General features: G+C 40.0%; 3 protein-coding genes across 5 annotated transcripts; 2 read left to right on the top strand and 1 right to left on the bottom strand.

The window, feature by feature from the left end:
• The first annotated feature begins 803 nt into the window (after positions 1-803).
• Positions 804-44295, top strand: casp8ap2 (caspase 8 associated protein 2). The gene is made up of 11 exons (XM_061900347.1): positions 804-910; positions 998-1135; positions 11331-11393; positions 12697-12768; positions 13679-13779; positions 21140-21214; positions 21559-21674; positions 23611-25868; positions 32571-35253; positions 39046-39145; positions 43685-44295. Exons 3-11 carry the CDS (start codon positions 11360-11362, stop codon positions 43745-43747), a joined length of 5502 nt encoding a protein of 1833 aa, XP_061756331.1. The 5' UTR covers positions 804-910; positions 998-1135; positions 11331-11359; the 3' UTR covers positions 43748-44295.
• A 211-nt stretch (positions 44296-44506) lies between these two features.
• On the top strand, positions 44507-55178 carry gja10b (gap junction protein alpha 10 b). The gene is made up of 3 exons (XM_061900348.1): positions 44507-44867; positions 44945-46360; positions 50484-55178. Exons 2-3 carry the CDS (start codon positions 44960-44962, stop codon positions 50520-50522), a joined length of 1440 nt encoding a protein of 479 aa, XP_061756332.1. The 5' UTR covers positions 44507-44867; positions 44945-44959; the 3' UTR covers positions 50523-55178.
• A 45440-nt stretch (positions 55179-100618) lies between these two features.
• bach2b (BTB and CNC homology 1, basic leucine zipper transcription factor 2b) lies at positions 100619-271920 on the bottom strand. 3 transcript variants are annotated; one of them, XM_061900346.1, is made up of 6 exons: positions 271656-271920; positions 149611-149865; positions 137391-138887; positions 120861-121067; positions 107152-107262; positions 100619-107055 (listed from the first exon to the last, which is right to left on the bottom strand). In XM_061900346.1, exons 1-6 carry the CDS (start codon positions 271686-271688, stop codon positions 106795-106797), a joined length of 2364 nt encoding a protein of 787 aa, XP_061756330.1. In that variant the 5' UTR covers positions 271689-271920; the 3' UTR covers positions 100619-106794. The 3 variants fall into 3 exon arrangements, with proteins under 3 accessions (XP_061756330.1, XP_061756328.1, XP_061756329.1); XM_061900344.1 differs by having other exon boundaries at positions 100619-107262; positions 271656-271918; XM_061900345.1 differs by lacking the exon at positions 271656-271920 and adding an exon at positions 172239-172410 and having other exon boundaries at positions 100619-107262.
• Positions 271921-288358: the final 16438 nt, after the last annotated feature.

Here is a 288358-nt window from a genome sequence, read left to right as displayed (position 1 = left end):
AAAAATAATGAAAAAGACCAATAGTGTCACAGTGGCTTACACTTGCATCGCATCTCATAAGCTTGACAACACACTGTCCAATGTTTTCACAAAGATAAAATAAGTCATATTTTTGGTTCGTTTAAGAGTTAAAACTAATTTTCGTTATTGCAATCAGTTGATAAAACATTGTCTTTTACAATTATAAAAGCTTTTTAAAAAAAATATATACTACTCTGCTGGCATGTCAGCAGACTGGGGTAGATCCTGCTGAAATCCTATGTATTGAATGAATACAGAATCGTTTTGAATCGGAAAAATATCGTTTTTGAATCGAGAATCGAATCGAAAAAAATCGATACATTATCGAATCGTGACCCCAAGAATCGATATTGAATCGAATCGTGGGACACCCAAAGATTCACAGCCCTACTGTTTACTGTCTGCATGTTCACATTTACAGCAATTTTATAACTACTACATACTCAGTTATATTGTCCCGACTACAAATGAATAGATTTACAGAAGTATTTAACACATTATTTTGACAACAGAAACATGTATTTGCGCCCATTGATTTGCAAAATGTGCGTGCACCACACATTATTCAAATATATAGCTGGAAGCAATTTGCAAAAAGATTGCTCACATTGGTATTGTGCTGACAGCAGTGGCGACTTGTCGAGGGTGTACACAGCCTTGCACCCGAATGCAGCTGAGATAGGCTCCAGCATCCTCCGCGACCCCGAACGGGACAAGCGGTAAGAAATGGATGGATGTGTTTTTAGTTTTCAGTCAAGAGACTCTACTCCCGTGCGCTAGATGGAGTCAGTGAGTCTGATTTTGACTGCCGATCAGTGGAAAACAAGTGGAAGACGCAGAAGAAGGAGAAGCAGCGGAATAACTTGGTTAGAACAAACCAGCAAACCAGGTGCGCCGTATTGTTTTGTAGTATACACTTGCTCAAAAAACGAACAAGTGGCTAACAAGTATCGCTGTGTTTGATCCGTGAAATAAGTGTGGAGTCAGCAGAATCAAGCCATGGCTGGAAAATAGTCTCTTCGTCTCCGCGGGAAAATGTCGTTACTTCCTGTGCAAATGTCTGTTGGCGCGACATTCTGCTCGAGCTGGAAGCTGTAGAGCTTCACCCGAACAAGTAAGTTCATCTATTTATATTATGTACTGCTGCAGTAAGAACAATGTCCAGGGCAGCGTGTAGTGTAATGGGCAATAACCGTTTTTAAAGTGACCCCCTAACAATAACAAGCTTGTTCGACGACGACCAGGCCGGCTATCAATTGTGTGTGTTCAGTTCACAGTGGGGCGAGTTACCAGTTCTAAACACGAATAAGAAGACATTAACAATACTTGGATGTTCAATTTATATACTTGTTTTAACCTCAAAATGACTTAAATCGCCTTTTTTCCAATGTCACTTCAATGGTTGGAGCGTAGGTGGGCAAAAAAAGAGAAAGGCATCTTGCTTAAAGGCCTACTGAAATGAGATGTTCTTTTTTAAACGGGGATAGCAGGTGCATTCTATGTGTCATACTTGATCATTTCGCAATATTGCCATATTTTTGCTGAAAGGATTTAGTAGAGAACATGGATGATAAAGTTTGCAACTTTTGGTGCTGACAAAAAAGCCCTGCCTTTACCGGAAGTCGCAGGCGATGACGTCACGTGTGTGTGTGTGTGTGTGGGGGGGGTGTTACAGGGTGATTGTATTGACATACGACGCCACCCTGTGGCAGCCACGGTGCCCGCACCTATAACATATCACTGTGTCACGTGTGTTTACCTCAGTTGTACTTCCTACATGCAGCCTGAATACACGGTACTGAGCCACAGCAGGACTCTTGTCGTCTTTATAATGCAACACACATTATAACATGGTGTCAGAAAGTCCAAGCAGGACCCGATTATGCCCCACATTCTGTCCGTTGTTGAGACAGTGTGCATTTATTTGTTTTGGTGAGTTTTAGCAGTTTCAGTTTGCCTGTTAGCTTTAGCACCGCGTTGGTATAATGGCATCCAACATCCCGCCTCCGGAGCCCATGAAGATGGCTGGAGACACTCACGGCAACTCGAAAAACTTCCGAGCAGAGTTTGAGGATTATCTGCTGGCAACGGGGCTCCACGAGAAGGAGAAGCCCGTCCAAGCAGCGGCGCTGAGACGGCTAATGGGGAACGGCTGCCTCCATGTTTACAAATACAACCTGGGACTCACTGTCGACCAACAGAAAGATGCCGGTGCTATTCTGGAGGCACTGGAGGGATACTTTACCCCCGCAAAGAATGTCACATTCGAGAGGTACGTTTTTGGAAACTTAAAGCAAGAGGAAGGAGAACCCATAGATGCTTTTGTTACAAAGCTGAGAGAAAAGGCTGTCTCTTGTGAATACGGAGCTATAAAAGATGAACTCATAAAGGACAAGCTTGTCCTTGGCATTGCTGATGAGGGCGCCAGACGTCGTTTGCTAAGAGAAAATGATCTCAAATTGGATCAAGCAATCATGATCTGCCGTGCAGCTGAGGTCATGGACAATAAATTAAAGACAATGTCACTGGGCAACTCTGGGCCTGGAGAGAGCATCAATGCCGCGCAGGGGGGACAAAGATATGGACGCAGGTCTGCCGGTAGGTCATCTGAGCCCACCAACACCAGTGCACAGCTCCAGAGAATGAGAGACACAGTGGAATGCAAGTACTGTGGTACAAGACACGCACGTGGGCGAGACCAGTGCCCTGCATTTGGTAAATCCTGCGGCTCTTGTGGCACTGCCAACCATTTCGCCAAAGTATGCATGAAGAGGGGTCAGCACGCACGCCAGTTGAATGCTGTGGATGATCCGTCAACAGGGGAACAGGAGGACAGTGATGAAAGAGATGTGTACACAGCAGAGAGCGTGGGAGCTGTGAACACGCAAAGGAAAAAGTGGTTTGTCAATCTGCCACTGCAACAGGGGGTCCAGAGGGGCCAGCTCGACTCGGGAGCCACCTGCAATGTGATTAGCATGAAGGACAAGATGAGACTGGCGCCCAGAACGCCTCTTCAGAAGAGTCTCACCAGATTGAAGCTGTACAACAGTGAGTGGATGAACTCGCTGGGGTTGTACAGCACACAGTGTGTCATTAGGGGCAGAACACACAAGCTGGACTTTGAGGTTGTGCATACAGGCCAAAGGCCCTTGCTTTCGGGGGAGACATGTGAGAGACTAGGCCTGATACGATTCACCATTCCTGAGGAGCTAAATAAAGTGGAACACTGCAGGATGGGAGACCTGACCAAAGAGCGTCTCATCAACACATAGCACGACTTGTTCACCAGCCCAGTTGAGTCCCTGCCTGGTGATGTTCACTTTGAGCTGGACAGCAGTGTGGCGCCTGAACAGTGTGCCCCCAGGAATGTTCCAGTGGCCCTCAAGGCAGCTGTTAAAGCACAGCTCGATCAATACGAAAAGGATGGACATTTAACCACAGTCACACAGCCCACAGACTGGATTAGCAATCTGGTCATAGTGAAAAAAATTGAAAAATTGAGACTATGCATTGACCCAAAGCCACTCAACCAAGCCCTGAAACGGTCCCACTACCTCATGCCCACTTTAGATGATGTGTTGTACAAGCTGCCAAAGGCGCGTATATTCACGCTGGTGGATGCGCGTGATGCATTCCTGCAGTGCCGACTGGATGAGGAGAGCAGCCTGATGACAACGTTCTGGACACCATGGGGCAGAAAACGGTGGCTGAAGCTCCCCTTTGGTGTGTCAGTTGCTCCGGAACTGTACCAGAGAAAGCAACATGAGCTCCTAGCTGGATTAACTGGGATTGAGCCCATAGTTGGCTGCGGGGATACGGACGAGGAGGCCAACCGCGACCATGACACAAACCTAATTTCCCTAATGGACAGATGCAGAGAAGTTAAGCTCAGGCTGAGCCTGAAAAAGTTGCAGTTCCGAGTGAAGGAGGTCTGCCGAGGGCCTCAAGGCTGACCCTGACAAGATCAGGGCGGTTCTGGACATGCCGAACCCCACAGACGCTAAAGGGGTCCAGCGGTGTGTTGGCTTTGTGAACTATCTTTCCAGATTCATGCCCCGCCTGTCAGAGGTATGTGAACCATTGAGGAGGCTGCTAGACAAAGACGTGGCGTGGCACTGGCTGCCAAAACATGATGCTGCCATGAAGGAAATGAAGACACTGGTCACAGCAGTACCGGTCTTGCGCTATTATGACGCCATCAAGCCAGTCACCATACAGAGCGACTCCAGTCAGACAGGCCTGGGCTGCTGTCTGCTACAGGAAGGGCAGCCTGTCACTTTTGCTTCCCGCGCCCTGATCCAGACGGAACAAAACTATGCACAAATAGAAAAGGAGTGCCTGAGCATCGTGTTCGCCTGTCAACGCTTCCACTACTACCTATATGGATGGGGTGATGTGACAGCAGAGACCGACCACCGGCCTTTAGTGTCCATCTTCAGTAAGCCCCTCCTCTGCGCGCCCAAGCGCCTACAGAGCATGCTCCTGACACTTCAGAATTACTGCCTTACGGTGGTGTACAAGCCAAGCCCTGAAATGTACATAAGTGACACGCTTAGTAGAGCCACCACCCCGCCACGGAAAACAGACCACTGTACCGATGAGAAATGGTCTGCAGCATGCAACAGGAGCAGTGTGACGCAGCGGCCATTCAGCAGGCAGAATACCTCAATGTCAGCAGCCAACGCCTGGCACAGATCCGAGCACACACAGAGGAGGATGTGTGTCTCCAAACGCTCAAGGCAGTCGTACTGCGGGGATGGCCAGAACACAAAGAGGAGGCCCCCGTACTCATCAGGGACTACTGGGCCATCAGAGATGAAATAAGCGCACAGGATGGCGTGCTTTTCAGGAGCCAGCGCGTCATCATTCCGAAAGCCATATGTCCGGAAATGCTGAGGAGGATCCACTACAATCATGTGGGTGGTGATGCTGAGGAGGATCCACTACAATCATGTGGGTGGTGAAGCATGTTACAGACATGCTCGCGATACATTGTACTGGCCCGGTCGGCATGCAAGGGGAAGTCAAAGACTATGTACAGCAGTGTTCTGTATGTAACGAGTATGCGCACGAACAACAAAAAGAGACCATGATGTCACACCCGCTCCCCACACGTCCATGGCAGCTGGTAAGCATGGATTTGTACAGCTATGCAGCACATAACTTTTTGCTCGTGGTGGACCACTACTCCGATAGAGTAGACCTGCTCCCTGACTTGTCGGCCGACACCACAATCCGACGAATCAAGGCACAGTTTGCACGTTATGGCGTCCCGGACAGAGCCATTACGGATGGGGGAAGCCAGTTTGCCTGCAGTGAATTCCGGGCATTTGCAAGGGAGTGGGGCTTCGAACATGTCATGTCCTCACCGCGGCACCCAAAAGCTAATGGCAAAGCAGAGTCTGCAGTAAAGATTGTGAAAGGCTTGTGCAAAAAGGCGGACCGTGCCAAAGAGGACCCCTGGAAGGCCATTCTGCATTGGCGAAACACGCCCACTGAGGGCATACATTGTAGCCCAGCACAGCGTCTCATGTCACGAAGGCTGAGAACGCTTCTTCCGGTGGCCGACCAGCTCCTTGCACCTCAGGTCATCACAGGGGTTTCCGACAAGCTGAGGGGGAAGCATCAGGCAGCGAAGTTAGTGTATGACAAATCGGCGAGGGATCTGCCGGAGCTGAACGTCGGCCAGCCTGTCAGAATGAAGCCACTCCCGGGAGACAGGACGGGCAGATGGAAGAGAGGGGTGTGCCTGCAGCAGTTGGGACTCCGGTCCTATTTGGTCGACGTAGAGGGGACCACATATCGACGCAACAGAATTGACCTTAGACCGGCCGAGGCAATGCCTGAGCAACCGCTGGCTCGACAAGAATTGGCCCCAGAGCAGCCTGCGAGTGGCAGTGGCAACAGAGACAGTGTTGGCGGTGCTGGGGATTCTCCAAGGTCTTCACCGGCCCCAAGGTCATCACCGTCTTCTCCGCAGGCCAGAGACACACCGCGCCGTGTGCTTCAGGGCCGGACTTTCTCCCGGAGTGGGAGGCTGATTAGGCCTCCTGACAGATTTGACCTCTAGGTCACACATGGACTGTGACACATATACACTCGAACACACACGCATACACACACACACACACACACACTGACATACACTCGAATAAACATACATGGACTGTTTGCACTTTCAAACACACATGGACTGTGAATTTTGTTAAAAAAAAAAAAAAAAGTGATGTTCCGATGGAGTGTGATTGATGTTCTGATGGAGTGTGATTTGATGACAGGTGTGCTCTTATCCCGCTACTATGTAATGTTACGTTCTGTTTTGCTATATATTTGATATCTGATATTGGATGTTAAACCAGGTATCGCTATCTGAGGTTGAATATGGGGTTACTAGTATGTTGATGGTCTACAGTTGATTTACAGGCAGCATTGTTCCAGTGTGGATACTTTACTAAAGGAAGGGAGATGTGACAGGGTGATTGTATTGACATACGACGCCACCCTGTGGCAGCCACGGTGCCCGCACCTATAACATATCACTGTGTCACGTGTGTTTACCTCAGTTGTACTTCCTACATGCAGCCTGAATACACGGTACTGAGCCACAGCAGGACTCTTGTCGTCTTTATAATGCAACACACATTATAACAGGGGGCTCCTCACATATTCACATTGTTTTTAATGGGAGCTGTCACGCCAAATTTCTTCTCCCTACAAACCCCGTATTGGCATGTGTTGCAATGTTAATATTTCATCGATATATAAACTGCGTGGTGGGTAGTAGTGGGTTTCAGTAGGCCTTTAAGAGAATGTGAACCATCCATCCATCCATCCATTTTTTCCCGCTTATCCGAGGTCGGATCGCGGGGGCAGCAGCCTAAGCAGGGAAGCCCAGAGTTCCCTCTTCCCAGCCATTTCGTCCAGCTCGTCCCGGTGTCAAGAGAAGTAAGTGCTCGCTGCGAAATAAGTGCCCAAGCGTGTCGGGGCATAGGCTTGCCAAATAATTGCCCCTGTGGCCTCAGTGAGAGTGCATACAAGGAGAAAAAACCTATCATACAAAAGTTACTGTGATATATATTGTCTTAGGCTATTAAATATAAAGAAACCCTAACCAGAGTCTCGCTAAATCACTACTAGGATGGTCTCTCTCTTGCTACACACACGTTGGTTTGTCAATGACGCCGCCCTGCCAAAAAACTGCCCGGCGCACTGGACTGCCCCCCCTGAGCACTTATTTCGCTGGGCACTTATTTCGCTTGACACCGGTGCAAATTCGAGGCGTTCCCAGGCCGGCCGGGAGACATAGTCTTCCCAATGTGTCCTGGATCTCCCCCCGTGGCCTCCTGCCGGTCAGGCGTGCCCTAAACACCTCCCTAGGGCAGTGTTTTTCAAACACAGTGCTGCAAAATACAGTCTAGTGCAGTGGTTCTCAAATGGGGGTACGCGTACCCCTGAGGGTACTTGAAGGTATGCCAAGGGGTGGTACGTGAGATTTTTAAAAAATATTCTAAAAATAGCAACAATTCAAAAATCCTTTATGAATATTAGGGCTGTGAATCTTTGGGTGTCCCACAATTCGATTCAATATCGATTCTTGGGGTCACGATTCGATAGTATCGATTTTTTTCGATTCGATTCTCGATTCAAAAACGATACTTTTCCGATTCAAAACGATTCTGTATTCATTCAATACATAGAATTTCAGCGGTATCTCCCTAGTCTGCTGACATGCAAGCAGAGTAGTAGATTTAAAAAAAAAAAAAGCTTTTATAATTGTAAAGGACAATATTTTATCAACTGATTGCAATAATGTAAATTTGTTTTAACTATTAAACGAACCAAAAATATGACTTATTTTATCTTTGTAAAAACATCGGACACAGTGTGTTGTCAAGCTTATGAGATGCGATGCAAGTGTAAGCCACTGTGACACTAATGTTCTTTTTTGAATGTTTTTATAAATGTCTAAAGATAATGTCAATGAGGGATTTTTAATCACTGCTATGCTGAAATCATAACTAATATTGATACTGTTGTTGATAATATACATTTTTGTTTTACTACTTTTGGTTTGTTCTGTGTCGTGTTTGTGTCTTCTCAATTGCTCTGTTTATTGCAGTTCTGAGTGTTGCTGGGTCAGGTTTGGTTTTGGAATTGGATTGCATTGTTATGGTATTGCTGTGTAGTGGTTTGTTGGATCGATTAAAAAAAAAAAAAAGAGAATCTATTCTGAATCGCCCAATGTATTCGATTTGTATTCGAATCGATTTTTTCCCACACCCCTAATAAATATATTTATTGAATAATACTTTAACAAAATATGAATTAAAGTTCATAAACTGTGAAAAGAAATACAACAATGTAATATTCAGTGTTGACAGCTAGTTTTTTTGTGGACATGTTCCATAAACATTGATGTTAAAGATTTATTATTTTGTGAAGAAATGTTTAGAATTAAGTTCATGAATCCAGATGGATCTCTATTACAATCCCCAAAGAGGGCAATTTTAAGTTGATGATTACTTCTGTGTGTAGAAATCTTTATATATAATTGAATCACTTATTTATTTTTCAACAAGTTTTTTAGTTCTTTTTATATCTTTTTTTCCAAATAGTTCAAGAAAGACCACTACAAATAAGCAATATTTTGCACTGTTATACAATTAAATGAATCAGAAACTGATGACATAAAGCTGTATTTTACTTCTTTATCTCTTTTTTTTCCAACCAAAAATGCTTTGCTCTGATTAGGGGGTACTTGAATTAAAAAAATGTTCACAGAGGTTACATCACTGAAAAAAGGTTGAGAACCACTGGTCTAGTGTGCCGTGGGAGATTATGTAATTTCACTTAATTGGGTTAACCCTTGTTTAATGTTGTTGTTACTCAGCCAGCGTTTGTGGATCTGATGGACCTGTAGCATTTTCCATCCATCCATTTTTTACCGCTTATTCCCTTTATGATCGCGGGGGGCGCTGTTGCCTATTTCAGCTACAATCGGGCGGAAGGCGGTGTACACCCTGGACAAGTCGCCACCTCATCGCAGTGGCTTTTAATGCCTCACGATCGAACACTTTTCTGTTAAAATACTGAACAGATGTTTACCTTATCCCAATAAACATCTGTTCAGTATTTTAACACAAAAGTGTTTGATTGTGAGGCATTAAAAAACACAAAATGCAACGGGTCAAACACTTTTATGTTAAAATACTGAAGAGATGTTTACCTTATCCCAATAAACATATTTTCAGTATTTTAACAAAAAAGTGTTTGATTGTAACCCATTAAAAGCCACAAAATGCAGCGGGTCCATCAGACCCACAAAAACCGGCTGGGTAACACCTATGAACATTGCACGGAAAATTTCTCTGCCAGTTCGTGCCTCCCTCAGGGATTCTTCTTTTATGTTTCTGCACCTGCGGTTCCCACACAAGGTTGCAACATTGTTTGTCAACACTGTCTGCTCTCATTTTCTCGCACATTTGACCCTCTGATGTTTTGTGCGTTTTCTACACTCTGTTCTCCTCCTGTCTAGGTGTGTGTGTGTGTGTGTGTGTGTGTGTGTGTGTGGTACACCGAACATCAATTCCACACTTCTATTAGCCCTGGGTCCAGTCGACCCGGACATCTTATATATAATAGAAATGTGTAGGGGGGTGTATGGTGTGTGTGGTCATTAAATATGTATTCTGAAATATGTTCTTCACAGAAAATGAGCCAAAGTTAGTGAGTCTCAGTTTGAAAAATTAATTAATTGTATAATTTTTCTTTTAATAAAAAATGAAAACGGGTCCCACAGACCCGAACACCACACAAGGGTTAAAAATATTTTTTTGCAAACCTGTAATTATAATCCTCGAATAATGTGCCATTGTTGAATGTCTGTGCTGTCTAAAGCCCAGTAGAATAACTGTGTAATACTCTTCCATATCAGTAAGTGGCAGCAGTAGATGTCGGGAACGACGACGATGGTTTGCAGGTAAAAATGTGTCTCACGCTTAACCAAAAAAATAAACAAAAGGCGAGTGCCATTAAAAAAAGGCAATGGAGCTTTGGGATGGCTGTGCAAATTGAAGCTAAAACTGAACTGGCTGCGAAGTAAACAAAAACAGAACGCTGGACGACAGCTAAGACGACAGCTAAGACTACAGCGTGTGGAGCAGACGGCGTCCACAAAGTACATCCGTACATGACATGACAATCAACACCAAAATAGGAGCGCAAGACAAGAACTAAAACACTACAGACAGGAAAACATAAAAAAAATCTAAATAAGTCACGGCATGATGTGACAGTACACCTACTTTGAACCAACAGTTATAATGATGCATGGTTGGTTATGGTTTAAATTAATATCCAACAATTGCGAGAACAGCTTTTTATTGTCAATATCGGCTGCTGAGATACATTTTTTAAATGTTTTCTGCTTGCGGTGTCCCTCAGGATTTTTTAAAAGAAAAAAATGTGCCTTGGCTCAGAAAAGGTTGAAAAAAACTGCTCTAGGGAGGTGTCCGGGTGGCATCCTGACCAGATGCCCGAACCTCCTCATCTGGCTCCTCTCGATGTGGCTTTAGTTTGAGCTTTGCCCGGATGACAGAACTTTTCACCCTATCTCTAAGGGAGAGCCCCGCTCCCCGACGGAAGAAACTCATTTCGGCCGCTTCTACCCGTGATCTTGTTCTTTCGGTCATAACCCAAAGCTCATGACCATAGGTGAGGATGGTAACGTAGATCGACCGGTAAATTGAAAGCTTTGCCTTCCGGCTCAGCTCTTTCGTCACCACAACGGATTGATACAGCGTCTGCATTACTAAAGACGCCGCACCGATCCGCCTGTCAACCTCACGATCCACTCTTCCCTGACTCGTGAACAAGACTCCGAGGTACTTAAATTCATCCACATGGGGAAAGATCTCCTCCCCAACTGGGAGAGGGCACTCAACCCTTTCCCGGGCTCAAACCATAGACTCGGACTAGGAGGTGCTGATTTTCATCCAAGTCGCTTCTTCACACACTGCTGCGAACCGATCCAGTGAGAGCTCAAGATCCTGGACAGATGAAGCTTCAACTTCAAATATGGCTGCTCAACAAACACAGCCTGCCAGCCTCCCTCATCCATTTTTGAGCCTTTATTCAGACTCGACAGCTGCTTTCACTATGGGTTGACATTATTGTGGGCAAAGGAAATGTTCCTCGAGAAATATGGTCTTGCCTTCATTTTCATGATCCAGAAATGGCCTGTCATATCATAGTTTGAGCAGTTCTAAGCATTCTAAGTTTAGGGTTAATTTAGGCATTTTTTTCCCCAGGTATAAAGGGGACAGAGGCAAGCTGAAGAATGGAATGCACCAGCAATGAAATGGCGCGTAGTGGTATGTATATAACTTCATTAACTTTCTTTTAGTATATTTTATATGTATATTTTTTATCGTGCTCTGTTTGTGTTGTGTTGTGTTTGCTCGTTTTTCTTGTGTTATCTTTTGACCTGCCTATTGGCTACCCCTGTGGTAAATTTTAAATGTGCTTTATTGATAAAGTTGATTAGATTTGATTTGATAAAAAAGTAAACATGGCATTGAAACTGGCCTTTTAAAACTTTTGTTTTTTATCGAGGGCCACATTGCAGTTATGGCTGCTATATAGTCATCCACAAGCTACTGGTTGAATTTTTGACTACTCCTCTTGACAAAATGGTGCAGTTCAGCTAAATGTGTTGCTTTTCTGACATGGACTTGTTTCTTCAGCATTGTGAAGTGAAATATATTTGTATAGCGCTTTTCTCTTGTGACTCAAAGCGCTTTTACATAATGAAACCCTACATTTAAACCAGTATGGGTGGTAGCAGGTGGGTAAAGTGTCTTGCCAAAGGACACAATGGCAGTGACTAGGATGGCGGAAGCGGGGATCGAACCTGCAACCTTCAAGTTGCTGGCACGGCCACTCTACCAACCGAGCTATACTCCCATATATATATATATCGTCCACACGTTTAAGTCAGGACTTTGGGAAGGCCATTCTAAAACGTTAATTCTAGCCTGATTTAGCCATTCCTTTACCACTTTCGACGTGTATTTGGGGCCACTGTCCTGTTGGGACACCCAACTGCGCCCAAGACCCAACATCCGGGCTGATGATTTTAGGTTGTCCTGAAGAATTTGGAGGTAATCCTCCTTTGTCTCATTTAAAGCACCAGTTCCATTGGCAGCAAAACAGGCCCAGAGCATAATACTACCACCACCATGCTTTACGGTAGGGGTGGCGTTCCTGCAATTAAAGGCCTCACCTTTTCTCCTCAAAAAATATTGCTGGGTATTGTGGCCAAACAGCTCAAATTTTGTTTCATCTGACATCGCATGGACAATGATAGGACCTGCTGGAGGACAGTTCTCTGGTCACCGTCTATTAAATGTGTTGATCCCCACTACCATACATACAGTGGCCCTGAGACGCATAAAGTTTGGGCACCCTTGTTGTGGACATGTCAACACATTAAAATGATCTACAGTAAGACACGCAGAATGTTATGTAATTCATTTGACCTGCCAACTTCAGGTAGTATATATGGTGGTTATATTGAAGTTACTATTATTCAAGCAATACACTCAGTATTCCTTTAGTTTTTTTTGTTGTTGTTTTTTTTTACTATTTTTCTGATAGAACTTATAAAATCTGCAGGTGCTCTACATGTCAATGAAGATTCTGTGGACATTTACGATGATTTGGATCTCAAGGCTGTCAGCAGTTCAGGTAAAGAAATTGACTGTACTGCATGTAAATGTGTTTGTTGTCTTGTTTTAATGTACCACTGGAGTGGAAAAACAACCTGCCTCCATATTGAATCTATTCTCATATCTATCTGGTTCATGACACAGAAATACTTACATAGTTTGTGAATAAATAGATATAATCAAAATAGTATATTTTTTGCAGAGATTCCCAAACCATTTAGAGCAGTGGTCCCCAATCAGATCAATACAGTCTGCAGGGATGCAATGCAGTCCGTAAGCACACATGATTGTATTTATTTATAATGAAGAAAACCCCAAAATGGCTGTCTGAAATTGTGGCCTTTTGTAATGTTTAGACGGTATTTTCACATACTTTGCAGATTGGAAATACTAATGGTTTACTTTAATTGATACAATGGAACACAATCAAGCATATAAAGTCAACTTGTTTTTCCATTCTACTGGTACTTTAAATGGGTTAATGAAATATCTTCTTTTTTAAGTTATTATATATGATAACTTTTGTTTTGCTCAAACAATTGTATACAAAAAAAAATACAACTAGTTTTGGATTAAATATTGTGTTGATATTGTTACACTGTCAGTCGCACCCCATGAGTAAATTAAAACATTTACAGTTAATACATGTGAATGGTATAGGCCGATCTCACTCATGGATGGTATCTGAATCCGCAGCATGAAACCCTGATTGGTACATTACTAGTTCTTTTACCTGCCAAGTTAAAATTCAAGTGCAAAATGTTAACAAAAATGGTTGCTGAAGTGTCAGATCAGTCATTTTGGTCAAATATGATGAGTAATTCACATTTTAATAGACGTTGCTTGTTTTAACCCAAATGTTTGTAAACATTGTGCAAGCATGTTGCTTTAATTTCAGGATGACTGGTATTTGTTTTCTTACAATATAGATAAGACACCTCCAAGTCCCTCTCGGCTTAAAGAATCAATGGATCTTTACGAAGAAATTGTAACAGAAGAACAACAGGGCAGAGAATCATCTTTCACTGACGTAAGTTATTTTCTTCTCTGGCTTGTATAAAAATCCTACATCAAGATTGAGCGTTATGAACATACTCTTTTAAAGGTGCATTCATTATCAGAATCAGCTTTATTAGCCAATTATTAGGGCTGCAACTAACGATTAATTTGATAATCGATTAATCTGTCCATTATTACTTCGATTAATCGATTAATATTCGGATAAAAGAGACAAACTACATTTCTATATTTCCAATACTTTATTTTAAAAAACAGCATACTGGCACAATGTTCTTTCGACTTGCCAAATAAAACAAGGCAAGTGTTACAATTTTTTTTTAATGAAGTGCACCATTGTCCTGCATAGTAGCAATAATTTTGCTTAGGGGAATTTCAAACCTAGCTATTACCTATTCCAACCATTCTGCAATGTTGGATGCTGAATGTCTTTCTTCTAGTTGCATGGTCGTAAGGCAGATTGACTTCATGTTCCATACGTCTCCAATGTAATGGCATGTATTGCCAAGGTAGGCTACACTTGTCCACACATCAGTAGTGAGAGCAAGTTTGCTCTGGGTGGCTTTTATGTCAGTCTGCACAGCATGGAATGTCCGCTCGTACTTTCTCTCCATCAGTTTGGTAAAATGGTTCCTCTAGGGAAGAGTGTAACTGGAGTTGAGGACGTGAATCATTAGTCTTAAACCTTCATCCTCCACCATTGATAGTGGCCTCATATCAGTTTGCAACATATTCAGGATAGCATCAGTCAGTGCAGCCGCTTGCTTTGGTGTGCACACTTTCCTTTGTACCAAGTCGCTAATGTTGGCTTGTTTCTTTCTGAAATGAGAGAAACCATATTATGAACGTACATAGTAGCATCATTTACATGTAACTGAATACATACCCAATTGATTTACTTAATAATTTCTGACAAATACGCCACCACATTAGAAAAACAGCTAAATTAAATAAATGGACATTGGAGTTGCAGAATACTTCATAAACAACACAGAAATGTAACTCATCAGATCAAAACTGGATCAGATATAGTACGCGTTTCTGTTCTGAATAATAAAGGATTCATTTTAGGCTACCTCTGAATCATAGCATGAAATATTCCAGCACCTTCAAAACGTTTAGTTATACTAAAGCGTCACTCAAGTCTAAATAGATTTATATAGCTTTATCGGGCCCGGCTACATTGATCCATTTTGAAACCAACCTGAGATATTTCTGTCTGTTACGTTTATTTCCAAATTGTTAAGCGTGCGTTTTCTCTCTCAAAACGGAGTCAATTGTGCCGGAGACACATTATCAGCCCCGCGTTGCAACAAAGACATAACGTTAACGTTAGAGAGTATTCTAGATTGTACCTAATGTCATGACTGTTTTTATTGACTATTGAGTATTTTATTTTGAGAAAATGGATGGATGATACTTTTTCGTCACTTATTGTCTGTCTTTGGTACACTAATGTGTATATTTTAGGCCATTGGTTCTTTGTTTTTTTTTTGCAAAAATTTATACAGTATATCTATTTTTATATTGCTATTTTTATCTTTGGTATGAAAATTATTATGTAACATGTTATTAGTATTGTTTGGTTCTTTGTTGTTGCTATTTTTGTATTATGACAATTTATTATTTGATCATGTTGTACTGCATTTTAATCTTTTGTTTTGTTGTTGTGTGATGTTTTTTGCCTGGACCCCAGGAAGAATAGTCTCCACTACGGTGTAGACTAATGGGGATCCTTAATAAACTGAACTAAACGTCACTCATAAAAAAGCTGAACTTATGAACGCCTGTTGCGACTCAAAACACAGAAAATGAGGTTGCCGCACTATCTAAAAATTTCCCAACACTCTGAAAGTTAATACACAACAGTTGATGCTGCTGTGCCTTAAAAAAAAATCTCCTCGTTAACAAAAGATTAAAAACACACAAAGATGGACACAACGGATCAATATACTCGGACTATGGACTTAAAAGCTACGTACCGTGAGTTCTTCTCTTCATCCATGGCTACTCTTCAGGTGCTGCCGAAGCAATGTTGTCCTTCCGTGCCACGCGATGTCCATGCTGCACGTTTTGCAGGAAATGTCTTCTTTGAAGTCTTTAAAGTAAAGTGTTGTACTGTTTTTGTACTTATTTTGGTTATTGTTTTTCAGCTGTTTGTAAATGTTGCAGTTTATAAATAAAGGTTTAGGAGGGAAAAAAAAAATAAATAAAAAAACCCTCCGTGCATGCGCATTGCATACATCCAAGGAATCGATGACTAAATTAATCGCAAACTATTTTTATAATTGATTTTAATCGATTTAATCGATTAGTTGTTGCAGCCCTAATGTTTAACACACAAGGATTTTGTCTTGGTAGAGCAGCCCTGGACAAATTAAAGCCCGTTAAGCTTTTCAGTCTGGCCCGCCGGACATTACTAAATAATTATTTAGATCTTTAAGATCGAAACTATAGCTGCCATTATGATGTGCGGTGATGTTTTCGAATCTTGAACTATATACAAAGTATTTCAATGGTTGGAGTCTGCGCTTTTGCATGATTGCATGATATACTAGTTACTATGGTAATATAAGTCACAGCAGCTCAGACGGGGCACCAAGCAGTGTGGGTGGGGTGCGATTCCAAAGCGACCAGCCTGAAATGCGGGTGTCAGCGACAGACACGGTAGGATATTTTTACAACAAAGTTCCAAAACTTAGTGATATATCAGAGTGTAGGTGGGTTTTTTTTTACCCTTCGTGTTCTTATTTCGCTTTGTTTGTTACATTTTTGTTACATTTCGCTTGATAGTAAACAATGTCGATCAAGAGGGGGGTGTGACGTTCATGTGTTGTCAATATTCAGTGTTTTAACTTTCATAGTTAATTTTTTAAATCCCACATTCTTTATTTCATGTACATCCTAGGTGTCTCATTAAGTAAAAAACATTTTTAATTTCACTCCGTTTTTTAGGCAGTTTGTCATAACGTTTTTAGCATTTAGACATTATTGCAAGGTTTTGTATCGGTTTTCCTAAAAATACATATACCGGCCCCCAGACCCATTTTTTTTATGTGGAAAACTGTGCTCTCTTTGTTCAGTGTAAAACACTGTAACCAACCAATGTTAAAAAATATATCTTCATTTTTGAGCATGGGAAAGAGTGCTGAGCCATAAATGGCTGTTATACGCATTCCAAATTGTGACAAAAAATAGGGCTGGGCGATATATCGATATACTCAATATATAGCGGGTTTGTCTCCGTGCAACATAGAAAATGACTATATCGTGATATTTGAGTTGCTTTTAGCTGCGGGCATTACACTGCAGGCGCTTCTCACTCTTTCTTGTCTCTGCTCACAGAGAGGTAAATAAAGCGCACCTTCTTACATACGTCACATACTGTCATGCGTGCAACGTCACACGCCCTCGCGGAGCAGTGAGGTAACGGCATGGTACCATTAGCTGTGGTGCTCGCGGTGCAGTGCGAGTGGAAATACGATAGAGAGAGAAGGTGCGAATCTGGTAACAAATGAAGGAAGAAGGATTAATTCCCAAGAAAAACAGCACGGGGTCCATCGTCTGGTGGTGATTTGGCTTCAAGCGAGAATATGTTGAACAATTATGCAGCAAAAGCTTGCTACAAAAAGTAGCAGCACTGCTAATTTGTAGCATCATTTGAAAAGTCACCCGATAGATAATGAACAATGCTTCAAACTCTGCAAATCAACATATCCGGCCGGTGCCACACCACCAAAATGCGGAAGCAACTATTTCCAGATCAACACTGAGTTAAAAAAATAATCAACAGAAGGACATAACGTCTGTAGTAACCTACCACATAGCGAAGGACATACACTATTTGATTTCCTAGTATGCAGCTCATTTTTATTTGATTGTTATTGAAATATCTTGTGTGACATCATGCACAAAAGTGCACTTTATTTGTTTTAAACTATTGTAGTGTTGTTCTGTACAATACGTGCACTTTAACTTAGTGTTATTTTGATATGTCATCTTAGGGACATCATGCACAAAAGTGCACCAATAGCTTGTTTTAAAATGTCTCTGACAATCTTGCACTTTGTTTTGGAAATGATATGGATGTTTGTGCCACAGCTAAATAACTGTTTAATAAATACAGTTTTGGTAAATAGACTTAGTTGTGATTTCCCTCTCTGCATGAAAGTTTAAAATGAGCATATATGAATGCAGTATGAACAAGAATGTTTTAATGTAGACACATGAAATCATCATACTGCTGTGATTATATGCATCAAGTGTTCATTCAAAGCTAAGGCAAAATATCGAGATATATAAATCATGTATCGTGACATGGCCTAAAAATATCGAGATATTAATAAAAGGCCATATCGCCTAGCCCTAATTGGCACATACAGTATAGTTAAGGTGAGAAGTAGGACTGGATGATTATAGCAAAACTATTAATCACGATAATTCTGATTGATATGGTAATCAAAATTAATAATACAATTATTAATTCATTTAAAAACATGACTATTGTACCACCAAAACTCAACTTTAAATATAGTTTTAAAAACAGATGTAAATTAGTAACGAATAAACAAGTGAAATAATCATAAATAAAAATGACAAATAATCTAACTTACAATAGCAATATAAAAAATAAATAAATTCAGTTTTCCAGTTTTAATTGTTTTTAATTCCGTTTTATACCTTTTACACTTATTTTACTACCATAGAGTGTGTGCTTTTTGTGTCAAATAAAATTGCAAAAAATTTTTGTTAAATGAAAGCAAAAATCCTTTTGTTGGTGCAATACATCTTAAGACACTTCCGACTTTTTGGAAATAACACTTCTGATACTTTTTGGAAATCGTCATTTTGTCTGCGAATTCAGGCCAGATGTGGTGCACAGTGCTATTATTGGGGAGGAGGGATTGTGTGCTATGGTGCTGTTCCCAGGCAGACGAGTAAAGAGGCGACTTGAGGCTGTAAAAAAATAAAATAATGAGCGCCTCTTAAGTTGCGACGGCTGTCTCGTTTGTACATTGATAATGTTGCTCTCAACACTTGCAGATGAGGCGTGTTATGGGTGCATAGATTGTTCTTGCTAGTTTTAGCTCTGTAGTTTAGTCGCTTTTTCGAGTGGCCATCGCGACATTGTTTAGTTGAGGACAGAGCAGTTGAGACTTTGTCCACAACACGGATGGTTTCAAAAACACATCGATTTCAATCCTCACTAGTTTAGTTTCCAAACTTTCCATACGCTTTGATTGATTGATTAAAACTTTTAAGTACATATTCCGTACAATTGACCACTAAATGGTAACACCCGAGTTAAGTTTTTCCACTTGTTTAAGTCGGGGTCCACGTAAATCAATTCATGGTACAATTATATACTATCAGCATAATACAGTCATCACACAAGTTAATCATCAGAGTATATACATTGAATTATTTACATTTTTTACAATCCGGAGGGTGGGATGTGGATATGGAGGGGGGTGGGGGGTGGGGGGGTTTGGGTGATATTAGTACTTCAGTCATCAACAATTGCATCATCTGAGAAATGGACATTGAAACAGTGTAGGTCTGACTTCGTAGGATTTGTACAGCAGGCAGTGAACATCGTGATTTCAGAAAGTATAAGAACAAGTATATACATTTGCTTATCTACATTTGATTATTTACAATCCGGGGAGGTGGGATGTGGTGGGGGGAGGGTGTTAGTTTGGGGTCTAGTTGCCTGGAGGTGTTCTTTTAGTGCAGTTTTGAAGCAGGGTAGAGATGCGCTTTGTTTTACACCTGTTGGGAGTGTATTCCATGTTAATGTGGCATAGAAGGAGAATGAGTTAAGACCTTTGTTAGATCAGAATCTGGGTTTAATGTGGTTTGCGGAGCTCCCCCTAGTGTTGTGGTTAAGGAAGTAGTTTGACATGTACTTCGGTATCAGGGAGGTGTAGCGGATTTTATAGACTAGGCTCAGTGCAAGATGTTTTACTCTGTCCTCCACCCTGAGCCAGCCCACTTTGGCGATCTGTGGTGGAGGTCTAGAAGTAACCTGACTAGCTTGTTCTGGTATGTTTGGAGTCTAGATTTGAGCGATTTGGAGGTGCTGGAGTACCAGGAGGTGCGAACGTAATCGAAAAAGGGTTGAATGAGAGTTCCCGCTAGAATATTCACGGGGCTTTTAAGGCATACACCAGTTGTCATGCACATTTTGTCTAATCAGAAGCCTGAAAAAGCAAGCAAAAACTGACTTGGTGGTAGGGCTGGACAATTTTTCTAGAATTTTGATTTCAATTTTGATTATGACTTCTCTCGACCATGAAAATAATAAAATCGGGAAAAAAATATTAGTAGGCCGTGCAACATGTATACAATGTCCAGAGGTTGTACCGGGGGAAGGGATGAGGAGCGAATCAGTGGAAAAAGACCTCGTCTACTAGAAGTTTGGGATGTCACCATGGTTGCTACTTTTCATTTGACACCGTGCTCGTTTGCCCAATTGCATAATCACTACACAACAAGAATAATAAGGCATAGGAGTTCTGCATTGAAATGAGCATATACTGGCTGAACTACTGTTATCAGTTAAAAGAACATGATTTATTAATGCATTTTGGCATATCAGGGCCATTTAATGATGACTTGACATTAAATTCCTACATATGGATCCTTTAACAGTTGGTTTGCTAGTTTGCATCAAAACAGTTGTTTTTCTCATTACGATAGGGCCAAACCATTCTTGCCCAGGCACAATCTCCTAGTTTTTGCAGTATAAACATTTGGGGTTTTGGCACCAACCGCAAGACTAGATTTGACCATTGTAAGTCTATGAGCACAGACTGATGAAGCCTACTCTGATGATAGGCGAAACGTCTTCCAAGACAAACCAAACAGTCCAGTAGTAATCGATTGAATGCCCTGAGTTTGAAAGAGTCTATTTCTCGCAGCTTTGCGTACCAGAATAATGTGTGTAAAAATTCATAAATGACAATTAACTGCAGTGTAAAAACGCTAAACAAAAGTTCTTGCAAGTCAGAAGTTTCTTTCGTTCTTCTTTTTCTAGGTGTTCAACTATCTTAGAATATAGATAATAAATAAAACATAAAGTTGCCCTTGCATACTCTAATGGCGGCTGAAATTTTGAATACAAATATTTAGGAAGGCCCGAACTGTGTTCACAGCCCGCCCCTATAAGGTTTTTGCAGGAACTTTTGAAAGTGCTACCTTGCTACAAGGAACTAAAATAGTACCCGTGGAACTTTGTTTTTCCCGTGTAGTTTTTGGTGGAAATCAGAAGGGTATTTAACTTATCAGGGTAAGTGGGAGAGTTACTACAAAAGTTCCTGCGACGAAAAAAGGGTGTAATTTTTTTTTCTTATTTGTTTTACTGATTGCAGTTGAAGTCACGATTCCACGCAGCCCAGAACCAAATTAAAGAGTTACGCAGGAGACTTGACCAGATGGAGATACAGGTTTGAACCCCTTTTAATTGTATGTTTTGCTTTCTTGATAAAAAATGGAACTATTTGTCAACTTTTTGTGTAGCTCTTATTATGTCACTAAAATGTCTGTTCATCTTAAGCATGCATTTAGCCACTCCCCTTTTTTCATCGTAGCAAATTCTACAGCGATAGTTTGAAAAGTTAAATTCAGTCTATTAGGTTGCCCTTTTAAAGCCGGAATTAAGTACATTTCTAATTTTAGTCATTTTCTTCTCAATGTTCTTCATAATGATGGTGTACTGCCTTCTTCTTTTGTTTTGGTATAAGAAATAACACTAATCATCAAAATGTTAACATATTTTCCTTTGTTGCAGAACACAGGGCTAAATACTGAGAACCATCGTCTCAAAAAAAACATCTCAGCACTTTTACGGACAGCGAGACAAGAGGTTATGCGAAAGGACACTGAGATTCAAAGGCTAAACCAATTGTAAGTATTATCATGCAAATGAGAAAAATATAATATTGCAAAAATAGCTTTTGTTGCATTGATAAGTGTTTCCCGTGTCATTTACTCGCTGAATGACCTATCTGCTAGTCTCTGGTTCCATATTTACTATATATGTATTATATGTCATGTAAGATGATAAGAACATTATTAGAGATGTCAGATAATATTGGACTGCCGATATTATTGGCCGATAAAGGCTTTAAAATGTACTATCGGAAATTGTTAGTATCAGTTTCAAAAAGTAAAATTTATGACCTTTTAAAACACAGCTATGTTCACGGACGTAGGTAGAAGTACAGCACCAATAAACCTTAAAGGCACTGCCTTTTCGTGCTGGACCAGTCACACACAAGTGAATGCAACCCATACTTGGTCAACAACCATACAGGTCACACTGAGGGTGGCCATATAAACAACTTTAACACTGTTACAAACATGCGCCACACTGTGAACCCACCACAAGCAAGAATGACAAACACATTTTGGGAGAACATCCGCACCGTAACACAACATAAACACAACAGAACAATTACCCAGAACCCCCTGCAGCACTAACTCTTCCGGGACGCTACGGTATACACCCCAACCCCGCCCACCTCAACCTCCTCATGCTCTCTCCGGGAGAGCATGTCCCAAATTCTAAGCTGCTGTTTTGAGAACAATGCACTTTGTGACTTCAATAATAAATATGGCACTGCCATGTTTGCATATTTTCCATAACTTGAGTTAGTTTATTTTGAAAAACCTTGTTACATTGTTTAATGTATCCAGCGGGGCATCACAAACAAAATTAGGCATAATAATGTGTTAATTCCATGACTGTATATATCGGTATCGGTTGATATCAGTATCTGTAATTAAGAGTTGGACAATATCTGTATATCCGATATCGGCAAAAAAGCCATTATCGGACATCTCTAAACATTGTATATCCTTATTATTACGGTTAGCATTATTTTGCTGGTATTGTTGAATGTGCTCAAAAAGTATTTAGAAAAACACTAACATTTAAAAAAATAACTAGAATAATTAGATCCAATGTTGGAAAGCCCACTATTTTGCATGTTTTGTGGATTTCTTTTGCTTTACTGGTTAGAGTTTTCTGGCGGGCGTTGTGGTGTCGTACTTTGTTAAGAGGTTCTTGAATGCATATTATTCATATTCATGTTTTCTATCTGTGATAGCCCTGTGATGAGGTGGCGATTTGTCCAGGGTATACCCCGCCTTCCGCTCGAATACAGTTGAGATAGGCTCCAGCAACCCCCGCGACCCTAAAAGGGACAAGCGGTAGTAAATGGATGGATGGATGGATTATTCTGACTATATATAGATTACTCTTATTTTAACCTCCTTTGTTTACGTAATAGATTTATTCTGCTTCAATTTGGTGAAAACTAGTAGTTCTAAAGTAATCCGCCAATTGCTTCTGCAAGTCGGCTACACACTCCATCATGTTTTTGACGATCCATCCATCCAGCTTCTACCACTTGTCCCTTTCGGGATTGCTGGGGGTGCTGGAGCCTATATTAGCTGCAATCGGGCGGAATTTCTTTCTTTATTTCATCCAAATATCAATCAATTCTTTTTCTCAGCACTGTCCTTCACACTTACTTTCCTCGTTACCATGTGGAAAAAGAAAGTAACGTTTTATCTCTCCCTATAGATTAATCCTCATTGGATGTTTTGGTCAGTTTTTGCGGGGCTTAATATGGCATTCACTACGCCTACTTGCGGTGGGGAGGCTCGTAACTCGAATTTTTGCTTTGTAAACTAAAGCATAACATATCGTCAAAAGAGAGCTCAAAACCCGAAAAGGCTACTGTACTACTGTACATCCAGTCTACGTCATGAGTAAATGTTTTTTTGTCTTTACGATAAATTTCAATTATTCCTAAACTGCAATTTTTCCCTACAGGTCAGGCAAAGGTCACTCTTTTCATCATTCTAAAACGCACACTCAAAATGCTTCCTGCCAGACCGACATTTTAATGAATAATCCACCAATATCCAGTCTGCCAGCACCCAATTCTGTCTTGTGCTCCCTGCCTCAAACATCATCTTCACGGGATGATCGTCCTCCAAAGGTTCACCTTGAACCACCCAGGAAAGAAAGTGACAGCTCCAACAAGACCAGTGGCTCTTGCACAGAGACAAGAGTTTCTTCTCACAGTCACTCCAAAGGTTCATCAGGCAGACATGACGATCAGAGTGACCATTCTATCAACAACTCTGTCAGTTCATCGAGCCGGCATCATGGATCAGATAAGTACAAATCAGTGCACAGAGAAGACAAATGTCAGAAGTTGTTGAACTCTACGGACAAAAAACATTATCGAACTGGTTTGGATTCCAGTAAAAACAATTATACCCTTGAGAAAGTTAGGTCTCATAAATTAGACAGAGAAAGAAGACATGACTCCAGGACATGTAAAAGCGGGGACCACCATGGGCATCGGAGATCAGAGAGTGCTAAGGCTTTAAATGTTCTAGGTTCTTCAGTCGACTCAAAAGGGAGAACTCGAGAAAAGAAACATAGGACTTTTCATAGCTATGCAGAGGACCACAGTCGACACTGCAGAAAAAACAAGATTAGTGATGAAATCAGTAGTTTAGAGATGGAATTTCAAAATTCGGAATCAAGAGACCAGAAGAGATCTTCTATAAATCAACATGCTGAATGCTGCAGTGATTCTTCCAAAGAGAAGCAAAGGAATAGGCATTCAAGTGATTACCAGGGGAGAGAAGGCAAGCAACGTGAAGAAGAAAAAGACAAAAGTCATAAAAGGAACACTTCATCTGCGACAAGAAGAGAAGGTGAAAAACAGCCATCAGGAGAATCTTGCAATAATAAACATGATGTCAATAACAAAGAAAGACAGGGAAAGAAGCATGTTCCAACATCAACCAAGGAACCAACCGAAGACAAAAGTGAAAACAGGAAATTGTGCTTTATGGAAACACTACATTTAACCCTTTCACCAAATAAAAAGCTGCTACCCAACAGCAACAGCAATGGTGGACACGCTGCACCACATCATATACTTGAAAAGGGGCCAGATGGTGGTTTGCAACCGGATATGTATGTCGTTGATGAAATCAACTGCAGTGAAGTAGAAGCTTCTCTGGGAGAGCTCCCGACAGATTCTTTCAAAGCCCCGATTTCAAAGACGCATATAAAGAGAGATGTTCGGAAAGATGTCCGAGAAAAAGACACAAGGATAGATGTTGAGCAGCCAGAAGATACTAATTCTTTTATGTTATCCCAGGATTCAGCAGGTGATCATGTGGCTTCATGTGTGACACCAAAAGCACAAGAGAATATTTTTCTGGTAGAAGAAGATGGCGCTAAAAGTAAGTTTAGCCCGGACAGCCAGTTAGATATATCTAAACAAAGCACTGCTACTGATGGTGTAGTAAATGTATTTGGAAGTGTTCATGGTGAAGAGCAAAGGAGTGTTTTACAAAAGACAGACAATGAAAGCACCAATGAGCAATGTAATACTGTGACAAAGCATGCTGATTCAAGACCAGTTAAGGATAGCAGCTTTGTAGGAAAGGTTATGGAATATGAAGGCACATGTAAAACTATATCAACCCCTGAAGACCTTATTCAGACTATTCTAGGAAGTAGACAAACATCTCTATTAACCAAACCCCAGGAGGCTAAAATATTTGTGCAACCCCCTGCTTCTTCTATTCCTGCTAATGATAAAGACACCTGTCTTGTTCAGGAAGACGTCAAATATGCAAATGATGTATCTAGTACTATAAGTCTGGAGTCCGTTCCACAAGAGGGCCTTAGTTTGCCTGAGGCGATTCATGTTTTAACGAACAAGGACAACACTGGCAGCTCGAGCATCACGGCTGACCAGAGCTCATCCCTTGGCTGTATTGGCGTGCCCAATGTTAGCAGTACGACTGAGGAAATTACTCTACCAGAGGAATACTGCGATCTCACAGTCACACCAAAGAAAACCCTGTGTGGAAAGAGTCATGTTGAGCCTTCCTGTTCAGTGCCCTTACTTCATGATGAGGACTCCATGATGCGCACACTGAGCAATCTTCAGAGAATCCCAGATGCTATCAGTCCTTTAAGGAGTCCAATCCGCGTGATGAAGAGAAATCACCTCCTTGTTCATGAAAGGCCCGGGCATGTCAAAAGCCTACAAAGAGGTAATTATTTTTTATGGAGTCAACATGCTGTTGCTTTATAGTATGACAATATTTAGGTTGTGTAAATGTACTGTAGATACTTTCTGCATGCAAATAGGGGATACAAGGTGATCCTTGACTGCAATTGATATTCGGTACAGTGGGCAAAAAAATTGGTATTTGCTCTTTTATTAATTTCATACGTTTATCCTCTCATGGTAAGTTTTTTGTTGTTTTTTTAACAGAGCGAAACAAAAAGTCTCAAAATGTAAAAAAAAAAGCCCGATTTACTAAGATTCAAACGCCACACGCTAAACAGCGTTTGCAAAAAATAAAATAGCCTGTTGCGTGTGATCCACTAACACTTTGTGTGCGATTGAAAAGTGGTGCAGACCGCCCCATTTAAATGAGGATTTTGCATGCATATGTATGCTTTTAACACAAAGAGGAAACATTTTTGCACATTAATGTTCTCATGTGGGGGGCAGCACAATGGAACAGGGGTTTGTGTATCTGCTTCATAATATGAAGGTCCTGAGCAGTCCTGGGTTCAATCCCGGGCTCGGAATCTTTCTGTGTGGAGTTTGCATGTTCCCTCCGGGTACTACGGCTTCCTCCCACCTCCAAAGACATGCACCTGGGGATAAGATGATTGGCAACACTAAATTGGCTCTAGTGTGTGAATGTAAGTGTGAATGTTGTCTGTCTATATGTGTTATCCCTACGATGAGGTGGCGACTTGTCCAGGGTGTACAACGCATTCCGCTCGAATGCAGCTGAGATAGGCTCCTGCGACCCCAAAAGGGACAAGCGGTAGGAAATGGATGGATAGTTGTATAAGTCGCACTAGCTGAAAATGCATAATAAAGAAGGAAAAAAACAGTCGCACTAGAGTACTGTATTTTTCGATGTATAAATCGCTCTGGAGTAGAAGTTGAACCGGCCGAAAATGCTTAGTAAAGAAGGGAAAAAACATATACAGTGGGACAAAAAAGTATTCAGTCAGCCACCGATTGTGCAAGTTCTCCCACTTAAAATGATGACAGAGGTCTGTAATTTTCATCATAGATGCACTTCAACTGTGAGAGACAGAATGTGAAAAAAAACTTTCACGAATTCACATTGTAGGAATTTTAAAGAGTTTATTTGTAAATTATGGTGGAAAATAAGTATTTGTTCAACCATTCAAAGCTCTCAATGATGGAAGGAGGTTTTGGCTCAAAATCTCACGATACATGGCCCCATTCATTCTTTCCTTAACACGGATCAATCGTCCTGTCTCCTTAGCAGAAAAACAGCCCCAAAGCATGATGTTCCCACCCCCATTCTTCACAGTAGGTGTGGTGTTCGTGGGATGCAACTCAGTATTCTTATTCCTCCAAACACGACGAGTTGACTTTATACCAAAAAGTTCTATTTTGGTTTCATCTAACCACATGACATTCTCCCAATCCTCTGCTGTATCATCCATGTATCCATTTTGGTATAAACTCAACTCGTGAGATTTTGAGCCAAAACCTCCGTACATCAGTGAGAGCTTTGAATGGTTGACCAAATACTTATTTTTCACCATAATTTACAAATAAATTCTTTAAAATTCCTACAATGTGAATTCCTGGATTTTTTTTTCACATTCTGTCTCTCACAGTTGAAGTGTACCTATGATTAAAATTAAAGACCTCTGTCATCATTTTAAGTGGGAGAACTTGCACAATCGGTGGCTGACTAAATACTTTTTTGCCCCACTGTGTAAGTCGCACTGGAGTATAAGTCGCATTTTTGGGGGAAATTCATTTGATAAAACCCAACACCAACAATAGACATTTGAAAGGCAATTCAAAATAAAGAGTAGTGAACAACAGGCTGAATAAGTGTACGTTATATGACGCATAAACAACCAACTGAGAAGGTGCCTGGTATGTTAACGTAACATATTATGGTAAGAGTCATTCAAATAACTATAACATATAGAACATGCTATACGTTTACCAGACAATCTGTCACTCCTAATCGCTAAATCCCATGAAATCTTATACATCTAGTCTCTTACGTGAATGAGCTTAATAATATTATTTGATATTTTACGGTAATGTGATAATAATTTCACAGATAAGTCACTCCTGAGAATAAGTCGCACCGCTGGCCAAACTATGAAAAAAAAATGCCACTTATAGTCCCAAAAATACGGTATATGTCGCATTTTTTAGGGATTTTTTTTTGATAAATTGTAACACATAGAATAGACATTTGAAAGGCAATTTAAAATAAATAAAGAATAGTGAACAACAGGCTGAATAAGTGTACGTTATATGACGCATAAATAACCAACTGAGAAGGTGCCTGGTATGTTAACGTAACATATTATGGTAAGAGTCATTCAAATAACTATAACATATAGAACATGCTATACGTTTACCAAACATTCTGTCACTCCTAATCGATAAATCCCATGAAATCTTCTTCCTCGGTGTCGCTTCTAAACAACTCTGCCAACTCCAAAGGTAGACAATGCGCCACTTCCTCTTCTATTGGTACGTCGCTTACGTCAGAGTCATCGTCAGTTACGGTTCCAATTATTCCAGCCTTTCTGAATCCGGACAGGACGGTTTCGGTTGTCACTGAAGCCCATGCTTTGTCGAATCATCGGATGATATCCAGAAAAGTTGCATGGCGCATTCTCCCGGTTGCCGTGAAGCTGTGCTCTTCATCTATCATCCACTGCTCCCACAGGTTGCGCAGGAGTGCCTTTGAGCCCTTCTCAGTTTTTATAAGTTACCGCCAGTGTTGAAATTATCCATTTTCATAGGTACGGAAGTAGTGGCAGGTTGAATTTTTTTTTTTCACAATGCACTTCTGCCATGACCCGCCCCCGCCAAATATGTATTGGTTGACGTGTGTGTGACAATTGCTGATATATGCCTAGTCTCTTATGTGAATGAGATGAATAAAATGTTTTGATATTTTACGGTAATGTGTTAATATTTTCACACACTAGTCGCTCCGGAGTATAAATCGCACCCCCCGGCCAAACTGTGAAAAAAACTGTGATTTATAATCCGAAAAATACGGTAATTCTGTGCGGGCGGTGCAAGGCTGTGGATCGCATCACCAGCGCATTAGTAACATATTTCCTATATAAATAAAAACGCTAACAGACATCAAACGCATCAATTGAGTTAATTTCAATCAGGCCCAAATGTCATCCAGCAGCTATAAGACTATAAAAGGAAATTGCTGAATAGACAATTTGTATACAATTACTTTTTTTTTGTAACTGTCCAAATTGTTGACACACATAGGACGTCTTTGTGAAGCGCAGCTATGTGTGGAACTGTCCGTTTACGCGTCCTTCTGACACATGCTAAACAAAACGCAAAATAGAGTGCTTTGCAACTGATGACGAGTGTTGATGACTCACATTTAGTGGGCTAAATAATTATACCTGGACTTTGTCATCCCAGCATTTTCGGCATTTTGGGCATATTAATGAAGACAGAGACTTAAAATGGATTGCACGCCCTGTCCTGTTCACTTAACAGGCGCAATCCACCTTGCACACGTTTAATAGATCAGCTTTGCATCAAGTTTGCACATATTTTAGTGCATGCAGATAGATGTTCAGTAAATCAAGCCCAAAATGTAAAAAAAAAAAAAGACATGTAATAAAAGTTGTAAATTGATTTATATTTGGCGCAGGAAAAGAAGTACAGAATCCCAGTGTTTCCCACAGTATTACAATCTATTCGTGGCGCAATAAAGTAATTGTCTTGACATATCGGTTAAAAAGTATCCTATCCTATTCATCCTTCCATTTTCTACCGCTTATTCCCTTTGAGGTTGTGGGGGGCGCTGGTACCTATCTCAGCTACAATCAGGCGGAAGGCGGGGTACACACTGGACAAGTCGCCACCTCTCTGATTTATGCAGTCCAATTTAATATGTGGAATGCGTAGAGAGCGATTGTATAAGTACATCCTATAGATCCGCTCGACATCCATTGCTTTCGGTCACCTGGGGGGGGTTGCCCACATATGTGGTCCTCTCCAAGGTTTCTTATAGTCATCATGGTCGACGTCCCACCGGGGTGAGTTTTTCCTTGCCCTTATGTGGGCCCTGCCGAGGATGTCGTTGTGGTTTGTGCAGCCCTTTGAGGCACTTGTGATTTAGGGCATTGATTGATTGATTGACATCTTAGTGAGTGTTGTAATACATGGGTGGTATAGTTCAGGTGTGATGATTATTCATAATTTGCATGCTTGATTTAATTGCTTATAAATTAATCTATTATTAGTTATATTTAAAAAGAGTTAAAAGGGAATTGATTTGATTTATACATGTACTTGATAGGGATTATTTGAGAAACACTCACAATGAATCGAGTTGTTTTCTACTGTATAGCCTGACAAAGGGTTAACTAAAATACCGCATGTTCCACAATTTATTGCGGCAAACCGGATGTTAAAAAAAGCCCGGGAGTTGGTGCATTGTGGTTGTTGAGATTGAGCATTACGAGCCTACGGGTGAATGAATGAACGACAGATATCAAGATAATAGGATTGATTTGTACCGTTTTGTATGCCCATTTTTTTCTTCTATAAAGTACAACTTTATATACACATTTCCGACGTCCTGTCCAATCGTTGTTTCTTGAATTCCACAGTGTTTCTCACCTTCTTTTTCTAAGTGCTGGCCCTCGTGACTTTTCGGCCACATTGTAGTTCTTTTAGCAGGCGTACACAAATTTAAAAAAAAATCACAGTAGTCACCACAACTGGGAGGCTTTGTTTGGCCACTCACTTACACGGAATTAAATGTGGGCAAACAAAGCCGTGTGTTTGGGGTAATACAACAACAACCAAGAATAGAATCAGTAAGTGTGTGACATACAGTACTTACTGGTTTTATTGACATTGCATCGTTTCTGTGTTGTTTCATTTTAGTGCAGTCTGCTGGATTAAAAAAAACCACTACATTTTATAAATGTACTGTATATAAAATGAATAGTTTGCAAATATAATACTTGATAAAATAAATAAACAGGAAAAGAACATTTACCTCTTTTGGCTCAAAAGTATCCCAAACTTTGGATTTTTCCCCTTTTCAAAGTTCCATTTAGATTACCGGTAATATGGTGACGAATACCGATGTGGAACGCAATACGGCGCTCTGACGTCTTTCAGTATGAGCCGTCACTCGTGATTTAAATGAAAGCGCTTCCTGATAAACACGGTTTGCTGCTTCACAGTCGAACAATACAGCAACATAGCATTAGTCACATTTTATTTATTTATTAGAATGACACACATTGAGGTTTCAAGGAATAAGATATCACTCCTTGTCGCTCATAAAGGTTAATCATTTATTTTTGTATTGAACATACTTTTCTGTTTGTTCTAGTCAGACAAGATTTTGGCATACAGGGGAATTATTTTACCTATTTTATTTTAAGAAAAAATATTTGGGATACAGCAGCTTCATATTCAGTTTTAACCAATATGGTATTGCACATTTTTAGGGAAGTTTTTGCCATAAAACAAATCATACAAAAGACACACTGCAAAAACTGAAATCTTAGTAATATCTCAAATAAGGGTTGTATTTGCTTATTTTCTGTCTGATAAGATAATTCTTCTCACTAACCAGATATTATGTCAGTGTTTTACTTGTTTTAAGGGTTTTGGTCCTAGATTATCTCAGTAGGATAATACAGCTTGTCACTGAGTTTTTATGGCCTATATTGAGTAAAACATGCTGGAAACTAAAATATCAACTGTTGCAAAGCTGTGTCATCAACACTCAAGTATAAAACTACTTTTTCAAAGTAATCATTTGTTATTTCAACAATGAAAAACAAATCATGATGCCGAGCGCATATTATGTCAAGATAAAGGCACTAGCATTTATTTAATTTAAGAAATTGAGCAGAAAGGTCTCTTTTTTTCTACCAAGGCAAGTGCACCTGTTATTAGTGAGAACATACTTATTTTAAGGTATTTTTGGGTTCATTGAAGTTAGTTAATTTTACTTGTTTTGGAAATTCTTGACCAGCCGAATGTTCTTGTTCTATTGGCAGATAATTTTGCTTAGTTCAAATAAAATACCCCACATTTTTGTATTTAATTTTTCTTGTTTTTGAACACTGTCTTTTTGCAGTGCAGGCCGTGTGATTTTTTTTCAAAATTATTTTTTGCAACATAAAAATACTAAATAAACACTACCCCCTGTGTACATTATGTAATAAAACGTATCAATCGTGTTCAATCGGCGCATAAATGTGTATGTGGGGGGTCAAAATGTGCATTTATTTGATTTCAGTATACCATTTGTAAACAGGTAAATCTACAGTGTGTATACATAACGCATGCTCATTGTAATTGTTGTCAAATTGGTTCACTCATCCTGTTTGCAAATCCCCCAGGAACATAATTCCCTTATAAGTGTGTGCTTCTGTTCTAACAGATATGGTAAATGTCTTATTAGTTCTGAATAGTGAATATTAAGACATAGCAGCTTTGTAGTATTATTAGTCATTGTGTAACGTAACTCAAGATATTTTAGCTAACCCATTGATTGATTGATTGAAACTTTTATTGGTAGATTGCACAGTTCAGTACATATTCCGTACAATTGACCACTAAATGGTAACACCCGAATAAGTTTTTCAACTTGTTTAAATCGGGATTACGTTAATCAATTCATTGTTGTTCTCTTTTGTGTCTACAGAGTTTTCAAGTACAGCCTGTGATGCCAACTCAAAGAAATTGGATTTAAATAAAGAAAATAAATATCCAGGTTATCCTTCAAAAACAAGCAAGCAGGACTTTGCCATCAAATTGTCAGAACTGCCTTCAAATCTCTCTGACACCGAACTGGAGGAAGGGGAAATTTTAAGTGAAAGTGATGAAGCGTCCTCAGGCTCACCCCTTAATGGAACCAAGCGGGTAAAGTCAGGAGGAACAGTCCGTTGTAAACCAAGTCCAAAATCTCGTTCAAAAAAGAAATCTGAAGAGAGGACTGCAACAGAAAATGTATCGAAACAACAAAGTCCAGGAAATAAGAGCCGTTTCAAAACTGTTTGCCCAGGATCAACCAAGGCTTCTTTTTTAACGATCGAAGAAGTAATGGAAACATTCAAATCGGTCCGCTTGGAAATCCGGAAAAAGTACATGAAGCTTCACAAAACCTTTCCAAAGAAAAGTTTTTGCGGTGTAATGGAGAATTTCAGGGAGTCATTCGTACAATTTGTGGAGGGTGCCGACTTTGGTCAAATATGTTGTCAAGCAATTGAGCTTAAATCAAAGCTAAAAGTAATAATCATATCTATGTTCAATACGATAGCAGACAATGGTATTGTGAAACGCATCTTTGATCAGCAAGCTGTTGACCTAAAACAAAAGTTATGGGACTTTGTAGATGGACAACTGGACTACCTGCTCAAGGACATTTACGTAACAATGAAGAACATGTGCAGAGCAGTAAGGACATTTCCTGAAGAAAAGAAGTCCTGTGGTACTAAGGTGTCTGGATTACCTCGTTTGAAGAATCAATCTCGACAAATGGATCAATTGAAGTCTTGTGTTGCTGCTTACAAAACGGGTCTTGGAAGTAGAGGCAAAGATATAAGAATTAATCATACAGAAAAACCGAGAAATGTTGGCACATGTCCACAAAACGATGTAAAGGCTGATCCAGGAATTGACTGTCCTTCTCCTAAAAAGCCTTCAATTTCAGAGAAAAATAAACTGGCTTTGGTCGTCTCTCAAAGTACATCTTTGCTTGACAAAACCGACTTTGAGCTATTAACAGAGCAGCAAGCTTCCAGTTTAACATTTAACCTGGTAAGAGATTCTCAAATGGGAGAAATATTCAAGTGCCTCTTACAAGGATCGGACTTGCTTGAACCCAGTGGAAACACAGGAGATAGCACATCGTGGTCTCTTGGAACTCCTAAGAAGAATGGAGAAACACTCATTAGCATTACCACTCCAAACAAATTTGACTCTCCGCCTAAATTTTTTACCCCAACTAAATTCGATACGCCATCCAAACTCATTGCTACGTGGTCAAGCATTTCACCCCGGATCATGTCTCCGCAGTCCAAAGATCAGGTCAGAACAAATCCGGCTTTGTTTGATGAAAGTTGCTTGTTAGAGGTTCCATCGGGAAATCAAGTAACTCTGCAGTCCAACTTTTTATCGCAGAGGAATTACTCTATTCTGGCTGAAGATCTGGAAGTTTCCCTAACTAATCCATCACCTCTCAAGTCAGACAGTCACCTGAGCTTTCTGCAGCCATCGGGCATGCATGCAATATCCACTCCGGACAGTGTCATCAGTGCTCACATTAGTGAGGATGCTTTGCTAGATGGAGAAGATGCCACAGAACAGGACATTCATCTGGCCCTTGACACGGACAACTCAAGCATTGGGTCTAGCAGTAGTTTGCCCTCGCATGCAGCTACAAATACTTTTGTGTTGAAGCCAGAATTGCCCATACAGGCTTTAGTGATGGAGAAGTCCAACGATCATTTCATTGTTAAGATTCGTCAGGGGGCAACGCAAACGCTCAATACAGATGACACTTCAAGTCAAACACAAACAGAAGAACATCCCAATGAAGATGTTGCAACCCTGGAAAGCAAATCGAGTTATTTGTTAGACAAGTTGCAAAAAGATGCCGACCCATGCAATGAAACACCTGAAAAACTTGCAATTGATCTATATACGACTGGTGGTGGCATTTGTTCAACCGCAGATCCTATTAGACCAGATAAGAACCCTTCACATATGTCCAGTACATCAAAATGTGTGACAAATGAGTCACAAAAAGTTGTGGCATCCCTCAGAGCTCTTTCAAAAAGGATTAAATCAAAAGAGTCTTTTGACACAAGCTGTAATCTTTCATTTGAACCAAACAGCCAAGCATTTACTGTTGATGTCACCGTCCTAAACAAGGAGAACCCAAGTCCAACATTAAACATGGACAATCCCAGTCCAAGTCCACTAGTTTCTTCTTCACAGAAAACCCCCAGTCCTATCAAAAGTATGTCTCGCCATCGTGAAAGCTCAGAAACTATTGAAGGATGCCAAGTTTTGCCGTGCCTTTCAGACTTGCAGACTGATATAAAGCTGCCAATATTAGACAAAAGGCTCACTGTTGTAGAGGACCTGAACAGAGACACAGAAGAATGCAACAAGGATGTTAAGAAAAGGACAAAACGGAAGAAGCATCAAGAGCACTTAAAAGCAAAGCGTCCAAGGGAAGAGGAAGAGGACCAAAAGGAAGATGTGAATTTCTGCTCTAAAAATGATGAATTTGACTTAAAACCCTTGGCCTCATCGCCTAGCAGTGTCTCTGCCATGAACGTCATCAAGAAGAAAGGAGCAGTGGTGATGGCTTGGACAAGGTCAGTACTCATTCCAAACTTTTTTAGAAGTCATGACATAAAAATTTGTTTTTGAATAGAGATGGCAGATAAAGGCCTTTTTGCCGATATCCGATATTCTGATATGGTCCAACTCTTAATTACCGATTCCGATATCAACCGATACCGATATCAACCGATACCGATATATATACAGTCGTTCAATTAACACATTATTATGCCAAATTTTGTTGCGATGCCCCGCTGGATGCAATGTAACAAGATTTTCCCCCAAAAAAACAACTCAAGTTATGGAAAAAATGCCAACATGGCGCTGCCATATTTATTATTGAAGTCACAGAGTGCAATATTTTTTTCAACATACCTCAAAACAGCAGCTTGGAATTTGGGACATGCTCTCCCTGACAGAGCATGAGGAGGTTGAGGTGGGCGGGTTGCGTTGGGGGGTTAGCAGGTTGATGTATATTGTAATGTCCCGGAAGAGTTAGTGCTGCGAGGGGTTCTGGGTATTTGTTCTGTTGTGTTTATGTTGTGTTACAGTGCGGATGTTCTCCCGAAATGTGTTTGTCATTCTTGTTTGGTGTGGGTTCACAGTGTGGCGCATATTTGTAAGAGTGTTAAAATTGTTTAAACGGCCACCCTCGGTGTGACCTCTATGGCTGTCGACCAAGTATGCATGTGTGTGATTGGGCCGGCACGCAAAGGCAGTGCCTTTTAAGGTTTATTGGCGTTCTGTGCTTCACTACGTCCGTGTACCACGCAGTTAACTGGTGTTTAAAAAGTCATACATTTTCCTTTTTAAAACCTATACCGATAATTTCTGATATCACATTTTATAGCATTTATCAGCCGATAATATCGGCAGTCCGATATTATTGGACATCTCTATTTTTGAAGCTCAGGGTAAATGTGTGTTTAAAAGTTATCTGACCTCAGTATTAACATATTGATAACAATGTTATCATATGACATCTGTAAAAAAATCAATATCCATAACTAAAATGTAGTTTCTTGCTGAGTAGAATCTAATATGTGTACAGATGTGTATTGTACAATTAATAAATGAGAACTTAAAATTACATGTTTGAAATTATTGTAATAAATGCGATTCATTATTTCAATCATTTATTAGCGCGTTATAGTTAATCGCTTCCTCCAGTCCATGGATAATGTTTTACAAAGTTAAACATCTAATTGTTATGAATATTGGCATTTTTTTTGTTAAATCAGTTATCTTAAACACCTTGGTAACATACGTTAGCCGTTGTGTTGATGGATTTTCTTTGGTGTAAAAATGTGTAATCTTGAGCCGAACACACAGCAGCTTTTAAGGAACCCATGTTTGTTTCTAGAAAAACCCAAAACCAGTGAAGTTGGCACGTTGTGTTATTCGTAAATAAAAACAGAATATAACCTTAATTCAATTGAATACGCTGCAAAGACAAGATACTGAACGTTTGTACTGGAAAAAGTAATTTTTTGCAAATATTAGCTCATTTAGACTTTGATGCCTGCAACATGTTTAAAAAAAGCTGGCACAAGTGAAAAAAAAGACTGAGAAATTTTAGGAACGCGCATCAAACACTTATTTGGAACATCCCATATAAGATGGACTGCTCATCTGAGATGGACTGATGCAAAGTGCAATAGTGTATTGTGGTCTGACAAGTTCACATTTCAAATTGCTTTTGGAAACTGTGGACGTCGTCCTCTGGAACAAAGAGGAAAAGAACCCTCCGTATTGTTCTCGGCAAAGTTCAATAGCCAGCATCCGTGATGGTATGAGTGTGTATTAGTGCCCAAGGCATGGGTAACTTACACATATGTGAAGGCACCATTAATGCTGAAAGGTAAATAGGGGTTTTGGAGCAACATATGTTGCCATCGAAGCAACATTATATCATGGACCCCCCTGCTTATTTCAGCAAGACAAAGCCAATCCAAGTGTTGCAACAGCGTGGCCTCATATTAAGAGTGCAGGCATTCAACTGGCCTGCCTGTAGTCCAGACCAGTCTCCCATTGAAAATGTGTGGCACAAAATGAAGCGTAAAATACCACAACTAGACCCTGGACTGTTAAACAACTTAAGCTGTACATCAAGCAAGAATGGGAACAAATTCCACCTGAAAAGCTTCAAAAATTGGTCTCCTCAGTTCCCAAACGTTTGAGTGTTGTTGAAAGGAAAGGCCATGTAACACAGTGGTAAAAATGCCCCTGTGCCAACTGTTTTGCTATGAATTGCTGCCATTAAATTCTAAGTTAATGATTATTTGCAAAAAAAATTAAGTTTCTCAGTTCGAACATTAAATATCTTGTCTTTGCAGTCTATTCCATTGAATATAAGTTGGAAAGGATTTGCCAATTATTTTATATATGTTTGACAAAGTTGTCACTTAGTATTGTAGAGTGGTATAATGTACTGGAGCCCGTTTTTGCTGTGAATATGTGCCTATTTTATTTACCTGAAATGGATGAATTGGCCCTAGAGTGTGAATGTGAGTGTAAATGTTGTCTGTCTATCTGTGTTGGCCCTGTGATGAGGTGGCGACTTGTCCAGGGTGTACACCGCCTTCTGCCCAAATGCAGCTGAGATAGGCTCCAGCATCCCCCGCTACCCCAAAAGGGACAAGCGGTAGGAAAATGGATGGATGGATGGGTTCTATCATATTCTTTAGTAAATCTGTCATGTTCAAATGATAAATGGGTTGTACTTGTATAGCGCTTTTCTACCTTCAAGGTACTCAAAGCGCTTTGACACTACTTCCACATTTACCCATTCACACACACATTCACACACTGATGGAGGGAGCTGCCATGCAAGGCGCCAACAAGCACCCATCAGGAGCAAGGGTGAAGTGTCTTGCTCAGGACACAACAAACGTGACGAGGTTGGTACTAGGTGGGATTTGAACCAGGGACCCTCGGGTTGCGCACGGCCACTCTCCCACTGCGCCACGCCGTCCCATGTTCAAACCCTGGCAGAAAATGACTATACTGAAATCAAAAATAACCTTCTGATCTCTTTGCATCTCGCTTGTTAAAATTGAACCATTAAACATGACAAAAATTGTGGTTTAATTTATACACCAATATAGACTGACATAAAAAAATATTTTGATATGAATTATTCAATGCAATTTATTATCACTTTATGTTGTGATGAACAATGTTATTTAAGATGATTGTTCAATATAAAACACTGTGATTGATAGGTCGATTTTAGTCGATCTGATGCAACGAAATAGCAAAAGTTCAACATTCAATGGTTTCATTACTCAGAAAGTTGTTCTTGCTGTTTTTTTAATGTTTTAACTTTAGGGTTTTATATCAACCTGACGTTTTATTTTAGTAAGGTCGGTTTTATTATATTTGAGCTGATGCAACGAAATAGCAAAAGTTGAACATTCAATAGTTGCATTACACAGAAAGGTGTTCTTACTGTTTTTTTAATGTTTAAACTTCAGTGTTTTATATTAAGTTGATGTTTTATTTTAGTAAATGACTGAGAATGCATCTCTTCAAATCTATTAAAAACAATAAATAACTCTACAAAGCCATTTTTTGGTTATGTATCAACCTTTTGGTCATCTACATTCTACAATAATGTAATTTATTTACTGGCAAATGAAAATACTTCGACACTGCATTTTTTAGGAGACATAAAAAATATTTATTAGATTAACTGCAGTACTCTAAACAATTAAAAAAAAAAATACAGACCACTGCATGATATTTTAAGTGGAAATTGTATTAATGGTGCATTAGAACAAATCCGAGCATGTCCAAGCTTAATTGTCTTTTTCATGTTGCAGAGATGAAGATCGAGCAATTCTTATCGACTTGAAAACAAAAGGTGCTTCACGTGAAACATTTGCCGACCTGTCAGATAAACTGAAGAAGCCATCAGAACAGGTATGTTTCAATTCAAGTTACAAAATGGATGAGCATACTTAAAGGACGGATTTTCTGTACAGACTAGTATGCCATTTATCAGGGTCATGCCGCTCTTGTAGCATGCACCAGTCCTACCAGTATCACAAGCTATCACTCCACTAGAATAATGATATCCTATTTTTAGGGGTGTAACCGCATACCATAATTATGTTCTGTGCATACTATATGCTTTTAAGTTCACAGTTCTGTTAATGTTTGGTACAGTAATGGAACAAAATAAAACATAAGACTGCTTTGCTGTTGTGTTGCTGATTTTTAGAAGTACACATAACAAACTGCAATCTGTTGGAAGGTATTTTGCCACTAAATTGTCATGTAAAATAATATAAATAATAGGATAGAGAAGAATTGAAGGATGTGGGGAGTAGTACTATGATACATTCAGTGCATTAGAGATGCTAAAACAAATCCAATGTAGGTCAATATACTGTATTTATAAGATAGTGTTGTGTTTATGGGTGAGAAACAAACTTTGGTATGCGGCCGGTATCGCTCGGTTGGGTTCCAGGTTCGATCCCCGCTTCTGCCATCCTAGGCACTGCTGTTGTGCCCTTGGGCAAGACACTTTACCCACCTTCTCCCAGTGCCACCCACACTGGTTTAAATGTAACTTAGATGTTAGGTTTTACTATGTAAAAGCGCTTTGATTCACTAGAGGAAAAGCGCTGTATGAAAAATATAATTCATAATTCAATTTATTTAGTGGTACGCCAAAGAATCAAAGCACAGTGTTTAATTTCTTTATATTCGAAAACAGTGTTACTTTTTTAACTATTGTAATGTTACATGGACAAAAATATTAAATATACTTGTTAAATCAAACATTTGCCTTGTTTTTAATTATACTTAGGCCTTCTACACTATTCAATTGTAATGTTGGTCATTATGGTGGTACTTGGAGAGCCACATTTTTACTGATATGGTACTACTAGGTGAAAAAAAATTTGAGATCCACTGTTATATGTCAGTAATAATGGTTTATATTTTTTAGAACTCTCAGGCTAAAAAAAAACAAGCTGCAAGCCGAGCCATTTTTTTTAAGAAAGAACAAGTGCATTAGTAAGAGTTTGAACAATGTGAGTCACTTATTTTTCACTAAATGAAAGTTCTTTATTGCCTGAAGTGCCGCGTTAATAGTTCCAGCTCAGAGGTGCACTGTGGTTGCCTTAGTCCTAATTGTTGACACAATATTTTCTCCACCTTTGAACAGTTTGGATTTTGAATAATCATTAATTGCCTAAAATGACATTTGCCAAATGACATTTATGTGTATGTAAGGTTCTGTCTGCATTAGTATATGTATGGCATACTTCTCTGAACGGCAGGGGTTCTCCTTATAATGTTTTGACTTAGAACAAGAACATTCATGTTTTTATTTTATTTTAGTCATAAATGAAATGACACTTTTCTCTACCATTACTGACATTTTGGTTGCTACATGAAAACACTTAAGGGCCAACTGAAATGAGATTTTCTTATTTAAACGGGGATGGCAGGTCCAATTTATGTGTCATACTTGATCATTTCGCGATATTGCCATATTTTTGCTGAAATGATTTAGTAGAGAACATCGACGGAATAGTTTGCAACTTTTGGTCGCTCATAAAAAAAGCCTTGCCTTTACCGGAAGTAGCAGACAATGTGCGCGTGACGTCACGCGTCGTAGGGCCCCTCACATCCTCACATTGTTTATAATCATAGCCAGCAGCAGCAAGAGCTATGCGGACCGAGAAAGCGACAATTTCCCCATTAATTTGAGTGAGGATGAAAGATTCGTGGATGAGGAAAGTTAGAGTGAAGCACAAAAAAAAAAAAAAAGCGACGGCTCCAGGCGGCGGCAGTGTGAGCGTTTCAGATCTAATTAGACACATTTACTAGGATAATTCTGGAAGATCCCTTATCTGCTTATTGTTTTAATAGTGTTTTAGTGAGATTGTAAAGTCATTCCTGAAAGTCGGATGCCTGCGGTGAACGCCAGTGTCCCTCAGAGAAGCCGAGGAGCCAAGATCACAGCTGCCTTTTTGAGCTGCAGGAGGAAGTCGCATAATCCACTGAAGTCTCCGGTAAGAGCCGACTTAATATCACAATTTTCCCATCCAAAAACTTGCTGGTTGACGTAGAGAAACATGTTCGCTTGACCGCTCTGTGTTAAAGCTTCACAACAAACAAAGAAACACAGGCTGTATTTCGGTGCTAATGGCAGCTGCATTCCACCACTTTCCACCAACAGCATTATTCTTTATAGTCTCCAGTATTAATTGAACCAATTGCAAAAGATTCAGCAACACAAATGTCCAAATTACTGTGTAATTATGCGATGAAAAGAGACTACTTTTAGCCATGTGTGGTGCTGGGCTAATATGTCCCCTCCAACCCGAGACGTCACGCGTCATCTTACGCATCATCATTCCGCATCATCATTCCGCGACGTTATCAACAAGAAACTCCGCGGGAAATTTAAAATTATAATTTAGTAAACTAAAAAGGCCGTATTGGCATGTGTTGCAATGTTAATATTTCATCATTGATGTATAAACTATCAGACTGCGTGGTCGGTAGTAGTGGGTTTTAGTAGGCCTTTAAGCAAAGCTGAAAAATGGCAGTTAGGATGTTTGCTAATATTTGTTTTATTTAGTTTACAATAGAGGCTTCTGGTGTATTTAGTTAGTTTAACCATTTTGTTTTCCGATGTGAAAGAGCAGTGAATGTATTCATATGCTTACACTATATTCTGGCCCTCTGAATTCCTTTGTCTTTGTACTTTTTTGTCCATATGCATAAAAAAAGGTGTCTTAAATTACATTCATAATAGTCTTAGGGACGGCGTGGCGCAGTGGGAGAGTGGCCGTGCGCAACCCGAGGGTCACTGGTTCAAATCCCACCTAGAACCAACCTCGTCACGTCCGTTGTGTCCTGAGCAAGACCCTTCACCCTTGCTCCTGATGGGTGCTGGTTGGCGCCTTGCATGGCAGCTCCCTCCATCAGTGTGTGAATGTGTGTGTGAATGGGTAAATGTGGAAGTAGTGTCAAAGCGCTTTGAGTACCTTGAAGGTAGAAAAGCGCTATACAAGTACAACCCATTTAAAATGTCTTAAATTCGACTTTTGAAACCTGCAGAGATCCTGACAAGATTTAGGACCACCCTCGGTACTCATAAAATGCCTTTAGTCGGCAGGTAGGGCTGGGCGACATGGCCTTGTATTAATATCTCGATAATTTTGGGCCATGTCACGATACACGATATATATCACGATATTTTGCCTTCGCCTTGAATGAACACTTGATGCATATAATTACACCAGTAGATGGATAGATAGATAGTACTTTAGTGATTCCTTCAGGAGAGTTCCTTCAAGAAAATAAATATATGATTCTATGTGTCTACATTAAAACAATCTTGTTCATACTGCATTAATATATGCTCATTTTAAACTTTTATGCAGAGAGGGAAATCACAACTAAGTCAATTGACCAAAACTGTATTTATTGAAGAGTTATTAAGCAGTGGCACAAACATTCATGTCATTTCAAAACTGAAAGTGCAAGATTGTCAGAGACAATTCAAAACAAGCTATTAGTGCACTTTTGTGCATGATGTCACTATGATGACATATCAAAAAAACACTAAATTAAAGTGCACTTTTTGTACAGAATGCCATTACAGTAGTTTAAAACAAATAAAGTGCACTTTTCTGCACGATGTTGCACAAGATATTTCAATAAGTGTCAAAAAAATTAGCTGCATAATAGGACATCAAATAGGGTATGTCCTTCGTTCTGTGGTAGGTCCCTGCGGACGTTATCTCCTTCTGTTGTTGATTTGTGTGTGTGGCACCGAACGGAGATGTTGAAATATAGTTTCAAGCACTCTTCATTCTGTAGCGGGTGACTTTTCAAATGATGCTACAAATTAGCAGTGGTGCTACTTTTTGTAGCAACGCTTTTGCCACATAATTGTTCAACATATTCTCGCTTGAAGCCAAACCACCGCCAGACGATGCACCTCGTGCGGTTTTTCTTGGGAATTAATTCTTCCTCCATTTCTTACCAGATTCGCACCTTCTCTCTCTCGTATTACCACTCGTAACGCACCGTTAGCACCACAGGTAATGTTACCCATGTAGCTACCTCTGCTCGGGGAGGGCGTGTGACGTTACACGCGTCACGTATGTAAGAAGGTGCGCTTGTTTTAAGTCTCTGTGAAAAAGAGAGACAAGAAAGAGTGGGAAACGCATGTAGTGTAATGCCCGCTGCTAAAAGCAACTGTGTGAGAACGTACAGTATACTCGAATATCACGATATAGTCATTTTCTATATCGCACAGAGACAAACCCGCGGTATATCGATGTATCGCCCAGCCCTATCGGCAGGTCTGTGTCTTTTTGCTGTTTGGTGATTGAACCTGATCACCACTGCTGCCCAACTGAATTGAGTGTTCTACAGAGCTGAAATGTCTGAAAAAAAGATGTTACCTGTCTTTCTTTTGTCATTTTTCAGATCGCACAGAGGTTTTACCAGCTTATGAAGCTCTTTAAGAAGCAAGGGAAGATGGACATCTGATTACGCAGACTCGTTTGTGGATTTCCATAATTGTTGAGAAATTGGGAATGTACAAAAATGCTTAAGATCGTTACTAAAAATTACTCAGCTCTAGATTTGTAATGATGCCAAAGTTAAAGTCTCTCTTAGAGTCCTTTTCATATTTAATACACACTTAAATTTACATAATCCCCAACCTTCAAACTCTTGGACTACAACAATAACAAAAATGTTCACAAATTTCAAGTGTTATTAAAACCATTAACTCTTACAGTCCTTTTAGCATAATAAATAATACTACCTTCAATGTTCCGGATTTTGCCATACATCTGTATAAGCTGCTTTTAATGGATGCGTCTATCATATTTTGCCGTATCGATATGACAAGTTGCAAAACTTTGTCTGAACTCGTTTGTTGTACAACTGCTTTTCAACTGTAAATTGTAATTATGTTAAACATATGTTTTATTTTAATGATTGTAAGATTGGTGTAGTTGGTGTGTTGAGGATTAAAAGCCTTTGTATTTTTTCCCTTATATCAAATTAAATATTTGATTTGTAGACCCTAATTGCATTTTTATTGATCTCATTGGTGATAAAAAGCATTTGATTCAGTACGCTTCTAAATGTTGTTTAAATAAAACATTTGTATACTTTGTATCTTAAGTCAAATGTTGAAATAATTTTTAAAATCCATAAGAATGACACCAGTGCCCTGTTCATCCCACAGGTTTCACTTTTAAACAGTAACACCTATATCCGTGAAATACAAATAACGTTTCCTTCACACAAAAACAACTTGTTGCTAAAATTTATATTGTGTTGATGGGAACGGAAAACCTTTCTGGACACGGCACCCCAGACATGTTCACAAATGTTCACTTTCCCTCCGAAGCTCTGAATACGTGAACATACGAGAGACTGACATGTCGGTTGGTGCTTTTTCCAGTCTGGTGTCCTGTTAAAAGTCAGGATGAAACAAACCTCAGGGCATTATAGGGTCATGATGAATCAATTATTGCAAACTGGAGACCTAGTTCCCAACCGCGATAAAATGATCAGCACCGGTTAGTTGGGTCTCTTCTCTTGCAAAGGGAACAATGACAAATGAGGGCAGTGAGGGCAGGCACCATAGATCCGTGTGAGTATTTTTTTATATACATATGTTTGATTTTAAACCATTAATCTCAGCTGACTGCTCGTTTGTTTTTCTGACAGCAAATGTGACCAAGGATGGGGGACTGGAATTTGCTAGGGAGCATTTTAGAAGAGGTCCACATTCACTCCACTATTGTAGGCAAGATTTGGCTCACCATCCTCTTCATTTTCCGCATGCTGGTGCTTGGTGTTGCCGCTGAAGACGTTTGGGATGATGAACAGAGTGAGTTTGTTTGCAACACAGAGCAACCTGGGTGCAAAAATGTTTGCTATGACCAGGCTTTCCCCATCTCCCTGATTCGCTACTGGGTTCTTCAGATCATATTTGTGTCCTCTCCATCCTTGGTCTACATGGGGCATGCGTTGTACCGATTGAGAACTCTTGATAAGGAGAGACACCGAAAAAAAGCCTGCCTGAAAGCTGAGTTGGAGGGGACCGACCCCGTACAGGACCACAAGCGAATAGAGCGAGAGCTCAGGAAACTAGAGGAACAGAAGAAGGTACGGAAAGCTCCCCTTCAAGGCTCCCTGTTGAGAACATACGTTTTCCATATCTTGACCAGATCTGTAGTGGAAGTGGGTTTCATTATAGGTCAATGTGCTCTCTATGGCATTGGACTGTCGCCTCTGTACCGATGTGAGAGGTTGCCTTGCCCCAACAGCGTGGACTGTTTTGTGTCACGACCAACAGAGAAAAATCTTTTCATGGTTTTCATGCTGGTTATATCGGGAGTCTCTTTATTCCTCAATCTTCTTGAGATCTTCCATTTAGGGGTGAAAAAGATCAAACAAAGTTTGTACGGTTACAAATACGGAGACAACGACAGTGCGTGCAGGTCCAAGAAAAACTCTATGGCGCAGCAGCAGGTTTGCATACTACCAAATTCTTCCCCGCAAAAGTTGCAACGTACACAAATAACCTGCTCGTTTGCATCCAATCGGGATGAAGATACACAGGACTTGACCGCCATGCCACCTCATACTCAGGAGCCGAACATCCCGAACCACCTGCCAGCACAAACTTACCAGCCAAGCCAAGCTGACATCAAGAGTCTGCAGCAACTTCGAGCTGTGGACAGGCGAGATACTCTGGACGTGGGGAGGCAGTCATCGAGCAGTGACAACTCCGATGCACCTCATAACCCCGGCATGTTGCAGTACACAGAAGCTCGACCTACATTAATGGCCAGCCACATTAATATCCCTGCAGTCCTAAACTTTTCACAAAGAAAGCAGAGCAGAGTGAGTATATATAAAGAATTTAGCGATACAAGTGATTCTCTTGGGAGTGACCTCTTCCCAACAACCAGGAAGAGCAGCTTCATGTCCCGGGGAATGTCTGATGGAAGGCAGGGGACTCCATCTCCCAGTCTAGATTCTATAAATGTTGCAAATACTGAAGCTCAGCACTTCAACGGGGAAGAGATTCCTGTAGAGACTCCACCTCTTCCAGGCAGTGGGAGGAGGATGTCTATGGTAAGAATTGACGATATTTGAATATCTGAAAATACTAAAGTAGCTATATATTGTTTGGAATATGAAGTTCTTGAACAAACATTGTGTTTTGCATCAGTTTTATTTAGTTTCTGAACTTAGTCTTGGTTAACATATTGCAGGGGAAAATAATTATTTAATCCCCTGCTGATTTTATAAATTTAACCCCTTACAAATATACAAACGGTCCATAATTCGTATAGTAGGTTTGTTTCAGCTGAAAAGGCACAACCTTGAAAAAAAAAATCCAGAAATAATAACATTAAAAAAAAAAAGTTAGAAATTAATTTTGTATTTGATTAAGAAAAATACAATTGCGCCCAATTTATGGTGACTCAATAGCCACGTGTACATGGGCAAAATGTATTTAATCTGATCATAATAATCGGAATAAAATTTTACTGTGTACTTTGACCCTGAAAAAAAATCGGATGTCAACAAGCATTTTCATGCATCACAACTTAAATCGGAATACTTTACTCTGACAGGCGCAGACATACCGCAAACGGAAAGGAGTGTTATTGTTTGTACGATGGCGGACAAAAAATACGTTTTTTGTATTTTACTGCAGGTGCTGAAGAAGAAGAAACAGTGACTTCCACTGTAGACAACCATGACTCTGCATTTCTGCTTGACCGACAGTGTCGCATTATTTATTTATCAAGTTTTCATTCGGTTCACTACTTTTGTTTTACCTCTCTTTTTCCATGTTGCGATATGTAGAAGTTGCCGCACATCTTAATGTTACAACTTTCTGTGTATGTGCCTTGGACTAGCTGTAAAGCCCTGAATAACAACTGGATCCCTCATGTTATTGTTATATAGACACACAACACTCCAGACTATACTTTTGTTTTTGCTAGTCTTGGTTTTAGAGCAACAAACTCAACAGTATATAACGCTGTTTACGTTTTGCAGGTTTCCCTGCTTTTCAGAGGAAACAGGCTTGTAGGGATGAAATAGCCTCCGTGTTTTTCCTGACCTAACGAATGTTCCGCTCAACCCCGTATTGAGCACTGTATAACGGATAAACCACAGAAACTTTGACTATATAATGCTATTTATGTACATGTGTGTTGGGGGAGAGACAGCAGCAAGACCGTCAATGTATTCTTTTTAATTATATCCCCCTCTCCACCACCCTCTCTGACTTCAAATACAAGCTAAGTAGGAATCATTTCGACCCAAATTTTGGAACGAGTGCTCTTCAATTTGAATGACTATCCCCATAAAATACCCATCTCAATCGGATTAAAATTTTAATTTGTACATGCGTGATCGGGTCAGAATAATCCGAATGGCGTGTTTTACATGAAGCATTTTTAATCCGATTTGGTCCATGTGCACAAAACTAGATTGCCACTACTACAGTGCCTCTCAGTATGAGTTTACATTATTTATAATCCAATTAGTAAGAATAACTCTGACAAAAGTACACAAGCTATAGATTTTACAGTGTAGAAACTAGAAAGTCATGGTGTGAAAATGTGGTTATCATTATTTAGGCTGGGCATATTCTGAAATCCCAAAAAGAGGACACATACAGTATATGCGTGCCAAGGCCTGGACTAGTTGCACATTTGCCAATGATACTCGAACTTGCTTTATAAATATTATATTTATTTAAATAAAGCATTTTTTTCTCCTTTGTTGACAGCAATGATGGCGCTAGGAATTTTTAAAATGGGGTCCCACAGTAGATTTTTAGGGTCCCACTTTTTGTAAGCGTTTTGAAAAAAAATGTATAAAAGTATGCATTATCCTGTTATATCTCACATTCTTTATTGTGTTTTGGAAAAGGGTTGTCATAAGCTTTACTTAATTTCTTAATAAAAAAAGAAAACACATTTGTATACATATATAGATGTATTCCGTTATAAACATTCATTCACTTTCTTCTTTCCTTTATGGATCTTTGAGCTTTACCGTGCTGGTAGTTTTTTCCATGTTTTTATTTAGTAAGTTGTAGGTGTATTAATTTCAGTATAAAAGTCTAAAAAGTGTTTTGCTTCGGTCATGAAATGATAATGGTGTGCCGGGGCATACATACATTTTATATTTAACGCTTAAATCCATCTACATCAACTTCAGATCCATCCCTCATTTCAAAATGTTTTAGTTTTTTTTAAGTTTTTTGTTTTCCGCCCTTTTTTTGTTGAAGAAAACTATGTTTTCAAAGGCAAACACATAAAATATGCAAAATCTTCCACCAAAAATATTTTTCAAAGTGAAATATTAAATGTGAAGTAATCGGAGCCCTGGATAGGTCAATGATTCATACAATAAAAAACCTTGTTTTTTTTTTTATTATGTTTTGGGGAATGACAGTTTGAAAAGAAAAAAAAACAACTTTGTTTTATTAGTCAACATTGCAACTTTTTCTAAATTACATTTCACCTATAAGCTTTTTTTATTTCACTTTTGTTATGTTTTTGTTTATTTTAATAGTATTTTTAGAATGTGCCATGGGCCTTCAAAACATTATCTGTGGGCCGCATATGGTGTGCAGGGCACACTTTTGACACCCCTGCTATAGATGATAAATAATTAAATCTGATAAATCTGTCAATTAAAAAGCAGATCCTGGCGACGCATGCACGTTTATCATATCTCTCTCTCTCTCTCTACCCCTCCCTCATAAATGCTGCTGCGTGTGCACATCTTCACAATTTTTATTTTTAACCCCTTCTTAACCCTGAACATACATTGAAAATACACGCAACCCTGACTCAAAATGCTGGACATTTAAGGTATTTAAGAAACACCGTCCGGACAGCGCCGCAAAAGAGGACAAGTCCGGGGAAAAGAGCACCTATGGTCAGTCTATCATTATTAAAGAGGGTAGGGGGGGTGTATATTGTAGTGTCCCGGAAGAATTAGTGCTGCAATGGGTTCTGGGTATTTGTTCTGTTGTGTTACGGTTTGGATGTTCTCCCGAAATGTGTTTTTTCATTTTTGTCTGGTGTAAATTCACAGTGTGGCGCATATTTGTGATAGTGTTCAAATTGTTTATACAGCCACCCTCAGTGTGACCTGTATGGCTGTTGACCAAGTATGCATTGCATTCACTTGTGTGTGTGAAAAGCCGTAGATATTATGTGACTGGGCTGGCAAGCAAAGGCAGAGCCTCTAAGGTTTATTGGCGCTCTGTACTTCTCCCTATGTCCGTGTAGCATCCTGTACAGCTGCGTTTTAAAAAGTCATAGTTTACTTTTTGATACCGATAATTTCTGATATTACATTTTAAAGCATTTATTGGCCGATAAGATCAGCAGTCCAATATTATCGGACATCTCTACCAAAATATTTAAATATTATTATTATAGTAATGTTAGTATTATTGTGCGGAAGGCAAAGCTCTCAATTTACCGGTCAATCTACGTTCCCATCCTCACCTATGGTCACGAGCTTTGGGTCATGACCGAAAGGACAAGATCACGGGTACAAGCGGCCGAAATGAGTTTCCTCCGCCGGGTGGCGGTGCTCTCCCTTTAGAGATAGGGTGAGAAGCTCTGTCATCCGGGAGGAGCTCAAAGTAAAGCCACTGCTCCTCTACATCAAGAGGAGCCAGATGAGTTGGTTTGGGCATCTGGTCAGGATGCCACCCAAACGCCTCCCTAGGGAGTTGTTTAGGGCACGTCCAACCAGTAGGAGGCCATGGGAAGACCCAGGACACGTTGGGAAGACTATGTCTCCTGGCCGGCCTGGGAACGCCTCGGGACCCCCCGGGAAGAGCTGGACGAAGTGGCTGGGGAGAGGGAAGTCTGGGCATCCCTGCTTAGGCTGCTGCCCCCGCGAACTGACCTCTGATAAGCGCAAGAAGATGGATGGATGTATATAAAATGTTTATTTATTTTATTTTTTTTGGAACGAGCATTATGGGTGCAATTTTTTGCTAGCGTTTAACGATTTAGAGTGCATTAAAAAAAAGAAAAACGTGTGTGCTTGTGTCACGTACGGATTGTCAAAGATAGGCCAAACATCAACTTTCTTGCAGAACTACATCAATTTGATCCTAATGTTTGTAAAAGAACTTTAAATTTTTTAACCTTTTTTAAAACACATACCTTTGTTCGTTAATTGCATACCTCCCTTTTTATTTCAGAACATGATTCTGGAGCTGTCTTCAATCATGAAAAAGTGAATACGGAGCTCAGGTGTGTCACGTGGAAGCTGACTCAGCAGGTCTAATCCTGCCCTGTGTCTTCTTGTTGTATGTCTGGGTATTATTCACACTGTTATATTCATGTGACATGTTGCCAAAAGTTGTACTTTCAACCCATATTCAATTGAATGCACTACAAAGACAAGATATTTGATTTTCAAACTCATAAACTTTATTTTTTTTTCGCAAATGATAATTATCTTAGAATTTCATGGCTACAACACATGCCAAAGTAGTTGGGAAAGGGCATGTTCACCACTGTGTTACATCACCTTTTCTTTTAACAACACTCAATAAACGTTTGGGAACTGAGGAAACTAATTGTTGAAGCCTTGAAAGTGGAATTCTTTACCATTCTTGCTTGATGTACAGCTTCAATTGTTCCGCTGTCATATTTCACGCTTCATAATGCTCCACACATTTTCGATGGGAGACAGGTCTGGACTGCAGGTGGGCCAGTAAAGTACCCACACTATTTTTTTATTAAGCCACGCTGTTGTAACACAAGCTGAATGTGGCTTGGCATTGTCTTGCTGAAATAAGCAGGCGCGTCCATGAAAAAGACGGCTGCCACAAATGCTGCCAACTTAGATGGCAGCATATGTTGTTCCAAAACCTGTAGTACCTTTCAGCATTAATGGTGCCTTCACAGATGTGTAAGTTACTCATGCCTTGGGCACTAATGCACCCCCATACTATCACAGATGCTGGCTTTTGAACATTGCTTCGATAACAGTCTGGATTGTTCGCTTCCCCTTTGGTCTGGATGACGCGATGTTGAATATTTCCAAAAACAATTTGAAATGTAGACTCGTCAGACCACAGAACACTTTTCCACTTTGCATCAGTCCATCTCGGGCCCAGAGAAGCCGGCGGTATTTCTGGATGTTGTTCATAAATGGCTTTCGCTTTGCATAGTAGAGCCTTAACCTACACTTACAGATGTAGTGACAAAGTGTATTTAGTGACAGTGGTTTTCTGAAGTGTTCCTGAGCACATGTGGTGATATCCTTTTAGATATTGATGTCTGTTTTTGATAGAGTGCCGTCTGAGGGATCGAAGGTAACGGTCATTCAATGTTGGTTTCCGGCCATGCCGCTTATGTGGAGGGATTTCTCCAGATTCTCTGAACCTTTTGATAATATTGTGGACCGTAGATTTTGAAATCCCTAAATTTCTTGAAATTGCACTTTGAGAAATGTTGTTCTTAAACTGTTTGACTATTTGCTCACGCAGTTGTGGACAAAGGGGTGTACCTCGCCCCATCCTTTCTTGTGAAAGACTGAGCATTTTTTGTGAAGCGGTTTTTTATACCCAATCATGGCACCCACCTGTTCCCAATTAGCCGGCACACCTGTGGGATGTTCCAAATAAGTGTTTAATGAGCATTCCTCAACTTTATCGGTATTTATTGCCACCTTTTCCAACTACTTTGTCACGTGTTGCTGGCATCAAATTTTAAAGTCACTGATTTGCAAAAAATAAAGTTTATTAGTTTGAACATCAAATATGTTGTCTTTGTAGCATATTCAACTGAATATGGGTTGAAAATTATTTGCAAATCATTGTATTCCGTTTATATGTACATCTAACATAATTTCCCAACTCGTATGAAAACGGGGTTTGTAAAATATATTTATTTATTGGTTTATTAATTTTTGTTGTAAATATTTCGCTACTGAGTTAATGTTACTGATCAATTTGCATGTATTATATATTAAGTTTCATTTCAGGTTTCAGTATCCAATGTTACAAGTTGGTCAAAAGTGATTATAGTTTTAGTAAGGGTTTCATCTTATTTTTTATTTATGCCAAATGATGCAATTTAAATATTTTCTGTTGCAGTCTCAATTTTTTTTTGTATAAAATTAATATTTTTTGTAATTTGATCCATATTATTTGATATATTTTCTTTAATGTCACTAAGGATGCAACGTAATGCAGAGGCGTACTTTTAACAATTTATACACAAATGATATCATTCATAGTCACGATGGAGATTTGGGGCGCAAAATGTTTTCTTCTACCGAGAGGGAGTGAAACAGAAAATGTTTTATAGCAATATGACTCAAGTAAAACTATGAAGTTTTTACCATGAATTGATTAACATCAACTTAAACAAGTTGAAAAACTCATTTGGGTGTTACCATTTAGTGGTCAAATATACGTAATATTTACTGTACTGTGCAATCTACTAATAAAAGTTTCAATCAATCAATCAAAAAGTAGTCATCCAATTAATTACTTGAGTAAGTGTGATAAAACTACTCAAGTACTGAGTAACTTTTGATTTACTGGATATAGTAGCTATTTTTAATGTTGTGCTTCCGTGTGACAGAGAGACCTACAAAAGATGCACATTTTACATGATGTTAACAGGACTAATATTAGGATCTGCTTAACTATAACATAAAAAAAAACATCTACAACTTACCAAAACGTGTTTTGTGTAGTCCAGGGGTCGGCAAACCAAAATGTTGAAAGAGCCATATTGGACTAAAAATACAAAAAAAATATCCGTCTGGAGCCGCAAAAAATTAAAAGTCCTTCATAAATCTTATAATAAAGGTGTTAAAATGTAATATACATTCTACACATTTTTGTAAAATTGGAAAACAGTAAAAGGGAGGCTTCTCAGAGAGGGTGAGATAACCGCTGGAAAATTACAGACTTAAACTGTCCAAAGGAATACAGCTCCTGCATCGCCTCTGAGCTGGTGAAATTTCATTGCAGATTATAAATCATGCCTCTCACTCGTATAGCAGAAGATTGTTGCCATAAACCGAGAAGTTTGGCCACTTTGACATTCAAATTTAGCGAGATGGCGAGAGAGACAAAAAGACGCATGCTATATGATTATGATGAGTTCTTCTTTTAAACAGGAAAATATGAACATCCAATCAGTCGGCATCCCACTGACGGCAGACATTGTACAGTAACTGATTATTTTATTTTGTTTGTAGTTTGCATTTCTTGTCAAGCACTCAGCTTCTAAAACCTGTGGCTCATCCTCGGTATGTTCAGGTTAAAAAATATAAGGTTCTGCGCATTAACATTTGTCCTAAAGCAGTCGTCATTGGCTCTCATGAAGTCTGCAATGATTACTTGTTGTAGGAAATGGTGAACGTTTTGGTGCGTCTTTGAAATTAATGTCCTTCCGTGTGCTCTACCAACCGAGCGGTATAGCTCGGTTGGTAGAGTGGCCGTGCCAGCAACTTGACGGTTACAGGTTCGATTCCCGGTTCCGCCATCCTAGTCACTGCCGTTGTGTCCTTGGGCAAGACACTTTACTCACGTGCTCCCAGTGCCACCCACACTGGTTTAAATGTAACTTAGATATTGGGTTTCACTATGTAAAGCGCTTTGAGTCACTAGAGAAAAGCGCTATATAAATATAATTCACTTAATTCACTCACTTAAAATGACCAAAGATTTTTTACAATCTTTGCAAGCTGGGTAACATTTGCTGTTATCTGGAACAACAAGGCACATAAATAACTGTCGGAATTGCAGCCAATTTTACAAACAGATAATGTGTCATGAGATATGCAAATATAAATTAAATACACAGAGGACATAAGTAATGGAAATTAAATTAGCTCAAATATACCTACAAACGAGGCATAATGATGCAATATGGACATACAGCTAGCCTAAATAGCATGTTGATGAGCTTGGAGTCATGCAATGACCAAATATGTCTGATTAGCACTCCAACAAGTCAATAACAGCAACAAAGTTCACCTTTGTGCGTTCGCACAGTATACAATGTTTGATGGACAAAATGAGACATAAAACACGTCTTTCTGTGGCAGCATCGTGGGACAAATTAGTGGGACAAAATGGCGCTTGCCAAATATATTTATTTGTGAAGCTTGTTTGATATAAACTGGGATTTCTAACAATTAGGAAAGCTTTTTGTCATGTTTGTCCAAAAATATCTCCCCCACCGCCCCACCTTTTTCCATTTTCATGCATTTTTGAGAATGCTTCAGAGAGCCACTCGGGCGGCGCTAGAGAGCAGCATGTGGCTCTAGAGCCGCGGATGAAATGTGAACATTTCCACTGTCACAGATGACAGAGTATGATATGAATGTTTTTTCCTTAGTTTTTAAGGTATGCAATGTAGAGCTGTGCTGCCTCACTCGTGCTTACATTAGATTGATAGAACACACTCGTGGGACAGTGCCCGCCAGAAGATGTCTCTTCAACAAGTCAAAAGTACATTTATGCAAGCAGCAATCCTTAGACAATAAATAAATATAATTATGATATAAATACTGCATTTTTCAGATTATAAGGCACACTTAAAACCCTTTAATTTTCTCAAAAAATCAACAGTGCGCCTAATGTATGGCAGAATTCTGGTTGTGCTTACCGACCTCGAAGCAATTTTTTTTTGTTCACGGTGTAATAAGTGTGACCAGTAGATGGCAGTCATACATAATAGATACGTGTAGACTGCAATATGACGCAAAAAAAAAACAACACCAACACTTTAAATGTTCCATTGAGAATATAGAACATTACACATGGCGCTCAATAATCTGTCAAAATGTTTTTGTATGAATTCAATAAACTATGGAGCCGCACCGCTTGATGGATTGTCGGTGCATTTAAAATACGAGTATTATTATGGTGTGTGTATAAGAACCACAAAACGGCACCTATTAGCAGACATATAACATGGCGTTTTTTTCGCAATGTTTTGCAAAACCAACTTTTTTTACCTTCTGGTACCTGCTGATCCGTATTTGGGATCTGCCTATGTCCTGAAAATGTGCGCGCGTCCGCCATTGTAGTCCGTGTTGACCCTGTAGTCATAAGCTTCTTCTTTTTCTCTACCTTCTTATGGGACATTCATCCTCCGCTGTTGCCATTTCTAATATAAAGTAGTGTAAAGTTCTTACTTATATCTGTTAGTAGACTAGCTATCAAAGCGTTAAAAACTGTAGTGAGTTTACATAATTCACCCACGGAACTTTAGTTATTAGAGAGTTCCGGCCGGACGGTTTTTCACGAGAGAGATATAAGTTAGAACTAGAGTTGTCCGATAATGGCTTGTTTGCCGATATCCGATATTCCGATATTGTCCAACTCTTAATTACCGATACTGACATCAACCGATACTGATATATACAGTCGTGGAATTAACACATTATTATGGTTAATTTTGTTGTGATGTCCTGCTGGATGCATTAAACAAGGTTTTCTAAAATAAATCAACTCAAGTTATGGAATAAAATGCCAACATGGCACTGCCATATTTATTATTGAAGTCACAAAGTGCATTATTTTTTTTAACATGCCTCAAAACAGCAGCTTGGAATTTGGGACATGCTCTCCTTGAGATAGCATGTAGAAATTGAGGTGGGGGTTGGAGTGGTATTGTCCCGGAAGAGTTAGTGCTGCATGGGGTTCTGGGAATTTGTTTGGTTGTGTTACGGTGCGGATGTTCTCCCAAAATGTGTTTGTCATTCTTGTTTGGTGTGGGTTCACAATGTGGCGCATATTTGTAACAGTGTTAAAGTTGTTTACATGGCCACCCTCAATGTGACCTGTATGGCTGTAGAGCAAGTATGCCTTGCATTCACTTGTGTGTGTGAAAAGCCGTAGAAATTATTTGACTGGGCCTGCATGCAAAGGCAGTGCCTTTAAGGTTTATTGGCGCTCTGTACTTCTCTCAACGTCCGTGTACACAGAGGCGTTCTAAAAAGTCATACATTTTACTCTTTGAAACCGATAATTTCCCATATTACATTTTAAACCATATATTGGCCGATAATATCGGCAATCCAATATTATCGGACCTCTCTAGAAGCTCATCAACTACGGAATTGACACGGACTTCAGTGGCGGATGTGCGCTAAATTTCAGGACTTATGCAGATCTCAAATACACATCAGCAGATACCAGAAGGTAAGGAAAGTTGGTTTTGCATAATATTGTGAAACAAAACCGTAGATAATATGTCTGCTAATGGGTGCCATTTTGCGGTCCTTATACACACACCACAGTAATACTTGTATCTTAGGCTACAGTAGCCGAAATGGGCCGACAATCCATCAAGCGATGCGGCTTGAGTGCCCTGTGTATCCATCCATCCATTTTCTACCGCTTATTCCCTTTCGGGGTCGCGGGGGGCGCTGGCGCCTATCTCAGCTACAATCGGGCGGAAGGCGGGGTACACCCTGGACAAGTCGCCACCTCATCGCAGGGCCAACACAGATAGACAACATTCACACTCACACACTAGGGCCAATTTAGTGTTGCCAATCAACCTATCCCCAGGTGCATGTCTTTGGAGGTGGGAGGAAGCCGGAGTACCCGGAGGGAACCCACGCATTCACGGGGAGAACTTGCAAACTCCACACAGAAAGATCCCGAGCCTGGATTTGAACCCAAGACTGCAGGACCTTCGTATTGTGAGGCAGACGCACTAACCCCTCTGCCACTGTGAAGCCGTGCCCTGTGTAATGTTCTTTATTTTCAATGGAACAGTTAAAGTTTTGGTGGTGTTTACTCGCGTCATATTGCAGTCTACACTAATCTCTTATGTGTGACTGCCATCTACTGGTCACACTTATCATTACAGCTTGCACCAAATAAAATTGCTTTGAGGTCGGTAACCACGACCAGAATTATTCCGTACATTAGGTGCACCGGGTTATAAGGCGCTCTGTCGATCTTTTTTTAGAAAATGTAAAGGATTTTAAGTGCGGCTTATAGTCCGAAAAATACGGTAGTTGAATTCACATTTGTCTGCCAGTTCCTCTCACATTCACAGAAGGGTATTTTTGGGCAACATTAGTAGGCCATGTTAAAATTTGCAATAATGATGTTTTGTTGTCGTCAGCACCAATCTGTTGTCAGTAGGGATGGGAACATTTCACATGTGAACCAATGAATGAATCTATGTTGATACTGAACATTACCGATTTACTTTACTTTTGTGTTTCTTCATGTAATAAATTGTAATTGTTTCATAATTTAAAATGTAATTTATTTATTTATTTATTTATTTTGCATTTTACAGTGAGATAACGATAACTTCCAAGACTTGGCTGTATTCATCGGTACTCTTAATGGTACAATATATCATTTGTGTAAATAAAGATGTTAAAAATGCAATTTTTTTCAACTACAGTGGGGCAAAAAATAATTTAGTCAGCCACCGATTGTGCAAGTTCTCCCACTTAAAATGATGACAGAGGTCTGTAATTTTCATCATAGGTACACTTCAACTGTGAGAGACAGAATGTGAAAAAAAAATCCAGGAATTCACATTGTAGGAATTTTTAAGAATTTATTTGTTAATTATGGTGGAAAATAAGTATTTGGTCAACCATTCAAAGCTCTCACTAATGGAAGGAGGTTTTGGCTCAAAATCTCACGATACATGGCCCCATTCATTCTTTCCTCATCACGGATCAATCGTCCTGTCCCCTTAGCAGAAAAACAGTCCCAAAGCATGATGTTTACACCCCCATGCTTAACAGTAGGTATGGTCTTCTTGGGATGCAACTCAGTATTCTTCTTCCTCCAAACACGACAAATTGAGTTTATGCCAAAATGAATACATGGATGATACAGCAGAGGATTGGGAGAATGTCATGGGGTCAGATGAAACCAAAATAGAACTTTAAAAATAGAGCCTGCTTAGGCTGCTGCCCCCACGACCCGACCTTGGATAAGAGGAAGAAGATGGATGAATGGACGGAAGAGTATTTCAGCCGGAATATGCTTATTTCAAAATTAGATTTACAGCCCCAAAATCTTATTGTTTTCATTTTGATGTCCCGCCCTATGCTAAAGTTCTTAAATGTTGTATGTGCAAACAAAATGTTTGTCAGTGTGTTTTATTAAAATAAGGAACAGGTTACTAAGTACTAATACGATCCAGTTTATGAAAGTAGTCCAACTTAAAGTCTCTCCAAAGTACAAAGAAGAAGTATCCTGATAAACATCTTAAATTTTATTGAAATATGAGACATAATCCCTGCTTGGCACTCAGCCTCAAGGGTTGGAATTGGGGGTCAAATCACCAAAAAGGATTCCTGAGCGCAGCCATCGCATCTGCTCACTGCTCCCCTCACCCCCCACGGGGTGAACATAGGGATGGGTCAAATGCAGAGGGTAATTTCACCACACCTAGTGTGTACGTGACTATTGTTGGGACGTTAACTTTAATCCATTTATCTCATTTTCATCAGTATTCAGGTCACAATTTGTAAACAACTATGTATTCATTAGGACTGTAAACAACTATGTATTCATTAGGACTGTATTATTTATTTGTTTCCTTGCGGCAAATTTAGCGTAGGAAATGAACAAATGTGTCAGCATTTGCTGTGAAACAAAAAGGGGTATGATTAAAAAAAGCTGTTCTCCTGTCAGACATGTTGAAAGGAGAAAATGTAAACATGGAATGTGTAGGTCATTTGGTAAAATGACTGTTTTGTTGTTGTAGTTCTCGAACACACCACCAGGGTGTGCCCAATAGGAAATCATTTTAATTACCACTCTCTCATGCAGTGTCTCCGTACAGTTTCTGTCCTCCTGAAGTATTAATTAAAGCCAAGTTCTTCATGGAGTGCGGCATGGTTCCTCCTACAGGTAACCGCAAACCACAGAATGGATATCGTAACCGTGTATGCATGTTGGAAATAAACAATACTAAATTTATAGAGCAGGTACGTCAAACTCGTTTTCATTGAGGGCCACATCGCAGTTATGGCTGCCATCAGAGGGCCACTTTTATTCATGTATGAATTTTCCTCTGGATTTCATCAATAATTATGTATACATATTTTTGTAGTGAGTCTTATTCTGCATTGTGTAGTTAAAAAAAAAATAAAAGACACTTCACCATTCCATCGTTTCATTATTTATTGGCAACCTGTGTTGGAAACACAAAACACACATACACAGGTCACAACTTTCTGGTGGACTGATATCTGCTCCTTCTCATTAAAAATTCCGAAAGAAGAGAAAGTAAAACAACATTCATTCATATAAAAATAATAATTTAAATTACATTAACTGTTATATACAGTTGTGATCAAAATCATTCAACCCCCACACAATATTGGTGTTTTAGCAAGTTGGACATTTATTCCGTATTTTATTTATAGTCATATCAAATAAAGATGCGTCAAATAGACAAATGCAACTTAAATTACAACATTATATTTTGTAACATACCAAACATTGTCATTTCTCTTAATATCTCATTGACAAAATTATTCAACCCCTTGAAGATCATAACTGTTAAGAACAGAATTTGAATAAGGTCTTTTCAATCAGGTGTTGAAAACACCTGTAGATGTGATTAGAACCATAACGAGCAACAATTAAACAGATTGAATAAGACTGTGGAGCTCAGCTTCTTGTAGATGGTCAACGGTGTATTTGCAACATGGTGAAGTCCAGGGAGTGGTCAAAAAAGTGAACAGAGAAGGTAAATTATCTTCATAAGAAAGGATATGGATATAAGAAAATAGCAAAGACATTACACATTCCAAGAGACACAGTTGGGAGCATAATTCGCAAGTTTAAAGCTAAAGGCACAGTGGAAACACTACCTGGGCGTGGTAGAAAGAGGATGCTGTGTGCAACTGCTGTTCGGTATTTGAAGCGTACAGTGGTGAAAAACCCCCGGGTAACAGCTGAGGAACTACAACAGGACATTGCAGAGAGGGGAATGCAGGTTTCGTCCCAGACAATAAGGCGCGCACTACGAGATGAAGGCCTACATGCCAGAACTCCCAAGCGCACCCCACTTCTGACTACCAGGTGCAAGAAGAATAGACTCCAGTATGCCAAAAATCATCTGGACAAACCCCAAAGGTTTTGGGAAACTGTTCTATGGAGTGATGAGACAAAACTGGAAAGGGTGTTCTACAAAGTACTAAAGATGCATGTAACTAGGGGGTTGAATAATTTTGTCAATGAGATATTAAGAAAAATGTCCTTTTATGGTATTTTGTAAAATACAGTGTTACAATTTAAGTTGCATTTGTCTATTTGACACATCTTTATTTGATATGACTATAAACAAAATACGGAATAAATGTCCAACTTGCTAAAACACCAAAATTGTGTGGGGGTTGAATAATTTTGATCACAACTGTACCCATATATATATTTGGGCATTACACCAATAACAATAAGGACACGGAACGTTGGTTGCTCTGTAGCTTCACATTTACTACTGTCAAAGTCAACAACAACTCTGTATGATACAGGAAGTGACATCAGAGCAGGAGGCATGACGGTAACTCAGCACGGACCAAACTAGGACTGTTAATACACAACATCCATACCCTTTTACTTTTAAGGTTCCTTTAACGAAAATAAAATAAACAAAATCAAAGTCTACTTCAAAATACACGTCAGTCTCTTTTGTGAAATATAAACTTTTCAATGATAACTTTAAGCAAATACAACACTTGCCTGAACTGGACAATGAGGGTGGACTACCTCAATCCCAAACTGAACCCTGGGGATTATTTTCCCCCAATGACACGGGTTAGAGCTTAGACTACAATGACAGTCTATCTGGGGGTCGTCTATCTCGTTGAGGGTAAACACGACCTCTAGGCACTTCGGTCACTGTAGATGGTGTGGGTTCTGGTCTGGGTGAAGTGAAGCCTGAGGCGGGTACTCGTGCACGTTCCTGTGTGCCAGGAGCAGATCCAGGTGTACTTCGAACAGCTGCCGTGTCTGGGGTTTGAGGACACAGCTCCGGAACAAAAGATGTTGGCTGGCGTGAGTCATCATGAGACCCAGAAGTGTGCAACAATTGGTCGAGGTGTCTTCTCCAGATGCGATGGTCACTGGTTTCTACAGTATATGAGACAGGACCTGTTTTGGAAACAATGGTCCCAGGCACCCACTTTATATCGTTGGTGTAATTCCGAGCAAGAACCCGGTCTCCGCAATTTTGCATTTGACCGTCTTTCTACTTGAGCTTTCTGTTGCTGGTGCTCAACTTCTCTTGTCTTTAGAGGTTTCAGGAGATCTGAAATCTGTCTCACAGTTCATAGCTGTATTGAAACGGTTGTCTGAACATTGTGAATTTGGACTTTCACTCAATGACACCATACATGACAGACAGGTGTGTGGTCTACGCAGTGAGGCCATCCAGTAACGACTGCTTACGGAGGCTGATCTAACCCTAGAAAAGACTGTGCGTATAAGTACATCAATGGAGATGGCTGCCCATGAAGCACAGCAGTTAAGTGCCTCAGTTCAAGTTAATAAACTGTCTTTGGAGCCACAAAACAAGGCGACAACTGGCAATCCATGCTACCGCTGTGGGAGGCAGGGACATCAGTCATCAGAGTGTTGGTGTAAGGACTTGGACTTTAGAAACTGCGGGAAGAAAGGACACATCGAACGTGCCTGTGAAGCGAAAAAGGCTCAGATGAGCAAACAGCACACTGAGACCAAAAAAAGTGGTTTCCAACGGAACAAGAGAAAACAAGTGAATATGGTGGAACGTGACCAGGATGAGCCGAGCGACTGTGACTCTGATGATGAGATCACAGTGCATGTTTTATCTGTCAGGGACAGTGATGATGGATATTGGGTCACACCACTGTAGGAGAACCATCCTATCAGAATGCAAGTAGACACTGGTTCATGTGTATCGATGGTATCAGAAGCTGTTTACAGTGAGAAACTGCAGCACCTTGTGCTACAACCAACCCGGCTGAAGATAAGGACCTACACAGGAGAACCGGTCCCAGTGCTGGGAGTTGTGGATGTGACAGAGGAACACAACGGACAGAAAAAGACTCTTTCACTGTACATCATTCAAGGGAAACGGCCAGCATTGCTAGGCCGCCGGTGGCTGGAGAAGCTCAGGCTGAATTGGCAGGAAGTGTTCCTAGTTAGGGATGGGGACACAGGGCCACTGCAAGAGATTCTAAAGACACATTCCCCTGTTTTCGATGGAGAACTTGGCAGCATGAAAGACATTACAGTTAAGCTGACGGTGAAACCAGGAAGTGTGCCAAAGGCTTTCAAAGCTAGACCTGTTCCATATGCCATACAACCGAAGGTGGAGGCAGAATTAGCCAGGTTAGTGAAGAGTGGAGTACTGGAACCAGTGAGCACAAGTGAATGGGCAACACTGATTGTTCCAGTCATGAAAAAGGATGGAACTCCACGGATCTGTGGTGACTTTAAAGTCACATTGAACCCTGTCCTACATGCTGAGAAGTATCCATTACCCCTTATTGAGGAGCTTTTTGCAGGCCTAGCTGGAGGCCAGAAGTTTAGTAAGATAGATTTATGTCAGGCCTATCTACAAATGCATGTGGATTCAGAGTCACAAGAGTTGTTGACTATAGTGACACACATAGGCCTGTATAAGTACTGCAGGCCCCCTTTTGGAATTACCTCTGCCCCAGCACTTTTCCAAAGAGCCATGGACCAGATTCTCAGTGGGATACCAGGGGTCCAGTGCTATCTCGATGTTCTGCTCATAAGGGGACCGGATGAGCAGTCACACTTGAGGAATCTGGACATCACACTGCAAAGATTGGAGGTATATGGCCTGAGAGTTCGGAAGGATAAGTGTGAGTTTTTCCGGTCTTCTGTTGAATACCTGGGGCATGTAATCGACAGCACAGGACTCCACAAGGCACCATCAAAGGTGAAGGCTGTTGTAGAGGCTCCATCTCCGAAGAATGTAAGTCAGCTGAGGTCGTTCCTGGGCCTCCTAACATACTATCCAAAGTTTGTACCTAACCTTGCAAATGCATTGAAGCCTCTGCATGAACTTCTGAACAAAACCAAGAAATGGAAGTGGACGTATAAATGTGAGACAGCGCTGTCACGATCTGAGGTCCTCACTCATTTTGACCCCATATAGACTTTTGACAAGAACAAGAAAGTTTGATCACATTATGCCAATACTGGCTCACCTGCACTGGCTTCCTGTGCACTTAAGATGTGACTTTAAGGTTTTACCACTTACGTATAAAATACTACACGGTCTAGCTCCAGCCTATCTTGCTGATTGTATTGTACCATATGTGCCGGCAAGAAATCTGCGTTCAAAGGACTCCGGCTTATTAGTGATTCCCAAAGCCCAAAAAAAGTCTTCGGGCTATAGAGCGTTTTCATTTCGTGTTCCAGTACTCTGGAATGCCCTCCCGGTAACAGTTCGAGATGCCACCGAGATTTACAGTGAAAACATTACATTTACAAAATTGTACTGTAAAATCGTATTTGGTTTTTTTCTTACAACATTTTACGGTAAATATAAAAACAGTACGTCTGTTTTGTTTTTTGTTTTTTTAAGGAAAAATCCGGCAGCTTAATTGCCAAAATTTCTACTATTCAATTTTCATTGGTTTTTACAACATTATATTGTTCATGGAAAAACAGTACAAGTTCCTTTTTTATTCTAGCAACTTATCTGCCAGTTTTTCTACCGCAAAAACAAATGTATCATTTTTCCATTTACAGTAATACACCGTTAAAAATAAGACTTTACGGTAAAAAAAATATGGCAGGTCAGTCAACAGAATTTTAACTCCCAAAATGTTGTATTTTTTTTCAATTTACAGTAATATGCTGTAAAGAACACCATAAATTGTATTGTAATTTTTAAATATACATTGTTTTTTTACAACATTATTTTGTTCATGAAAAAACAGTACAAGTTCCTTTTTTATTCTAGCAACTTCTCTGCCGCCCTGCGATGAGGTGGCGACTTGTCCAGGGTGTACCCCGCCTTCCGCCCGATTGTAGCTGAGATAGGCGCCAGCGCCCCCCGCGACCCCAAAAGGGAATAAGCGGTAGAAAATGGATGGATGGATGGAACTTCTCTGCCAATTTTTCTACCGTAAAAACTAATGTATCGTTTCTCCTTTTACAGTAATACAACGTTACAAATAAGATTTTACAGTAAAAAAATATATATATGGCAGCTCAGTCAACAGACTATTTTAACCCCCAAAATTGTAGTTTTTTTTCAATTTATAGTAATATGCTGTAAAAAATCACCGTAAATTGTATTAGAATTTGTATTAATTGGATGGGTAGTGTGCTGTGAAATCATAAGTCCAGCTGACATTTAAGTCATACTTGCCAACCCTCCCGGATTTTCCGGTAGACTCCTGAAATTCAGCGCCTCTCCCGAAAACCTCCTGGGACAAATTTTCTCCCGAAATTCAAGCGGAGCTGGAGGCCACGCCTCCTCCAGCTCCATGCAGACAGACCTGACTAAATGTTGTGACCCTCTTAAACAGAACAATACTGCCATCTACTGTACATAGGCTATCATGTAAATATATTCTGTGCAGTCAAGGAACATACATTGGGGAGTCTGTTCTGAAGCCCACAGTAAAGAGACGTAACTTCATCACGTCGCCTGGTTATTGACTCCAACCCAATATATTACACCGTCAACGAGCAGAATGAAGAAATACGCTTGCAAGTTCCAGAACGATTGGAAAAAATAATTTCAGTTTATCCAGGAGAGTTCGAAGGGGAAGGGGTGTGTTGCCTGTAAATTTTGTAGAACAGACTTCTCCGGGCAGCATCGTTCACAACCCAGTATTATGGGCCACCTCGCAAAATGGAGACCCGATGGTGTATCTTATGCTGAGACAAAGATGGCTATGCTGATAGCTGGAAGCAAGATCCCGTTCTCATTTGCGGATGTCTACAACAAATCCATGAAGGATACAGTATGTTCCCGGATTCGGAGATCGCTCGCCAATACGCAAATGGCAGAACAAAGGTTACTCAAATAGTGAAAGGTAAGGTTTTTTTTTTAAAGTAACCAGCAAGCACAATAAAGTTAGTAGAACAACTGTGTTTTTATTACTGTGTATTTGATTTCATATATATGTGTATATGTATATATATATATATATATATACATATGAAATACTCGAGATGGTAAAATATATTCCTCCCCTCTTAACCCGGCCCCCCACCCCAACCACGCCTCCGCCCCACCCCTGACCACGCCCCCCAAACCCTCACCCCCAACCTCCCGAAATCAGAGGTCTCAAGGTTGGCAAGTATGATGAAAATGGCTCTCGCTTGCTCTGATTTTTGAGTGTGCGGCCCTCAGTGGGAAAAGTTTGGACACCCCCACCATATACGGTACCATTTACTGTTTAGCATTTTTTCCCCACTAGAGGGGGCTGTTGCAAAGGTCATGCGTAGCCAGAATGTAAGGTGTGCGAGGTTCAATTGTTTGGCAGGGCTTGGGGTAGGGGCGTAGTGCATTCGCTGACACTCTGGAGGCCGGAGATTGTCGTTGACTTTGATTGGAATTTTGCTGTATATTGGAGATTTGTCTATACGACTGAATTTAAAAAAGATGTGTTTATTCACACTATAACAGACATTCTTGTTCAAAATGTCAACATTTTCATTAAGAATGTCTGTTATAGTACGAATAAACACATTCGTAATAAACACATTCGTACTATAACAGACAATCTTGATGAAAATGTCAACATTTTCATCAAGAATGTCTGTTATGGTACGAATAAACACATTTTTTTTTATTCAGTACAATTCCAATCTAAGTCAACGAGACTCTGGTTTCCAGAGTGTCAGCGAATGCACCACACCTATGGTAAGTTTAGCCAAACAATCAAGAGTATTATGGCACTTACCGGCTGTCCTCTGTGGTTTGGGAGAGAGCCTCGTCTTGCACTAATAGCTTGATTACAGAGATGGAATTTGTGGGCTCTGAGAGAGTTACGAGCGTTGCATAGTCACGATGAAGTTGACCTAAGCAAAGTGTGTTTTTGGCTACAAGACGAGGGACATTACCGCGGCGGTATAGCTCGGTTGGTAGAGCGGCCGTGCCAGCAACTTGAGGGTTCCAGGTTCGATCCCTGCTTCATTCATTGCCGTTGTGTCCTTGGGCAAGATCCTTTACCCACCTACTCCAAGTGCCACCCACACTGGTTTAAAGGGGAACATTATCACCAGATCTATGTAGGCGTCAATATATACCTTGATGTTGCATAAAAAAGACCATATGTTTTTTTAACCGATTTCCGAACTCTAAAAGGGTGAATTTGGGCGATTGAAACGCCTTTCAATTGTTCGCTGTCGAAGCAATGACGTTTCATCCGTGACGTCACAACAGGAAGCAATCCGCCATTTTCTCAAACACATTACACACACCAAGTCAAATCATCTCTGTTATTTTCCGTTTTTTTCGACTGTTTTCCGTACCTTGGAGACATCATGCCTCGTCGGTGTGTTGTCGGAGGGTGTAACAACACGATCAGGGACGGATTCAAGTTGACTTCCGTGGAGTGTGCTAATCAGACATATCAATGGTCATGGCATGCTAATCGATGTTAACATGCTATTTAGGCTAGCTGTATGTACATATTGCATCGTTATGCCTCATTTGCAGCTATATTTGCATCCAGCCTTTCCCTCCATCCACATTTAATGCCAAACAAACACATACGAATCGACGGATTCAAGTTGCACCAGTGGTCAAAAGATGCGAAAGTCCCTTGTTTGTTCTGCACACTTAACCGACGATAGCGATGCTACGACAGAGATGGCAAGAATGTGTGGATATCCTGCGACACTCAAAGCAGATGCATTTCCAACGATAAAGTCAACGAAATCACATAGGTGAGTTTTGTTATTTTTTTGACTTATGTGCTAATAAGACATATTTGCTCACGGCAGGCATGACTGCAAGCTAATCGATGCTAACATGCTATTTAGGCTAGCTGTATGTACATATTGCATCATTATGCCTCATTTGTAGCTATATTTGCATCCAGCCTTTCCCTCCACCCACATTTAATGCCAAACAAACACATACCAATTGACGGATTCAAGTTGCACCAGGGGTCAAAAGATGCAATCGATGGTTAGAAGGCGATCGCCAAATTCGTCCTCGTTGCCGCTGTCTGTCATGATATGGCTCAATAGCTTCAGTTTCTTCTTCAATTTCGTTTTCGCTATCTCCCTCCACACTCCAACCATCCGTTTCAACACATGCGTAATCTGTTGAATCGCTTGCGCCGCTGAAATCCGAGTCTGAATCCGAGCTACTATGCAATAGCTTTCTGTGCTATCCGCCATAGTTGTTCCTGGTGGCTTCACGCAATGACGTCACAGGACAATAGACTGGTGGCTATAACTACGGTTAAAATCAGGCACTTTGAAGCCGTTTTTCAGGATATTGCGTGATGGGTAAAATTTTGACAAAAACTTTAAAAAATAAAATAAGCCACTGGGAACTGATTTTTATTGGTTTTAACGCTTCAGAAATTGTCATAATGTTCCCCTTTAAATGTAACTTAGATATCGGGTGTCACTATGTACAACGCTTTGAGTCACTAGAGAAAAGCGCTGTTTAAGTATTATTCACTTCACCTCAATGTTAAGTCATGTATAAGTCATGTAACGTACATGTACGTTACAGGACTTCATGCACATCAGGGGTCTCATACTCACTTCACCTGGGGGCCACTGGATGCAGAGTCTGGGTGAGGCTGGTGCCGCAAGATAAGATTTCTTTAAAAAAAATGTTGCATACTACTCAGCATGTCTAGTTGTATAATGACGTTTCAAATTGTATTCCTTGTGCAACTTTCTCTGTGCAAATAAGACACGTCGTTGTGCCCCTGTGCTCAACAAAGAAATATTGCATCTTCCACTTTTCCTGGAATTATCTTTGCTCATCACTAACCTTTCTCTTCACTGAAGGCTTTGAAAAAGACATGTTTGGGGTTGTGGAATATATTTGTATTTAGCCGACGCACGGAAAATAATGTTATTTCCGTAAAGTGCGTCGTTCCTCTTTTCCTCCCTACAGCAACACGGCGTACGGCAGATAATAGCTGGAAAAGTACCGGGATAGCCAGCGCAAAAAACTGACGGCTCCTGGAGTGTTATCTGGCGAAATATAAGTAGTGTTCATCGTGTGAGGCAATGCAAATTAAACATCCATCCATCCATATATCTTCTTCCGCTAATCGAGGTCGCGTCGTGGGGGCAGCAGCCTAAGCAGGGAAGCCCAGACTTCCCTCTCCCCAGCCACTTTGTCCAGCTCCTCCCGGGGGATCCGAGGCATTCCCAGGCCAGCCGGGAGACATAGTCTTCCCGACGTGTCCTGGGTCTTCTCCGTGGCCTCCTACCGGTTGGACGTGCCCTAAACAACTCCCTAGGGAGGCGTTCGGGTGGCATTCTGACCAGATGCCCAAACCACCTCATCTGGCTCCTCTCGATGTGGAGGAGCAGCGGCTTTACTTTGAGCTCCCCCGGGATGACAGAGCTTCTCACCCTATCTCTAAGGGAGATGACTCATTTCGGCCGCTTGTACCCGTGATCTTGTCCTTTCGGTCATGACCCAAAGCTCATGACCATAGGTGAGGATGGGAACGTAAATCGACTGGTAAATTGAGAGCTTTGCCTTCCGGCTCAAATCCTTCATCACCACAACGGATCTATACAACGTCCGCATTACTGAACACGCCGCACCGATCCGCCTGTCGATCTCACGATCCACTCTTCCCTCACTCGGGAACAAGACTCCTAGGTACTTGAACTCCTCCACTTGGGGCAGGGTCTCCTCCCCAACCCGGAGATGGCACCCCACCCTTTTCCGGGCGAGAACCAAGGACTCGGACTTGGAGGTGTTGTTTCTCATTCCGGTCGCTTCACACTCGGTTGTGAACCGATCCAGTGAGAGCTGAAGATCCCGGCCAGATGAAGCCATCAGGACCACATCATGTGCAAAAAGCAGAGACCTATTCCCGCGGCCACCAAACTGGAACCCCTCAACGCCTTTACTGCGCCTAGAAATTCTGTCCATAAAAGTTATGAACAGAATTGGTGACAAAGGACAGCCTTTGTGGAGTCCAACCCTCACTGGAAACGTGTCCGACTTACTGCCGGCAATGCGGACCAAGCTCTGACACTGATCAGGCAGGGAGCGAACCGCCACGATCGGACAGTCCGATACACCATACTCTCTGAGTAATCCCCACAGGACTTCCCGAGGGACACGGTCAAACGCCTTCTCCAAGTCCATAAAGCACATGTAGACTGGTTGGGCAAATTAAACAATAAAAAAAAACAAATAATGGTTTGAATTGGTCCAGGTTATCGGGGACTGTTATTACTGACGGACAGGTGATGCGGTGTGACTGCAGCCAGGCATGTAGAAAACCCTCGTCTCCATAGCAACGTCTCTGTCGCTTTCACTCAATTGCCGCTTTTCCGCTATTGCAGTGGTAGGCAACCCAGAACGTTGAAAGAGCCATTTTGGACCCAAATAACACAACGTTGTCAAGCGCCATTCATATAAAACTTGCGGGCCACACTAACATTAAACTTTCATATTAAGGTGGGGGCCGCAAAATAACGTCTCGGGCCCCGGGCCGCGTGTCTGAGACCCCTGATGTACATGATCTAGCCAAGATACAAAATGGAAATGTTAAAGTAGTTTAATAGACATATACAGTACAGGTCAACATTTTGGACACCTTCTCATTCCCAACACAACTGATGGTCTTAACCCCATTGATAAAGCAAGCAATTCCACTAATCAACCCTGGTAAGGCACACCTGTGAAGTGAAAACCATTTCAGGTGACTACAGCTTGAAGCTCATCGAGAGAATGCCTCTTATTCAGTGCATTTTCTTTATTTTCATGACTATTTACATTGTAGATTGTCACTGAAGGCATCAAAGCTATGAATGAACACGTAGAGTTATGTACTTAACACAAAAAGGTGAAATAACTGAAAACATGTTTTATATCCTCCTTTCTTCAAAATAGCCACCCTTTGCTCTGATTACTTTTTTGCACAATCTTGGGATTCTCTCAAGCTTCAAGAGGTAATCACCAGAAGTAGTTTTCACTTCACAGGTGGGCTTGAAGCTCATCGAGAAAATGCCAAGAATGTGCAAAACAGTAATCAGAGCAAAGGGTGGCTATTTTGAAGAAACTAGAATGTAAAACATGTTTTCAGGTATTTCACCTTTTTTTGTTGAGTACATAACTCCACATGTGTTCATTCATAGTTTTGATGACTTCAGTGACAATTGAATTGGATTAATCATGATTAACCAGAGGTTACTCGCTACCATAATTTAAATTAACTTAAAAACTATCTCTATATTTTGACACAAAGGCAATTTTGCTGTCAGAGTGTCATACACATTCTTGCCAACCTTGAGACCTCCAAATTAATTTGGGGGGTATATGTTTATACAGTATATATATATATATATATATATATATATATATATATATATATATATATATATATATATATATATATATATATATACATATATATATATATATATATATATATATATATATATATATATATATATATATAAAATACTCTCATGAGTGAGTATATCAGGCCACCGTGTTCAATGGAGATATCTGATCTACAAAGTTTGCATGCACCCTACCCTTCCCCTTCGAGCTGTCCTGAATGAATTGAAATTATTTTTTTCCAATCATTTTGGAACTTGCAAGCGTACTTCTTCTTCTTACTCGTCGTCGCCATCTCTCTTCTTTATTCTTCTGCTTCGTCTCTGTTACGTTTTTGGACATTTCTACTTGCCGTAGTTTTGAAGCAATGCATGATGGGAATCCGGATGTTGTGTGTCAGTGTATTAACGTGCCGGCTGGAATAAACACACGCTGAGAAATAGCTCCGTGCCTGCCTACTTCATGGGTTACACAAACCCCGTTTCCATATGAGTTGGGAAATTGTGTTAGATGTAAATATAAACAAAATACATTGAATTGCAAATCATTTTCAATCCATATTCAATTGAATGCACTACAAAGACAAGATATTTGATGTTCAAACTCATAAACTTTATTTTATTTTGCAAACAATAATTAACTTAGAATTTCATGGCTGCAACACGTGCCAAAGTAGTTGGGAAAGGACATGTTCACCACTGTGTTACATCACCTTTTCTTTTAAAGGGGAACATTATCACAATTTCAAAAGGGTTAAAAACAGTAAAAATCCGTTCCCAGTGGCTTGTTTTATTTTTCAAAGTTTTTTTTCAAAATTTTACATCTCCCAGAATATCCCTAAAAAAAGCTTTAAAGTGCTTGATTTTCGCTATTTGCGATGCGACTATCTATTTCCCTGTGACGTCATACAGTGCTGCCAATACAAACAAACAATGGCGAATAGCACAGCAAGATATAGCGACATTAGCTCGGATTCAGACTCGGATTTCAGCGGCTTGAAGGGGAACATTATCACAATTTCAAAAGGGTTAAAAACAATAAAAATCTGTTCCCAGTGCCTTGTTGTATTTTTTGAAGTTTTTTTCAAAATTTTACCGGTCTCGGAATATCCCTAAATTAAGCTTTAAAGTGCTTGATTTTCGCTATTTGCGATGCGACTATCCATTTCCCTGTGACGTCATACAGTGCTGCCAATGTAAACAAACAATGGCGAATAGCACAGCAAGATATAGCGACATTAGGTCAGATTCAGACTCAAATTTCAGCGGCTTAAGCGATTCAACAGATTACGCATGTATTGAAACGGATGGTTGGAGTATGAAAGTATTGAAGAAGAAACTGAAGATATTGAGCGAATAGCTATTGACGCTATTCATAGCCATAGCATGGCCGAATAGCTGCGTTAGCATCGCCGGTAAAATGTGCGGACCAAACGATCAGGACTTTCGCTTCTTGTGACACTGGAGCAACTGAAATCCGTCGATTGGGAAGTGTTTTCTTCGCATTAAATGTGGGTAGAAGGAAACGTAATATAGTTGCAATTGCATTTGCAGGTTATCCATACATCTCTGTGTCATGTCTGCTTTAGCACCGCCGGTAAATAGCATGTTAGCATCGATTAGCGTAGCATGTTAGCATTGATTAGCTGGCAGTCACGCCGCAACCAAATATGTCTGATTAGCACATAAGTCAACATCAACAAAACTCACCTTTGTGATTTCGTTGACTTTATCATTGCAAATGCATCTGCAGGTTATCCATACATCTCTGTGCCATGTCTGTCATCGCCGGTAAAATGTGGAGACACTCTGGCACATTCAATGGGGGTCTGGCGGCAGACACTTTCGCATCTTCGGGCCAGTGGTGCAGCTTGAATCCCTCCCTGTTAGTGTTGTTACACCCTCTGACAACACACCGGCGAGGCATGATGTTTCCAAGGTTCCAAAAAATAGTCGAAAAAACGGAAAATAACAGAGCTGAGACCCAATGTTTACAATGTGTTGAAAATGAAAATGGCGGCTGTATTACCTCGGCGACGTCACATTCTGACGTCATCGCCTCCAGAACGATAAACAGAAAGGCGTTTAATTCGCCAAAATTCACCAATTTAGAGTTCGGAAATCGGTAAAAAAAAAATATGGTCTTTTTTCTGCACCATCAAGGTATATATTGACGCTTACATAGGTTTGGTGATAATGTTCCCCTTCAAGCGATTCAACAGATTACGCATGTATTGAAACAGATGGTCGGAGTATGGAGGCAGATAGTGAAAACGAAATTGAAGAAGAAACTGAAGCTATTGAGCAAATAGCTATTGACGCTATTCGGCCATAGCGTGGGTGTACCTAATGAAGTGGTCCATAGCATGGCTGCCTTATTAGCATCGCCGGTAAAATGTGCGGACCAAATGATCAGGACTTTCGCATCTTGTGACACTGGAGCAACTTAAATCCGTCGATTGGTAAGTGTTTGTTTCGCATTAAATGTGGGTATCTAGTTTCAAATGTACATACAGCTAGCGTAAATAGCATGTTAGTATCGATTAGCGTAGCATGTTAGCATCGATTAGCTGGCAGTCATGCCGTGTCCAAATATGTCTGATTAGCACATAAGTCAACAACATCAACAAAACTCACCTTTGTGATTTTGTTGACTTAATCGTTGCAAATGCATCTGCAAGTTATCCATACATCTCTGTGCCATGTCTGTCTTAGCATCGCCGGACAAATGTAAAGACACTCTGGCACATTCAATGGGGGTCTGGCGGCAGATTTCTTGCCAGTGGTGCAACTTGAATCCCTCCCTGTTAGTGTTGTTACACCCTCCGACAACACACCGGCGAGGCATGATATCTCCAAGGTTCCAAAAAATAGTCGAAAAAATGAAAAATAACAGAGCTGAGACCCGGTGTTAGTAATGTGAAAATGAAAATGGCGGGTGTGTTACCTCGGTGACGTCACATTCTGACGTCATCGCTACAAGACCGATAAACAGAAAGGCGTTTAATTTGCCAAAATTCACCCATTTAGAGTTCGGAAATCTGTTAAAAAAATATATGTTCTTTTTTCTGCAACATCAAGGTATATGTTGACGCTTACATAGGTCTGGTGATAATGTTCCCCTTTAACAACACTCAATAAACGTTTGGGAACTGAGGAAACTAATTGTTGAAAATTTGAAAGTGAAATTCTTTCCCATTCTTGTTTTATGTAGAGCTTCAGTCGTTCAACAGTCCGGGGTCTCCGCTGTCGTATTTTACGCTTCATAATGCGCCACACATTTTCCATGGAAGACAGGTCTGGACTGCAGGTGGGCCAGCAAAGTACCCGCACTCATTTACTACGAAGCCACGCTGTTGTAACACGTAGCTTGACATTGTCTTGCTGAAATAAGCAGGGGCGTCCATGATAACGTTGCTTGGATGACAACATATGTTGCTCAAAACCTGTATGGACCATTCAGCATTAATGGTGCCTTCACAGATGTGTAAGTTACCCATGCCTTGGGCACAAATACACCCCCATACCATCACAGATGCTGGCTTTTCAACTTTGCACCTATAACAATCTGAAAGGTTATGTTCCTCTTTGTTCTGGAGGACACCACGTCCTCTGCTTCCAAACATAATTTGAAATGTGGACTCGTCAGACCACAGAACACTTTTCCACTTTTCATCAGTCCATCTTAGGTGAGCTCGGGCCCAGCCAAGCCGGCGGCGTTTCAGGGTGTTGTTGATAAATGGGTTTGCCTTTGCATAGTAGAGTTTTAACTTGCACTTACAGATGTAGCGACCAACTGTAGTTACTGACTATGGTTTTATGAAGTGTTCCTGAGCCCATGTGGTGATATTCTTTACACACTGATGTCAGTTTTTTTATGCAGTACCGCCTGAGGGAACAAAGGTCCGTAATATCATCCCTCATGTGCAGTGATTTTTCCAGATTCTCTGAACCTTTTGATGATTTTACGGACCATAGATGGTAAAATCCCTACATTCCTTGCAATAGCTCGTTAAGAAATGTTCTTCTTAAACTGTTCGACAATTTGCTTAGAAATTGGTGACCCTCACCCCATGTTTGTGAAATACCTAGCATTTCTTGGAAGCTGCTTTTATACCCAATCATGGCACTCACCTGTTCCCAATTAGCCTGCACACCTGTGGGATGTTCCATATAAGTGTTTGATGAACATTCCTCAACTTTATCAGTATTTATTGCCACCTTTCCCAACTTCTTTGTCACGTGTTGCTGGCATCATATTCTAAAGTTAATGATTATTTGCAAAAAAAAAGAGTTGATCAGTTTGAACATCAAATATGTTGTCTTTGTAGCATATTTGATTGAAAAGGATTTGCAAATCATTGTATTCCGTTTATATTTACATCTAACACAATTTCCCAACTCATATGGAAACAAGGTTTGTAGATAAACCTATAGATAACAGAGACATATATAATAGTCTCCTTTTCAGGTTGTAGAGGACGCTAAAGGCATTCCCTTTAAGGTACGCCCCCAATATTGTTGTCGGGGTGGAAATCAGGAGAAATTTGGCAGGATGGTTGCCACGGGAGATTTTCGTGAGAGGCACTGAAATTCGGGAGTCTCCCGGGAAAATCGGGAGGATTTTTCTCGATTTTGACCATACATATGGTCCCTGTATGGTTATACAGGGACATTTTTTTTGTGTTTCACTTGAATACACCTCATTATTTGCTCAGAAAAGTCTCCCCACTTATCATCTTTGCACTGACGTATGCATTTGTCATGTCTTGTGATCATATTTTGTTTAGTTATGTTCTGTTTCGTTTAAGACTCCATTGTTTCCTGTTTTTGTACTTCCTTGTTTGCCTTGTTTCCATGGTTATCCATTAGTTTCACATGTTCCACATTTGGACTCACTCACCTGCCACTGATTATTTAAAGCCTGTCTTTTTCTGTCGGTCGTTGTGACGACATTAAACGCTCTTGGACTTCTGCTACCATAGTTCCATGCCAAGTGAGTTTTGTCTATTTTCATGTCAGAGTTTTTTCCTTTTCATGCCCAGGTGCTAGTTTATTGTTTTCAAAGCCAAGTTTGTTCTACGGCTCGTGCGCGCCTTTTGTTTGCACCCCTTGTTCCTTTTTTTTTTAATAGTAAAATTAAATCATGTCCCTAACTTCACTTCTATTCTTGCATCTCGGGGAAAAAAACACCCCATAGTCCACGTTTTGAAAGCATTGACCCGTCTTTCAGGTAAACCTTCCACGGATAAAGTAAAGGAGCATGTGTTGTCAAAATAAATTGTGTGAATTAACTGTGTAAACACAGTACAGGTCAAAAGTTTGGACACACCCTCTCATTCACTTCGTTTTCTTTATTTTCATGACTATTTACATTGTAGATTGTCACTGAAGACATCAAAACTATGAATGAACACGTGGAGTTATGAACTTAACACAAAAATGTGAAGATTTTATATTCTGGTTTCTTCAAAAAATAGCACCCTTTGCTCTGATTACTTTTTCGCACAATCTTGGGGTTCTCTCGATGAGCTTCAAGAGGTAGTCACCTGAAATTTTCACTTCACAGGTGGGCTTGAAGCTCATCGAGAGAATGCCAAGAGTGTGCAAAGCAGTAATCATGCCTTCAGTGACAATCTACAATGTAAATAAATAGTCATGAAAATAAAGAAAACTAATTGAATGAGAAGGTGTGTCCAAACTTTTGGCCTGTACCCTGTATACTTATTGCAATATTTTTTTGTAATTAATCACACTCTTTGCTATGCTAAAAGAAGGTAACAAATTTACGAGGAGCTACTATAGGTGCCATTACAAGATCAATAAATCCTACTTAAGAAGATGGTAAATAAAGACTGTGTCTCTTAAAAAGACTGCAAACAATTAGCCATTATCATTTCCTGCAGCTATTTTTTATCGTTGCCATTTGTGAGTACCAATATTTCATGTTACTATGGTTATATAAAAAGTCCTTAAAGGCCTACTGAAATGAGATTTTATTATTTAAACAGGGATAGCAGGTCCATTCTATGTGTCATACTTGATCATTTCGTGATATCGCCATATTTTTGCTGAAAAGATTTAGTAGAGAACATCGACGATAAAGTTCGCAACTTTTGGTCGCTAATAAAAAAGCCTTGCCTCTACCGGAAGTAGCAGACGATGTGCGCGTGACGTCACGGGTTGTAGAGCTCCTCACATCTGAACATTGTTTACAATCATAGCCAGCAGCAGCTAGAGCTATTCGGACCAAGAAAGCGACGATTTCCCCATTAATTTGAGCAAGGATGAAAGATTTGTGGATGAGGAAATTTAGAGTGAAAAAAAAAAGTTTAAAAAAATAATTAAAAAAAGGGCGAGGGCAGTGAGAGCGATTCAGATGTTGTTAGACACATTTACTAGGATAATTCTGGAAAATCCCTTATCTGCCTATTGTGTTACTGTCAAGGTTATTTGGTGTCGAACCCCAAGATGCAGAGATGGAGGCAGGCATGGGGTGAGCAAACACGATTTTAATATAAACACTAAGACAAAACCAAACAAAAAGGTACAAACACAAAGCGCGCACGAGGCGGATAATCAAAAAAAGGAGCTAGAAAATAACGAAAATGAACTTAGCGTGGAAGCTAGCGGGTAGCGAACAGGCAAACAGAAGTCGTGCTTGTATAATGAAAAATAAAACGGAAGCAGGGAACAAAAAACAGTAAGCTACAAACATCAACTTAATATAGCTTACCGCTACGCTGCAAAGACAAGGTACGACACGACAGGAGCGATAACACATCACAAGAGCGACTAGAAGTGACATCGACAAGACAATACAATTTGACACTACAATGATCCAGCACTGACTGGAGGAACAAAGCAGGTAAAATAGGACCTGGCTGATTGACATCAGGTGTGACCAGATGCCAATCAGCCGCAGCTGAGTGAATACAGGACACAGGGAGACAAACAGGAAGCTGACAAAATAAGAGCAGTAGACAGGAACTAAGGACAGGAAATACTAAACAGAGGAGAAACTAAAACACAAACAAACTGTCAGTGGCAACTATGACAATTACTAGTCTTTTAGTGAGATTATGAAGTACCTGAAAAGCGGAGGGGTGTGGCCACGGGTGTGTTGACGCCAGAGTCTCCGAGGGAAGTCACGCAGCTGCAGCAAGACGCAAGCTACGCTGATGTCTCCGGTAAGAGCTGACTTATTACCACAATTTTCTCACCGAAAACTGCCGGTTGACATTTGGTCGGGATCCATGTTCGCTTGACCGCTCTGATCCATAGCAAAGCTTCATCTTCGGGAATTTTAAACAAGAAAACACCGTGTGTTTGTGTGGCTAAAGGCTAAAAGCTTCCACACCTCTATCTTTCTACTTTGACTTCTCCATTATTAATTGAACAAATTGCAAAAGATTCAGCAACATAGATGTCCAGAATACTGTTTAATTATGCGATTAACGCAGACTATAGCTTGGATCGGGCGGGAAAATAATGTCTGCTACAACCACGCGTCATCATACCGCGACGTTTTTAACACGACACTTCGCGGGAAAATTAAAATTGCAATTTAGTAAACTAAAAAGGCCGTATTGGCATGTGTTGCAATGTTAATATTTCATCATTGATATATAAACTATCAGACTGTGTGGTCGGTAGTAGTGGGTTTCAGTAGGCCTTTAAGAGAGTATGTGTGAAAGGTTATTAACAACGTGTGGAGGGTTTATAAAGACATACCTGTAGTAAGAATCATTAAAAAAAAAGCATCCCTACCACGGGGGTGTGGAACCTAAGTCCAGTAAAAATCGAGGTAAGACTGCATAGGACGGTGGTCCCTATACCTCTTTTTTAGAGATGTGTGAAAATTTAAAAAGGTGAAGAAAACTTTTTTATTTTTTTGTTTTAATATATTTTCTGTAAGAGAACAAACATGACACAAACCTTCCTAATTGTTAGGTAATCCCAGTGTTTATTTTATTCATGCTTCACTGATGAGAGAATTTGGCGAGCACCGTTTTGTCCTACTAAGTTCAGCGATCCTGGAACGCACCGTAATTTGTTTACATGTACAACTTTCTCCGACGCTGCCACAGAAAGACATGTTTTATGCCACTCCTTTTTTGTCTCATTTTGTCCACCAAACTTTTTATGCTGTGCGTGAATGCACAAAGCTGAGCTTTGTTGATGTTATTGATTTGCTGGAGTGCTTATCAGGCATATTTGGTCAATGCATGACTGCAAACATGCTATTTAGGCTAGCTGTATGTACATATTGCATTACTAAAAAATTACATTAACAAATGGATAAATTATGTACATATACAGGTATTCATCGGCGGTCGCTCGAACGAGTATGACGATCTTCCTGGAAGGGGTGCCACCCTTTATGGAGAATGCCTGTGCATGGCTTTGTTTAACGTGGGGAGACTGGTGCACAGACAGTCACCACACGATCCTTGACAGAATCATGTCAGTGTCCAGTGGCATGGAATCCAAGACGACTGGGGACCCTTTTTTGCTGCAGCCTTCATCTGCCATCGCAGGCATTATGGTGGTTATTAAATCTACCGTCTTCCGCCTGCTCCGCCGTTGAGGTCTTCACCGTATCCCTGGCTAGGAGGCAGTCAGGTACTAGGCCTTTGCCAAGGGCCACCTGGGGTAACAGTAGTAAAGGGGTTAGCCTCCTGGTGCCCCAATACCCCGTAGAGGAGCCTCCACTGCCGGATGCACTTTAACGTCATGCCCAGGACGAATATATAGGTACATTTTACTACTTACGTATAAAATACTACACGGTCTAGCTCCATCCTATCTTGCCGATTGTATTGTACCATATGTCCCGGCAAGAAATCTGCGTTCAAAGGACTCCGGCTTATTAGTGATTCCCAAAGCCCAAAAAAATGTCTGTGGGCTATAGAGCGTTTTCATTTCGGGCTCCAGTACTCTGGAATGCCCTCCCGGTAAAAGTTCGAGATGCCACCTCAGTAGAAGCATTTAAGTCTCACCTTAAAACTCATTTGTATACTCTAGCCTTTAAATAGACTCCCTTTTTCGACCAGTTGATCTGCCGTTTTTTTTCTTTTTCTCCTATGTCCCACTCTCCCTTGTGGAGGGGGTCCGGTCCGATCCGGTGGCCATGTACTGCTCGCCTGTGTATCGGCTGGGGACATCTCTGAGCTGCTGATCCGCCTCCGCTTGGGATGTTTTCCGACTGGACTCTCGCGACTGTGTTGGATCCGCTTTGGACTGGACTCTCGCGACTGTGTTGGATCCATTATGGATTGAACTTTCACAGTATCATGTTAGACCCGCTCGACATGCATTGCTTTCCTCCTCTCCAAGGTTCTCATAGTCATCATTGTCACCGACGTCCCACTGGGTGTGAGTTTTCCTTGCCCTTATGTGGGCCTACCGAGGATGTCGTAGTGGTTTGTGCAGCCCTTTGAGACACTAGTGATTTAGGGCTATATAAGTAAACATTGATTGATTGATTGATACTAAGCCTCATTTGTTTGTATATTTGAGGTCATTTAATTTCCCTTACTTATGTCCTCGGTGTATTTAATTTGTCTCATGACACATGATCTGTATGGAATATTGGCAGCATTTCTGTGTTTAAGTGCCATGTTGTTCCAGACCACAGCAAACGGTACCCAGCTTGCAAGGTTGTAATGAATCCACTAGAAGAAGACAGCCTGCCGTTTCCTTTAACTTGGGCACGCACATCTATACCTTTGGCCATTCTGAGCCAGTAATTTCCAGAACTTATATCATCCTGTGAGAAGCTTCCATTTTACTAATGTTATCCAATGTTGCAAAAATGCGTAGAATAAAAATTAAAATGCAACATTTCTGTCAACAGAGATTTGGGTCAGCCTTTGATAGTAGGCTAATATAGCTATTATACACACTTACACCATATGTTGCCTTCATTGTAACACATATATAAGACTTCCATCCATCCATTTTCTACCGATTGTCCCTTTTTAGGGTGGCGGGGGTGCTGGAGCCTATCTCAGCTGCATTTGGGCGGAAGGCGGCGTACACCCTGGACAAGTCGCCACCTCATCGCAGGGCCAACACGGATAGACAGACAACATTCACACTCACATTCACACAATAGGGACAATTTAGTGTTGCCAGTCAACCTATCCTTAGGACCTTCGTATTGTGAGGCACATGCACTAACCCCTGTTCCACCGTGCTGCCTCTATATAAGACTTTTAAAGTCAATTTGATAGTAGGCTAATATAGACACTACATTATGGGTTTCCTTCATCATCACTTATATAATATTTTGCAGCTCCAGACAGATTTGTATTTTTTTTGTATTTTTGGTCCAATATGGCTGTTTCAACATTTTGGGATGCCGACAACTGGTATAGGACAACCACTGTGCCAAAACAACTACGAAAGACAAAACATCCAACAGGACTCAGCCATTGAGTTGTTTTAAATACGTATTAATTGTTATTAAACTGTGCTATTTGAAACTGTCTTAAATAATAATAATAATAGATTTTATTTGTAATAAAAGCACTTTACGTTGAGCAAACAACCTCAAAGTCCCACGGTGTAAAAAAAATAGTACAAACCCCGTTTCCATATGAGTTGGGAAATTGTGTTGGATGTAAATATAAACGGAATACATCCATCCATCCATTTTCTACCGCTTATTCCCTTTTGGGGTCGCGGGGGGGCGCTGGCGCCTATCTCAGCTACAATCGGGCGGAAGGCGGGGTACACCCTGGACAAGTCGCCACCTCATCGCAGGGCCAACACAGATAGACAGACAACATTCACACTCACATTCACACACTAGGGCCAATTTAGTGTTGCCAATCAACCTATCCCCAATGATTTGCAAATCTTTTTCAACCCATATTCAATTGAATGCACTACAAAGACAAGATATTTGATGTTCAAACTCATAAACTTTTTTTTTTTTTTGCAAATAATAATTAACTTAGAATTTCATGGCTGCAACACGTGCCAAAGTAGTTGGGAAAGGGCATGTTCACCACTGTGTTACATCACCATTCATTTTAACAACACTCAATAAACGTTTGGGAACTGAGGAAACTAATTGTTGAAGCTTTGAAAGTGGAATTCTTTACCATTCTTGCGTGATGTACAGCTTAAGTTGTTCAACAGTCCGGGGTTTAGTTGTCGTATTTTACGCTTCATAATGCGCCACACATTTTCGATGGGAGACATGTCTGGACTGCAGGCGGGCCAGGAAAGTACCCGCAGTCTTTTACTACGAAGCCACGCTGTTGTAACACGTGGCTTGGCATTGTTTTGCTGAAATAAGCACGGGCGGCCATGATAATGTTGCTTGGATGACAACATATGTTGCTCCAAAACCTGTATGGACCTTTCAGCATTAATGGTGCCTTCACAGATGTGTAAGTTGACGATGCCTTGGGCACTAATACACCCCCATACCATCACAGATGCTGGCTTTTGAAGTTTGCGCCTATAACAATCCGGATGGTTATTTTCCTCTTTGTTCCGTAGGACACCACGTCCACAGTTTCAAAATATAATTTGAAATGTGGACTCGTCAGACCACAGAACACTTTTCCACTTTGCATCGGTCCTTTTTAGATGAGCTCGGGCCCAAAGAAGCCGGCGGCGTTCCTGTGTGTTGTTGATAAATGGCTTTCGCTTTGCAGAGTAGAGTTTTAACTTGCACTTACAGATGGTTTTATGAAGTGTTCCTGAGCCAATGTGGTGATATCCTTTACACACAGATGTCGGTTTTTGATGCAGTACCGTCTGAGGGATCAAAAGGCTGTAATATCATCGCTTACGCGCAGTGATTTCTCCAGATTCTCTGAACCTTTTCATTATTTTACGGACCGTAGATGGTAAATTTCCTAAATTCCTTGCAATAGTTCGTTGAGAAATGTTGTTCTAAAACTGTTCGACAATTTGCTTACAAATTGGTGACCCTCGCCCCATCCTTGTTTGTGAATTACTTAGCATTTCATGGAAGCTGCTTTTATACCCAATCATGGCACCCACCTGTTCCCAATTAGCCTGCACACCTGTGGGATGTTCCAAATAAGTGTTTGATGAGCATTTCCCAACTTTATCAGTATTTATTGCCACCTTTCCCAACTTCTTTGTCACGTGTTGCTGGCATCAAATTCTAAAGTTAATGATTATTCGCAATTTTTTTTTTTTTTTTATCAGTTTGAACATAACATATGTTGTCTTTGTAGAATATTCATCTAAATATGGGTTGAAAATGATTTGCAAATTATAGTATTCCGTTTATATTTACATTCAACACAATTTCCCAACTCATGGAAACGGGGTTGTAATAATAATAAAAAGGTAATAAAAATAAATAAATTATGAAACTAGAAACAGCCCAATAGCGAGAACCAGCATGCATATCTATAAAAAGGCTTTTTTTTTTTTTTTAAATAAAAAAGATGGGTTTTTAAGCCTTATTTAAAAGCATCCACAGTCTGTGGTGCCCTCAGGTGGTCAGGGAGAGCGTTCCACAGACTCGGAGCAGCGGAGCAGAAAGCCCGGTCTCCCATATAAGATAAAAGATAAGACAAAACCAACATTGACATGATATTCTTTATTTCATGAACTGAAATAGTGTCCAGACAAAAAAAAAAAACAACCATTGGTATTAATACTATCAATAACAAAAGAGGGATTTTCCCAATATCATATTTACAATTTATCAAGTCAAACTTATTGCGACGTCATACACCATGTAAAATGATACTTGTACAGAATAATCACAAAACAGATATTTTTAAATGGTCAGTACACCAAACTTGAAAACAACCTTAACTACAAGCTACAAAGTTACTACATCAAAATGATGCACCCAAACAAAAATGTTGGTAAAAAAACAAACAAACATGTAGCAATAAACACAGCTACTGTTTGGTGATACGGTCCTTGAGCAGTTTTGAGAGGTATGAATGATTTCACAGGTAGGACGCGAGTGACTTTGGGGGGTTGGGGGGGACGGGGCCCCTGCATACGCTCACGCCACGCTTCGAATGGGAACTGTGACCTCTGCGAGCTCTAAGGCATGTGCAGCATACTGGGTGGCACTTGAACCAATGCATGTAATCCTCAAATTTCATCTAATTCCATACATGTGACGGCCGTAAAAACGTAAACCTTTTTATTTTGTAATCACATTTTTCACAGCCTGAATTTGCATTCCAACCAGATAGCGTCACCGCCACACCATTACTCTCGCTACTACTCTGCGAGCAAGGCATGTTTTGTTTATGTTCTCCTACAACCTTTGGAGTTAAAAAGCCAATGTTATATTTTTTTCGTTTTTTTTTTTCACAGTTGAGAAAACAAATAGAACACGACACATACACAACAAGCAAGTAAGAACATTCAACATGCACGATATTTTCAAAGGCTAAATTGTTGACTAGTGGGCTCAAATGAACTGGTAGCAACCTGGAGAATCGAATAAATGAGGAGAATGAAGGCGATAAATTAAACATGGGTTTTTGTGACTTCTACAAATATAGACGACCTCTTAGGGCAGGGGTCGGGAACCTTTTTGGCTGAGAGAGCCAAGAAGCCAAATATTTTAAAATGTATTTCCGTAAGAGCCATATAATATTTTTTTTAACACTGAACACAACAAAACGCGTGCATTTTTAAGAAAGACCAACATTTCTAGAGAGGTCTCTTATTCTTTGTAATAACATTGTTATTCTGAAGCTAACTGTGGAGGGGGCGTGGCCTGCGGACCTGCAGCGAAGTGGGGTGTTGCCAGTACCGGCCTCGAATCCAGCGACAGGTGCTTAGAAGGCCCACCTGGGCCTTTTTGTCTGATCACCTGTCGCTATGTCATAAGCAGCAGCCAGGAGGAGAGACGGGCTTGGGGCTAGAAACCAGAGCGCGAGCGAGAACGAAAGAGAAAAGGACGATTGCTGGAAGGCAATTGAGAGATTTATTGAAAAATAAAACAATATTGTAACCTTGAAACAGGCTCTAATGTCTGTGCTTGGTGGTCTGAAGAACCCCCCGGAGGGCAAGCCCCACACTTACCAATAATAAATAAATGACTTCTTACCAACTTCTTAAACATAAAACTGCATGCCAATGTTTTATACTTTGAACGTTATTTTTAACACTGTGATTACAAGTGGAATTATTCATTATTTATCGTGTTAAGCAATGTCAGCTCAGATTTATCCGAGAGCCAGATGCAGTCATCAAAAGAGCCACATCTGGCTCGCGAGCCATAGGTTACCTACCCCTGTCTTAGGGTCTCAAACACGCGGCCTGCGAGACGTTATTTTACGGCCCGCACCTTGATGTGAAAATTTACTGCTGGTGCGGCCTGCGAGTTCTATATGAATGGCGCTTTGCAGCGTCATATTTGTGTACCCTCGATTTTTTCGGGAGACTCCCATTTTTGGTGCCCCTTCAGGGGTAAACTTTCCCCGAGTTTCACCCGAATTTCATTATTTAGGGGGTACTGTGGAGACACTGCCATTACTGCCCTCTACAATCTGTACAAACCGCGTGCCAGCCCAGGCATGAGTTGTATTAAGATTCCGCGGATGCGGTATGCGACTGCAAGACATACTTGATTAACAGCCACACAGGTCACACTGAGGGTGGCCGTATAAACAACTTTAACACTGTTATGAATATGTGCCACACTGTGAACCCACACCAAACAAGAATGACAAACACATTTTGGGAGAATTTTCGCACCGTAACACAACAGAACAAATACCCAGAATCCCATGCAGCCCTAACTCTTCAGGGCTACAATATACACCCCAAACTCCTCCCCCTATTGTAGCCCGGAAGAGTTAGGGCTGCATTGGATTCCGGGCATTTGTTCTGTTGTGTTTATGTTGTGTTACAGTGCAGATATTCTCCCAAAATGTGTTTGTCATTCTTGTCTGGCATTGGTTCACAGTGTGGCGCATATTTGTAACAGTGATAAAGTTGTCTGTACGGCCACCCTCAGTGTGACCTGTATGGCTGTTGATCAACTATGTCTTGCAGTCTTTTCCGTGGAACTGAAGAAGCCTCATACAGTATGTGACTGGATCGGCACACTGTTTTGGTGGTGGAAATGCGATCTAGACGGCAGGTTGTAGAGGACGCTCTCGAATGATTACCCCGGGAGATTCTCGGGAGGGGCACTGATATTCGGGCGTTTCCCAGAAAGATCGCGAAAATTGGCAAGTATGTTACTTGTGCCGGAAAGCCATTCAAAAAAGGTGAATTCATTAAGAAGTGCATGAAAGATTATTTTAAGAATTTTTTTTCTCGCAGCCCAGCCTCAGTCAGTTTCTACATCCAGTGGCCCCCAGGTAAATTGAGTTTGAGACCCCTGGTCTATAAAATGAATATGCTGAAGCTCCATGTCAACCAATCAAAGCATTACAGCCCATTTGGTTGCTGAGGGAAGGTTGGAAGGGGTTAAGTAAACACTGCCACCTTGTGGACAACTGACATAGATGTCGTTAAAAGACTTAAAAAACGGACTCTTTGCCTTTTCTGACCTTGTTCGATCATCTTCATTGATGTTTTATCACCTCTGACGAAAACATATATTTGTTTTTACAAGTAAATTGTAACTGTCTGAGTCCTCACCTGGCTTTAAAAGTAAATACAGTGCTACAGCTGTTTCTCGGCTAATTGTAAGGCTTTAGGTTGTGAACCAAAATTTGAATTATGAGCCTCCTTATCATTTGTCGGCGTTGCGAAGGTCACCTTGTAAAATCCCACCAAAAACATCTGGTGTCTTACTCGCTAGCAGTAGCATACAGCTAGAGATCTTCATAACTTTGACAGTGAGTATTCAGGACTGTGCTGAGAAGAAGTGTACGATATTTATTTATTTAACGAAAGGAATCATAAAAAAAATCTGAGAATGGTAAAATAATGTCCCCCCCCCCCAAAAAAGGACATTTATCCATGAAAATATGGAAAAGCTGCTGACGGTGTGTTTGATAGATAAGCCGGCCAAAAGAGAAACTGTAAAAAGATAACATTGCTTCATAAAACAAACTAAGTAATATATTTATTTTTAATCTAAAAGTTCTTTTAAAAGGCATGTTACATGTTAAAATTGTGCACCCACTAAATAGTTTTCCATTAATTTCAATGTTTCGCACTACGACCTGCGTCAAAGGACCAACTAAACTCGTATCATATTTAACTTTGTTAATTAATACACTTCCTTATCCATTTTTAAATGCTACATTCCACATTCACATTATAAATCATAAAAAATATTTTTGATCTTTTCGACTGTAAACAAAAACAAATCTAAATCGTCCCAACTGGGAGTTGAGGTTTTTGGGTGATTTTCAAGTGTGTCACAATATAAAAAAGGGTAAGGGTCCAGTCTAAAACCAACTAAAGCAATATAACATTTTTTTTTTTTGGGGTAAAACATAAAAGCAAAAAAAATCCAAGCTCGGACCCCAGAGTTTAAGCAGGCCGCTAACATTTTGATTTCATTCAGAATACAACTTTGCCAACAAAACCGATGCTCTTAACTCTTTATGTGCTGTATGATTCACTTCCCAAAACCGCTTGCACAAAAAACAACAACAAAATAATTGTCAAAGTGAAGGTCTTGATGAAAAAGGCAAATTCTTGTCATATCTAATTATCCAAAAACATTAAGTTTAGTATGTTTTAACAAAAAAATACACAGCAACAATGCAACAATTTGGCAGTTGCATTACAGCAGGGGTCCCCAAACCTTTTGGCTCGGGGGCCGCATTGGGTTAAAACAATTTGGCCGGGGACCCCTGCTGTAATGCTGTATATGTATATATATATAAATATATATATACATATTTATATATATATATATATATATATATATATATACATATATATATATATATATATATATATATATATATATATATATATATATATATGTATATATATATATATATATATATATATATATAAAGGTCTCCAAAACGTCAACCACCATGTTGCTACAATAAAAGTACAGCGGCTAAGAGAGTAAAATGGATTAGAAAGAACAGATTTAGAAAAAATTCTAATTACATAAAAAGTAATATAATTATTTAATCTTTTTTAACTTGGGACTTCCCGCGGCCCGCTGGCGGGCCCTAATTTGGGGACCCCTGCATTACAGTATGTGAATGAAACTTCATGATCGGAAAGTTCCGTAATGATACAAAAACAGTGCGTCCATATGTAAGCTGCTCCAAAGATGACTTTTGAACGAGATTTGAAACCCTAAATGAGCAAATACTGTTTTTGCATGAACAAATCCACAGGAATCAATGACAAGGAAAAAGAGCTCAACATGTGAAATGTGTGATTCCAAAAACATTTGCGAATGCATATTCCGAATAATAATAACAATCGTGCACGTGTCACAAGAGCTTGCAGGCCAATGGGTCACATAAAACCATACGTTTGTTATGAACTTATGTGTAGTAGCACGACTGTACACAAAGAAGCTGCTGATTTTGTAAGTTTATCCCCTTTCTAAGATAACAGTGCATCATTTTTATAGTATTTATATTTGAAACGGAGAGACAAAATGTAAAGATAATGTGACATAAATATTTTTTGGATCGCTTGGTGTATTTGATTGCTTGGTGTGGAGCAGACCTGGGCAAATTAAGGCCCGGGGGCCACATGCGGCCCGTTAAATGGGAACATTATCACCAAACCTATGTAAGCGTCAACATATACCTTGATGTTGCAGAAAAAAGGCCATGTATTTTTTAACCGATTTCCAAACTCTAAATGGTGAATTTTGGCAAATTAAACGCCTTTCTGTTTATCGGTCTTTTAGCGATGACGTCAGAACGTGACGTCACCGAGGTAATACAGTCGCCATTTTCATTTTCACATTACAAACACCGGGTCTCAGCTCTGTTATTTTCCGTTTTTTCGACTATTTTTTGGAACCTTGGAGACATCATGCCTGGTCGGTGTGTTGTCGGAGGGTGTAACAACACTAACAGGGAGGGATTCAAGTTGCACCACTGGCAAGAAATCTGCCGCCAGACCCCCATTGAATGTGCCGGAGTGTCTCCACATTTCACCGGCGATGCTAAAACAGACATGGCACAGAGATGTATGGATAACCTGCAGACGCATTTGCAACGATTAAGTCAACGAAATCACAAAGGTGAGTTTTGTTGATGTTGTTGACTTATGTGCTAATCAGACATATTTGGTCGCGGCATGACTGCCAGCTAATCGATGCTAACATGCTAGGCTAATCGATGCTAACATGCTATTTACGCTAGCTGTATGTACATTTGAAACTAGATACCCACATTTAATACGAAACAAACACTTACCAATCGACGGATTTAAGTTGCTCCAGTGTCACAAGATGCGAAAGTCCTGATCGTTTGGTCCGCACATTTTACCGGCGATGCTAATAAGGCAGCCATGCTATGGGCCACTTCATTAGGTACACCCACGCTATGGCCGAATAGCGTCAATAGCTATTCGCTCAATAGCTTCAATTTCTTCTTCAATTTCGTTTTCGCTATCTGCCTCCATACTCTGACCATCTGTTTCAATACATGCGTAATCTGTTGAATCGCTTAAGCCGCTGAAATCCGAGTCTGAATCCGAGCTAATGTCGCTATATCTTGCTGTGGTAATCGCCATGTTGTTTGTATTGGCAGCCCTGTATGACGTCACAGGGAAATTGACGATGGATTTACAAATCGCGTAAGTCAGGCACTTTAAGGCTTTTTTTAGGGATATTCCGGGAGGTGTAAAATTTTGAAAAAAGCTTTGAAAAATAAAACAAGCCACTGGGAGCTGATTTTTATTGTTTTCAACCCTTTTGAAATTGTGATAATGTTCCCCTTTAAGCTTTTCAATCTAGCACGCTGGACATTCCAAAATATATTTTTTAGATTTTTAAGATGGAAAGTGTAGCTGTGCAGGGATTTTTTTCCAATGACCATAAGTCTTCAACTATACAAAGTATTTCAATGGTTGGAATCTGCAATCTGTTCTTATGGATGATATACCAGTTACTATGGTAATCTAATTAGTTACTATGGTATCTAATTAGTTACCGTGGTCATCTAATTAGTTGCTGTGGTAATCTATGTGACAGCAGCTCAGACGAGGCACCAAGCAGTGTGGGCGGGAAGCGTTTCCACAGACGCGGAAGGAGCTTTTCACAACAACGTTCGAAAGTTTAGTTATATATCAGATTGTAGGTGGGTTTATTTTGTAACATTCGCATCCATATTTCACCGTTTGTTGCATTTATGTTGCCTTTCATTTGATTATAAAATATGCCGCTCGAAAGGGGGTGTGACGTTCATATTTTGTCAATATTCGTTGTTTTATTGTTCGTAGAAAAAATAAAAATTCCATTACGTTTTTTAAGGCGGTCTGTCATAACGTTTTTAGCATTCAATCGGACATTATTGTGAAGTTTTCAATTCGTGTCCCTAAAAATAGATATACCAGCCCCCAGGCACATTTTTTTCTCTAAATATGGCCCCCGAGTCAAAATACTTGGTGTAGAGCGTATTGTTGGAAAGCACAGAGACCAGAAGTTTTTTGTTGTCTTGTGGTAAAGTGGTTGTGGGTTCGATCCTCAGTCCCTCGGCATCCTTGAGCAAGCTACTGAATCCTCAGTTGCTCCTGATGCTGCATCATCAGTAGGTAAATGTTTAAAAAGCACTTAGAGTACCTTGAAGTAGCTCCACAAGTAAAGTCCGTTTACTTGTAGTGTCTAGTACAGGGGTGGGAAACTCATCTTAGAAAAATCTACCCAGGGCCGGACCGATAAAATCACGGCACGATAACCTAATAATGCCATGATCCGTTGCCCGGATCATGTTTTTCTTATGTTCTGTTGGTTTTGAACTCCCTGAGTTCCTGTTTTGTTCACCTCTGGCTTTGTTTTGGTTGCTATGGGGATTCATTTGGTTCACCTACCTCTGCAGTCGACCACTAATCAGAGAGCTATTCATTAAACTCTCGTCCTGGCTTCTTTGTTTGCTTCGTGCAACAGTTACGTTTGTAGTTCTTGTCTCCGAGTTTATGCATCCTGTGCTAGGAGGTAACCTTGGCTTCCCACGTTTTCCTTCTGTTTGGTACATGTTTAATTTTGAAGATTAAATCATGTTCCTACTTGCCAGTCCTGTCCGGAGTCGTCCGTTTGCATCCCAGGGGAAGGAACCGCGCAATAAGCTGCAACCCCGTCGTATCAAATAATAAAAACAACTTCAGATTTTTTTGTTTGTTTGTTTGTAAATTTTTTGAAAATGTACAAATCATAATGTTGTTGTTTTTTTTTTTTACACTTACATGTTGCGGTTAATAGAATCCTATCTTTATTTGTCGTTATTTATATTTTCTGAATACATTATGTGATAATGTTCATCAGTCAACTCATGTGTTAATTTTCAACCTATCAAGATAAATTACAGGATGTTATTTATGTAATTTGATCATTTCCCTCGACTGATGTGGTTTAGTTTGTACATCATCTACAAAGATACAAATAATTGCTATTGCGACATCCAGTGGACACATTTAGAACAGCTGTTTCTTTCATTCAAATATTTCAGGTTCATTTTTATACTCAGCAAACTCATCCCGCGGGACGGATAAAGCCTGATCGCGGTCCTGATCCGGCCCTCGCACCGTGCGTTTGACACCCCTGGTATTGTAGTTGTAGTGCTTGACAGTAGGGATGTTGTCCGGGCCAGTCCCTGGCATAAACACTTTTTGTGATTATTGCGACCGATCACTTCAGACAATTTTCTTTTCCCGTTGGACCTATCAACCGACTTTTTACCTTTTCATATGTAGATAACATTATCTGAAATACAAACACAACACTTGAACATCCATCCATTTTCTACCGCTTATTCCCTTTGGGGACGCGGGCTATAATCGGGCGGAAGGCGGTGTAAACCCTGGACAAGTCGCCACCTCATCACAAAAGCGCTATATCAATCTAATCCATTATTATTAACTTAGGAGACCAATTTTTGAAACTTTTCAAGTGTAATTCTTTCCCATTCTTGCCGGCGGCGTTTCTGGGTGTTGTTGATAAATGGCTGTGGCTTTGGTTAGTAGAGTTTTAACTTGCACTTACAGATGTAGCGACAAACTGTATTTAGTGACAGTGGTTTTCTGAAGTGTTCCTGAGCCCAGGTGGTGATATCCTTTAGAGATTGATGTCGTTTTTTGATACAGTGCCGTCTGAGGGATCGAAGGTCACGGTCATTCAATGTTGGTTTCCGGCCATGCCGCTTAGGTGGAGTGATTTTTTTCAGATTCTCTGAACCTTTTGATGATATTATGGACCGTAGATGTTGAAATCCCTAAATTTCTTGCAATTGCACTTTGAGAAACGTTGTTCTTAAACTGCACTAACAGATGTAGCGACCAACTGTAATTACTGACAGTAAAAATAATGACTTTTTAAAACCGGCTAAACACGGACTGAAACTGTTGTTTTGAGGCAAGTTTAATTTAAAAAAAAAAATAATGCACTTTGAGAAAGTCAAAGTATTTCCCATAGTTGTAATAGGTATCAGGATTATCTCAGAGAGAGCATATCCCAAATTCCAAGCTGTTTTGAGGCATGTAAAAAAAAATAATGCACTTTGTTACTTCAATAATAAATATGTTGACACTTTTTTCCATAACTGGAGTTGAAGTTGTTCTCTTATTTTGGAAAACCTTGTGTTTGATTGATTGATTGAAACCTGTATGAGTAGATTGCACAGTACAGTACATATTCCGTACAATTGACCACATCACAACAAAATTAGGCATAATAATGTGTTAATTCTACAACTGTATATATCGGCATCGTTTGATATCAGTAATTAAGAGTTGGACAATATCGGAATATAGGACATCGGCAAAACAGCCATTATCGGACATCTCTAGTTCTAGGCCCGGCGGCCGGTTATGCATATCCACTACATACAGCTGAGATTCATTGAATAGCTTCATTGCTATAGTATTAAAAAATGTGTTAAATATGGTTCTCCGCATTAAGAAAGCGCTGCAGATATGAAATAACGCGGACACACACTAATGTAATCACCTTTACAAACCGCACACTTCAAAGGGCGATGAGGCAAGGAAAAGCTGTTCCATTACTACTAGGCTGCAGTCAGTCCGAGCCCCAAACGCAGACATGGGCAAATTAAGGCCTGGGGAGGCCACATGCGGCCCGTTAAAGGGGAACATTATCACAATTTCAGAAAGGTTAAAACCAATAAAAATCAGTTACCAGTGGCTTATTTTATTTTTCGAATTTTTTTTCAAAATTTTACCCATCATGGAATATCCCGAAAAAAGGCAGATTTTCGCTATCTGTAAATCCACCCGTCCATTTTCCTGTGACATCATCCAGTGATGCCAACATGGCGGTTGCTCAGCAAGATATACCGACATTAGCTCGGATTCAGACTCGGATTTCAGCGGCTTAAGCGATTCAACAGATTACGCATGTATTGAAACGGATGGTTGGAGTATGGAGGCAGATTGCGAAAACGAAATTGAAGAAGAAACTGAAGCTCTTGACCGAATAGCTATTGAAGCTATTCGGCGATCGCCTTCTAACCAACGATTGAGTGTCGCAGGATATCCATACATCTCTGTGCCATGTCTGTCTTAGCAACGCCGGTAAAATGTGCAGAACAAACGAGGTACTTTCGCATCTTTTGACACTGGAGCAACTCAAATCCCTCGATTGGTAAGTGTTTGTTTGGCATTAAATGTGGGTGGAGGGAAAGGCTGGATGCAAATATAGCTACAAATGTACATACAGCTAGCCTAAATAGCATGTTAGCATCGATTAGCTGGCAGTCATGCCGCAACCAAATAAGTCTGATTAGCGCATAAGTCAATGCCATCAACAAAACTCACCTTTGTGATTTCGTTGACTTTATCGTTGGAAATGCATCTGCTTTGAGTGTCACAGGATATCCATACATCTCTGTGCCATGTCTGTCTTAGCATCGCCGGTAAAATGTGCAGAACAAACGAGGTACTTTCGCATCTTTTGACACTGGAGCAACTTAAATCCGTCGATTGGTAAGTGTTTGTTTGGCATTAAATGTGGGTGGAGGGAAAGGCTGCATGCAATTATAGATAAAAATGTACATACAGCTGGACTAAATAGCATGTTAGCATTGTTTAGCATGCCGTGTTAATCGATGCACACTCCACGTAAATCAACTTGAATCCGTCTCTGTTCGTGTTGTTACACCCTCCGACAACACATCGACGAGGCATGACGTCTCCAAGGTACGGAAAACAGTCGAAAAAACGGAAAATAACAGAGCTGATTTGACTTAGTGTTTGAGAAAATGGCGGATTGACTACCTATGTGACGTCATCGCTCCGAGAGCGAATAATAGAAAGGCGTTTAATTCGCCAAAATTCACCCATTTAGAGTTCGGAAATCGGTTAAAAAAATATATGGTCTTTTTTCTGCAACATCAAGCTATATATATATTGACGCTTACATAGGTCTGGTGATAAATCTGGCCCGCCGGACATTCCCGAATATTTTTTTTTAGATATTTAGGATGGAAACTGTAGCTGCCATTATGATGTGAAGTGATGTTTTCAAATGAGCGTAAGTCTTAAACTATAGAAAGTATTTCAATGGTTGGAATCTGCAATTTTGCATGATATACTTGTTACTATGGTAATCTAATTAATTACTATGGTAATCAAATTAGTTACTATTGAAATCTAAGTCCTGCCGAGACTATACTCTAGGGCAGGGTCCTTAAGGGTGCATGGGAGTTTGCCCAACCAGTCTACATGTGCTTTGTGGACTTGGAGAAGGCATTCAACCGTGTCCCTCGGGAAGTCCTGTGGGGAGTACTCAGAGAGTATGGGGTATCGGACTGTCTGATTGTGGCAGTCCACTCCCTGTACGATCAGTGTCAGAGCTTGGTCCGCATTGCCTGCAGTAAGTCGGATACGTTTCCAGTGAGGGTTGGACTCCGCCAAGGCTGCCTTTTGTCACCGACTCTGTTCATAACTTTTATGGACAGAATTTCTAGGCGCAGTCAAGGCATTGAGGGGTTCCAGTTTGGTGGCTGCAGGCTTAGGACTCTGCTTTTTGCAGATGATGTGGTCCTGATGGCTTCATCTGGCCAGGATCTTCAGCTCTCACTGGATCGGTTCGCAGCCGAGTGTGAAGCGACTGGGATGAGAATCAGCACCTCCAAGTCTGAGTCTATGGTTCTCACCCGGAAAAGGGTGGCGTGCCATCTCCGGTACGGGGAAGAGACCTTGCCCCAAGTGGAGGAGTTAAAGTACCTAAGAGTGTTGTTCACGAATGAGGGAAGAGTGGATCGTGAGATTGACAGGTGGATCGGTGCAGCGTTTTCAGTAAAGCGGACGCTCTATCGATATGTTGTGGTGTAGAAGAAGCTGAGCCGAAAGGCAAAGCTCTCAGTTTACCGGTCGATCTACGTTCCCATCCTCACCTATGGTCTTGAGCTTTTGGTTATGACCGAAAGGACAAGATCACGGGTACAAGCGGCCGAAATGAGTTTCCTCCGCCGGGTGGCCGGGCTTTCCCTTAGAGATAGGGTGAGAAGCTCTGCCATCCGAGAGGAACTCAAAGTAAAGCTGCTGTTCCTCTATTGAGAGGAGCCAGATGAGGTGGTTCGGGCATCTGGCCAGGATGCCACCCGAATGCCTCCCAAGGGAGGTGTTTAGGGCACATCCGATCAGTAGGAGGCCACAGTGAAGACCCAGGACACATTGAGAAGACTATGTCTACCGGCTGGCCGGGGAACGCCTCGGGATCCCCCGGGAAGAGTTGGACGAAGTGGCTAGGGAGAGGGATGTCTGGGCTTCCCTGCTTAGGCTGCTGCCCTGGCGACCCGACCTCGGATAAGAGGAAGAAGATGGATGGATGGTAATCTAAGTCACAGCAGCTCAGACGAGGCAACAAGCAGTGTGGGTGGGGAGCGTTTCCACAGACTGTTTACAGAGCGGCCAGCCTGAAATGTTGTTGAAAAGTTGTAAAGCGTAGTGATGTATCAGACATACAGTCGCGCTCATAAGTTTACATACCCTGGGAGAATTGATGATTTCTTGGCCATTCTCGACCATGCAGCCCATTTTTCTTCAAGTGCCTCCTTATTGTGCATCTTGAAACAGCCACACCACCATTTTTCAGAGAGTCCTGTATTTCAGCTGAACTTATTTGTGGACTTTACATCTCGAACAATTTTCCTGGCAGTTGTGACTAAAATCTTTGCTGGTCTACCTGAATCCCTTATTTTCCACTTCTTAATCAGCGTTTGAACACTGCTGATTGGAATTCTCAATTCCTTGGCTATCTTTTTACACCCCTTTCCTGTTTTATGCAGTTCAATGACCTTTTCTCGCAGATCCCTTGACAATTCTTTTGCCTTCCCCATGACTCAGAATCCAGAAACATCTGTGCAGCACTGGATGAAAGATCCAATGGTCTGTCAGAAGCCCAGAAACTTCTCTGACCTTTCATACACACACATTAATTACAAACAAACAGGTCACAGGTGAGGATTGGAACCTTGATTAGCCATTCAAACCTGTTTGTGTCAACTTTTGTGCATGTTATCAGATCAAAGTCACTGGGGTATGTAAACTTTTGATCAGGGTCATTTGGGTACTTTCTTTTGTCCTTTTGATTTAAAAAGAGTAAACACAGTTGTTTGCCAATACAGAGCGTCACACAACCATTAAGCATGAGTGGAAGAAAGGTGTTTGTGTCATCATTCCTATTCTCTGAAGAATGGCCAAGAAATCATAAAATCTCCCAGAGTATGTAAACTTATGAGCACAACTGTATCAGATTGTTGGTATTTTTTTTTAACCTTCACGTTTATATTTCGCCGTGTTTGTTGCATTTCGCTTGATTGTAAAATATGTCGATAGAGAAGGGTTGTGGCGTTCATGTCAATATTCAGTGTTTTATCGTTCATAGTTGATATTGTAAATACCACATTCTTTATTTTCATGTACATTTTGGGTGTCTCATTTAGTAAAAAAAAATTTAATTAAAGTGCTCTGTCATAACTTTTTTTTTTCTGTTTCATGAAAAAGGGACGTTTTTGTCATGAAAAAGGGAGGTTTTTGTGGTTGGTGCACAATTGTAAGTGTATATTGTGTTTTTTATGTTGATTTTATAAAAAAAAAAAGAATAAAAAATTCTTCTGCGGCCCGGTACCAATCGGACTGTTCTAGTCCATTCCAGTCTTTTGCAGGTCTACAATCTTGTACCTGAGGACAGCTCTTTGGTCTTGCCCATGGTCGAGTTTTAAATTAAATAAAGAATGTTTATGTGACAGGTGCATATCATGAGTACTTTTTAGAAGGGCCAGGAGTCATTTAGGTCAGAATATTTGCTGGTTAAATATTTATTTCCCTGCTACTTTGAGAGGCGAAACATCTTCTAGGCTACCTACTTGAACAATCTACTCGTGATTAATTCAATGCCCTGAGAGTACAGTGAGTCGGAGGAAGACTTTTCCGGATTTTCCAAACATTTTGTCTCTCTGTTACAGCAGAACTACCATCAAAAATGATGGACCGTTCATTCTAGATAAGGGAGTAAACTCACAAAACAGACACAGTATACTCATGGAGAACAGGGAGGATGCATGTATTAGAAATAGAATGCTCAAACAAATGCACAAAGTTACATTTTTTATTACTCTTAATCGTGACAACATACTTACACACCTTCTTAAGTCAACATTTGAAACAAATACAAATTTAAAAAGTGATTCCTGTTTAACGTAACACTGCTGAGAGGCCTGTCAAGGTATCAGACACACATTATACAATACTTTTATTATTTTTTTTTACTACAACTTTAGTCTGTTTTGACATAATTTTACTGCATCGACATTTTTTTTTTTCTTCTTTTTTTTTTGAAGTGCCAATTTGAATGTGTCAGTCTTTCAGACTATTACAGAAAGTGATCCTAAACAGACATAAAGACCTCAATGAAGTGCTAACTTACTTTTAGTGCTTGGGGAAATAAGTGCCTAATTAATTTTTTTATTTCTGTATTTTGTCGGTGGATGCTTATTTCATTCAAAGAGTATCAGGGTCACATGAAAAGAAAAAAAAAAACTATTAGGGGGGAAAAAGCTGGTAAGAACAAACCAGAGCCTCCTAATGATAAGACATGCGAACTGCCAAAAATGTCAAGGTTATTGTTTTATACTTTGTACTCTGTTATATTATTCCAATTTTAAAGTTTGCATGTTCTCCCTGTGACTGCGTGGGATAAGCATCAGACACCCCCTGCAATCCCGAGAGGGACAAGCCGTAGAAAATGGATGGATGGGCTTAATACAAACCCCGTTTCCATATGAGTTGGGAAATTGCGTTAGATGTAAATATAAACGGAATACAATGATTTGGAAATCCTTTTCAACCCATATTCAATTGAATGCACTACAAAGACAATATATTCTGGATGTTGTTGATAAATGGCATAGTAGAGCTTTAACTTGCACTTACAGATGCAGCGACCAACTGTATTTAGTGACAGTGGTTTTCTGAAGTGTTCCTTAGCCCAGGTGGTGATATCCTTTAGAGGTTGATGTCGGTTTTTGATACAGTGCCGTCTGAGGGATCAAAGGTCACGGTCATTCAATGTTGGTTTCCGGCCATGCCGCTTACGTAGAGTGATTTCTCCAGATTCTCTGAACCTTTTGATGATATTATGGACCGTAGATGTTGAAATCCCTAAATTTCTTGCAATTGCACTTTGAGAAACATTGTTCTTAAACTGTTTGACTATTTGCTCACGCAGTTTTGGACAAAGAGGTGTACCTCGCCCCATCCTTTCTTGTGAAAGACTGAGCATTTTTTGGGAAGCTGTTTTTATACCCAATCATGGCACCCACCTGTTCCCAATTAGCCTGCACACCTGTGGGATGTTCCAAATAAGTGTTTGATGAGCATTCCTCAACTTTATCCGTATTTATTGCCACCTTTCCCAACTTCTTTGTCACGTGTTGCTGGCATCAAATTCTAAAGTTTATGATTTTTTGCAAAAAAAAAAATGTTTATCAGTTTGAACATCAAATATGTTGTCTTTGTAGCATATTCAACTGAATATGAGTTAAAAATGATTTGCAAATCATTGTATTCTGTTTATATTTACATCTAACACAATTTCCCAACTCATATGGAAACAGGGTTTGTACTATATATTTTTCAAAGAAAGTCATAGAAAACAAGCTAGCTATCAGACTTTGAGCCTTAAAGAGGAATAGCACTTATTTTGGGATTTTTCCTATAATTCACAGTCCATAGGTGACGAGAACACATTTTTCCTTTTTGATGCATTCGAACTCGTAAATAAAGGACTTACAATGGTGCCATTGAGAGCCATGACATCGTTGCGTCCATAAAACCCAATAAATTAAGCGGCAACAATACTCTACCTCTGAGTGTTAGACAAACCTTCTCTTTTCCTGTTTTTAAATCTCTCTTAAATACATACTTTATTTCCATGGCTTTTAACACTGAGTGATATCCATCCTGCAATGGCCCCCCATTATACACCTGCTGTAAACCTGTTTTTATGTTTTTAAATTTTTTTTAAATTTTTTTATCATGTTCTGTTTGTGTTGTGTTGTTTGCTCGGTTTTCATATTATCTTTTAACCTGCTCATTGTACAGCACTTTGGCTACCCCTGTGGTAAATTTTAAATGTGCTTTATAAATAAAGTTGATTTGATATTTACATTCCGTGACCTAAGTATTAACCACGTATTAGCGACACTGTTATTATAATGCTGTATTGACATCATTCGAGCTGGCGAACGATACTTCTAGATCATAAATCACGTTTCTCAGCTGAAGAGTAAAATGATGTGGACATAAACTGAAACGTTGGTCAACTTTGACAGCCAATTTAGACCCGTTAATGGCGAAAAACACCCACCCCCCTTTAATATGTCAACGTCCTATCAGTCGGTATCCCAGGGACAGCAGAAATTGTACAGTAGGCGAGGTTTTAGTTTATTTTGTAAGCTCGCATGAAGTCTGCAGTGAGTAATGTTGTTGAAGGAAAAAGCCGACGTTGTGATGCCTTGCTGCAAAATATGTAAATATTACACGTTATTATGATTGTGCCTGTCACTGCCTGACATATAGAGTATACTTACAGTGTGTATAAAAATGTTGATGGAAGTGGTTGAATGTTCTTTTAAGCGCTTTAGAAGCAGAATAGAGCGACTCCATAGGCTCCATTGTGTGCGGACTTCGCATTTATTAATGAGTTGGAAAGCGTAACAAAACAAATGAAAACATACACAGCAAAAACTGAAATCTAAGTAAGATTACATATCTCAAATAAGGGTGGTATTTGCTTATTTTCTGTCTGATAAAATAATTCTTCTCACTAAGCAGATTTTGTGTTAGAGCAGGGGTCCCAAAACTTTTTGACCCAGGGGCCGCATTGGGTTAAAAAAATTTAACCCAATGCGGCCAGGGGCCGGGCTATATAAATATATATATATATATATATATATATATATATATATATATATATATATACATATATATATATATATATATATATATATATATAGGAGATTTTCTCCTGATGATTGAGGGAAGCCCTCATGAAACAGTTCTGTAGAGATGAAGTAGTCTTGGGATTTTTTCCCACACATACACATATATATTGTATATATATATATATATATATATATATATATATATATATATATATATTAATATGTATGTATATATATATATATATATACATATATATATATATATATACACACACACATATAATCCAAACTGTTTTTTCCTTACACCGAACAAAAAAAAGTCATACATAAATATATATATATACACACATATATGTATATATAATCTAAACTGCTTTTTCCTTACACTGAACAAAAAAATAGTCATATGTTTACTGATATTTAAAAACTCTACACTCGGAGTCCAACGATTTCGCTATTTTTTCCCCTCGTGCACTAATTAGCTGAAAGAGCACGCACTTTGTGGTGCAAGCGTGATGACGTCACGTTATCGATGGATGTCCGGTAACAAGCGGTAGAAAATGGATTAATGAAAAAGGAAAGATTAAAAAAAAAATATATATATATATTTTTTAATTTTTTTAAAAGGCCGGATTTTGGACGCTGGCGGGCAGTATCTGCCTAGGAGACCCAGTAACAAGCAGTAGAAAATGGCTTGATGGATAGGCGAAAAAGGACAGATTAAAAAAAAGAATAATAATAAAAAATAAAACGTTTTTTTTTACTCTGGACTACGTGCGTGCCGGATTATGGACGCTGGCGGGCTGTAGTTTGGGGACCTCTGTGTTAGAGTGTTTTACTTGTTTTAAGGGTTTTGGTCCTAAATGATCTCAGTAAGATATTACAGCTTGTAGCTGAGATTTTATGACCTTTATTGAGTAAAACATGCTCGAAACTAGAATATCAACTGTTGCAAAGCTGTGTCATTAACATTCACAAGTATAAAACTGCTTTTTTAAAGTAATAATTTCTTACTTCAAGCATGAAAAAAAATCATGATATCATTATGTCAAGATAATGACACTAGCGTTTACTTAATTTAAGGATATTTTCCAACACATTGAGCAAAAAGGTCTATTTTTTTCTACCAAGAAAAGTGCACTTGTTATTATTGAGAATATACTTATTTTAAGGTATTTTTGGGTTCATGGAGGTAAGCTAATTTTACTTCTTTTGGAAAGGCTTGACAAACCGAATTTTCTTGTTCTATTGGCAGATAATTTTGCTTAGTTCAAATAAATTGCATTTTTTTTCTTGTTTTTGAACACTGACTTTTTGCAGTATACTTGTTCTTATCTTACATAAGGATTGTGAACGATAGGCAAAATTCCCCCAGCAAGTGTAGTCCCCCTTTTAAAATTGCTATAGTAAGTCTAACCTGACATAGTTGTCACAATAGCAAAAATACTGATAAGACGCCTCATGTCAGTGATTCTCATCAATACATCTTTGTTCAAATCAAAGTAAATTTGTGCTACCGTGCATTAAAAAGTGTCAGGTTCTTTTCAAAAAAGGAATGCATTAGCAGGTACAATGTAAAAATATATGTACTTTCGTACAAATCCCCAATTAGTAGTATAGTCTTTTATGTGGTATACCCACCATCAAATCCCTTTAAATGGCTCTGGGTTCCTGTGGGTCAATCCCGCGACTATTTTTTTTTCTCTTTTCAAAATGTCCCAGATACTCTTGTTTTTTGTACATTCAGGATTAACGTGAAATAATGCAAGGATCTAAAAACACAGACGGTATATACAAAAATGATTTCAATACTAAGAAGAAATATAAGATCGAACTTATTTCGCATTAAAGACTGAGCCAACAGCAAAGAGTTGACTCTACTCACCTATTATGATTTTATTGACTTATTCATGACATTGCTGGTCTTGGAGTGTTTTGCTTGTTTTCTGACATTTGCCTATTAATTGCTTGCGGTTTACAGTCAATTCTCCTGAACTTGGTTTTAGCCGACGTTTGTTTCGTTACATAGCTGTTTTTTGTCTAGAACGGGGGGTCAGCAACTCGTGGCTCTTTGGTGGCTCCCTGGAGCATTTTTTAAAAAAGGATTGAAAAAGGAAAAAGATAAGGGTATTTGTTTATTTTTTTTAAGTACGTTTTTTGTTTGAAGACAAACATGACACAAACCTTCCCAATTGTTAGAAATCCCACCGTTTAACATGTTTGTGTGTATGCTTCCCTGGTACTTTTGTCCTAGTAGTTTTGGCGGTTCTTGAACTCACCTTTGTGTGGACTGTGACGCAACAGTTTGTTTATGTGTCTCATTTTTGTCCACCAAACCTTTTACACTGTGCGGGAATGCACAAAGGTGCGCTTTGTTGATGTTACTTGACTTGTTGGAGTGCCAATCAGGCTATTTAAGATAGCTGTATGTACATATTGCATTATTATGCCTAATTTGTAGGTATATTTGAGCTAATTTCATTTCCTTTACCTTTTATCCTCTTTGTATATAATTTAGTCTTGCATGTCTAACGACACATTTTCTTTATGTAATATTGCCTGCATTTCAGATAGTTGTTCGTGTGCCATGTTGTTCCAGACCACAGCAAACGTTACCAAAGACTGTGATAAATCCAGGAGAAGAATATAACCTGCCATTTCCTTTCACTTGGACACACACATTTTTACCTTCGGCCATTCTAAGACAGTCATTTCCAGGAGTTATTTCACAAGTAGCCTCTGGTATACTAATGTTTTCCAATGTGTAGAAATAATATTACATTTCAACATTTCTGTCAAAGAAGATTTGTTTCAGCCTGCAGCCTACGACACATAGTCATACTTGCCAACCTTGAGACCCCCGAATTCAGGAAATAGGGAGCGGGGTTAAGGGGGAGGAGTATATTTACAGCTAGAATTCACTGAAATTCAAGTATATATATATATTTGTCTTAATTAGATTATCCAGATAATAGTGCTTGGATACCGTGGTAGAGCGCAAAAAATCCCCTGACGATTGAGGGAACCCCTCATGAAACAGTTCTGTAGAGATGAAGTAGTCTTGTGATTTTTCCCACACATATATATAAATACTTGAATTTCAGTGTTCATTTATTTACACATAACACTCCTCTACTTAATAGTTGTATTTGAAAGTGCAATGCTTTGCAGCCAGTAGCACAGCCTTTGAAGGAGCATAGGTATAAGTAGCATCTGTGACATTTAATTTGCAGGAAAGGAGTGAGTTTAGGGTTGAATTGTCCATCCTCGTTCTATTCTCGATCACTATCTTTCTAACCATGCAGAACACGCTCTTTGATAATGCGTTGTTGTGTGGCAGGCACAAAAGTGCCTTCATCAAATGCACCGGAGTCTGGAATCTTCCATCTCTCCCTAGCATACCCCTTCCCCTTCCAGCTGTCCTGGATGGACTGAAATTGTTGTTTACAATCATTTTGGACCTTGCAAGCATACTTCTTCTTCTTACTCGTTGTCACCATAACCGTCTCTTCTTCGTTCTTCTTCTTAGTCTGTGTTACGTTTTTGGACATTACTACTGCCGTAGTTTTGAAGCAATGCATGATGGGAATCTGAATGTTGTGTGTCAGTGTATTAACGCGGAGGCTGGAATAAACACATGCTGCCTACTTTATGGCTTATAGATAAACCTATGGATAACGGAGACATATATAATAGTCTCCTTGTTGTTGTTGTGTGTTAAAGTACAAATGATTGTCACACACACACTAGGTGTGGTGATATTTGTCCTCTGCATTTGACTCGTCCCCCTTGATCGGGAAGCGAGGGGAGCAGTGGGCAGCAGCGGTGCCGCGCCCGGGAATAATTTATGTTGATTTAACCCCCAATTCCAACTCTTGATGCTGAATTCCAAGTAGGCTGGCAATGGGTCCCATTTTTTATAGTCTTTGGTATGACTCGGCCGGGATTTGAACTCACAACCTACCGACCTCAGGGCGGACACTCTAACCACTAGGCCACTGAGCTCCAAAAGCTAGGGATGTTATAACGTGACTAGGTACGGCTGGAAATCGGGAGAAATTCGGGAGAAAGGTTGTCCCGGGAGATTTTCGGTAGAGGCACTGAAATTCGGGATTCTCCCGGAAAATTCGGGAGGGTTGGCAAGTATGCAAATAGTCATTTTGATAGTAGGCTACTATAGCTAATATAGACACTTACGTCATTTGTTGCCTTCATTATAAGACTTACAGTGGGGCAAAAAAGTATTCAGTTAGCCACCGGTTGTGCAAGTTCTCCCACTTAAAATGATGACAGAGGTCTGTAATTTTCATCATAGATACACTTTAACTGTGAGAGACAGAATATGAAAAAAAAAATCCAGGAATTCACATTGTAGGAATTTTAAAGAATTTATTTGTAAATTATGGTGGAAAATAAATATTTGGTCAACCATTCAAAGCTCTCACCGATGGCAGGAGGTTTTGGCTCAAAATCTCACGATACATGGCCCCATTCATTCTTTCCTTAACACGGATTAATCGTCCTGTCTCCTTAGCAGAAAAACGGCCCCAAAGCATGATGTATCCACCCTCATGCTTCACAGTAGGTGTGGTGTTTTTGGGATGCAACTCAGTATTCTTCTTCCTCCCAAACACGACGAGTCGAGTTTATACCAAAATGGATACATGGATGATACAGCAGAGGATTGGGAGAATGTGTGGAAGTGTGGGGGAACACTTATAAGAGTAACATAAAGGCATTGTATCAATTACACAAAAGAGCTATAAGGATTATTCATAAAGTAGATTACTTAAAACACACTAACATATTATTTATTAACTCTGGACTATTGAAACTACAGGAGCTAGTAAAGCTACAGACATTGTGTGTCATGTTTAAGGCTGAAAGTAAAACATTACCAGCAAATTTACAAAAAATGTTTGTCATCACTTCTGAGAATACAGAGCATAGAAGACCGCGACCCGACCTCGGATAGGCGGAAGATGATAGATGGATGGATGGATGGATGAATGGGGCCATGTATCGTGAGATTTTGAGCCATCTGTGAGAGCTTTGAATGGTTGACCAAATACTTATTTTCCACCATAATTTACAAATAAATTCTTTAAAATTCCTACAATGTGAATTCCTGGATTTTCACATTCTGTCTCTCACAGTTGAAGTGTACCTATGATGAAAATTACAGACCTCTGTCATCATTTTAAGTAGGAGAACTTGCACAATCGGTGGCTGACTAAATACTATTTTGCCCTACTGTATGTACAACTTCTCATTTTTTGAGGCTCCAGACAGATTAGTTTTTTGTATTTTTGGTCCAATGTGGCTTTTATTCAATGTTTCGGGTTGCCGACCCCCTGGTCTAGAATCACTTCAGAACAGTGACGATTCCAATCGATTATTAAGAATATGACAATGTGGCCTCGCACGAGAGGTTCTAAAAACATCTCCACATACACCAAGCCTGAACGTGTTTGTGCCAATAAATGTGTCTCTGTAAAATATGCTTGTGAACAAGCGGTTTCTTTTTTCCTGAGAATTAGGAACACTTTCCATTCACTACATGAGATGGCAAAATAAACATTTTCTCTCGGAAATTCTTACGGTAAAACATTTAAGGCTGTACCTGCCAGTCATCACTCCAAGAAGCTCCACGGTATGTACATTTTGGACTTGAAAGTCACCACAATCAAAAACAATGGTATTGCTGGTTAGAGGGACACAATATGTAACTGCCACCAATATTAGTTTTTTCTTTTTTTTTTTTACCTCCATGTGGTGCTCAGATAGGCAAAACGGAATGTTACGTTTTACAGCCTGTACAGTAATTCAAAAAACCAAACACATTTTTTTTTTTTTTTTGCATATAAACATTTTTTTTTTTTTTTTTTACCGACTATTTCGTCTAACTGCACGACGTCTTCGCATACAAAAAAAAAGCCTTGTTGTCATTCTTCATCAGTTATGTCGAACATTCAGAGGATTCTGTTTCCTGAGTTTGGAATAGCTGTGGATGAAAAAGTGTCACTGACAGCAAGAAGCGAGAGAAGAAACACAAGGTAGAGGTAGAGAAGACTGATGAAAGTCGGAGCGGGAGAAAGGAACGGGATCTTGCGGGTTCGACAGATCCTGCTTAAAAAAAAAAAAAACGAAGGTAATTGCTGTCGGTCCGATGAGGTTCAACTTGTTGTGACTGTCGAAGATGCTGCTGGGGCCAGTGTTAGCACCATTGTTAAGGATTTGGTGAGAGGTTGAGAATACCTTGAGAACAGTATTGCTGCTGTTAAGACAACTCTCGTGTTGACCTTTCAACAAGAAGACATCTTGAAAAACATAAATACTTACAAAGATTGTTTTTTTTTCAGTGAAAACTGGCAGAAGCTGGCCACCTCAGCAACCCTGAGAAACAGGGTTTGTCGGAAGAGTACAATTAAATAATAGAAAAACAAACAAAACTACTTCGTCAAGTCCTTCCGTGGCTGCTCGTCGGTTGTACATTTTTCCGTCATTTCCTGGCAAAAATCCACCGTCACCGTCTGGTTGGGATTTTCCGCGTACGAGACGGGGTCTTGGCTGTTCACATCTTTGTCCGCCCCGTTTCTGACGGCCGGGCCGGATTCGCTCTCCGAAGGCCCGGGAGAGCCGTAGAAGTTGGAATCGGGAAAGTCCGAATGGGCAGTGAGGTCGATGCTGGAAGCGTTGGTTCTGCTAGAAGGCTTGGGGTCAAAGGCAGCAGTGTTGCTGGCAGTGGAATTGGTGGCTCGTAGAACCGGACAGAAGTGGTGCAAAGACTGAACCTGTTCAGGGCTCACCTGGACATCCTTGGACACCTCCTGCGACAGACATGAGAAATTCTCCCATAGCTCTCCCATGCAAGCCTTCAGCTGGTTCCTCTCCGTGAGAAGCTTTTCCTTTTCACACACCTGCATACACAAGAACACGCTTAGCTCTAAACCTCAACTTGTGCACCGTTTCGATATTTTTTCCGTAAAGTCAAAACAAAACACAAAACAGTCCTAGTTACCTGAAATACTAAGTATGCCATTATTTTGTCTTAGTAAGTCAATATTTACTAAGTATGTCATTATTTTGTCTTAGTAAGTTAATATTTACTAAGTCAAAATAATGACATACTTAGTATCTCAGGTATCTAGGACTGTTTTGTGTTTTGTTTTGACTTTGCGGAAAAAATATTGAGTTATTGACTGAGTCAAATTAATGACTTACTGTAAATAAGCGTTTGCAATAAGCTGTTATGTTTACAAATGGAATGACGGCAGACGGACACCAGGTGGCAGTAATGTTCATAAGTTTATTATACATATAGTCAATGTATATATGATAATAGCAAACAATACTACTGTGGGTTTGTGGGTTCTTCCGAGGATGTTGTAGTCGTAATGATTTGTGCAGTCCTTTGAGACATTTGTGATTTGGGGCTATATAAATAAACATTGATTGATTGATTGATACTGAACTATATAATGGAGTGTGACAAAATCCAGGAGTGTATGCGTGTGACTATGTGTGTAGATTAGCTGAAGTGTATGTTACCAAAGTGTTGACGAGAGGAAGGAACGAGTAAGTCTAAGGGGCAGGCAGGATCAGGGGCGAGAGAGAGGCGTCAGAGTCCAGGGGCGAGCGAGGAGTCAAGGAACGAAAACAGGTTCACCATTTGAGAAAACTAAGTTCCCACGAGGATCCCTGGGTCCACTGGTCTTTTAAGCAGCTCGCCCTCATTAATTCCAGGTGTGTGGAAAGGCAATCGCCTGCAGTCTTGTAGCTGCGTGGGCGTGCTGCTATCAGCGCGAGCAGGGGCGTGTCCGAGCGTGCAGTTATATGCATGTGGGCGTGGCCCGCGGTGCGCTCGTCATGAGGCATAGATGAGGACGCATTGGAATGCGCCCTGACCGTGACATAAGCGTTTGAAAACAATTGTTAAAAGTGGGGCCACATGCTGACATATGTTCAACTCATCATGCTTAATTTATTACAGCATTTGGGAAGCCCGTAGTTAATTTTTATTATGTAAATGTTATATTTTTATCAACATGTGATATGTGACTATAGCTGAAAAAAATAGTACAATAGCACTAGGAGAGACTATTCATCCATGAACATCATGGAGTCCATGTAGGCTTTATGATGCAGTTACATTATCATATCAACTATCAGAGACAGAAACTCTTCATTTAACATAATGTCCCTTTTTGCTGCTTCAACACAGAAAAAGGTAAAGTGAAATAACTGTAGGTCAACAATGCTTGTCTTTTTCTCAGACAGACAGGGCTTTGCTGTCCGTAACACAGACACAGGCACACTTCTCTTTAGTAAAGTAAATCTGAACAGCTGATATGGGCAAACAAATAAAATAAAATAAAAAAATTAAATAAAAATAAAAATATATATGTATATATATATTTTTTTTCTTTCTTTTTTTTTTCTTTTAAGACTTTAGTTTAGGCGGTGCCACCTTAACAAAAAAGTGCTGCTGGAAACCCTGGGCTTTGGCTGTCCACAACTGATTACTACATGTAAGACAAATACTCTATATTTGTGCTTACTGTAATAATATGCGTTTGATATTATTTAAGCTTTTATCGTGTCCGAAAAATGAAATAGTTGGGCATTTCTCTGTAATTATTGTTAAGGACTGTTGTAGATTCGATGGTGATTGTGATCTTTGTTCATCCACATAGTACATATGAATAAAGAGTCCATGTACTCTTGGTTGCCAAAAGAGATTCAAAGTAATTTTTAGATATTGACACATCTCATCTGTGCATACATTACTAAAATAAGCTGAGGAAATGCACAGATGAGATGTGTCAATTTAAATATGTCATTTTTATTTATTAAGATGACGTTTGGGGTTGATTTTAGCTTGCTAAGAGGTACTTTGAGGTGTAAACAGTACAGTATGTACTTCATTATGATATACAGTCGTGGTCAAAAGTTTGTGATGGACATAATGTCATGGCTGTCGTGAGTTTCCAATAATAATAGTATATAATAATAATAATCTACAACTATTATTTTTTTGTGATAAGAGTGATTGGAGCACAAACTTGCTGGTCACAACAAACATTTATTAAGTTTGGTTCTTTTATGAATTTATTATGGGTGTACTGAAAATGTGACCAAATCTGCTGGGTCAAAAGTATACATACAGTAATGTTAATATTTGGTTACTTGTCCTTTGGCAAGTTTCAATGCAATAAGGTGCTTTTGTTAGCCATCCACTAACTTCTGGCAAGATTGTAGTTGAATTTCTGACCACTCCTCTTCACACAATTGGTGCAGTTCAGCAGTTTTTCTGACATGGACTTGTTTCCTTAGCATTGATCAGGCGCGAGAGAGAGGCGTCAGAGTCCAGGGGCGAGCGAGGCAGTCGAAATCCAGGGAAAACAGGTTCACCATATGAGAAAACTAAGTTCCCGCCAGGATCCCTGGGTCCACTGGTCTTTTAAGCAGCTCGACCTCATTAATTCCAGGTGTGTGGAAGGCCATTTTAAAACCTTAATTCTAGCCTGATTTAAAAATTCCTTTGCCACTTTTGACGTGTGTTTGGGGTCTTCGTCTTTTTGGAAACACTCAACTGCGCCCAACAACCAACCTCCCGACGGATGATTTTAGGTTGTCCTGAAGAATTTGCAGGTAATCCTCCTTTTTCAATGTCCAATTTACTCTCTGTAAAGCACCAGTGCCATTGACAGCAAAACAGGCCCGGAGCATAATACTACCACCACCATGCTTGACGGTAAAGGCCTCACTCTTTCTCTTCTAAGCATATTGCTGAGTATTGTGGCCAAACAGCTCAATTTTTGTTTCATCTGACCACAGAACTTTCCTCCAGAAGGTCTTACCTTTGTCTATGTGATTTGGTCAGATTTTCAGCAGACCCATAATAAATTCATAAAATAACCAAACTTCATGAATGTTTTTTGCATATTGCTGAGTATTGTGGCCAAACAGCTCAATTTTTGTTTCATCTGACCACAGAACTTTCCTCCAGAAGGTCTTATCTTTGTCTATGTGATTTGGTCAGATTTTCAGCAGACCCATAATAAATTCATAAAAGAACCAAACTTCATGAATGTTTTTTGTGACAAACAAGTATGTGCTCCAATAACTATATCCCCAAAAAATAAGAGTTGTAGAAATAATCGGAAACTCCAGACAGTTTTCGTAAACTTTTGACCACGACTTTATGTAACTTTCTTGAATGAATACATCCAAACACAATTATTATTTATTATATGTACGAACAGAGAGCAGTTATTATAGTATTTAGCTTCTAAACAGTGATGGGCAAGCTACTTGGAAAATTTAGTAAGCTAAGCTACAAGTTAGTCTTGATTAAATGTAGCCAAGCTACAAATGACGCGATCCCCAGAGAATTGTAGCAAGCTCCAAGCCCTAATAAGTTAGGCTGACCATACGTCGTCTTTTCCCCGGACATGTCCTCTTTTGCGGGGGTGTCCGGGCGGGGTTTTTTAAATGCCTCAATTGCCCGGCATTTTCAATTAGGGTTGCGTGTATTTTCAATGTACGTCCAGGGTTAAGTTACCGTATATATATTACTCGAGTTGGTGAATTCTAGCTGTAAATATTGTAGCGGCTGGCTACGGGGTGTTAGCCAATGGCTTTGGCTGGGGGGCGGGACTTCCGGGGAAGTTAGGTAAGTGACGCTGTTGACAGGAAGTGTTGGTTCAAGTTTTGCCGGGAAAAGGAAATAGACGCACATTGGAGCTGTTGGGTGACTTAAATACATCTTGTGCAATAAATACAAGACAAACTAAGAAGTCTATGACTGTCAGACTTTCCCCTGACAGTTTTTCTATGTTTTAGTTTTTTCCTCTGCATTTGTCTGTTTCCTCTGTGTTTGGTATTTCCTGTCCTTAGTTCCTGTCTAGTGCTCTTATTTTGTCAGCTTCCTGTCTTGTTCCCTGAGTGCTGTGTTCCTCCTCAGCTGCGGCTGATTGGCACCTGGCCACACCTGTTGCCAATCAGCCCGCTCCTATTTGTACCTGCTTTGTCTTGTGTCAGTTGCTGGATCATTGTATTGCCATTTGTATTGTCACGTGCCGTTTTGTTACAGCTACTACCTGTCGTGCTACATTTTGTCCTGGTCGTCGTAGCGGTAAGCTGTTTCTGTTAGCATTAGCCATTTCCAATTTTTCCTGTTTGCTACCCGCTAGCTTCCAGGCTAGGTCCTTTTTTTGTTTCTTGCTAGCTTCTATGCTAAAGACCCTTAGTTTGTTATTCCGCCCACGTGCGCGTTTTTGTCTGTACCCTTTTGGTTTTGTTTTTGTCTTAGTATTTAATTAAATCATGTTTACTTACCAAATGCCTGCCTCCTTCTCTGCATCTTGGGGTTCGACATCAAATAACTGTGGCAATGACGACTAAATAAGAAGAAATGCTTCTACTTCTCCTTTTTTTTGTTTTAAATGTTGACTCGGCATTATTTAATTTTTTTATTTTTTACAGAAGCCTAAAATAATTGGAGCCAAAATGCTACCTCTGTTGTTGTTGTTTTAACTAATTTGTGAAATACCCTTCACCTATGGTGTATTCTCTGAGAACATCTGTTTTTGTTTCAAATGTTTTGAGGCATTATTTATATGTTTTACATTAGAATGGTCCACTAGACCAGTGGTTCTCAAATGGCGGTACGCGTACCCCTGGGGGTACTTGAAGGTATGCCAAGGGGTATGTGATATTTTTTTTAAATATTCTAAAAATAGCAACAATTCAAAAATCCTTTATAAAAATATATATTGAATAATATTTCAAGAAAATATGAATGTAAGTTCATAAACTGTGGGGGAAAAAATACAACAATGCAATATTCAATGTTGAAAGATAGATTTATTTTCGGACATGTTCCCTAAATATTGATTTTTTGTGAAGAAATGTTTAGAATTAAGTTGATGAATCCAGATGGATCTCTATTACAATCCCCATTGAGGGCACTTTAAGTTGATGATCACTTCTATGTGTTGAAATCTTCATTAATAATTTAATAACTTGTTTATTTTTCAACAAGTTTTAAGTTATTTTTATATCTTCTTTTCCAAATAGTTCAAGAAAGACCACTACAAATGAGCAATATTTTGCACTGTTATACAATGTCTTCAGTTTATAAATCGTAAACTGAAGACATAGTGCTTTATTTTATTTCTTTATCTCTTTTTTTCAACCCAAAATGCTTTGCTCTGATTAGGGGGTACTTGAATTAAAAAAATGTTCACAGTGCACTAGACTGAGAAGAGACATTTTAAAGAATGGGCTGTTACCTTTTTTTTGTTTGAATATAACTAACCTGTTTTGAGGCATTATTTATGTGTATATTATATACAAGAGGTTATTTTGAATATTGCTACCTCTGTACTTTTTCTAAAACTGTGAATGTTACATAATATAAGTGTGACTTATTTTGTTATACTGTCAACAGAGGAGAAAAAACGCTTTATTTAAATAAATATATTATTTATAAAGCAAGTTCAAGTATCATTGGCAAATTACCACCTAGTCCCGACCTTGGCACGCATATATGTGTCCTCTTTTTGGGATTTCAGAATATGGTCAGCCTACAACCCTCTGCTCTTTAGCGCTGCCCTAGTGGCTCTCTGGAGTTTTTAAAATTTTTTATGAAAAATGGAAAAAGATGAGAGAAAAAAAATATATATAAAAATATATTTTTGTATCAATATAGTTTCTGTAGGAGGACAAACATGACACAAACCTCCCTAATTGTTATAAAGCACACTGTTTATATTAAACATGCTTCGCTGATTCGAGTATTTGGCGAGCGCCGTTTTGTCCTACTAACTTTGGCGGTCCTTGAACTCACCTTAGTTTTACATGCATAACTTTCTCCGACTTTCTAAGACATGTTTTATGTCACTTCTTTTTCCGTCTCATTTTATCCACCAAACTTATAATGTTGTGCATGAATACACAAAAGTGAGTTTTGATGTTATTGACTTATGTGGAGTGCTAATCAGACATATTTGGTCACTGCATGACTGCAAGCTAATCTGTGCTAACATGCTATTTAGGCTAGTTGTATGTACATATTGCATCATTATGCCTCATTTGTAGGTATATTTGAGCTCATTTAGTTTCCTTTAAGTCCTCTTGATTCAATTTATATCTCATGACACACTATCTGTATGTAACATGGCTTTTAATTTTTTGCGGCTCCAGACAGATTTGTTTTTGTATTTTTGGTCCAATATGGCTCTTTCAACATTTTAGGTTGCCGACCCCTGGCCTACAATAAGGCTCCATTACTATTAATATCTGTCATTTAACTGGGGACACCCTACAACCAACTACCTATAGGGGTCCCCACACCTCACAGTATGGATTTATTTTAGTTTGCCTTTTCTTTGGCTCACCCCTATATTGTTATTAATTGTAATCTACCCATCAATATAAGTTTGTATATCTTGAAAAAAAGCAATGACTTGTGTGTTGTTTGGGAACAGTTGGTCATGAAAATGTGCAGTAAAACTTTTCATGACCCAAGTCATTTTAATGTGTGTTCATAAATTTGTGTTGGACGTCTTAGATCAGTGGTTCTCAACATTTTTTCAGTGATGTACCCCCTGTGAACATTTTTTCAATTCAAGTACCTCCTAATCAGAGCAAAGCATTTTTGGTTGTAAAAAAGAGATAAAGAAGTAAAATACAGCACTATGTCATCCGTTTCTGATTTATTAAATTGTATAACAGTGCAAAATATTGCTCATTTGTAGTGGTCTTTCTTGAACTATTTGGAAAAAAAGATGTAAAAATAACTAAAAACTTGTTGGAAAATAAACAAGTGATTCAATTATAAATAAAGATTTCTACACATAGAAGTGATCATCAACTTAAAGTGCCCCCTTTGGGGATTGTAATAGAGATCCATCTGGATTCATCAACTTAATTCTAAACATTTCTTCACAAAAAAAAAAAATCTTTAACATCAATATTTATGGAACATGTCCACAAAAAATCTAGCTGTCAACACTGAATATTGCATTGTTGCATTTCTTTTCGCAGTTTATGACCTTACATTCATATTTTGTCGACGTATTAGTCAATATATATTTTTATAAAGGATTTTTGAATTGTTGCTATTTTTTAGAATATTTCAAAAAAATCTCATACCTTCAAGTTCCCCCATTTGAGAACCACTGTCTTAGATGAGCAGATATGATCTTGGTTGACAGAGTAAACTTTGTCAAACATTGTTTGTTTTTTCTAAACGCATACATTGGTTTAAATATGACCAAGGACATGCACAATTATGGGGTTCATGGACATGGTCTTCATCACTAAAGGAGAAATCTAATCCGCGGGAGAAAAATCCTCTGCCATTTTCAAGTATGTTTCTTTTTTTTTAGGCGCCTGGATTCATTGTCGTTTTGTAGCTTGTAGCTTTGATGTAAGCTACCTTGTGTCTAAACGTAGCTACGCTACAGGAAAAGTTACTTGTTGTATGTCGGGGTTTCCCTCTGCGCTTTGTTGTTAAGGCAACATGTCAGCATGTGGCCCCACTTTTAACTCTTTTTTTCAAAACGCTTATTGTAAACAGTCTTTTACAGTAAGTCATTAATTTGACTTAGTCATTATTTTGACTTAGTAAATATTGACTTACTAAGACAAAATAATGACTAAGTCATTGACTAAGACTAATAATGACTAGCAAATATCGACTTACTAAGTCAAAATAATGACTAAGTCAAATTAATGACTTACTGTAAATAATGGTTTGCAATAAACGTTTGAAAAAAAGAGTTAAAAGTGAGCCCACATGCTGACATGCTCAACTCATCATGCTTAATTTATTACAGCATTTGGGAAGCCTGTAGATTATTTGTATTATTTGACTTAGTCATTATTTTGACTTACCGTATTTTTCGGACTATAAGTCGCAGTTTTTTAAGAGTTTGGCCAAGTCTTACCCCCGGCCAAACTACAAAAAAAAAAAAACGTGACTTATAGTCCGAAAAATACGGTAGTAAATATAGACTGACTAAGTCAAAATAATGACTAAGTCCAATTAATGACTTACTGTAAATAATGGTTTGCAATAAGCGTTTGAAAAAAAAGGGTTAAAAGTGGGGCCACATGCTGACATATGCTCAACTCATCATGCTTAATTTATTACAGCATTTGGGAAGCCTGTAGTCATTATTTTAACTTAGTACATTTTGACTTACTAAGACAAAATAACGACTAAGTCAAATTAATGACTTACTGTAAAAAAGCGTTTGCAATAAGCATTGAAAAAAAGAGTTAAAAAAGGGGTTAGCGGTCTCATCCGCAGAATGGCCGGGCAGGTGACATGACGAATATATAGATTTTAATTAGCTTCGGGCGGGTGGGGGTTGAACCATTTGGAAATATTTGATATACATGGTTCAGGGATCGGTAACCTTTACCATTCAAAGAGCCATTTAGGATCCGTGTCACAAGGTTAAGTAGACATTAGGAGACGTAAATATTCTCTAGAATGACTGCCGGCAGTCACCCAGATAATAAGTATTAGGGCATGCTATGAAGCCATTGGCTTTGTCGCCTTATACAGCATGTACGATCTGCTTGTCAGTCCAGCAACATGTTGTGTGTGGCTTTCGCAGACACACGCACACGACTGCAAGGCATACTGGGTGACACAGAGTACACTAATGGTTGTGATATGAACAATTTTAACACTCTTAGTAATATGCGCCACGCTATGAAGCCACACCAAACAAGAATGACAAACACATTTCGGGAGAACATCCTCCCAGTAACACAACATAAACGCAACACAACAAATACCCAGAATCCTTTACATCCATGATACACCTGACTATTTTATACACCCCGCTAGCAACAAACCCCGCCACCCCACCTTATTACAGTATTTGGGAATCCTGTAGTGGATTTTTATGATGTAAATTATGTTGTTAAAGCATAAAAAAAATATGAAATGCCAAGCATGTCATTATTTTGACTTAGTAAATATTGACTTACTAAGAACAAATAATGACATACTTAGTACCTCAGGTAACTAGGAATATTTTGTGTTTTGTTTTTACTTTACGGAAAATATATCAAGATGTATATTGTATATTGCCATTCAGCAACTGGTAGTAATTTATTCTAATTATAGATTATCATCACTGTGGTTGAACGTTAATCAGAAATGAACGCAAAATTTGATTATTCACATAAATTTTTATGTGAATAATAGGTTTTACTCCCTATGACAGTATACTGTCACACTAAACATAACTCCTAAACAAAACATGCAAAACGGCTAATGATGCCTGGAGAAATGTATCTTTGTCTAAAAATAACTGTAATATTGTATCTATGTGAGTTTTACTAGAATCAGGTGTTTTGGTAAGGTTTGCAAATACAAAAATGTGTTTTTACTCATAATGACAGTATAACTGTCAAGCTCACTATGACAGTTATTCAAACATAACTCCTTAACCAAACATGCAAAACGCCAAATAATGCCTGAAGAAATGTATCTTTGTGAGTTATACTAGAAACATTTTCTTTTGTAAGGTTTGCAAAGACACAAGTTAGTTTTTTTTACTCAATATGACAGCATAACTGTCAAACTATATATGGAAGTTATATAAACATAACTCCAAAACCAAACATGCAATCGTTCTTAAAATGCCTGTAATATTGTCTCTGTGTGATTTTTACCAGAATCAGTTGTTTTGGTAAGGTTTGCAAATTCAAAAATGAGGTATTACTCCCTATGACAGTATACTGTCACACTCAATATGACAGTTATTTAAACATAACTCCTCAACCAAACATGCAAAATGTCTAATAATGCCTGAAGAAATGTATCTTTGTGAGTTATACAAGAAACATTTTCTTTTGTAAGGTTTGCAAAGACACAAGTTAGTTTTTTTTACTCAATATGACAGCATAACTGTCAAACTATATATGGAAGTTATATAAACATAACTCCAAAACCAAACATGCAATTTTTCTTAAAATGCCAGTAATATTGTCTCTGTGTGATTTTTACTAGAATCAGTTGCTTTGGTAAGGTTTGCAAATACAAACATTTGGTTTTACTCATAATGACAGTATACTGTCAAACTCAACATGACAGTTATTTAAACATAACTCCTCAACCAAACATGCATAATGGCAAATAATGCCTAAAATAATGCATCCTTGTGAGTTTTACTCCAAACATATGCTTTTTTTTAAGGCTTGCAAACACAAAAAGTATGTTTTTACTCAATATGACACTTTGTTTTGTGTTTTTGTTCATGGTCTGTGCTTATGGTATGCTTGTAATGTGTAATGTCTTGTGATTTATGTATTCTTTTGTGACATGACTGTCAGGCTTGCCACTGACAGTTTGTCTGTGTTTAGTATTTCCTGTTTTTAGTTCCTGTCAGCGCTCTTATTTTGTCTGTTTCCTGTTTTTTCCCATGTGCGCTATTTTCCCCCCAGCTGCGGCTGATTGGCACCTGACCACACCTGGTGTCAATGAGCCCGCTTCTATTTGTACCTGCTTTTGTCCCCCAGTCAGTGCTGGATTATTGTCGCTCTTATCGTTGCTACATGTCATGTATTGTCGCTCTTGTCGTGTCGTATCTTTGCAGCGTAGCGGTAAGCTATATTTCGTTAGATGTTTGTAGCTTACTGTTTTTTGTTCCCTGCTTCCAATTTGTCTTTATACAACACGTAACAACTTCTGTTCCCGGTTCTGTTTATGCTAGCCTCTATGCTAAGCCCTATTTGTTTTTGCTAGCTTCCATGCTAAGCTCTTTTTATTTTCTAGCTCCCATGCTAGCTTTCTTAGTTGGTTATCCGCCTTGTGTGCGCTTTTTGTTGTACCCTTTGTTTGTTTTTGTCTTAGTGTTTTAAATTAAATCATGTTTTCTGCAAAATGCCTCCCTCCTTCTCTGCATCTTGGGGTTCGTCACAAACTAACTTTGACAATGACCTGTTGAATATTTAGGGACAGACTTGTATGTATATGAATTATATTATACATTTCCATAGTTTAGTTAGCACAGGTATATAATGAAGAGTGTATTTTATCAACAACTGTATGTGTGTAACGTATTTCTTGAGCTGGGCAATCATAAAACTGCTGCGAAGACGTACAATGTGAGGCTCCTGTTTTCTGGCCTCCTGGCGGTAGAGGGCGCTAGTGATCCCAGAGATCATTCTTGCACTACTCGGCTATGCCGAAGCCGGTATGTCTTAAAGTTGTCGTTTGCCTGCATATCGTAAAAACAACCGTCCAACATTTTGCAACTAATTGTAAACTTATAGGTGCCGACGGAAGAGTGTGTCGATGTTGAGATATTAAGGCGAGTTGGTAAGTGAATTTGTTCGCTAATAGTAGCTACTAGCCGTACCCATGTATTTTCTATGGGCGGTTAGCATGGGGTTTTAATCCCGTTTCCTCCAATGTTTCTGATCCGATTGAATTTATATTTATGTCGAGTCTTTATTTTGGGTACTTAAATATGTTAATTGAGTATTGTGGCGTTTTAAGGCCATTTGCATTTTTTATGCTACAGTAAAGACATTAATGAACACGGCCGCTGTCATAGTGACAACACTGCGTACTGTCGTGTTATTTTCTACATACATGTGATTATTTAATATTGTTGATGTTAGCAGTATTAGCGCTAATAATGATAATAATAAATGTAATTTATTTATACTATACTATACTAGCTAAAATACCTGCTAAATTAAGTTAAAGTACCAATGATTGTCACACACACACTAGGTGTGGTGAAATTTGTCCTCTGCATTTGACCCATCCCCTTGTTCACCCGCTGGGAGGTGAGGGGAGCAGTGACCAGCAGCGGCTGGGAATCATTTTTTGTGATTTAACCCCCAATTCCACCCCTTGATGCTGAGTGCCAAGCAGGGAAGAATGCTGGTATGAGCTTTTAAACATAACCCGTTAACTGCTGCCAATCAAATGGTGAATAAGATACTCTATAGCATGGGTGTCAAACTCTGGCCAAATTTGGCCCGCCGTACAATTTCATTTGGCCCTTGAGGCAATATCATATTAACATTAGAGCTGGCCCGCCGGTACTATAAAGGCACTGCCTTTAGCGTTGTCTACAATATGTTGTCACGTCCGCTTTTACTCCATACAAACAGCGTGCCGGCCAAGTCACATGATATATGCGACTTGTACACACACTTAAGTGAATGCCAAGCATACTTGGTCAACAGCCATACAGGTCAGACTGAGGGTGGCCGTATAAATAACTTTAACACTTTTACAAATATGCGCCACACTGTGAACCCACACCATACAAGGATGACTAACACATTTCGGGAGAACATCCGCACCGTAACACAACATAAACACAACAGAACAAATACACAGAACCCCTTGCAGCACTGACTACCACCAAAACCCGCCTCCCACCACCAACCCCACCCATCTCATTATAATTTTATTTTAAGATTTATTAGCCTGTGGAAAAATGTAATGTTGATATTTGCCTCAGAAGGCTGCAAATAGAAAAGAGACATTAAATGTTTTATTTAAATTGTATTTATTGGACCATTTTTTTTTTTCCGTTAGTTTTTTTAATGTTGATTTTGGACTATTAAGTTATATAATTATTGCTTGTTCCATATTCATTGTTCAAGCAAATCAGTGCAGCAAACTGAGCAATAAATAACAATTTATTCACGCACTTTCTCTTGTTACTTCAAGGCTTGAATGTTTGATTCATTCCTTATTGTTATTTTATTTTCAAATGTGTTATCAGCCTGTGGACAAAGTTTATTTTGATATTTACCTCAGAAGGCTGCAAATACAAAAGAGACACTCAATTTTTATCTAAATTTTATTTAATATGCCATTGATATTTTTTAATTATTATTATTTTTTTGAAACTCGATTTTGCATGTCACTATAAAGTTATATAAGCCTTGCTTGTTCAATATTCAATGCAAAACTTGTTTGGGTCCCTATTAAAAGGTTCATTTGTTCAACCCGTGGCCCGCGGTTTTTGTTCAGTTTAAAATTTTGGCCCACTCTGTATTTGACTTTGACACCCCTGCTCTGTAGGGTTCGTATGTTTATAAATCTGACTGTGATGAAGTCAGTGCCTCACCAGCCATGAACCTCACCGCACTTCACTGTTCAATGTGTACCTTTTGTAAATGACTTGACTAAAACACAACAAAAGACCAACCTTGTGTGCTTTGGAGGACATTTCGGTGTTGACTGGCTGTCCCTTTGCACACCTAAACTGCTTGTATCGAAGTGCTCATATCACAGGTGTTAGATTCAAGATGATATAATCCGATACTTTTTTTCGCTGATGTATGCGATATCAATATCAGTTGCGTCACCCCTTGGTAACAATGCTGAACCGTGACAAAGCTGCATTCAACTTTGCGGCTTCAAGACCGAGTGGAGCCCCGATTCGCTCGAAACGAGCGTCATCATGCGTCAGAAAGAGAAGAAATGATACCGGATGGGAAGGATTGGACTCACCAGTTTTCTAATTTCACACTCAAGGTTCAAGATGCAGTCGAGCTTTCTCTTGCGGCAGCGTTGGGCAGCGATACGGTTCTTGCTTCTTCGCCTCACGTCGTGGATGAACTCCAGCTGCTCTGAGGTCAGTTTGTGCATTTTCACCAACATCTGGAAGTCATTCCTTGGCAGATTTGTAATTTGATTAACAGGAAAAGGGAGCTTCACCTGGAGAATCCAAAAAAGACAAGAGACAAATTGAGTGCTACAAGTGTGTGGAAAAAACTGTTTTAGATTACTATTATTTATATATATATATATATATATATATATATATATATATATATATATATATATATATATATATATATATATATATACATATATATATATAAAAACCCCGTTTCCATATGAGTTGGGAAATTGTGTTATAAACGGAATACAATGATTTGCATCTGCTTATTTTCTCTTTCAACATGTTCTATCTACACTTCTGTTAAAATGTGATAATCAATTATTCTTCTGTTGTTTTGATACTTGACATTACTTTTGGATGATACCACAAATTTGGGTAGCAATCCGATACCAAGTAGTTACAGGATCATACATTGGTCATAATTTAAGTTCTCATGCGTCCAGGGACGTATTTCCCGAGTTTATGAATATAATATGAATATAAAAGAAAAAATTTTTTGTGACGATAAAAAATATCGATGTGATCATAGTATCGACTACATATGCTCTTGTACTTGGTATCATTACAGTGGATGTCAGGTGATCCACCCATGGCATTTGTTTACATTGTGATGCCGGTAAGCTATGGCAGTGGTCCCCAACCTTTTTGTAGCTGCGGACCGGTCAACGCTTGATAATTTGTCCCGCGGCCTGGCGGGGGGGAGGTGTGGGGGTGATAGGGGGGAATCTTTTTTTTTTCTTTCTTTCTTTGTCATGAAAAAGGGAGTTTTTTTTTTAAAGTTGTGCACTAATTGTAAGTGTATTTTGTGTTTTTTATGTTTATAAAATACAATTAAAAAAATAAAATAAACATAATTTTTAATTAAAAAATTAATAAAAAAATATTCTGGGGACCACTAAACTATGGTATCCACCTACGGTGCGTAGTGAAGCATGTTTAGCTATTCCTCGTCCTGCAGGGATGATACTTGTAAGAAACGTACTTTATTTGTCGCCATGGTGACAAAGATTAGTGATTTACAAACCCCGTTTCCATATAAGTTGGGAAATTGTGTTAGATGTAAATATAAACGGAATACAATGATTTGCAAATCATTTTCAACCCATATTCAATTTAATGCACTACAAAGACAAGATATTTGATGTTCAAAGTCATTAACTTTTTATTTTTTTTTGCAAATAGTACTTAACTTAGAATTTCATGGCTGCAACACGTGCCAAAGTAGTTAGGAAAGGGCATGTTCACCACTGTGTTACATCACCTTTTCTTTTAACAACACTCAATAAACGTTTGGTGACTGAGGAAACTAATTGTTGAAGCTTTAAAAGTGGAATTTTTTCTCATTCTTTCTTGATGTACAGCTTAAGTTGTTCAACAGTACGGGGTCTTGTTGTCGTATTTTACGCTTCATAATGCGCCACACTTTTTTGATGGGAGACAGATCTGGACTGCAAGCAGGCCAGGAAAGTACCCACACTCTTTTACTACGAAGCCACGCTGTTGTAACACGTGGTTTGGCATTGTTTTGCTGAAATAAGCAGGGGCGTCCATGATAGCGTTGCTTGGATGACAAAATATGTTGCTCCAAAACCTGTATGGAGCATTCAGCATTAATGGTGCCTTCACAGATGTGTAAGTTACCCATGCCTTGGGCACTAATACACCCCCATATCATCACAGATGCTGGCTTTTGAACTTTGTGCCTATAGCAATCCGGATGGTTATTTTCCTCTTTCCTCCGGAGGACACCACGTCCACAGTTTCCAAATATAATTTGAAATGGGGACTCGTCAGACCACAGAACACTTTTCCACTTTGCATCAGTCCATCTTAGATGAGCTCGGACCCAGCCAAGCCGGCGGCGTTCCTGGGTGTTGTTGATAAATGGCTTTCGCTTTGCGTAGTAGAGTTTTAACTTGAACTTACAGATGTTGCGACCAACTGTAGTTACTGACAGTGGTTTTATGAAGTATTCCTGAGCCCATGTGGTGATATCCTGTACATACTGATGTCGGTTTTTGATGCAGTACCGCCTGAGGGATCAAAGGTACGTAATATCATCGCTTACGTGCAGAGATTTCTCCACATTCTCTGAACCTTTTGATGATTTTACGGACCGTAGATGGTAAAATCCCAAAATTCCTTGCATCAGCTCATTGAGAAATGTTGTTCTAAATCTGTTAGACAATTTGCTTACAAATTGGTGACCCTCGCCCCATCCTTGTTTGTGAATTACTTAGCATTTCATGGACGCTGCTTTTATACCCAATCATGGCACCCACTTGTTCCCAATTACCCTGCACACCTGTGGGATGTTCCAAATAAGTGTTTGATGAGCATTCCTCAACTTTATCAGTATTTATTGCCACCTTTCAAAGCTTCTTTGTCACGTGTTGCTGGCATCAAATTCCAGAGTTAATGATTATTTGCAAAAAAAAAAAGTTTATCAGTTTTAACATCAAATATGTTGTCTTTGTAGCATATTCAATTGAATATGGGTTGAAAAGGATTTGCAAATCATTGTGTTCCGTTTTTTTTTTTACATCTAACACAATTTCCCAACTAATATGGAAACGGGGTTTGTAGAAGAAGCTAGCAAGCCATGTCTTTAAGCACCTCTTCCTGAGGGCGTTTCAGTGTTATAACTTCACCATTATCTTTAATTTTTAAACCAAAATGCGTCCGTTCTCCTTTTTCTGTCTACACACTGTGTCTGCTTGTAAGTACTCTGTGATTATGCGCTGCTGAACATGCTCCTCTGCTCGTAAAATAAGCAATGTCATAAGGTGACGACGCGCCTTCATGCCTGTAAAAAAAATTATAAGATGGAAAACCGGTACTTTTCAAACGGAGAATAGTACGGTTTTGATTCATTAGTACCACTCCATCACAGATTCATCACATCTGTAGCTACAGCAGCAGACAGACACTGCCACAGTGAAAAGGAGCCAGGTTTATCAGAACCAAAAACAGTGGATGACTTCAGGTGTCAACGCACTTTTGCTGACCTGAAACTCTGCCTTCCCCTCAGCATAGGCATCAAGGCTGTGAAAGTGGACTATAGGAGGAAAGTGGGGGTGAAACCTGGGCATCAAAGACTACCGGCAGGTGTGGCAAGGCATCAAATACCTGACGAGCTACAAAAGTAACCCATCACCGACCAATAATATGGAAGACTCGCAAGTGGATGAACTCAATCACTTCTCCATTGTAGATGTTCTTCACCAACAGGTGAAGAACATCTACGTGGTCACGGTATCCTTAACATTCGTTCTGTTCGTGTAGCTGCCCTCTTTGGAAAAAATTTGGACACACATGTCCACAGTAATACAAAACCCGTTTCCATATGAGTTGGGAAATTGTGTTAGATGGAAATATAAACGGAATACAATGATTTGCAAATCCTTTTCAACCCATATTCAGTTGAATGCACTACAAAGACAAGATATTTAATGTTCAAACTCTTAAACTTAATTTTTTTTTTGCAAATAATAATTAACTTAGAATTTCATTGCTGCAACACGTGCCAAAGTAGTTGGGAAAGGGCATGTTCACCACTGTGTTACATCACCTTTTCTTTTAACAACACTCAATAAACATTTGGGAACTGAGGAAACTAATTGTTGAAGGTTTGAAAGTAGAATTCTTTCCCATTCTTGTTTTATGTAGATCTTCAGTCGTTCAACAGTCCGGGGTCTCCGCTGTCGTAGTTTACGCTTCATAATGCGCCACACATTTTCGATGGGAGACAGGTCTGGACCGCAGGCGGGTCAGGAAAGTATCCGCACTCTTTTTTGCGAAGCCACGCTGTTGTAACACGTGCTGAATGTGGCTAGCATTGTCTTGCTGAAATAAGCAGGGGCGTCCATTAAAAAGACGGCGCTTAGATGGCAGCCTAAGTTGCTCAAAAACCTGTATGTACCTTTCAGCATTAATGGTGCCTTCACAGATGTGTAAGTTACCCATGCCTTGGGTACTAATGCACCCCCATACCATCACAGATGCTGGCTTTTGAACTTTGCGTCGATAACAGTCTAGATGGTTCGCTTCCCCTTTGGTCCGGATGACACGAGGTCGAATATTTCCCCCAAAAATTTGAAATGGGGACTCGTCAGACCACAGAACACTTTTCCACTTTGCATTAGTCCATCTTAGATGATCTCGGCCCAGAGAAGCCGGCGGCGTTTCTGGATGTTGTTGATAAATGGCTTTCGCTTTGCATAGTAGAGCTTTAACTTGCATTTACAGATGTAGCGAAAAACTGTATTTAGTGAAAGTGTTTTTTTTAAGTGTTCTTGAGCCCATGTGGTGATATCCTTTAGAGATTGATGTCAGTTTTTGATACAGTGCCGTCTGAGGGATCAAAGGTCACGGTCATTGAATGTTGGTTTCCGGCCATGCCGCTTACGTGGAGTGATTTCTCCAAATTCTCTGAACCTTTTGATGATATTATGGACCGTAGATGTTGAAATCCCTAAATTTCTTGCAATTGCACTTTGAAAAAGGTTGTTCTTACTATTTGCTCACGTAGTTGTGGACAAAGGGGTGTACCTCGCCCCATCATTTCTTGTGCTGTTTTTATACCAAATCATGGCACCCACCTGTCGCCAATTAGCCTGCACACCTGTGGGATGTTCCAAATAAGTGTTTGATGAGCATTCCTCAACTTTATCCGTATTTATTGCCACCTTTCCCAACTTCTTTGTCACGTGTTGCTGGCATTAAATTCTAAAGTTAATGATTATTTGCAAAAAAAAAAAAAAAAGTTTATCAGTTTGAACATCAAATATGTTGTCTTTGTAGCATATTCAACTGAATATGGGTTGAAAATGATTTTCAAATCATTGTATTCTGTTTATATTTACATCTAACACAATTTCTCAACTCATATGGAAACGGGGTTTGTACATATACTTATGTAAAATTGTACAGTATATCTAATTTTTTTTCCCGCCAAACTGTAAGGACTGAGCTTTGAAATCATAAGCGACCGGCTTCTGGTCCGCACGTATGTTCTCTCTGCATAGTGTGCAACAAAATATATGTACAGACTGCAGAATAATACAGTGGGGCAAAAAGTATTTTAATCAGCCACCGATTGTGCAAGTTCTCCCATTTAAAATGATGACAGAGGTCTGTCATTTTCATCATAGGTACACTTCAACTGTGAGAGACGGAATGTGAAAAAAAATTCCAGGAATTCACATTGTAGGAATTTTAAAGAATTTATTTGTAAATTATGGTGGAAAATAAGTATTTGGTCAACCATTCAAAGCGCTCACTGATGGAAGGAGATTTTGAGTTTATACCAAAAAGTTCTATTTTGGCTTCATCTGACCACGTGACATTCTCCCAATCCTCTGCTGTATCATCCATGTATCCATTTTGGTATAAACTCAACTCGTCGTGTTTGGATGAATAAGAATACTGACTTGCATCCCAAGAACACCATAACTACCGTGAAGCATGGGGGTGGAAACATCATGCTTTGGGGCTGTTTTTCTGATAAGGGGACAGGACGAATGATCGTGTTAAGGAAAGAATGAATGGGGCCATGTATCGTGAAATTTTGAGCCAAAACCTCCTTCCACCGGTGAGAGCTTTGAATGGTTGACCAAATACTTATTTTCCACCATAATTTACAAATAAATTATTTAAAATTCCTACAATGTGAATTCCTGATTTTTTTTTTGCACATTGTGTTTCCCACAGTTGAAGTGTACCTATGATGAAAATTACAGACCTCTGTCATCATTTTAAGTGGGAGAACTTGCTCAATTGGTGGCTGACTAAATACTTTTTTGCCCCACTGTAAGTTAATTATAGTATAGTACAGATAAAATACATACAAATACAAGTACTCTGGAGCTATTTTTGCTTGTGTGAGTGACAATTTGACCACAAGATGGCAGAAGAGAAACAATAAACGTGTCCCTCTGATTCATAAGCTCATGCAAGAAGTGCACTCTCACATAGGGATGATCCAAGAAGACTGCATGTGTGCTTAGTGCCTGGAAAGGTGCCAGCGTAGCAGATGGAGGAGGGGCAACAACTTGTCAACATCATGCAAATCAATAGCAGGGGATTCCTGGAGCCAGTAGCACCTACACATAGGCCAAAACTAATTCATTAATGGGATAGATTCTTCCGGACAACATGTTTCTCCTTGTCCTCAGTGTGTGCAGGTGCAATGAGCTGGTCTCCCTCCCTTCCGGTAATGGCGAACCTAGTGATGAAAACATCAGAGGTGGATCCCCCACCGTGGTGTAACAAGGCAAGCAGAGCCAGAGGAAGACGGCGAGAAGGTTTGGCAGAGATGAAAGAACTGCAGCGCTCGCTCGTCTCTGACTAGTGCAGCCACTGCAGCTCAGGGAGAACACAGTCAAACAAAGAAGGAAGTGGAAAATTAGAAATGGAATTCAAGTATCTCGCTTTACTGTACCTGCACAGGTAGCAGGGGATGCCAGGAATATTGGCACTGAACCAGTCACAGCTGAATTTAACTACAACAAAATGTTAATAGAATCCACAATCAATTATACCTCTGCTCTCGGGAAAGCTACCGTTTTCAACCGATATGCTACCTAAATACCAGTACATGGAAACCTAAACTAAGTCTGAACCTCAAAAATCTTCAAAAAATGGTGGCACAGCAACTTAATACTTGGTGTCTAATAGGGGTGTGGGAAAAAAATCGGTTCGAATTGAATGCGTTGTGCGATTCAGAATCGATTCTCATTTTTAAAAAATCTATTTATTTATTAATTAATTTATTTTTTATTAATCCAACAAACCACTACACAGCAATACCATAACAATGCAATCCAATTCCAAAACCAAACCTGACCCAGCAACACTCAGAACTGCAATAAACAGAGCAATTGAGAGGAGACACAAACACGACACAGAACAAACCAAAAGTAGTGAAACAAAAATGAATATTATCAACAACAGTATCAATATTAGTTACAATTTCAGCATAGCAGTGATTAAAAATCCCCTCATTGACATTATCATTAGATATTTATAAAAAAAAAAAAAGAACAATAGTGTCACTTGCATCGCATCTCATAAGCTTGACAACACACTGTGTCCAATGTCTTCACAAAGATCAAATAAGTCATATTTTTGGTTCGTTTAATAGTTAAAACAAATTTACAATATTGCAATCAGTTGATAAAACATTGTCCTTTACAATAATAAAAGCTTTTTTTTTTTTTTAAATCTACTACTCTGCTAGCATGCCAGCAGACTGGGGTAGATCCTGCTGAAATCCTATGTATTGAATGAATACAGAATCGTTTTGAATCGGAAAAATATCGTTTTTGAATCGAGAATCGAATCGAAAAAATCGAGATATTATCAAATCGTGACCCCAAGAATCGACATTGAATCGAATCGTGGGAAACCCAAAGATTCTCAGCCCTAATGTCTAACAATCATTTAGATTTTTTTCAGTGAGGGTTCAGCACAAATCACTCTAGTGAGATGGCCCTTGCAAAAGTGACTAATGATTTTTTGCTAACCATGGATGTCAATACGTCATCTATTATCCAGCAGCAGCCGGCCTCCGTAGTTCCCACTGCCTCTCCTCTGTTGCAAGTTTTGTTGATTCTATGTAACATGTTTTTTTTCCCCCTTGGCCTCAGTCTGGACCCCTTCCTGGAGTCCAGCCTTTGACTGAATATTTTTTTACTCTCCCCCACCCGTCCGCAATGTTTACCCGTTCCTCACCTTTTTTTTATAAGGGCCGCCGGAAGTTGGCTGACCCGTCAGCGATCCTTTTTCTGTCTCCCTGTAATGTTTGTCTGATCTAGAATGGGATTGTGCTGAAAATCTCAATTTCCTCTCGGGGATTAATAAAGTACTTCTGATTCGGATATGGGCAGCACGGTGGTTGGAAGACGGGTTAGTGCGTTTGCCTCACAATACGAAGGTCCTGAGTAGTCCTGGGTTCGATCCCGGGCTCAGGATCTTTCTGTGTGGAGTTTGCATGTTCTCCCCTTGACTGCGTGGGTTCCCTCCGGATACTCCGGCTTCCTCCCACTTCCAAAGACATGCACCTGGGGATAGGTTGATTGGCAACACTAAAAATTGGCCCTAGTGTGTGAATGTGAGTGTGAATGTGGTCTGTCCATCTGTGTTGGCCCTGACTTGTCCAGGGTGTACGCCACCTTCTGCCCGATTGTAGCTGAGATAGGCACCAGCGCCCCCCGCGAGCCGAAAGGGAATAAGCAGTAGAAAATGGATGGATGGATGATTCGGATATTGCCACTGCTTGATCTCAGCACTGCCTTCGATATCTTTGATCACAACATTATTTTAGATCGCATCAAATCACCTATCTGGACTCCAAACATCCCAGAACAAGCTATTCAGGTTACTTCTAGACCTCCACCCCAGATCACACCTCACTCCTACCCACTTTTCCAAAGTGGGCTGGCTCAGGGTGGAGGACAGAGTGAAACAACTTGCACTGAGCCTAGTCTATAAAATCCGCTACGCTTCCCTGATACCGAAGTACATGTCAAACTACTTCCAAAACGTAAATGACCGCCATAACCACAACACCAGGGGTAGCTCCACAAAACCACGTTAAACCCAGATTCCGATCTAACACGGCAGTCCGATATTATCGGACAGCTCTACTTCCAATTATTAAAATTCACGGATCTGGTCATTTTTCAAACAGCTAAAATCATGCATAAAGCGAAAAAAACAAACAAACATGCTACCCATTGATGTACGACAACTCTTCTCAACAAATCTGGGGAAAAAGAATGCTCCCTTGCCGCTTTGCTCTTCACTTCCTGTGGTCTCAGTGAATCGCAGATTTTAAAGTTCCATTGACTACGGAGAGATTTGAGTTCCTGTTTTAGCGCGTATAGCGTTTTTTAGGAGCATAGGGAATAGGGTTGTACGGTATACCGGTATTAGTAACCGTGATAGTAATACAATTTTTTCGGTACTATCCTCTAAAACAAGGGTGTCAAACATACGGCCCGCGGGCCTGATCAGGCCCGTGAACAGATTTTATTCGGCTCGTGGGACGAGTTTGCCAAGTATAAAAATTTGCAGAAATGTTTGAATGAAAGAAACAGCTGTTCTAAATGTGTCCACTAGATGTCGCAATAGCAATTATTTGTGTCTTTGTAGATGATGCTACATACGTAAAGAAAAAAAAAATAAACCACATGATGTCGGTGCAAAAGTCGAGGGAAATGATCAAACTACATAAATAACATCCTGTAATTTGTATTATTGTTTTATTTCTATTATTTTTTTTATCTTGATAGATTGAAAATGAACACCAATTAGTTGATGAACATTATCACAAAATTTATTCAGGAAGTATAAAAAAAAGACAAAAAAAATTAAAAATACGAATGAACACAACATGTAAGTTAAAAACAACAACATTATAATTTGTACATTTTTCAGAATGTACTTGTTCTTTTTAAAAAAAAATAAAACAATCTGGAGTTGCCTTTTTTTTTTAAAGTTATCGTGCAATGATTTTACCAGTCCGGCCCACTTGGGAGTAGATTCTTCTCCTTGTGGGCCCCGATCTAAAATGAGTTTGACCCCCCTGCTCTAAAAAGTACTGGTACCCAGCCACCGTCGTTGTCACGTCGTGTCATTGCTGGTTTGACGAGCAGAGGAGCATGTTCGGCAGCGCACAATCACGGAGTACTTACAAGCAGACACATTGTGTACGCAGAAAAGGGCGAACGGACGCATTTTGGCTTAAAAACTAACGATAAACTGGACACTGGCCGAGAGTTGGTTGGCGGCTCTCTTGGTTGCTTTGTTGGGTCTGCTCCTGTCTCTGGCCACGCTCCCTCCACCCCAGCAGACGATGATGTGGAACACCGCAGAGGCCACCACAGTGTATATGTTTCTTTTAGTTTTTATTCATAGCTGTATGTATAAGTGGCTGGTTGTATCCGCAGCTTTAATGTCTTTAATGTTCTTTGATGTTTCCCTCTTACACACATGTGAGAGGGATGTGTACTCTGGCTATGAGTTGTTGTTGTTTTTTTCCCTTGGCCTCAGTCTGGACCCCCTCTCTAGGGCCCAGGCTTAGACCGATTTTTAAATTTGATTTCAATATTCAATTTTTTTCTCCCATTTCCCCCCCACTTGTTTACCTGTATCTCACCTTTTTTGTAAGGGGCGCTGGAAGCCGGCAGACCCGTCAGCGATCCTGTTCTGTCTCCCTGTAATGTTTGTCTGATCTTGAATGGGATTGTGCTGAAAATTTTAATTTTCCTGAAGGAACTCTCTTGAAGGAATAAATAAAGTACTATCTAATCTATTTATAACACTAAAACGCCCTCAGGAAGAGGTTCTTTAAGACATGGCATGCTAGCTAGTGGGTAAAGTCTATCCGTAGTCTGCAGTGTGTTAGCTACTTCTAAATCACTAATCCTTGTCTCCATTGCGACTAAGTGAGTTTCTTACAAGTATCATCCATTCAGATCGAGGAAAAGCTAAACATTCTTCACTGCAAACTAGCTCACCGGCGTCACAATGTAAACAAATGTCATTGGTGGATTCACTGTAATGATACCAAATACAGGAGCGTATCTAGTCGATACTACTATAATTACATCAAGATTTTTTAGCATCACAAAATCTTTTGTTTTTTTTAAATGTATATTATGTTTATAAACTCAGGAAATATGAGTTTGACTAATGATTTGTTGCTAACCATAGATGTCAATACGTCATCTATTATCCAGCAGCAGCCGGCCTCCGTAGTTCCCACTGCCTCACCTCTGTTGCAAGTTTTGTTGATTCTATGTAACATTTTATTTTTCCTTGGCCTCAATCTGGACCTCCTCCCTGAAGTCCAGCCTTTGACTGAATATTTTTTTTAATCCCTCCCCCCCCGTTTACCTGTTTCTCACCTTTTTTTATAAGGGGCGCCGGAAGTTGGCAGACCCATCAGTGATCCTTTTTCTTTCTCCCTGTAATGTTTGTCTGATCTCAAATGGGATTGTGCTGAAAATCTGAATTTCCAGTACTTCTGATTCGGATATGGGCAGCACGGTGGTTGGAAGACTGGTTAGTGTGTTTGCCTCACAATACGAAGGTCCTGAGTAGTCCTGGGTTCAATCCCGGGCTCAGGATCTTTCTGTGTAGAGTTTGTATGTTCTCCCCGTGACTGCGTGGGTTCCCTCCGGATACTCCAGCTTCCTCCCACTTCCAAAGACATGCACCTTGGGATAGGTTGATTGGCAACACTAAAAATTGGCCCTACTGTGTGAATGTGATTGTGAATGTTGTCCGTCTATCTGTGTTGGCCCTGAATTGTCCAGGGTGTACGCCACCTTCTGCCCGATTGTAGCTTAGAAAGGCACCAGGACCCCCCGCGACCCCAAAGGGAATAAGCGGTAGAAAATGGATGATTCGGATATTGCCACTGCTTGATCTCAGCACTGCCTTCGATATCTTTGATCACAACATTATTTTAGATTGCATCAAATCACCTATCTTGACTCCAAACATCCCAGATTCAGGTTACTTCTAGACCTCCACCCCAGATCACACCTCACTCCGACCCACTTCTCCAAAGTGGGCTAGCTCAGGGTGGAGGACAGAGTAAAATAACTTGCACTGAGCCTAGTCTATAAAATCCGCTACACCTCCCTGATACCGGAGAACATGTCAAACTACTTCCAAAACGTAAATGACCGCCATAACCACAACACCAGGGGGAGCTCCACAAACCACGTTATACCCAGATTCCGATCTAACACGGCAGTCCGATATTATCGGACATCTCTACTTCCAATTATCAAAATTCACGGATCTGGTCATTTTTCAAACAGCTAAAATCATGCATAAAGCAAAAAAAAACAAAACATGCTACCGCGATTGATGTACGACAACTCTTCTCAACAAATCCGGGGAAAAAGAATGCTCCCTTGCCGCTTCGCTCTTCACTTCCTGTGGTCTCAGTGCATCGCAGATTTTAAAGTTACATTGACTACGTAGAGATTTGAGTTCCCGTTCAAGTTTATGTTAAAACGATGTCGGTTTTAGCGCGTATGGCGTGTTTTAGGAGCATAGGGAATAGGGTTGTACGGTATACCGGTATTAGTCACCGTAATACTAATGAATAATGTTCGGTACTATCCTCTAAAACAAGGGTGTCAAACGTACGGCCCGCGGGCCGGATCAGGCCCGTTAACAGATTTTATTCGTCTCGTGGGACGAGTTTGCCAAGTATAAAAATTTGCAGGAATGTTTGAATGAAAGAAACAGCTGTTCTAAATGTGTCCACTAGATGTCGCAATAGCAATTATTTGTGTCTTTGTAGATGATGCTACATACGTAAAAAAATAAATAAATAAACCACATGATGTCGGTGCAAAAGTCAAGGGAAATGATCAAACTACATAAATAACATCCTGTAATTTGTATTATTGTTTTATTTCTATTATTTTATTTATCTTGATAGATTGAAAATGAACACCAATCAGTTGATGAACATTATCACATAATTTATTCAGGAAGTATAAAAAAACAACAAAAAAAAATAAAAAATACGAATAAACACAACATGTAAGTTAAAAAAACAACATTATAATTTGTACATTTTTCAGAATGCACTTGTTCTTTTAAAAAAAAAAGAAAACAATCTGGAGTTGTCCTTTTTTTTAAAAGTTATTGTGCAATGATTTTACCAGTCCGGCCCACTTGGGAGTAGATTCTTCTCCTTGTGGGCCCCAATCTAAAATGAGTTTGACCCCCCCTGCTCTAAAAAGTACTGGTCCCCCAGCCACCGTCGTTGTCACGTCGTGTCATTGCTGGTTTTACGAGCAGAGGAGCATGTTTGGCAGCGCACAATCACGGAGTACTTACAAGCAGACACATTGTGTACGCAGAAAAGGGAGAACGGACGCATTTTGGCTTAAAAACTAACGATAAACCGGACACTGGCCGAGAGTTGGTTGGCGGCTCTCTTGGTTGCCTTGTTGGGTCTGCTCCTGTCTCTGGCCACGCTCCCTCCACCCCAGCAGACGATGGCGTGGAACACCGCAGAGGCCACCACAGTGTATATGTTTCTTTTAGTTTTTATTCATAGCTGTATGTAGAAGTGGCTGGTTGTATCCGCAGCTTTAATGTCTTTAATGTTCTTTGATGTTTCCTTCTTACACACATTTTTTTTTACCTTTCCCTTTGTCATGAAAAAGGGAGGTTTTTTTTGGGTGGGTGCACTAATTGTAAGTGTATCTTGTGTTTTTTATGTTGTTTTAATAAAAAATAATCAAAATTAATTAAAAAAGAATTCTGTGGCCCGGTACCAATCGGACCACTGCTTTAAGACATGGCTAGCTAGCTAGTGGCTAAAGTCCATCCACAGTCTGCAGTGTTTTAGCTACTTCTAAATCACTAATCCTTGTCTCCATGGCGACAAAGTGAGTTTCTTACAAGTATCATCCCTGCAGATCGAGGAAAAGCTAAACATGCTTCACTGCAAACCGTAGCTCACCGGCGTCAAATGCCATTGATGGATCCACTGTAATGATACAAAGTACAGGAGAGTATCTAGTCGATACTACTATAATTACATCAATATTTTTAGCATCATAAAATCTTTAGTTTTTTTAAAATGTATATTATGTTTATAAACTCAGGAAATATGAGTTTGACTAATGATTTGTTGCTAACCATAGATGTCAATACATCATCTATTATCCAGCAGCAGCCGGCCTCCGTGGTTCCCACTGCCTTACCTCTATTGCAAGTTTTGTTGATTCTATGTAACATGTTTTTTTTCCCTTGGCCTCAGTCTGGACCCCCTTCCTGGAGTCCAGCGTTTGACTAAATATTTTTTTACTCCTCCCCACCCGTCCACAACGTTTACCTGTTTCTCACCAAGTAAACGTGAGAAACAGGTAAACGAGTATCGGTTTCATACCCAAATTTGTGGTGTCATCCAAAACTAATCTAAAGTACCAAACAACAGAAGAATAAGTGATTATTACATTTTAACAGAAGTGTAGATTGAACATGTTGAAAAAGAAAGTAAGCATATATTAACAGTAAATAAACAAGTAGATTAATAATTCATTTTCTACCGCTTGTCCTTAATAATTTGAACAAAAATATTGAATGATAAATGACACAATATGTTACTGCATATGTCAGCCGCTAAATTAGGAGCCTTTATTTGCTTACTTACTACTAAAATACAAGCTGTCTCGTATATTAAATATTTATTTATTATACTTTTTGTTATATATTTATTTAAGGACATACTTGCAATAAGAAACATATGTTTAATGTACCCTAAGATTTTTTGTTAAAATCAAGCCAATAATGCCATTTTTTGTGGTCTCCTTTATTAAGCCAAATATTAAAATACATTTTGGTACCGGTACCAAATATTTGTATCGAGACAACACTAATAGGGACACAGTTTTAGAAGCTCTTTTAATCAAAATGTAAAATAATTGAAGACCTTCTCACTCCAAGTATACCAAGCTATGGTCAGAGTTTTTTGTTAAAATAAAACCAATAATGCAATTTTTTTAAATCCCCTTTGAAAAGTATCGAAATACAATTTGGTACCGGTACCAAAATATTGGTATCGAGAGAACCTTACTGTGTGTAAATTGATATTAAATTATATGTGTATGTATATGTATTTGTATAGTTTCATATAATTGAGTATAATTTGCTGTCTTGTATTGAAGGACAAACTTGCAATAAAAAGCATATGTTTAATTTATCGTAAGATTTTTTTGTTAAAATAAAGCCGATAATACAATTTTTTGTGGTCCCCTTTATTTAGAAAAGTATCAAAGTACCGAAAAGTATTGAAATACATTGTGTGATGTCTTGGTGATCATGTTTAGTTTGGCTATGTTCTGTTTGGTTTTTGCAGTTTGTCAGTTCCTGTTCTTTCACTCCCTGCTTTGTTTCCATGATAACCCATTAGTTTTCACCTGTTCTCACGCACCTGATATATTTGGACTCGCGCACCTGTTGTTAATCACGTCACCTCTATTTAAGCCTGTAGTTGTCAGGAAGTCAGGCTGGCGAAATCACCCTCTACACACCCTTGTTATTCACGCTGATGATCCATGCTGCTCTTTTTCATGCTCTTTTCTCGTTCCAAATAGCTTTTCTTTATTCATGCCATAGTTTGCAAGTTTTGTTTTATGTCCATAGTTTTGCCTTTGTGGTAGTTTGGTTTTCTTAGCCAGGTTCTGAACCTCTTCTGAGAACGCCTTTCGTATGTTCCTTTTTTTCGAGTTAAGATTAAAATCATGTTTTTACCTTCACTCCAGTCGCTTTGCACCACGTGAAAACATATCCCACCAAAGTCCACTTCTTGACAGAATGTCGCCAGCCTGACTGCCTGGCAACTACAGGCTTAAATAGACGTGACGTGATTAACAACAGGTGCGTGAGTCCAAATGAATCAGGTGCGTGACATGAGAACAGGTGAAAACTAATGAGTTGTCATGGAAACAAAGCAGGGATCGAAAAAACAGGAACTGACAAAGTGCAAAAACCAAACAGAACATAGCCAAACTAAACATGATCACCAAGACAGGACACATTGGTATTGGGACAACACTAATAGGAAGTGTTAGTAAGTGTGTGAAAACTGTGTGGAGGGCTTATAAATATGTTAAAATACATAAAATATTCGTATAAATCATAAAATACTACAGTGGAACTCACCCCACCCCTCCGTGCGTCGGTTGAGGTGGGCGGGGTTGGGTTGGTGGTAGCTGGGTGCATAATGGAGCCCAGGAAGAGTCAAGATACATGGGATTCTGGGTATTTGTTCTGTTGTGTTTATGTTGTGTTATAGTGCGGATGTTCCCCTGAAATGTGTTTGTCATTCTTGTTTGGTGTGGGTTCACAGTGTGGCGCATATAGTAAGTGTGTTAAAGTCGTTTATATCACAACCCTCAGTGTGACTTATATGGCTGTTGAACAAGTTTGCCTTGCAGTTACGTATGCGTTCAGATAGAGGTTGCATCCAAAATGTGACCGTACGGCCGGCACGCAGATAGCATGGTGAAATTCCTGGCGCGATGACATGTAGAAAGGTTGTTAGAGGCATTGTCATCACGGCACGCCGTCAAAGTTGATGTCTGGGTGAAAATCGAAAAATGTTTACCTAGGAGATTTCTGATAAAGACATTAAAATTGGAAATCTACCGGACTTCTCCGGGCGGTCGGCAAGTATGCGACTGAGCCACATCAGAGTGGTCAAAGAGCCGCATGCGGCTCCGGAGCCGCGGGTTGCCGACCCCTGCTATAGTGGTTCCTTCAGTTGTTGTGTAGTTGTGATGATGATGACACTGAAGAGTTGCACTCACCTCTTGGCCATGTTCTTGTGCAGCGCAGGACTCGCTGTCTCCCTCTGAAAAAGAACCCGACTCGTCGCTTGAATTGGTGCCGTAGGACTGCTCACATTTGATCTTGGGCTGCACTTGGTTAAAAAGGGCGTCCCCTCCACTTTGCTCCTGTTGATCCACATTGACACACCGGGCCATGTTGGAGCAAGGGGAGGAAGAAAACTCAAATTGAGGCAAGCTGCAGGGAGAACCTCCGCTGCCATCCTCTGCATACGAGTATGAGGAACAGGAGCTGGATGTCCGGGTGCGGGTCTCGCAAGGTGGCGAGCGTGGGCACACTTTTATCGGAACTGGGCAGCTGGTGTTTGGCCGTGGGCGACACAATAGTTGGGGGTCGGTGGAGGTGGTACTGGGGCAAAAGGCCTGCGAGGTCGGGAGGGACTGGCTGGCTCCAGGCCACATTCCCTTTGGCATGTGCTCGGAGAGTTCCACCTCCAAAGAATTCCCACCGGGGTAGGAATGGGCTGGGGTTCCGACACGATTGCAGGCTCCTGAGGAAAATATGACACTTCGACGATCCAGCTCAACTTCCTGTTTGCAGATTTCATCACAGGAAGAGGACTTAAGGGGCATGCTTGCGGGGAAACTGTCCTTCTCATTTGGGGATATTAAAGACAGACCAAGCTTCCCAGTAAAAACTCTACATTCTCCCTGAGTGTTAACTTTGTCCTGGGGGCAGCCGATAAGGTTGGCAAAAAGCTGCTGTGATGTGTTGGGCAGATTGGGAAGGTCTACTCCTTTCTGGAAGAAGGCTTTGAGGCAGGAAGGGGACTTGGTTCTCTTGATTCTTTCCACAGACCTGGGATTATCCATCTCCATGGCTGTCACACTGTCCTTTTCCCGGAAGTCCTGTTCGTCCCCCGACAGGCACAATGAGACGGCCTCTTCGTCAGCCCGCGGTTCGACTTTGATTTGTGCCAAAGTCCGCCTGTCCCGACTGCTTACTTCCCCACCCATGCTGCTCTCTTTTATTGTGCTTGGAAAACCTGAGGTACCAGTGTGTGAGGAGAAGTCGTTATTGTGCTTGTTGCAAGCCCACTGGTATTTCCTGTACTTGGGGCATCGCGGCAGGTCCGATCCTCTGCTTCGATCAAAGTCCAACCGGCCATCTGTGAAGCTGCTCGTTATCGTCATTGCTAGACGATCATCGCTAGGAGGTTGAAATGAGGATAGACCGTCAGCACATTGTTGCATCCTCGGGGAGGAGGGTATTTCGGCCTCTGACTGCATGCTCTCATCTTCTAAATTGATGGCATCGGCCGCCACCTTGTGGCCTTGCAGCAAGCTGTCCTTTTCACTACGCAACTGAGCTTCAAGGAAACGAAAGCATGAATCCTCTAGGTTGTGCATCCGCAGGAATTTGGCACAGCGAATGACCTCCTGAATGTTTTCTCTGCTGAGTAACAGTTTAGCCGTGTAGGCAAACTGCAACAATGGGGCGAAGCCTTCGGCAGTGACCTGAGAAAAAAAAACACAGGGAAATTGCCAGGATTACCATCACAACAGCCACTGGTTTGAAAGTGGTGAGACAGACTGATGGCCTTAATGACCATGAACAAACTCTGTAAAATATCACGTAAAAAGTGGTCATTGAAAGCAGTACATCAGAACAGACGGACAATGTCCAACATATTTTCAAAAGAGCTGTTGGAGGAGGGGGGAAATAATTGATTCTCAGCTGCATCTTGATTGGGAAGGACGATTGTAAAATAATGTAGATTGATTATTTAGGTGTGTTAAATTATGTATTCAAGACTGTTTTAAAATGTACAACTAGCGCAGACTAGGGTTGTTCGGTACACCGGTACTAATAAAGTACTGCGATTGGCGATCCATCCATCCATCCATTTTCTATCGCTTGTCCCTTTTGGTTTCGCGAGGGTGCTGGAGCCTATCTCGGCTGCATTCGGGCGGGAGACGGGGTACACTCTGGACAAGTCACTGCATCATCGCAGGGCCAACCACATAGACAGACAACATTCACACTCACATTCACACACTAGGGACTATTTAGTGTTGCCAATCAACCTATCCCCAGGTGCATGTCTTTGGAGGTGGGAGGAAGCCGGAGTAGCCGGAGGGAACCCACGCAATCACGGGGAGAACATGCAAACTCCACAGAGAAAGATCCCGAGCCCGGGATTGAACTCAGGACTACTCAGGACCTTCGTAATGTGAGGCACATGCACTAACTCCTGTGCCACCATGCTGTACCGTTTTAAAAGTACCGGTACCGTTCTTTTATCTAAGTGCCGCTGTACGGCGGTGACTACATGACATTTTGGAGAGGAAAAATGGCAAAAAAACCCCAGCAATTCTACTGGTTAATAAAGAGGGTGCGTGAAGCGCAATATGAAGGTATTTATGCTTCAACACTAACGATAAAGGTGACTCTTTAAACAGGGAGGCGCCGCGAGGCGAATAGTATTAACTCTCTCTGCATTTAAATAATAAACATTCAGATATGCACAAGGAGTTTAAAGAGTTACACCTGTCCTGCTGTTTGGCTTTGGTGCAGACCGTAGTAGAGGAGCGCCGGGGAAACTTTCCCTTCAATTCGCTTTACTCCGCAATGGGTCTGCTAAGAGAGTAACCCGCTAAAAAAGTAGACTGATAAATCGGGAGAGAGAATGATATCAACACCGTGTGATGATACTGTGAGCCATCGATATGAATCGATAGATATGACACACCTCTTTGAGCTGCATGCTTCCGGCGTTTGATTGATTGATTGAGACTGTTATTAGTTGATTGCACAGTACAGTACATATTCCGTACAATTAACCACTAAATGGTAACACTCGAATAAGTTTTTCCACTTGTTTAAGTCGGGGTCTACGTTAATCTATTCATGGTGTCTGCGCATTTCGTTGTTATAGTTGTCACAAAAAAAACAACAACAAGGATGCCTGTTCACACATAGGCGGCTACAGTAACTAGTTAACTCAAGTATCTAGTCTAGCCAATTTATTGTCTATATATATATATATATATATATATATATATATATATATATATATATATATATATATATATATATATATATATATATATATATATATATATGTGTGTATATATGTGTGAATTTCTTTTAAAATTTTTGTTCTGGAAAATCTAGAAGAAATAATGATTTATGTTTGTTAGAAATATAGCTTGGTCCAATTTGTTATATATTATAAGAAAGCGCAGATTGGATTTTAACCTATTTAAAACATGTCATCAAAATTCTAAAATTAATCTTAATCAGGAAAAATTACTAATGAGGTTCTTTTTCAAAAGATTCGAATTAGATAGTTTTCTATTCATTTTTTTCGGCTGAATTTCGAATTTTAAAGAGTCGAAATTGAAGATAAACTATGTTTCAAAATTTAATTTTCTTTTTTTTCGTGTTTTCTCATCTTTTAAACCGTTCAATTAAGTGTTTTTTTCATCATTTATTCTCTAGAAAAAACCTTCCGTAAAAGGAAAAAAAATGTACGACGGAATGAAAGACAAATACCCATTTTTTTATATATATATACAGATTTATTAATTAAAGGTAAATTGAGCAATTTGGCTATTTCTGGCAATTTATTTAAGTGTGTATCAAACTGGTAGCCCTTCGCATTAATCAGTAAGAAGTAGCTCTTGGTTTCAAAAAAGGTTGGTGACCCCTGCTCTGCACTATCATAGTCAGAGATGCAAAGGAGCACTCCTAACTGTTGATGCTAAGGACAGTCGTTGTAATTTCCCCTCGTTAGCATTAGGTTATTGGGTGTGGATTGACAACTACCAGCTCAAAATAGTCTGAATCAACCAAGTTAGCATTCCATTGAGATGCAAACAAATGGCACCAAGGAGCATCTGTGGCCAGATTGTTTTTACGTCCTGTTATTTGTTGGAGGCTAAATTATAGAGCATCTTAGAAAAGCTTGAAAGGACAGTGTTGTATGTGGCAAATAGGTTCTTTTGCATGTATTGCTGAAACTATATCATAATATACGTTTTTTCTATTAATCAATATCGATCATTTTTGATACTTTTTATGAATTATTTAAGCCTGCCCATAAATACAGTAAAACATTTAAAAATGATAAACGGTGCTATGTATCCGTGGAGAGTGTCTAGTAGCCAGGGAGGATGAGCGGGAAAATAAGATATATTTCCGACCCCCGCGACCCTAAAGGAAATAAGCGGTAGAAAATGGATGGATGGATGGCTGGATAATAAGTAGAAATGTCGATTAAATATCGGACCGTCGCTTCCCCTTTGGTCTGGACGACACGATGTTGAATATTTCCAAAAACAATTTGAAATGTGGACTCGTCAGCCCACAGACCACTTTTTCACTTTGCATCAGTCCATCTTAGATGAGCTCGGGCCCGGAGAAGCCGGCGGTGTTTCTGGATGTTGTTGATGGCTTTGCATAGTAGAGCTTTAACTTGCACTTACAGATGTAGCGACGAACTGTATTTAGTGACAGTGGTTTTCTGAAGTGTTCCTGAGCCCATGTGGTGATATCCTTTAGAGATTGATGTCGGTTTTTGACACGGTGCCGTCTGAGGGCTCGAAGGTCACGGTCATTCAATGTTGGTTTCCGGCCATGCCGCTTACGTGGAGTGATTTCTCCAGATTCTCTGAACCTTTTGATGATATTACAGACCGTAGATGTTGAAATCCCTAAATTTCCTGCAATTGCACTTTGAGAGTCGTTGTTCTTAAACTGTTTGACTATTTGCTCACGCAGTTGTGAACAAAGGGGTGTACCTCGCCCCATCCTTTCTTGTGAAAGACTGAGCATTTTTTGGGAAGCTGTTTTTATACCCGATCTCGACACCCACCTGTTCCCAATTAGCCTGCACACCTGTGGGATGTTCCGAATAAGTGTTTGATGAGCATTCCTCAACTTTATCAGTATTTATTGCCACCTTTCCCAACTTCTTTGTCACGTGTTGCTGGTAACAAATTATAAAGCTAATGATTATTTGTAACAACATTTTTTTTTCATCAGTTTGAACATTGAATTACTTGTCTTTGTAGCGCATTCAACTGAATATGGGTTGAAAATGATTTGCAAATCATTGTATTTTGTTCATATTTACATCTAACACAATTTCGCAACTCATATAGAAACGGAGTTTGTACTTTGGAAAACCTTGTTACATTGTTTGATGCATCCAGCGGGGCATCACAACAAAATTAGGCATAATAATGTGTTAATTACACGACTATATATCGGTATCGGTTGATTTCGGTAATTAAGAGTTGGACAATATCAGAATATCGGCAAAAAAGCTATATTCTGACATCTCTAATTTTAGAATTGTTTTTATTTAAATGTGACTAATTCTGAACCTATTCTGCAGTCTTTGTCAGGTCACTGTTGGTATGTGCTCTAAGTTGGCAGCCCTGCCTGTGTGTATTATCTTGTGTCCTCAGTCAAGTATCTGCAAAGCCTTAGAGTTTGTAAGACTCCCGGCTTATTCTTGTTGTGGCCATGTGGTGTGGGATGATGGAGCAAAGCCTTCCATTTAGGCTTAATACCTGTTAATAAGGTAAACTCCTGAGTCTTCAAGAGTTTGAGGCAGCCCATTGCTCCATGGGCGATGTTGGCATTCAAGTCTAGAGCAGTCTTCTACTGCAGTGGTTCTCAACCCTTTTTCAGTGACGTACCCCCTGTGAACATTTTTTTAATTCAAGTACCCCCTAATCAGAGCAAAGCATTTTTGGTTGTAAAAAACAGTTGTAAAGTGGCTTGGGCATTTTATAAGGACGCCTTGGTGCCGGCATTTTGAGACTCTAATGCAGGGGTCACCAACCTTTTTGAAACCGAGAGCTACTTCTTGGGTACTGATTAATGCGAAGGGCTACCAGTTTGATACACACTTAAATAAATTGCCAGAGTTAGCCAATTTGCTCAATTTACCTTTAATAAATAAATCTATATACTGTACATATATATATATATATATATATGTATATATATATATATATATATATATATATATATATATATATATATATATATATATATATATATATATATATATATATATATATATATATATATATATATATAAATTGGTATTTCTGTCTGTCATTCCGTTGTACTTTTTTTTTCCTTTTACGGAAGGTTTTTTGTAGAGAATAAATGATGAAAAAAAAACACTTAATTGAACGGTTTAAAAGAGAAAAAAACTGGAAAATTACACTTAATTTATCTTCAATTTCGACTATTTAGAATTCAAAATTCAACCGAAAAAAAGAAGAGGAAAAACAAGCTAATTTGAATCTTTTTGAAAAAAATAATAATAATAATTTACGGAACATCATTAGTAATTTTTCCTGATTAAAATACATTTTAGAATTTTGATGACATGTTTTGAATAGGTTAAAATCCAATCTGCATTTTGTTAGAATATATAACAAATTGGACCAAACTATATTTCTAACAAAGATACATCATTATTTCTTCTAGATTTTCCAGAACAAAATTTTAAAAAGAAATTCAAAACACTTTAAAATAAGATTTAAATTTCTCTTCGTACAAACAGCGTGTCGGACCAGTCACATAATATATGCGACACACATTGTCACGACGTGGTTTTCGCAGTTTACTGCGAGGTTTGTTCTCCCGGGATGCAAACGGACTATTACGGACAGGGCATGCAGGTAGGAACATATTTATTACTCTATCTACAAAATCTTAGCGCAGGAAAACATGGAACTATGGACAAGGCAAAAACTCTCTAACTTTGGCATGAGATAAACAAAACTTACATAGAGGGTTGCGTGAAGCAAACAAATGACGCCACACTGAGTGAGGCCAGGGCATATATTAAATAGCCCTCTGATTAGTAGCTGGGCAACAGGTGAGCGTCCCGAACACTAACTAGAGGCAGGTGAGTGCAATACGTAACCATGGTGACTAAACAAACTCAGGAGGTGCACAAACAGGAACTAAAAGAGCCCAAAACTAACAAAACACAACAAAAACAGGATCCGGACCCAGGATCATGAGACACACAAGTGAATGCAACGCTACTTGGTCAACAGCCATACAGGTCACACTGAGGGTGGCCGTATAAACAACTTTTAACACTGTTACAAATATGCGCCACACTGTGAACATACACCAAACAAGAATGACAAACACATTTCGGGAGAACATACGCACCGTGACACAACATAAACACCACAGAAAAAAGACCCGGATCCCTTGCATCACTAATTCTTCCGGGCATACTTGCCAACCCTCCTGATTTTCCCGGAAGACTCTCGAATTTCAGTGCCCCCCCGAAAATCTCCCGTGGCAACCATTCTCCCGGAATTTCTCCCGATTTCCACTTGCACAACAATATTGCTTTTAGCGTTCTCTACAACCTGTCGTCATGTCCGCTTTCTCTTCGTACAAACAGTGTGTCGGACCAGTCACATAATATATGCCACATACATTGTCCCGACGTGGTTTTCGCAGCTTACTGCGAGGTTTGTTCTCCCGGGATGCAAACGGACTATTACGGACAGGGCATGCAGGTAGGAACATATTTATTAATCTATCTACAAAATCTTAGCGCAGGAAAACATGGAACTCTGGACAAGGCAAAAACTCTCTAACTTTGGCATGAGATAAACAAAACTTACATAGAGGGTTGCATGAAGCAAAAAAAATTATGCCACACTGAGTAAAGCCAGGGTATAGACTACATAGCCCTCTGATTAGTAGCTGGGCAACAGGTGATCGTCCTGAACACTAACCAGAGGCAGGTGAGTGCAATACGTAACCATGGTGACTAAACAAACTCAGGAGGTGCACAAACAGGAACTAAAAGAGTCCAAATCTAACAAAACACATCAAAAACAGGATCCGGACCCCGGATCATGAGACACACAAGTGAATGCAACACATACTTGGTCAACAGCCATACAGGTCACACTGAGGGTGGCCGTATAAACAACTTTTAACACTGTTACAAATATGCGCCTCACTGTGAACCCACACATCCGCACCGTGACACAACATAAAAAACATAGAACAATGACACTGAATCCCTGGCAGCATTATCTCATACGGGCATACTTGCCAACCCTCCCGATTTTCCTGGGAGACTCCCGAATTTCAGTGCCCCTCCCGATTTACACTCGCACAACAATATTGCTTTTAACGTCCTCTACAACCTGTCGTCATGTCCGCTTTCTCTTCGTACAAACAGCGTGTCGGACCAGTCACATAATATATGCGACACACATTGTCACGACGTGGTTTTCGCAGCTTACTGCGAGGTTTGTTCTCCCGGGATGCAAACGGACTATTACGGTATTTATTAATCTATCTACAAAATTTAAGCGCAGGAAAACATGGAACTCTGGACAAGGCAAAAACTCTCTAACTTTGGCATGAGATAAACAAAACTTACATAGAGGGTTGCGTGAAGCAAACAAATGACGCCACACTGAGCGAGGCCAGGGCATAGACTAAATAGCCCTCTGATTAGTAGCTGGGCAACAGGTGAGAGTCCCGAACACTAACCAGAGGCAGGTGAGTGAGTGCGATACGTAACCATGGTGACTAAACAAACTCAGGAGGTGCACAAACAGGAACTAAAGTGAATTACTGAATTATATTTTATATAGCGCTTTTTCTCTAGTGACTCAAAGCGCTTTACATAGTGAAACCCAATATCTAATTTTTGCATTTAAACCAGTGTGGGTGGCACTGGGAGCAGGTGGGTAAAGTGTCTTGCCCAAGGACACAACGGCAGTGACTAGGATGGCTGAAGCGGGTATCGAACCTGCAACCCTCAAGTTGCTGGCACGGCCGCTCTACCAACCGAGCTATACCGCCCCAAAAAAGAGTCCAAAACTAACAAAACACACAAAAGACAGGATCCGGACCCCGGATCATGAAACACACAAGTGAATGCAAGGCATACTTGGTCAACAGCCATACAGGTCACACTGAGGGTGGCCGTATAAACAACTTTTAACACTGTTACAAATATGCGCCACACTGTGAAACCACACCAAACAAGAATGACAAACACATTTCGGGAGAACATCCGCACCGTAGCACAACATAAACACCACAGAACAAATACCCCAAATTCCCTTGCAGCACTAACTCTTCAAGGACGCTACAATATACACCTACGCTACCACCAACTGCAGAATTAAACTAATCAACATTTAATTATACCGCACATGGCCTTGTATATATACATATATATGTATGTATGTAAATATGTACATATGTATGTGTATATATATATATATATATATATATTTATATATATATATATATGTATATGTATATATATGTATTTATATATATGTATAAATAATATATATGTGTATATATATGTATATATATACAGTATATATATACATACAGTATATACAAATACATATACACACATACACATTTATTGTTGCAATACATATGCCTAATGACTTTATTGTTTGTGCAATTGATCATCATTATTAATTAGTGCGCTTCATTGTGCACGTTTCTGCTCTGCAGCACATTACAGTCAACTAACAGCGTGTCCCACGGCACGTTTCAGTTATTGTTAGGAGGAAGCTGCTGACTCAATATCATTGAGGGGGGATGGTTATGTGTGTGTGTGTGTGTGTGTGTGTGTGTGTGTGTATAAGAGTCAGTATGAGGTGGGATTTTGTGTCCGACAAACGGGGGGAGGGTAAAGGCTTTGACTAGTCAATCTACTCTACTGATGAGCACAGCACATCTACAACTGCAAATACACACTCAGCCAACCCTGTGCACACGTTAACAGTAGACACCAGATCTCGGGCAAATTAAGGCCCGGGGTCCGCATGCGGCCCGTTAAGTTTTTCAATCTGCCCTGCCGGACATTCCCAAATAATTTTTTTAGATCTTTAAGATGGAAACTGTAGCTGCTATTATGATGTGCAGTGATGTTTGCAAATGACTAAGTCTTGAACTAGGGCTGGGCGATATATCGATATACTCGATGTATCGCGGGTTTGTCTTTGTGAGATATAGAAAATGACTATATCGTGATATCCGAGTATACATTCTCATGTTGTTGCACATACGTATACACCGGGGGTCGGCAACCCGCGGCTCCGGAGCCGCATGCGGCTCTTTGACCACTCTGATGTGGCTCAGCCGAATACTTGCCGACCGCCCGGTGAAGTCCAGTAGATTTCCAGATTTCAGTGTCTCTACCAGAAATTTCCTGGGTAAACATTTTTTGATTTTTCACTCAGACATAAACTTTGAGGGCGTGCCGTGATGACAATGTCACTAACACCATTTCTACATGTCATCGCGCCAGGACTTTCACCATGCGATCTGTGTGCCGGACGGCCGGTCACATTTTGGATGCGACCTCTTATCTGAACGCAAATGCAACTGCAAGGCATACTTGGTCTACAGCCATACAGGTTACACTAAGGGTTGTGATATAAAAAACTTGAACACTCTTACTAATATGCGCCACACTGTGAACCCACACCAAACAAGAATGACAAACACATTTCAGGGGAACATCCGCACTATAACACAACATAAACACGACAGAACAAATACCCAGAATCCCATGTATCTTGACTATTCCTGGGCTCCATTATGCACCCAGCTACCACCAACCCAACCCCGCCCACCTCAACCGACGCACGGAGGGGTGGGGTGAGTTCCACTGTAGTATTTATTTTATGATTTATATGAATATTTTATGTATTTTAACATATTTATAAGCCCTCCACACAGTTTTCACACACCTACTAACACTTTTGTGACCAAATACGTCGGATTTCAATAACATCAACAAAACTCACCTTTGTGTTTTTGTTGACTTTATCGTTGGAAACGCATCTGCTTTGAGTGTCGCAGGATATCCAGACATCTCTGTGAAATCTGTCGTAGCATCGCTATCGTCGGTAAATTTGCAGAACAAAAGAGGGACTTTCGCATCTTTTGACCACTGGTGCAACTTGAATCTGTCGATTGGTATGTGTTTGTTTGGCATTAAATGTGGGTGGAGGGAAAGGCTGGATGCAAATATAGCTACAAATGAGGCATAACGATGCAATATGTACATACAGCTAGCCTTAATAGCATGTTAGCATTTATTAGCATGCTGTGTTAATAGATACACACTCCACGTAAGTCAACTTGAACCCGTCCCTGATCGTGTTGTTACACCCTCCGACGAGACATGATGTCTCCAAGGAACGGAAAACAGTCGAAAAAACGGAAAATAACAGAGCTGATTTGACTTGGTGTGTGTAATGTGTTTGAGAAAATGGCGGATTGCTTCCCGTTGTGACGTCACGGGTGAAAGGTCATCGCTCCGACGGCGAACAATTGAAAGGCGTTCAAATCGCCGAATTCACCCTTTTAGAGTTCAGAATTCGGTTAAAAAAACATATGGTCTTTTTTCTGCAACATCAAGGTATATATTGACGCTTACATAGGTCTGGTAATAATGTTCCCCTTTAAAGCACCTCTTCCTGAGGGCATTTTAGTGTTATAGCTTCATCTTTGTCGTCAGTTTTTAAGCCAAAATGCGTCCGTTCTCCCTTTTCTGTCTACACACTGTCTCTGCTTGTAATTACTTTCTGATTGTGCGCTGCCGAACATGCTCCTCTGTTCGTAAAACCAGCAATGACACGGCGTGACTTCATGCCCAGGAACCGGTACTTTTCAAACAGCGTATAGTAGTTTTTTTATGCAATAGTACCACGGTACTATATCGTAGTGCCTATCATTTACAATCGCCATGTGAAACAAGAACGCATATGAGCTGATTTGACTTGGTGTGTGTAATGTGTTTGAGAAAATGGCGGATTGCTTCCCGTTGTAACGTCACGGGTGAAAGGTCATCGCTCCGACAGCGAACAATTGAAAGGCGTTTAAATTGCCAAATTCACCCTTTTAGAGTTCAGAAATCGGTTAAAAAAACATATGGTCTTTTTTCTGCAACATCAAGCTATATATTGACGCTTACATAGGTCTGGTGATAATGTTCCCCTTTGAAATACTTAGCGCATGATTGCCTTTACCGCATGCCTTTGGTAAACGCCGGAGTGAGAAGAGGTTTTAAATTAATTAGCGCCCCGGCGGCAATTCAAGGAAACACGGTATTATTAACAGCGATGTGGCCCTCAATGAAAAGGAGTTTGCGCCCGGTCTCAACGATATGTGGAGTGGACCTACCTCCTCAGGAAGGGTGACCACCAAGCCATTCTCGGTCTGTCCTCCCAACACCTGCAGGAAATACTCGCTGCAGGCGGCCAGCACTGCCCGGTGCCCGCGAAACTCCTTGCCCTCCACCAGGACTGTCACATCGCACAGGATGTCCTGCTTACGCTGGTCGTTGAGGCAGAGGAGGATATTGGTACAATGAACCGTCGACTCATACACATACATGGGGGCTTCAGGCTTCTCATCCGCGGACATTCCGCTCACGCCCTGGAAACAGAAGCAAAACAGAAGGATGTTGGTCGGCTTCCTGTCAAGCCCAAGCCTGCTGCTTTCTGCTTGAGATTCTTCGCCCTCTTTCTCAAAATGGGCAGTGTCAATTTTTTAACAGCTTATTTTATCCGTTTTGTTCTTGCAACATTTCCTCAATGAAAAGTATTTCACAAAATATAAGTAGACAATATACAAAACCCCAAGCCAGTGAAGTTGGCATGTTGTGTAAACGTGTGGCTTGGCATTGTCTTGCTGAAATAAGCAGGGGCGTCCATGATAACGTTGCTTGGATGGCAACATATGCCGCTCCAAAACCTCTACAGTACGTGGCCTTTCCTTTTAACAACACTCAGTAAATGTTTGGGAACTGATTAGACCAAATTTTTTGAAGCTTTGCAGGTGGAATTCTTTCCCATTCTTGCTTGATGTACAGCTTAAAGGCCTACTGAAATGACATTTTCTAATTTAAACGGGGATAGCAGATCCATTCTATGTATCATACTTGATCATTTCGCGATATTGCCATATTTTTGCCGAAAGGATTTAGTAGAGAACATCCACGATAAATTTCGCAACTTTCGGTGCTAAGAGAAAAGCCCTGGCTCTACCGGAAGTCGCAGACGATGACGTCACATGTTGATGGCTCTGTCACGCCAAATTTTTTCTCCCGACAATAACCCCCCCCCTCCCCCCCATTTACTTCCGGGGTCATGATCATTACAGACGTTTTGTTAACGCTATATTATAAAAATATAACGCTATATTATAAAAATATAACGCTATATTATAAAAATATAACGCTATATTATAAAAATATAACGCTATATTATAAAAAATACAGACGTTTGGTTAACGCTATATTATAAAAAAATTTAAAAAACAATTTACAAACAAAAGCTATGGGATGACATAAGAGGAAACGTGACTCCGGAAGTAAATGCGTCGTCCCATAGCTTGTGTTTTTAAATTGTTTTTGAATTTTTTTTTATAATATAGCGTTAACAAAACGTCTGTATTTCTATAATATAGCGTTATATTTTTATAATATAGCGTTAACAAAACGTCTGTATTAATCATGACCCCGGAAGTAAATGGGGGCGGAAGGTTTTTTGTAGGGGGGAAGAAATTTGGCGTGACACTCTCCTCCGCTCGCTAGCAACTAGCATGTAGGCTTAAAGGAGTGACAGCGGGGACAGCCAATCACACGTAAGTTAGTATGAAAGTGGCAACCAATCACGGAGCGATATTTAGGTTGGAGGTGGGACTTCTAGCAGAGACCGACATTTAACCCTTTCTGTGCCATAATCATTGCCTAAACATTACGGGCAGCGCTTGTATTGATAGTGACTACACAGTAGCGGTTGGATATTGGTAGGGACGTGTCCCTAGCGTCCCTACCCAATTCTATGCCCTTGCGGTGGGGGAAGGTTTTTGTAGGGAGGAAGAAATTTGGCGTGACAGCTCCTCACATATTGACATTGTTTTTAATGGGAGCCTCCAACAAAAAGTGCTATTCGGACCGAGAAAACGACAATTTCTCCATTAATTTGAGCAGGGATGAAAGATTCGTGTTTGAGGATATTGATAGCGACGGACTAGAAGAAGAAAAAAAAAAAAAGTTAAAAAAAATGCGATTGCATTGGGACGGATTCCGATGTTTTTAGACACATTTAGTAGGATAATTCTGGGAAATCCCTTATCTTTCTATTGTGTTGCTAGTGTTTTAGTGAGTTAAATAGTACCTGATATTTGGAGGTGTACGTCCACGGGTGTCTTGACGCCAGTGTCTCAGGGGAGTCGACGCCAGCTATGGACGGCACAAGCTCAGCTTGTCTCCGGTAAGAAGCAACTTTTCAACTACAATTGTCTCAGTAGAGGCAGGGCTTTTCTCTTAGCACCGACAGTTGTGAACTTTATCGTGGATGTTCTCTACTAAATCCTTTCAACAAAAATATGGCAATATCGCGAAATGATCAAGTATAACACATAGAATGGACCTGCTATCCCCGTTTGAATAAGAAAATCTCATTTCAGTAGGCCTTTAAGTCTTTGTTTAGAGAATTCCATGCTTTCACACCAACAACAGACAAGCACATTTGTTTCAAATTTGTTCGCACTCTTTGATGTTTAAAGTCATACGGCCTTCTGTGGTTCTCATCTTCAGATGTAAACACAAATAACTTTTGTATGTCCTTCGGAAGAACTATATTTCTCGCTTTGAACATCATTAATAGAGTATTCAATTCTACAATGTCTAGTTTTAGTAATCCTGACCTAATGAAGAGTGGATTTGTGTGGTCTCTATATCCTACTTTAAAAATTACTCGAATTGCTCTTTTCTGTGAAAGAAATAAAGGCATTATGTTGCTATGATAGGTATTTCGACAAACATTTTCAATGTTCATTTATAGACTAGGCTCAGTGCAAGTTGTTTTACTCTGTCCTACACCCTGAGCCAGCCCACTTTGGAGAAGTGGGTAGGAGTGAGGTGTGATCTGGGGCGGAGGTCTAGAAGTAAACTGACAAGCTTGTTCTGGGATGTTTGGAGTCTAGATTTGAGGGTTTTGGCGGTTCTGGGGTACCAAGCGGTGCAGGCGTAATCGAAAAAGATTTGAATGAGAGTTCCCGCTAGAGTCTTCAAGGTGCTTTTGTTGACCAGAGAAGAGATTCTGTAGAGAAATCTTGTTCGTTGGTTGACCAGATGGTCTGGACTACACGGACTACACTGACTAGTCTAGTACCGGCACTTTTTTACTACGAAGAATATGGCTTGGCATTGTTTCTGTAATAAGCAGGGGCGTCCATGATAACGTTGCTTGGATGGCAACATATGTTGCTCCAAAACCTGTATGTACCTTTCAGTATTAACGGTGCCTTCACAGATGTGTAAGTTACCCATGCCTTGGGCACTAATACACCTCCATACCATCACAGACGCTGGCTTTTGAACTTGGCGCCTATAACAATTCGGATGGACCTTTTCCTCTCTATTCCAGAGGATACGACGTCCACAGTTTACGAAAACAATTTGAAATGTGGACTCGTCAGACCACAGAACATTTTTCCACTTTGCATCAGTCCATCCTGGATTAGCTTGGGCCCAGCGAAGCCGGTGGCGTTTCTGGGTGTTGTTGATAAATGGCTGTCACTTTGCATATAATAATAATAATAGATTTTATTTGTAACAAAACACTTTACATTGAGCTAACAACCTTAAAGTGCTACAGTGTATTTAAAAATAATAATAATAATAATAAAAAGAAATACAAATAAAAATTAGAACAGTCTAATGGCTAGAATAGCTCTTTCTTCCCCTCCATTGTTCTGCATTCTTTTGTATCTCTAGTTATCATTACGTATATGTATTGTTGCATTTGAACACCTGTATTGTTGATAACAGAGGTAAATTATTGGTATTGTTCATCATCAATAGCAATATTTCTATTGGTATTTTTATTGCTCCATTTGTAGTGTAAAAATGCTCATTGTCATTCCTGTATTATTATTAATTTCGCTAACTGCTTCTTTGCTATCACTTTTACTATCATATTTGTACATATCGTATTTGCTGATACTTTGCAGGATACTCTTACTCTTTCTATACTTCTACGGCTACACTGCAAAAACTGAAATCTAATTAAGATTAAATATCTCAAATAAGGGTGATATTTGCTTATATTATGTCTAAGATAGTTCTTCTCACTAAGCAGATTTTATGTTAGAGTCTTTTACTTGTTTTAAGGGTTTTGGTCCTAAATTATCTCAGATATTACAGCTCGTTGCTGAGATTTTATGACTTATATTGAGTAAAACATGTTCGAAATTAGAATATCAACTGTTGCAAAGCTGTGTCATTAACATTCACAAGTATAAAATTACTTTTTTAAAGTAATAATTTCTTGATGCCGAGCGCATATCATTATGTCAAAATAATGGCACTAGCATTTACTTAATTTAAGAATATTTTTCAACATATTGAGCAAAAAGGTTTCATTTTTTTTTCTACCAAGAAAAGTGCACTTGTTATTAGTGAGAATATACTTATTTTAAGGTATTTTTGGGTTCACTGAGGTTAGCTAACTTGACTTGTTTTGGAAAGTCTTGACAAGCCGAATTTTCTTGTTCTATTAGCAGATAATTTTGCTTAGTTCAAATAAAATACCCCTCATTTTTTTTTTTTTTTATTGATTTCCAACACTGACTTTTTGCAGCATAACACTTGTAGTTATTCTGCAAGTACCAACACGCAGAAAACCTCCAGAAGGAACCTCACCTTTATCATTTCCGTAAGTGCTAAAAACTACAATAGTAACAGATTATGACGGATTCTATAATGATTAGAGATGTCACACAGGCAGGGCTACTAATTTAAAGCACATACCAACTGTGACAAAGACTGCAGAATAGGTTCAGAATTAGTCACATTTAAATAAAAAAATGTCTGTGATAGAATTCTCAAGGCATTCAATCGATCACATCTAGGGCTCGACAATTAATAGAATTTTGATTATGGCTTCTCACAATCCTTAAAGTAGAATAATCTAAAAAAAGAGATTAATGGGCCGTGCAAAGTGCATGCAAATTCCGAAGCTTGTAACTACAGATGTCCGATAATATTGGACTGCCGCTATTATTGGCCGATAAATGCTTTAAAATGTAATATCGGAAAATTATCGGTGTCAAATAAGTACAATTTATGACTTTTTTAACCACCGCTGTACGGAGTGATACACTGCATTTGCGTGCCGGCCCAATCCCATAATACCTAAGGCTTTTCACACACACTAGTGAATGCATACACACTTGGTGTTGACCCTGAGGGTGGCCGTATAAACAATTTTAACACTGTTACAAACATGCACCACACTGTCAACCCACACCAAACAAGAATGACTAACACATTTCGGGAGAACATCCACACCGTAACACAACAGAACAAATACCCAGAAACCCTTGCAGCACTAACTCTACCGGGACGCTACAATATATACCCCCGCCCGCTCCGCCTCCCACATCAACCCCGCCCCCCCAACCTCCTCATGCTCTCTCAGGCATGTTAAGAAAAATAATGCACTTTGTGACTCCAATAATAAATATGTCATCACCATGTTGGCATTTTTTTCCCCATAACTTGAGTTGATTTATTTTGGAAAACCTTGTTACTGTCACGCCCATGGGATCATGTTTTGTTTTGGTCATGTTTGGTTTTGTTTTTTGGACATTCAGTTCTTGTTCCTGCACTTTCTTGTTTGTCTTATAACCATAGCAACTCATTAGTTTCACGTTGTCTTCATGTCACGCCCCTGTCCTGTCTCACACCTGTTTGCACTCATCATAGCTAATATTTAAACTGGAAGTTGCCAGGACTATATTTTTGCTATAAGACAAACAAGGAAGTGCAGGAACAACAACTGAATGTCCAAAAAAACAAAACCAAACATGACCAAAACAAAACATGATCCCATGGGTGTGACAGTTACATTGTTTAATGCATCCAGCGGGGCATCACAACAAAATTAGGCATAATAATGTGTTAATTCCACGACTGTATACATCTGTATTGGTTGATATCAGAATCGGTAATTAAGAGTTGGACAATAGTCATGAACTGTAAATGGACTATAGTGGGAGATTTTTGGATGGTTATCTATTTTATTGTTTTTGTTTCAAGGGTGGCATAGAGGACCTCTCATTGGCTCCGTTGTAAGCGGAATTTTATCGACGTTTATTTAAAATGCACACAAAAAAAAAAAATACATCTGTCATTTCTCTGATAATGATTGTGAATGACAGGGAAAATTCCCCCCCAAAAAGTGCAGTTCTCCTTTAAATTCATTTCATTTGGATCTGGAGTCTTGCGGGTTAATGAACTTATTGACTTGTACTGCGAAGAAACTGTCAGTTGGCTCACATCACACATGAACATCAAAGCTTTGATCCATTGCAAGTTTTGAGGGAATTTCCACTGTGACCACTGGAGGTTTCAGAGCAGAGTCCTCTCATTCCCCATGTCCGAGATAAACAACCTATTTAGCATTAAAAAAAAAAAAAAGGTCACGGTTGGTGGTATTGATCCGGAGATAATATATGCCAGACACCCACGATGAAGACATGCTGCTCGTACTTGCAAGAGTCAGACGATTACCAAAGCATGAGCATGCATTAGATATGCATTTTTAAAGCATCCACTTGGTATGCAAAGTTAAAACATAAATGTTCTCCATACGGAGTCATCTCAGGATATGACAGAGTTGAGGCCATATTTATGTAGATCAAATCATTCTTTCTGCAAGTAATCACTCAATCAAGCTTTATTGCAGACTTCAACATCCAAGTACCGACCTACCCAGTTAGTCCCTTAGTGGTTAGAGCAGGGGTGTCAAACTCATTTTAGATCGGGGGCCACATGGAGAAAAATCTACTCCCAAGTGGTAAAATCCCGGCACGATAACATAGAAATAAAGACACCTTCAGATTGTTTTCTGTGTTTAAATATAGAAGAAGCACCTTCTGAAAATGTACAAATCATAATGTTGTTGTTTTTTTACACTTACATGTTGCGGTTAATAGTATTCTATCTTTATTTGTCGTTATTTATATTTTCTGAATGAATGATGTGATAATGTTCATCCGTCAACTCAATGGTGTGTAATCTATCAAGATAAAAAAATATCAAAATCAAATTACAGTATGCCATGTTTGTAGTTTGATCATTTTCCTCGATTGATGTACTAACATCATGTGGTTTATTTTCTACATATGTACCATCATCTACAGCAGGGGTCGGCAACCTTTACCACTCAAAGAGCCATTTTGACCCGTTTCACAAAATAAAGAAAACTATGGGAGCCACAAGACTCTTTTGAAATTTAAAGATTTTTTTTTGCTTTGTAATATGTAATAACCAGTGGTCTCAGACACACGGCCCGCACAATAATATAAAAATGTAATATTAGTGCTGCCCGCGAGTTTAATTTGAATGCCGCTTGACTACATCACATTTGCCAACCATCTCAATTTTTCCGGGAGACTACCCAGTATCATCAGAGCAATCATTCTCTCGACTGTCTGCTGGTTTTCACCCAAACAACAATAATAAGGGCATGCTATGATGACAATGCGTTTAGCGCCCTCTACAACCGTAACAAACAGCTTACCAGCCCATTCACATGTTGTATGAGGCTTCTGCAAACACCCATAAGCGACTGCAAGGCATACTTGCTCAACAGCCATACAGGTTACACTGAGGGTCGTGATATAAACAACTTTGGCACTCTTAATAATATGCGCCACACTGTGAACCCACACCAAACAAGAATGACAAATACATTTCGGGAGAACATCCGCACCGTAACACAACATAAACACAACAGAACAAATGCCCAGAATCCCATGCATCCCTAACTCTTCTGGGCTACATTTTACACCCCCAATACCACCAAACCCCGCTCCCCAAACCAGCCCACCTCAACCGACGCACGGAGGGGGGTGTGGGGGGTTTGGGTAGTGGGGTTTTTTATTGTAGCCCAGAAGAGTTAGGGATGCATGGGATTCTGGGTATTTGTTCTGTTGTGTTTATGTTGTGTTACAGCGCGGGTGTTCTCCCAAAATGTGTTTGTCGTTCTTGTTTGGTGTGGGCTCACAGTGTGGCGCATATTAGTAAGAGTGTTAAAGTTGTTTATATCACAACCCTCAGTGTAACCTGTATGGCTGTTGAACAAGTATGCCTTGCAGTCGCTTGAGCGTTGAGTCAACAGCCGCACTCTAGATGTGGCCAGCCGGCCCTCAGATAGCATAGTATTAAAGCGGACGCGACGACATAGTCGAGAGGACGTTTAAGGTGTTGCCATCATGACACGCCCTAAATATTGTTGTCCGGGTGAATATCTGAGAATGTTATTCTGGGGAGATTTCTGGGAGAGGCACTGAAATCCGCAACAACGGGGGGATCGGCAAGTATGCAGCTGAGCCACATCAGGGTGATCCAAGAGCCGCATGGGGCTCCGGAGACACGGGTTGCCGACCCCTGATCTACAGAGATACAAAGCATTGCTATTGAAACATCCAGTAAACATTTACAAGAGCTGTTTCTTTCAATCAAAAACTTTAGGTTTTTTATACTTAGCAAACTCATCCTGCGGGCCAGGATAAAACCTGTTCGAGGGCCTGATCCGGTACGTTTGACACCCCTGGGGACACTACCTGAGATCGGTAGGTTGTGAGTAGGGATGTCCGATAAATGCTTTAAAATGTAATATATACGACTTCGGATGCTGACGTAAGATAGCCCGCGTCCCATATGTGAACATAGGATGAACAAATACACTACAGTACTAAAACTGTAGCGGCCATTAACAGATAGCTTCTACAGCTGGGTTTCCCAAAGTGCGGCACAGGGGCCATTTGTGGTCCGTGACTCGTTTGGCCTTAAGCACATTACAAAAAGGACGGAATTTTCTAATTGACTGTGTGTCGGTTTTAAAAGTGCTCCCCTCTAATTAACATATGAAATAACAAGTGTGTGTAAAAATTCAAAGTGCTCCCCCTCTGGCCGACATTACAAATAACAAGTTTGTGAAATTGAAATGCGACCCCTTTGGCCCAAATTATTTTTTTTTTATATTACATATATATATATATATACATATATATATATATATATATATATATATATATATATATATATATATATATATATATATATATATGCCTTGCAGTCGCTTGAGCGTTGAGTCAACAGCCGCACTCTATATATATATATATATATATATATATATATATATATCAATCAATCATCAATCAATGTTTACTTATATAGCCCTAAATCACTAGTGTCTCAAAGGGCTGCACAAACCACTATGACATCCTCGGTAGGCCCACATAAGGGCAAGGAAAACTCACACCCAGTGGGACGTCGGTGACAATGATGACTATGAGAACCTTGGAGAGGAGGAAAGCAATGGATGTCGAGCGGGTCTAACATGATACTGTGAAAGTTCAATCCATAATGGATCCAACACAGACGCAAGAGTCCAGTCCAAAGCGGATCCAACACAGCAGCGAGAGTCCCGTTCACAGCGGAGCCAGCAAGAAAACATCCCAAGCGGAGGCGGATCAGCAGCGCAGAGATGTCCCCAGCCGATACACAGGCGAGCAGTACATGGCCACCGGATCGGACCGGACCCCCTCCACAAGGGAGAGTGGGACATAGGAGAAAAAGAAAAGAAACGGCAGATCAACTGGTCGAAAAAGGGAGTCTATTTAAAGGCTAGAGTATACAAATGAGTTTTAAGGTGAGACTTAAATGCTTCTACTGAGGTGGCATCTCGAACTTTTACCGGGAGGGCATTCCAGAGTACTGGAGCCCGAAATGAAAACGCTCTATAGCCCACAGACTTTTTTTGGGCTTTCGGAATCATTAATAAGCCGGAGTCCTTTGAACGCAGATTTCTTGCCGGGACATATGGTACAATACAATCGGCAAGATAGGATGGAGCTAGACCGTGTAGTATTTTATACGTAAGTAGTAAAACCTTAAAGTCACATCTTAAGTGCACAGGAAGCCAGTGCAGGTGAGCCAGTACAGGCGTAATGTGATCAAACTTTCTTGTTCTTGTCAAAAGTCTAGCAGCCGCATTTTGTACCAACTGTAATCTTTTAATGCTAGACATGGGGAGACCCGAAAATAATACGTTACAGTAGTCGAGGCGAGACGTAACAAACGCATGGATAATGATCTCAGCGTCTTTAGTGGACAGAATGGAGCGAATTTTAGCGATATTACGGGGATGAAAGAAGGCCGTTTTAGTAACGCTTTTAATGTGTGACTCAAAGGAGAGAGTTGGGTCAAAGATAACACCCAGATTCTTTACCGTGTCGCCTTGTTTAATTGTTTGGTTGTCAAATGTTAGAGTTGTATTATTAAATAGAGTTCGGTGTCTAGCAGGACCGATAATCAGCATTTCCGTTTTTTTGGCGTTGAGTTGCAAAAAGTTAGCGGACATCCATTGTTTAATTTCATTAAGACACGCCTCCAGCTGACTACAATCCGGCGTGTTGGTCAGCTTTAGGGGCATGTAGAGTTGGGTGTCATCAGCATAACAGTGAAAGCTAACACGGTATTTGCGTATGATGTCACCTAGCGGCAGCATGTAGATGCTGAAGAGTGCAGGGCCAAGGACCGAACCCTGGCGAACTCCACACGTTACCTTAACGTAGCCTGAGGTCACATTGTTATGGGAGACGCCCTGCATACTATCAGTAAGATAAGAGTTAAACCAAGACAGGGCTAAGTCTGACATACCAATTCGTGTTTTGATACGTTCTAATAAAATATTATGATCGACGGTATCGAAAGCAGCGCTAAGATCGAGGAGCAGCAACATAGATGACGCATCAGAATCCATCGTTAGCAATAGATCATTAGTCATTTTTGGGAGGGCTGTCTCCGTGGAGTGATTTGCCCTGAAACCAAATTGAAAGGTTTCACATAGATTGTTAGACGCTAAGTGTTCATTTAACTGCTCCGCAACAATTTTTTCGAGGATTTTTGAAATAAAGGGAAGGTGAGACACCGGTCGGTAGTTTACCGTGAGGTCAGGATCGAGGTTAGGTCTTTTAAGAAGAGGATGAATAACCGCTTTTTTGAATGCTAGGGGAACAGTGCCCGAGGAAAGTGATAAGTTTTTAATATTTTGCACTGATGGACCTAATAATACAAAGAGCTCCTTGATCAGTTTCCCAGGAAGTGGGTCAAGTAAACATGTTGTTTGTTTTATTCCATTTTCACGTTGTAACAATTCCTCTAATGTTATTTCCTCAAAACAAGAGAAACTATTTTGGAGGGCAGTATCCGCCGTATATACAATCGTGTCAGTGTTAATAGAACCCAGTTGTAGCTGGGACGCATTGTCTTTAATCTCCTTTCTAATGACTTCAATTTTCTTACTAAAGAATTGCATAAAGTCATCAGCTGAGTGGGTGGAGCTACTGGAAGGAGTCCCTTGCTGGGTTAGCGATGCTACCGTACTAAACAAAAATTTAGGATTGTTTTTATTACGGTGGATGAGATTTGAGTAATATTTAGCTTTAGCTAAGGTAAGCATGCGTTTATAAGTTATTAAATCATCACTCCATGCTTCATGGTGCACCTCAAGTTTAGTCGTATGCTATTTGCGTTCCAGCTTTCTACATAATAATTTCTGAGCTCTAGTTTCTTCTGTAAACCACGGGGTGCGCTTTTTTGGAGCCTTTTTTAACTTTAGCGGTGCTATGTTATCAATGGTTTCGCGCAGGGCGTCGTTAAAGTTGTTAGTGAGGTTATCAATAGAGCCCACATACTTTGGGAATGGTGCCATTACCGAGGGCAGTAGGTCAGCAAGAGTTGTCGTTGTGGCCGTATTAATGTTGCGGCTGCTATAGCAGTTATTATTATTATTAGTTTGCCGAACATGCGTCTGAACCTCGAATTTTATAAGGTAATGATCGGACAATATTTTAGTATACGGGAGTATCGTAACTTTGGAAACGGTGATACCCCTGACAAGCACTAGGTCTATCGTATTACCGTTGCGATGCGTGGGTCCATTTATTATTTGTGTGAGACCACAGCTATCAATTATAGTCCAGAGCGCTACGCACGGTGGATCCGATGGGGTATTCATATGGATATTAAAGTCCCCCATTATGATTATATTATCGGCGTGTGTCACTAGATCAGCAACAAACTCTGAGAATTCATTGATAAAGTCCGAACAGGGCCCTGGGGGGCGGTAGATAACAGCCAAGTGTAGAGGCAGCGGTGTGACAGACCTCATAGTAAGCACCTCAAACGATTTATATTTATTATTCATGTTAGGACTAAGGTTAAAGTTTTCGTTGTATATTAGTGCGACCCCCCCACCCCTTTTAAGAGGACGGGCAATATGCGCATGTGTAAAGTTAGGAGGACATGCCTCGTTTAGCGCAAAAAATTTGTTTGGTTTAAGCCAGGTTTCGCTGAGACCGATGACGTTAAGATTGTTGTCTCTGATGATATCATTAACTAACAACGTTTTGGGAGACAATGATCTTATGTTTAAAAAACCTATATTATAGGTAGTGGGCTTTTTAGGGAATTTTTGATCAAATTATCCGTAGTAGCAATATTAATAATGTTGTGTTTATTATGCCCAGTGCATTTAGTATAATTACGACCATATCTAGGAATTGATACGACGGGAATTTTCCGATTGTTTGTTTGTTGCTTTGATAAACTGCACGCATCATAGTTAGCCACCTCAGTAAAACACATGTCCAACTCTGAAACACTCAAAGCAGAAAAAACTTGTTCTAATTTAACTGACTCCTTACCCAGACCAGTAGTCTCGCATCTTCCATTTAAATCCGGCTTCAGGATGGAGGGAAGTGGTGTTCTGTGGGGATTAGCCTTCTGCTTTGTTTTTAGCCCCGCTCGGCATCCGCGTTTCCTATCACACCGCTGGCGTCTGCTCCGTAGACGGCCCCCGCTGCTACTATACTCCCCTGCTTCACAGGCCGCTGGATGTAGCCGTCGAAGTATTCCCGTGCTAGTTAGCAGGTCTAGCAAGCACGCGTCTATCAGTCCAAAACGGCCCGATATGTCCACATCCAGAAGTGTCTGGCGGTCGTACGTGATCACGGAGTGACCACGATGTGAGCCAGCCATAAAGTTTGTAGAATTGTCCGGTATTTCTGCCAAATGTTCCATATTTAGCAGGAGCTCCTGCTATGTATATATATATATATATATATATATATATATGAATATATATATATATATATATATATATACAAACCCCATTTCCATATGAGTTGGGAAATTGTGTTAGATGTAAATATAAACAGAATACAATGATTTGCAAATCCTTTTCAACGCATATTCAATTGAATGCACTACAAAGACAAGATATTTGATGTTCAAACTCATAAACTTTATTTGTTTTTGCAAACAATAATTAACTTAGAATTTCATGGCTGCAACACGTGCCAAAGTAGTTGGGAAAGTGCATGTTCACCACTGTGTTACATCACCTTTTCTTTTAACAACACTCAATAAACGTTTGGGAACTGAGGAAACTAATTGTTGAAGCTTTGAAAGTGTAATTCTTTACCATTCTTGCTTGATGTCAAGCTTAAGTTGTTCAACAGTCCGGGGTCTTGTTGTCGTATTTTACGCTTCGTAATGCGCCACACATTTTCGATGGGAGACATGTCTGGACTGCAGGCGGGCCAGGAAAGTACCCACACTCTTTTACTACGAAGCCACACTGTTGTAACACGTGGCTAGGCATTGTCTTGCTGAAATAAGCAGGGGCGTCCATGATAACGTTGCTTGGATGACAACATATGTTGCTCCAAAACCTGTATGGACCTTTCAGCATTAATGGTGCCTTCAGAGATGTGTAAGTTACCCATGCCTTGGGCACTAATACAGCCCCATAACATCACAGATGCTGGCTTTTGAACTTTGCGCCTATAACAATCTGGTTATTTTCCTCTTTGTTCTGGAGGACACCACGTCCTCTGTTTCCAAATATAATTTGAAATGTGGACTCGTGAGACCACAGAACACTTTTCCACTCTTTATCAGTCCATCTTAGGTGAGCTTGGGCCCAGCCAAGCCGGTGGCGTTTCAGGGTGTTGTAAATGATAAATGGGTTTGGATTTGCATAGTAGAGTTTTAACTTGTACTTACAGATGTAGCAACCAACTGTAGTTACTGACAGTGGTTTTATGAAGTGTTCCTGAGCCCATGTGATGATATCCTTTACACACTGATGTCAGTTTTTGATGCAGTACCGCCTGAGGGATCAAAGGTCCGTAATATCATCACTTAATTGGAGTGATTTTTCCAGATTCTCTGAACCTTTTGATGATTTTACGGACCTTGATGGTAAAATCCCTAAATTCTTTGCAATAGCTCGTTGAGAAATGTTGTTGTAAACTGTTCGACAATTTGCTTACAAAGTGGTGACCCTCACCCCATCCTTGCTTGTGAAGTACTTAGCATTTCATGGAAGCTGCTTTTATACCCAATCATGGCACCCACCTGTTCCCAATTAGCGTGCACACATTTGGGATGTTCCATATAAGTGTTTGATGAGCATTCCTCAACTTTATCAGTATTTATTGCCACCTTTCCCAACTTCTTAGTCACATGTTGCTGGCATCAAATTGTAAAAGTAATGATTAGTTTGCAAAAAAAAAAAGTTTCTCAGTTTGAACATCAAATATGTTGTCTTTGTAGCATATTCAACTGAGAATGTCCTCAAAATGATTTGCAAATCATTGTATTCCGTTTATATTTACATCTAACATAATTTCCCAACTCATATGTAAACGGGATTTGTGTATACATATATATATATATATATATATATATATATATATATATATATATATATATATATATATGTATATATATATATATATATGTGTGTGTCTCTATATTTACAGTGCAGGCCAAAAGTTTGGACACACCTTCTCATTTCATTGCGTTTTCTTTATTTTCATGACTATTTACATTGTAGATTGTCACTGAAGGCATCAAAACTACGAATGAACACATGTGGGGTTATGTACTTGACAAAAAAAAAAGATGTAATAACCGAAAACGTGTTTTGTATTCCACTTCCTTCAATATAGCCACCCTATTCTCTGGTTACTTTTCCGCACACTCTTAGCATTCTCTCGATGAGATTCAAAAGGTAGTCACCTGAAACGGTTTTCACTTCACAGGTGTGCTGGAAGCTCCTCGAGAGAATGCCAAGAGTGGGCAAAGCAGTGATCAGAGGGTGGCTATTTTGAAGAAACTGGAATATAAGTACATAACTCCACATTCATAGTTTTGATGCCTTCAGTGACAATCTACAATGTAAATAGTCATGAAGATAAAGAAAACGCATTGAATGAGGAGAAGGTGTGTCTAAATGTGTGTTTGTGGATGTGTGTGAAATATATATATTTTTTGTTTTGTCTTATTTTTATTGTCTACTGTATATTGTTCTCGTTCTGTCCCCATAATTTCCACTTGTCTTTTTTCCTTATATTTTTTTCATTGTTCTTTGCTGGTATTAGACCAATATCTGATGTTACTGTCAGATTGGGACGCCCCTAATAGCTTGATGTAGTATTTGTTACCTTTTTCCAAATAGTATTCCCCGAAAACTGCAACCAACATGGCATCTATAGTGCAGCACACTAACAAACTACAGTAGGAAAGGGCCAGATCTGTGTAAAAGGGGCCGTACTCCAACTGTGGTCAGGCGAAAATGCAAATTACATGTACTTATTTCCAAATGTGAAAATATATGATAATTTACTACATTTACGAACACAATATTCCTGTATAAAGAGACGTGTAAACATGATTTTTTAGATTGAACAAAACAACTTTTGAATCAAGGTATACATATTACGGTATAAACCCAAATATTTGCTCATATAACGACGTAAATGGCAGGATATGAAGCGGTTATTGTGTACTGCTCGGACAGCAATGGATTGTGGGATCGGTTTAAGTCCGGCAAGGTGTGGAACAGGCGGTAGAGTTGGTTGTCTGTAGGGTAAGGAGGAAACAAATCTTACTTTGGTATTGAAAAAAGTTTCATGATGAATGTACTTAAATACTTCAATACTATGTAATGTATTTGTTTTGATGATAAATACATAAAAAATACTCTACAATACACTTGTTTCTAAAAATACTTCAATATTATGTACTATAGTAAATATGATAACAATATTTCAAAGTTTCAATAATATGTAATAACATCCATCCATCCATATTCTTCCGCTTAACCGAAGTTCGTTCGCGGGGGCAGCAGCCTAAGCAGGGAAGCCCAGACTTCCCTCTCCCCAGCCACTTCGTCCAGCTCTTCCCGGGGGATCCCGAGGCGTTCCCAGGCCAGCCGGGAGACATAGTCTTCCCAGCATGTCCTGGGTCTTCCCCGTGGCCTCCTACCCTAAACAACTCCCTAGGAAGGCGTTCGGGTGGCATCATGACCAGATGCCCGGACCACCTCATCCTGGCTCTTCTTGATGTGGAGGAGCAGTGGCTTAACTTTGAGCTCCCGCCACCCGGCGGAGGAAACTCATTTCGGCCGCTTGTACCCGTGATTTTGTCCTTTCGATCATAACCCAAAGGTCATGACCATAGGTGAGATGTGAAAGTAGATCGACCGGTAAATTGAGAGCTTTACCTTCTGGCTCAGCTCCTTCTTTACCACAACGGATCGATACAGCGTCCGCATTACTGAAGATGCCGCACCGATCCGCCTATCGCTCTCACGATCCACTTTTCCCTCACTCGCGAACAAGACTCCGAGGTACTTGAACTCCTCCACTTGGGGCAGGGTTTCCTCCCCAACACAGAGATGGCACTCCACCCTTTTCCGGGCGAGAACCATGGACTCGGACTTGGAGGTGCTGATTCTCATCCCAGTCGCTTCACACTCGGCTGCGAACCGATCCAGTGAGAGCTGAAGATCCTGGCCAGATGAAGCCATCAGGACCACATCATCTGCAAAAAGCAGAGACCTAATCCTGCAGCCACCAAACTGGATCTCCTCAATGCCTTGACTGTGCCTAGAAATTCTGTCCCATAAAAGTTATGAACAGAATCATATCTTCAGAATAATAACATATATATGTCATGAGAAATATTCTTAAATATTTCAATATTATATATTACAACATATTAAATGTAATGATAAACATCCTTAAATACTTCAATAATATGTAATGTAATGATAAATGAATCAACTTTAATATTATGTCATTTCAATTGTTTTATGATGAATATACTTAAATACCTTGATATTGTGGAATATAATAAATGTCTCAGCGAATATCCAACACTTGATGAGCTACAAAAGTAACCGACGTTAACCACACGGAAGGAACTCGATCACTTCTTGTCCCGTTTTGAGTCATCCAGACCAGCCACACTTCGGAAACGCCACCTACCCTCTTGTACGCAACAGCTCATTTTTCAAGAATACCGGGTGAGGCGGGCACCGGAGGCTAAAAACCCGTGTCAAGCGGCGGGGCCGCGTGGCATACTGGGCAAGGTATTCCGGGACTGCGCAGACCAGCTGGCAGGAATACTGACGAAAAATTGGCCCAAGCCCTAGTCTTGCCCTGTTTTAGGTTGCCACGATCATCCCAGTCCTCTACAGGACTGGGAAAAACAGGAAAAACTTAAATGACTGCGGACCAGTGGCACTGACGTCTGTGGGTATGAAGTGTTATGAAAGGCTTGCTCCCCAAAACATCAAAGCCTGCCTCCCTCAGAACTTGGATCCACATCAGTTTACCAGAGGACACAGAGGACGCCATTGCCCCTACTCTCAACTTAGCTGTGGAACTTCTATAATTCCTGAATACCTATAGTATGTAAGGATGCTGTTCGTCGACCACAGCACGGGAGTTCAATACCATCATCCCCGACATCCTGGTGAAGAAGTTGAACTTCCTGGTTCTACCCCCCCTTAATCTGTTCCTGGATAAAACACTTTCTGACCAACGAGCCTCAGGTTCCATCCATCCATCTTCAACCGCTTAACCGTAATCGGGTCGCGGGGACAACAGCTCAGGCAGAGACCCCCAGACTTCCCTCTCCAGAGCAACATTAGCAACTTCCTCCTGGGGGATCCCGAAGCGTTCCCAGACCAAAGAGGAGATGTATCTCCCCCCATCTGGTCCTTGGCCTACCGCGGGGTCTCCTCCCAGTGGGACGTGCAACGAGGACCTCCCTAGGGAGACGCTCGTGAGGCATTCGAAAGAGATGCCCTGACCACCTAAGCTGGTTCCTCTCCAAGCGAAGGAGCAGCTCCGAGTCTCTCTCGGGTGACTGAACTTCTCACCCCATCTCTAAGGGAGATGCCAGCCACCCTTCTGAGGACACTCATATTTCGGCCGCTTGTATCCGCGATCTTATTCTTTCGGTCATGACTTACACTTCATGACCGTAGGTGAGAGTAGGAATGTAGATAGCTCGGTAGACCGAGAGATTTGCCTTCTGGCTCAGCTCTCGTTTCATCACAACAGTGCTTCTCAGGTTGTTGAGATGAATCAAATATGCTCCTTCACCCTGCCACTCAGCACTGGCTTCCCTTGGGGCTGTGTATAGAGTCCCTTCCTGTACGTCCTATATACGTATGACTTTGTCCCCATTCATCAAGTTTGCCGAAGACACCACAGTGGTGTGGCTGATCACGAGGGGTGAAGAAATTGAGAGGAAATACAAGCGCTGACAGGGTTGCACACCTAGAACAACCCGTGGCAGAACACCACACATTGACATGCTCTTCTTGTCGTAAATGGAACATGTGTGGAGACTGTGGCCTCCTTTAATTTCCTGGCAACTCGCACCTCAGAGGGTCACACATGGACTGTAAACTCTTCAGCACTGGTCAAAAAGGCAAAGCAAGCACTGTGCAGAGGAACCAAATTGAAGAGAACTACATGTATATTTTTATATAATGCCGGTGCTGATGTAATGTGTAACTGCGTGGTTTGCTGCCTGTTCCGTTCTGCTGCGGACAGGAAGAACCTGCAGAGGGTGACCAGGACAGCGGAGAAGATTATCGGCCGCCCTTGCCCTCCCCCAGAGGACATTGTTCGCTCTCACTGCCTAGGCTTTTACCCTGGTCAGCACTTGCTCAACCTGTTGCCATCAGGAAAGACATTTTAGTCTCACAAGAGCAGGACAAACAACGTTAAAAACAGTTTTAACACGGGGCGCCATTCGGATATGCTTTGCTGTTTGTACTGGTATTTATTTTTAACATATTATTTATTGGTTGTCTCGTATTTTAACTGCACCCAACAGAGTAGACACCTGTAATTTTGTCCTGCTCTCATGTTTAATGACGGTAAGGTGTTCTATTCCATATATTCTATTCTATATCCTCAAACTACTTCAATGGTATGTAATATAATAATATAATTTAAATACTTCATCATTATGTCATATAATAGATGCTATTAATAGCCTTTAATACTTCAATATTATGCAATATGATAAACGTAATAAAACACATCCCCAAAATAATTTAATATTTTGTATTAAAATAAGTATACATCCATTTTCTACTAATATACTTTAAATACTTCAATGTTATGTAAAATAATAGAGAAATATTATTTAATATTTCAATATTATGTAATATGATAAATGTCATTTAAAATATCCTCAAAATTCTTTAATATTATGTAATGTAAAATTTAATGTAAATATTTCAATATTATGTAATATAATGAATGTCATGATCAATATTCTTTAATACTTCAATAATATATAATATGATAAATGTAATAAAAAATATCCTCAAAATACATATTTGGAAATATAATACTACAATTTCAAAACTTCAATATGATGTGATACATGTCATGATAAATATACGTAAATACTTCAAAAATATGCAATATAATAAGTATGAACTTTAATTTATTCAATATTATGTAACATCATACATGTAAGGATAATTATCCTTAAATAGTTAATGATATTGTCATTTAAAATATCCTAAATATCCTTTAATACTTCAATATTATATAGTATGATAAATGTAATGAAAATATACTCAAAATACATATTTTGAAATATAATAATATAATTTAAAAACTTCAATATCATGTAACACATGTCATGATAAATAAACTTAAATACTTCAAAAATATGCAATACAATAAGTATGAACTTTAATTAATTCTTTATTATGTAACATAATACATTATGTAACATACCAATTTTCCTTAAATAGTTCATGATATTGTCATTTAAAATATACTCTAAATTATTTTATATTACGTAATGTAATAATAATATTAAAATATTTCGATACTATGAAATATAATGAATCACATGATCAGCATCCAGGAATACTTCAATATCACATAGTATGATAAATGTAATAGAAAATATCCTCAAAATACTTACTATAATAATACAATGTAAATACTTCAATATCATGTCATACAATACATGTAACAATAAATATACTTAAATACTTCAATAATATGTAATATAACAAGTATACACTTTAAATATTTCAATATCATGTAATACAATAATACACTTTAAATAGCTCGATATTGTTTAATATAATCCAATTCATAGTGGACTCAACATACTTCAATATTATGTAATATAATAAATAAACTTTAAATAAATACAATACAATAGCCTCAACATACTGCAATATGTAATACAACAAATATAACAGGGATACTTTAAATTAATCAGTATTACGTAATACAATACATGTAATGATAATTATCATTAAATACAAACCCCGTTTCCATATGAGTTGGGAAATTGTGTTAGATGTAAATATAAACCGAATACAATGATTTCCAACCCATATCTAGTTGAATATGCTACAAAGACAACATATTCGATGTTCAAACTGATAAACATTTTTTTTTTTGCAAATAATCATTAACTATAGAATTTGATGCCAGCAACACGTGACAAAGAAGTTGGGAAAGGTGCCAATAAATACTGATAAAGTTGAGGAATTCTCATCAAACACTTATTTGGAACATCCCACAGGGGTACAGGCTAATTGGGAACAGGTGGGTGCCATGATTGGGTCTAAAAACAGCTTCTCAAAAAATACTCAGTCTTTTACAAGAAAAGATGGGGCGAGGTACACCCCTTTGTCCACAACTGCGTGAGAAAATAGTCAAACAGTTTAAGAACAACGTTTTTCAACGGTCTATTGCAAGGAATTTAGGAATTTCACCATCTACGGTCCATAACCTGGAGAAATTACTGCACGTAAGCGATGATATAACGGAGTTTCGTTCCCTCAGGCGGTACTGCATCAAAAAGCGACATCAGTGTGTAAAGGATATCACCATATGGGCTCAGGAACACTTCAAAAAACCACTATCCGTAACTACAGTTTGTCGCTACATCTGTAAGTGCAAGTTAAAACTCCTATGCAAAGCCAAAGCCATTTATCAACGACACCCAGAAACGCTGCCGGCTTCTCTGGGCCCGAGCTCAGCTAAGATGGACTGATGCAAAGTGGAAAGGTGTTCTGTGGTCTGACGAGTCCACATTTCAAACTGTTTTTTGGAAACGATGAACGTCGTGTCCTCCGGACCAAAGGGGAAAAGAACCATCAGAAGTGTTCTGGGTGTAAAGTTGAAAAGCCAGCATCTGTGATGGTATGGGCATGTATAAGTGCCCAGGGCATGGGTAACTTACACATCTGTGAAGGCACCATTAATGCTGAAAGGTCCATACAGGTTTTGGAGCAACATATGTTGTCATCCAAGCAACGTTATCATGGACGCCCCTGCTTATTTCAGCAAGACAATACCAAGTCAGTTGTTACAGCAGCGTGGGTTCATAGTAAAAGAGTGCGGATACTAGACTGGCCTGCCTGTAGTCCAGACCTGTCTCCCATTAAAAATGTGTGGCGCATTATGAAGCCTAAAATACCACAACGGAGACCCCGGACTGTTGAACAAATTAAGCTGTACATAAAACAAGAATGGGAAAGAATTCCACCTGAAAACCTTCAAAAATGTGTCTCCTAAGTTCCCAAAGGTTTATTGAGTGTTGTTAAAAGAAAAGGTAATGTAACGCAGTGGTGATCATGCCCTTTCCCAACTACTTTGGCATGTGTTGTAGCCATGAAATTCTAAGTTGATTATTATTTGCAAAAAAAACCCAACAAAGTTTATTAGTTTGAACATCAAATATCTTGTCTTTGTAGTGCATTCAACTAAATATGGGTTGAAAAGGATTTGCAAATCATTGTATTCTGTCTATATTTACATCTAACACAATTTCCCAACTCATATGGAAACGGGGTTTGTAGTTCAATGATATGCATTATAATAAATGTCATGGAAAATATTCTTAAAGGTTTCAAGACTGTATAGAATCGAAAAATAAACGATAACCTTAAATACTTCAACAATATGCAACATTATATAAATATATTGAGAAATAAATACTGCATCCAGCAACAGTAATATTTTTTTATACCAGTTTGTGAAAAAGGTACAGAACAGATGGAAACTACTTCAATTAGCACCATGACAACACACCTTTGCAGAAACTGCCAAGTCGACAAAATGTAACGCAAAGCCAAACATTTTGTCTTCTAGCTTTTTGGTGGAAAACAATACATTTGCCTATTTTTGCTAATATGAAGAACAACAACATTGACAGGGATCGGCATGTCAACAGGAATATTCTTATTGCTGCAAGCTCATGACATCAGCGTTTCAAAATAACTGTCATTCAAGACACATCATCTCCCCCCGTGACATTTTTACACTCAATCAAAGTCCTCGAAAAGTTGTGCAGACATTTGTGTTACCTCAGAAAGGCGTCAGTAGAGATACGGTCATCTTGTATTCCACTCTTTACTTTGACAACTTTCTCATGTCTGCCATTATTTGTTACCAACAGCATCAAATCCTATCGGTGTCTGAGGGCGGCTGAGTATGACGGCGCAAGTGAGAAATGAGTGTGTGTGTGTGGGGGTGTCAGTGTGTGTGTGTGTGTGTGTGTGTTCGTTCTTGTATTTCTACCCCTCTTGAGACATCAACAAGGAAAAGCACCTTCCATATGAGGACCGGTGAGCAAGTTAGGACCAAAATCATGGTCCCAATACAAAAAAACCCATTGCAACTACAAACCCCGTTTCTATATGAGTTGGGAAATTGTGTTAGATGTAAATATAAACGGAATACAATGATTTGCAAATCATTTTCAACCCATATTCAGTTGAATATGCAACAAAAACAACATATTTGATGTTCAAACAGAACATCAAATAATCATTAACTTTATAATTTGATGCCAACAACACGTGACAAAGAAGTTGGGAAAGGTGGCAATAAATACGGATAAAGTTGAGGAATGCTCATCAAACACTTATTTGGAACATCCCACAGGTGTGCAGGCTAATTGGGAACAGGTGGGTGCCATGATTGGGTACAAAAACAGCTTCCTAAAAAATGCTCAGTCTTTCACAAGAAAGGATGGGGCGAGGTACACTCCTTTGTCCACAACTGCGTGAGCAAATAGTCCAACAGTTTAAGAACAACGTTTCTCAAAATGCAATTGCGAGAAATTTAGGGATTTCAACATCTACGCTCCATAATATCATCAAAAGTTTCAGATAATCTGGAGAAATCACTCCACCTAAGCAGCATGGCCGGAAACCAACATTGAATGACCATCGATCCCTCAGACGGCACTGTATCAAAAACTGACATCAATCTCTAAAGGATATCACCACATGGGTTCAAGAACACTTCAAAAAACCACTGTCACTAAAGACAGTTCGTCGCTACATCTGTAAGTTCAAGTTAAAGCTCTACTATGCAAAGCGAAAGCCATTTATCAACAACATCCAGAAACGCCGCCGGCTTCTCCGGGCCCGAGCTCATCTAAGATGGACTGATGCAAAGTGGAAAAATGTTCTGTGGTCTGACGAGTCCACATTTCCAATTTTTTTTGGAAATATTCGACATGACGTCATCCGGACCAAATGGGAAGCGAACCATCCAGACTGTTATCGACGCAAATTTCAAAAGCCAGCATCTGTGATGGTATTGGGGTGCATTAGTGCCCAAGGCATGGGTAACTTACACATCTGTGAAGGCACCATTAATGCTGGAAGGTACATACAGGTTTTTGAACAACATATACTGCCATCTAAGCACCATTTCTTTTTCATGGACGCCCCTGCTTATTTCAGCTAGACAATGCCAAGCCACATTCATCACGTGTTACTACAGCGTGGCTTCGTAAAAAAAGAGTGCGGGTACTTTCCTGGCCCGCCTGCAGTCCAGACTTGTCTCCCATCGAAAATGTGTAGCACATTATGAAGCATAAAATACGACAGCAGAGACCCCGGACTGTTGAACGACTGAAGCTCTACATAAAAAAAGATTGGGAAAGAATTCCACTTTCCAAACTTCAACAATTAGTTTCCTCAGTTCCCAAACGTTTATTGAGTGTTGTTAAAAGAAAAGGTGATGTAACACAGCGGTGAACATGCCCTTTCCCAACTACTTTGGCACGTGTTGCAGCCATGAAATTCTAAGTTAATTATTATTTGCAAAAAAAAAAAGTTTTTGAGTTTCAACATCGAATATGTTGTCTTTGTAGTGCATTCAACTGAATATGGGTTGAAAAGGATTTGCAAATCATTGTATTCTGTTTATATTTACATCTAACACAATTTCCCAATTCATAGAGTGCGTGAACATTGCTCCAAAGTCAGGATTTTTTTGGTTGATTTAATGTGTATCCAAAAGTAAACATTGACAGGTGCAAAGGCAGCAATGTTATGAAAAAACAAGACGGCAGCTAAAGAAGGACTTCCCTATTCATCCCCGAAAAATCCTACAGCTGATTTTGCGACTTCAGATGCTAACGTAAGGTAGCCCGCGTCCCATATGTGACCATAGGATGAACGAATACACTACAGTACTAAAACTATAGTTACAGCTGGGTTGCCCAAAGTGCGGCACAGAGGCCATTTGTGGTCCGTGACCCGTTTGGCCTTCAGCACATTACAAAAAAACAAAAAAAAATAGAGGGTGGGGTCAAAATAAGGGTGGTCCCAATAAGGAGGGAATTTTCAAATTGACTGTGTGTCGGTTTTAAAAGTGCTCCCCCTCTGGTTAACATATGAAATAACAAGTGTGTGTAAAAATACAAAGTGCTCCCCCTTTGGTTAACATATGAAATAACAAGTGTGTGTAAAAATTCAAAGTGCTCCCCCTCTGGCCAAGATATCAAATAACAAATGTGTGAAATTTAAATGCGCCCCCTCAGGCCCAAATTAATAAAAAAATAAAAAAATACATATGTATATATAGACATACTGTAATAACTTGGGGTAAATAATGAAGATTAAAAAACAATTACAAACAAAACAAATTCAACAACAACTTTTTTTCACAATGTGTCGACCTCTTTCTTATGAAATTGGGAACAATATTTTCTCTTAAAATGTTTTTTTTTTTTTTGTGGAAAATAATTACATTTTAATGCAAAATGGCGACACTTGCCACATACAATTCTGACTTTTGGCACAATAATGCCATTTTTCTTGTTGTTCTTGTAGAAATAGTGACATTTTTTTTCAGTAAAATTATGACTTTTGTCATCATTTTGACAAGTACATTTTTTATTATTATTATAACTATTATATTTAAAAAATAACAACATCTGATAGCTCAGTTACAGCTCATGTTATTCCATATTGTGTTATATGTGTTTTATGTTGCACGATTTCGCCAAGTAAAATTCCTAGTTTGTGAAACGGCCGCGCGAGTCCAGGGATGCCCTACATGTCCAAAACGCACCCAGCAAAGTCACACGGGAAGTGGGGGAGAAAAGTTGGAAAAGTCTGAAAAAGTCCCGAAAATGTTCAAAAATCACACCCAGGTTCGAGTGCCACAAGTTCCGCGCGAGTCCAGGGATGCCCAACATGTCCAAAACGCACCCAGCAAAGTCCCACCGGAAGTGGGGTGGAAAAGTTGGCAAAAGTCCCGAAAATGTTCAAAAATCACACCCAGGTTCGATTGCCACAAGTTCCGCCGTTGGCTGCCGTTCTCAAACAATGGCAATAAAAACTCTTCTGATTCTGATATTGCCAAAATTATTTGAAGTTTTCTATCAAAATTGTGACTTTTGTCGAGTGAAATTATCGACTGTCTTCATAAAATTGCCAAGATTTTAGGCTTTTCTTGTAAAATTGCGACTGTTACTGAGTAAACATCCAACTTTTATCATAATATTGCACAAATGTTGAGTAAAATGACAACTTTTATTATATCCCGAAAAAATTATAAATTTTTCTTGTGAAATTGTGACCTTTTTCCTAGTTTGTGAACCCATTCTCAAACAATGGCTATAAAAACTCTTCTGATTGTGATGTGGCCAACATTATTTAAAGTTTTCTTCTCAAATTGTGACTTTTGTCGAGTGAAATTAACGACTCTCTTCACAAAATTTCCAACATTTTAAGCTTTTCTTGTAAAATTGCGACTGCTACTGAGTAAAACGTCCAAATTTTATCATAATATTACACAAATGTTACGTTTCTACTTGAAAACTTTTGACTTGAATTGAATAAAATGACGACTTTTATCATAATACTTACAACATTTTACGTTTTTCTTGTGAAATTTTGACCTTTTTCCTAGTTTGTGAACCCATTCTCAAACAATGGCAATAAACTGTTCTGATTCTGATATCGCCAACATTTTTGAAGTTTTCTTATAAAACTGTGACTTTTGTCGAGTGAAATTAACGACTCTCTTCTTAAAATTGACAACATTTTAAGCTTTTCTTGTAAAATTGTGACTGTTACTTAATAAACGTCCATTTTTTATCATAATATTACACAAATGTTCCGTTTTTACTTGAAAACTTTTGACTTGCGTCGAGTAAAATGACGACTTTTATTATAAATCTGACAAAATTCTACATTTTTCTTGTGAAATTGTGACCTTTTTCCTAGTTTGTGAACCCGTTCTCAAACAATGGCAATAAAAACTCTTCTGATTCTGATGTTGCCAACATTATTTGAAGTTTGTGACTTTTGTCGAGTGAAATTAACGACTCTCTTCATAAAATTGCCAACATTTTAAGTTTTTCTTGTAAAATTGCGACTGTTACTGAATAAAACGTCCAACTTTTATCCTAATATTACACAAATGTCGAGTAAAATGACAACTTTTATACTGACAAAATTCTGTGTTTTTTATGGGCAGTATAACTCGGTTGGTAGAGTGTCCGTATCATCAACTTGAGGGTTCCAGGTTCAATCCCCACTTCCGCCATCCTAGTCACTGACGTTGTGTCCTTGGGCAAGACACTTCACCCACCTGCTCCCAGTGCCACCCACACTGGTTTGAAAAAAATAACTTAAGATATTGGGTTTCACAATGTAAAGCGCTTTGAGTCAGTAGAGAAAACGCGCTATATAATTCACTTCACTTTTCTTGTGAAATTGTGACCTTTTTTGGCGAAATTCCAACTCATTTTTCACAACACGCTTTTTTATGTTTGCATAGTATGTATATACAAACCCCAGTTCCATATGAGTTGGGAAATTGTGTTAAACGTAAATATAAATGGAATACAATGATTTGCAAATCCTTTTCAACCCATATTCTGTTGAATGCACTACAAAGACAACATATTTGATGTTGAAACTCAAAAACTTTTTTTTTTTGCAAATAATAATTAACTTAGAATTTCATGGCTGCAACACGTGCCAAAGTAGTTGGGAAAGGGCATGTTCACCACTGTGTTACATCACCTTTTCTTTTAACAACACTCAATAAACATTTGGGAACTGAGGAAACTAATTGTTAAAGCTTTGAAAGTGGAATTCTTTCCCATTCTTGTTTTATGTCAAGTTTCAGTCGTTCAACAGTCCAGGGTCTCCGCTGTCTTATTTTATGCTTCATAATGCGCCACACATTTTCAATGGGAGACAGGTGTGGACTGCAGGCGGGCCAGGCAAGTACCCGCACTCTTTTTTTATGAAGCCACGCTGTTGTAACACTTGTCTTGCTGAAATAAGCAGTAGCGTCCATGATAACGTTGCTTGGATGACAACATATGTTGCTCCAAAACCTGTATGGACCATTCAGCATTAATGGTGCCTTCACAGATGTGTAAGTTACCCATGCCTTGGGCACTAATGCACCCCCATACCATCACAGATGCTGGCTTTTGAACTTTGTGCCTATAACAATCCGGATGGTTATTTTCCTCTTTGTTCTGGAGGACACCACGTCCTCTGTTTCCAAAAATAATTTGAAATGTGGACTCCTCAGACCACAGAACACTTTTCCACTTTGCATCAGTCCATCTTAGGTGAGCTCGGGCGTTTCAGGATATTGTTGATAACTGGGTTTGCTTTTGCATAGTAGAGTTTTAACTTGCACTTACAGATGTAGCGACCAACTGTAGTTACTGACAGTGGTTTTATGAAGTGTCCCTGAGCCCATGTGGTGATATCCTTCACACACTGATGTCGGTTTTTGATGCAGTACCGCCTGAGGGATCAAAAATCCGTGATATCATCACTTACGTGCAGCGATTTCTCCAGATTCTCTGAACTTTTTGATGATTTTATGGACCGTAGATGGTAAAATCCCTAAATTCCTTGCAATAGCTCATTGAGAAATGTTGTTCAAAAACTGTTCGACAATTTGCTTACAAATTGGTGACCCTCCCCCATCCTTGTTTGTGAATTATTTAGCATTTCATGGAAGCTGCTTTTAAACCCAATCATGGCACCCACCTGTTCCCAATTAGCCTGTACACCTGTGGGATGGTCCAAATAAGTTTTTGATGAGCATTCCTCAACTTTATCAGTATTTATTGCCACCTTTCCCAACTTCTTTGTCACGTGTTGCTGGCATCAAATTCTAAAGTTAATGATTATTTGCAAGAAAAAAAATGTTTAGCAGTTTGAACATCAAATATGTTGTCTTTGTAGCATATTCAACTGAATATGGGTTGAAAATGATTTGCAAATCCTTGTATTCCGTTTATATTTACATCTAACACAATTTCTCAACTCATATGGAAACGGGGTTTGTATTATTAATGTTGCATACTGTCTACATCTAGAAAGGGCGGTCCTAAAGAGGTAGGCATTTTTAAGAGGTCTCAAGAAGGTCAGAAATACAAGTGTGTGTGTGTGTGTGTGTGTGTGTGTGTGTGTGTGTGTGTGTGTGTGTGTGAGGGAGAGAGAGACATGCCAGAGTATTTTAGGCCCCTGCCTGCTTGAATGCAGCTTGCATGAATCATGACTTCCCACATAGTAGGCCAGTGAGCAGGGTGAGTCATATTGCTGTCTTATATGGTAACACACTGCACATGTGATAGAAACACTGGGTTATCTATAGACCGGACTCACTGCTTTAAAAGTCTGACGCTTTGCTGCTCTGCTTGAGTGAAGTGTTTTTGGGGAGTTTTTTTTGTCGAGAAAGAAGTCAAAGTTTAAACTAAGGCTTGTTCGCCCCCGTCATTTTATTGGGTATTTTCCACAGCATGCCGGTATGAGTCAGCATGCTTTATTTGGCTTTCACCACAGCGATACAGTCACCACAAAGGAAAAACAACACAAATATACAGGGCATAAGATGGTCTCCTTTGAGAACAATTGGAAAGTTGTGATCAGGCAATAGTTTTACGCTCGGTTGAATCATATTCGGTACTATACCGGCTGTAAAAAGTACCGGTCCGCCATGGCCTCCGCTGTCGTCACGTTACCAGGAATTCATTAACTTAAACCAGTTGAAAAACGTATTCAGGTGTTACCATTTAGTGGTCAATTGTCCGCAATATGTACTGTTGATTGATTGATTGAAACTTTAATTAGTAGATTGCACACTACAGTACATATTCCGTACAATTGACCACTAAATGGTAACACCCGGATACGTTTTTCAACCTGTTTAAGTCGGAGTCCACGTTAATCAATTCATATACTGTGCAATCTACTAATAAAAGTCTCAATTGTGTCTTTGCTGGTTTTATGAGCAGGTGAGCATGTTCGGCAGCGCACAACCACAGAGTACTTACAGGCAGACACAGTGTGTAGACAGAAAACGGAAAACGGATACATTTTGGCTGAAAAAGTAACGATAAAGTAGAGCTTGGCAATATGGCCTTTTTTTAATATCTCAAAATTTTTAGGCCATGTCACGATACACGATATATATCACGATATTTTGACTTAGCCTTGAATGAACACTTGATGCATATAATCACAGCTATGTGTCTGGATTAAAACATTCTTGGTCATACTGCACTAATATATGCTCATTTTGAACTTTCATGCAGAGAGGGAAATCACAACTAAATCAGTTGTCCAAAACTGTATTTATTAAACAGTTATTAAGCAGTAACACTAACTTTCATGTCATTTCCAAAACAGAAAGTGCAAGATTGTCAGAGACATTTTAAAACAAGCTATGAGTGCACTTTTGTGCATGATGTCACTAAGATGACATCAAAACAACACTAAAATAAAGTGCACTTTTTGTACAGAACGCCACTACAATAGTTTAAAACAAATAAAAGTGCACTTTTGTGCATGATGTCACTAAGATGACGTATCAAAAAAACACTAAATTAAAGTGCACTTTTTGTACCGAAGGCCACTACAATAGTTTAAAACAAATAAAGTTCACTTTTGTGCATGATGTCACACAAGATATTTCAATAACTGTCAAATAAAAATGAGCTGCATAATAGGTTCTTGCTGACGTTATCTCCTTCTGTTTTTTTCATCTGGTATTTATGTGGAAATAGTTGCTTCGGCATTTTGTTGGTGTGGCACCGAACAGAAATGTAGACATACGGAGTTTCAAGCACTTTTCATTCTCAAGTAGGTGATTTTTCAAATGATGCTACATTAGCAGTGCTGCTACGTTTTGTAGCAATGCTTTTGCCGCATAATTGTTCAACATCTTCCCGCTTGAAGCCAAACCACTGCCAGACGATGGACCCCGTGCTGTTTTTCTTGGGAATTAATTCTTCCTTTGTTACCAGATTCGCACCTTCTCTCTCTTGTATTACCACCCGTACCTCATGTCCCAAATTTCAAGCTGTATTTATATTATTATTTGGTGCTAAATTAAAGTCTTAAATGACATACTTAGTATCTCAGGTAACTAGGACTGTTATGTGTTATGTTTTTACTTTAAGGAAAAAAATATCGAGATATATATCGTATATTGCCATTCAGCATACGGAGCGGAAAACACAACCAAAAATTGTAGGCTTTTTCACGCGACGAAGCCGGCCTACTTCACCACAGTCTGTAGTCTATTGCAGTCATACTGGTATGGCCTAGAAATTTGGCAATCAACAAGAAGCTTGGGGATAAAACAGAGGGTTATTGGTGCAATAATTGATAAATAAAATAAAGTCTACATAACAGTCGAATCGTCCTCGCTGTGGAGCTCCTTGCAATTTTTCGCCTAGTGGGAAAAGGAGGATTGTGAGAAATCCAAGAGAAGATCTGAATAACGGTGTCGAAAGTTTTTGGAAGCAGAGTCAGCAAGAAACAAATGACACTATTTGCTGGACTGATTGACAACACGCCATTTTTAAGAAGACACGTGTCCAAAAATACATTCTAAAGTGGGACTGAATGACTCACACAGCACCACACAGAGAACGTTGTGTGGTCACATGACAGCAAAGTGGACTGGACATGTGTGTGTGCTTGGAGAGAAATAATATTAGTAATAATGTTATTATTTTTAACTACAAGAAATTACAATACACTACTACAACTACAATAAAACACAATACTCTACTCCAGCTGTGATGAACTACAATACACTACTAAGATTACAATAAACTGCAATACACTACTACAACTACAAGAAACTGCAATACACTACGAAGACTACAAGAAGCTACAATACACTACAAAGACTACAATAAACTACAATACACCTTGAAGACTACAATAAATTACAATACACAGAGGACATGAGTCAAGGAAATTAAATGAGCTCATATATACCTACAAACGAGGCATAATTATGCAATATGCCTTGCAGTTAGCCTAAATAGCATGTTGGCATCGATTAGCTAGCAGTCATGGATTGATCAAAGATATGCACTCCAGCAAATCAATAAAATCAACAAAGCTCACTTTTGTGCATTCACGCACAGCAAAAAATGTTTGGTGGACAAAATGAGACAAAGAAGGAGTGGCATAAAACACGGCTTTTCTGTGGCAGCATCGGAGAAAGTTATACATGTAAACAAACTTCGATGAGTTCAACGATCGCTAAAATAGTAGGAAAAAAACATGTCTGCCTATCACACAATAAACTACATTACACTACTCTGACTACAATTCACCACAGTGTGTGAAAATACTGTCTAAACATCATAAAATGCCACAATTTCATACAGCCATTTGGAATATTCCGCCCCGAATGTATTCGGCAATTTCCGTAGATTTGGGCTCCGATGACGTCACGCTTCTGCACGCTGACCATGTCAGCAGATCAGTTTTTAATGGAAAATATGCAAAAATGAGATATAGAGCTGCTGTCTATCATTCATAATCCTTATGTAAGACATGAACACATGTTTTTTGTTGATGCAATCTAAGTCATAATTAAATAAATAAAAAGTCTGCTAACAATTGAGTCAATGGGGGCTCTCTATTTTGCTCACAAACCCCTCTAAATAACAATCCAAAACCCACCAACAATACTCTATTTACATATTGTGACCTGAATTTTAACTAAATATTAGCGAATTAATAACAGGGAGCTAACGTCAAAGTTATTCTCCTCGATTATAAATCCTGCATCTCATCTGGATAATATGAGGATTAAGCCATAAATCTAGAAGTTGTTCATCTGTGACAGGCAGGCAGCAACTTTTCCTTTTAACACTTTGTGTGGATTTTGATTCATTCTTAATCTAACTAATAAATATAAATAAATGATAAATGGGTTTTACTTGTATAGCGCTGTTCTACCTTCAAGGTACTCAAAGCGCTCTGACACTACTTCCACATTTACCCATTCACACACACATTCACACACTGATGGAGGGAGCTGCTATGCAAGGTGCTAACCAGCACCCATCAGGAGCAAGGGTGAAGTGTCTTGCTCAGGACACAGCGGAAGTGACGAGGTTGGTACTAGGTGGGGATTGAACCAGGGACCCTCGGGTTGCGCACGGCCACTCTGCCACTGCGCCACGCAAAATATATAAACATCCAATCAGTCGTCACGCAGTAAGTGATTGTCTCATTATGTTCGTAGTTTGTATTTCTTGTGTAGCACTTACAAATAATGCTACACAATGCTATAATTGCTATAAATCCCTAAAGCCTGATCTGTAAACTTAGACTAAGACTTAGACAAACGTTATTGATCCACAAGGAAAATTGTCCAAACAGTAGCCCAGTTACAAAGGATGGAAAGGATAAGGATGGAAAAGATCATGCACACAAGGGCACACAATGAGGGTGAAAACAAAAGGTTTAAAGTAGACAAAAATGTACCATAGTAGCAATATAAAATATAACATATATGCAATATTTACATATATCATGGGTGTCAAACTCTGGACCGTGGGCCAAATTTGGCCCGCCGTATAATTTCCTTTGGCCCTTGAGGCAATGTCAACTTAACATTGGAGCTGGCCCCCCCGGTATTATACAGCGGCATTTCCGCTGTAACACCACATTCACCGCTATACCTCATTTTCCCGGGAGACTCCCAAAGTACAGTGCCCCTCCCGGGGAAACCATTCTCGCGAATTTCTCCCGATTTCCACCTAGACAACAATTTTGGGGGCGTGCCATTTAGGCATTGCCTTTAACGTTCTCTACAACCTGTCGTCACGTCCGCTTTCCCTCCATACAAACAGCTAAGTTTGTAATTCACTTAATATATGGGGCTTGTACACACACATAAGTGGATGCAAGGCATACTTGATCGAACAGTCATACAGGTCACACTGAGGGTGTGCCGTATAAACAACTTTAACACTGTTACAAATATGCGCCACACTGTGAACCCACACCAAACAAAAATGACAAACACATTTCGAGAGAACATCCGCACCGTAACACAACAGAACAAATATCCAGAAACCCTTGCAGCACTAACAGCAATATCCCCCCCCCCTGCTAACACCAAACCCCACCCCCCAACCCCGCCCACCTCATTGTTATTTAATTTTAATTTATTAGCCTGTGGGAAAAGTTGATATTGATATTTACCTCAGAAGGCTGCAAATAGAAAAGAGGCATTACATTTTTATTTCAATTTTATCAAATATAACATTAATGTTTTTTCGTTTGTTTTTCGAAAGTTGATTTAGCACTATTAAGTTATATAAGCGTTGATTGTTCCATATTCAGTGTTAAAGCAAACCAGTGTAGCAAACTGAACAATAATTAATTCATGCACTTTCTCTTTCTACTTCAAGGCTTGAATGTTTGATTCATTCATTATTGTTATTTTATTTTCAAATGTATTATTAGCCTGTGGAAAAAACATGTATTTTAATATTTACCTTAGAAGGCTGCAAATAGAAAAGAGGCATTCAATTTTTATTTAAATTTTAATTGATATGCCAATGATATGTTTTAATTATTATTATTATTATTTGAAACTCAATTTTGCATGTCACTATCAAGTAATATAAGCCTTGATTGTTTAAAATTCAATGCAATACTTGTTTGGGTACCTATGAAAAGGTTAATTTGTTCAACCTTGGCTTTGTTCAGTTAAAAATTTTGGCCCACTCTGTATTTGAGTTTGACACCCCTGTATTATATATACAGTATATAAAAAATACAGATATATTAGCTTCTAAAATGAGCTTTTTATATTCAGAATCAACGATATAAGGTTCTGGATCATTTGTCCCAAAGTAATCGTTTTTTGGCTCTAACAAAGTCTGCATGATTTGCCATGTTGATGGGGAAGGGATCTGCGGTTCCTACCTCTATCACGTGACTGGCTCGCTCAATATTACTCAAAACGGCTAGGGAAGCTGCAATACTATTGCCACTATTTCAATCACATTTATTCACTCACAAATTTTGTACCGTATTTTTCGGACTATAAGTCGCCCCTGCCGAAAATGCATACTAAAGAAGGGGAAAATCATATATAAGTCACACTGGAATATAAGTCACATTATTTGGGGAAATTCATTTGATAAAATCCAACACCAAGAATAGACATTTGAAAGGAAATTTAAAATAAATAAAGAATATTGAACAACAGGCTGAATAAGTGTACGTTATATGAGGCATAAATAACCAACTGAGAAGGTGCCTGGTATGTTAACGTAACATATTATGGTAAGAGTCATTCAAATAACTATAACATATAGAATGTGACGCTTGGTGAGCATAGCGGATTTGTTCTTCCGTGGATGCGTCGGGCAAGAACACAGCGTAAGGTAAGAAATAAAGGATTTATTTCATTAATAAAAAGGCTAAGAACAAAAATACTGGTGCTAAGCAGAAAAGGCAAACAAAAGGCGCTAGCATGGAAGCTAGGGAAACAACAGAAACGCTAACACTTGGCACAAAGGCACAAAAAGGGAAAACAAAACAACTAGCATGAGACGGCGTGGCGCAGTGGAAGAGTGGCCGTGCGCAACCCGAGGGTCCCTGGTTCAAATCCCACCTAGTACCAACCTCGTCACGTCCGTTGTGTCCTGAGCAAGACACTTCACCCTTGTTCCTGATGGGTGCAGGTTGGCGCCTTGCATGGCAGCTCCCTCCATCAGTGTGTGAATGTGTGTGTGAATGGGTAAATGTGGAAGTACTGTCAAAGCGCTTTGAGTACCTTGAAGGTAGAAAAGCGCTATACAAGTACAACCCATTTAACTAGGAACAAAATAAAGCGTAGCGCGAAAGCTAGCGAATAGAGCATGGAAAGCAGTCGTCACTTGTTGCATGAGAGCAAATTGGGAACCGAGGGCGAAATAACAAAAGGGGCAGGCTTAAATAAGGCAGTCATCAAGAGGAACAGGTGTGCGTGGAAAACAAGGGTCAGGTGAAAACTAATGAGCAACCATGGTAACAGACTAAACAAGAAACTAAGGCAAACATTGGCAGACTATAATACACAAATGGAACAAAACACGAATGTGGAATGATCCGAGCAGCGGATCATAACATAGAACATGCTATATGTTTACCAAACAATCTGTCACTCCTAATCTCTAAATCCGAGGAAATCTTATACGTCTAGTCTCTTACGTGAATGAGCTAAATAATATTATTTGATATTTTATGGTAATGTGTTAATAATTTCACACATAAGTCGCTCCTGAGTATAAGTCGCCCCGCCGCCCAAACTATGAAAAAAACTGCGACTTATAGTCTGAAAAATACGGTAAGTGTTTTGGTGTCATAAATCAGATATATATGGCAATACCTTGGATAATAAGGCAACTTTTTTTCATTTTACCGTTAGTTTGATATAAACCTGCCAAAAGTGGGTAAACTTACAGAATAAGGTAAGAAATAAAGGATTTATTTCACTAATAAAAAGGCTAAGAACAAAAATACTAGTGCTAGGCAGAAAAGGCAAAAAAGAGGCGCTAGCATGGAAGCTAGGGAAACAAACAGAAACACTAACACTTGGCACAAAGGCACAAAAAGGGAAAACAAAATAACTAGCATGAGAACTAGGAACAAAATAAAGCGTAGCGCGAAAGCTAGCGAATAGAGCATGGAAAGCAGTCGTCACTTGTTGCATGAGAGCAAATTGGGAACCGAGGGCGAAATAACAAAAGGGGCAGGCTTAAATAAGGCAGTCATCAAGAGGAACAGGTGTGCGTGGAAAACAAGGGGCAGGTGAAAACTAATGAGCAACCATGGTAACAGACTAAACAAGGAACTAAGGCAAACATTGGCAGACTATAATACAAAAATGGAACAAAACACGAATATAGAATGATCCGAGCAGCGGATCATAACATAGAACATGCTATACGTTTACCAAACAATCTGTCACTCCTAATCTCTAAATCCGAGGAAATCTTATATGTCTAGTCTCTTACGTGAATGAGCTAAATAATATTATTTGATATTTTATGGTAATGTGTTAATAATTTCACGCATACTGTAAGTCGCTCCTGAGTATAAGTCGCATGCCCGCCCAAACTATGAAAAAAACTGCGACTTATAGTCCGAAAAATACGGTAAGTGTTTTGGTGTCATAAATCAGATATATATGGAAATACCTTCGATAATAAGGCAACTTTTTTTTTCCATTTTTACCGCTAGTTTGATATAAACCTGCCAAAAGTGGGTAAACTTACAGAATAAATGTACTTCTTTGTGAGAAAAAAAAAAGGAAGGTGTGAAAGTCAGCCGCCACACTCAGAACGCTGATAGGAAAATGCATGCCCACAGAAAAAAGTCAACACCAAGTTGTCGCCCACGTCAAAACCTTTAAAAGCCACATGTGTTCACGTGCGAGTGCATGCAATTATTTCAAAATGTATCAGCACACTGAAGAAAATCCGCAGATAACTTCAACAAATACAGTCATTTGTTGTAGTCGTACGTATAAAATGTCTCAACCTGACCAATATCTACATAATTGTACCTCTTAATCTGTCTGTGGGGGAGATGAGGGACAAACCCCCTGCCGTGATGGAATATAACACCCACAAATGTGCATGGTTTAGGTTAAAAAAAAATGTATGAGAATTTTTCTCTGTTCATAATTGTTTTCTCTACTGTTTGAAAAAATTGCATGGTCGAATCAGACGAGCTCTGCTTCTATCCCACTCTATCCATTTTTAAAAATGATTGACACCTACGATGTAGACAAAGGCTCTGAGCCTGTTTGTATAAAGCCAATATTTTTGAAAGTAGATTATTGCATATTGTTGAAATGCGGGGCACCATGAGAAAATAATATGTTGATTGACAGTCTAAAAGTAACATGTCTTCCTTCACTTGTTATTTTCCCAGTTTCATGCATTTATATATAAAAATTGCACATCCAATTGCAAATACAATTTTGGAGAGAACATTTGCATTTAGGTTTATACTCAAAATCGTACAGCAGTGCTCTACAGTTTGCAGAAACTATCTTTGGGGGCGAGGGGCGTGGCCTGCGGACCTGCAGCCATACTTGCCAACCCTCCCGGATTTTCCGGGAGACTACCGAAATTCACCGCCTCTCCCGAAAACCTCCCGGAAGAAATTTTATCCCGAAAATCTCCCGAAATTCAGCCGGAGCTGGAGGCCACGCCCCCTCCAGCTCCTTGCGGACCTGAGTGGGGACAGCCTGTTTTCACGTCCGGTTTCCCACTATATAAACAGCTTGCCTGCCCAATCACGTTACAACATACACGGATTTGAATAAAAAACTGCACACACAAGGAGATAAAGCAGAAGAACGAGAAAAGTTACAGCCATGGCGACGCCGTCTGTAATAGAGTGATTCTATGTTGTCTGTTGCCATCTCCTGGTGAATGTTGGCTATAGCGTTATGGTCGGGGTTGCTTTTTGATTGGCCAACGATTTACGTGGTGTTGCGGCACCTGACGGCAAGTGAGGGAGTCTGTTCTGAAGCCCACAGTAAAGAGACGTAACTTCATCACCTCGCCTGGTTATTGACTCCAACCCAATATATTACACCGTCGAGGAGCAAAATGAAGAAATAAATGGCAGAACAAAGGTTACTCAAATAGTGAAAGGTAAAGTGTTGTTGTTTTTTTAGTAACCAGCAAGCACAGTACAAATAGTAGAACAACTTTGTTTTTATTACTGTGTATTTAATAGGTGCCGTCTGAAATTCAAATATTTATTTTATTTATATATATAATAAAATAAATATATATATATATATATATATATATATATATATATATACATATATATATATATATATATATACATATATATATATATATATATATATATAGTTGGCGAATTGTAAATGTAAATACATCCCTCCCCTCCTAACCATGCCCCCCGCCCCAACCACGCCTCCGCCCCACCCCCGACCATCAAATCCAATTTTGGAGAGAACAATTGCATTTAGGTTTTTTCTCAAAATCGTGCAGCCTTGCTTTACAGTCTGCAGAAGGTTGTTCGCCGCTAGCTAGTATTAAAAACTATCTTTGGGGGGGCGTGGCCTGCGGACCTGCAGCGAAGCGGGGTGTGCCAGGACCTGCTTCGAGATCAGCAACAGGTGCGTAGATTTATCTAGGAAACAAGGGGGAGAGAACGAGCCTGACAGACAGAACAGACAACGGCTGAAAAGCACGAGAGACTTTGCACATTTGTGAAAAAATAAGCTGTCTAAAAATCTAAAAAGAAGCGGTGATGTCAGTGATTGGTGGTCCCAAGAACCCGGAGGAGCAAGACCTCCAGAGTATCATCGACCAAATTCATACAGTATAATTTATATTGTATATCGTCGATATCACCCAACCACTCCTAAATGTTTCCGATACTTCACTTAGGAACTTAAGTGAGTTTAAGTCAAACACAAAGCTGAATGTCACACATTTTTAAGTGGTGCTTTACTAAATAAACACGTCTCTGAGCTAACAAAACACAACAAAACTCTCTTTGTCCTTCCAGTCCGCAGTACACTTGTGGCAATGCCAGGTTGATGTCTACAACATGACTCACATTAAATGGAATTTTCAGTAGCGATGTAAAAAAAAAAAATCCAAAACCAGTGAAGTTGGCACTTTGTGTAATTCGTAAATAAAAACAGAATACAATAATTTGCAAATTATTTTCAACCGATATTCAATTGAATGGACTGCAAAGACAAGATATTCATTGTTCGAACTGAGAAACTTTATATTTTTTCCCCAAAAATTATTAACTTACTACTTATTGGCAGCAACACATTGCAAAAAAGTTATCACAGGGGCATTTTTACCACTGTGTTACATGGCCTTTCCTTTTAACAACACTCAGTGAACGTATGGGAACTGAGGAGGCCAATTTTTGAAGCTTTTCAGGTGGAATTATTTGCCATTCTTCCATCAGTCCATTTTAGATGAGCTCGGGCTCAGCGAAGCCGGCGGCGTTTCCGGGTGTTGTTGATAAATGGCTTTCGCTTTGCATAGTAGAGTTTTAACTTGCACTTACAGATGTTCCTGAGCCTATGTGGTGATATCCTTTACACAAAATACTGCCTGAGGGATGAAAGGTCACAGGGATTCAATGTTTGTTTTCGGCCTTGCCGCTTAGGTGCAGTGATTTCTTCAGATTCTGTGAACCTTTTGATGATATTATGGACCGTAGATAGTGAAATCCCTAAATTCCTCGCAATAGATTTTGAAGATTCTTTAAAAATAACAAAGTTTGGCCAACTAGACTACTGCGACGCACTTCTTGTCGGGATCACCAGCAAGAACATCCAGAAGCTGCAATACATACAGAATAGTGCTGCCAGGATCCTGATGAGAGTGCGGAAATATGACCATATCACACCGATTCTCTAATCCCTTCACTGGCTTCGTGTTCCACTGAGGGTTGAATACAAAAGTCTCCCTTCTAACCCACCAATGCCTCCGTGGAAATGGCCCTCTCTACCTCAAAGAACTACTCACCTCCAAATACTCCACACAACACCTCCGCTCCGGCCAAGCTAACCTCCTCCAACCTCCGAGGACAAAGCTACAAACAATGGGAGACCGGGCTTTCTGCTCTGCCGCTCCCAGTCTGTGAAATGCTCTCCCTGACCAACTGAGGGCACCACAGACTGTGGATGCTTTTAAAAGAGGCTTAAAAACCCTTCTTTTTAACAAAAAAAAAGGCTTTATTTTAGATGTATGCATACTTGTTCTAGCTATTGGGCTGTTCTAGTTTTTATTTTTAATACACTGTAGCACTTTGAGGTTGTTTGCTCAATGTAAAGTGCTTTTACAAATAAAATCTATTATTATTATTATTATTTACCAGTTTGAACGTTAAATATCTTGTCTTTGCAGTCTATTCAATTGAATATAGGTCGAAAAGGATTTGCAAATCTTTGTATTCTGTTTTTATTTACGATTTACATAACGTGCCAACTTGACCGGTTTTGGGTTTTTTGTAACAAAGTCAAGTCAAGTGTACAAGGTTAACAACAAAACACGATGGTTTCAGATTGACACAGATGTGACAGGACAGAGAATGTGGTTTAGTGGCTTTTTGGGTAGCAGTACTGATGATTCAGTGTGAGAAGAGAAAGTGGCGCTCGTATCGCAGATGGAACTACTTGGCCGCAGTCAAAAACTGTGTCAACAGTGACTTGCCAGTTAGATGCCTGCAACATGGTTTGCCATTTTAGTCATGGTCGCATATCCAAACGCAAATATGTCCATACAAACATATTTAAAGAATGTTGGTTATGTCGTTGAAATAATGCCTTAAAAACATAATGACTTCAACGTCACACTAATTAATTGGATCTACCAGTACTGTAGGAATGGTAACACTTTAGTATGGGTAACATATTCATCATTAATTACTTGTTTATTAAAGTAACAAAGACTTAATTTAGAGTTATTTGGACAGTAGGGGTTAAGGTTACTAATAAGCAATAATTCTAAGGTTATTGAGGGAAGACTCTTAGTTAATGGTTTACTGGTTGTATAATAAGGCCATTCATAAATAAGGCATTAATAATTACTTCATAATGACTAATTAAGAGCCAATATGTTACTAATTTGCATGTTAATAAGCAACTAATTAATGGTGAATATAAAGCAGAGATGTCCGATATTATCGGACATCTCTGCTTTAAATTCCATGCTTTAAATTGTAATATCGAAAATTATCGGTATCGGTTTCAAAAAGTAAAATGTATGACTTTTTAAAACGCCGCTGTGTACACGGACGTAGGGAGAAGTACAGATCGTCAATAAACCTTACAGGCTCTGCCTTTGCATGCCGGCCCAGTCACACACACTTAAGTGAACGCAAGGCATACTTGGTCAACATCCATACAGGTCACACTGAGGGTGGCAGTATAAAAAACTTTAACATTGTTCCAAATATGCGCCACACTGTGAACCCACACCAAATAAGAATGACAAACACATTTCGGGAGAACATCCGCACCGTAACACAACATAAACACAGCAGAACAAATACCCAGAACCCCTTGCAGCACTAACTCTTCCGGGACGCTACAATATACATATTCTATATAGACTATTGGCTGATCTTTCAGATTGGTTCTACAATCCACACTTTATTGGCAACATACATTCTTAAGAATATACAAAACTTATATTGTTCATCCATCCATCCATCCATTTTCTTTGCTACTTGTCTTCAATAGGGTCACAGGTAAGAAAAATAGCATTAATAATAATAATAAATTGATAATTTGTATTTGGTTGCATATTTTTATCCCTTTACAAAACTTAGTTCTTGACTTAGTTACGTTAAAACCCTTGATGGCAAGCGCAGAGGTCAGACGGTTGTTTTGGAAAATAAATTTTTTTTACGTCGCACAACAGGAGCCAGTAGTGTATTGTAGTTTCTTGTAGTTCAAATTAATCAATCAATGTTTTTTTATGTATCCTTAAATCACAAGTGTCTCAAACGGCTGCACAAGCCACAACGACACCCTCGGTTCAGATCCCACATCAGGGCAAGGAAAAACTCAACCCAGTGGGATGACAATGAGAAACCTTGGAGAGGACCGCAGATGTGGGTGACCCTCCACAAGGGATAGGGGGGCAGAGCACAAAAAAAAAAGGAACGGCAGATCAACTGGTCTAAAAGGGAGGTCTGTTTAAAGGCTAGAGTATATGTAGTATACCTATATAGTTGTAGTAGAGTTTCTTGGAGTTGGAGATCTCTACTCACAACCTACGGATCTCAGGGGGGACACTCTAACCCAGTGGTTCTCAACCTGGGTTCGATGGAACCCTAGGGGTTTGGTGAGTCGGCCTCATGGGTTCGGCGGAGGTCGAGACACACCCAACTCTACGTGTAAATAAAAACTTCGCCCTATTGGCGTATTATGGATACCCCCCAAAACGATGTTCCCTCTAATTTTTGCCATCTGATTAGCAGGTTTCAAATTTTTTTGTGGTTTATACACAATTCCTTTTCTGCAACTTTGTCTTGAATTTGAAAAAAAAAAAACATTTGTATCTTTTTTTACCAAAGTAGGGTTCGGTGAATGCGCATATGAAACTGGCGGGGTTCTGTACCTCCAAAAAGGTTAAGAACCACTGCTCTAACCGCTAGGCCACTGAATAGGTTGTACAGCACTATGGGGATCGCGGCCGGACAATCCCGTGGAACTACGGAAAAAGCGACGGGGATGCCGTGCCGGCACAAAGATGAAGGAGCGTAGAGGAACAATTTCCCTTATAGATCAATAAAGTTTGTCTAAATCTAAGCTCAAGTCCATGTCAGCCCTGGGCAAATAAGGCCTGTTAAGCTTTTCAATCTGGCCTGCCGGACATTCCCAAATATTTTTTTTTAGATAATTGAGGTGGCGACTTGTCCAGGGTGTACCCCGCCTCCCGCCCGATTGCAGCTGAGATAGGCGCCAGCGCCCCCCGTGACCCCGAAAGGGAATAAGCGGTAGAAAATGGATGGATGGATGGAAGATGTAAAGTGTAGCTGCCATTATGATTTGCACTCATGTTTTCTAATGACCGGAACTTTTAATTTTCCTGAAGGAACTCTCTTGAAGGAATCAATGAAGTACAATCTATCGATCTATGTTTTCAACTACCGTATTTCCTTGAATTGCCGCCGGGGCGCTAATTAATTTAAAACTTCTTCTCACACCTGCGCTTACCAAAGGTATGCAGTAAAACATTGAGTGTGATGTAAGCTTGAACCTTAAATCCTACTGAATAGCTCTTAATCTTCTTCCCTTTATGTACCAACTCGACATATCCGTTGTGTCCTGAGCAAAACACTTCACCCTTGCTCCTGATGGCTGCTGGTTAGCGCCTTACATGGCAGCTCCCTCCATCAGTGTGTGAATGTGTGTGTGAATAGGTAAATGTGGAAGTAGTGTCAAAGCGCTTTGAGTACCTTGAAGGTAGAAACGCGCTATATAAGTACAACTCATTTATCATTTAATTAGTTACAATGGTAATCTACGTCACAGCAGCTCAGACGAGGCACCAAGCAGTGTGGGCGGGAAGCGTTTCCACAGACGCGGAAGGAGATTTTCACAACAAAGTTCTAAAGCTTAGTGATACATCACATTTATCATATTGTTGGTGGGTTCATTTTGTACCCTTCACGTTCATATTTCACTGTTTGTTGCATTTTTGTTGCGTTTCACTTTATTGGGAAATACGTCAATCAAAAGGGGGGGTGACATTCATATTTTGTCAATATTCAGTGTTTTATCGTTCATAGAAAAAATAAAAAATCCATTGTTTTTTAGGGCGTTCTGTCATAACGTTTTTAGCATTCAGTCAGACATTATTGTGAGGTTTTGTATTAGTGTTCTTCAAAATAGATATACCGGCCCCCAGACACATTTTTTTCTCTAAATGTGGCCCTCGAGTCAAAATAATTGCCCAGGCCTGGTCTATGTACAAACCCCGTTTCCATATGAGTTGGGAAATTGTGTAAGATGTAAATATAAACGGAATACAATGATTATCAAATCATTTTCAACCCATATCAGTTGAATATGCTACAAAGACAACATATTTGATGTTCAAACTGATAAACTTTTTTTGTTGTTGCAAATAATCATTAACTTTAGAATTTGATGCCAGCAACACATGACAAAGAAGTTGGTAAATGTGGCAATAAATACTGATAAAGTTGAGAAATACTCATCAAACACTTATTTGGAACATCCCACAGGTGTGCAGGCTAATTGGGAACAGGTGGGTGCCATGATTGGGTATAAAAGCAGCTTCCATGAAATGCTAAGTAATTCACAAACAAGGATGGGGGGAGGGTCACCAATTTGTAAGCAAATTGTCGAACAGTTTTAGAACAACATTTCTCAACGAGCTATTGGAAGGAAATTAGGGATTTTACCATCTATCATCGAAAAGTTCAGAGAATCTGGAGAAATCCCTGCACGTAAGCGATGATATTACGGACCGTTGATCCTTCAGGCGGTACTGCATCAAAAACCGACATCAGTCTGTAAAGGATATCACCACATGGGCTCAAGAACACTTCATAAAACCACTGTCAGTAACTACAGTTGGTCGCTACATCTGGAAGTGCAAGTTAAAACTCTGCTATGCAAAGCCAAACCCATTTATCAACAACACCAAGGAATGCCGCTGGCTTGGCTGGGCCCGAGCTCACCTAAGATGGACTGATGCAAATTGGAAAAGTGTTCTGTGGTCTGACGAGTCCATGTTTCAAATTATATTTGGAAACTTTGAGCGTGGTGTCCTCCGGAACAAAGCGGAAAATAACCATCCGGATTGTAATGGGCGCAAAGTTCACATATGCTGTGATGGTATGGGGGTGTATTAGTGCCCAAGGCATGGGTAACTTACACATCTGTGAAGGCACCATTAATGCTGAAAGGTCCATACAGGTTTTGGAGGAACATATGTTGTCATCCAAGCAACGTTATCTTGGACGCCCCTGCTTATTTCAGCAAGACAAGTGTTACAACAGCGTGGCCTAGTAAAAAAAGAGTGCAGGTACTTTCCTGGCCCGCCTGCAGTCCAGACCTGTCTCCCATCGAAAATGTGTGGCGCATTATAAAGCGTAAAATACGACAGCGGAGACCCCGGACTGTTGAACGACTAAAGCTCTACGTAAACAAGAATGAACAAAAATTCCACTTTCAAAGTTTCAACAATTAGTTTTCTCAGTTCCCAAACATTTATTGAGTGTTGTTAAAAGAAAAGGTGATGTAACACAGTGGTGAACATGCCCTTTCCCAACTACTTTGGCACATGTTGCAGCCATGAAATTACAAGTTAATTTTTATTTTAAAAAAAAAAGTTTATGAGTTTGAACATCAAATATATTTTCTTTGTTGTTCATTCAACTGAATATGGGTTTAAAAGGATTTGCGAATCATTGTATTCCGTTTATATTTACATCCAACCCAATTTACCAACTCATATGGAAACGGGGTTTGTGTATAAACCATTGTTGAAGGTTTTTTGGAGGGCTTTATTGGCAGAATAGATTGAATCCCCATTAGCTGCTTTATCTGCCTATTGCTATCATTTTCTAATGATTTAGAAACAAACAAAAAAAGAAAGACATGTGTTCTTGTCTCACACAGGGATTGCGAATGATAGACAAGATTCCGGACAAAATGTGCCCTTTAAGAGAAGTCAATTTCACTGAATTCTGAGAACATTCTATTTGCCATATAGAATCAACGTCATCCATGACAAACAATCATTGTTGTGCATCAACCACCAACACCAACTGGACCACGGAACAATGCACAATAGCTCTTCTTCAGAGATTAATATAGACAAGTTAGAGGACACCCTTATGTGTATTCTTTGAAATAAATACGTCTTCCAGGTGTATTCTTAAGTCTGTCATTCTACGTCTTCTTTACTTACACTCTAATATATTCAGTGTTAGTGCTAGGAATTTTCAAACTCTAAATCAATCAAGTCATAAAAATGGGGTCCCACAGTAAATTTTGGGGTCCCACTTTTTTGTAACTGTTTTAAAAACAAATGATAAATGTATGTATTGTCCTGTTATATCTCACATTCTATATTGTTACTTAATTCATTAAAAAACTAATAATAGAGAAAACACATTTTTATGCATATGTAAATGTATTCAGTTATAAACATTAATTCACTTTCTTCTTTCCTTCATGGATCTAAACTTTACCATCGCCGGTATTTTTTTTCTATATATGTAAGTTGTAGGTGTATTTATTTTAGTAATAAAGTGTAAAAGGTTTATAGCTTGGGTCATGAAATGATGATGATAATGGTGTGCCTAGGCAAACATACATTATTTATTTAACACTTAAATTTCGAGAGTCTACATCAGGGGTCACCAACCTTTTTGAAACCAAGAGCTACTTCTTGGGTACTGATTAATGCGAAGGGCTACCAGTTTGATACACACTTAAATAAATTGCCAGAAATAGCCAATTTGCTCAATTTACCTTTAATAAATAAATCTATATATATATATAAAAAAAAAAAGGGTATTTCTGTCTGTCATTCCATCGTAAATTTGTTTTCCTTTTCCGGAAGGTTTTTTGTAGAGAATAAATGATGAAAAAAACAGCTTGAAAGAGGAAAAAAATGGAAAAAAATTAAAATTAAATTTTGAAACATAGTTTATCTTCAATTTCGACTCTTTAAAATTCAAAATTCAACCGAAAAAAAGAAGAGAAAAACTAGCTAATTCAAATCTTTTTGAAAAAAAATAAAAAAATAATTTATGGAACATCATTAGTATTTTTTCCTGATAAAAATTAATTTTAGATTTTTAATGACATGTTTTAAATAGGTTAAAATCCAATCTGCACTTTGTTAGAATATATAACAAATTGGACCAAGCTATATTTCTAACAAAGACAAATTATTTCTTCTTGATTTTCCAGAACCAAAATTTTAAAAGATATTTAAAAGACTTTGAAATAAGATTTAAATTTGATTCTAAAGATTTTCTGGATTGGCCAGAATAATTTTTTTGAATTTTAATCATAATAAGTTTGAAGAAATATTTCACAAATATTCTTCATCGAAAAAACAGAAGCTAAAATGAAGAATTAAATTAAAACGTATTTATTATTCTTAACAATAAAATAATAAATTTACTTGAACATTGATTTAAATTCTCAGGAAAGAAGAGGAAGGGATTTAAAAGGTAAAAAGGTACATGTGTTTAAAAATCCTAAAATCATTTTTAAAGTTGTATTTTTTTCTAAAAAATTGTTTTTCTGAAAGTTATAAGAAGCAAAGTAAAAAAATAAATGAATTATTTAAACAAGTGAAGACCAAGTCTTTAAAATATTTTGGGGGATTTTCAAATTCTGTTTGAGTTTTGTCTCTCTTAGAATTAAAAATGTCGAGCAAAGCGAGACCAGCTTGCTAGTAAATAAATACAATTAAAAAAATAGAGGCAGCTCACTGGTAAGTGCTGCTATTTGAGCTATTTTTAGAACAGGCCAGCGGGCGACTCATCTAGTCCTCACGGGCTACCTGGTTCCCGCGGGCACCGCGGGCACCGCGTTGATGACCCCTGGTCTACGTCAACTTCAGATCTATCCGTCAAGTTTTTGTGTTTGTTTTCTGCCCTTTTTGTCAAAGAAAACTATGTTTATTTTTTATGGCAAATGTACAAAATATGCAAAATCTTCCCCAAAAAATATTTTTCAAAGTGGAATATTTAATGTGAAGTAATCGGAGCCTTGGATACGTCAATAATTCATTAAAAACATTGATTTTGATTCAGTATTATGTTTTGACCAATGACAATTTCACAGAAAAAAAACAGCTTTGTTTTATTGGTCAAGATTGCAACTTTTTCTAAATTACAAACCCCGTTTCCATATAAGTTGGGAAATTGTGTTGGGTGTAAATATAAACAGAATACAATGATTTGCAAATCATTTACAACCCATATTCAATTGAATATGGGTCGCCCCCCGCGACCCCGAAAGGGAATAAGCGGTAGAAAATGGATGGATGGATGGATATGTTAGAAAGAGGCTTCACGGTGGTAGAGGGGTTAGTGCGTCTGCCTCACAATACGAAGCTCCTGCAGTCCTGGGTTCAAATCCAGGCTCTGGATCTTTCTGTGTGGAGTTTGCATGTGCCTCTGTGAAGGCACCATTAATGCTGAAAGGTACTTACAGGTTTTGGAACAACATATGCTGCCATCTACTGTAAGCACAGTCTTTTTCATGGACGCCCTTTGCTTATTTCAGCAAGACAATGTCAAGCCACATTCAGCACGTGTTACAACAGCGTGGCTTCGTAAAAAAAGAGTGCGGGTACTTTCCTGGCCCGCCTGCAGTCCAGACCTGTCTCCCATCGAAAATGTGTGGCGCATTATGAAGCGTAAAATACGACAGCGGACTGTTGAACAACTGAAGCTCTACATAAAACAAGAATGGGAAAGAATTCCTCTTTCAAAGCTTATACAATTAGTTTTCTCAGTTCCCAAACGTTTATTGAGTGATGTTAAAAGAAAAGGTAATGTAACACTGTGGTGAACATGCCCTTTCCCAACTACTTTGGCACCTTTTTGCAGCCATGAAATTCTTAGTTGATTTTTATTTGTAAATAAAAAAATAAAGTTTGAGTTTGAACTCAATTATCTTGTCTTTGTAGTGCATTCAACTGAATATGGGTTGAAAAGGATTTTCAAATCATTGTATTCCGTTAATATTTACATCTTACACAATTTGGAAACGGGGTTTGTACAAGTCACCTGAATGCTTTTTTATTTCACTTTTGTCATGTTTTGGTTTATTTTAATAGTATTTTTAGAATGTGTTGCGGGCCTTTAAAACCTTAGCTGCGGTCCACAAATGGCCTCCTTTTGACATTCCTGCTATAGATAATAAAACAATTAATCTGATAAGGGACAAGCAGTATGAAATGGATCGATGGATGGTAGTCTATGGATAAAAAGCCGAGCCTGACGACGCATGCACGTTTAACATAACGCACAGTCAGCATCTCTGCGTCAGTAAACAATGACGATGATGACTCGCAAATGAACACTTCAAAAGGCCCATATTAGCCCGTTTGTTGACCTTCAAAGTATGTTTTTGGGGTGGAGGAGTCTGGCCGGGTGCTGGTTAGCTTGAAGCTAACGGCTAGCCTGTCTCCGTCTTCGAACGATGTCACTTCAGCGGGAGATAATAGTGCAGTTTCCATGGAATCACAGAGTGTGACCAGTAAGATGGCAGTCGTACGTAAGAGATACGTGTAAACTGCAAGATGAAGCCGGTAAAAAACACCAAAATTTGAATTGTTCCATTGAGAATATAGAACATTACATGCGGCGCTCAAAAATCTGTCAAAATGTTTTTAGTACGACTTAGGTAAGCTATTAAGCCGCACCACTTGATGGATTGTCGGAGAATAACGCCCAGTCCTAACATGACCTCCTTAATGTGCCTGTGGAGAGGCGGAGCCGACGGGCCGACGGCGGGGCAGGGCAAGCTATAGCCCTGCTCAAGATGGTGGCAAGGAGGCGGACAATGCGGCGGAACGGAGAGCGACGCCGCCGCAATCGAGATCAGGTGCGTGGCTCACACACCGGTGATGAATGTACCTATCTCCTCGCAAAGTATAAAAGGGGAGAAGGAGGAAAGATCAGGAGGAAGAAGGTGGAGTGTCCGCAGCACTGCAGGAGAGCGAACAAATTAGCGACAGAGAACAGCACAGACAAAGACGACGACACGGAAGCTGAAAAGCAGACCGGAACGAGCAGAGGTGGTGGAGCTGAAAGAGCGACCCGACCGACACTCAAGCTTTATTGAAAAATAAAAGAGTCAAACCTGTGCTCGAGCGAGATGTCCTTCCTGGGTGGTCCATGTAACCCACACGACGACGGCAAGAGTTGTTCACAGTGCCCTATAATCCAGTATGAAAATAAATCCAACTAGACCCGCTAATCAGCAGTAGGCCTTATAATCCGGTGCACCCTATGGTCCGGAAAATACGGTATATGTTCCACTTAGTCTGTGACGTATCCACCATCTTTTTACCTGGAATATGACGGGTTAAATACACATCTGTAGCTTCACTGTAATTGCCTGCTCCTGTAGCAAACTACTTGATAGCATCTGTTAAATTTATAAATAATCACGCGGCGTATTTGTGATGTGAATTGCCAAAAAAGGCAAACTTATAGACATCAGGAGGAGACGTATCAACGAGTTCCTTTCCTCCCAAGAGTGTGATGTTTACTTTGCACAATACAGCTGTAGTAGCAGCACAATGTTGTTACTCTGTGCCTCGTGTTGATGTCATACTACTCAACTGCTCATTATCCCAGCTATTGATTAGTCTGATCTCAGCCAGAAGCAATGGAGAGTGTCAACAACAACCTCTTTTTTTCTTCCCCGCGTACTTTTTAACAGAAGTGATCCCTGGTGAGACTCAAAATCTCTTGCTCTTTTTCTACAAAGTGAACTTACGTCATCTTGTAATTTGTAATTAAAAACCCCGTTTCCATATGAGTTGGGAAATTGTGTTAGATGTAAATTTAAACGGAATACAAGGGCTTCACGGTGGAAGAGGGGTTAGTGCGTCTGCCTCACAATATGAAGTTCCTGCAGTCCTGGGTTCAAATCCAGGCTCGGGATCTTTCTGTGTGGAGTTTGCATGTTCTCCCCGTGAATGCGTGGGTTCTCTCCGGGTACTCCGGCTTCCTCCCACTTCCAAAGACATGCACCTGGGGATAGGTTGATTGGCAACACTAAATTGGCCCTAGTGTGTGAATGTGAGTGTGAATGTTGTCTGTCTATCTGTGTTGGCCCTGCGATGAGGTGGCGACTTGTCCAGGGTGTACCCCGCCTTCCACCCGATTGTAGCTGAGATAGGCGCCAACGCCCCCCGCGACCCCAGAAGGGAATAAGCGGTAGAAAATGGATGGATGGAGACAATGATTTGCAAATCATTTTCAACCCATATTCAGAAGTTGGGAAAGGTGGCAATAAATACTGATAAAGTTGAGGAATGCTCATCAAACACTTATTTGGAACATCCCACAGGTGTGCAGGCTAATTGGGAACAGGAGGGTGCCATGATTGGGTGTAAAAACAGCTTCCCAAGAAATGCTCAGTCTTTCACAAGAAAGGATGGGGCGAGGTACACCCCTTTGTCCACAACTGCGTGAGCAAATAGTCAAACAGTTTAAGAACAACGTTTCTCAAAGTGCAATTGCAAGAAATTTAGGGTCCATAATATCATCAAAAGGTTCAGAGAATCTGGAGAAATCACTCCACGTAAGCAGCATGGCCGGAAACCAACATTGAATGACCGTGACCTTCGATCACTCAGACGGCACTGTATAAAAAACTGACATCAATCTCTAAAGGATATCACCACATGGGCTCAGGAACACTTCAGAAAACCACTGTCACTAAATACAGTTGGTCGCTACATCTGTAAGTGCAAGTTAAAGCTCTACTATGCAAAGCGAAAGCCATTTATCAACAACATCCAGAAACACCGCCGACTTCTCTGGGCCCGAGATCATCGAAGATGGACTGATGCAAAGTGGAAAAATGTTCTGTGGTCTGACGAGTCCACATTTCAATTTGTTTTTGGAAATATTCGACATCATGTCATCCGGACCAAAGGGGAAGCGAACCATCCAGACTGTTGTCGACGCAAAGTTCAAAAGCCAGCATCTGTGATGATATGGAGGTGTATTAGTGCCCAAGGCATGGGTAACTTACACATCTGTGAAGGCACCATTATTGCTGAAAGGTACATACAGGTTTTGGAACGATATATGCTGCCATCCAAGCGCCGTCTTTTTCATGGACGCCCCTGCTTATTTCAGCAAGACAATGTCAAGCCACATTCAGCACGTGTTACAACGGTGTGGCTGTGTAAATAAGAGTGCGGGTACTTTCCTGGCCCGCCTGCAGTCCAGAGCTGTTTCCCATGGAAAATGTGTGGTGCATTATGAAGCGTAAAATACGAAAGCGGAGACCCCGGACTGTTGGACGACTGAAGCTCTACATAAAACAAGAATGGGAAAGTATTCCACTTTCAAAGCTTCAACAATTACTTTTCTCGGTTCCCAAACGTTTATTGAGTGTTGTTAAAAGAAAAGGTGATGTAACACAGTGGTGAACATGCCCTTTCCCAACTACTTTGGCACGTGTTGCAGCCATGAAATTCTAAGTTAATTATTATTTGCAAAAAAAAAAAAAAAGTTTATGAGTTTGAACATCAAATATCTTGTCTTTGTAGTGCATTCAACTGAATATGGGTTGAAAAGGTTTATTTTTACCTCTAACACAATTTTCCAACTCATATGGAAACGGGGTTTGTAAATAGTCTTGTAAAAAGCTAAATAAACATTATCCATATAGACATTTTTTTATACAGTTTTTGTTCCTTATCAGTATAACCATTTCAGCTTGTTCTCACTGCATCGTGCCTTTAGCTTTATTTATCCATTTTTAATGTTTTTTTTAGGGCCATAAAAAGCAGCATCGTTATACATCATCTGTGTCTTCATCAATATGCAGAATATACGCTGATCATTAAAACACTGACAAAACTGAGAGGAAAAGATACAAATATGTCATACAGTACACGCAATTTGATTTATCAACACTCATTACTGTTTTGTGCGCACTATTAAGCATTTTATTCAACACGTACTTCCACACACGGCCGCAGGATCAGTGCGTGTGTGGACAGACACGAATCCTCCGTCCTATATGTGTGTCAACATATTTGAACTGTCAGAAATGAAAAAATTATTAGACATGTGGGTTATACAGCAACATCATTTTATCATTTTAGAGCACCATGCTAAGTGAGTTAGGGCTGTATTAAAACAGAATCTATTGATGCATTTTGGTGTCCTTTAGGTTTTTCTTTAAAATAGTGTTTTTTTTGTTCACCTAGCATTTGTGTTGTGTAATTTGTAAATAAAACCAGAATACAATGATTTGCAGAACCTTTTTAACCTTCATTCAATTGAATGGACTGCAAAGACAAGATATTTAATGTTCGAACTAAGAAACTATTTTTTTTTAATGCAAATAATCAATAACTTAGAATTTAATGGGAGCCACACATTGCAAAAAAGTTGGCACAGGGGTATCTTTACCACTGTGTTACACGGCCTTTCCTTTCAACAACACTCAATAAACGTTTGGGAACTGAGGAGATACATTTTTGAAGCTTTTCGGGTAGAATTTCCCATTCTTGCTTGATGTACAGCTTAAGTTGTTCAACAGTTCGGGGTCTCCGTTGTGGTATTTTAGGCTTCATATTGCGCCACACATTTTCAATGAGAGACAGGTCTGGACTAGAGGTAGGGAAGTCTAGTACCCACACTCTTTTACTACGACGCCACGCTGTTGTAACACATGGTTGTACATTGTCTTGCTGAAATAAGCAGGGGCGTCCATGATAAGGTTGCTTGGATGGCAACATATGATGCTCCAAAATCTGTATGTATCTTTTAGCATGAATGGTGCCTTCACAGATGTGTAGATACCCATGCCTTGGGCACTAATACACCCCCATACCATCACAGATGCTGGCTTTTGAACTTTGCGCCTATAACAATCCAGATGGTTCATTTCCTCATTGTTCCAGAGGACACGACGTCCACAGTTTGCAAAAACAATTTGAAAAGTAGACCCGTCAGACCCCAGAACACTTTTTCACTTTGCATCAGTCCATCTTAGATGAGCTCGTGCTAAGCGGAGCCGGGGGCGTTTCTGGGTCTTGTTGATAAAAGGCTTTCGCTTTGCATAGTAGTGTTTTAACTTGCACTTACAGATGTAGCGACAGACTGCAGTTACTGATAGTGGTTTTCTGAAGTGTTCCAGAGCCCATGTGGTGATAACCTTTACACAATGATGTCGCTTTTTGATGCAGTACTGCCTGAGCGATCGAAGGTCAAGAGCATTCAATGTTGGTTTTCAGCTTTGCTGCTACGTGCAGTGATTTCTCCAGATTCTCTGAACCTTTTGATGATATTACAGACCGTAGATGGTGAAATCCCTAAATTCCTTGCGATAGGTTGTTGAGAAATGTTTTTCTTAAACTGTTCGACAATTTGCTCACGCATTTGTTCACAAAGTGGTGACCTTCGCCCTTTCCTTGTTTGTAAATGACTGAGCATTTCTTGATAGCTGCTTTTATACCCAATCATGGCACCCACCTGTTCCCAATTAGCCTGTTCACCTATGGGATATTACTGACAGTCGTTTTCTGAAGTGTTCCTGAGCACATTTGGTGATATCCTTTACACACAGATGTCACTTTTTGATGCAGTACCGCCTGAGGGACCAAAGGTCCGTAATTCCTTTGCTTACGTGCAGTGATTTCTCCAGATTCTCTGAACCTTTTGATTAAATTACCGACCGTGGATGGTGAAATCCCTCAATTCCTTGCGATAGGTTGTTGGGAAATATTCTTAAACTGTTCGACAATTTTATCAGGCATTCATTCACAAAGTGGTGACCCTCGCCCCGTCCTTGTTTGTGAACGACTGAGCATTTCCTGGAAGCTGTTTCTACACCCAATCATGGCACCCACCTGTTCCCAATGAGCCTGTTCACCTGTGGGATGTTTTACATAAGTGTTTGATGAGCATTTATCAACTTTATCAGTCTTTTTTGCCACCTGTGCCAGCTTTTTTTAAAACAAGTTGCAGGCATGACATTCCAAGTAAGCTAATATTTGCGAAAAATAACAGCGTTTTCCAGTTTGAACATTAAGTATCTTGTCTTTGAAGTCTATTCATGTAAATATAGGTTAAACAGGATTTGCAAATCATTGTATTCTGTTTTTTTTTTTTTTACCATTTACACAACGTGCCAACTTCACTGGTTTTGGAGTTTCTATTATTAACATATCTACTATATGAAAAAAGAATGCATTTTTTTTTGCGTCTTGAGCACAATCAATCAATCAATCAATCAATGTTTACTTATATAGCCCTAAATCACTAGTGTCTCAAAGGGCTGCACAAACCACCACGACATCCTCGGTAGGCCCACATAAGGGCAAGGAAAACTCACACCCAGTGGGACATCGGTGACAATAATGACCCAGTGGGACGTCGGTGACAATGATGACTATGAGAACCTTGGAGAGGAGGAAAGCAATGGATGTCGAGCGGGTCTAACATGATACTGTGAAAGTTCAATCCACAATGGATCCAACACAGTCGCGAGAGTCCAGTCCAAAGCGGATCCAACACAGCAGCGAGAGTCCCGTTCACAGCGGAGCCAGCAGGAAACCATCCCAAGCGGAGGCGGATCAGCAGCGCAGAGATGTCCCCAGCCGATACACAGGCAAGCAGTACATGGCCACCGGATCGGACCGGACCCCCTCCACAAGGGAGAGTGGGACATAGAAGAAAAAGAAAAGAAACGGCAGATCAACTGGTCTAAAAAGGGAGTCTATTTAAAGGCTAAAAAAATCAATCAATCAATGTTTATTTATACAGCCCTAAATCACTAGTGTCTCAAAGGGCTGCACAATCCACAACACAAACCATTACGACATCCTCGGTAGGCCCACATAAGGGGCAAGGAAAACTCACACCCAGTGGGACGTTGGTGATAATGATGACTATGAGAACCTTGGAGAGGACCTGACATATGTGGGCAACCCCCCCCCCTCCCAAGTGCATGCTGTCTCCAAGGAGTGCACCATTAGTGCTGAAAAAAGAGTGGGGTCCGTTGTAGATCCACCTTTGACTGTGTCTAAAACTGCGAACTCAAACATGCGGCCCGCGAAACGTTATTATGTTGCCCTCGCTTTGATATGAAAATTTAATGTTGGTGCGGCCCGCGAGTTAAATATGAAAGGCGCTTGACAGCGTCATATATGCCAACGTCCCCAATTTTCCCGGGAGACCCCTGAATTTCAGAGCGGTAATTTTCTCAAAGCTCCTGTTGACTTATACCGGATCAACAATATTCAGGGAGTGCCATAATGGCACTGCGTCATCTATGTTGCTGCTTCTCGATCTTAGCGCTGCTTTCGATACCGTCGATCATAATATTTGATTAGAACGTATCAAAACACGAATTGGTATGTCAGACTTAGCCCTGTCTTGGTCTAACTCTTATCTTACTGATAGGATGCAGTGCGTCTCCCATAACAGTGTGACCTCGGACTATGTTAAGGTAACGTGTGGAGTTCCCCAGGGTTCGGTCCTTGGCCCTGCACTCTTCAGCATCTACATGCTGCCGCTAGGTGACGTCATACGCAAATCCGGTGTTAGCTTTCACTGTTATGCTGATGACACCCAACTCTACATGCCCCTAAAGCTGACCAACACGCCGGATTGTAGTCGGCTGGAGGCGTGTCTTAATGAAAATAAACAATGGATGTCCGCTAACTTTTTGCGACTCAACGCCAAAAAAACGGAAATGCTGATTATCGGTCCTGCTAGACACCGACCTCTATTTAATAATACAACTGTAACATTTCACAACCAAACAATTAAACAAGGCAACTCGGTAAAGAATCTGGGTATTATCTTCGACCCAACTCTCTCCTTTGAGCCACACATTAAAAGCGCTACTAAAACGGCCTTCTTTCATCTCCGTAATATCGCTAAAATTCACTCCATTCTGTCCACTGAAGACGCTGAGATCATTATCCATGCGTTTGTTACGTCTCGCCTCGACTACTGTAACGTATTATTTTCGGGTCTCCCCATGTCTAGCATTAAAAGATTACAGTTGGTACAAAATGCGGCTGCTAGACTTTTGACAAGAACAAGAAAGTTTGATCACATTACGCCTGTACTGGCTCACCTGCACTGGCTTCCTGTGCACTTAAGATGTGACTTTAAGGTTTTACTACTTACGTATAAAATACTACACGGTCTAGCTCCAGCCTATCTTGCCGATTGTCGGCAAGAAATCTGCGTTCAAAGGACTCAGGCTTATTAGTGATTCCCAAAGCCCAAAAAAAGTCAGCGGGCTATAGAGCGTTTTCATTTCGGGCTCCAGTACTCCGGAATGCCCTCCCGGTAACAGTTCGAGATGCTACCTCAGTAGAAGCATTTAAGTCTCACCTTAAAACTCATTTGTATACTCTAGTCTTTAAATAGACTCCCTTTTTAGACCAGTTGATCATTTCTTTTCTTTTTCTCTTATGTCCCACTCCCCCTTGTGGAGGGGGTCCGGTCCGATCTGGTGACCATGGATGACATACTGGCTGTCCAGAGTCGGGACCCAGGATGGACCGCTCGTCCAGAGTCGGGACCCAGGATGGACCGCTTGCCTGTGTATCGGCTGGGGACATCCATGAGCTGCTGATCCGGCTCCGCTTGGGATGGTTTCCTGCTGGCTCCACTGTGAACGGGACTCACGCTGCTGGGTTGAATCCGCTTTGGACTGGACCCTCTCGGCTGTGTTGGATCCATTATGGATTGAACTTTCACAGTATCATGTTAGACCCGCTCGACATCCATTGCTTTCGTCCTCTCCAAGGTTCTCATAGTCATCATTGTCACCGACGTCCCACTGGGTGTGAGTTTTCCTTGCCCTTATGTGGGCCTACCGAGGATGTCGTAGTGGTTTGTGCAGCTCTTTGAGACACTATTGATTTAGGGCTATATAAGTAAACACTGATTGATTGATTGATTGATTGCCTTTGGCGCCCCCTACATCCTGGACTGACAGCGTGCAAGCCCAGTTGTATGTTGCATCTGGCCACGTGAGACGCGCGTGTGTTATTGCAAGATATATTGGATCAACAGCTACACACGTCACACCAAGGGTGGCCGTAAAACAACTTTTTACACTGTTATAAATATGTGCCAGACTGTGAACCCACACCAAACAAGAATGACAAACACATTTTGGGAGAACATCTGCATCGTAACACAACATAAACAATTACCCAGAATCCCATGCAGACAGAACATTTCCATGCTACAATATACACACCCCTGCTACCACTAACTGGGGCGGGAAAGCCATTCATTGAAGGTGAATTCATTAAAAAGCGCAAGTTAGATTTTTTAATAAATCTTTTCTTGCGGCCCAGCCTCACTCAGATTCTTCATCCAATGGCCCCCAGGTAAATTGAGTTTGAGACCCCTGGTCTAAACTGTCCATATAAAGTGGTAGATGTTGCCTGCATATTTGAAAACATAGCCGAACACCGTATGATAACATGAATGTTCAGTAAATCATTGAGCGTCTCCATGGCGATGCTACGCATAGTGAGGGCAAAGTCCTCATTTAAATAAGGCGGTCTACACCACTTTTGAATTGCACACGCACTCTTAGTAGATCACATACAACATGGCCACTAATAGTACGCACACGTTTGAACCTAATGTTTAGTTTGCAGAATCATTTCCACCATAACTTTTTCCTGCTTGTGTAATGTATTTTATGTAAGTGTGACATCATCATACTTGACAATCAGACAATAAGATTAATCAGAATGACAGGTGTGCGGTTTCTCTTCCTCACTTGGAAGCGGCGTGGGCGTACATGAGCTGCCAATTGCTGGATGACGATTATCCAGAATAAATAATGACCATCTCTGCATCTATATATAAAAAGGGAGACTTTGATTGTTTATGTGAAATGAAAAAGTGAACATTATTATGCTACTGGATGACTGGAAATGAAAATTCAACTTTGTTTTTTTTTTCTCTCCCCCCATAGAGTTTCTGCTGAAAATAAAATAGTGGTGCTTACACTGCAAAAACTGAAATCTAAGTAAGATTAAAGGGGAACATTGTCACCAGACCTATGTAAGCGTCAATATATACCTTGATGGTGCAGAAAAAAAGACCATATATTTTTATTAACCGATTTCCGAACCCTTAATGGGTGAATTTTGGCGAATTAAACGCCTTTCTGTTTATCGCTCTGTGGCGATGACGTCAGAAACGTGACGTCTCCGAAGTAATACAGCCGCCATTTTCATTTTTAACACATTGCAAACATTGGGTCTCAGCTCTGTTATTTTCCGTTTTTTCAACTATTTTTTGGAACCTTCATGCCTCGTCGGTGTGTTGTCGGAGGGTGTAACAACACTAACAGGGAGGGATTCAAGTTGCACCACTGGCCCGAAGATGCGAAAGTGTCTACCGCCAGACCCCCATTGAATGTACCGGAGTGTCTCCACATTTTACTGGCGATGCTAAGACAGACATGGCACAGAGATGTATGGATAACCTGCAGATGCATTTGCAACGATAAAGTCAACGAAATCACAAAAGTGAGTTTTGTTGATGTTGACTTATGTGCTAATCAGACATATTTGGTTGCGGCGTGACTGCCAGCTAATCGATGCTAACATGCTACGCTAATCGACGCTAACATGCTATATACCGGCGGTGCTAAAGCAGACATGGCACAGAGATGTATGGATGCATTTGCAACGATAAAGTCAACGAAATCACAAAGGTGAGTTTTGTTGATGTTGACTGCCAGCTAATCGATGCTAACATGCTACGCTAATCGATGCTAACATGCTATTTACCGGCGGTGCTAAAGCAGACATGGCACAGAGATGTATAGATGACCTGCAGATGCATTTGCAATGATAAAGTCAACAAAATCACAAAGGTGAGTTTTGTTGATGTTGACTGCCAGCTAATCGATGCTAACATGCTACGCTAATCGATGCTAACATGCTATTTACCGGCGGTGCTAAAGCAGACATGGCACAGAGATGTATGGATAACCTGCAGATGCATTTGCAACTATATTACGTTTCCTTCCACCCACATTTAATGCGAAAAAAACACTTACCAATCGGCAGATTTAAGTTGCTCCAGTGTCAAGAGATGCGAAAGTCCTGATCGTTTGGTCCGCACATTTTACCGGCGATGCTAACACAGCTATTCGGCCATGCTATGGCTATGAATAGCGTCAATAGCTATTCGCTCAATAGCTTCAGTTTCTTCTTCAATACTTTCATACTCCAACCATCCGTTTCAACACATGCGTAATCTGTTGAATCGCTTAAGCCGCTGAAATCCGAGTCTGAATCCGAGCTAATGTTGCTATATCTTGCTGTGCTATTCGCCATTGTTTGTTTACATTGTATGACGTCACAGGGAAATGGATAGTCGCATTGCAAATAGCGAAAATCAAGCACTTTAAAGATTTTTTTAGGGATATTCCGGTACCGGTAAAATTTTGAAAAAAAACTTCAAAAAATACAACAAGAACTGATTTTTATTGTTTTTAACCCTTTTGAAAATGTGATAATGTTCCCCTTTAAATATCTCCGATAAGGGTGATATTTGCTTATTTTCTGTCTGATACGACACTTCTTCTCACTAGGCGGATTTTATGTTAGTTTGTTTTACTTGTTTTCAGGGTCTTGGTCCTAAAAGATCTCAGTAAGATATCACAGCTTGTAGCTGAGATTGTATTACCTATTTTGAGTAAAACATGCTTAAAACTAGAATATCAACTGTTGCAAAAGCTGTCATCAACACTCACAAGTATAAAACTACTTTTTGAAATTAATAATTTATTTTTTCAAGCATGCAAAAAAAAAAAAATCACGGCTTTGACACAATTGTGTCTCATAATTAAAACAGATGACAGTCCAAAGGACTTGGCTGTTTTATTTTAAATGAAACAATAGAAAATACGTACTCACATAGTAGTACAGTTGGCACAGTACATAAAAGTCACAGTTAATATTTAAACATTGCACTTGTGACATTTTTAACAATTTTGAACAGAAATAGTTCTTGCAAATTCAGGTAAATTCTTTAAAATTAAAATTCATATGTAAATATGCGCGCTAATTGACTGAAAGAGCATGCACTTGGCGCGATGATGTCATGTTATTTATGGGAAAAGGTGGGCTTACTGTCTGTGAGAAGGAGAGATAAGAAAGAGTGGGGAGAGCCTGTAGTGTAATGCCCGCAGCTAAAAGCAACTGTGCGAGAACGTATACTCGAATATCACGATATAGTCATTTTCTATATTGCACAGAGACAAACCCGCGATATATCGTGTATATCGATATATCGCCAGGGGTCGGCAACCCAAAATGTTGAAAGAGCCATATTGGACCACATATACAAAAAAGTCATCGGTCTGGAGCCGCAAGAAATTAAGAACCTTATATAAGTGTTATGAGGTAAGTGTCTATATTAGCTATATTAGCCTACTATCAAAATAACTATGTGTCGCAGGCTGACGCAAATCTTTGTTTACAGAAATGTTGAAATTTAATATTGATTCTAAATATTTTTACAACACTATAAAACAGTAGTAAAACTTCTCTGAAGGTGAGATAACTCCTGGAAATAACTGTCTTAAAATAGTCAAAGGTATAGATCAGGGGTCGGCAACCCAAAATGTTGAAAGAGCCATATTGGACCAAAAATACAAAAACAAATCTGTCTGGAGCCGCAAAAAATTAAAAGCCATATTAAATACAGATAGTGTGTCATGAGATATAAATTGAGTTATGAGGACTTAAAGGAAACTAAATGAGCTCAAATATAGCTACAAATGAGGCATAGTAATGCAATATGTACATATAGCTAGCCTAAATAGCATGTTAGCATCGATTAGCTTACAGTCATGCAGTGACCAAATATGTCTGATTAGCACACTCCTCATAAGTCAATAACATCAACAAAACTCACCTTTGTGCCTTCATGCACAACGTTATATTGTCGGAAAAAATGAGACAGAAAAAGAAGTGGCATAAATCACGTCTTAAAAAGTCGGAGAAAGTCATGCACGTAAACAAACTAGGGTGAGTTCAAGCACCGCCAAAATAGTAGGACAAAACGGCGCTCGCCAAATACTCGAATCAGTGAAGCATGTTTAATACAAACAGTGTGCTTTATAACAATTAAGGAGGCTTGTGTCATGTTTGTCCTTCTAAAGAAACCAAATTAAAACAAAAAATATGTTTTTTTTTCCCTCATCATTATCATTTTTCATATATTTTAAAAAAAAACTCCAGAGAGCCACTAGGGCGGCGCTAAAGAGCCGCATGCTGCTACAGAGCCTTGGGTTGCCAACCCCTGGTATAGATGTATGTTTAAGTTAAAGGAAACGGCAGGCTGTCTTCTTCTAATGCATTAATTACAATCTTTGCAAGCTATGTAATGTTTGCTGTGGTCTGGAACAACATGGCGCACAAACAACTATCAGAAATGCAGCCAATATTACATACAGATAATGTGTGATGAAAGATGGAAAAATAAACTAAACCCACAATAAATGAGCAGAGGTATACCTACAAACGAGGCATAATGATGCAATATGTACTTACAGCTAGCCTAAACAGCATGTTAGCATCATTTAGCTTGCAGTCATGCAATGACATCAACAAAACTCACCTTTGTGAATTCATGCACAGTATAAAACGTTTGGTGGACACAATGAGACTTGCATAAAACACAGCGTCGGAGAAAGTTATGGATATAAACAAACTGTTGAGTCGTAGTCCACACAACGGTGAGTTCAAGGGCCGCTGAAATTAGTAGGACAAAAATGGCGCTCGCCAAATACTCCCATCACTGAAGCATAAACATAAATTTACTCAACACTGGGCTTTCTAACAGTTAGTCAAGTTTGTGTCGTGTTTGTCCTCCTACAGCAGGGGTCGGCAACCTTTACCACTCAAAGAGCCATTTTGACCCGTTTCACAAAATAAAGAAAACTATGGGAGCCACCAGACTCTTTTGAAATTTAAAATGAAATAACACAGCGTACAAAGTTTTTTTTTAATGTGCAATATATTAACCAGGGGTCTCAGACACGCGGCCCGCACCTTAATATGAAAATGTAATATTAGTGCGGCCCGCCAGTTTTATTTGAATATCGCTTGACAACATCACATTTGCCAACCATCTCAATTATTCCGGGAGACTACCGAGTTTCAGAGCAACCATTCTCTCGACTGTCTGCTGGTTTTCACCCAAACAACAATACTAAGGGCGTGCTGTGATGACAATGCGTTTAGCGCCCTCTACAACCGTAATAAACAGCTTACCAGCCCATTCACATGTTGTGTGAGGCTTCTGCAGACACACATAAGCGACTGAAAGGCATACTTGCTCAACAGCCATACAGGTTACACTGAGGGTTGTGACATAAACAACTTTAACACTCTAATATGCGCCACACTGTGAAACCACACCAAACAAGAATGACAAACACATTTCGGGAGAACATCCGCACTGTAACACAACAGAACAAATACCCAGAATCCCATGTATCCCGAAGTATTTATATATATATATATATATATACTATACACCCCCACTACCACTAAACCCCGCCCACCACAACCGACACACGGAGGTGGTGGTGTATGATGTAGCCCGGAAGAGTTAGGGATGCATGGGATTCTGGGTATTTGTTCTGCTGTGTTTATGTTGTGTTACAGTGCGGATGTTCTCCAGAAATGTGTTTGTCATTCTTGTTTGATGTGGGTTCACAGTGTGGCGCATATTTGTAACAGTGTTAAAGTTGTTTATATCACAATCCTCAGTGTAACCTGTATGGCTGTTGAATAAGTATGCCTTTGAGTTAGCAGCTGCACACTAGATGTGGCCGGCCGGCATTCAGATAGCATTAAAACGGACGCGACAACATGGTCGAGAGGACGTTTAAGGCATTGCCATCACGGCACGCCCTCAATATTGTTGTCCGGGTGAAAATCTGAGAATGTTATCCTGGGGAGATTTCTGGGAGAGGCACTGAAATCCGGAAAACCTCCCAGAAAAACGGGGAGGTCGGCAAGTATACAGCTGAGCCACATCAGAGTGATCCCGGAGCTGCGGGTTGCAGACCCCTGTCCCTACAGAAACCATATTACAACAAAAAAACATATTTTTCAAACCATTTCTTTCCCATTTCCATACATTTTTGAAAAATCTCAATGGAGCCACCAGGGCGCCGCTAAAGAGCCGCATGTGGCTTTAGAGCCGCGGGTTGCTGACCCCTGCGATAAGCGCTCACTTCATCACAGCAGAGTGGGAGATGAGAAGACACGCCCCCCTCTACTAGAGTCACCTTACGCAGGTACTGGCACAAGATAATGATATCCCAGTCTCAAGTGATAATGGCAAACATGAAATAACTCCAGTGAATGAGGCAGGTAGGGTGCTTTGCACATTTAGTGAATTTGGCATCACATCTCAGTCAATAGGATGGAGCGCCTCCTTGGGAGGATCAGGAAGGAGGTGTCCTACTTCCACCCGAGAACAACAGCTGCTCAAGTGCTTAAAGACCTACTGAAATGAGATTTTCTTATTTAAACAGGGATAGCAGGTCCATTCTATGTGTCATACTTGATCATTTCACGATATTGCCATATTTTTGCTGAAAGGATTTAGTAGAGAACATCGACGATAAAGTTCGCAACTTTTAGTCGCTAATAAAAAATACTTGTCTGTACCGGAAGTCGCAGACGATGACGTCACAAGGGCGAGGGCTCTTCACGTCCTCACATTGTTTATAATGGGAGCCTCCAGCAGCAAGAGCTATTCGTACCGAGAAAACGACAATTTCCCCGTTCATTTGAGTGAGGATGAAAGATTCGTGGATGATGATATTGATAGCGAAGGACTAGAAAAAAAATATATTTTTTAAATAAAGTAAAAAAAAAAAAAAAAGCCGATTGCATTGGGACGGATTCAGATGTTTTTAAAGGGGAACATTATCACCAGACCTATGTAAACGTCAATATATACCTTGATGTTGCAGAAAAAAGACCATATTGTCAGGCTTGCCACTGACAGTTTGTTTGTGTTTTAGTTTCTCCTCAGTGTGTTTAGTATTTCCTGTCCTTAGTTCCTATCTAGCGCTCTTATTTTGTCAGCTTCCTGTCTTGTTCCCTGAGTGCTGTGTTCCCCTTCAGCTGCGGCTGATTGGCATCTGGCCACACCTGTTGCCAATCAGCCGGCTCCTATTTGTACCTCCTTTGTCTTGTGTCACCAGACCAATGTAAGCGTCAATATATACCTTGATGTTGCAGAAAAAAGACCATATTGTCAGACTTGCCACTGACAGTTTGTTTGTGTTTTAGTTTCTCCTCAGTGTGTTTAGTATTTCCTGTCCTTAGTTCCTGTCTAGCGCTCTTATTTTGTCAGCTTCCTGTCTTGTTCCCTGAGTGCTGTGTTCCCCTTCAGCTGCGGCCGATTGGCATCTGGCCACACCTGTTGCCAATCAGCCGGCTCCTATTTGTACCTCCTCTGTCTTGTGTCAGTTGCTGGATCATTGTATTGTCTCGTCGTTTCCACATGTCGCTCCTGTCGTTGCTATCGTGTCGTTTTATTGCAGCATAGCGGTAAGCTACATTCGTTTGTTTGTAACTTACTGTCTTTTGTTCCCTGCTTCTGTTTTGTTTTCACTCTACAAGTAACGACTTCTGTTTTCCTGTTTGCAACCCGCTAGCTTCCACGCTACACTGCAAAAAGTCAGTGTTCAAAAACAAGAAAAAAAATACAAAAATGAGGGGTATTTTACTTGAACTAAGCAAAATTATCTGCCAATAGAACAAGAAAATTTGGCTTGTCAAGACTTTCCAAAACAAGTAAAATGAGCTAACTTCAATGAACCCAAAAATACCTCAAAATAAGTATATTCTCACTAATAACAAGTGTACTACTACAGTATACGAGTATGTATTTTCTATTGTTGCATTGAAAAAAAAACGGCAAAGTCTATTTGGCTGTCATCTGTTTTAATATGAGAAACAATTGTGTCAAAGTCATGATTTTGTTTTACATTCTTGAAATAAGAAATTCTTACTTTAAAAAGTAGTTTTATACTTGTGAGTGTTGATGACACAGCTTTGCAACATTTGCAATTCTCGTTTCAAGCATGTTTTACTCAATATAGGTCATCAAATATCAGCTACAAGCTGTAATATCTTACTGAGATCATTTAGGACCTAAACACTTAAAACACGTAAAACACTCTAACATAAAATCTTATGTATGGCCGCGCAAGTACCGGGATGCCCTAAATGTTCATAACACACCCAGCCGAGTCCCATGGGGAGAGGGGATGAAAGTTGGAAAAGTCAGCAAAAGTCCCAAAAATGTTCAAAATACCGACACAGGTTCGAGTCCCACAAGTTCCGTCACCTGCCGGGATGCCTAAAATGTCCAAAACGCGCCCAGCAAAGTCCCACGGGAAGGTGGGAGAAAAGTGAGAAAAGTCGGGGAAATGTTCAAAAGAGTGCACACTCGAACAAGGTTGGGACTCGAACCTGGGTAGGTATTTAGAAAATTTGGGGGGACTTTTGCCGACTTTTCTCATTTTCCCCCCTACTTCCCGTGGGACTTTGCTGGGTGCGTTTTGGACATTTTTTGTATCCCAGGACTTGTGTGGCCGGCGGCGGGACTCGTGGGACTTGAACCCCGGGGAGGTATTTTGGACACAATTGGGACTTCTGAAAATGTTGGCCGCCTTTTCCTCCTCTTCTTCCCCACTTTCCTGCATGTGCACCATTGCTGGGTGTGTTTTGGACACTTGGACAAAAATAGTTTCAAGCATATTTTACTCAAAATAGGTCATAAAATGTCGGAAACAAGCTGTAGTATCTTACTGAGATCATTTAGGAGCAAAACCCTTAAAACAAGTAAAAGACTCTAACATAAAATCTGCTTGGTGAGAAGAATTATCTTACCAGACAGAAAATAAGCAAATATCAACCTTATTTGAGATATTTCATCTTACTTAGATTTCAGTTTTTGCAGTGTAGGCCCTTTTTTGTTTCTTGCTAGCTTCTATGCTAAAGACCCTTAGTTTGTTATCCGCCTCGTGCGCGTTTTGTGTTAGTACCCTTTTGTTTGATTTTGTCTTAGTATCTTTATTAAATCATGTTTTCTCACTCCATGCATGCCTCCATCTCTGCATCTTAGGGTTCGTCACCAAATAACTCTGACACATATATATTTTTAACCAATTTCCGAAATCTAAACGGGTGAATTTTGTCAAATTAAACGCCTTTCTGTTTATGCCTCTCTGAGCGACGACGTCAGAACGTGACGGCACGTCGGTACTCAACGCCATTTTTCCCTACACATCACACGCTTCGAGTCCAATCAACTCTGTTATTTTCCGTTTTTTCGACTGTTTTCCGATACCTTGGAGACATCATGTGTAGCTGCTGACAGGAGCACATTGTATACATGTTATATAATTTCATAGTTTGTTATAATAAATAAATACAATGTATAAATATTCGGTTCATATTCACATATAATGTGATTAAAATGTTCTTTTATTTGGTAATTTCATGCAAATATTTGTTAACTTTATTTTTGTTACAAAACCCATGTAAATTGGAGAGGAACATATTTTGCTTCCGGTTTGGTCACATTGTTGGGGGGACAATTAATATGTGACGGAATAAGGGAAGTAGCATGAGACAGCAAACATTTGATGGAAGATGTTAATGGGGTCTCGGCTTGGAAAAGAAACTTTATTCCCTCTGAGTTTGTGAGGCCAATGAGGTATGATTCTTTGTGATAATGCATGTGAAATCTATGTTTTCTTTTATTTGATGTCAGACTAATTGTAAGTTCTGTTTTTTCTTATTCATTAGTTCTGACGGCATTTGTTCAGCATTTTTTGGCATCATTTGGGAGGAGAAGAAGGCGTGGCTGAAATAAATGTCTGTTTGAGAAAAACGAACAACTTGAGCCTGATTTACGTAAAATGTGCATCGATTAGCGCGGCATGCTAATCGATGCTAACATGCTATTTAGGCTAGCTGTGTGTACATACTGCAGCATTATGTCTCATTTGTAGCTATATTTACATCTAGCCTTTCCCTCCATCCACATTTAATGCCAGACAAACACTTACCAATCGACGGATTTAAGTTGCTCCAGTGTCAAGAGATGCAAAAGTCCCCCGTTTGGTTTTTACCGGCGAAGCTACGACAGAGATGGCACAGAGATAGCAAAAATGTCTGGATATCCTGCGACACTCAAAGCAGATGCCTTCCCAACGATAAAGTCAACGAAATCACAAAGGTGAGTGTTGTTGATGTTACTTATGACTTATGTGCTAATCAGACATATTTGGTCGCGGCATGACTGCCAGCTAACATGCTCTCTAGGCTACCTGTATGTACATTTGAAACTATATTTACATCCAGCTTTTTCCCTCCATCCACATTTAATGCCAAACAAACACTTAGCAATCGACGGATTTAAGTTGCTCTGTCACACCAAATTTCTTCCCCCCTACAAAAACCTTCCCCCCGGAAGAAATTTGGCGTGACAGCCCCTCCAATGCCTGAAGGACCCCAATGAGGGCGTGACAATACCAAGTTATATGACTCTTAAGGGTTAAAGCTGCAAAATTAGCGAAGCAAAAATAGCTTGAAAGGTTAGCATGCTGGAATGCTAATATGTTTTCCTCACCGTTAAGGGTTACAGCTGCAAAATTAGCGAAACAAAAATAGTTTGAAAGGATAGCATGCTGAAATGCTAATATTTTTTCCTCACCGTTATTTTTCGCCTATGACAATCAGCCAATTGTAATGCTTTTAAAACAGGCAGATGTGTGGGCTGCTTTAAGGTCCTTCCACCCTCATTGGGGTCCTTCAAGTAGTTTCTTCCGGGGGGAAGGTTTTTGTATGGGGGAAGAAATTTGGCGTCACAGCTCCAGTGTCAAGATATGCAAAAGTCCCCCATTTGGTTTTTACCGGCGATGCTACGACAGAGATGGCACAGAGATAGCAAAAATGTCTGGATATCCTGCGACACTCAAAGCATATGCATTCCCAACGATAAAGTCAACGAAATCACAAAGGTGAGTGTTGTTGATGTTACTTATGACTTATATGCTAATCAGAAATATTTGGTCGCGGCATGACTGCCAGCTAATCGATGCTAACATGCTATTTAGGCTACCTGTATGTACATTTGAAACTATATTTACATCCAGCGTTTCCTTCCACCCACATTTAATGCGAAACAAACACTTACCAATGGACGGATTTAAGTTGATCCGGTGTCAATGCGAAAGTCCTGATCGGTTGGTTTACACATTTTACCGGCGATGCTAACGCAAAAATGGCCGAATAGCGTCAATAGCTATTCGCTCAATAGCTTCAGTTTCTTCTTCAATTTCGTTTTCGCTATCTGCCTCCATACTCCAACCATCTGTTTCAATACATGCATAATCTGTTGAATCGCTTAAGCCGCCGAAAGCCAAGTCTGAATCCGAGCTAATGTCGCTATATCTTGCCATTGTTTGTATTGGGGTCGCTATGTGACGTCACAGGGAAATGGACAGTGGCTTAAGCAAATAGCGAAAATCAAGCACTTTAAACCTTTTTTAGGGATATTCTGGGACGGGCAAAATTTCGAAAAAATTTCGAAAAATAAAATAAGCCACTGGGAACTGATTTTTATTGGTTTTAACCCTTCTGAAATTGTGATAATATTCCCCTTTAAACACATTTACTAGGATAATTCTAGGAAATCCCTTATCTTTGTATTGTGTTGCTAGTGTTTTAGTGAGATTAAATAGTACCTGATAGTCGGAAGGGTCTGTCCACGGGTATCTTGAGGCCAGTCTCTGAGGGAAGTCACGGCAGATACAAGGACGGCGCAAACTCCACAGATCTCCAGTAAGAGGCGACTTTTTACCACAATTTTCTCACCGAAACCTGCCGGTTGACAAGCGGTCGGGAACCATGTTCTCTTGACCGCTCTGATCCATAGTAAAGCCTCACCTCCGGGAATTTTAAACAAGGAAACACCGTGTGTTTGTGTGGCTAAAGGCTAAAGCTTCCCAACTCCATCTTTCTACTGTGACTTCTCCATTATTAATTGAACAAATTGCAAAAGATTCAGCAACACAGATGTCCAGAATACTGTTTAATTGCGCGATGAAAAGAGACTACTTTTAGCCGCAAATGGTGCTGCGCTAATATGTCCCCTCCAACCCGGGACAATTTCAACAAGAAACTCCGCGGGAAATTTAAAATTTTAATTTAGTAAACTAAACCGGCCGTATTGGCATGTGTTGCAATGTTAATATTTCATCATTGATATATAAACTATCAGACTGCGTGGTCGGTAGTAGTGGGTTTCAGTAGGCCTTCAAGACAAAGCAAGAAATGCTAAAGTTGACTACTCATAAGTTCATACATGATGTCCCAACGAGGTGGAACTTTTGAGCTGGTAGTTGTCAATCCACACCCAATAACCTAATGCTAACGAGGACGAAATAACATTTCAACAACTGTCCTTAGCATCAACAGTTAGGAGTGCTCCTTTGCATCTCAACAGTTGTTTTTCTGACTATGATAGTGCAGAACAGGGGTCACCAACCTTTTTGAAACCAAGAGCTACTTCTTGGGTACTGATTAATGCAAATGGCTACCAGTTTGATACACACTTAAATAAATAGCCAGAAATAGCCAATTTGCTCAATTTATTCATTCCGTCGTGCATTTTTTTTCCTTTTACAGAAGGTTTTTAGTAGAGAATAAATGATGAAAAAAACACTTAATTGAACGATTTAAAAGAGGAGAAAAAACGAAAAAAATTTAAATAACATTTTGAAACATAGTTTATTTTCAATTTCGACTCTTTAAAATTCAAAATTCAACCGAAAAAAATTAAGAGAAAAACTAGCTAATTCGAATCTCTTTGAAAAATTTTTAAAAAAGAAATTATGGAACATCATTCGTAATTTTTCCTGATTAAGATTAATTTTAGAATTTTGATGACATGTTTTAAATAGGTTAAAATCCAATCTGCACTTTGTTAGAATATATAACAAATTGGACCAAGCTATATTTCTAACAAAGGCAAATCATTATTTCTTCTAGATTTTCTATAACAAAAATTTCAAAGACTTTGAAATAAGATTTAAATTTGATTCTACAGATTTTCTAGATATGCCGAAAATGTTTTTTTGAATTTTAATCATAATAAGTTTGAAGAAATATTTCACAAATATTTTTGTCGAAAAAACAGAAGCTAAAAGGAAGAATTACATTAAAATGTATTTATTATTCTTTACAATAAAAAAAACCAAAAAACTTAAACATTGATTTAAATTGTCAGGAAAGAAGAGGACGGAATTTAAAAGGTAAAAAGGTATATGAGTTTAAAAATCCCAAAATCATTTTTAAGGTTGTATTTTTTCTTTAAAATTGTCTTTCTGAAAGTTATAAGAAGCAAAGTAAAAAAAATAAATGAATTTATTTAAACAAGTGAAAACCAAGTCTTTAAAATATTTTCTTGGATTTTCAAATTCCATTTGAGTTTTGTCTCTCTTAGAATTAAAAATGTCGAGCAAATAGAGACCAGCTTGCTAGTAAATAAAAAAAAACAATTAAAAATAGAGGCAGCTCACTGGTAAGTGCTGCTATTTGAGCTATTTTTAGAACAGGTCAGCGGTCGACTCATCTGGGTTCTTAAGGGCTACATGGTGCCCGCGGGCACCGCGTTGGTGACCCCTGCTCTACATTCACCCACAAGAGCCCGAAGACAAATGTCAAAGACATTATCACCCTGTCTGATGATGATGCTTAAACCCCTCAAAACTGTTGCAACTCTACTGAGCATAGAAACTTCAGCATCTGTGTCAAAGATCCTGCCATTGAAGTGTGGAAGACAGCACCATCACTCCAGATGTCAAAACTGCCATTAGAGAGGACCTGAATTCCAGATACATTTCACCCCCTACACTATAGGACTACCTTCACAGATGTACTGCCCTGAATCCCAGGTTCAAGTGCCTGTCTCACATGGAAACTGCCCTACGCCAGAGGACACACTGTGACCTCACAACTGACATTGTGAGCAGACAGGGCACTGAAGACTGTGATAAGGTAAATAAAAAGAATGTTATTAAAAAATTATACATCTAAATGTACAAACCTCATTTCCATATGAGTTGGGAAATTGTGTTTGATGTAAATATAAACGGAATACAATGATTTGCAAATAATTTTCAACCCATATTCAGTTGAATATGCTACAAAGACAACATATTTGATGTTCAAACTGATAAACCTTTTTTTTTGTGCAAATAATCATCAACTTTAGAATTTGATGCCAACAACACGTGACAAAGAAGTTGGGAAAGGTGGCAATAAATACTGATAAAGTTGAGGAATGCTCATTAAACACTTATTTGGAACATCCCACAGGTGTGCAGGCTAATTGGGAACAGGTGGGTGCCATGATTGGGTATAAAAACAGCTTCCCAAAAAATGCTCAGTCTTTCACAAGAAAGGATGGGGCGAGGTACACCCCTTTGTCCACAACTGCGTGAGCAAATAGTCAAACAGTTTAAGAACAACATTTCTCAAAGTGCATTTGCAAGAAATTTAGGGATTTCAACATCTACAGCCTATAATGTCATCAAAAGGTTCAGAGAATCTGGAGAAATCCCACCACATAAGCGGCATGGCCGGAAACCAACATTGAATGACTGTGACCTTCGATCCCTCAGACGGCACTTTATCAAAAACCGACATCAATCTCTAAAGGATATCACCACATGGGCTCAGGAACACCTCAGAAAACCACTGTCACTAAATACAGTTTGTCGCTACATCTGTAAGTGCAAGTTAAAACTCAAGCGGTAACTCAGATTGTGGATTTTTTTTTTTTTAAACTCTAATACTACAGCGCACCGGATTATAAGGCGCATGATAATGCGAAACAAAACACCAGATAATATGTCTTACCATCCTTGCCAACCTCCCAATTTTCCCGGGAGACTCCCGAGTTTTAGTGTCCCTCCCAAAAACCTCCTGGAGCAACCATTCTCCCGAATTTCTCTTGATTTCCACCCGGACTACAACATTGGGGGTGTGCCTTAAAGGCACTGCCTTTAGCGTCCTCTACAACCAGTCGTCACGTTCGTTTTTTCCTCCATTCAAACAGCATAATACGATATATGCGGCTTTTACATACACATGAGTTGGTCAACAGCCATACAGGTCACACTGAGGGTGGCCGTATAAACAACTTAACACTGCTACAAATATGCGCCACACTGTGAACCCACAGCAAAAAAGAATGAAAAACACATTTCAGGAGAACATCCCCACCGTAACACAACATAAACACAACAGAACAAATACCCAGAACCCCTTGCAGCACTAACTCTTCCGGGACGCTACAATATACACCCCCTTCTCCTGAATTCAGAGGTCTCAAGGTTGGCAAGTATCTGTCTTACCTTATACACACACCATAATAATACTTGTATTTTGAAGCAAGGTACAATACATCAATCGGTGCGGCTTCATAACTTACCAAAAGTATTACTAAAACATTTTTAAAGATTTTTGACGCTGTGCGTAGTGTTCTATATTTTCAAAATAACTTTTGGTGTTGTTTACTTGTGTCATATTGCAATCTCCACGTAAATTTAAATGGACCTCCTTTTTAGACCAGTTGATCTGCCGTTTCCTTTCTTTTTCTCCTCTGCCCCCATAGCCCTTGTGGAGGGGGTCCGGTCTGATGACCACGGATGAAGTACTGGCTGTCCAGAGTCGGGATCCAGGATGGACCGCTTGTCGGGACCCAGGATGGACCGCTCGCCTGTGTATCTCTACGATGCTGATCCGACTCCGCTTGGGATGGTTTCCTGTGGACGGGACTCTCGCTGTTGTCTTGGATCCGCTTTGAACTAGGGGGGGGGGCACAGGTCCGGTGGCCATGGATGAAGTATTGGCTGTCCAGAGTCGGGACCCAGGATGGACCGCTCGTTTGTGTATCAGTTGGGGACATCTCTGCGCTGCTGATCCGCTTCCGCTTGGGATGGTTTCCTACCGGCTCCACTATGGACGGGACTCTCGAAACTATATTGGATCCACTATGGACTGGACTCTCACCGTTATGTTAGATCCACTATGGATTGGACTTTCATGTTAGACTCACTCGACATCCATTGCTTTCGGTCCCCTTTGGTGGGTGGGGGGTTGCCCACATTTGCGGTCCTCTCCAAGGTTTCTCATAGTCATCATTGTCACTGTCGCCGACGTCCCACTGGGTGTGAGTTTTTCCTTGCCCTTATGTGGGCTCTACCGAGGACGTCGTTGTGGTTTGTGCAGCCCTTTGAAACACTTGTGATTTAGGGCTATATAAATAAACATTGATTGATTGATCTCTTATGTGTGACTGCCATCTACTGGTCGCACTTATCATTACACCATGTACCAAATAAAATTGCATCGAGGTCGGTAAGCAATCCGTACGGTAGGTTATAAGGCGCTCTGTCGAGATTTGAGAACAAAAAAAACTATTTTAAGTGCGCCGTATAGTCCGGAAAATACGGTATACGTAAAAAACTGATAACTGCTGGACGGTAATCCTCCATGAGAGACAATTTTCAAATTAATTAGATACAAATAGTTTTTAATACAGAATAAATGATTATGGAAACATATATAATATTACATATGGAAACACATATAATATTACATATGGAAACATATATAATATTACAGGGCTTCACGGTGGCAGAGGGGTTAGTGCGTCTGCCTCACAATACGAAGTTCCTGCAGTCCTGGGTTCAAATCCAGGCTCGGGATCTTTCTGTGTGGAGTTTGCATGTCCTCCCCGTGAATGCGTGGGTTCCCTCCGGGTACTCCGGCTTTCTCCCACTTCCAAAGACATGCACCAGGGGATAGGTTGATTGGCAACACTAAATTGGCCCTAGTGTGTGAATGTGAGTGTGAATGTTGTCTGTCTATCTGTGTTGGCCCTGCGATGAGGTGGCGACTTGTCCAGGGTGTACCCCGCCTTCCGCCCGATTGTAGCTGAGATAGGCGCCAGCGCCCCCGCGACCCCAAAAGGGAATACGCGGTAGAAAATGGATGGATGGATGGATATAATATTACATATTATATTATATTATTTAAAGGAAAGTGCAGGGATGCATAAAATTGCAAACTTTTCATAAATATGGGAACAGTAGAAGAGCAAAATGCCCGTTTTTTTTCTCTAAAAGACAAATGTATCAATCACTTTCACCTGATGCGACAGACTGACCGGGGTGGAGGAGGAGGAGTGCGTGAAGGTTCACCGAGTTCAGCTTGTAAATAAGTGACTGACTCCTCTGAGTGCATTCCAAGGCTCCAAATCACCCTCCTGCCCAGCTTCTTTCCGGGGGATTCCTGGGGTTTCTGGGGCTGCTCTAAGCTCCATGTGTCAACATTTCCAGACCAGGCAGCCAGTAGTGAAAGGGGGAGGGATGCTCATTCACGCTCTTGTGTTGGGTGCAGCTGAAGAAGCGAAGGTCAGCATATTGTCTGCCCTCCAGCCCTGCTGGCTTCAAACAAAAAACATCCTGAGGGTCTCAGTCAAAATAGTTTTCTTGCGAAAAACGCACCGACTTTGCAACAAAACCAGAAGTGATGTCATTACTATCATATCAGAACTAAAACTATCTCTACATCCATAATGCTTACTTATCACATACATGGAGATAACTACACCCAAGAATCAGGTACATATGAACCAGATATGAGTCAGTGTTCAAAAACAAGAAAAAAAAAATACAAAAATGAGGGGTATTTTACTTGAACTAAGCAAAATTATCTGCCAATAGAACATCTGGCCACACCTGTTGCCAATCAGCCGGCTCCTATTTGTACCTCCTTTGTCTTGTGTCACCAGACCTATGTAAGTGTCAATATATACCTTGATGTTGCAGAAAAAAAGACCATATTGTCAGGCTTGCCACTGACAGTTTGTTTGTGTTTTAGTTTCTCCTCAGTGTGTTTAGTATTTCCTGTCCTTAGTTCCTGTCTAGTGCTCTTATTTTGTCAGCTTCCTGTCTTGTTCCCTGAGTGCTGTGTTCCCCTTCAGCTGCGGCTGATTGGCATCTGGCCACACCTGTTGCCAATCAGCCGGCTCCTATTTGTACCTGCTCTGTCTTGTGTCAGTTGCTGGATCATTGTATTGTCTTGTCGTTGCCACATGTCGCTCCTGTCGTTGCCATCGTGTCGTTTTATTGCAGCGTAGCGGTAAGCTACATTCGTTTGTTTGTAACTTACTGTCTTTTGTTCCCTGCTTCTGTTTTGTTTTCACTCTACAAGTAACGACTTCTGTTTTCCTGTTTGCAACCCGCTAGCTTCTACGCTACACTGCAAAAAGTCAGTGTTCAAAAACAAGAAAAAAAATACAAAAATGAGGGGTATTTTACTTGAACTAAGCAAAATTATCTGCCAATAGAACAAGAAAATTTGGCTTGTCAAGACTTTCCAAAACAAGTATAATGAGCTAACTTCAATGAACCCAAAAATACCTCAAAATAAGTATATTCTCACTAATAACAAGTGTACTACTACAGTATACGAGTACGTATTTTCTATTGTTGCATTGAAAAAAAAACGGCAAAGTCTATTTGGCTGTCATCTGTTTTAATTATGAGACACAATTGTGTCAAAGTCATGATTTTGTTTTACATTCTTGAAATAAGAAATTCTTACTTTAAAAAGTAGTTTTATACTTGTGAGTGTTGATGACACAGCTTTGCAACATTTGCAATTCTCGCTTCAAGCATGTTTTACTCAATATAGGTCATCAAATCTCAGCTACAAGCTGTAATATCTTACTGAGATCATTTAGGACGTAAACACTTAAAACACGTAAAACACTCTAACATAAAATCTTATGTATGGCCGCGCAAGTACCGGGATGCCCTAAATGTTCATAAAACACCCAGCCGAATGCCACGGGGAGAGGGGATGAAAGTTGGAAAAGTCAGCAAAAGTCCCAAAAATTTTCAAAATACCGACACAGGTTCGAGTCCCACAAGTTCCGTCGCCTGCCGGGATGCCTAAAATGTCCAAAACGCGCCCAGCAAAGTCCCACAGGAAGGTGGGGAGAAAAGTGAGAAAAGTCGGGGAAATGTTCAAAAGAGTGCACACTCGAACAAGGTTGGGACTCGAACCTGGGTAGGTATTTAGAAAATTTTGGGGGACTTTTGCCGACTTTTCTCATTTTTCCCCCCTACTTCCCGTGGGACTTTGCTGGGTGCGTTTTGGACATTTTTTGTATCCCAGGACTTATGTGGCCGGTGGCGGGACTCGTGGGACTGGAACCCTGGGGAGGTATTTTAGACACAATTGGGACTTTTAAACATTTTGGCCGCCTTTTCCCCCTCTTCTTCCCCACTTTCCTGTGCACCATTGCTGGATGTGTTTTGGACACTTGGACAAAAATAAGTTTCAAGCATATTTTACTCAAAATAGGTCATAAAATGTCGGAAACAAGCTGTAGTATCTTACTGAGATCATTTAGGACCTAAACACTTAAAACAAGTAAAAGATTCTGACATAAAATCTGCTTAGTGAGAAGAATTATTTTACCAGACAGAAAATAAGCAAATATCACCCTTATTTGAGATATTTCATCTTACTTACATTTCAGTTTTTGCAGTGTACATTTGATAAGGGGTACTTGCCAATAAATGAATTTTGTCGATAAATTTGAGCTTTTTGTTGAAGACGATTTAAACCAGGGGTGTCAAACTCAAATACAGAGTGGGCCAAAATTTAAAACAGAACAAAGCAAGGGTGAACAAATTAACCTTTTAATAAGGACCCAAACAAGTTTTGCATTTATCCATCCATTTTCTACCGCCGGTGCCTATCTCAGCTACAATCGGGCGGAAGGTGGCGTACACCCTGGACAAGTCGCCACTTCATCGCAGGTTTTGCATTTAATATTGAACAATCAAGGCTAATATAACTTTATAGTGACATGCAAAATTGAATTTCAAATAATAATAATTATAAAAAAATATCAATGGCATATCAAATACGATTTAAATACAAATTGAAAGCCTCTTTTTCTATTTGCAGCCTTCTGAGGTAAATATCAAAATAAACTTTTTCCACAGCTAGTAACAAATTTGAAAATAAAAACACAATAATGAATGAATGAATCATTCAAGCCCTGAAGTAGCAAGAGAACATTAATTATTGCTCAGTTTGCCACACTGATTTGATAAAATGTAAATACAAAAATGAACGCCTCTTCTCTATTTGCAGCCTTCTGAAGTAAATATCAACATTAACTTTTCCATCCCACAGGCTAATAAATTTGAAAATAAATTAATGAATAAATCAACCATTCAGGCCTTTTTAATGGGGGTGTATAGTGTAGCGGCCCGGAAGAGTTAGTGCTGCAAGGGGATCCTGGGTATTAGTTCTCTTGTGTTTATATTTTGTTACGGTGCGGATGTTCTCCCAAAATGTGTTTGTCATTCTTGTTTGGTGTGGGTTCACAGTGTGCCTGTCACCACCTAGTGGTTTGTATTCAGTGTTCCTTTGTTGGTGCAGTTGACCTTATGACCTCACTCCAGTTGTCTTTCCCCTGCAGTTCCCGTCTCTCTCGTGGGTGGAGCTGCGAGACGTGCACAGCTGTTTCTAATTCGGATTGAGGATATTTAACCTGCACTTGGCAGCTGGATGGCACTTGGCGATTCAACCCTGTGGCTTCACTCCGAGACCTCCCTTGCATTTTGCTACGCTTGTTTCCGATTGCTCCTGGTGCCATCCAGCTGTCTTAGTTTGTAGTTGCACGTCTTGCAAACTCCAGCCTAAGTTTAGTTCAGATTGGATAGCTTTTGTTGTATTTGCCACGAAGTCATTTTTGAGTTTACCTTCTTGCTTTGTCGTCCTTAGTTCTCTCCTTTTTGGAGCACCCTTAGTTGTAAAGAGACTGTTTTACTCACCTTTTGTGTGTCTGCATCCTTGGGTTCCTCGCCATACTTGTAGTACCAAACCATGACAGTGCCACATATTTAAAAATGTAAATGGGTTATATTTGTATAGCGCTTTTCTACCTTCATGGTACTCAACTACTTCCACATCCACCCATTCACACACACATTCACACACTGATGGAGGGAGCTGCCATTGCAAGGCGCTAACCAGCACCCATCAGGAGCAAGCGTGAAGTGTCTTGCTCAAGGACACAACGGACGTGATGAGGTTTGTACTAGGTGGGGATTGAACCCTCGGGTTGCGCATGACCACTCTTCCACTGCGCCCCGCCTTTGTAACACTGTTAAAGTTGTTTATACGGCCACTCTCAGTGTGACCCTTATGGCTGTTGATCAAATATGCCTTGCATTCACTTGTGTGTGTTAAAGCAGCATATGTTATATGACTTGACCCTCACGTTGTTTGTATGGCGGAAAAGCGGACGTGACGACAGGATGTAGAGAACGCTAAAGGCAGTGCCTTCAAGACACGCCCCAAGTATTGTTGTCCGGGTGGAAGTCAGGAGAAATTTGGAAGAATGGTTGCCCAGGGAGATTTTCGGGAGGGGCACTGAACTTCGGGAGTCTCCCGGGAAAATCGGCAGGGTTGGCAAGTATGAGTATTAACGGTGAATGTGAATTATATTTATATAGAATGTGAATTATATTTATATAGCGCTTTTCTCTAGTGACTCAAAACACTTTACATAGTGAAACCCAATATCTAAGTTACATTCAAACCAGTGTGGGTGAGACTGGGAGAAGGTGGGTAAAGTGTCTTGCCCAAGGACACAACGGCAGTGATTAGGATGGTGAAAGCGGGAATCGAACCTGCAACCCTCAAGTTGCTGGCACGGCCGCTCTACCAACCGAGCTATGCCGGTTGGTAGAGAATGCGCCAAATCTTAATTTGATATCGATAGTATTGCCTCAAGGGCCAAATGAAATTACACGGCAGGCCAGAGTTTGATACCCATGATTTAAAACATTAAAAAAACAATGTTTTTCTCCTCTTGTTCCGGCATACTTTTTGCTCTAGAACAGGGATCGGCAAACCCAAAACACTGAAAGAGCCATATTGGACAAAAAAATACAAAAAACAAATCTGTCTTGGGCCGCAAAAAATGAAAAGCCGTATATAAGTCTTATAATGAAGGCAACACACGACTTTAGTGTCTGTTAGCTATAATAGCCTACTATCAAAATGACTATTTGTCGCAGGCTGATGCAAATCTTCGTAGACAGAAATGTTTAAAATTAGAGATGTCCGATAATATCGGCCGGACGATAAATGCTTTAAAATCTAATAATCGGAAATTATCGGAATGGGTCTCAAAAAGTACAATTAATGACTTTTTAAAACGCCGCTGTACGTAGCCGTAAATATCCGGTAAAAAACAGACGTAGGGAGAAATACAGAGCAGTTGCGTCTTCCACTCAGCATCCACTCTCCCCTCTCCCACACACAACACAGAAGTTGACGACTACAGCATGAGAGGTTTACTGGCGACGCTTGATGACCTCATCAAACCGCCGCGAGCGCTGCATAACAACAACAAGAGTGTGTTGTTGCCGGTGCTGTAGCCTTGCTAACAAGCGAGCTCGCTCGGTGACTGATTAACGACACCATGTGTATGGTTTGGGATTATATTAAAGTGTGTCTGACGGATAAAAAACTGACAATTTGCAATGACTGCAAAAAGTTTGTTATGCGAGGAGGAACCAAGACGTCTTCCTTTAATAAGAGCAATTTGATCTCCCACCTCTTCAAGAATCATAAGGCGATATACAATTAATACAAGCGGAAGATGGATGAAAAGCAAACACGGAAAGCAGATTGCAGTGAACGGAGGTGCCCCTGTCTCAAGGAAGCATTTCAGAAGCTGCTAGGCCACTTCAAGCACTCACCACCAGCTTGGAGCAAATTTTTGTTACTCATACAAATACGTTAGAGCAGGGCAGATGGAGCCCAGTTTATAATTTCCTGTTATACAGTATGCCAGGCAGTCTACTAAAGGAGGACTATGATATTGTTTACTTTATTACTCTAGTATACTCTGGACTAAAGCTGTGTGCCTTCATTGTTTTTGAAGCTGTTTTTTGAGGCATGTTTAAAAAAAGAAAAAAGTAATGCACTTTGTGAAAGTCAAAGTATAATGTTTCCCATAGTTGTAATGGGTATTATGATTATCTCAGGGAGAGCATGTCCCAAATTCCAAGCTGCTGTTTTGAGGCATGTTAAAAAAAATAATGCACTTTGTGACTTCAGTAATAAATATGGCAGTGCCATGTTGGCATTTATTTTCCCATAAATTGAGTTGATTTATTTTGGAAAACCTTGTTACATTGTTGAATGCATGTTTAATACTGATACATATATACTTACATCATGTACAAACCACGTTTCCATATGAGTTGGGAAATTGTGTTAGATGTAAATATAAACGGAATACAATGATTTGCAAATTATTTTCAACCCATATTCAATTAAATGCACTATAAAGACAATATATTTGATGTTCAAACTCATAAACTTTATTTTTTTTTGCAAGTAATAATTAACTTAGAATTTTATGGCTGCAACACGTGCCAAAGTAGTTGGGAAAGGGCATGTTCACCACTGTGTTACATCACCCTTTCTTTTAACAACACACAATTAACGTTTGGGAACTGAGGAAACTAATTGTTGAAGCTTTGAAAGTGGAAGTAGTTGGGAAAGGGCATGTTCTCCACTGTGTTACATCACCCTTTCTTTTAACAACACACAATTAACGTTTGGGAACTGAGGAAACTAATTGTTGAAGCTTTGAAAGTGGAATTCTTTCCCATTCTTGTTTTATGTAGAGCTTCAGTCGTTCAACAGTCCGAGGTGTGCAGACTAATTGGAAACAGGTGGGTGCCATGATTGGGTATAAAAGCAGCTTCCATGAAATGCTAAGTAATTCACAAACAAGGATGGGGTGAGGGTCACCACTGTGTAAGCAAATTGTCGAACAGTTTTAGAACAACATTTCTCAATGAACTATCGCAAGGAATTTAGGGATTTTACCATGTACGGTCCGTAAAATCATCAAAAGGTTCAGAAAATCTGGAGAAATAACTGCACGTAAACGATTATATTACAGACCTTTGATCCCTCAGGCGGTACTGCATCAAAAACCGTCATCAGTGTGCAAAGGATATCACCACATGGGCTCAGGAACACTTCATAGAGCCACTGTCAGTAACTACAGTTGGTCGCTACGTCTGTAAGTGCAAGTTAAAACTCTACTCTGCAACGCAAAGCCCATTTATCAACAACACCCAGAAACGCTGCTGGCTTCGCTGGGCCAGAGCTCTTCTAAGATGGACTGATGCAAAGTGGAAAGGTGTTCTGTGGTCTGTCAAGTCCACATTTCAAATTATATTTGGAAACTGTGGACGTGGTGTCCTCCAGAACAAAGAGGAAAAGAACCATCCGGATTGTTATAGGCGCAAAGTTCAAAATGCAGCATCTGTGGTGGTATGGGGGTGTACTAGTGCCCAAGGTATGGGTAACTTACACATCTGTGAAGGCACCATTAATGCTGAATGGTCCATACAGGTTTTGGAGCAACATATGTTGTCATCCAAGCAACATTATCATGGACGCCCCTGCTTATTTCAGCAAAAGAATGCCAAGCCAAGTGTTACAACAGCGTGGCTTCGTAGTAAAAGGGTGCGGGTACTTTCCTGGCCCGCCTGCAGTCCAGAACTGTCTCCCATCGAAAATCTGTGGCGCATTATGAAGCGTAAAATACGACAGCGGAGACCCCGGACTGTTGAACGACTGAAGCTCTACATAAAACAAGAATGGGAAAGAATTCCACTTTCAAACCTTCAACAATTAGTTTCCTCAGTTCCCAAACGTTTATTGATTTTTGTTAAAAGAAAAGGTGATGTAACACAGTGGTGAACATGTCCTTTCCCAACTACTTTGGCACGTGTTGCAGCCAATAAATTCTAAATTAATTATTATTAGCAAAAAAACAATTAAAGTTTATGAGTTTGAACATCAAATATCTTGTCTTTGTAGTGCATTCAACTGCAAATCATTGTATTCTGTTTATATTTACATCTAACATTATTTCCCAACTCATATGGAAACGGGGTTTGTATATAAAACCCTAACAGAGGTGTTTGGATGTTTTTTTAAGGGCTTCATAAGTGGAATTGCGTAGCTCTCATAGGCTCCGTTGTAAGCAAACTTTTGATCGCATCTATTTAATATTTAGAATACAAAAAAAACAAAACAAAAAAATGTCTGTGGTCATGTTTTTCATAATGATTGTGAATGATAAGAAAAGTTCCAAAAAAAAGTGCAGTTCCCTTTTAACAGTCTGGCATACAAATGGGTTGTTTTTTTATGCCATGGTGAGTTTAAAGCTGGATATTTCAAGGCTGCAAGATTTAGGACAATAGTGAGAGTTTGAAGGTGAGGGAAATGGGGCCCTTGCATCTACTTAAAAGTATTCCAAGACGACCTCCACCTCCAGTCGCCCCATATAATGTTCTCCATGGTGACAAGAGTTTTTGATCTGTGGTGGAGAAATGGCAAAGAGGATAAATAACCTAAATTTCCATTAGTCAGAAGTGTGTATTTGATTCTTTTTTTTGTCAAGGCAGTTTTACATAATGGAGAATCCGCTTTTGTCTGTACATGTCTTTTGAGTTGGTCTTTTTCCCATGGTTTATGGCCATAGTCCTGTATTTCCTCAACTTCTTCCCAGAGGCATCCATTCATCCTATAGCCATGACAACAGTCTGATTTTTTATGCATCAACAGTTTGGATAAAAACAACATTCCTATTTGAGACCTACACCCATTTTTTTGTTAACTCAATGGTTAACTCAATTTGTATTCCAAATGTCACACCACTTATTTATGTGACACCTCAACTGTACTTCTCCCCTTGGTTTACAGCCAGAACACACACACACACACACACACACACACACACACACACACACACACACACACACACACACACACACACACACACACACACACACACACACACACACACACACACACACACACACACACACACACACACACAACTCAAAACCAGTGAAGTTGGCAGGTTGTGTAAATGGTAAATAAAAACAGAATACAATGATTTGCAAATCCTTTTCAACTCATTCTCAATTAAATAGACTGCAAAGACAAGATACTTAACTGGTAATCTTTGTTATTTTTAGCAAATATTAGCTCATTTGGAATTTGATGCCTACAACATGTTTCAAAAAAGCTGGCACAAGCGGCAAAAACGACTGGGAAAGTTGATGAATACTCATCACACACTTATTTGGAACATCCCACAGGTGAACAGGCTAATTGGGAACAGGCGGGTGCCGTGATTGGGTATAAAAGCAGCTTCCATGAAATCCTCAATCGTTCACAAACAAAGATGGGGCGAGGGTCATCATTTTGTGAACAAATGCGTGAGCAAATTGTCGAACAGCTTAAGAACAATATTTCTCAACGAGCTATTGCAAGGAATTTAAGGGATTTCATCTTCTACGGTCCGTAGTATCATCAAAAGTTTCAGAGAATCCCTCAGGTGGTACTGCATCAAAAAGTGACATCCGTGTGTAAAGGATATCGCCGCATGGGCCCAGGAACACTTCAGAAAACCACTGACAGTAGCTAAAGTTTGTCGCTACATCTGTAAGTGCAAGTTAACTCTCTACTATGCAAAGCGAAAGCCGTTTATCAACAACACCCGGAAACTCCGCCGGCTCCGTTGGGCACAAGCTCATCTAAGATGGACTGATGCAAAGTGGAAAAGTGTTCTGTGGTCTGACGAGTCCACATTTCAAATTGTTTTTGGAAACTGTGGACGTTGTGTCCTCAGGACTAAAGAGGAAAAGAACCATCCAGACTGTTATAGGCGCAAAGTTCAAAAGCCAGCATCTGTGATGGTATGGGGGTGTTTAGTAGTATACACATCTGTGAAGGCACCATTAATGCTGAAAGGTACAGTACATACAGGTTTTGGAACAACATATGCTGCCATCTAAGCGCCGTCTTTTTCATGGACACCCCTGCTTATTTCAGCAAGACAATGCTCAGCCACATTCAGCACGTGTTACAACAGCGTGGCTTCGTAAAAAAAGAGTGCGGGCACTTTCCTGGCCGGCCTGAAGTCCAGACCTGTCTACCATTAAAAATGTGTGGCTCATTATGAAGCATAAAATACGACTTTCAAAGTTTCAACAATTCAACAATCAGTTCCCAAACGTTTATTGAGTGTTGTTAAAAGAAAAGGTGATGTAACACAGTGGTGAACATGCCCTTTCCCAACTACTTTGGCACGTGTTGCAGCCATGAAATTCTAAGTTAATTATTATTTGTTAAAAAAAAAAAAAAGTTTATGAGTTTGAACATCAAATATCGTGTCTTTGTAGTGAATTCAACTGAATATGGGTTGAAAAGGATTTGCAAATCATTGTATTCCGTTTATATTTACATCTAACACAATTTCCCAACTCATATGGAAACGGGGTTTGTACACAACGTGCCAACTTCACTGGTTTTGGGTTTTATACATGCAGTGTGTGTGTGAGTTGGTGGGGATCGGGCTCACAAACACAAAGACAGAAACTTATGGATGTATTGCAATTGCTACTCTACAGTTACAATCCATGAACGTTCAAAATACAAAGTCTGAACGGGAATATTAGGTCCCTTGTTGCCCTTTCCATCAACTTTGTCCAACCCAATTGCCTCAGTAGCAAACCTACAGCCCACCCCCCGCGCCTACCGGGCTTTGTATGATCGCATATGACTCGGCAAAAACTTAGGCCCTTAGGAGTTTGGTTCAGAGCTGCTGATCTTGTTCAGAGCTGCTGAGCTTGTTCAGAGGAGACCTGCTGAGCTTTGGACTGTGAATCAGACTTGGCTGATGTTGCAATACGGATGGACATTGGCTTGAAATGAATGCCAAAAGACACCCTTGGCAGGCAATTAAATGAACAAACCCAGCAACCAGCACACACAATTGCCAAGCTGCAAAAGTATTACCAAGTGTACACTTAAAAAAAAAACGACATCTAAGCTAAATGAAAAACCTGCAATCAAGGTCAACCATTAAAATACTCTGCCCCGAAGAGAACCTTTAGGAATGCACGCTCATTAGGTAGTATTACAGCTGATGAAGAAAGATGCTTACATACTAGAGATGCGCGGATATGCAATTATATCATCCGCAACCGCATCACCAAAGTTGTCAACCACCCGCCGTACACCCGAACCAACATTTTATCAGAACTGCAACCGCCCGCCCGTTGAAATACATCAGAATTCGGCCACCTTTACCACTCAAAGAGCTATTTAAACCCGTTTCACAGAATAAAGAAGACAACGGGAACCGCTGACGTTCTCGAAAATATCCAATGGTGTTCCTTCTGATGTTGAGAATAAGGGCGTGCTGTGAAGCCATTGCCTTTGACACCGTCAACAACATGTACAAACCGATTGTTAGTCGAGCAACATGTTGTGTGCAGCTTCTGCAAACACACCTACAAGATTGAAAGACATACTGGGTGACACAGAGTACACTGATGGTTGTGATATAAACAATTTTAACACTCTTAGTAATATGCGCCATGCTGTGAAGCCACACCAAACAAGAATGACAAACACATTTCGTGAGAACATCCTCCCAGTAACACAACATAAACGCAACAAAACAAATACCCAGAATCCTTTGCATCCATGACACTACTGAATATATTTTACACCCCCGCGCCCCCAACCCCTTCCACCTTACCTACGCACGGGGGTGGGGGGGTGGCGGGGTTTGCTGCTAGCGTGGTGTATAAAATAGTCAGGAACGCTCATGGATGCAAAGGATTCTGGGTATTTGTTGTGTTGCGTTTCTGTTTTTATACTGGGAGGATGTTCTCCCGAAATGGGTTTGTCACTCTTGTTTGGTGTGGCTTCACAGTGTGGCGCATATTAAGAGTGTTAAAATTCTTCATATCACAACCATTAGCGTACTCTGTGTCACCCAGTATGCCTTGCAGTTGTGTGCGTGTGTCTGCGGAAGCCACACTCAACTTGTTGCTGGACTGACAAGCAGATAGTAGATGCTGTAGAAGGCGACAAAGTCAATGGCTTCATAGCACGCCCTAATACTCAATAACTGGGTGACTGCCGACAGCCATTCTAGAGAACGTTTGCGTCTCCTATTGTCTTCTTCGCTTTGTGACACGGGTCCTAAATTGCACTCTGAATGAAACGATTCCGATTCCAGAACCATGTATATCAAATATTTCCGAATGGTTCAACCGCCACCCGCCCAAATCTAATTAAAATCTATTTTTTCGTCATGTCACCCGCCCGACCCGCGGTTTATCCGCGGACTCCTCGGATGAGACCGCAAACCGCGCATCTCTATTACATACGTATCCTATGAAATGTGTAATCCAGGGTTGTCAAACTCATTTTAGATGGGGGGCCACATGGAGAAAAATCTACTCCCAAGTGGGCCGGACTGGTAAAATCACGGCACGATAACTTAAAAATAAAGACAACTTCAGATTGTTTTCTTTGTTTGAAAATAGAACAAGCACATTCTGAAAATGTACAACTCATAATGTTGTTGGGGGTTTTTTACACTTACATGTTTTTGTTATATTTTTATTTGTTGTTAATTATACTTTCTGAATAAATTATGTAATAATGTTCATCAGTCAACTCATTGGTGTTAATTTTCAATCTATCAAAAATAAAAAATTAAAATATCAAAATCTAAATACAGCAAGTTATTTATTAACTTTGCTAATTTTCCACAACTGGTGCACTAACATCCTGTGGTTTATTTAATTTTTTTTAACATATGTAGCATCCTCTACAACAAGGGTGTCAAACTCAAATACAGAGTGGGCCAAAATTTTAAACCGAACAAAGCAGCGGGCCGAGGTTGAACAAATTAACCTTTTAATAGGGACCCAAATAAGTTTTGCATTGAATCTTGAACAAGCAAGGCTTACAGTAAATAAATTTATAGTGACATGCAAAATCGAGTTTCAAATAATAATAATAATTAAAAAATATCAATGGCATATCAAATAAAATTTAAATAAAAATGGAATGCCTCTTTTCGGCGGCGGGGTTGAGGTGGACGGGGTTTGGTGATAGCGGGGGGGTGTATACTGTAGCGTCCCGGAAGAGTTAGTGCTGCAAGGGGTTGTGGGTATTTGTTCTGTTGTGTTTATGATGTGTTACGGTGCGGGTGTTCTCACAAACTGTGTCATTCTTGTTTGGTGTGGGTTCACAGTGTGGCGCATATTTGTAACAGTGTTAAAGTTGTTTAGACGGCCACCCTCAGTGTGACCTGTATGGCTGTTGACCAAGTATGCATTGCATTCACTTTTGTGTGTGTACAAGCCGCATATATTATGTGACTGGGCCAGCACGCTGTTTGTATTGAAGAAAAGCGGACGTGGCGACAGGTTGTAGAGAACGCCAAAGGCAGTGCCTTTAAGGCCCATCCCCAATATTGTTGCCCGGGATGAACTTCGGAAGTCTCCTGGGAAAATCGGGAGGGTTGGCAAGTAAGACTATTAGCGGTGAATGCGGTGTTACAGCAGCGGGACAGCTCTAATGTTAATTTGATATTGCCTCAAGGGCCAAATGAAATTACACGGTGGGCCAAATTTGGCCCGCGAGCCAGAGTTTGACACCCATGCTCTACAAAGATACAAAAAAATTGCTATTGCGACATCCAGTGGACACATTTAAAACAGCAGTTTATTTAATTCAAAAATGTCGACCAATTGTTATACTCGTCCCGCGGGCCGGATAAAACTGTTCGCCGGCCTGATCCGGCCCGCCGGCCGTACGTTTGACACCTCTCGTGTAATCCAACACCTAGACATACATACTGTTTTAAAGTTAAAGTTAAAGCACCAATGATACTGGTACTAATGATATTGAAATTATTCTCTGCATTTGACCCATCACCCTTGATCACGCCCTTGGAGGTGAGGGGAGCAGTGGGCAGCAGCGGAGGCCGCGCCCTTGCAGTGAAGTGAAGTGAATTATATTTATATATCGCTTTTTCTCTAGTGACTCAAAGCACTTTACATAGTGAAACCCAATATCAAATTTTTACATTTAAACCAGTGTGGGTGGCACTGGGAGCAGGTGGGTAAAGTGTCTTTCCCAAGGACACAACGGCAGTGACTAGGATGGCGGAAGCGGGGATCGAACCTGCAACCCTCAAGTTGCTGGCACGGCCGCTCTACCAACCGAGATATACCGCCCCTTAAGTTTTGTATAAGCTTAATTAAATACAAGTAGGCTATACATAATAAGAAATAACTTACTAAATTGGGAGAGAAATTCAATTCAGAATAATGATATCCGTTTCTGCTTCATCATCCTTATTCTTTGTAAACACCACATCATTATGTGGATAGTATGCTATTTGATTTATTTGCTCCATATTTTACTCCACATATGCTAAAATACTAAAGTATATACAAACATTCCCTAAAGAAGTATTTCCCTTCTCTTGTTTGTACATTTATTCTGCAGAAAGTTGTTTTTGCTTTGTACGTACTGTATTTTCCGGACTGTAAGGCACACTTAAAAAATGTTTCCCCTCAAAACTCGACAGTGTGCCTCATAACCGGTTCGTCTAACGTACGGAATATTTCTGGTTTTGCTTACAGACGACCTCGAAGCAATTGTATTTGGTACATGGTGTAATGATAAGTGTGACCAGTTGATGGCAGTCAGACATAAGAGATACGTGCAGACTGCCCTAGGATGGCAATATGACTAAAGTAAACAACATCAACATTTTATATGTTTTATTGAAAATGTAGAACATTACACACGGCGCTCAAAAACCGATCCAAATGTTTTAGTACGACTTTGGTCAACTATAAAGCCGCACCGCTTGATGGATTGTACTGTGCTTCAACATATACGTGTTATCATGGTGTGTGTATAAGGTAAGAGGGCGGTAAAGCTCGGTTGGTTGAACGGCCGTGCCAGCCACTTGAGGGTTCCAGGTTCGATCCCCGCTTCTGCCAACCTAGTCACCGTCGCTTTGTCCTTGGGCAAGACACTTTACCCACCTGCTACCAGTGCCACCCACACTGGTTTGAAAAATGGAACTTGGATATTGGGTTCCACTATGTAAAGCGCTTTGAGTCACAATATAAATAGAATTAACTTCAATTCACTGAGATATATTTGCAATATTTCGCAAAAGCAACTTTTCTTATCTTCTGGTACCTGCTGATCGGTTTTTGAGATCTGCATAAGCCTGAAAATTTACGCGCGTCCGCCTTTGTGGTCCGTGTCATACCAACACCATAGTCAATAAGCTTCTTCTTTGTCATTCATCCTCTGCTGTCGCCATTTCTAAATATAAAGACTTAAAACATACCGGTATAGTGAGCTAACATTATTCACCCAAAGAACTCTAGTTATTAGAGAGTTCTGGTCGGACGGTTTTTCACGGGACACATTTACAGCGTTCTTATTGTTAGAAAGCTTGAAAATGATCTGTAAAACATAATCCACGCAACAGTTTGACCAATTGACACCATTACATGTTAAGTAGACCACAAGGAAGTGTTTACCATTTAGAAAAATAAGATCACCCTTATAATGCGGCCTATAATCCGGTGTGCCTTTTGTATGAAAAATAAACCTGACTAGACCGGCTCATCCTGTGCACCCTATGGTCCAGAAAATACGGTCAGTCTGCATGGGTCTTTCAGACAACTCAGTTATACGGAACCAATCAAAGACCGCAAAATTAGATGTGATTGGTTGAAACCAAGGGGCAACAAACCCAATAAATAGTAACAGGACACTTTCAGCTCCTGCAACAGATCACTGGCAGGCTCCTTCACCCAAAATGACTCAGCTATAAACCAGAATATCAGTTGTCACACAGAGGTTGTGCCTCTCCTTGTTACCCTGCTACTTAGACGAAAATTCTGTCTGACTAAACAAACGCACAAAATGGAGAGGTGTGACATGTGATACAGTACAGCAAGGTTAAAAATAGAGTCAGAGTTGACAGATAGGGCACTGCTACGCACAGTCATTGGATCTGGAAGCCTCCAAGCTATTAGAATTTTATGTGTCGTGGAATCAAACATTCTCAGGAACTCCAAGTAAAGGGAGTCCTGCATTTGGAATACATAGATAGTAATAGTAACTGTAAAACCAAGTAAGGTGTCATGTTCTGGCCGCTCTACTGCCACCTGTCTGCTTTGTGTTGCACTGCCTGGTTTTCGGATTACCGGGCGGAGCCACCGGCATACACACCTGATATTCAATTCCTCCTTACGACTGAAGCTCTTTAGTTCATTCGCTCGGCGCCAGGAGATTCCTGTCGGTTCACCCTTCCAATCGTGTTCATCTCGTCTGCTTTGGCTCCACTCACGCTTCTCATTCCCGTGGCTCCTCTCCACTCTTTTTGTATGCATTTTCTGTTTCTCCACACATTTTGTGTGATTCCTAAGTTATTTTTCCTCACTCCTTTTTCAGTGCTTTTTTTGTTATTATTTCTTCACTGCGTTGCTGTTCAAAGCCGATCGTGACATTATGTGTGTTTTGTTACAGCAATACTCAGTTGTTTTGTCTATTTATCATTTAATTTATCATTTTGTTATGTCCCCTACAAATGTGTTTTCTTCCCTTATCGTTGTTGTTAACTGTACCGAGAACAAAAACATTGTGTTATTTGTATATTACAAGCCAAATGTTTTGACACACCTTCTCATTCAATGCTTTTTCTTTATTTTCATGACTATTTACATTGTAGATTGTCACTGAAGCATCAAAACTATGAATGAACACATGTGGAGTTATGTACTTAACACAAAAAGGTCAAATAACTGAAAACATGTTTTATATTCTATTTTTTTTTTTCAAAATAGCCACCCTTTGCTCTGGTTACTGCTTTGCACACTCTTGGTATTCTCTCGATGAGCTTCAAGAGGTAGTCACCTGAAATGGTTTTGACTTCACAGGTGAAGTAATCAGAGTAAACGGTGGTTATTTTAAAGAAACTAGAATATAAGACATGTTTTCAGTTATTTCATTGTTCATTCATAGTTTTGATGCCTTCAGTGAAAATCATACTTGCCAACCTTGAGACCTCTGATTTCGGGAGGTGGGGCGGAAGCGCGGTTTGGGGGCGTGGTTGGGGTGGTGGGCGTGGTTAAGAGGGGAGGGGTGTATATTTACAGCCAATTCACCAACTCGAGTATTTCATATATATATATATATATATATATATATATATATATATATATATATATTCAGTTATATATGTAAGAAATACTTAAATTTCAGTCAAGTCTAGCTATATATATTTATTTTATTATATATATATATATATGTATATATATATATATATATATATATATGTATATATATATATATATATATATATATATATATATATATATATATATATATATATATATATATATATGTATATATATATATATATATATATATATATATATATAAAAGAAATAGTTGAATTTCAGACGGCACCTATCAAATACAGAGTAATAAAAACACAGTTGTTCTACTAACTGCTTGCTGGTTACAAAAAAAAACAAAAACTTACCTTTCACTATTTGAGTAATGTCACTTCTGAGTTTCGCTGTCAGCTCTGTTCGTTTTTGTGTTGTTTGCGTCTATTTTCGTCTCTGTCAGCTCACTGCTCGTGTATGACCGCCAAACACTGTTGGATCTTTGCCCCTTTCCCACTGATATGATCAACTTCGACGTTGGTTTTTCGACGTTCCAGTCAGCTTTTTCACCTGGCCGGATTCCTGCCTTCCTTTCCCGCCTCGTGGCTCCTCTTCCCTGCCACCTGCAGGCTGTGTGTCGGGCCCCACCTGGATTAGCTGCGCCCTTGGACGTGCTGGCCCCCACCAGTTTCGGTCTTGTGAACGCAAGATCTTTGACAAACAAAACGTTTATCCTGAAGGATTTCTTTACGTCCCGCGGACTTGACTTCCTCTGTGTGACGGAAACATGGCTGAGAGCCGGTGAGTCCGCCCCTCTTAATGAATTTCTGCCTCCAGAGTGTTCCTACTTTAATTCTCCGCGGTCGTCCGGCCGAAAAGGAGGAGGATTAGCAGTAGTTTTTAAAAATGACTATAATCGCCGTCAGATCCGCCTGCAATCCTCCTTTTCAAGCTTCAAACTGAGCATGTTTGAGCTGGGGGGGGGGTGATTTCGGGAGATTTTCGGGAGAAAATTTCTTCCGGGAGCTTTTCGGGGGAGGCGCTGAATTCCGGGAGTCTCCCGGAAAATCCGGGAGGGTTGGCAAGTATGGTGACAATCTACAATTGAATTGTAGATTGAATGAGGAGGTGTGTTCAAACTGTCATGACTTTACAAATACAAACACCTAAATAAAACACATACATCAAATATATTGTTTTGATTCCAGTATTGACCCCTGATGTAGGCCACAAACTATAATTTGACACAAAGATGTGTTTTTTTATGAAGCAAGAACGACTAAGTAAGGTTGATTTTTTTTATTTCGTTACACCTTTTCTCAAAGTAGTTTGCTGTATTTCAGAGCAACTGTGGTTGGAGAACCTCAAGATGACGTTTCCTTAATAGATCAAATCTTTGAATCAGAATCTAACGGTGGAAGCATAAATCAGCAAGACACGCATTTCAATTTGAAGCTAAGTGTTAAAGTAGGCTAAAAGAATAAAATGTTCTCTGCGATATCTGAACAGTTTCTACCGAGACCGGAAAAAAACAACACTCTTTCGTCCATCAAAGACATTCCAGAGTTATAATGGGATAGTTTTTCCCACTCTGTGTCAGAAGTGGAAGCATCTTGCCTTAGGGTGAGCTTAACAATGGCCTCTTTCATTGCCTTTGCCAGCCTGGAGATGCTGAGTGGTGCATCATGGGAAGCAAACAGGCAGACATACTAGTCGAGTTAAACTTAAAACATGTGAGAAAAATTTTAAAGTGCTTTGTTTAACGTTCCGTTCTTTCCGCATGTGTTTTATGTTACATTTTTTCACCAAATATATATATATATTTTTAAATAATGACAACCCTGCATTAATTTACATCCAGTAAGGGGTGGAGCAAAGAAGCACACCTGAAGTCGCTCTTCAATTAGTGGCTCCAGCAGGTGGGTTGTGCCTCCTCTTCTATGCTACTCATTGTGGCTTTTGCAGCCCTTTGAGACACTTGTGATTAAGGGTAGAGATGTCCGATAATGGCTTTGTTGCCGATATCAACCGATAATGATGTATACAGTAGAGTCGTGGAATTGACACATTATTATGCCTAATTTTGTTGTGATGCATTACACAATGTATGAAGATTTTCCAAAATAAATCGACTCAAGTGATGGAATAAAATGCCAACATGGCACTGCCATATTTATTATTGAAGTCACAAAGTGCAGTATTTTTTTCAACATGCCTCAAAACAGCAGATTGGAATTTGGGACATGCTCTCCCTGAGAGAGCATGAGGAGGTTGAGGTGGGCGGGGTTGAGGTAGGGGGTAGCGGGGGGTTTATATTGTAGCGTCTCGGAGGAGTTAGTGCTGGGTATTTGTTCTGTTGTGTTACGGTGCGGATGTTCTCCCGAAATATGTCTGTAATTCTTGTTTGGTGTGGGTTCACCATGTGGCACACATTTGTAACAGTGTTAAAGTTGTTTATACTAAACACTAGGGTTGGGTATCGTTTGAATTCGAACGATTCCGATTCTGATTCCAATTTTTTTGTTTCGATTCCGATTCCTGAAGATTCTTGATTCCGATTCTTTCTTTAAAAAAACAAAAAGGCATGGTCAAAAAAAAGTTTAGGATATTTTAAATGAGCTAGCTAACCTACATTCTTTCTGAATGAAATAGTCTGACATTCACCATCAATTTTAATTCTATTAACTTTTTATGAACTTTACTACAAATTCCTCACAGGGCTGTTTTCAACTAGAATACAAATATCAAATCTATGAACTTGAATATAAATATTATAATTTATGAATACATTTTCACAGGGGTACACTTTCATCAAGAGAGCTTTATTTTTGAAAACCTCATGAAAACACATTTACACATAAGCGTATGATGCTGCAGGAAACCTCATGAAAACACATTTACACACACAAGTGTATGATGCTGCAGGTACTTAAACATGTTACCGTGCTCCCACTGATGGGCTAACCTGGTGCAGAAAAGCAAATAAACAATAAGAAACAACTTGCAAAACCTAGTCCAGATTAGCAGCAGGTACAGTATAAACCTAGAGACAGTTCTTGTTTAGGAAAATGAGCATATCCGCCTTCTCAGGCTGGATGCGTGAGCGTTCTGGACTCATTCATTTGTACTCCATGAACTTCATCATGTTCGACGTGCAACCTCCTAAGCTCGAAACAGTCCTGTCGCACGTGTTACATTTCGCCGATACTTAATTTTTTTTTTGTAAAATAAAGCCACACTTTCGATCGTCAAAGCCCGCTATCCATGCTTGACTGACTCGCTCGGCTATGCTAACACTTCCGGCGGTGGGCGCTTCTTCGTTGGTGTTCAGCGGCTTCTTCTTCCGGGTCGGCGGACTTATTATTTTTTTCCGGTCGGCGGACTGGGTATCGAAACTAGGAATCGAAATTTGAACTTTTGAACAATTCCGAGAGAATCAGAAAGTTAGTCCCGGTTCAAATGGATACTCGATACTCGATACCCAACCCTAACAGCCACCCTCAGTGTGACCTGTATGCTTGTTGACCAAGTATGCCTTGCTTTTACTTGTGTGTGTGAAAAGCCGTAAATATTATGTGATTGGGCCACTCCGTACAGCGGTGTTTTAAAAAGTCATAAATTTTAGTTTTTCAAACCGATACCAATAATATTACATTTTAAAGCATTTATCGGCTCTCTCTCTCTAATTAAGGGCTATATAAATAAACTTTGATTGATTGATTGATACTTTGTACCACTTCTTCCTTCCTTCCTCATCCGTCTCCACATTTTTTTATCATTGTTTATTATTTCTCGTCTGCTTTTTGAAGTATGGTTAAAGCCACAAAGTACAAACAATAAAACCACAAAACAACACTTTTAGCAAATCAGTTAGTGTATAACTATGGAAAGGATTGAACAAAGTAAAATCAAACAAATGTACTTACCTGAGTCTGTCTAAGAAGCATATTATGTTTGCAAGGGTTATAGTAACTTTAGATTCTTTTAGGGCAGGCATGCACATTACGTCGATCGCAAGCTACCGGTCGATCGTGTCAGTCAATCGCCAGCCAGGCATTAAAAAAATAGACCTAAAAATGTCCGAATCTTCACCAAGATGTTACTTTCGTCACTTGCTTGACGTTCTTGGCACCCAAGGGTCTTGTGAAATGACGCTGGCTGCTGCCAGCTCATTATTAAGAAAAAATTACCGACAGGAAGTCGAAAATATTTTTTATTTCAACAGACACTCGTGCCGTACCTGCCAGTCAAAACTGCACAGTTTCTATCTTCGCAATAAAAGACCTGCTTCGTCCTGCCTGCGCAAACAAAGTAAGAGTCTCAGAAGCAAGCTACGGAGTTTGCCGGCAATCTATTTCTCGTATAAAAAGGAGTATAGAAGCTGGACAAATAAGATGCCAAAAAACAACCACTTTTATGTGGTATTGGATAGGAAGGAGGACTATATTTCTCCTCCATTTTAAACTGTCTGATTCCAATCAATGCAAGTCAGCAAAATCAGGTGACAAACCAACTTATATTCTTGTATTCATGAAAGATCTATATGTGTTAAACATGCTTGTATTATCATTAAAAACCTTTAACGTGTGAACAAAAATGTCTCCTTCATAAATAAATAAATATAGCATATTTTTCGGATCATAAGTCGCAGTTTTTTTCATAGTTTGGCCGGGGGTGCGACTTATACTCAGGAGCGACATATGTGTGAACATTTTAACACATTACCGTAAAATACCAAATAATATTATCGGATTTAGCGATTAAGAGTGACAGATTGTTTGGTAAACGTATAGCATGTTCTATATGTGATAGTTATTTGAATGACTCTTACCATAATATGTTACGTTGACATACCAGGCACTAGAGATGCGCGGATAGGCAATTATATCATCCGCAACCGCATCACCAAAGTCGTCATCCACCCGCCGTCCACCCGAACCAACATTTTATCAGAACCGCAACCGCCCACCACCCGCCCGTTGAAATACATCAGAGGTCGGCCACCCTTACCACTCAAAGAGCTATTTAAACCCGTTTCACAGAGCACAGAAGACAATGGGAGGCACTAAAGTTCTTGCGAATATCCAATGGTGTTCATACTGATGACAACAATAAGGGCGAGCTGTGAAGTCGTTGTCTTTGACACCTTCAACAACATGTACAAACCGATTGTTAGTCCAGCAACATGTTGTATACAGCTTTCACAATCACAAGTACAAGATTGAAAGGCATACTGGGTGATACAGAGTACACTGATGGTTGTGATATAAACAATTTTAACACTCTTGCTAATATGCGCCACGCTGTGAAGCCACACCAAACAAGAATGACAAACATATTTCGGGAGAACATCCTCACAGTAACACAACATAAACGCAACACAACAAATACCCAGAATCATTTGTATCCGTGACACATCCTGAATATATTTTACACCCCCCGTCCCCCCAACCCTGCCCACCAAACCGCGCATCTCTACTAGGCACGTTCTCGGTTGGTTATTTATGCGTCATATAACGTACACTTATTCAGCCTGTTGTTCACTATTCTTTATTTATTCTAAATTGCCTTTCAAATTTAAATGTCCCCCAAAAATGCGACTTCTACTCCAGTGCGACTTATATATGTTTTTTTCCTTCTTTATTATGCATTTTCGGCAGGTGCGAATTATACTCCGGAGCGATTTATACTCCGATTAATACGGTAAACTATATAGTTGAATGAGGCAGATCCCTTCGACTTGGTAAGTTGAAAAGTAGCCTGCCTAGACAAAAAAATGTGGGCACCCCTGCTTTAGGGAACCAGTTCTTTTGGCTCAGCTCAGAAAAAACAGCTGTCTCTTTCAGTACTAATTTGTGTGTATTATTTGTCGGATACCATTTATTCCTGAATGTACACCAATTTCAAATGTCATCTCAAATTATTGGATTTGTTACCTAATGAACAGTACTGTCTGATATAATTTGTTTCTAAAATGTTTTCATTTATTATTTAATTAACACCAGTCTGATATAATTTATTCCTGAATCCATTCATTTGTTATATGATAAACATCAAATGTCTGATATCATTTATTCCTGAAAGCATTCACTTCTTTTAATTAACACCGGAGTGTCTGATATCCTTTGTGCCCAAATTAATTCATTCGGGAGGAGCTCAGAGTAAAGCTCCTCCACATCGAAAAGAGCCAGATGAGGTGGTTCGGGCATTTACCGGACTATAAGGCGCACGTAAAATTATTTTTTTTCCCTCAAAACTCGACAGTGCGCCTTATAACCCGGTGCGCCTAAAATACGGAATAAGTTTGGTTGTGCTTACCGACCTCAAAGCTATGTTATTGGATTACATGGTGTAATGATAAGTGTGACTAGTAGATGGCAGTCAAACATAAAAGATAAGTGTAGGCTTCACTATGATGACAAAGTGTCTCAGGTAAACAACACCAAGATTTTGAATGTTTCATTGAAAATAAAGAACATTTCACATGGCGCTCAAAAATCTATCAAAATGTTTTAGTAGGAGTTTGCTAAACTATGAAGCCGCACCGCTTGAAGGATTGTTAGTGCATTAAACATACAATAAATTATTATTGTGTGTGTATACTGTAAGATAAGGCATATTATCTGGCATTTTGTTTTGCAATATTATGCAAAAGTAACTTTTCTTACCTTCCGGTATCTGCTGATCTGTATTTGGGATCTGCATGAGTCCTGAAAATTTGCGCGCTTCCGCCTTTGATTGATTGATTGATTGATACTTTTATTAGTAGATTGCACAGTTCAGTACATATTCCGTACAATTGACCACTAAATGGTAACATCCGGATAAGTTTTTCAACTTGTTTAAGTCGGGGTCCACGTTAATCAATTCATGGTTAGTCCATGCTGACACCGTAGTCGATAAGCTTCTTCTTTGTCTCTATCTTCTTGTCATGGGAAATTCATCTTCCGCTGTTGCCATTTATGATATAAAGTAGTGTAAAGTTCTTACTTGTTTCTGTCAGTAAACTTGCCTTGTAAGCACTAAAACATACCGGTGTAGTGAGTTTACATTATTCACCCAAGGAAATTTAGTTATTAGAGAGTTCCGGTCGGACGGTTCTTCACGGGACATTAGTTTAAAATAAGCATATATTAATGCAGTATAAAGAAGAATGCTTTAAGGTAGACCAGGGGTGTCAAACATACGGCCCGTGGGCCGGATCGGGCCCGTCAACAGGTTTTATCCGGCCCGCCTGATGAGTTTGCCAAGTATTAAAATGAGTTGCAATTTTTTTTTCAATGAAAGAAACCGCTGTTCTGAATGTTACTATAGCAATTCTGTTAAGACCAGCAAGAGGTACAAAGTAAAGTGTGGAATCTAAAAACCTGCTGTTTTGTGTCTTCCACTTCAAACACATGGTTATTTGGCACCCTTACTCCCCAATAATGTCTTTGTGTGGGTTTTAAGAATAGACGGTAGTATCTTGTGTATTCGGATAATCAACTTTTACCTTGAAAATAATTTTTGGTCTTGAAAATCAACTTTTACCATTGCAAGATGCCTTGTTGTCGTCCTTTTTCCATAATAATAACATTAATAATAATAATATCCATCCATCCATCCATCATCTTCCGCTTACCCGAGGTCGGGTCGTGGGGGCGAAACCTAGACTTCCCTCTCCCCAACCACTTGGTGTAGCTCTTCCCAGGGGATCCCGAGGCGTTCCCAGGCCAGCCGGGAGACATAGTCTTCCCAACGTGTCCTGGGTCTTCCCCGTGGCCTCCTACCGGTTGGACGTGCCCTAAACACCTCCCTAGGGAGGCATTCGGGTGGCATCCTGACCAGATGCCCGAGCCACCTCATCTGGCTCCTCTCGAGGTGGAGGAGCAGCGGCTTTACTTTGAGTTCCTCCCGGATGGCAGAGCTTCTCACCCTATCTCTAAGGGAGAGCCCCGCCACCCGGTGGAGGAAAGTCATTTCGGCCGCTTGTACTCGTGATCTTATCCTTTCAGTCATGACCCAAAGGAATGTAGATCGACCGGTAAATTGAGAGCTTTGCCTTCCGGCTCAACTCCTTCTTCACCACAATGAGTCGATACAACGTCCGCATTACTGAAGACGCCGCACCGATCCGCTTGTCGATCTCACGATCCACTCCTCCCCCAATCGTGAACAAGACTCCTAGGTACTTGAACTCCTCCACTTGGGGCAAGGTCTCCTCCCCAACCTGGAGATGGCACTCCACCCTTTTCCGGGCGAGAACCATGGACTCGGACTTGGAGGTGCTGATTCTCATTCCGGTCGCTTCACACTCGGCTGCGAAGCGATCCAGTGAGAGCTGAAGATCCCGGCCAGATGAAGCCATCAAGACTACATCATCTGCAAAAAGCAGAGACCTAAACCCGCAGCCACCAAACCGGAACCCCTCAACGCCTTGACTGTGCCTAGAAATTCTGTCCATAAAAGTTATGAACAGAATCGGTGACGAAGCACAGCCTTGGTGGAGTCCAACCCTCACTGGAAACGTGTCCGACTTACTGCCAGCAATGCGGACCAAGCTCTGGCACTGATCTTACAGGGAGCGGATCGCCACAATAAGACAGTCCGGTACCCCATACTCTCTGAGCACTCCCCACAGGACTTCCCCAGGGACACGGTCGAATGCCTTCTCCAAGTCCACAAAGCAGATGTAATAATAATAGATAGATACAATTATCTATCTATTATTATAGGAGGCCACGGGGAAGACCCAGGACACGTTGGGAAGACTATGTCTCCCGGCTGGCCTGGGAACGCCTCGGGATCCCCCGGGAAGAGCTAGATGAAGTGGCTGGGGAGAGGGAAGTCTGGGTTTCCCTGCTTAGGCTGTTTCCCCCGCGACCCGACCTCGGATAAGTGGAAGATGATGGATGGATGGAGATACAATTATTTTCTATACACCCAAAACGCTTCGGAATATCAGAGCCATTAGAGGCGCCACATGGACCAAATCGGTGAAATAAGGTGTTCTACCAACGGGTTCTAGGATTACTGCCACGACAGGCGCCAACTACGGTATGAAAATATAGTGAGAAAACGTAACCCTTTTGAATAGTTTTACCTCCCATTCTCACGGTTTGTTGAGTTAACTCTGGATTGATACGTGGACATGAAAAAAGGAGGTGTTTTGTAGATAAACTGAGACCACGTCTAAACTCATCGTGTTGTTGAAACTGCACCAATTTCCTCAGAATTTTCCACAAAATTTAAGTTTTTTTTTCCAGTGGATTATTTGTGATTTCTACGTTTTCACAATGTGCTTGTTCTATTTTTGGCCAAAGTAAAACAAACTAAACAACCTGGAGTTGTCTTTATTTTGACGTTATCATGCCAGGATTTTACCATTCCGGTCCACTTGGGAATGGATTTTCCTCCATGCGGCCCCTGAGCTAAATTGAGTTTGACACCCCTGATGTAGACACATAGAATCATCATACTGCTGTGATTATGTGCATCAAGTGTTCATTCAAGGCTAAGGCAAAATATTGAGATATATATCGTGTACCGCATGGGTGTCAAACTCTGGCCCGGGGGCCAAATTTGGCCTGCCATGTAATTTCCTTTGGCCCTTGAGGCAATATCAAATTAACATTAGAGCTGGCCCGCCGGTATTATACAGTGGCTGTGCCGCTGTAACACCGCATTCACCGCTAATATTCATACTTACCAACCCTCCCGATTTTCCCAGGAGACTTCCGAAGTTCAGTGCCCCACTCGAAAATCTCCCTGGGCAACCATTCTTCCGAATATCTCCCGATTTCCACCCGGACAACAATATTGGGGGCCATGCCTTCAAAGCACTGCCTTTAACGTTCTCTAAAACCTGTCGTCACGTCCGCTTATCCTCCATACAAACAGCTTCATAATGTAAGCGGCTTATACACACTCATAAGTGAATGCAACGCATACTTGGTCAACAGCCATACAGGTGACACTTGAGGGTGGCCGTATAAACAACTTTAACACTGTTACAAATATGTGGCACAATGTGAATCCACACCAAACAAGAATGATAAACACATTTCGGGAGAACATCTGTACCGTAACACAACAGAACAAATACCCAGTACCCCTTGCAGCACTAACTCTTCCGAGACACTACAATACACGCTACCACCTAAAAGGTTAATTTGTTCAACCTTGGCCCGAGGCTTTGTTCAGTTTTAAATTTTGGCCCACACTGTATTTGAGTTTGAAACCCCTGGTGTACCGTGACATGGACTAATAATATCGAGATATTAAAAAAAGGCCATATCGCCCAGCCCTAAAAGGAAGTAATACTTTACACAGATTATGGGTTGCACCTTATCAAAATTGAATCCAAGTTTACAAAGCAAACAAAAACTACTAAATGATCATGACTTCTTTTTCACGGCTTTGATAAGTCCAACTTTTGAGAACATTGCATTTTCTCGGTATAGCGACGCTCCAAGTGCTCATTGTCATTCACAAACCCTCATGCAAAGGCGTCATGTGTGAATGAATCTATTTGAAGAATTCTGAGAACACAGATGGACAACATCCAGCAGGATTTCAGCAAAAAGGAACCTCCCAGCGCCTTCACTACCCCCCTTCCAACAAAACTATGACCTCACTCTTGCTCCACTGATTGTTTAAAATAGAAACATCAGTTCAGCTTCAGCCCAACGGCAGCTTGCTATTAGTTTGATCATCATTTTCAACTTAGTGCTTCTCAAAGCAGTAAATAGTACACTCAATGTTTTAATTTGACGACTAAAAAAACAGTGAACCTATTGGAATTGGAAGCATTGCAGTGTAACAGAACATGAGTGTCACAAATGACGCAGCATGTTTCCATCTGATGCCTTTTGCACCAACAGTTATATGCAGTAGTTGCAGTTTTACTTCAAATTTGTTGATCCTGCCAATTCATCAAAAAGTGCAGCATGTGCTATGCTTACTATTGCAATGTTTCTTCAGGTATTACAAATGAAATCATACATATTTTTAATGTAGTTACTGTACTCAAAGAAAATACACCCAGACTGGGAAAATATCCGCACTCTTTTTTTACAAAGCCACGCTGTTGTAACACGTGCTGAATGTGGCTTGGCTGTCAGATGTATTTGTTGTCGATGAACCCCAAGATGCAGAGACGGAGGCAGGCATAGAAAATGAAAACATGATTTGATTAAAACTAAACAAGAACAAACAAAAAGCATGCACGTGGGCGGAATAACAAACTAAGGGAGCTAGCACTGGAAGCTAAAAAACAAAAAGGAACTTTAGCATGGAAGCTAGTGGATAGCAAACAGAAAAACTGGAAATAACTAATGCTAACAGAAACAGCTTACCGCTACGACGACCAGGACAAAATGTAGCATGACAGGTAGTAGCTGTAACAAAACGACACGACAGGTAGCACGACAAGAGTGATATGTGGCAACGACAATACAAATGACAGTACAAGTCCGAATGACAATACAATGATCCAGCAACTGACACAAGACAAAGCAGGTACAAATAGGAGCAGGCTGATTGGCAACATGTGTGGCCAGGTGCCAATCAGCCGCAGCTGAGGAGGAACACAGCACTCAGGGAACAAGACAGGAAGCTGACAAAATAAGAGCACTAGACAGGAACTAAAGACAGGAGATACTAAACACAGAGGAAACAGACAAATGCAGAGGAAAAAACTAAAACATTGACAAACTGTCAGGGGAAAGCCTGACATTGGCATTGTCTTGCTGAAATAAGCAGGGGCGTCCATGAAAAAGACGACGCTTTGATGGCAGCATATGCTGCTCCAAAACCTGTATGTACCTTTCAGCATTAACGGTGCCTTCACAGATGTGTAAGTTACCCATGCCTTAGGCACTAATGCACACCCATACCATCACAGATACTGGCTTTTGAACTTTACGTTGATAACAGTCTGGATGGCTCGCTTCCCAACAATTTGAAATGTAGACTCGTCAGACCACAGAACACTTTCCCACTTTGCATCAGTCCATCTTAGATGATCTCGGGCCAAGAGAAGCCGTAGGCGTTTCTGGATGTTGTTCATAAATGGCTTTCACTTTGCATAGTAGAGCTTTAACTTGCACTTACAGATGTAGCGACCAACTGTATTTAGTGACAGTGGTTTTCTGAAGTGTTCCTGAGCCCATGTGGTGATATCCTTTAGAGATTGTTGTCGGTTTTTGATCCAGTGCCGAAGGGATCGAAGGTCACGGTCATTAAATGTTGGTTTCCGACCATGCCGCTTACGTGGAGTGATTTCTCCAGATTTTCTGGACCTTTTGCTGATATTATGGACCGTAGATGTTGAAATCCCAAATTTCTTGCAATTGCACTTTGAGAAACGTTGTTCTTAAACTTATTGACTATTTGCTCACGCAGTTGTGGACAAAAGGGTGTACCTCGCCCCATCCTTTCTTGTGAAAGACTGAGCATTTTTTGGGTAGCAGTTTTTATACCCAATCATGGCACCCACCTGATCCCAATTAGCCTGCACACCTGTGGGATGTTCCAAATAAGTGTTTGATGAGCATTCCTCAACTATATCAGTATTTATTGCCGCCATTCCCAACTTCTTTGTCATTTGTTGCTGGCATCAAATTCTAAAGTTAATGATTATTTGCAACAAAAAAAATGTTTATCAGTTTGAACATCAAATATGTTGTCTTTGTAGCATATTCAACTGAATATGGGTTGAAAATGATTTGCAAATCATTGTATTCCATTTATATTTACATCTAACAAAATTTCCCAACTCATATGGAAACGGGGTTTGTAGATTAATAATCAATGTTTACAGCTTGTCCTTTATAATGTTGACAAAATAATAGAATGGAAAATTACAGGTGTTACTGCAAACGTCAGCAGACTAATTAGGAGCATTTGTTTGCTTACTTACTACTAAAAACAAAAAGTTGTCTTATATGTTCACTATTTTATTTAAGGACAAAATTGCAATAAGAAACATACTGTATGTTTAATGTTCTGTAAGATTTTTTGTTAAAATAAAGCAAATAATGCAATTTTTTGTGGTCCCCTTTATTTAAAAAAGTATCAAAAAGTATGGAAATACATTTTGGTGTCGGTACCGGTACCAAACTATTGGTATCTGGACAACACGTACCCAGACATTTCTTTTAAAAATGTTTTTTTAAACATACTGTGCAGAGACACCCAAGTTAGTGTTTGACGGCAAAGAGGATTGTTTGTGAATGGCGATGAGGTCATTTGAGTCTGCAGAACCACTCCTCTGTTGGCTGCAAGCGAGAAAAGCACATTACTGTGTCTGCTTTACACACAGCAAGACAAACAGCAGCCTTTTCCCACTGCAAGTTCAAACAGACCTGAGCAATTCCTCAGTTCTTTGCCAACATTAGAATACTAGTGCGCCGCTAATCCAACACAAACGTCTCGTTATACTTGACAACATTGTCATTTACATGGCAAACGCACACTTTGCAAAACTCGTCTAAACTGCCTGCTGAAGCTTTGACATTCCTTCCCAATTGTCACCGCTACTACAAACCAGATGCACATTATTCTATTTGCCAAACACGTTTTGTCTAATTCATGGAAGGAGACAGGATAAGCTACTAAAGAGTATTAACCTTCAGTTCAAGAGGTGAATGTGCTTGAGGTGGTAGGAGCAGCTCGGGACTGCAGACGCCATAAACAGGATGATTTACTCGATCATTCCCCTTCAGGTAACTCAACAAGAAACACGCCACAGTGGCGTGTTTGAAGGAATAATCTTGGCGAGTTGCCGCGGTTGAAGCCGAGAACATGCAGACAAATACTAACTCTGGTGAAAGCTGGACTAAAGCAATCTGACTTCAGTGCTGTGCACATTTTTGCCGAAAGGTGTCAAAGAAAAAATAATGTGCAGCAGTGCGATGGCGGGAGAACAATGGTGAATGAGCGGCGTTTCGCCTTAGGGAGAGGGGCAGCTTAGCCGACTGTAAAGTCTTCGCTTGTTTACAAATAAGTTCGAGGCTCACAGGGGAAAAGTGTGAACATGTTATGAATACAAGACACTTTGGGCCGGATTTACTAAAGGTTTGCATGTACTAAAACATGCAAACTTGACAGCATGTGCAAAGGTGGTGTACTAAACGTACAAATTGGATGGCGTCTGTTAAGTGAGCTAAGGACGGCATGCAACTAATTTTGCGGCAATGTCTTCATTAATGTGCAAAATATATGCCGATTAGACTGCCAATATTATTGACCGATAAATGCTCTAAAATGCATTATCGGAAATTATCGGTGTCGGTTTCAAAAAGTAAAATGTATGACTTTTCAAAACGCCGCTGTACGGAGCGGTACATGGACGTAGGGAGAAGTACAGAGCAGTTGCGTCTCCCAGTCATACTTGCCAACCCATATATATATATATATATATATATATATATATATATATATATATATATATATATATATATATATATATATATATATATATATATATATATATATATATATATATATATCCAGTGGGGCCACCGATTGTGCAAGTTCTCCCACTTAAAATGATGACAGAGGTCTGTAATTTTCATCATAGGTACACTTCAACTGTGAGAGACAGAATGTGAAAAAAAAATCCAGGAATTCACATTGTAGGAATTTTAAATAATTTATTTGTAAATTATGGTGGAAAATAAGTATTTGGTCAACCATTCAAAGCGCTCATTGATAGAAGGAGGTTTTGGCTCAAAATCTCACGATACATGGCCCCATTTATTCTTTTCTTAACACGGATTCTTTAAAATTCCTACAATGTGAATTCCTGGATTTTTTTTCACATTCTGTCTCTCACAGTTGAAGTGTACCTATGATGAAAATTACAGACCTCTGTCAGCATTTTAAGTGGGAGAACTTGCACAATCGGTGGCTGACTAAATACTTTTTTGCCCCACTGTATATATATATATATATATATATATATATATATATATATATATATATATATATATATATGGTTTATTGGTCTATTTATTGGTGTTATACGTACACCGTTATTGGTCTATTTATTGGTGTTATACGTACACCTCTGCATAACATTGTATCCTTATTAACATTAAAGACAGTTAAAAAGAAATATAGATCAACTTCCAATGAAGAATAACTTCATTAATATTGATTTTAGTCTAACAGAAAAGATTTAAAGTGCATCAATTGACCTTAAAATTTTTGTTTTGTTTTTTTTATTACTAAACGATCAACGTTTTTTTTACTGACATGAACCATTTGATACTGAAAAATACAATTAAATAAACTCAATAATAAATAATACATTCAGATTGATCAGCACAATATATAAGACCCTTTAAGCTTTTGAATTTACTTTTATCTATATTTGGTTCTGCTATCACTTGATTGCATTACAGAAAGTATCTCAAACAAATCAAATGTTCATATAAACATTTTACAAAGTGATCACTGCATACACAAGCGGTCTGATTGTATTCTACAAGATGATGAAAATGATATTTTTACGAGCAATTTCCTTCAACACTATTCACTTTTTTCCTGACTTTACTACCTTTCTGGGCCACTTCTTTCGGGACTCTATTAGCTATTTCGTATTTCTCTATTTAAACAACTGTAACGCCAAAGTACAGAACTGATCAAACTCTACACTCACTCATTTTTGAGTTGAGTTGAGTTAATTTCGAACATGCAGGCATACAACATGATACATCACAATTTCCAGTTTCTCTTTTCAACATGTTCGAAAAAGAGTAGGAAGAAACAGATCTTATTTAATCCTACCCCTTTTCTTTTACGTAGGAGTTGCTAAAACTTTTTTTCACTTCCTATTCTCAATTTATTCACAATATACTCCATAATTAATCGCAATAAAAATAAATAAATAATAATTGGTGAAGTAAGTTATATTTAATATGATGAGATAAGTAAGATTATTTTGAGAATGAATGAATGGATGAAATACATTCAGAATGTTTATCATGGTTCTTCTTCTTTGTACTTTGTAAACACTTTAAGTTTGAAGTGTTTCTTGAAATGGATCATATTAGTACATTGTTAAATTGCTTTGCTTAATCCATTCCATAATTTAATTCCACACACAGATATACTGAAAGTCATAAGTGTTGTACATGCATACGAATGTTTTAAATTAAAATGTTCTGTATTTCTCCTCTTTTTTTATAGAACAATTGTTGTATAATCTTGGGTAGCAGGTTAAAGTTTGCTTTAGTTCACTTTAACCTTCCAAACAAAAATGAATAAAACAATTTATGTCAATCTTTTTTTTCATCAAAATTAGGAAGTCCGGATTAATGGCGACAATGAGCACATTTTGTTGTGCACAGCTCCCCCCACCCCCACTATTTGAGAAGAACTGCTCGACAGTTACACTTGACAACTGTTCATCATACAAACCCCGTTTCCATATGAGTTGGGAAATTGTGTTAAATGTAAATATAAACGGAATACAATGATTTGCAAATCCTTTTCAACCCATATTCAGTTGAATGCACCACAAAGACAAGATATTTGATGTTCAAACTCATAAACTTAATTTTTTTTTGCAAATAATAACTAACTTCAAATTTCATGGCTGCAACACGTGCCAAAGTAGTTGGGAAAGGGCATGTTCACCACTGTGTTACATCACCTTTTCTTTTAACAACACTCAATAAACGTTTGGGAACTGTGGAAACTAATTGTTGAAGCTTTGAAAGTGGAATTCTTTCCCATTCTTGTTTTATGTAGAGCTTCAGTCGTTCAACAGTCCGGGGTCTCCGCTGTCGTATTTTACGCTTCATAATGTGCCACACATTTTCAATGGGAGACAGGTCTGGACTGCAGGCGGGCCAGGAAAGTACCCGCATTTTTTTTTTACTGAGCCACGCTGTCTTGCTAAAATAAACAGGGGTGTCCATGATAACGTTGCTTGGATGACAACATATGTTGCTCCAAAACCTGTATGGACCTTTCAGCATTAATGGTGCCTTCACAGATGTGTAAGTTACCCATGCCTTGGGCACTGATACACCCCCATACCTTCACAGATGCTGGCTTTTGAACTTTGCGCCTATAACAATCCGGATGGTTATTTTCCTCTTTGTTCTGGAGGACACCACGTCAACAGTTTCGAAATATAATTTGAAATGGGGACTCGTCAGACCACAGAACACCTTTCCACTTTGCATCAGTCCATCTTAGGTGAGCTCGGGCCCAGCCAAGCCGGCGGCGTATCAGGATATTGTTGATAAATGGGTTTGGCTTTGCATAGTAGAGTTTTAACTTGCACTTACAGATGTAGCGACCAACTGTAGTTACTGACAGTGGTTTTATGAAGTGTTACTAAACCCATGTGGTGATATCCTTTACACACTGATGTCGGTTTTTGATGCAGTACCGCCTGAGGGATGAAAGGTCCGTAATATCATCGCTTACGTGCAGTGATTTCTCCAGATTCTCTGAACTTTTTGATGATTTTACGTACCATAGATGGTAAAATCCCTAAATTCCTTGCAATAGCTCGTTGAGAAATGTTGTTCTTAAACTGTTTGACAATTTGCTTACAAAGTGGTGACCCTCGCCCCATCCTTGTTTGTGAATTACTTAGCATTTCATGGAAGCTGCTTTTATACACAATCATGGTACCCACCTGTTCCCAATTAGCCTGCACACCTGTGGGATGTTCCATATAAGTGTTAGATGAGCATTCCTCAACTTTATCAGTATTTATTGCCACCTTTCCCGACTTCTTTGTCACGTGTTGCTGGCATCAAATTCTAAAGTTAATGATTATTTGCACAAAAAAAAACGTTTCTAAGTTGTCTTGGTCGCATATTCAACTGAATATGAGTTTAAAATTATTTGCAAATCATTGTATTCCGTTTATATTTACATCCAACACAATTTCCCAACTCATATGGAAACAGGTTTTGTAGAAAGCAAGAAAGACTCCAGAGGACAGAGATCAGAGGATAAATCATAGATGTAATCATGTAGAAACAGAAATGACCGATAATGTAAAAAGACCACAAAAGTGTCCTTAAATGACTCCTGCACTATGAAGGAAAAAAAACCTACAGATCGTGCAGTTTTCAGGGTGACACGCAGAATCTTCTTCCTGCTGTGCTTTGCGCAACTGGCAGCAGTCCAGTCGCACATACCTTTGTGCTGACATGCAGCGCAGATGACAACGTGTTCTTTTCCTGCACTAACATTACTCGTGCAAGCCGTTTGCAAACGCAGAGACAAAACAAAAAATGCAAATAAACGATCATCACCATTCTGTTCAAAACACAACTTTGATTTAGGGAAAAACACACACTACATTTTCAACTTGCAACAACAACAAAAAAGGAGAATCCAGTTGTGGGAACACGAGGGAGTTGAAGACAGTGACAACGTTGTTCAAAAAACTCCACAATGGTCCAAAATGTGTTACATTGTTTCTTACACTTTTACAGAAAAAAATATTCTGTCTGCATCTTATTTGACATTCTACTATTTGGAGTGTTTTCTCATCAATCCTTTATACATTTCCATTGTAGTCGGGGCATGGTCACGTTTACAGCTTCGTCTTTACTCTGGAGTGGGGATCACAGTTATTAAATGACACATCGCGACTTGTCCAGGGTGTACACCGCCTTCCGCCCGATTGTAGCTGAGATAGGCGCCAGCGCCCCCCGCGACCCCAAAAGGGAATAAGCGGTAGAAAATGGATGGATGGATCTTCATTTTGCTCTCTATTTAGGGGTGTGACGGTACGTGTATTTGCATTGAACCGTTTCGGTTCGGTTTGGAGGTGTACCGAACGAGTTTCTACACGGAAATACTAAGTAGCGTACCGCACGTTGTGTAAACAATGCACACCGAGGCACAACACACGGCATGCTAGCAGCGACTGGGCTACAATAGACTGACCATACCTCCTTTTTTCAACGGATATGTCCTCTTTTGCGGGGCTGTCCGGGTGGAGTTTCCTAAAGGCCTACTGAAACCCACTACTACCGACCACGCAGTCTGATAGTTTAAAGTTAAAGTTAAAGTACCAATGATTGTCACACACATACTAGATGTGGCGAAATTATGCTCTGCATTTGACCCATCACCCTTGATCACCCCCTGGGAGGTGAGGGGAGCAGTGGGCAGCAGCGGTGTCGCGCCCGGGAATCATTTATGGTGATTTAACCCCCAATTCCAACCCTTAATGCTGAGTGTCAAGCAGGAAGGCAATGGGTCCCATTTTTATAGTCTTTCGTATGACTCGGCCGGGATTTGAACTCACGACCTACCGATCTCAGGGCGGACACTCTAACCCAGGGGTGTCAAACTCCAATAAAGAGTGGGCCAAAATTTTAAACGGAACAAAGCCGCGGGCCAAGGTTGAACAAATTAACCTTTTAATAGGGACCCAAACAAGTTTTGCATTAAATATTGAACAAGCAAGGCTTATATAACTTCATAGTGACATGCAAAATCCAGTTTCAAATGATAATAATAATAATAATTAAGAAAATATCAATGGCATATCAAATAAAATTTAAATAAAAATGGTATGCCTTTTTTTCTATTTGCAATCTTCTGAGGTAAATATCAAATTTTTTCCACAGGCTAATGATAAATTTGAAAATAAAATAACAATAATGAATGAACCAAACATTCAAGCCTTGAAGTAGCAATAGAAAATGCATGAATAAAACAATAATTATTGGTCAGTTTGCTGGAAGTTTCCCGGAAGAGTTAGTGCGGCAAGGGGGTTCTGGGTATTTGTTCTGTTGTGTTACGGTGCGGATGTTCACCCAAAATGTGTTTGTCATTCTTGTTTGGTGTGGGTTCACAGTGTGGCGCATTTTTGTAACAGTGCTAAAGTTGTTTATAGGGCCACCCTCAGTGTGACCTGTATGGCTGTTGACCAAGTATGCTGTGCATTTACTTGTGCATGCGTGTAAAAGCCACAAATATTATGTGACACGCTGTTAATATGGAGGAAAAGCGGACGTGACGACAGGTTGTAGAGAACGCTAAAGGCACTGCCTTGAATGCACACCCCCAAAATAGTTGTCCAGGTGGAAATCAGTAGAAATTCGTGAGAATGGTTGCCCGGGAGATTTTCGGGAGGGGCACTGAACTTCGGGAGTCTACCGGGAAAATTAGGAGGGTTGACAAGTATGCGTATTAGCGGTGAATGCAATGTTACAGCGGCACCGACGCTGTATAACACCGGCGGGCCAGCTCTAATGCTAAATTGATATTGCCTCAAGGGCCAAATTAAATTACACGGCGGGCCAGAGTTTGACACCCATGCTCTAACCACTAGGCCACTGAGTAGGTAAATCAATGATGAAATATTAATATTGCAACACATGCCAATACGGACGGTTTAGTTTACTAAGTTTCAATTTTAAATTTCCCGCTGAGTTTCTTGTTGAAAACTCCGCGGAATGATGACGCGTGCGCGTGACGTCACGGACTGTCAGGAAATATTAGCGCAGCACTATTTGCGGCTAATTTTCGTCATACTTATCGTCAACTACCTTTTTTTTCTGACTAAAACGAGACAATAACTAAATAAAAAATAATTTACGTGGACTAAGACGATGACGAGGTGTATTGACATATTCGTCAACGAATAAAAACGAGACGAAAATGTCTGCCAGAGACGAGATCCAATCGGAAGTCATTTCGTTAGGAAGAGGCGGGAGGAATTGGGAAGAGAACCAATTAGAGCGACGTGGTAAGGAAGTTACGTAAACGTAGTTTGCGTTTGACACTGACCCGGGAATGCGCTGCAGAAGACAACATGTCAACGCTGGGGAGGAAGAGGAGAGAGGACATATGGGGAAATTTTATATTTGATGTCAAAGATAACAAGATACAGTGTAAGAAATGCAGCGCGAGGATTACGGGGAAAAACACAACAAACTCGAAGCGACATTTACAGTCGAATCACCCCGAAATCCACACACAGGTAAGCATTTTCCACAACATACAACTCACTCGACGTTATCCCGTTTATTACACGGCATACTCGTGAAATACTAAATTTGAGACGTGATTTTCATCAAAATACGACTTGTATCGGTGATTTTTCCGCTGTTTTGCTTCGACTTTCAGAAATTGAAGGGAAAGTTTACATATTACCCTTTAGTCGACTAAATCTACTGTAGTTTTCGTCGACTATAATCTTATGATATTTCGTCAACTAAAACTAGACTAAAACTAAAACAATTTAAATAACTAAATTATGACTAAAACTAAATTACATTTTAGTCAAAAGACTATGACTAAAACTAAATCAAATTTTGCCGTCAAAATTAACACTGCCTCCGACTATCAGGTACTATTTAATCTCACTAAAACACTAGCAACTCGATAGAAAGATAAGGGATTTCCCAGAATTATCCTAGTAAATATGTCTAAAAACATCTGAATCCGTCCCAATGCAATCGCCTTTTTTTTTTTTCTAGTCCTTCGCTATCAATATCATCATCCACGAATCTTTCATCCTTGCTCAAATTAATGGGGAAATTGTTGTTTTCTCGGTCCGAATAGCTCTTGCTGCTGGTGGCTCCCATTATAAACAATGTGAGGACGTGAGAAGCCCTCACCCTTGTGATGTCATCGTCTGCAACTTCCGGTAAAGACAAGGCTTTTTTATCAGCATCAAAAGTTGCGAACTTTATCGTGGATGTTCTCTACTAAATCTTTTCAGCAAAAATATGGCAATATCGCGAAATGATCAAGTATGACACATAGAATGGACCTGCTATCCCCGTTTAAATAAGAAAATCTCATTTCAGTGGGCCTTTAAATGCCTCAAATGTCCGGCATTTGAAGTTAGGGTTGTGTGTATTTTCAATGTACGTTCAGAGTTAAGAAGGGGTTAAAAACAAAACAAATTCTGCACGCAGCAGCATTCGTGAGGGCGGGGCAGAGACAGAGAGGGCGAGAGAGTTATGATAAAAGCGCATGTGTCGCCAGGCTCTGCTTTTTACCCATAAATTTATCAGATTTCATTTTTTATTATCTATAGCAGGGGTGTCAAAAGTGTGGCCCGGAAGCCATTTGCCGCCCACAGCTAATGTTTTAAAGGCCCACGGCACATTCTAAAGGTACTATTAAAATAAAAAAAACATAAACAAAAGTGAAATAGAAAAGCTTAAAGGCTAAATGTATTTTAGAGAAAGTTGCAACGTTGACTAATAAAACAAAGCTGTTTTTTTTTTCTTTCAAACTGTCATTGCTCAAAACATAATATTGAATCAAAATCAATGTTATTATGAATTATTGACCTATCCAAATATTCCACTAAGAAAAATACTTTTGGTGGAAGATTTTGCACATTTGGTCAATAAATAACCAAAATATTTATATTTTGTTGTTTTCTTACTGTGCCGAAAATGAACCGAACTGTGACCTCTGAACCGAGGTACGTACCGAACCGAAATTGTTGTGCACTGTTACACCCCCATCTCTATTAGGAACCTTTGAAATGTAACTGTAGAGGAGCAATTGCAATACAGACAGCTACGCTGCGTTGTGAATGTGTGCACGTCTATCGTTTATCAGTCAAATCCCGCCCAACCCACACGCACACTGCGCATGTGTACACCCAAAGTGTAACTGTAGAGGAGCCATCACATTGTTGCTCTATTGTTGTTGTTGTTATTATTGTGTTTGCTGTTGTTATTTTTGTCTCTCCGTTTAATCCCCCTCTTGTCCCCACAATTTCCCCCCATGCCTTGGGGCTAGCGGGGTGTATAATATAGCCTGAAAGAGTCATGGATGCAGGGGATTCTGGGTAATTGTTATGTTGCGTTTATAATGTGTTACAGTGGGGATATTCTCCCGAAATGTGTTTGTCATTCTTGTTTGGTATGGGTTCACAGTGTGGCGCATATTAGTAAAAGTGTTAAAGTTGTTTATATCACAACCTTCAGTGTAACCTGTATGGCTGTGGAACAAGTATGCCTTGCAGTTGTGTAAGTGCATCTGCGGAAGCCACATACAACATGGTACTGGGCTGGCAAGCTGTTTGCACATATTGTAGAAGGCGTCAAAGGCAGTGGCTTCAGAGCACGCCCGTATTATTGTTATCTGCGTGGCCATCAGCAGATATTCGTCAAAATGGTTGCGGCTCCCATTGTCTTCTTTATTTTGTGAAACCGGTCAAAATGGCTCTTTGAGTGGTAAAGGTTGCCGACCCCTGAACTATATGATTTGCCTGAGAAATTGGACAGGATTAAAAAATAAAATGAAAAAAAGGATAGATGGATGGATAATATATATATATATATATATATATATATATATATATATATATATATATATATATATATATATATATATATATATATAATAATTTATAACAAAGATACAAATTAATTGAATCAGTATGAGTGCCACTTGTGGGCAAACATTAAAAATACATACAATGATAAATAAAGAGAAGCTGTTACGAGGGGTTGGTGTGTGTTGCGTTCAAGTACTACTACTGCAGCTGCTTGTCTTGTTTGGATAAATTTGTTTTTTTTTTTACCAACATGACAACCATCCATCCATTTCCTACCGCTTATTTCCTTTTTGGGGTCGCGGGGGGCGCTGGCGCCTATCTCAGCTACAATCGGGCGGAAGGCGGGGTACACCCTGGACAAGTCGCCACCTCATCGCAGGGCCAACACAGATAGACAGACAACATTCACACTTACATTCACACACTAGGGACAATTTAGTGTTGCCAATCAACCTATCCCCACATGACAACCGAAAAATAAAATAAAAGGTAAAAAAAAAAAACTACCATCTCTCTGTGTCTGGGAGAAAGTTAAACTTAACTACATTATTCATAAACTTCACCCTTCCACACTGTGGTGCGTTCATGGAGCGTCCATTTAAACTAGGAAATCTTAACACTCGCCGGAAGACATTTAAGTCAAACAAAGACTAAGCAGGCAGACATGGCGGGCTTTCTAACAACACAAGTCCAAATTATAAGATGTTAATATAAGCAGAAGTGAGTCGTGAAGCCGCGTCGACGACGTCGTGAGACCAGTAAGTGTGATGCAATAACTTGGCAGTTATCGCATTAATTCGGTGCCATCGAATTGAAAAAGTGGCATCGGAGTCATTAAAGGATTTATGCTTTTCAACACATGCGGAAGAAAATGGAGGACATGCATGGGAAACACGCTGCGTGGGCTACTGTAAGGAACAATAGGCTCCTTCCGTCGCGCAACACGAACGACGTTCGCGTGTTTTCGTCGAGGATATGACTTTTAAGCCCGACACACACTTGACATCGGCATATTTTTAGAATGCGAGGGGGAAAAAAAGCCGAGGCTATGTGAAGAGGTGAGGGGGAAGGTGGAAGATGGAGGCTGATGCTGCATCAGCATTGACACACAAAGACAAAGTAAATGCTGCCTCACTGCACCAACGGAGGCGAGCGATGTTTGCTGTGTCAGAAATAGCTGAAGAAAAACAGCACGGACTCATCTTGCATGAGAAGTCAAATACAATAACACAAACGCAACACAAGATAGAGCCTTCATAGTAAAAAAAAAAAAAGGTAGAAAAGTTCAGAGTTTAAAGAATATAATTGGAAGCACTAAAGCCAGAACATGTATTTATATATATTAAACAGTTTAAACATAAAAACAGTTATTTAGCACATATAAATATTTGTATTACAAATATACAAATTATAAATATTAAAAAATGTTAAGAAATATATGTATCATATACATAAAAACATCCATCCATCCATTGTCTACCTCTTGTCCCTTTTACGGTTGCTGGAACCTATCTCAGCTGCATTCGGGCAGAAGGCCTATACACCCTGGACAAGTCGCCACGACACGATAATATATATATACAGTATATACAGTGGGGCAAAAAAGTATTTAAGTACCAAATAAAATACCAAAAAGTTCTATTTTGGTTTCATCTGACCACATGACATTCTCCCAATCCTCTGCTGTATCGTCCATGTATCCATTTTGGTATAAACTCAACTCGTCGTGTTTGGAGGAAGAAGAATACTGAGTTGCATCCCAAGAACACTATACCTACTGTGAAGCATGGGGGTGGAAACATCATGCTTTGGGGCTGTTTTTCTGCTAAGGGGACAGGACGATTGATCCATGTTAAGGAAAGAATGAATGGGGCCATGTATAGTGAGATTTTGAGCCAAAAACTCCTTCCATCAATGAGAGCTTTGAATGGTTGACCAAATACTTATTTTCCACCATCATTTACAAATAAATTCTTTAAAATTCCTACAATTTGAGTTCCTGAATTTTTTTTCTGTCTCTCACAGTTGAAGTGTACCTATGATGAAAATTACAGACCTCTGTCATCATTTTAAGTGGGAGAACTTGTGGCTGACTAAATACTTTTTTGCCCCACTGTATATATATCCATCCATACATTTTCTACCGCGTATTCCCTTAGGGGTCGCGAAGGGCGCTGGTGCCTATCTCAGCTACAATCGGGTGGAAGGCACTGTACACCCTGGACAAGTCGTCACCTCATCGCATATATGTTTATATATTACATGGTAATTGGTATTTGTTATATATTGTATATATTATACGACAATATATCATAATATCCATCCACTTTCTACCGCGTGTCCCTTTCGGAGTGGCTGCATTCGGGCGGAAGGCGGGGTGCACTCTGGACAAGTCGCCACCTCATCACAGGGCCAACACAGATAGACAGACTACATTCACACTCACATTCACACACTAGTATAATAACATAAAATATATCAATCATCCATCCATTTTCTACCGCTTGTCCAGTTCGGGGTCGCGAGGGTTGCTGGAGCCTATTTCAGCTGCATTCGGGGGGAAGGCGGTGTACACCCTGGACAAGACGCCACCTCATCACAGGGCCAACACAGATAGACAGACTACATTCACACACTAATATAATAATATAATACATGAATCACTCAATCAATCAATGTTTATTTATACAGCCCTAAATCACAAGCGTCTCACAAGCCACAATGACATCCTCGGTTCAGATCCCACATCAGGGCAAGGAAAAACTCAACCCAGAGGGATGACACTGAAAAACCTTGGAGAGGACCCCCCACCCCCCTCTAGGGGAGACTGGTGCAATGGACGTCGACTGGGTGTAGCATAATAATTGTGAAAGTCCAGTCCATAGTGGATCTAACATAATAGTTAAAGTACCACTGATAGTCACACACACATGAGGTGTGGTGAGGGGAGGGGTGAACAGCAGCGGTGGCCGTGCTCGGGAATATTTTTTGGGGTGATTTAACCCCCCCCAATTTCAAACCGTGGTGCTGAATGCCAAACAAGGAGGTAATGGGTCCCATTTTATAGTCTGGTATGACTCGGCCCAGGGTTTAATTTATTAGGGATCCTCATTAGTCTACACCGCATTGGAGACTATTCTTCCTGGGGTTCAGGCAAAAACATCTCACAATCACACAACAAAAGATTACAATGCAGTACAACATGATCAAATAATAAAATGTATTACAAAAAAAAACAACAACAAAGAACAAAAAAACCCAAAAAACTTTTAAGTTTACATAATAATGTTCATACCAAAGATAAAAAGAACAATGTTTTTTTAATTCACGACCTACCGATCTCAGGGCGGACACTCTAACCACAAGGTGTCAGTATATATTATATACTGTATATATAACATGCAAATATTACATATATGTTATATTTTATATTGCTACTAAAATACATGTTCAGTCTACTTTATACATGCATGATCATTTCCATCCTGTGTAACTGAGCTACTGCATGGAACAATTCCCTTTGAGGATCAATAAAGTTTGTCGAAGTCTTAAGTGTGTGTACATCATATACATGTATATAGTATTTAAAAAATATAGATAATTAGTGCATTTAAATAGAATAAAATAAACGATGTGTTCTGCTATAATACATTTTTAATAATATACACATTATGAATGCACTATACCGGTGGTTCTCAACCTTTTTTCAGTGATGTACCCCCTGTGAACATTTTTTTAATTCAAGTATCCCCTAATCAGAGCAAAGCATTTTTGGTTGAAAAAAAGAGATAAAGAAGTAAAATACAGCACTATGTCATCAGTTTCTGATTTATTAAATTGTATAACAGTGCAAAATATTACTCATTTGTAGTGGTCTTTCTTGGACTATTTGGAAAAAAGATATAAAATAACTAAAACCTTGTTGAAAAATAAACAAGTGATTAAATTATAAATAAAGATTTCTACACATAGAATTAATCATCAACTTAAAGTGCCCTCTTTGGGGATTGTAATAGAGATCCATCTGGATTCATCAACTTAACATTTCTTCACAAACAAATACATCTTTAACATCAATATTTATGGAACATGTCCACAAAAAATCTAGCTGTCAACACTGAATCTTGCATTGTTGCATTTCTTTTCACAGTTTATGAACTTACATTCATATTTTGTTGAAATATTATTCAATAAATATATTTATAAAGGATTTTTGAATTGTTGCTATTTTTAGAATATTTAAAAAAAAATCTCACGTACCCCTTGGCATACCTTCAAGTACCCCCAGGGGTACGTGTACCCCCATTTGAGAACCACTGCACTATACAAACATCCATCCATTCATTTTTCTACCGCTTGTCCCTTTCGGGGTCGTGGGGAGGTCGCTGGAACCTATCTCAGCTGCGTTTCGGGCAGAAGGCAGAGTACACCCTGGACAAGTCGCCACCTCATCACAAGGTTAACACAGATAGACAGACAACATTCACACTCACATTCACACACTAGGGCCAGTTTTAGTGTTGCCAATCAACCTATCCCCAGGTGCATGTCTTTGGAAGTGGGAAGAAGCCGGTGTACCCAGAGAGAACCCACGCATTCACGGGGATAACATGCAAACTCCACACAGAAAGATCCTGAGCCCGGGATTGAACCCTGACTACTCAGGACTTTTGTATTGTGGACCCCTCCTCCACCGTGAAGCCCATGTTTGGCTAAAATACATATTTATTAACATAAACAATATGAATGCACTATAAAAACATCCATCTATCTATCCATCCATTTTCTACCGCTTGTCCCTTCCGGGGTCACTGGAGCTTATCTCAGCTGCGTTTCGGGCGGAAGGCATCAACACTCTGGACAAGTCGCCATCTTATCACAGGGTCAACACAGATAGACAGACAACATTCAAACGGTATAGCTCAGTTGCTAGAGCGGCCGTGCCAGCAACTTGAGGGTTGCAGGTTCGACCCCCGCTTCCGCCATCCTAGTCACTGCCATTGTGTCCTTGGGCAAGACACTTTACCCACCTGCTCCCAGTGCCACCCACACTGGTTTAAATGTAAAAGTTAGATATTGGGTTTCACTATGTAAAGGGCTTTGAGTCACTAGAGAAAAGCGCTATATAAATATAATTCACTTCACACACTAGGGCCAATTTAGTGTTTCTAATTAATGTTAAATAATTTTCTACATATATAAATTAAATGAATTGATGACTTTGTATGTACAAAAAAAATACATTGTTACCAAGAATTATTTGACTTGTTTTTGTTTATTTTTTACACGGTTTAAAAAGATGAATAATGTTTTATAAAAGTAATATGAGCATATGATGAATGTTACAATGGTTACGTCCATCCATTTCTACCGCTTATTCCCTATTGGGGCCGCGGGGGGCGCTGGCGCCTATCTCAGCTACAATTGGGCGGAAGGCGGGGTACACCTTGGACAAGTCGCCACCTCATCGCAGGGCCAACACAGATAGACAGACAACATTCACACGGTATAGCTCGGTTGCTAGAGCGGCAGTGCCAGCAACTTGAGGGTTGCAGGTTCGATCCCCACTTCCGCCATCCTAGTCACTGCCGTTGTGTCCTTGGGCAAGACACTTTACCCAGTGCCACCCACACTGGTTTAAATGTAAAAATTAGAAATTGGGTTTCACTATGTAAAGCGCTTTGAGTCACTAGAGAAAAAGCGCTATATAAATATAATTCACTTCACACAGTATGGTCAATTTAGTTAATATGTTAAATAATTTTCTACATATAAAAATAAAATAAATTGATGACTTTGTATGTACAAAAAAAATACATTGTTACCAGGAATTATTTGACTTGTTTTTGTTTATTTTTTACACAGTTTAAAAAGATGAATAATGTTTTATAAAAGTAATATGAGCATATGATGAATATGTTACCATGGATACATGTAATTAAAAAAAATGTATTCACGACTTAATTTACATGACTCAAATGTATTTAATATGCATTAATAAACCCCCATTGGGGACGAGTGATGATAATAGTGTAACTGCGGTGATGCTAATAGTTGCGTTAATGGCGGTGTTATGAGAAGAAGGCGTCCTGGAGTCAACCATGTTTCGGATGGTGAGTGCAGCGTGAAAACGTAACAGGATGTGGTTTCACTGCTCAAACCGCGTTCACACCCCGCGACACGTTTAACCCCTTCAACATTCGCACCGCCGCCAAGCTAGCAACAGCCACACGACACGCGTGGACACGGACGCGTATTACACGTCAATAGCGTGAATAGTTTGCAGCTCGGCGACAAACGAGCGACACGGAGGATCGAGTGCAAGGGGAAGGAAAGCGCTCACCTTTTTTCGCTGCTTTCTTGCTCGATCCGGCATATAAGTTTTCTCACATTGTATCCCCACCGCCCGATACTTGTCCTGGCGATTATGAAGTCTGGGTTCCACGACACGGCCGTGATTGTGCAGTCCGCTGTTGTGCACGCCGTGCTGCTGTGTGGCGTTACACTCTACGGGCACGCCCACATTGTTGACAGTCGTCCGCTGACGTCATCCCGTCCGCTCATTCACAACATGGCCCGCGTCGCTGCGGTCCGCCAGCATGGGAGTCCCCGCATCAATGTGCGCAGCTCGACGCTGAGAATAGCTCCGACTACGTTGCTATTTACGTTACTACGTTACGCGCTAGGGACGGAGGCCCCGCCCCTTGAGTACACACAGCGGCAGCAAAAGATGACACGAGGCATTTTTTTTTTTTTTTGCCTTACAAACGTCTTCTGAAACAGATAACACTCCTAAAATATTTTGTGTTGTATTAAATCTATATATTGTATAATATAATTGATTGCAGCTTATTATGCAAAATGAAACATAAAGGGGAACATTATCACAATTTCAAAAGGGTTAAAAACAATAAAAATCAGTTCCCAGTGGCTTGTTGTATTTTTTGAATTTTTTTTTCAAAATTTTACCGGTCCAAGTGCTTGATTTTCGCTATTTGCGATGCGAATATCCATTTCCCTGTGACGTCATACAGTGCTGCCAATGTAAACAGTCAACATCAACAAAACTCACTTTTGTGATTTTGTTGACTTTATCGTTGCAAATGCATCTGCAGGTATCTATACATCTCTGTGCCATGTCTGCTTTAGCACCGCCGGTAAATAGCATGTTAGCGTCGATTAGCGTAGCATGTTAGCATCGATTAGCTGGCAGTCAACATCAACAAAACTCAGCTTTGTGATTTCGTTGACTTTATCGTTGCAAATGCCTCTGCAGGTTATCCATACATCTCTGTGCATTGTCTGCTTTAGCACCGCCGGTAAATAGCATGTTAGCTTCGATTAGTGTAGCATCTTAGGATCGATTAGCATCAATTAGCTGGCAGTCAACATCAACAAAACTCACCTTTGTGATTTCGCTGACTTTATCGTTGCAAATGCAGCTGCAGGTTATCCATACATCTCTGTGCCATGTCTGCTTTAGCACCGCCGGTAAATAGCATGTTAGGGTCGATTAGCGTAGCATGTTAGCATCAATTAGCTGGCAGTCAACATCAACAAAACTCATCTTTGTGATTTCGTTGACTTTTTCGTTGCAAATGCATCTGCAGGTTATCCATACATCTCTGTGCCATGTCTGCTTTAGCACCGCCGGTAAATAGCATGTTAGTATCGATTAGCGTAGTATGTTAGCATCGATTAGCTGGCAGTCAACATCAACAAAACTCACCTTTGTGATCTTGTTGACTTTATAGTTGCAAATGCATCTGCTGGTTATCCATACATCTCTATGCCATGTCTGCTTTAGCACCGCCGGTAAATAGCATGATAACGTTGATTAGCGTAGCATGTTAGCATCGATTAGCTGGCAGTCACGCCGCGACCAAATGTGTCTGATTAGCACATAAGTCAACATCAACAAAACTCAGCTTTGTGATTTCGTTGACTTTATCGTTGCAAATGCATCTGCAGGTTATCCATACATCTCTGTGCCATGTCTGCTTTAGCACCGCCGGTAAATAGCATGATAGCGTTGATTAGCGTAGCATGTTAGCTGGCAGTCAACATAAAAAAAACTCAGTTTTGTGATTTATTTGACTTTATCCTTGCAAATGCATCTGCAGGTTATCCATACATCTCTTTGCCATGTCTGCTTTAGCACCGCCGGTAAGTAGCATGATAGCGTCGATTAACGTAGCATGTTAGCATCGATTAGCTGGCAGTCAACATCAACAAAACTCACCTTTGTGATTTTGTTGAAGTTATCGTTGCAAATGCATCTGCAGGTTATCCATACATCTCTGTGCCATGTCTGCTTTAGCACCGTTGGTAAATAGCATGTTAGCGTCGATTAGCGTAGCATGTTAGCATCAATTAGCATCAATTAGCTGGTAGTCAACATCAACAAAACTCAGCTTTGTGATTTCATTGACTTTATCGTTGCAAATGCATCTGCAGGTTATCCATACATCTCTGTTCCATGTCTGCTTTAGCACCGTCGGTAAATAGCATGTTAGCATCGATTAGCTGGCAGTCAACATCAACAAAACTCACCTTTGTGATTTCGTTGACGTTATCGTTGCAAATGCATCTGCAGTTTATCCATAAATCTTTGTGCCATGTCTGCTTTAGCACCGTCGGTAAATAGCATGTTAGCGTCGATTAGCATAGCATGTTAGCATCGATTAGCATCAATTAGCTGGCAGTCAACATCAACAAAACTCACCTTTGTGATTTCGTTGACTTTATCGTTGAAAATGCATCTGCAGGTTATCCATACATCTCTGTGCCATGTCTGCTTTAGCACCGCCGGTAAATAGCATGATAGCGTTGATTAGCGTGGCATGTTAGCATCGATTAGCTGGCAGTCACGCCGCGACCAAATGTGTCTGATTAGCACATAAGTCAACATCAACAAAACTCAGCTTTGGGATTTCGTTGATTTTATCGTTGCAAATGCATCTGCAGGTTATCCATACATCTCTGTGCCATGTCTGCTTTAGCACCGCCGGTAAATAGCATGTTAGCATCGATTAGCGTAGCATGTTAGCATCGATTAGCTGGCAGTCAACATCAACAAAACTCACCTTTGTGATTTCGTTGAATTTATCGTTGCAAATGCATCTGCAGGTTATCCATACATCTCTATGCCATGTCTGCTTTAGCACCGCCGGTAAATAGCATGATAACGTTGATTAGCGTAGCATGTTAGCATCGATTAGCTGGCAGTCACGCCGCGACCAAATGTGTCTGATTAGCATATAAGTCAACATCAACAAAATTCAGCTTTATGATTTCGTTGACTTTATCCTTGCAAATGCATATGCAGGTTATCCATACATCTCTGTGCCATGCCTGCTTTAGCACCGCCGGTAAATAACATGATAGCGTTGATTAGCATAGCATGTAAGCATCGATTAGCTGGCAGTCAACATAAAAAAAACTCACTTTTGTGATTCCGTTGACTTTATCGTTGCAAATGCATCTGCAGGTTATCCATACATCTCTGTGCCATGTCTGCTTTAGCACCGCCGGTAAGTAGCATGATAGCGTCGATTAACGTAGCATGTTAGCATCGATTAGCTGGCAGTCAACACCAACAAAACTCAGCTTTGTGATTTCGTTGACTTTATCGTTGCAAATAAATCTGCAGGTTATCCATACATCTCTGTGCCATGTCTGCTTTAGCACTGTCGGTATATAGCATGTTAGCATCGATTAGCTGGCAGTCAACATCAACAAAACTCACCTTTGTGATTTCGTTGACGTTATCGTTGCAAATGCATCTGCAGGTTATACATACATCTCTGTGCCATGTCTGCTTTAGCACCGTTGGTAAATAGCATGTTAGCGTCGATTAGCGTAGCACGTTAGCATCGATTAGCATCAATTAGCTGGCAGTCAACATCAACAAAACTCAGCTTTGTGATTTCGTTGACTTTATCGTTGCAAATGCATCTGCAGGTTATCCATACATCTCTGTTCCATGTCTGCTTTAGCACCGTCGGTAAATAGCGTGTTAGCATCGATTAGCTGGAAGTTAACATCAACAAAACTCACCTTTGTGATTTCGTTGACGTTATCGTTGCAAATGCATCTGCAGGTTATCCATACATCTCTGTGCCATGTCTGCTTTAGCACCGCCGGTAAATAGCATGTTAGCATCGATTAGCGTAGCATGTTGGCATCGATTAGCTGGCAGTCAACATCAACAAAACTCACCTTTGTGATTTCGTTGACTTTATCGTTGCAAATGCATCTGCAGGTTATCCATACATCTCTGTGCCATGTCTGCTTTAGCACTGCCGGTAAATAGCATATTAGCATCGATTAGCATAGCATGTTAGCATCGATTAGCTGGTAGTCAACATCAACAAAACTCAGCTTTGTGATTTCGTTGACTTTATCGTTGCAAATGCATCTGCAGGTTATCCATACATCTCTGTGCCATGTCTGCTTTAGCACCGCCGGTAAATAGCATGATAGCGTTGATTAGCATAGCATGTTAGCATCGATTAGCTGGCAGTCACGCCGCGACCAAATGTGTCTGATTAGCACATAAGTCAACATCAACAAAACTCAGCTTTGGGATTTCGTTGACTTTATCGTTGCAAATGCATCTGCAGGTTATCCATACATCTCTGTGCCATGTCTGCTTTAGCACCGCCGGTAAATAGCATGTTAGCATCGATTAGCGTAGCATGTTAGCATCGATTAGCTGGCAGTCAACATCAACAAAACTCACCTTTGTGATTTCGTTGAATTTATCGTTGCAAATGCATCTGCAGGTTATCCATACATCTCTGTGCCATGTTTGCTTTAGCACCGTCGGTAAATAGCATGTTAGCATCGATTAGCATAGCATGTTAGCATCGATTAGCTGGCAGTCAACATCAACAAAACTCACCTTTGTGATTTCGTTGAGTTTATCGTTGCAAATGCATCTGCAGGTTATCCATACATCTCTGTGCCATGTCTGCTTTAGCACCGCCTGTAAATAGCATGTTAGCATCGATTAGTATAGCATGTTAGCATCGATTAGCTGGCAGTCAACATCAACAAAACTCACCTTTGTGATTTCGTTGAATTTATCGTTGCAAATGCATCTGCAGGTTATCCATACATCTCTGTGCCATGTCTGCTTTAGCACCGCCGGTAAGTAGCATGATAGCGTCGATTAGCGTAGCATGTTAGCTGGCAGTCAACATAAAAAAAACTCAGTTTTGTGATTCCGTTGACTTTATCGTTGCAAATGCATCTGCAGGTTATCCATACATCTCTGTGCCATGTCTGCTTTAGCACCGCCGGTAAGTAGCATGATAGCGTCGATTAACGTAGCATGTTAGCATCGATTAGCTGGCAGTCAACACCAACAAAACTCAGCTTTGTGATTTCGTTGACTTTATCGTTGCAAATAAATCTGCAGGTTATCCATACATCTCTGTGCCATGTCTGCTTTAGCACTGTCGGTATATAGCATGTTAGCATCGATTAGCTGGCAGTCAACATCAACAAAACTCACCTTTGTGATTTCGTTGACGTTATCGTTGCAAATGCATCTGCAGGTTATACATACATCTCTGTGCCATGTCTGCTTTAGCACCGTTGGTAAATAGCATGTTAGCGTCGATTAGCGTAGCACGTTAGCATCGATTAGCATCAATTAGCTGGCAGTCAACATCAACAAAACTCAGCTTTGTGATTTCGTTGACTTTATCGTTGCAAATGCATCTGCAGGTTATCCATGCATCTCTGTTCCATGTCTGCTTTAGCACCGTCGGTAAATAGCGTGTTAGCATCGATTAGCTGGAAGTTAACATCAACAAAACTCACCTTTGTGATTTCGTTGACGTTATCGTTGCAAATGCATCTGCAGGTTATCCATACATCTCTGTGCCATGTCTTCTTTAGCACCGTCGGTAAATAGCATGTTAGCGTTGATTAGCATAGCATGTTAGCATCGATTAGCATCAATTAGCTGGCAGTCAACATCAACAAAACTCACCTTTGTGATTTCGTTGACTTTATCGTTGAAAATGCATCTGCAGGTTATCCATACATCTCTGTGCCATGTCTGCTTTAGCACCGCCGGTAAATAGCATGTTAGCATCGATTAGCGTAGCATGTTGGCATCGATTAGCTGGCAGTCAACATCAACAAAACTCACCTTTGTGATTTCGTTGACTTTATCGTTGCAAATGCATCTGCAGGTTATCCATGCATCTCTGTTCCATGTCTGCTTTAGCACCGTCGGTAAATAGCGTGTTAGCATCGATTAGCTGGAAGTTAACATCAACAAAACTCACCTTTGTGATTTCGTTGACGTTATCGTTGCAAATGCATCTGCAGGTTATCCATACATCTCTGTGCCATGTCTGCTTTAGCACCGTCGGTAAATAGCATGTTAGCGTTGATTAGCATAGCATGTTAGCATCGATTAGCATCAATTAGCTGGCAGTCAACATCAACAAAACTCACCTTTGTGATTTCGTTGACTTTATCGTTGAAAATGCATCTGCAGGTTATCCATACATCTCTGTGCCATGTCTGCTTTAGCACCGCCGGTAAATAGCATGTTAGCATCGATTAGCGTAGCATGTTGGCATCGATTAGCTGGCAGTCAACATCAACAAAACTCACCTTTGTGATTTCGTTGACTTTATCGTTGCAAATGCATCTGCAGGTTATCCATACATCTCTGTGCCATGTCTGCTTTAGCACTGCCGGTAAATAGCATATTAGCATCGATTAGCATAGCATGTTAGCATCGATTAGCTGGCAGTCAACATCAACAAAACTCAGCTTTGTGATTTCGTTGACTTTATCGTTGCAAATGCATCTGCAGGTTATCCATACATCTCTGTGCCATGTCTGCTTTAGCACCGCCGGTAAATAGCATGATAGCGTTGATTAGCGTAGCATGTTAGCATCGATTAACTGGCAGTCACGCCGCGACCAAATGTGTCTGATTAGCACATAAGTCAACATCAACAAAACTCAGCTTTGGGATTTCGTTGACTTTATCGTTGCAAATGCATTTGCAGGTTATCCATACATCTCTGTGCCATGTCTGCTTTAGCACCGCCGGTAAATAGCATGTTAGCATCGATTAGCGTAGCATGTTAGCATCGATTAGCTGGCAGTCAACATCAACAAAACTCACCTTTGTGATTTCGTTGAATTTATCGTTGCAAATGCATCTGCAGGTTATCCATACATCTCTGTGCCATGTTTGCTTTAGCACCGTCGGTAAATAGCATGTTAGCATCGATTAACATAGCATGTTAGCATCGATTAGCTGGCAGTCAACATCAACAAAACTCACCTTTGTGATTTCGTTGAGTTTATCGTTGCAAATGCATCTGCAGGTTATCCATACATCTCTGTGCCATGTCTGCTTTAGCACCGCCGGTAAATAGCATGTTAGCATCGATTAGTATAGCATGTTAGCATCGATTAGCTGGCAGTCAACATCAACAAAACTCACCTTTGTGATTTCGTTGAATTTATCGTTGCAAATGCATCTGCAGGTTATCCATACATCTCTGTGCCATGTCTGCTTTAGCACCGTCGCTAAATAGCATGTTTGCATCGATTAGCTTAGCATGTTAGCATCGATTAGCTGGCAGTCAACATCAACAAAACGCACCTTTGTGATTTCGTTGACTTTATCGTTGCAAATGCATCTGCAGGTTATCCATACATCTCTGTGCCATGTCTGCTTTGGCACCGCCGGTAAATAGCATGTTAGCGTCGAATAGCGTAGCATGTTAGCATCGATTAGCATCGATTAGCTGGCAGTCAACATCAACAAAACTCACCTTTGTGATTTCGTTGACTTTATCGTTGCAAATGCATCTGCAGGTTATCCATACATCTCTGTGCCATGTCTGCTTTAGCACCGCCGGTAAATAGCATGTTAGCATCGATTAGTGTAGCATGTTAGCATCGATTAGCTGGCAGTCAACATCAACAAAACTCAGCTTTGTGATTTCGTTGACTTTATCGTTGCAAATGCATCTGCAGGTTATCCATACATCTCTGTGCCATATCTGCTTTAGCACCGCCGGTAAATAGCATGTTAGCATCGATTAGCTGGCAGTCAACATCAACAAAACTCACCTTTGTGATTTCGTTGACGTTATCGTTGCAAATGCATCTGCAGGTTATCCATACATCTCTGTGCGTATGGAAATGCGCCACACATTTTCGATGGGAGACATGTCTGGACTGCAGGTGGGCCAGGAAAAGACCCGCACTCTTTTACTACGAAGCCACGCTGTTGTAAAACGTGGCTTTGTATTGTTTTGCTGAAATAACCAGGGGCGTCCATAATAACGTTGCTTGGATGACAACATATGTTGCTCCAAAACCTGTATGGACCATTCAGCATTAATGGTGCCTTCACAAATGTGTAAGTTACCCATGCCTTGGGCACTAATGCACCCCCATACCATCACAGATACTGGCTTTTGAACATTGCGCCTATAACAATCCGGATGGTTATTTTCCTCTTTGTTCCAAAGGACACCACGTCCACAGTTTCCAAATATAATTTGAAATGTGTACATGTCAGACCACAGAACACTTTTCCACTTTGCATCAGTCCATCTTAGATGAGCTCAGGCCCAGCGAAGCCGGCGGCGCTCCTGGGTGTTGTTGATAAATGGCTTTCGCTTTGCGTAGTAGAGTTTTAACTTGCACTTACAGATGTAGCGACCAACTGTAGTCACTGACAGTGGTTTTATGAAGTGTTCCTGAGCCCATGTGGTGATATCCTTTACACACCGATGTCGGTTTTTGATGCAGTACCGCCTGAGGGATCAAAGGTCCGTAATATCATCGCTTACGTTCAGTGATTTCTCCAGATTCTTTGAATTTTTTGATGATTTTAAGGAACGTAGATGGTAAAATCCCTGAATTCCTTGCAATAGCTCGTTGAGAAATGATGAAGTAGTCTTGTGATTTTTTTCCCACACCTACATATTGCGCTCTACTACGGTATCGAGCACTATTCTCTGGATAATCCAATCAAGACATATATATATATATATATATATATATATATATATATATATATATATATATATATATATATATATATATATGAAGTAGTCTTGTGATTTTTTTTTTCCCACACCTACATATATATATATATATATATATATATATATACTCCAGCTTCCTCCCATTTCCAAAGACATGCACCTGGAGATAGGTTGATTGGCAACACTAAATTTGCCCTAGTGTGTGAATGTGAGTGTGAATGTTGTCCGTCTATCTGTGTTGGCCCTGCGATGAGGTGGCGACTTGTCCAGGGTGTAGCCCGCCCTCCGCCCGATTCGACTGTTGCTGAGATAGGTACCAGCGCCCCCCGCGACCCCAAAAGGGAATAAGCGGTAGAAAATGGATGGATGAATGGATGTTTTTCTTCTATCTGTGTTGGCCCTGTGATGAGATGGCGACTTGTCCAGGGTGTACCCCGCTCGCCCGATTGTAGCTGAGATAGGCACCAGCGCCCCCCGCGACCTCAAAGGGAATAAGCGGTAGAAAAATGGATGGATGGAATTCCACAGTGTTAAAAATAACGTTCAAAATATAAAACATTCTCATGCATTTTAATCCATCCACCCGTTTCTAGCGCACCTGTTCAATGAGTCGCATTAATGGTCAAAAGTATTTTATTTATTATTGGTTACCTTCAGAATAACAATGTTATTAAAAAGAATAAGAGATGCACACATTTAGTTGTTGTAATCAGGGAAAGTCCAAATAAAAGAGGAGGCGTAGAATTCTCTTGTCAGAGCGTGGGACGACACTGTACAAGGGTACAGCTCTACGCATTTCTCCTCATTGAGCTAAATTGAATGCAGTCTCTGTTTAATTCCTTGCTTCTTGTCTGTTTAATAAATGTCATCAGTGTTTGAACCTGTCAGTTGTATTCAGTGTTGAAAATATTATAAGGCTCTCACGGAAATACATTTTAAAATAATTGGCTTTCATGGCTTTTTCAGCCAAAAAGGTTCCCGACCCCTGCTCTAGCCTTTAAATAGACCCCCTTTTTAGACCAGTTGATCTGACGTTTCTTTTCTTTTCTACTCTGCCTCCCTCTCCCTTGCGGAAGGGGGGGTCACAGGTCCGGATGAAATGCTGGCTGTCCAGAGTCAGGACCTGGGGGTGGCCTGTGGACCCTCCTGCTTGCACCACTATGGACTGGACTCTCACTATTATGTTAGATCCACTATTGACTGGACTTTCACAATATTATGCTAGACCCACTCGACGCCCATTGGCGGTTCACCCACAATGCGATCCTCTCCAAGGTTTCTCATAGTCATTCACATTGACATCCCACTGGGTTGTGAGTTTTTTCTTGCGCGTATATGGGATCTGAACCAATAATGTTGTTGTGGCTTGTGCAGCCCATTGAAATACTTGTGATTTAGGGCTATATAAATAAAGATTGATTGATTGATTGACTTGAAATGTTTACATATATACAGTATATATACACACATTCATACATATATTAATACTTTATATATATATATATATATGTATATATATATATATATATATATATATATATATATATATATATATATATATATACACCCTGTTTCCATATGAGTTGGGAAATTGTGTTAGATGTACGTAAATATGAATGGAATACAACGATTGGCACACACACACACACACACACACACAGACACACACACACACACACATATATATATATATATATATATATATATATATATATATATATATATATACATATATATATATATATATATATATATATATATATTTATAGTACAGTACAGGCCAAGCGGTTGGACACACCTTCTCATTTCAATGCGTTTTCTTTATCCATCCATCCATCCATTTTCTACCGCTTATTCCCTTTCGGGGTCGCGGGGGGCGCTGGCGCCTATCTCAGCTACAATCGGGCTTTATTTTCATGACTATTTACATTGTAGATTGTCACTGAAGACATCAAAATCAATGTCACCTGTGAAGTGAAAACCATTTCAAGTGAGTACCTCTTGAAGCTCATCGAGAGAATGTCAAGAATGTGCAAAACAGTAATCAGAGCAAAGGGTGGCTTCTTTGAAGAAACCAGAAGATAAAACATGTTTTCAGTTAGTTCACCTTTTTTTTGTTAAGTACATAACTCCACATGTGTTCATACATAGTTTTGATACCTTCAGTGAAAATCTACAATAAAATTAGATTGTTGTATGCAGTTGTATGAGATTGAAAGGCATACTGGGTGATACAGAGTACACTGACGGTTGTGATATAAACAACTTTAACACTTACTAATATGCGCCACGCTATGAAGCCACACAATACAAGATTGACAAACACATTTCGGGAGAACATCCTCACAGTAACCCAACATAAACGCAACACAACTAATACCCATAATCCTTTGTGTTCATGACACTTCCTGAGTATATTTTACACTCCCCGCGCCCCCAACCCCGCCCACCTTACCGACGCACTGGGGGTTGCGGCGGGGTTTGGGGTGTATAAAATAGTCAGGTTATGTCATGAATACGAAGGATTAGGGGTATTTGTTGTGTTGCGTTTATGTTGTGTTACTGTGAGGATGTTCTCCCGAAATGTTTTTGTCGTTCTTAATTGGTTTTGCTTCAAAGCGTGGCGCATATTACTAAGAGTGTTAAAATTGTTTATATCACAACCATTAGTGTACTCTGTGTCACCCAGTATGCCTTGCAGTCGTGTGCGTGTCATCGCGGAGGCCACACACAGCATGTTGCTGGACTGATAAGCAAATCATACATGTTAAAGAGGGCGACAAAGCCAATGACTTAATGGCACGCACTAATATTTAATATTTGGGTGACTGCCGGCAGTCATTCAACGGAATAATAGCGTCTACTTTTCACTTCTTTGCTTTATGACACAGGTCTTAAATGGCTCTTTGAATGGCAAAGGATACCGATCCCAGAACCATGTATATCAAATGTCTCCGGATGGTTCAACCGCCACCCGCCCGAATCTAATTCAAATCAATTTTTTCGTCACGTCAACCGCCCGACCCGCGGTTTACCCGCGGACTCCGCGGATGAGACCGCAAACCGCGCATCTCTACTGCATATATTACGTGACTGGGCTGACGCGCTGTTTGTATTGACGAAAAGTGGACGAGACGACAGATTGTAGAGGACGCTAAAGGCAGTCCTTTTAAGGCTTGCCCCCAATATTGTGGTCCGGGTGGAAATCGAGAGAAATTCGGGTTGCCCCGGGAGATTTTCGGGAGGGAGGGGCACTGAAATTCGGAAGTCTCCCGGAAAAATCGTGAGGCTTGCCAAGTACGGCCAATGGACATGTTACCAAATATTAACATTGCTGTATGTATACATTTGACCTAGCAGATTGGGTCACATTTTCACCCATAATACATTCCTAAAAGAACCAGACTTTTGGGAAAAACAAGTATGTGCTCCAATCAATCTATCACAAAAAAATAAGAGTTGCAGAAATTATTGGAAACTCAAGACAGCCATGACATTATGGTCTTTACAAGTGTTGACCAAGGCTCTATATACATATATACATATCCAGAAGTGGGTAGAGTAGCCAGAAATTGTACTCAAGTAAGAGTACTGTTACTTTAGAGATGTATTACTCAAGTAAAAGTAAGGAGTAGTCACCCAAATATTTACTTGAGTAAAAGTAAAAAGTATTATGTGAAAAAACTACTCAAGTACTGAGTAACTGATGAGTAACTTGATTGTTTAATGATTTCAGCAACAAATAATGCACAAAAACATAAAAATAGCAATGAGCAAATTCAGAGACAGGAATATTTCTTAACCAACTAAAACAAAAATACATATTAAATAATAGTACATTAAAATAAGGCACATTGAGTCACAATAAATTAACAGCACCATAGGCTCAGTAGGCATTCATTGATTGATTGATTAAAACTTGTATTAGTAGATTGCAAAGTACAGTACATATTCCATACAATTGACCACTAAATGGTAACACCCCAATAAGTTCTTCAACGTTTATCAATTACTTAGTAAATGACCAAGTCGAGGTGATCTACCTCATATGTACATATACATACACACACAGATCATATACATACACACACACATATATAAAAAAAAAATATTTATATATATATAGATATATAAATATATATATATAAATAAATAAATGTAAATTATATACTGTATATATATATATATATATATATATATATATAGTATATAATAATTTACATTGATTTATTTTGCTGTTTTTGTTGACATGTTAAAGGTGTTTTAATGAATATACATGCATGTTTAACACATAGATTCCTATCTTTCATGAAGACAAGATTATAAGTTGGTGTATTACCTGATTCTGATAACTTGCATTGATTGGAATCAGACGTCCACGTTTTCAAATGGAGGAGAAAAAAGGTTCCTCTTTTCCGTCTAATACCACATGAAAGTCGTTGGTTTTTGGCATCTTATTTGTCCAGCTTCCATATTCGTTTTTGTACACTTTACAAGAAATACATTGGCGGCAAACTCCGTAGCTTGCAAGCTTGTTTGCGCTGGCTTTTGGATACTCTTATTTTGTTAGCGCAGGCGCGATGGAGCGGCACTTTTATTGTGAAAACAGGAACTGTGCGATCAGTCTTTAGGCTTTTGGCAGGAAATACGGTTGAAATAAAACGTGTCTTTTTTCCTTTACCCTTTTGATTGATTGATTGAAACTTGTATTAGTAGATTGCACAGTACAGTACATATTCCGTACAATTGACCACTAAATAGCAACACCCCAATAAGTTTTTCAACTTGTTAAGTCGGGTCATGTGACCGCCTGGCTCTGTTTGATTGGTCCAACGTCACCAGTGACTGCATGTGATTGGTGAAACGCAGGCATGCGTATCCTACGTTGAAAAACCAAAACAAACATTAATAGATCGATTAAAAAAAGTAGCGAGTAGCGAGCTGAATGTAGATAAATGGAGCGGAGTCAAAGTAGCGTTTCTTCTCTATAAATATACTCAAGTAAAAGTAAAAGTATGTTGCATAAAAACTACTCGTAGAAGTACAATTTATCCCAAAAGTTACTCAAGTAAATGTAACGGAGTAAATGTAGCGCGTTACTACCCACCTCTGTACATATCTCTACATACATACATGTATATAGGTCAACATAAATGTTCTGTATTGACTTGGGGCTCATATCTAAGAAGGAATGATGGTAGCAATTAAGGTAACCTGAGCCTGATGGCCAGCTTTTGACAGCCGTAGTTATGAATGGCAGTTAAACTGTTCCCCCGAGCACCGTCAAACTTGCAGTAATTGGTGTAATCAAAGGTATTTGGCTTCGGGTCATGACGGCTGCCAGCTGACAACAGGACAACATATTCGCCTCTGCGCTGCTGCCTAGACTTGCTGCTCTCCTTGCGAGCACATTCACGGAAACTCTTTTTTTTTTTGCTGACAACACGGTGTCAAAGACCGCAAATTGAGTTGAATGACTAGGAAATGAGTCATCCTTACTCTTTCAGCAATGTGTGTCTCATCCTGAGTTCTGCTGTTTTCATGCCTTGGATTAGCGTCGAACACTTTTCCTATGAGTCACTGTTTGAGCAGATGTTGGATTATATGCGCCAATTGTTCTCACACCAAACTGAACTGAACGGTAAAGTGCATTGGCCTTATTCGGACAATTGATATAAAAACAGTAACCACTGGAAACAGGATACGTAGTAAAACAGGGATGTCAGACTGGTTTTCATTCAGGGCCACATTGCAGTTATGGCTGCCATCAAAGGGGCGCTTGTAACAGCAAATAATGTATGAATTTCCATTCATGTTCTACCACTTGTCCCTTTTTGGGGTCGCTGGAGCCTATCTATGACGTCATACGCAAATACGGTATTAGCTTTCACTGCTATGCTGATGACACCCAACTCTACATGCCCCTAAAGCTGACCAACACGCCGGGATTGTAGTCAGTTGGAAGCGTGTCTTAATGAAATCAAACAATGGATGTCCGCTAATATTTTGCAACTTAACGCCAAAAAAACGGAAATGCTGATTATCGGTCCTGCTGGACACCGAACTCTATTTAATAATACAACTTTAACATTTGACAACCAAATAATAAAACAAAGTGACTCGGTAAAAAATCTGGGTATTATCTTCGACCCAACTCTCTCCTTTGAGTCACACATTAAAAGCGTTACTAAAACGGCCTTCTTTCATCTCCGTAATATCGCTAAAATTCGCTCCATTTTGTCCACTAAAGACGCCGAGATCATTATCATGCGTTTGTTACGTCTCGTCTCGATTACTGTAACGTATTATTTTCGGGTCTCCCCATGTCTAGCATTAAAAGATTACAGTTGGTACAAAATGCGGCTGCTAGACTTTTGACAAGAACAAGAAAGTTTGATCATATTACGCCTGTACTGGCTCACCTGCACTGGCTTCCTGTGCACTTAAGATGTGACTTTAAGGTTTTACTAATTACGTATAAAATACTACACGGTCTAGCTCCAGCCTATCTTGCCGATTGTATTGTACCATATGTCCCGGCAAGAAATCTGCGTTCAAAAGACTCCGGCTTATTAGTGATTCCTAGAGCCCAAAAAAAGCCTGCGGGCTATAGAGCGTTTTCCGTTCGGGCTCCAGTACTCTGGAATGCCCTCCCGGTAACAGTTCGAGATGCCACCTCAGTAGAAGCATTTAAGTCTCACCTTAAAACTCATCTGTATACTCTAGCCTTTAAATAGACCTCATTTTTAGACCAGTTGATCTGCCGCTTCACGGTGTCAGAAGGGTTAGTGCGTCTGCCTCACAATACGAAGGTCCTGCAGTCCTGGGTTCGAATCCAGGCTCAGGATCTTTCTGTGTGGAGTTTGCATGTTCTCCCCGTGAATGCGTGGGTTCCCTCCGGGTACTCCGGCTTCCTCCCACCTCCAAAGACATGCACCTGGGGATAGGTTGATTGGCAACACTAAATGGTCCCTAGTGTGTGAATGTGAGTGTGAATGTTGTCTGTCTATCTGTGTTGGCCCTGTGATGAGGTGGCGACTTGTTCAGGGTGTACCCCGCCTTCCGCCCGATTGTAGCTGAGATAGGCGCCAGCGCCCCCCGCCACCCCAAAAGGGAATAAGCTGTAAGAAATGGATGGATGGATTGATCTGCCGCTTCTTTTCTTTTTTCTCCAAAGTCCCCCCCTCCCTTGTGGAGGGGGTCCGGTCCGATAACCATGGATGAAGTACTGGTTGTCCAGAGTCGAGACCCAGGATGGGCTGCTCGTCGGGACCCAGGATGGACCGCTCGCCTGTGTATCGGTTGGGGACATCTCTACGCTGCTGATCCGCCTCCGCTTGAGATGGTTTCCTGTGGACGGGACTCTCGCTACTGTCTTGGATCCGCTTGAACTGAACTCTCGCGGCTGTGTTGGAGCCACTATGGATTGAACTTTCACAGTATCATGTTAGACCCGCTCGACATCCATTGCTTTCGGTCCCCTAGAGGGGGTGGGGGGGGGGGGGGTTGCCCACATCTGAGGTCCTCTCCAAGGTTTCTCAAAGTCAGCATTGTCACTGGCGTCCCACTGGATATGAATTCTCCCTGCCCACTGGTTGTGAGTTTTCCTTGCCCTTTTGTGGGTTCTTCCGATGATGTTGTAGTCGTAATGATTTGTGCAGTCCTTTGAGACATTTGTGATTTGGGGCTATATAAATAAACATTGATTGATTGATTGATCTCAGCTGCATCCGGGCACCCTGGACAAGTGGCCACCTCATCACAAGATGTATGAATTTGCTGTGAATAAATTGTCGATTTTACAGCTAAAACTTTACATTTAAAAATGTTACTGTAAAATTGTGTTTTTTTTATTTTTTATAGGGGTGTGGAGGGGCGTGGTCAGCACGTCCTCTGTGGGAAGGGCGTGTAGCTACAAAGCAGCTGACAGGTGAGTATATTCCCCAGTTGAAGCGGGTTATCTAATCACCTGTCTTCTTTTTAGCAACGTCCGAGACCA

Source organism: Nerophis ophidion, linkage group LG05, assembly GCF_033978795.1.
Source record: "Nerophis ophidion isolate RoL-2023_Sa linkage group LG05, RoL_Noph_v1.0, whole genome shotgun sequence".
Taxonomy (NCBI): Eukaryota; Metazoa; Chordata; class Actinopteri; order Syngnathiformes; family Syngnathidae; genus Nerophis; species Nerophis ophidion.
The sequence above is the reverse complement of the archived record's forward strand: the minus strand, read 5'-3'. Positions and strand labels throughout refer to the sequence as shown.

Bases quoted from the DNA above. Each gene is read 5' to 3' on its own strand.
- bach2b (XM_061900344.1), bottom strand. From the start codon at position 271,688: ATGCCGGATCGAGCAAGAAAGCAGCGAAAAAAG. The intron at 138,888-149,610 runs GTAGGTCCACTC...TTTTTTTCTCAG, and splicing joins TGGTCACCCTTCCTGAGGAG to GTCACTGCCGAAGGCTTCGC. The intron at 121,068-137,390 runs GTGAGTGCAACT...TGGATTCTCCAG, and splicing joins CACAAGAACATGGCCAAGAG to GTGAAGCTCCCTTTTCCTGT.
- casp8ap2 (XM_061900347.1), top strand. From the start codon at position 11,360: ATGGAATGCACCAGCAATGAAATGGCGCGTAGTG. The intron at 21,675-23,610 runs GTAAGTATTATC...TTTTCCCTACAG, and splicing joins ATTCAAAGGCTAAACCAATT to GTCAGGCAAAGGTCACTCTT. The intron at 25,869-32,570 runs GTAATTATTTTT...TTGTGTCTACAG, and splicing joins TGTCAAAAGCCTACAAAGAG to AGTTTTCAAGTACAGCCTGT.
- gja10b (XM_061900348.1), top strand. From the start codon at position 44,960: ATGGGGGACTGGAATTTGCTAGGGAGCATTTTAGAAGAGGTCCACATT. The intron at 46,361-50,483 runs GTAAGAATTGAC...TTTTTATTTCAG, and splicing joins GTGGGAGGAGGATGTCTATG to AACATGATTCTGGAGCTGTC.